The sequence below is a fragment of the Caretta caretta genome, chromosome 10, assembly GCF_965140235.1.
Source record: "Caretta caretta isolate rCarCar2 chromosome 10, rCarCar1.hap1, whole genome shotgun sequence".
Lineage (NCBI taxonomy): Eukaryota > Metazoa > Chordata > Testudines > Cheloniidae > Caretta > Caretta caretta.
Window position 1 is genome coordinate 60,355,953 of NC_134215.1, and position 288,358 is coordinate 60,644,310.

At 40.7% G+C, this 288,358-nt stretch overlaps 7 protein-coding genes across 33 annotated transcripts; 5 read left to right on the forward strand and 2 right to left on the reverse strand.

The window, feature by feature from the left end:
• Positions 1–3,220: 3,220 nt before the first annotated feature.
• Positions 3,221–17,734, forward strand: DNAAF4 (dynein axonemal assembly factor 4). 2 transcript variants are annotated; one of them, XM_048867560.2, is made up of 9 exons: positions 3,221–4,106; positions 6,652–6,799; positions 8,271–8,404; positions 9,814–10,057; positions 10,892–11,037; positions 12,558–12,667; positions 13,826–13,979; positions 15,052–15,157; positions 16,773–17,734. In XM_048867560.2, exons 1-9 carry the CDS (start codon positions 3,984–3,986, stop codon positions 16,880–16,882), a joined length of 1,275 nt encoding a protein of 424 aa, XP_048723517.1. In that variant the 5' UTR covers positions 3,221–3,983; the 3' UTR covers positions 16,883–17,734. The 2 variants fall into 2 exon arrangements, with proteins under 2 accessions (XP_048723517.1, XP_048723518.1); XM_048867561.2 differs by having other exon boundaries at positions 3,227–4,106; positions 9,814–10,054.
• Positions 17,735–20,808: 3,074 nt separating this feature from the next.
• Positions 20,809–28,276, reverse strand: PIERCE2 (piercer of microtubule wall 2). Of its 7 annotated transcripts, none has more exons than XM_048867568.2 (3): positions 28,195–28,276; positions 24,553–24,719; positions 20,809–21,406 (listed from the first exon to the last, which is right to left on the reverse strand). In XM_048867568.2, exon 3 carries the CDS (start codon positions 21,395–21,397, stop codon positions 21,044–21,046), a length of 354 nt encoding a protein of 117 aa, XP_048723525.1. In that variant the 5' UTR covers positions 21,398–21,406; positions 24,553–24,719; positions 28,195–28,276; the 3' UTR covers positions 20,809–21,043. The 7 variants fall into 7 exon arrangements, with proteins under 7 accessions (XP_048723525.1, XP_048723521.1, XP_048723524.1 ...); XM_048867564.2 differs by lacking the exon at positions 28,195–28,276 and adding an exon at positions 27,877–28,042; XM_048867567.2 differs by lacking the exon at positions 28,195–28,276 and adding an exon at positions 27,328–27,797.
• CCPG1 (cell cycle progression 1) lies at positions 28,186–84,104 on the forward strand. Of its 8 annotated transcripts, XM_048867554.2 has the most exons (13): positions 28,220–28,319; positions 44,478–44,637; positions 48,637–48,707; positions 60,355–60,472; positions 64,627–64,706; positions 64,873–65,080; positions 67,548–67,643; positions 71,026–71,280; positions 72,817–72,828; positions 75,040–75,161; positions 80,074–81,485; positions 83,352–83,443; positions 83,982–84,104. In XM_048867554.2, the coding sequence occupies exons 2-13, from the start codon at positions 44,550–44,552 to the stop codon at positions 83,996–83,998; spliced, it is 2,571 nt and encodes an 856-aa protein (XP_048723511.1). In that variant the 5' UTR covers positions 28,220–28,319; positions 44,478–44,549; the 3' UTR covers positions 83,999–84,104. The 8 variants fall into 8 exon arrangements, with proteins under 8 accessions (XP_048723513.1, XP_048723511.1, XP_048723507.1 ...); XM_048867550.2 differs by having other exon boundaries at positions 83,352–84,104; XM_048867556.2 differs by lacking the exon at positions 44,478–44,637 and having other exon boundaries at positions 28,186–28,319; positions 83,352–84,104.
• Positions 84,093–98,531, reverse strand: PIGB (phosphatidylinositol glycan anchor biosynthesis class B). The gene is given in 13 exon segments (XM_075133066.1): positions 84,093–84,620; positions 85,200–85,377; positions 86,193–86,406; positions 88,624–88,688; positions 90,908–91,119; positions 92,721–92,772; positions 93,281–93,421; positions 94,430–94,560; positions 94,775–94,879; positions 95,964–96,081; positions 96,477–96,612; positions 98,253–98,394; positions 98,397–98,531. Coding segments are annotated over 13 exon segments (1,734 nt in total). The 5' UTR covers positions 98,517–98,531; the 3' UTR covers positions 84,093–84,500.
• PIGBOS1 (PIGB opposite strand 1) lies at positions 98,420–102,501 on the forward strand. Of its 2 annotated transcripts, none has more exons than XM_048867573.2 (2): positions 98,420–98,506; positions 100,351–102,501. In XM_048867573.2, the coding sequence occupies exon 2, from the start codon at positions 100,435–100,437 to the stop codon at positions 100,594–100,596; it is 162 nt and encodes a 53-aa protein (XP_048723530.1). In that variant the 5' UTR covers positions 98,420–98,506; positions 100,351–100,434; the 3' UTR covers positions 100,597–102,501. The 2 variants fall into 2 exon arrangements, with proteins under 2 accessions (XP_048723530.1, XP_048723528.1); XM_048867571.2 differs by lacking the exon at positions 98,420–98,506 and adding an exon at positions 98,541–98,645.
• A 5,041-nt stretch (positions 102,502–107,542) lies between these two features.
• On the forward strand, positions 107,543–179,804 carry RAB27A (RAB27A, member RAS oncogene family). 12 transcript variants are annotated; one of them, XM_048867188.2, is made up of 9 exons: positions 107,545–107,733; positions 108,776–108,815; positions 124,841–125,030; positions 135,504–135,630; positions 163,214–163,387; positions 165,431–165,516; positions 166,882–166,985; positions 168,633–168,756; positions 177,147–179,804. In XM_048867188.2, the coding sequence occupies exons 5-9, from the start codon at positions 163,235–163,237 to the stop codon at positions 177,343–177,345; spliced, it is 666 nt and encodes a 221-aa protein (XP_048723145.1). In that variant the 5' UTR covers positions 107,545–107,733; positions 108,776–108,815; positions 124,841–125,030; positions 135,504–135,630; positions 163,214–163,234; the 3' UTR covers positions 177,346–179,804. The 12 variants fall into 12 exon arrangements, with proteins under 12 accessions (XP_048723148.1, XP_048723149.1, XP_048723145.1 ...); XM_048867187.2 differs by having other exon boundaries at positions 124,859–125,030; XM_048867185.2 differs by lacking the exon at positions 124,841–125,030.
• Positions 179,805–191,433: 11,629 nt separating this feature from the next.
• RSL24D1 (ribosomal L24 domain containing 1) lies at positions 191,434–210,937 on the forward strand. Its single transcript, XM_048867134.2, has 6 exons — positions 191,434–191,597; positions 196,250–196,363; positions 202,539–202,611; positions 206,052–206,115; positions 207,296–207,381; positions 208,850–210,937. The coding sequence occupies exons 1-6, from the start codon at positions 191,517–191,519 to the stop codon at positions 208,921–208,923; spliced, it is 492 nt and encodes a 163-aa protein (XP_048723091.2). The 5' UTR covers positions 191,434–191,516; the 3' UTR covers positions 208,924–210,937.
• The last annotated feature ends 77,421 nt before the right edge of the window (positions 210,938–288,358 follow it).

Below are 288,358 nucleotides of genomic sequence, written 5' to 3' on the forward strand. Positions count from 1 at the left end.
AGCCCACTTCCTCTCTCTCTGTTAAAGGGTCTACAAACAAGCAGACCTAGCTTAATTTAAAAAAATCAATATTACTTACTTCGTTACTAGTATAAGTAATGCTGTTTAGTTTTTGCTTAAATTAAGAGTCCCAGCTCACAAGTAAACAGATCAGAATTTGTTAGGTATTTTTTCTTAAGTTACACAGGGAGCTGATTGGTATAAGCAAAGAAGTAGATGTAACTATAATTATAATTTGTCCTTCTAGAAACTATGCTCTATAATTACAGCATGTTCTTTTTAGGTGAAGAATAAATAATGAGCAGTTTGTCTGTAGTACTTTCATTTTGACTGCATAATTTAATTTTTTTAAACCAGAAGTACATCTTAGCAACCTAAGCAGAAGACCAGGGTTTAGGATAGATTTAGGACTCATTTCCTCCATGAATGAACCCTCCAAGCTCATGGAAGAAGTGGTGTATGCACCTTGAGTGAACACAGCTTGGCTCTGGATAGGTATGTTTTATTTTTATTTATTTAAATGTAATAATCAAGACTCCTGGTTCCTAGCATCTGACGAGTAGTACAACAAAAATCCCAGAAACATTAAAATAATCATTTAAACAGGAACTCTGCCAGCTAGCTACCTTAATTTAAAAATACAATCTTTCCACCTTTTCCTTATCAGCTGATTTATTTATCTTATACCTATCTCTGTAGCATCTGAAGACCTCAGATTAATGATTTTTTCTCACTACACTCCTGTGTGGTTGGGAAATATTTTCATTGTCTTTTTAAAGATGGGGAACTGAGGCACAGAAATATTCAAGGTCCAATCCTGCTCCCACTGAAGTCAGTGGCAAAACTTCCATTTCGTTACTGCAGGTTCATGCCCAAGTCACATGTTAAAGGTTATATGGGGCAAAGTTTTCAAGTGCCTAAATCCCATTTTTCAAAAGTGACTTTGGAGAGTAAGTCCTATTGACTTTCAATGAAGATTTTCCCCTGGACATTTCATTCATGGAACCAGAAATTTAACTTTGATCTCAGTCCCAGTCCCCTGCCTTTTCCATGTAAGCAACTGCTGATGTTGCCACAGGTGAATAAGAGAGAAAGGATCCACAGAAAAATCTCTATTAATATGTAGTTCATGATCTGAAGAAGTTTTAGAATCCCTGCAATTCCTGATTATATGTGGATAAAATCAATAACTATACTTAACTCTCATACACCACTTATTCTTTGAACAATCCTTTGAAAATATAAATTACATGACTATCAGAAAACAAAATCTGATATCCTTCACAAACAGTAAATTAACTTTTTTGTTCTTTTTCAGAGAGAGGGAGGGAGTGTGTGTGTGTATGTATGTATGTAAGGTTGAACTCAATTTCTCTAGGTCACACTAGAACAGGTAAGTCAAGGAAGACTTCCTGGTTCTTTTGGATTTTTGCAACTAACTCCAGCGATCTGTATACTTCTGAGCAACTAAAAACCTACTTGAATTGTAGAAAATCTGTATTGTGTGAGATTGACCCTAATGTGTTTGGCCTGACTTTCAAGGGATGTAGATCAGAAGCAGGATATATTTAATTGTTCCCCTATATTAGGCTTAACTTCGGCAGATAGATCTATTATTGTTTGTCTGATGGACTAGGTCAAACAGCAATCCACAAATTATCTCCTAAATTTATGAAAGAGAGTGACTCCAAATAGTCAAACTATTTAAGCTAATACCTGGAATGATAAGTACAGCCAAATTACTTTTTACATGACATCTGGAATTTCCAGTGTATCACTATTCAATTTATCAGCAGCCTTCAATAGTTTTTTTTCCAGAATTTCTAAAACTACTAGCAGTCTATTATGGAAACATACTTTGGATAACAAGAGCTGCATTCCTTTCTCTGCTGCTTTAAGTGTGAGTGATGAAAAGCAGAACTGTGTGCCTGACCTTAGATCTTGGTAAGTAAATGAACCAATATTTGCAGTAGGATTTTATTTGTCAGTTAACCTTTGCTGTAGCATTATGGAAAGACCTAAAAATAGTACTTAAACTTGCATTTATTTTCCCCACAGTAACACTTTGAGCCCCATGGAAGGTAAATTTTCATTATTTAACACAAACTGTTTACAGAACATAATAGGGCTCCTGCCCAAACTTTTTTTATAATCTAAGGCTTTTATCTTGCAATTTCTTGTACAGTAGAAACACCGGAGTTATGAGCTGACCAGTCAACCATACACCTCATTTGAAATTGGAAGTATGCAATCAGGCAGCAGCAGAGACAAAAGCAAATACAGTACAGTATGGTGTTAAACATATAAAGGGAAAGTTTAAATTTTTTTTGACAAAGGAAACTTTCTGTGCTTGTTTCATTTACAGATGGTTAAAAGCAGCATTTTTCTTCTGCATAGTAAAGTTTCAAAGCTGTATGAAGTCATTGTTCAGTTGTAAACTTTTAAAAACCACTTCAGAGTTATGAACAACCTCCATTCCTGAGGTGTTCATAACTCTGAGGTTCTACTGTACGTGGAGGCACCAACTCAGAGCTCAAATGCAGTTAAGAGGACTCTGCTCAGGCAAAATCAGTTGCAGGATAAGGGTCTTCTAAGGCCTCAATCTTGCAACTGGCTCTTTACAGGCACGAGGATCCACCTCCATGGAGCCCATTGCAGGATTCACAAAGTTAATGCGAGCACGCTTCACTTAATTTAAGTCCTGATTCTGGAAACAGCTTCTCATACACGTGATCGGTTTTGAAAAGCTACAGCGATCACTCAGTTGCATCCAAAAGAAGTTTGCCTCATGTTAAAATGTTTAAAAATCCTGGAAAATCCACAATTTTAAACTAGTACACCATAATTATTTACACGAGTTCATTCCCTAGCTACAAACTACACAAAACTAAAAAAACACAACGTAATAGTGGCCCTGATTCTCTAAATTTTGTGCAGGGTCGGAGGGCAGGAATCTAAAACGGTACATGGCAGGTTTAACTGGTTTATTCTTGGACTCTCCGTGGCAGCTGGTGGGCTTTGCTCAGCTGAAAATAGCCAGAGCATCTGGCCCTCTGCTTTTCACAGTTCCTCTGGCTGAGGCGAGATGGGACTTTAAGGGGCTCTGTCACCTGCCATATGACGTTGGTTGGTCTGAACTTTTTTAAATACTGTGGGCCCAAACGCCACCTCCAGCCAGTCGCTGCTGGAGGTAGGGTGACCAGACAGCAAGTGTGGAAAAATCAGGATGGGGGGGATAGGAGACTATATAAGACAAAGTCCCAACAAAATCGGGACAGCTGGTGACCCTCGCAGAAGGCTGAAGCGACGGGCCCTCTGTCATCTGCTCCTTTCAGAGCGTGGGAGAGAAGCTCCGTCCCCTGGCTTGGGGAGTGTGTGTGTGTGGGGGGTCTCGTACAGCATCGGGCGAGAGGCCTGCTGGGAACAGCCTGACACAGCGTACAGGAGGCTTGCGGACAGGTGCGGTCCCAAGGGCCGCGTCTGCCAGCGGCCAGGCCGGCCTGCGCGGGGAGGGGCCCCAACCCGGAGCTGGAGGGGGCCCGAGGCCTGGGAGACTGAAGAGTTTCTGCCCCCGAGCCCTTCACAGGTGGTGCCCGACCAGGCCTTCCCCTGGCGGCTGTAAGAGCGTTCCGGTGAGGCGGGGATGATGCGTCTGGCCACGCCGGTCATCACGCCCTAGCTGCCCGCCCACGGGCCTCATTGCCAAGGGCTCGCCTGGGCAGCCGGCGACACCTTGCAGACTACAAATCCCGGCGTGCAACGTTCCCCCAGGGGCGGGGATAGCCCAAAGTCCCAGCATGCAGCGGTGCCCTGGCTGGGCAGAAGTCCTCCTGCCTGTATCCCCGCTGCTCGCTTCCCGTATTACGTAACAGCGGGGCACCACTCAGGCCTGGTTCCAAACCCGGAAGTGCTAGGGGGAGGGCAGCGGAAAGTCTGAACCCTCCCCTAGTAACCGCTGCAGGGCGCCCTTAGCAGCGGCGGCCATGCCGGTCTGGGTGCGCGATTACAGCTGGCGGCAGACGGACACTGCTGTTTTCCTCTCCCTGCCGATGCGGGGTGTCCGGGTCACCCAGGCAAACATCTTCTGTACTGACCAATATCTGAAGGTGGGGCGGCTTCTGCTCTTCTCCCCCGCTCCCAGCCTGAGCAGAGCCTTGCACTGTCTTCCTTTCGCCTTCCCCACTCGCCTCTCCGCGGGAGTCCCTAGCCGCCGCCGACTTCTCCGTGGGTCGGTCTGGGCAAGGAGGCAGCGCCCCTTCCGCTTCCCATCCCCTCCACAAGCTGGGAACCCGTCCTCCCGTGTCCCTTCCACTCTCATCTGTCTGTCTGACTCTCCCTTTTGCCGCTTGGACTATGGCAGCAATAGCAAAGTGAACGCGAGCAACGATTCCTGATCGCTGCTGGGCACCAAGCCTGCCAGAAGTCAGGGTTTTGTCACTGATGCTCTTCAACCTGTGCCACCAGCCGAGCAACCCTTTAAGAGAGTTGAAAGGGATTTGCAGGGGAAAGGTTGAATACAATTCGTTAAAGCAGGAAGGAGAGGCCTTCAGATTTACTGCTTAAAGGTGGTAGATGTCTCTCAGGCACAGTGTTTTGTTGTTCTTCAGGACAGACACATGGTTCTGCGACCACCGTGTGTGTATGTGGATGCTAGTTGGCAGATACAGAAATTAACCTTTGGGAGCTATGTTGATTTATGTTACAAATATGCACAGGTGAAAGTAAACTGGTATGCCCCGGTATGGCGTACCAGTAAGAGCCGGTGCGCCGTACTGGGACCGGCTTTCCTAGATGGCAATTTAAAGCCCTGGGGTAGTGGCGATGGGGCTGCGGTGGGGATTTAAAGGGCCCCGGAGCTCCAGCCTCCACGACCGCCCCGGGCCTTTAAATCTCTGCCGGAGCCCTGCTGCCGAAGCCCTGTGGTAGCGGCGGCGGGGCTCAAGAGTGAATTTAAAGGGCTGGGGCGGTAACGCAGCTGGAGCCTTGGGGCCCTTTAAATCCCTGACAGAGCCCGGCCGCAGCTACCCCAGGGCTCGGGCAGCAGGGCTCAGGCAGGGATTTAAAGGGCTTGGTGCTCTGTCAGCCGCTACCACAGCGGAGCCCCAGGCCCTTTAAAGCTCTGCCTGAGCCCAGAGCCCTGGGGTAGTGGTGGCAGCCGGGAGCCCCCGGGGCTCCTCAATGATTTAAAGGGCCCCGAGCTCCGCTGCGGTAGCGGCAGCTGGAGCCCTGGGCTCTTTAAATCACCCCTGAGCCCTGGAGTTCCCAGCCACCCCTGCAGCTGGTAGCTCGGGGGTGATTTAAAGGGCCCTGGGCTCACTACTGCAACTGGAGCCTGGCCCTTTTGATTTAAAGGGCCCCGGGGATTTAAGGCCCTGCCTCTTCTGGTTAAGGCCACGCCCCCTGCTCAGGTCTCTGGCCTATGGGTAAGTCTTCTAACTTACTTTCACCTCTGCAAATATGGCATATTATGTACATAAATGAATGAATTAGACAAGGGAAAAGTGATAGAGAGTTGTTTGTTTTGTTTTGTATTCCCCAAACAAACTACAATTTAGCAGGGAGTAAACCATTTAAAAACTAAATATTGATTCGTAATATAACAGTATTCTTGTTAAACTGACGTATGATAGGTGACTGGGGAAATATTCTTTAGCCACCACTGCTGCTTTATCACACTTTAACTACATGAAGCAATTTTCTGTGGTTATACTTTATCTCCTACTTTTTCTTTATATTATTGATTTAAAATCAGATATAGGGTAGACTCAGGATTTTAAGCCAAACTCCATCCGTCAATGATTTGTAATCCATTGGTCAAATTTCCCACTCATTTACAGCTCCGCAACCCTGTGGCTTGCACAAGAAAAAACGAGGGCAGATTCTGGCACCTTTGGAGAGATTTTCAATCACTGGGTGTTAGGCACTTAACTCCTACTGGAAGCCTTTTAATGGAAGTTGGGCATCAAGCTGTCTTTTATGCCTTTGAAAAGTTTCCTTTACTGTAACAAGAAGAAAAAATACAACAACATTGTAATCAATGCAATAATTATTGGGAAATTGTGCATACACTTTTAGTTTGTATTAAACTAAATCTTTTTCTTAAAAAGTACTTGTCAGTGTCCCGTGTTTCTCATTGTACTTTGCTGGGTGGTTTTTTTCACATGATTGCACTTTTTGTGACTACAGTATATGTAATGGAAATTGTAAAGCTGCAACTAGTGTTCCAAAGTAGTATATTTTATTACTTATTATTAGTTTTTGGTATTGGTTAATACTATAAGCATTTGCAAGCAAATAATAATTTGCATTATCACTGCAGCTCTAATTCTTTCAATGTTGTTTGGCATTTCACACTGTATACTAGAATTTGGACTCATTTATAAATGTTAATTTTATTTTAATATTTTAATGAGATGGTTAAGCTACTGTAAATGATCTCTTCTACTGCAAATTACAGTCTAGTTAGTGGAGTCTCTCTCACTCACCAGCTTTTATGATTTTCTTGGTTTATTATGAGAAAACATTTGCTAACTATTTAAAATATATGTTGGGGATTTATTATTTAGCCACAATCTTATTAAAAATTTTATTTAATGAAACACTTTTAAAATAAATACGCATGTATATTTATTTGCTATTTACATTTTATAGGTAAATGTTCCTCCATTTTTATTTGAAGCCATTCTGTATGCTCCTATTGATGACACTAGTAGTACAGCAAAGATCAGAAATGAGACCATTTTCTTCACTTTATATAAAAAAGAAGTGGCCATGTGGGAATCCCTGGTTATGGAAAACGGTAAGTTGTCTACTGTGGAACATAGATGGACTATTTAAAAGACAGGCAAAAACATACCAAACCCTTTCCCTGCAAGAATTCATAGGTACATGAAGTAGCACATTGTAGTTTTTTTCTTTGTAACAAAGCTCATGCATTTCTTCTCTCTCCAACCTCAAGCTCTAGTTGAACAGAGTAGCAGAAACACATACACACAACAGCAAATATTAACCTAGAAAATCAAAGTTCAAAGAACCTTAACTCTGCCTCATTAGCAACCCCTTGAGAAGAACCAGAAACTTAAGCAATGTGAGGCTGTAGCTAACACACAAGTTACTTCCAAATGTAAGAACACATTTTATTGGATTGATTTATTCTTAATGCTAGAGAGTGATTCCTCACTGACATTTCAATGAAAGTGCAGTTTCATCACAAATACTAATAACTTTGGGATTATGAAGAGCCATTTGAACTCCTCAGCAGTATACAAACTTGCTTTTGGGATAAATAACAGCAAATTTTCTGCCCTGATCTCCAAACAAACTTTTGCCTCCAAATGTATAAGTATTGTTTGAAATTTCTGGTTTATTGTATTTAAAATTGCCATAAATAGTCCATAGCTACACAAACAAATCTAAGACCAGAAGTGACTATGTGTCAAGTGTATGGAGCTTTGGAAAGGCAAAGGATCACATTTGATGTTTGAGATGTGTATAAAGCTAATATCCTACAGATGACTGCAGACTTAAGGAAAATAAATCTGAGCTTTCAAAACTCATTTTTGTAAGGTTACCTCTTATATAGTAAGTGTGGAAGTATATGTTGTGTGGAACATGGAATGTTGGCAATGGCATGGGGCAAAGTAAAGGTTGCTTGGGTGACTTCAGCTGTGCATGTCCATATTTTCCAGCGCTTGGGGAAGATAATGTTTATGAATCGTTTTGGGGGAGAGGAATATATGGGTGTGTTCGAAGAAAACTACTGGGTTTTCTTTTTTTTTTTTTTTTCTCTCCCTGAAATACCAGGAACCTTAGATTATACAGATAGATAGCTATCTCATTTCATCATTTTCTGTTACTGCTGATTGCTTCCTTTTTGCATTACAGTTATGTTTGACAATGAAAATAAATTAGCTTAACTTTTGTTATAGTTGCTTTCTGTGTCTTGTACTGTGCAATGTTTGGATAGCAAGCTCTGTAGAGGAATATTTAAATCCAAACCAAATTATTCTTTGTGAGAATTAAAAACGAAACATTTCTACAGATTATAGGTCTTGTCGAACCTTATTATAAAACATAGTAGTTGTGTTTAAGTGTAGTTTATATTGTCCCTTTTAAAGATGTGATTAACAGAGGGTTGTATTGTGCACCTGGGTGGGTTACATTTTTGCCACTCTGTCTCAGATACAATAATGAGAGAAATTCTCTTGTCCTGTACACAATGAATAACACATGAACCTCAGTCTTAAATTTCTCAAATGATTTTCTTTCAGGTGACAAAGAGAAAATGCAGAGAATAAGGGAGAATGCTATAATAAAAGCCCAAGAGAAGGCAGATGAAGAGGAAAAATCAAAAGCTATTACAAAACGAGAACATAAAAAATATGCTCTGGAGGCCACAATGAAGGTAAATTTATATGCAACTCTACAATAATTAAATACAAGAAATATAATCTTATATAATTTCCAACTAACCTGACAGGTTTGGGGTTAAATATGCTGTTTAAAAATATCTTTTTTTAAAGTAGTCATTTTTATTAAAGTGGCAGGAGAGTTTGCATAACTCTTAATTCCTCATTTACTTTTAGTTTGGGTATATCCATATAGAGGAAAACGGTTGTGAAAAAATTTGGACTGTTAACACATTCATTATAAACTGACTTTTTTTTTTTTGGTGAGATCAGGCAGGTGTTGGTATCTAAAGGGAGATTAGGATTGCAATAATTTGGCACAAAAGGTAAGGTGAGCTCTATATATGGATTAAGCAATGTAGACTCTAAGAAATATTTTATTCACCTTCATTCTGGAATATAAAATTTGTGGTATGCAGCTTTTGCGCTACGGCTGATCCTTAGTCACCTACCTCTGTTCTACGATGCTTTCACTCACAAAAAACGGTAACTTTTATATTCCTTTATTTGCACCAAATTGCTTTTCTGCATACCTCATGAAATGACCATTTATGTTAACTTTTTGTGTTGTTAAGATATTCATAAAATGCAAGAGGACTGTCAAAACTTCATAGCTTTTAAAAATATAACAAGCAGAATCTTAGAGCTTTCAAGATTGCATATGCAGGAATCACTTTCAGCGTCGGGCAAATGGAGTTATTTCTTGAGTAGACATGTGTTAGCTATTCTACATGAGCATCTAAGTTTCAGGAGAAGTGGGAAATTAAGAATAATGTATTCAAATGAAACTGTATATTTTACAGCTCTAAATTTCCCTGAGATACTGAGCTGGAATGTAGCTAGGATACTGGGGTAGAACCCTTACTCTCTTGAATAGTGCCATAGGATCTTTTGTAAGCAGAAGTGGTCAGAGACTCCATCAGAAGGGTGTAGCAGCTCCAGTAGCAAAGTATTCCTAAGTATCATGCTGGAGGAGTGGTCCATTATTGAATCGAAGGAAAGAATGTTACATGCTAAGCTTCTACATAGTCTTTGTGAGTCTCCCACCAAGTACTATAAAGCAGCCCAAAGTGCTAAGAAAAATGTAGTTTCTTCAGAATAAAACAACTCAATAAGCATCACACTTTCCTAAATTTTCCTAAGCCTGCCCCTCTAATAGTGATATTAAAATAGCTTGAGGCATATATTTTTCAAGCTCTGTGAGTTATTTTACGTATTAATACGTATAAGCCAATCAGTTTCCTCCTTTTCCAACTATTTGTCTAGAATACCTCAATTCTGTATATAATGTCACATATTAATAATAGTGCTGTGTAGAATTGGGAAGATACTTATGCACTCTCATTTCTGTTCTGCTCATTTTCACCAAACGTTACGTGTTCTGATAGTTCTGCAATTCAAACAGCTAGAAGAAACGGAGAGAAAAAGAATTGAAAATCTGAAAGAGGAGGAGCGAAAGAAGGTCACTGAGGAGCTGGAGAGATGGAAAGAAAAGCAGAGAAATGAGGAGAAAGAAAGAAGGATACAAAGAGAAGAGGAAATACGCAGAGAAAGGAAACTAATAGAGGAGAAGAAAAAGCAAGAAATAAATAAAGCTAAAACTCTAAATGCAGGAACTTCCAAGACTAGAAGTATATCTACAAGAGGTGGTATTTGGAATAAAGTTTTACCTTTTTTATAACCTATATACTATGTTTGTGGTATTAAAAATTCAATTCTTAAACCTTTCTAGGCGTTTCTGGTATGTTCTACCTTCATATCTAGGTACTGTACTGAACTACTTATTTTTCTTTTTGACTCCAGTTGGTTTAGTCTCTTGTTTACTTGCTGTCAATGTGTTGAGTCACACGTAAGGGGAGATTTTGGTTCTTAGCATTTTTTTTTACCCTTTCTTTCCTTCCGAGCCCCTCAACATAATACTTCATTGCAAATAATACCATTCCATTAAATGCTGCTTCTTAATGCTAATTAATTAGTGATTTCTGTGCACTCCTAAACCACAGAAGTATTGGATTAAAAAAACCTTCTCTCTCATGGAACATAGCTACCAAGTTCCTAATACAAGCGGAAATGTTACATGGTATTCAGTGTAAAATATACTGCAAAATGATTGGGTGACTTCTGCATATAGCCTTCAGTGTAAGCCCCCATTTTCCAAACCTCAAATCTGTCCCTGTATCTGAAATTCATATGAAAACCAAAACTGATTTATATGAAACTCAAATTTTACAGAGGTTTTGTACATCCTACAGGAATTGTACATACTGTGAGTTTACTGTGTATGGCGATATAACCAACTTGCATAAAAAAGTGTGATTTTAATGTGTTTAGAGCTATTCCTTCAGGACACAAAACAGAAAAACTTGAGGTGCACTTCTACTTTATAAAACTGTAAATTAGGTCTACTTGAAAATATGATGGGGAAAGGAGAAAATGGAAAAATAAATTTGCTTTCTTCTGTTGTTCTACTTCTATCTTTGCAGCTTGTAGTTCTGAAAATATATTTTCAGGGAAGTTAAAAGAAGAATCTTTCCCTGCTCCTCGATCTGCTGGTACTATTAAAATTAGTTTCACATCTCGAGTGTTTCCTACAGCTCTCAGAGAATCCCGAGTAGCAGAAGAGGAAGAGGTAAGGATATTTTTCCATTTTGCGAGGGTGCTCTCACTGCACTCAGAGGTGCTTGTAGTGCTATTCATTCATGTGGCCAACTACAGTCCTATAGGAATGGGTCTTCGATTGCTTTACTAAACCAAGCAGGAAAGCTCACATTTTGGTAGTAATACTGTTGGAAATAGAAGTTACAACGTGGAAGTCTTATTCTTGACATGAGACTGATACATCTTTACCAATCTTCCTGTCATTTCATGAAGTCATATGTACTTCTCATTTATTTTCCTTTGTTGAAATTAGTTTAAACTAGAGATATTGTGAGCAATTGAAATGGTCACTTCTAATTTAACCGAGATACAAATATGTTCTCTTCTATACTTATGTGGAGTAGTGGTCATCCACCTTTAACTTAAGAAAGCTATATCCCTTATTAAGCAATTCCTGTGGTTGTAGAGTGCTGAGCATTGCTTTGGTCCTTCCTGTCATCCTTTATATATTTCTTTGAGTCCTGTATTTTCTATCGATTTTCCTACTGAATATGTACAGGTTGCTAAGTTAGTTTGAAAAGTAAACTATTCTATATCACTGATCACTTTTTTCATCACGGATAAACTGCAAATAGGAACCTTGGTTGTACTGTGTAATATGACTATTATGGCAGGGAAGACAGGACTATAAATTGAAGTAATTGAAATAATTTATATTAAATGTTGGTCTGGAAAAACAGTCACATTATTTCTTGAAATTGTATTTTTTAAAAAAACATAACGGTACCAAGTTATTGTAATCACCTTGAATATGTACTATAAGTAAGGCCCTACTTAATTTGTGATATTGCAGAAATTGTGGATCCCACAATATTTGGCTTCAACTGCAATTTCGACAGCAGGAGCCCGACCATACAGGAGGCTGACAGTGGGAGCCCCTGTTCTCAGTCCTGGATGGCAGCTGAAAAGAGACCAGTTTCCCACTGATTCCTCAATCTTATTTATGTGTAATATTAAAAGAAATGTTTCCAACTAAATCACTTTTCACCTAAGATGTGATTGCTCAGATTTACAGAAATAGCTTGTTTTTATTTTAAACAGTTTTAAAGAATTATATGTTTATACTTGAATTCCATACCAAATTTCACTTCACATACAAGGATGAAATGCATTCTATAAATTCTATCCTCTTGTGGGGTTAAGATCAAACTAGATTATGACATTTTTTGGTCTAAATTCACAATCTGTTCTTTGGGACTCTGTTGGATGAGCATTGATACATTCTTCTTTGTAATCACAATAAACAAAAAACAGTTTAGTAGTCAGGCAGTACTGCACCCTTACTGCTCATTTAGAAACAAAATATATGGGAAAACTTAGAGCTTTTCTGATCTTGAATCAACAGCTAGGTGTTTCTACTAAAAATGGGGTAAAGAAATACTTCCTCAATAAGTAAGTGAAAGGATGAAAGCAAAATGAAAACCTAAATCTCAAAAAGTAAATCAAACAAACAAAATGCTAACATGTTGCACACACATCTTCCTACCACAGTGGCTGCATAAGCAAGCAGAGGCTCGTAGAGCAATGAATGCTAATTTTTCTGAGCTGAAGGATTTAAATGAGGAGGAGAAGAACCCAGACTGGTTGAAGGACAAAGGAAAGTGAGTTAAACTCATTCCAAGATATGACTACAAGCATGTATCAGAAACATAACTACCGAATACATTATTTTTCGGAAGTTAAATGCTGATTCCGTTTTTTAGTGTAGAAAATTTTTAGTTTGTATGTTATCTTTCCATGCAGAATTTTATTTTCCATCATTTTCACTGGATGATTTACAAATAATGTATACACCACATCTTTGAGTTCTAGGAAAAATGCCTTATAGTGAGCCTGTGGCTTTAGGGGATAGTGCACTGGATTGGACTCGGAAGACTGCTCTGCCACAGGCTTGCGAGGTCACTGGCCTGCTTAGGCAAATCGTTTCCCTCCCTGTGTCCATGTGTAAAATGGGAATAATGATGCTGACCTCCTTTGTAAAACTCTGCAAACTATCGATAAAAAGTGCTATATAACAACTAGATGGTATATTAATATTATTGTTATAATATGAGAAGCTCAATCTGTTTAGTTTATTTAAGAGAAGGTTAAGAGGGGACTTGATCATAATCTATAAGTACCTACATGGGGAAGAGATTCCTAATAGCAGATAGCTCTCTAATCATGCAAAAAAGATCCAATGGTTGGAAGCAGATGCTGAGAAATTCAGACTGGACGTAAATTGCAAATTTTTAACAGGGAGGGTAATTAATCATTGGAACAATGTACCTAGTGATGTGGTGGGTTCTCGATCACTTGAAGTCTTTTAAATCAAGACTGGATATCTGTGTAAAAGATACGATAAAGCCCAAATAGAAGTTATCAACTTGATGCAGGAATTACTGGGTGGGAGTCTATCGCCTCTGTTATTCAGGAGTTTAGATTAGGTGATCGTTATCTGAGAAAAGTCTGGCATTAACGTCTATTAATTGTCTGTACCATATCCATGGAAATATGATCTGCTTTTCCTGTTCTTCAGTGCTGTGTTACCTTACTTTGTCATAAACTTTTGCCAACCTGGCTGCCAGCATGAAGTTTGAGTAGACTGCATCTACATTGTTTATTATGTCATCCAAAATGTCATAAATGATCAGTTTTTAATGTTTTTTTTTAACTTGTTTGAAATTGTTAGTTTAGTCCAAATTGTTTACAGTAGATAGGCATTCTGTATCGTATTATGTTTTTCCTTGTTTAAAATGTACTTTTTATTATGTTTTCAGCAAAATGTTTGCCACAGGAAACTATCTTGCAGCTGTAAATGCCTATAACCTGGCAATTCTGTTAAATAATAAGATTCCAGTACTGTATCTGAATCGTGCTGCTTGTCACCTTAAATTGAGAAACTTGCACAAGACCATTGAAGATTCATCTAAGGTATACATATATTACACACAAAGTAGATTTTTATAGTTAATCTCCGTATAACATGGATATGATATTAAACTAACATATAGCTAATTTTTCTGTCAAGCAAGAATGTAAATACTTATGGACACTATATAACAGCTTAAGTTTGGTACACAGACAATGATGTATCAACATTTTGGATTGTTCAGCCCTAATGATAAATAAAATGACTATTAAAGGGTTGGATTAAAGGAGAAATGATTGGCTAATGATGGTTTCAAAATTTTGTGTTCATGCAGTATAATCTAACAAGTTGGGACTTGATAGATACAGTAACTATATTTTTAATAAAATAGTGCCCATCAAGAAAAGAACATAAACAGATATACTTACTCTTTTAAAAAAGCTTTTAGTGACAAAGGTTTATAGAATATACCCACATAAATTTCATAATCTGTCTTTCGTTCTGCACTTAGTATGAAGAATTAAAAAAAACAAACCCAACAATAATCCAAAAGATTCTCTTAAAAGATTGCTGGAATGTCTCAATATTTGATCAACCACTGCTTGTGGAAAGACCGAAAATCTCTATGTTCTGTTATCTAATAGTGCTTCAGCACAATTTGTACTGTGTTTTTACTTAGTTTACTAAAAAAATAAAAAAACTCATTACCTGACACACATGGATATTTTGAAAAAAATGGGTCCCAAAATCTTTGCTTGAACTAAGCACTCCATGAGGCTCTAAACTTATTTCTCCTAGTAACTGTAGTAATGAGATCAATATTTTGTTTGGAGCACTATTTGTGATATTGGACTATGATAATGGAATATATTTGCTGTTTACAAATAATCATTAACACTTTATGCACCAACCTAAGATCCAGATTCCCTACTGTGGGACAGTTTACACTTTTAAAACTGCACTTGCGTTTTCGCACCTGCAAACAAATTGTGAATGCAAATCATAGTGGTTACACCACAAACCAGGTAATTAAATGAGAATGCAGATTTTTGTGGGTGCATGTGTATCTGCAAATGGGAGGTTAGGCCACAGAAAATCTGTCTCTAAATATCTTGGATATTTTTATTTGTAAAGGCACTAGAATTACTGATACCACCTGTTTCAGACAATGCTGATGCTAGAGTGAAAGCTTATGTGAGGCGTGGGACAGCATTTTGTCAGCTGGAGTTGTATGCTGAAGGTAAGAATTCAGGCTCTGAGTCTGCAAACTCTTATGTATGTGTTTAAAATTACATGACTGTAATCCCATTAGGATCAATGGGCTACTCATATACTTAAATCTTTTCAGAATTGGGGCCATAATGTTTAAAGAACTTCTGTTTTATTGCTGAGATACATATATGTATAGTATGAAAAAACATACCGTTACAGTTTATATACCACAAAAAGTGAAAAATCTTAAACTCCCAAATTTTTCCAAAGATGTAAAAATATAAACTGTAAATATTTTCTTATGAAGTCATCAGAAACAAGTCTTTTTAAAACATTATTTTTATTCTGAAATGTATACATTTTTGACAGGTAAAATATTTTCCCCTGTATTTGTTAGAAAATCTGTAATAATGGTGCGTATCTATTGAGCTTTCTAATAATATACCATTCTTATCTCACAAGGCAAAGTTAAAAATGAGAGAGAAGGTATGAGGTAAATTTTTTAAATGCCACTATTTAAACTTGTATTTTTTTCCCTCTCCTCTGGTCATGTCCTCTCCTTTTGAATCACTTTGTTGGCTTTTCTCCTGCTGTTTCATATCCAGTTTGAGACTATATAAACCTTTTCACCTCTTACATTTGTTTTATAATTTCTTATTCCCCCTTGCACTCATTATGGCTTTTCAGACTACTCTATTCACAGGTTATGGCTTTGTCCGCACTAGCAATTCTGTCGGTAAAACTTTTGTCAGTCAGGAGTTTGAAAAAACACCTCCCTGACCGACGTACGTTTCACCAACAAAAGTGCTGGTGTGGACATTGCAATGTTGCTAACGCCGCTTGTTGGCGGGTGGTTTAACTGTGCTGTCAGGAGAGCTCTCTCCTGCCGGCAAAGAGCGGCTATACTGGAAACCTTACGGCAGCACAGTTGTAGCGTTACAACTGTACCTCTGTAAGGTCCATAGTATAGACATAGCCTTAGTTTTCTTCTTGCATTCTCAGCTTCATGCCTTCCTACATCCTTTTTCTCCTCTTCAGAATCCACTTCTTCCAGAAATCTTTCTTATTTTCTTCTCATCAGTATTCACTGCATCATTGCTTATCTGAACAGTACATGTGTCTATTCTAATTTAAACCCCAATCCTGCAATCGAATCCATGTGGTTGGACTTAGTGCTTGTGTGCGTACCTAATAACTTCAGTGGAGTACCACAGAGACTCAAGTCTCTGTCTGTGCAGATCCATTTGCAGGTTTGAGGCCTTAGGCTGCAGGCTCTTTAGGGCAAAGATGTGACAAAGTGAGTTTGCAAGGCACCATGTAAATATATAAAAGGTTCTGTTTGTGTTTTAGAATAATGTTGTAAGTTTTAATAATAGTTTAAGATTTTAATATAACTGTGTGATATTTCCATTAGAAACAATTGTTAGTCTTATGAAATTATTAAATTAACTTTGGGCTGTATGAAAATATTTAAGACCATATTTTGTTCTGCTCCAAATCCCATTCAGTAAAATTATCTGAAACTCAAGCTGCCCTACCTTTACTTGCATATAACTTAGGGAAAGTTACTTCCAACTAGCTGTTAAAAAGTATAAATACTGTTGTATATAGGATTAATAATCTGCTTACTGTATTAATATTAGGTCTCCAGGATTATGAAGCTGCTCTCAAGATCGATCCTACAAATAAAACTTTAGAACAAGATGCTGAGAAGATTGAACATATAATTCATGGAACTGCACAAGATTCTTAACAAAGGCTAGAATCAGCATGGTGGTGTATTTAACAGGTTGGAATCTGGAAAACCCTTATTTTAAATTCTGCCTGAGCCAGTGAAGTCACCAGACATTTTTGTTCTGCGCTCATCCCAATTATAAAATTGGGTAAAAGAGAAGATACTTCTCATAAGAACTACTATAACTTGGGTAAATATAGTGCAGAAAGAGAAGTAAATAATACACATTTTATTTTCTTACCTGTTTCCAAAATTGTCATTTGTTTTTTTTGTATGAAATATTGGCTAGCCTGAATAACAGAACATACTTTACTATATTTAATTTCAAATCTGTTATTAAGTAAACAAATGTAGTCTCATGGATTTTTAAAACAACTTCAGTGGTTAGTCAACATTATTAACTATGTTCATAGTTCTGCTACCAAAGTTAAAGTGCTAATGTAGAAAGGAACAGCCATCAGAACTGTTGTGGAATCAGAAGTCATCCAATTAGAAATATTTCACATAGGACTAGAAATTAAATAATGCTCATATTGTATACGAATTTGCCCAAACAAACAACCCTAAAACACTTCCTTAAAAAACTGGAGCCAAAATATTCAAATATGATGCGGTGAACTTTAAAGGCCTGATTTTTCAGTTGCTCAGCACTAGCGGCTCCCATTGAAGACAAAGTTATCAAAACTTGGTGCCTCTCAAAATCAGGCTATGTATTTAGGTGTCTAATTTTGAATTTAGGTGCTTAATATCAGGCATACGACTTGGGAAATCTTGGTCTGGAGAAGGGTTAATATAATCTTTGTAAAATGCAGTGAAATGTTATTTGAGTATTAAGCAATGTATATTAAATGTTTCTAACCCATTCAAAAAGATTTGACATATATTGATTGAACTGACCGAACAGTTATGATGCAATTGTAATTTTGTCAGTAGTAATGCATTTTAAATGAAAAACAGCAAGCCTGCTGTTGGCTAAATACATCTGTAAATCTTTTATTTCATAATGGCATTAATTTTGTTATAAAGTGTCCTATTAATGATCACTTAAACCTGCCAGAATCTTAAGGTACATCTACACAGCAATTAAGCACCTGCGGCTTGCCTGGGTCAGCTGACTTGGGGTTCCAGGGCTTGAGCTGTGGGGCTCTAAAATTGCTGTATAGATGTTTGGGCTTGGGTTGGAGCCTGGGCTCTGGGAGGAGATAAGTACATGTGGTTGTGGGATTGTTGTGGATAACAGGATAGGCGCTTACCTGGCCCTGTTTGAGATTAGGAAGCCCAACAAAATATGACTACCTTCCCAAACAAAACCAAGTTGGGCAGCCCTAGAGATGAGGAAAAGAGGAGAAGCTGAGAACCAATAACCAGTTGTGGATCCCTGATTCTCCTCCAGCCCCAAAGCAGGTTAGAGCAGCCTGCAGGCTGCCTTAATTTGTGCCAACTGGTTACGGTCCCTAAAGACTACATCCCAGCTGGATATAGTGAGAACACATTGTTCTCAAGCCACTTTCTCCCTGCTCCTAACTTGCTCCTTTCTTCCCCAACGTTCTTCCATGCTGCAATGAGGAAAGTACTGAAGCAGGGGTTACACTTGTTCTATGTCCCATGGGGACTCTCCCATGCCTGGAGAATCCCTGCAGGATATGTGAATGGTTTCTGCTCCCTTAATGCCATCTGCATTGCCTAAATGGAGTGGAACAGGTCAGAGAATCTGCCCTCAAAGTACTGATTGTGGTCCTTTGACTTTTTTGAACTAAAGCTTGGCCCTTAGGCTGAAAAAATTGGACCCTACTGGATTTGTTAATGTGGTCTGGGATACAGTTCTACTTATTTTAAACTTTTGACTGTTATTTCTGAGTATGCTTGGCATTGATGGTGAACAGCTATGATGCAATACTTGATCTCATTCTGAATTTCTTTCTTAGGTTACTAATTTGTTCCTGATTTGACAATTTGTAAGTAATTAGTAAAATAGATAACTGCTAGAGATGTTATTTCTTTGGTATTCATGGTTGCTAAGCAGGTATCAAAAAACATTTTCTAAAGTGTTTAATACTCCATCAGCTCACAGCTGTAGTTTGCATTTTTGCACTGAATGAATGTAGTGGTCAAGCACTCTGGACTTGGGTTGGAGCCTGGGCTCTGGGAGGAGATAAGTACATGTGGTTATGGGAATGTTGGGGATAGCAGGATAGGAGCTTGACTGGCCCTGTTTGAGACTAGGGAGCACCAACAAAATGTGACTACCTTCCCGAACAAAACCAAGTTGGGCAGCCCTAGAGATGAGGAAAAGAGGAGAAGTTGCATTGCCCAAATGGAGTGGAACAGGGCAGAGAACCTGCCCCCAGAGTACTGATTGTGGCCCTTTGACTTTTTTGAACTAAAGCTTGGCCCGTAGGCTGAAAAAATTGGACCTTACTGGCTTTGTTAATGTGGTCTGGGATACAGTTATACTTATTTTAAACTTCTGACTGTTATTTCTGAGTATGCTTGGCACTGATGGCGAACAGCTATGATGCAATACTTGATCTCATTCTGAATTTCTTAGGTTCCTGATTTGTTCCTGATTTGACAATTAGGGAATTTCTGACACTCTGGGAATTTTATGCAAGAGGGCTCTACCATTCCTTAGAACCAGTTAGCAGACACTATATTATGCTCTCTTTAAGCATAGTGAAGCAGCTATGCATAATGCCTCCCAGTGCTCCCTCTGTTTGTTATCCCTAATGCAGGGCTGTGATTAGCATTCACCCATTTTTGCTGAAATGTAATTTTTTGTTTCTCACTTATTCTGAATGCCACTTCTTTGGGACCTAAAGACACAGTTACTGATGTTCACAAGATATTATCTGCCTGAAGTTTTCATTTATTCTTTGTGTTTTCCTCTGAGCTGTCTGTTCCATGCAGTGAATGTTTTATTCCAGAGCATGTGATTTATACTTAATCTTCTGTTCAGACTATATTTTACATATGAGGACAAAATGAACCATTCTTGCATAAAATTCCTAACCCAACTTTTAGCTGCCCTCAACCCAATCTCTATATTTGTGCCATCAAAACCCCTATTTATCAAGCAAACACGTGTGTACCTAACAAAGATTTGTGTGACTGAATTCCCATTTACCTACTGCTAAAAATATGGTCAAATATAGAAGTTCAGTTACTTTTGTTTTCATATTTATGCACCCTTCAGTCTAAATTAGTATTTTAAGGTGCGTATTGTAACAGTGCCTGTAGATTAAAACATTTGTCTCACATGCAGACCTCAAAGGGCTGTACATGGGGAAAACTACATTGATAAGAATAGATGGCATCCCCCCTTCAGCAACTCAGAGGCAGTGTGCACAGCTTGATTTTGGACACTACATTACAGCCAGTAGGTTGGCTGCAAACTGTTGTATCACCTCCCTTATACTTGCGTTGTGTTCTAGTTGATCAGTGTGTTTATCAGATCCACTGGCTGTTATCCTGACCTATGCAAAATACTTTCCTCATGTTTTGTGCAGAAAGTTTACCACTGAACCTCTTCTCCATGCAGAACTGTATAGTCCCAACTCCACTTTATGCAAAAAAGGTTGGGAACAGCTTTAAGGTTTTGACTTTCCTCAACTGTGGAAGGAGTTGCAGAATTTGTCTCTGCGTAAGTTGCACAGTACAAATTCTAAGACTGAAGCAGAGCACAAACCTGTTAAAGGACAACCTACTCACATCAAAATTATTTTGAGACAAATTCTGCACTCACTTACCCTATTGGCTTCCTTGGGGTTGCAGGTGGTGGAAATATTGGCAGGATTTGATCAATTTAAAAAAAAAAAAAAAAAGTCTGGCCTTGTAACACGGGATCTGACACTTGTTTTGAACATTAATCTCAAAGATCTATCCTCTTAAGTGAATTTCTGTTGCACTTAGCTCTTTAATGTACAAGAAGTGTTGTGTTTAACATATTCATTTAAAGAGAGATACTTTATTCATGTATGGGTTGATGCACAGAAATGTATTAACAAATACTCACTTAAAATCCTGTTTACTACAAGGATCAAAAAAGTGTTTTACTGTAATACGTATTGCCACTTTACTCCCAAAATGGACAACAAAAATAACAGCCCTCCATTTTGTTTTCCCAAAACTAAAATGAGTAGTATTTCAGTAAATACGTGAGAAAAGTAAGATAGTACAATTTTACAGAGTATGCTGCATATTTGGGTAGTCATATACCCTACTTCTGTCAATGGCAGTGTTTATATAGTTATGTTGAGTCAAACCACAAATTAACAAATGTTTTGTAAATGTTTCATCTTGTGGATGGTAGGTACACGGTACCATTTGGGAGGTAGGTGGTATAGCACCATATTCACTTGAAGTTGTTTTAAACAGTAAAAGCTGAGGGTTTGTCAAGAAATTGTTGGTAGTGAGTGTCTTTGGGTCCAACATACAGGAAAACACAGGATTGCCAGGATTTGCACAGGAAGGCAGTTGAACAGATTTGATTTTCTCCGTGTTGGTACTTGATGGTAGCATCTCAGCAGAAGTCATTTTCTTTTCCTAAATAAGAGATAATTTTGATGAGTTTCTTCTCTTTATAAATAACAGGACAAAATTAATATTTCAGTTAGATTCATATTAAATCATTGTTTTTATTAAACAAACAGATATTAGGAATCTGATCACTACATAAGTATATTATTAGTTTAATTACTTGTGTATGGAAAGTAATGTGTTTCTTGCAGAAGAAAGCTGCAGGGGAAAAAAAGCCATGAAACTAAAAGGAATTTTTCCCAACTTTCACAGAATTTTGTTGTATGCTTCTGCAGTGCATTGTACAGGTCACTTACATATTATTCAGCTATTTACCTGGATCCAGTTACTTTAGTGGTGTGCTATTTTAAAGATGGTAAATAGGTAAGCTCCAGCAAAAAGTGGCACAATGAAAAGAGGGTTATGTAGCATGCGAAACCCATGCTTAGATTCAGACTCATTCTTTCACTCAAATTTATAATACCTTCTTAGTGGGTTAGATTTTTGGGAAGGAGGAATAATAATAACACAGCATGTTACAGCTTCAGTATAATAATTCAGAAAGATTAATTTGCACAGGGGAAGGGGCTAAACAATGCTGCTTATATTTGTGGGAGAAGGGGCATTTTGCATAATTCTAAACGTTGTCCTAAAGTTTTACATTTATTTTTAAATGGCTTGATTCCAAGTAAGTGTAATTTTAGAGTAGTCTAGTAATTTACTGATACAATCCTCTGTGTAGGCACTGAAGTGAAGGAGCAGCTAATTCACATCTTTGTTTCTACTGTTTCTAGTTTTCTGTCAGTTTAGAAGGGCTGCATTTATAGTTTATATTGTGGAGGGCCTATTATATTGGAGGGGGGATAGAATTTTTTTTCAAATGAAATTTTAGAATGTGTGGAAAATTGCAGAGACCTGATAATCCTGGAATATTTTTTTTTAAAATACCATACCTTAGTCATATCCGTGGACATAAGTTTATTTGTGAAGGCTCCGTTCCACAGTAAAGAGTACTCCATAGAATTAAATAATCAGTAATTGTTCATTACTAACAATTATCAGATGTGACATGGTGACTATTGTCCTGGGTAGCCATTTGCTTGAATTATAGCATTCACTAAAGTTTAAATATATCTAGCATTAGTGTTCTTTACCGTTTCATAAAGAAAAAAAATTGTAGATATCACTGTGGAACATTGGGAAGAAATCTTTTCCCTTGAGACTGAAGGTTGGGTTCAGGTTCCATACACCAGTGGTTTTCAAACTTTTTTTCTGGCAATCCAGTTGAAGAGAATTGTTGATGCCCGCGACCCAACGGAGCTGGGGATGAGGGGTTTGGGGTGTGGGAGTGGGCTGAGGCAGAGGGTTGGGGTGCAGGTATGAGGGCTGTGGAGTGGGGCTGGGAATGAGGGGTTCAGGATGTGGGAGGGGGCTCTGGACTGGGGCAGGGGGTTCAGGTGCGGGAGGGGGTCAGGGCTCTGGGCTGGGGGTGCAGGATCTAAGGTGGGGCCAGGGATGAGAGGTTTGGGGCGCAGGGGTTGGGGCATGGGCTTACCTCCGATGGCTCCTGGTCAGCGGTGCAGCCGGGGTGCAGAGGCAGGCTTCCCGCCTGTCCTGGAACCGTGGACTGCGCAGCGCCCCAGAAGTGGCCAGCAGCAGGTCCGGCTCCTAGGCAGAGGCACATAAGCGGTTCCATACGGCTCTCGCCCTCAGGCGCTGCCCGCTGCCCCAGCTCCATTGCCCGGTTCCTGGCCAATGGGAGCGCGGAGCCGGTGCTTGGGCAGCATGCAGAGCTCTGTGGCCCCTCTGCCTGGGAGCCGGACCTGCTGCTGGCCGCTTCCGGGGTGCAGTGCAGTGTCAGAACAGGTAGGGATTACTAGTTTTTACTGGCCGGCTGCCAGCAAGGTGACCCAGTGCCTTGCATTCCAGGTCACAACCCAAAGTTTGAAAACTACTGCTATAGACCCTTTGTCTAATCCTATTCTGATTCTATAATTCGGAACTAGACAACTGCTAGACGTGGCAGTCCTTGGATGAGCTATTCTAACCAAGATCTGATGTGGCTGTCAAAGGTGAAAAGTTCCCTCATTTTTTCAAATATGGCATAAGATTGATGCCTTGCTGAGATTTCCAGCTTCACTAAAACAGTCTAATCTGTGTATGCATTACTGCTTGGCTCAAGACAGTGTGATGTGGAGGAGGAATGAGCACAAGGTCCAGCGTCAGGAGGCTTAATGCTGGTTCTGCTATTGCCTTGTGGCATGGCTTGAGCAAATAACTTCCTGTACTTTGTTGTGCTTCCTCATCTGTAAAATAGGGATATTAGTGTTTACTCAACTATTTCACAGTGGTGTTGCAAAGATTAGGCCTTTTCTACACTCTTGAATATCCTTTATTGGAGACATTTTTTTATTTCAGAAGGTGGAGAAAGCTACTAGGGGAGAGGCTGTTCTAGATTTGATTTTGACAAATAGGGAAGAACTGGATGAGAATTTGAAAGTGAAAGGCAGTTTGTATGAAAGTGATCATGAAGTGGTAGAGTTCATGATTCTAAGGAATGGTAAGAGGGAGAACAGCAAAATAAAGACAATGGATTTCAAGAAGGGAGACTTTAGCAAACTCAGGGAGTTGGTAGGTAAGATCCCATGGGAAGCAAGACTAAGAGGAAAAACAATTGAAGACAGCTGGCAGTTTTTCAAAGAGACATTATTAAGGGCACAAGAGCAAACTATTCCACTGCGTAGTAAAGATAGGCTTAACCAGGAGATCGTCAATGATCTAAAAATCAAAAAAGAGTCCTACAAAAAGTGGAAACTCGGTCAAATTACAAAGAATGAATATAAACAAATAACACAGGTATGTAGGGACAAAATTAGAAAGCCCAAGGCACAAAATGAGATCAAACTAGCTAGACACATAAAGGGTAACAAGAAAACATTCTAAAAATATATTAGAAGCAAGAGGAATATCAAGGACAGGGTAGGCCTCCTTACTCAATGGGGGGAGGGGAGTGGGACAATAACTGGAAATGGTAGAGGTGCTTAATGACTTTTTTGTTTCGGTTTTCACCAGGAAGATTGGTGGTGATTGGATGTCTTAACATAGTAAATGCCAGTGAAAAGGAGGTAGGATCAGAAGAGACTAAAATAGGGAAAGAACAAGTTAAAAATTACTTGGATAAATTAGATGTCTTCAAGTCACCAGGGCCTGATGAAATGCATCCTAGAATACTCAAGGAGCTGACTGATGAGATATTTGAGCCATTAGCGATTATCTTTGAGAAGTCATGGAAGACGGGAGAGATTCCAGAAGACTGGAAAAGGGCAAATACAGTTCCCATCTATAAAAAGGGAAATAAGGACAACCCAGAGAATTACAGACCAGTCAGATAAACTTCTGTACCTGGAAAGATAATGGAGCAAATAATTAAGCAATCAGTTTACAAACATCTAGAAGATAATAAGGTGATAAGTAAAGGTCAGCATGGATTTATCAAGAACAAATCATGTCAAACCAACCTGATGGCTTTCTTTGACAGGGTAACAAGCATTGTGGATGGGGGGGAAGTGGTAGATGTGGTATATCTTGACTTTAGTAAGGCTTTTGATACTGTCTCACATGCCCTTCTCATAAACAAACTAGGGAAATACAACCTAGATGGAGCTACTAGAAGGTGGGTGCATAACTGGTTGAAAAATCGTTCCCAGAGAGTAGTTATCAGTAGTTCACAGTCATGCTGGAAGGACTTAATGACTGAGGTCCCACAGGGATCAGTTCTGGGTCCGATTCTATTCAATATCTTCATCAATAATTTAGATAATGGCATACAAAGTACACTTATAACGTTTGCGGACAATACCAAGATGGGAGGGGTCGCAAGTGCTTTGGAGGATAGCATTAAAATTCAAAATGATCTGGAGAAATGTCTGAAGTAAATAGGATGAAATTCAATAAGGACAAATGCAAAGTATTCCATTTACGAAGGAACAGTCAGTTGCACACATACAAAGTGGGAAATGACTGCCTAGGAAGGAGTATTGTGGAAAGGGATCTGGGGGTAATAGTAGATCACAAGCTAAATATGAGTCAACAGTGTAACACTGTTGCAAAAAAAGCCAACATCATTCTGGGATGTATTAGCAGGCGTGTTGTAAGGAAGACATGAGAATCATAGAACTGGAAGGGACCTGGAAGGCAGGACTAAGTATTATCTAGACCATCCCTGACAGGTGTTTTACCAACCCGCTCTTAAAAATCCCCAATGACAGAGATTCCACAACCTCCCTAGGTAATTTAGTCTAGCACTAAAGAAGTAATTCTTCCGCTCTACTCTGTGCTGATTAGGCCTCAACTGGAGTACTGTGTCCAGTTCTGGATGCCATATTTCAGGAAGGATGTGGACAAATTGGAGAGAGACCAGAGAAGAGCAACAAACATGATTAAAGGTCTAGAAAACATGACCTATGAGGGAAGACTGAAAAAATCAGATTTATTTAGTCTGGAAAAGAGAAGACGGGGGGGGAGGGGGAGGATATAACAGTTTTCAAGTATGTAAAAGGTTGTTACAAGGAGGGAGAAAAATCTTTTTCCTTAACCTCTGAGGATAGGACAAGAAGCAATGGGCTTAAATTTTAGCAAGGGAGCTTTGGGTTGGACATTAGGAAAAACTTCCTAACTGTCAGGGTGGTTAAGCACTGGAATAAATTGCCTAGGGAGGTTGTGAAATCTCCATCATTGGAGATTTTTAAGAGCAGGTCAGACAAACACCTGTCAGGAATGGTCTAGAGAATACTTAGTTCTGTCATGAGTGCAGGACACCGGACTAGATGACTTCTCAAGGTCCTTTCCAGTCTTATGATTCAGCAATCAATGGCCAGCACTAGGCATAGGACTCAATACCAGTGCAACTAAGTATAACTAGACAAGGACAAGCTGGGGTTTGCATCCTTCATTACTGACGTGGGGCTACTCCTGAGTGTACAGAGGCCTGAATATCTATCCAGTGATTTGAACATGTATAAAATCATATCAGTGCAAAATTGCTGCCTTTATAAGAGAATATAAGGGTTGCCACATTTACTTTACCAACCTTTTCTAACTGGTAAGTGTTATATGAAAGGTAAGCTAAGTGCTGATTTTCTATTTTATTTATTTATTTTTAAATGCATGATAACAGACGAATGACTCTAGAGAAGAAAACTACTGAAATGCCAGTCCTATGAACTTTTCTATACTGCTGTTCTTCAAATGAAGTTGACAAAAGGATAGTTCCCCCCCCCCCACCCACCAAGGCGTGTGTGTACTAAGGATTCACTTGCTGAACTTCTGTATTTCTATAAACAACTGTTTTGCTGTGGAGTTTAGATAGGTGGTTTAGTAATTTTTTTTCAGAGAGAAGGCAATTTCTACTGTTTGAACTGACAAAACAGATCCCTTGTCAATATATTTTTAAAATCTATATTCTAAATTTCTCAAGTGAAAGGTTTGGTGTTTTCTTTGATTTCCCTTTTCTAACAAGTATGTAACTTGCATATTAACTCCTGCCTACCATTCACAAAAAAAGCCTTACCAAAACAAGACACTCTACTGTACACTTCTCCCCCTAGGGAGAGGATGAGAGAACATGTATGACAGATGTTAGTCATGTGGTTTAATGCATGACGGGAGGGTGTGCTGATACTATGGTGATGTAAGAACTGATCCAGAATTGTATTCATTCATTTTGATGAAATAAGTCATTCCAGCCTGGTGACCTTTAGAGGTTCAGCTGACCTTTAGAAAAGCTCTGTGTAAGCTGAAAAGCTTGTCTTTTACCAACAGAAGTTGGTCCAATAAGTTATTGCCTCACCTTGTCTCTCTAACATATAAATTCACTGGTTTAGATTAAACTTTAGGTGTAAGTGGGATACTGTCAATTTAAAAAAATCCTGAATAAACCATTAATTTACCTCTGTTGCTAATACAATGGTAGATTAAAACTGACAACACTTATCACTAATCTTTTTCCTTGTTGCATTCCTTTCAGATGAGCCAGTAAACTGGCATGAAGTCTGTAGTTTACACAGCCACTTTCACTGTCAGGTTCTCCGAGTTGCATTGGCTGTTTAATATCCGTGCCCGCTGACTGGCACTAAAAGTAAGTGCATGGGAATGTCTCGTCTCCTGATCCGATTTTGTACATGCCTGCTTTACGTAACAGGGTTATTTTTATCCCTTTCTTCCCCATCTTTAAAATGCCTCCCAGGAGCACAGCCGGGACTTGGTGAAACAGCCAGGACACGACACGGACTTTACCCTCTCCTGCCTCCTCCAGCTGAGAAATGCGGCCTGTGCCTCTGGCTCCGGCGCTGCGGCGAGCCGGGCACGGACGGACAATCGTTTACAGCGCCAGGAGTGGGGCCGCGGCCTTACCCCACCTCTCAAGTTCTGAGACTTAACAGGCGCCAACTACCCACCGCGACAGGTCGGGTCGGCGCGCGCGCTCTGCCGCTGCTTACCACGGTCCGCCTCAGCCTGGCCGCCGGCGCCGCTGCTGCTGCTGCCCAAGGCGCTGCAGCCGGCTCTGGACAGTGGCCCCAGCTCCGCAAAGCTCAGGCGTTGGGGGCGTGCGGCGTTGCCATAGCACCAGCCCCTCAAGGAGCCGCTGACGGTTCCTTTGTTGACAAGCCTCGTTGCCCTTTGACCTCTGCGCCGCCGCCCCGTTGCTGCCTGGGATCGGTAGTTCCCCTCGGGCTCGGCCCGCAGTGAGTGAGCAGCGAGCGGACTACACTTGCCAGGGTGCTGGGGCGCAGTAGCAATGCGCAGGCGCCGCTTACCCCGCTGCTGGTTGTTTGTTGTTTTGTGAAGGCATCAGGAGCTAGCGGCGCGAGCCCGTGGCGCCCCCGTCCCACGTCCTTGGCTGGCTGCGGCGGGGGGCGCCGCGCCGGGCCCGATCACTCAGGTACGAGGGGCCGCTCGGTCGAGGTGGGCGGCAGGCGACTCCTTCCTTCCTCTTTTCGCTCGGGAAGCGCATCTCGGCTTGTCCCTCAGCCCATGGTGCGACTGCGCCACCCGCTCCCCACTTGGCTCCCTAGTGACAGCGCTCCTCGGGGGGCAGCCCCTTAGCTCCCTGCCCGGGAGAGCGCTGCGCACCCCCAGCCGCCTCCCCCTTCTCCTCGTTCGGGCCCGCTGTCGGGGGAAGGGCCCTTTCGAGAGGGAGCTGCGGGCAGGGGAGCAGATAACGGGCGGGGCGCTGGTTTCTGTGCGTGAGCGAGAAGGGCCCCTGCTGGCCCCAGGCTGCCTCTGGGTTAGGACATGCGGCCCGGGTTTGAGAATCGGGAGCAGACGGCGTGGCTCGAGGCAGCGGGTTAGTATTTAAACGTCCGTGCTGTACGTGGGAAGCGCGTGTTTGGGCAATACCCATGTAATGACACGATCACTTATGTAACTATTCTTGCTGCCCTTTGCTATGCTTTGTAAGGGTAAATGTCAGCTTTTGGGAAGGGGGGTTCAGGATGAAGACAGCTAAGCACCTCTGCTGTTGGCAAAGGGCAGGGCCATCAGAGGGAATCCCATGGTTTTACTACTCTGTGGTGGGTGCTGGGCACTCTTTCTGGAAAACAAATTTCCTCTGCCATGTCTGCCAAATAGTGCTGCTTTTACTTTAGTCTGTTTCATCGTGGTAACGTTTAAATAAGAAATGGAATAGCAGGCCCCCACCCCCTTGGTGAATGGATATATACGTGTTTGTAGCATTTTATTGGGGATTGGTCCTGCTTTGAGCAGGGGGTTGGACTAGATGACCTCCTGAGATCCCTTCCAACCCTGATATTCTGTGATTTACGGCTGAGTGCAAGAGGATCTTGAATTGCTCACTATATTGGTCAGTAAAAGGAGACACTGTTTTATTACTTTAATACATCTTATATAGTTCAGTCAGATGAGAAATTGGCTCTTAGATCTTCAATATTATGCATTATGATTTCCCAACTTCCATCTGTTTCATCATCTCCATACAGGCTTGTGACCAATGAAATGTATTAGATTTCATAAATGATGTGATAGTTTACACTGCTGAATGTTAAGTAAGTTGTTTTGGAACCATGCTACTTTATCTGTAGCCAAAACGTCATACTTATGAGAGAAAAAACAATAATATATTAGTAGAGCACAAAACCAAATATAGAGATTGGTTTTAGTAAAGCAGTGCAGGTGCACAGACAGAACAGTGTGTTCACATCATGCCCTGGGAATTCAAACAACACTAGTATCACGGTACAGTAAGTAAATTAGCATTACAGAATTGTGAGTTGTCAGAAATCTTTTCATCGAAATATGTTGATCTGAGGAAGCAGAAAATAATTGCTATTATAATTGAAGACTGCTTAGTAGAAGTAATATAAATTCGCATGAAGATCCTGCAATAGCATATTTACCTTAATTATTTATTCTGAGACTTTTTTTTGTACATCAGAAATAGGATATTCCTGTAGAACAGAATCCTTAGTTTCCCTAGCTAAAAGTGGAATATAATTAGCTAAAAATAATTACTTTTCACTATTTAGTCATTCTTCTTTGTTAACATTCATTCAGGTCTTTCTGGTCTGACAGGTCTTGTTTCAAGATGGAAGAACTTTGCAGTTATATGTAGAATGGAATTATTATTATGCTGTTTTAAGTTGGATATCGGTTTTATTCCAACACTCAAATTTTGGTGAATTGGACATATAGTATTTTACATTTCTGTTGTATTACCAGTAAGAGACAGAAACCAATAGTTATCAAAAATCTTTATTTTGCACCCTGAATATTTATTCCTCCATTCACTTTAATGGGAGCTGCACATTGTATACAGTGATGTGAATAAACTGTTTTAAAAAGAGACTGTCAAATTTGGTTACAGCAGTCAAGACACTGTCAAATTAAGAAAATAATATTTATATATTGAATAAAATGAATTTCCTTTTACTTGTATCTAAATACTCTAAGATTAAAACTAGAAGAATGTTATTTCTTTCACTCAGTTTTCCTTTTCCTTCATATCTCTACATGCACATACCCATTTCTTTTAATCCTGTGTTAGATTTCATGCCATTACAGGAGCTTTATCTCATGTGCACCCTATAATTACCTCAAATGGCACTGACTCCTGTGGAGTTCCCCACACAACTGTGCAGTTGTGGAGAATGCAGCCAATTGCATCATAACTTCTGCTATGGGGGATGGAGCAGAATATTTTTAAACACATTCTTTCAAGACAGAAGAACCAAGACTCTGGAAGTAGACAAACTAATTTCTACTTAATTACTGCCAACAAAATAGTAAAAAGACAGAAGGAAAATGATAGCTTTGTCATTACTGTGAAAGGTTTGGAAAACCATTACAATAGATTACATTTCTAGATAACCTCAGTTTGTAGACTGGCTGCTAATATAAATAATAATTTTCAAAAAAAATCTTCCGTCCAATTTTTTCAAGATTATGCCCTGTGTATTTTTGTTATATTTTCATCATAAGAAGCTACATATTTTAAAGTAGTTGGTTTTACAAACAAGAGTAAAATTACAGTAGTTTCACTGTTGATACCTTGGATATTGGGGTCTGATCCAAAGCCCATTGAAGTCGGTAAGAAGATGCCAGTTGATTTTATAGGGCTATAGGGGAGATTCTCCAAAGCTCACTAAATTGTAAGCTCTTTCAGGCAGGAACTGTTGTTTAATATGTTTCCTTCACTGCCTATCACAGTGGAGTACCAACCTAGTTGAGGTCTCTAGATAGTATCATAATATAAATGTCAAATAACAATAGTAGTAATAGCTGAATGAAAGACTTGGACAGCTTTCTTAGAAGTTTGTAATATAGTATTGGTAAAACATACCGTGTACAAAGTTTATTTCTGTTTCTGTTATTATAGGGATGTCATCTTAAAAATAACACTGAAATTTATCTATTGTTATAACACCTCAGCTTACTGTAAAATAACCAAAATTAAAAAAAAAAGATTTTTCAGTCTGTGTACTTTGTGCATTTTGTAGCAATTGGTGTATAGTCTTCTTCAGTCTTTCCCCTGTTCACATGAGTCTTTTACTGGAGGGGGAAATACACAATTTTTAAAAATAAGAAAATGTAATTTTGAAACCACAGGAGGACTGGGAGGGTCAGCAGCTATAGAACCTTAAACTGCTTTTAATTTTTTTTTTTTTTTAATTTACTAGATTTCAAGTTGACTGTGTCTCTTTAAGTCAGTGGTTCTCAAACTTTTGTACTGGTGACCCCTTTCATATAGCAAGCCTCTGAGTGTGACCCCTATTATAAATTAAAACCACTTTCTTATATATTTAACACCATTATAAATGCTGGAGGCAAAGCGGGGTTTGGCGTGGAGGCTGACAGCTTGCAACCCCCCATGTAATAACTTTGTGACCCCCTGAGGGGTCCCGACCCCCAGTTTGAGAACTCCTGCTTTAAGTCTTTTAGTATCAAACAGGTCGTGAATGGTAATGGCTGGACAGCTGGGTGTGGAACTTCTCCAGTCTCTCTGGTTTTGGACATTAATACCTTTAAAAGATCTCTTTGAGCAGGTATGTCATGGATGATGATAATAAAACTGCACTAGATTATTTATATGAGCTACTTAGCATTAGGCTGTATTTATGGAAGTTAATACTTTTTTTGAAAAAAAAAAATTAGCAAATACTGTAAACAAGAACACAGTGGCCTTGCTTCTCACGTTCTAAAATGTGATTAATAGCTTTATGCCTCTTATCTGTAATCTAGAAGGGCACATTTAAAATAGAGAGCAAATAAATTGCTATAAAATGTAGTACATTCAGTTGGTCCTGTAACTCCTCCATAAAACTGGCTCTCTGGAATCCACACAGAATTTGGTGTGAGTGTAGGGAAGCTCCCCTCTCCCTTCAAAAAATGTCCTACACAAAGTGTCAGTTTCCTGGAAAATCTGTGAAGTCAAACACATGTATTTCCTTGCTGCTTTGCCATGATATGGGAAATGATTTAGCACATAATTCCTTGACAGTGAAACTTTGAATCAAAGATAATATATGTAAATTTTACTAAAGAGACTTGATTGCAAGAGGCAGTACAACCCTAATCATTCATAATTTTGCTAAATACATTTTTGTCCAATTTTTAAGAACATAAGAAAACATCTAACTTTTGCATGGGAAATGCAAGAAAAACATAAAATATAAAGTTGAATGCAGTGTATGGCTCTTTTCTGGAGTCTTCTGAAGCACATTGTGTGCAGATCTTTTGAGGATTTTTTGTAATTGAAAGAAGTGATATTTCATACAGAAGATTTAAGACCTGATACACAGCATACTTTGGGCACTACATAAATAATATTTCAGAAAATGAGATATTTTCAGAAGTCTAACCACATTGTAGCTGTAACACTATTCTCTCCTCCTCCTTTCCCTGACAGCTTGGCATGTAGGTCTGATGACTATTTGAGAAGGAAATGGATTATTTTATGTAATGTAGGCAGTATAATTAAAATTTGTAACCTTTCATTTAAGAATTTTTTAGAAAGCTTTAAATTATTGCTCAAGTGAATTTTATTTGGTCTAGTCCGAAGGAAGACTTCTTAATCCTATTCTTTGGCGCTGACAGGCTTGAATATGTCAGATAGGTGGAGCTAGCCTCTTTCTAAACCAGAGCCCCAGGCTGAACAGTCTTTTAGGGCTAGAACAAACTTTGTTCTGTGCAGCTCTTTTCCTATCCAGGCTCCAAGGCCAGTTTTAGTCCCAAGCTGAGCAGGCCTCTGTCTAAGCGAAAGACCCAGGCTAAACGGACTATGAAAGTTTGGACAAGTTTTAAAGCTCCTTAATCCTGCTCCCACTTAACTACAGCTAGTCAGCAATTGCTTTGAAACAAACCACTCCCTTACACACTTTTCTCATGACAACAACTTTTTTCAGGCCAACTTTGAACATGAGATGCTCTGTTCTTTATCCTAGTTCTCAAGACTAGATCTTCTTACTCATCTAACTAGTGTCCAGTTTTAATGTTATTTTTTCGGTCAGTTTAGAAACTGAGTCCTAAGTGCTATCTTTCAGAAAAGGTTGAACTGTACTATATAGCAGATGAAAGAACTTAAACTACATTACCATTTTCTACCCACATACACTTCTTTTCATGTTTTCATTCCCCTCATTTGCTTCTTGGTCTAAAATAATAAAATAAGTACTTTAAACAGTATCTTTTTCATTTCCAACTTTTCTTTCATCTGAGTTTACATTCGTATCAGCAGTCTGCTTGTACCCTAAAATTTTGAGGGGTATCTTAATCCAAATTCTCAGTGTCTATGTTGGTTTTCTAACTCAAGTACTAGAAAAGCTAAAATCATGCTTCTGTTTTTAAAGTTAGTGGAATTATCATTTTTAATACAGATTTCTGGATAGTGTCCATCAACTCAGATGATGTCATATTTTATCCGTGCATGGATTAGCAATATAAAGTTTATTTGCAAATAAATAAAGTTGTACATATGCAAGTGGTACTTGAAGTATTTTAAAATAATGTGAAGTTATTAGCAATTTTATTTTAAAACGCTGTATTAAAGAGCAGTCCACTACCTTTTGGCTAGGGCTAGCATCTGAAGGGTGAGGTGGGTAAATACTATTTAGAAATATATTAAAGATCTACTTTAAAAGAAGTTGGTAAGGAAGAATAATGTTGTTTTTACTTTACTTTAAATGAGATTATTGGCAAAGGAACAACAATTCTATTTAGAGACAGTTGGTAACATTACTTTAAATGAGATTATTGGCAAAGGAACAACAATTCTATTTAGAGACAATAATTCCAGGACAGAAAACATTAAGGAGTTATGGTTATATTTAGCTTCTATTAGGTTCATAATGTTTTCTTTCTCTTTAAGTAATAGTTTTCTCAAGCCACGTACTTAGCTTGGAAATTTAACAGTAAAGTTATAACTTGCAACAAACATTACATGGTATGGAAATGCACAATTTAGGGGGAACCAAACAGCCTTAACTCTACTCCCACTGTCCTCCTTTACTATCTAAATGATGAAAGGAGGTGCTTTTTTATTAATTAGTTAGTGAACATGATTTGAAACTCTCCCATTAACACCTGATGTAGACACAATTTAACACCTTTAAGATTGTGTTCTCTGTTCCAGTCATAACCTAGATTCCCACTCCAGATTACAACACCCATAACACAATATTATAGGTGTTACACACTGTGTATACATCAGATGCTAATGGAGTGTTTCAAATCATGCTAGATAACTAATTTATAAAACACATTTTTTTCTTACATTGTGTGTAGGATGGGTAACAAAGCTTAAAACTTAGGCTAATACGTGTTGGAGAAATGTTTCAAGCTAAGTGCGTTAGTTTCCTTAAAATACATGTAGAAAGTACGGAATTTTTTTATTGATTTCCTCATTCTGCTTCCTTTGATAGAAACAGAATATATATGACTTCTTGCCAGGATAACTCCTCTTAAATTGGCACTAGTATGGGGGTGCATAGGCGCCGACTCCATGGGTGCTCCAGGGCTGGAGCACTCCTGGGGAAAAATTAGTGGGTGCTCTGCACCCACCAGGAGCCAAGCTCCCGTCACCCCCCGGCCCATCTCTTCCTTCTCCTCCCCCACCCCTGAGTGCGCTGCGTCCCCGCTGCTCTGCCTACCTCCGAAGCGTTTCCCACCCAGCTGCCGCCAAACAGCTGTTTGGCAGCCTTAGCACACTCCGGGAGGGAGGAGGAGGAGCGGAAATGTGGCGCGCTCAGGGGAGGAGGTGGGGAAGAGGCGGAGCCGGAGTGGGGATTTGGGGAAGGAGTTGGAATAGGGGCAGGGAGGAGGCAGAGTTGGGGTGGGGACTTTGGGGAAGGGGTTGAAATGGGGGCGGAGAAGGGGTGGGCAGGGGCAGGGCCTCATGGAATGGGTAGAATGGGGGCGGGGCCGGGGGCAGAGTGAGGGTCAAACACCCATGGGAAAGAGGGGAAGTTAGCGCCTATGTCGGGGTGTGGTAAACTAAAAACATACACCACCATTTAAGCTAGATTCTAATATGGCTTGAGACACAGACCAACTACAGCTAGCACACAGTTTGATTGAACTCATCTTACCTTACTACATAATTATTTTCCTATATAGTCTGTATTTCCCTTTCCCAATCTATTTACTCTTTTTACATGAAAACAGGAGCTTTTATTCCTCGTTTTGTTCTGCTTCCTTGGTCACTTGTACCTCACTTGAAGTCCTAATCCTTTGACATCACGATTGGTTGCTGTGGTGATGATTATAATGTCTCAGACAGGGTTATGGCTTGTGATACAGGGTTACCCAATCCCAGAGCTTTCATCATAAAAATACATGCACTCCCTGAAAAAATTGCAGTTTGTTTATTTTAACAAAACAACAGGGTAAGAATGGGGAAAAATAATGCACAAACCGTATGTTAGAACTCTCTCCCTCTTTCTTCCCCCCCACCCCTCAAGTAGACCTTGGATATGCTCAGTTCATCCTTTATCAGCATCTTCTGCTAATATCTGCTTTTTTACTCAGACAAGGACTTCTCTTAAAGGGTAAGAGTTCACTTATATTTCCTCTCCGCAAAATCACTAGAAAAAAAGAAATAAAATAAAACAGGTGTACACTGGACAGACAGGCGGTCACATACAAATTTCAAGACCTTATTACGAAACATGGAGACCCTAGAGCTTCATTACAAAACGTCTGTAAGAATTTAACGTGGTCAAAACAATGTAATTGTCCGTAACCTTGGCCCGAGCCAGGGCTGACCTGTTTTTGCTGAAATTTTCCCAAAAATTCAGTGAGAGGCAGACACTTGGCATAGAAATGTTAGTTCTTATGGTTAAAGTTTGGCAAAGTTACAAACCATTGAAAACAGGGTCTTATAGTTATAAATGTTGGGTAACTTTAATTGTAGGTGTTGCTACCTTTAATACACCTGAACATGCAATATATACACACACAGAGAGTTGAGTACTGGACACATGCATACTTTTGCATGCTGAATAATATAAATAAGTAGATCTCTTAATAGAATGATTTTCAAAATCTTAGTAGTCTTCTAAATGCATTTTTGGGGTTTTTTATTTTTTAACATGATGCACATTTATGTAGCATGCAAAAGTATCCATTTGCTGAATACCTTCAACAGTAAGTGAAAAAAGAAAAAGAGTACTTGTGGCACCCTGGAGACTAACAAATTTATTTGAGCATAAGCTTTTGTGAGCCACAGCTCACTTCATCGGATGCATTCAGAGGAAAATACAGTGGGGAGATTTATATACATAGAGAACATGAAACAATGGGTGTTACCATACACACTGTAATGAGAGTGATCACTTAAGGTGAGCTATTACCAGCAGGAGAGCGGGGGAGGGGCGGGGGGGACCTTTTGTAGTGATAATCAAGGTGGGCCATTTCCAGCAGTTGACAAGAACGTCTGAGGAACAGTGGGGGGTGGGGGAATAAACATGGGGAAATAGTTTTACTTTGTGTAATGACCCATCCACTCCCAGTCTTTATTCAAGCCTAAGTTAATTGTATAAAACTTGTACAGATACAGACAGACAGACATCTTCCTTTCCAAATGCAAACAGATGGACATCATACCAAAAGGACTGAAGGTAAAAAATCTATTACAATCTACATACCACACACACTATGCTGACAGCTTGTGCCACACGCTCTCAAAGAAACTGCAGAACCACTTGATTAACATCCTCTACAGCAAACAGGGAAAGATTAAGAATGAGCTCTCAAAACTGGATACTCTCATGAAAGAACAACCTTCCACACTAACTTCCTCGTGGCTGGACTTTACAAATACTAGACAAACCATTTACAACACATACTTTGCTTCTCTACAAAAGAAAAAGGACACTAAACTATCTAAACTATTACATGCCACAAGGGGCCACAACAATGGTTCCCTTAACCCACCCAGCAATATTGTTAATCTATCCAACTATACTCTTAGCCCAGCAGAAGAATCTGTCCTATCTCGGGGCCTCTCCTGCCCCTCCACTCCCACGAACATGATACAGTACAGTTCTGTGGTGACCTAGAATCCTATTTTTGACGTCTCCGACTCAAGGAATATTTCCAACACACCTCTGAACAACATAATAACCCACAGAGACCTTCCTACCAAGACTACAAAAAGAAGAATTCTGGACGCCTCCTGAAGGTCGAAACAACAGACTAGACTTCTACATAGAGTGCTTCTGCCGACGTGCACGGCCTGAAATTATGGAAAAGCAGCATCACTTGCCCCATAACTTCAGCTGTGCAGAACACAACGCCATCCACAGCCTCAGAAACAACTCTGACACCATAATCAAAAAGGCTGACAAAGAAGGTGCTGTCGTCATCATGAATAGGTCGGAATATGAACAAGAGGCTGCTAGGCAGCTCTCCAACACCACTTTCTACAACCATTACCCTCTGATCCCACTGAGGGTTACCAAAAGAAATACACCATTTGCTCAAGAAACTCCCTGAAAAAGCACAAGAACAAATCCGCACAGACACACCCCTGGAACCCCGACCTGGGGTATTCTATCTGCTACCCAAGATCCATAAACCTGGAAATCCTGGACATCCCATCGTCTCAGACATTGGCACCCTGACAGCAGGATTGTCTGGCTATGTAGACACCCTCCTCAGGCCCTACGCTACCAGCACTCCCAGCTATCTTCGAGAGACCACCGACTTCCTGAGGAAACTACAATCCATCGATGATCTTCCTGAAAACACCATGCTGGCCACTATGGATGTAGAAGCCCTCTACACCAGCATTCCACACAAAGGTGGACTACAAGCCGTCAGGAACAGTATCCCGATAATGTCATAGCAAACCTGGTGGCTGAACTTTGTGACTTTGTCCTCACCCATAAGTATTTCACATTTGGGGACAATGTATACCTTCAAATCAGCGGCACTGCTATGGGTACCCGTATGGCCCCACAGTATGCCAACATTTTTATGGCTGACTTAGAACAACGCTTCCTCAGCTCTCGCCCCCTAATGCCCCTACTCTACTTGCGCTACATTGAGGACATCTTCATCATCTGGACCCATGGAAAAGAAGCCTTTGAGGAATTCCACCATGATTTCAACAATTTCCATCGTACCATCAACCTCAGCCTGGACCAGTCCACACAAGAGATCCACTTCCTGGACACTATGGTGCTAATAAGCGATGGTCACATAAACACCACCCTATACCAACCCCTCAGACAGAGACAAACACCTACAAGATCTCTATCAAGCATTCTTACAACTACAATAGCCACCTGCTGAAGTGAAGAAACAAATTGACAGAGCCAGAAGAGTACCCAGAAGTCACCTACTACAGGACAGACCCAACAAAGAAAATAACAGAACGCCACTAGCCATCACCTTCAGCCCCCAACTAAAACCTCTCCAGTGCATCATCAAGGATCTACAACCTATCCTGAAGGACAACCCATCACTCTCACAGATCTTGGGAGACTGGCCAGTCCTTGCTTACAGACAGCCCCCCAACCTGAAGCAAATACTCACGAGCAACCACACACTACACAACAGAACCACTAGCCCAGGAACCTGTCTTTGCAACAAAGCCCGTTGCCAACTGTGTCCACATATCTATTCAGGGGTACCATCATAGGGCCTAATCACATCAGCCACACTATCAGAGGCTTGTTCACTGGCACATCTACCAATGGGATATATGCCATCATGTGCCAGCAATGCCCCTCTGCCATGTACATTGGTCAAACTGGACAGTCTCTACATAAAAGAATAAATGGACACAAATCAGACATCAAGAATTATGACATTCAAAAACCAGTTGGAGAACACTTCAATCTCTTTGGTCACTCGCTTACAGACCTAAAAGTGGCAATTCTTCAACAAAAAAAACTTCAAAAACAGAGTTCAAGGAGAGACTGCGGAATTGGAATTAATTTGCAAACTATATACATTTAACTTAGGCTTGAATAGAAACTGGGAGTGGATGGGTCATTACACAAAGTAAAACTATTTCCCCATGTTTATTCCCCCACTCCCCCCCCCCCGCCACCGTTCCTCAGATGTTCTTGTCAACTGCTGGAAATGGCCCACCTTGATTATCACTACAAAAGGTCCCCCCCACCCTCCCCCGCCATCCCCCTCTCCCTCGCTCTCCTGCTGGTAATAGCTCACCGTAAGTGATCACTCTCGTTACAGTGTGTATGGTAACACCCATTGTTTCATGTTCTCTCTGTATATAAATCTCCCCACTGTATTTTCCACTGAATGCGTCCGATGAAATGAGCTGTAGCTCACAAAAGCTTGTACTCAAATAAATTTGTTAGTCTCTAAGGTGCCACAAGTACTCCTTTTCTTTTTGCGAATACAGACTAACACGGCTGCTACTCTGAAACCAGTAAGTGGAAAGTGTTGCTGTATTTTTGAAACAGCAATAGTGTAAGGTTGTAACTTGATCCATTTTTTTTATTAGTAGCAAATATACTAGTACAGTTGATTACCCAGGGCCACAATTTGAACTGCAATTACTTCCTTTATTACATCTATTGGAACACAACTTCAAATTGTTTACTTAACTTTAGTGAATTCTTTTAATATGTTATTGTGACCTGAGGCATACATCAGGGAGAGAAGACTAGCAGTTCTTCCTGTGCTAACTTCCTGTTTTTGTCTTTCTCTTTTTTTAATATTCAGAGAACTTTTGTCAAGTTTAAGTATATTATCTATGACCTCAGATTTACATATGGTTTCTGGATATTTTTGTTAAATTTGTTCTTGCAGTAATGTGCATTCAGTCGCTTCTGTTGATAAAGCAGTTTATATTGCAGTGGTATAAGTAGCTTGGTGTTTGTGTGTTGTGGATATGTTTTAGTTTTAATTTGATGAATATTTAAATGATTTGTTGTGTAGGGTTTCGGTATGTACATCTGATTGCATTCTTACACTATTCCTGTGTAAAGATTTTTGTTCTTTTAGATATCTTTTTTTAATTGCTATAATATTTTACTAGTTTTGACAATCATTGAAAATATGCATAGTTTGCAGAATCTGTTCATTTAGCAATCTACATTATTTTAGTTTAGTTTGAGAATAATATAAAAAAGGATTTGACCAATTTATGGTATTTAAAAAGTTTGCTACTTTGAAGTTATATTTAGAAGAAATAGTTAACTGTGATACTGGCAAAGTCGTTTGATTAAAAAAGGGATCTCTGGCTTTTTGCTTCTGTTACCACTTGCAATCTAACCCAGGAAAACAAATAGTGGCAGAATAGTTAGTGTGTGGCTCTTTTGGTCTGTATGAAATGAGTTTCAGTTTGCTTTGAAATTGTTGGGTATCTATTCACAGTTGGTTATTGGAACCATTGTTGGCAGTCCCAGCAGGGAAATCAAATGTTTAATGGTCTTTGGAGACTGAGGGCTTGTCTACACTGCAAAGTTTTGTTGCCCAAAACTACCTTTTGGTGACAAAACAGCAAGAGCATACACACTACAATGGGACTTTTGTCACAAAAAAACTGCTCACCCCTACAAGAGACTTTTGTCTTTTCTTCTCCCTTTATTGTTGACAAAGAGCCAGTGTAGACACTGCTGATTGTTTTGTCGAGGGAACTGGGTTCTGCCAATATCCTGCAATGCCTGTGCTGATTGCTCTGCTCAAAAGTGTTTTGATCTCTGCTGCCCTGCAGGCATGCACCGCTCCCCTTTCAAAGCTCTGGGAAGTATCCGTGTACTGTTCTGTTTGGTAAACAAACAAAGAGGGAAGCATTGGCATGCTCCTGTTCTGCCCTGCACTAGGAACGCAGCAGCAGGCAGACTGCTGCTGTAGAGGGAGGGGGACAGACTGCTGTGCTGCTTTGCCATTCCTCAGCACGGAGAGCTCACAGAGCTGCTCACGTTGCTGCTCTCAGCAGCTGGGGGGGCTGTGGGAGAACTTGGAGAGAATCCCAAGATACGGAGAGATCAGCTCTTCCTTCCCACACAGAGGTGTTTGGGTGCCCAGGGCAAAATCTGAAACTGTGCTTCCCTGCTCCAAAAAAATTACCACTGAAGGGAGGCTTTGGGTGGGGGAGTTGGAGAGTGAGCCCATCGCAGTGGTTCCTATCCTATGGGGCTGGACCCAGCTCTCTACTCGGGGTGTTGCAGCTTGGCACAAAGGGTCACAGTGCCACTCATGTTTGTCCTGGCTGCCCCTGGATCATGACAGAGGGGCAGCTGGGCCAAAGCTGAGTGGTGCTTTGACCCTGTACATCTGATCACAGTGCTACTGGGTTTGCACAACCCCTGGGTAGCTCTTTTGCTGCTTTGAGCGGATGTTAGTATGACAGATTAACATGTAAAGTGTTTTTATTATGCATGCTTGATAGCAGCTTTTTCTTAGTGTTCTAATGCGCTCTCTGCACTCTTGAATGATGGGGGAGACTTTGGTCAGCGGGAAGAAAGCGGTCATGGCCCCTTTAAGGGTCCCCTATCCCTGAGGGTGGAGAGACAGGGTGATATCACCTGAGCTAAGGGCTGACTGTAAAAGGCTCCGGGCGGCCGCTTGAACCTGGGGAAGGTGGGATCTATGTACACGTGTTGCTCCAAACAGAGCCCTCCTTCACTGGGATCAGCACACGTGTCATGAGCAGTTATTCATTCCATAGGTGGCATGGTTTCCTGATAGACTGGAGTGGGAAGGCATCCTCTAAATAAGCTGAGGAGTGGAGGTTGGGGCTCCTAATTTGTGGTACAGCTAGGAGAAAACCCTTTTTCCCTAGTCCCCTTAACCGTCATATGGGGAAGGATGGTCAGGGTTCTGGTAATGGGATGGGACCAGGTTTGGAGTGTGGGTAGGCTGACTGCATTCTTCAAACAGGTGGAAGCAATTAAGAAAGGAGCGATAACCTGTACTGTAATTTATTGTTAGATAGTTCCCAGATGAGTTGTTAACATTGCAGCCTAAGTAAACCACATACTTTACATCTTGCCTGTCTTTCTGCATGGCCAGGACAATGGGTAAACATTAGCTATGATGGCTATTCCTCCCACAACTAGGCACATCTGGATCTTAGATGATAGAAGAATCGGGATCTCCATTTTCTGTCAGATCGTGACATTGTTTTATTTCCAATAAGTCTTCTCTTGGAAGCTGTAAGGTTTTCCCCATCCCCCATTTTTTAAGCTTTTGGAACTCTTAGATTTCCACCTTACAGGGACTACACCTTGTGGCTACGGTCCTTCTAGCCCAGGAAGACTGGAGACCATTTATGGTGGTGGGATTGCTGTATATTTATACAGGGCATTGCCTCCCACACCCATGTTTGAACAAGTGGTCACCACAGCTTTCTTAGCCCATGTTTCAGGAATGGAAGACCAGGATTGAGACACCAACTCAGCCTTCCTACATTGCAAGACAGAGGATTTCCACAAAGTCACTCAACTAGTCTAATTTTCTTATAGTGCCTCTTCCATTCTCTGATTGCTCCCTCTTTTCCTATTCCCCTTTCTCTCCCAACTTTTCCTCTCCATTTTTCTAAATCCACCAGCATAGTTTTGGTTCAGATACTTGGTAGAGCAGCTGTGCTGTCCATGTATTGAGAAAATCTTGCAGTAACATGCATCTAACATAATACAGATGCTTATAAGGAGATGACTTGCTGGCATGACTTCTGTGTTCCTTTTGAGTTAGCATCTTTAAATTTGCTACTCTAATACATTATGGACTGCTGAGTACAGGGAAAATTACTGCGAAGAAACCAGTCTTACAATATTTCAACCATTTGAGTGCCCTTTTAAGCTACAGTCTTGAAGTAAGGTATGAATTTAATGTGTTCCACTGATAATGAGGGGCTGTTGTAGGAAAAACAAACCTGAGATTTGAAATTTATAGTAATATTAATTGTAATAGTAATACAAAAATATATATTTCCTTCTGTGATGTGGTCTTGGATATGGAGCCTCAGACTTGGGCATCTGAGATCACCAGTGTTGTTTATTGGATTTTAGCCAAGAAAATTGTCAAAGACATGCCAGTGTACTCCCTGCAAGTGCTGATGTTGATAGTCACTGTCACCCAAAAGATGACTGTTAATTTTATATAATTGCATCTGAATGATCTGATGATATAGCACACATGTTTTATGTTCTCATCAGAATCCTGAATAGCAATTGTTGCCAGGTGGTCATGCATTGTTTGGTATAACAGCACACTACATAGTGGCCACTCAAAGAGGAAAAAGATTAAGTGTAGAGGGAGAAGGTTTGAAGGAGACCACCAACCACATCCAAAAGATGTGGCATCAGAGAATAGGACCTCACTATTAACTAAAGTTTATTTGTCCAGGCCCATAAGGGCTTGTCTGTGCTGTGCAGTTAATCTGCAGGTTTTTGATGTACATCAGGTAACTCATAATATACCCAAGACAAAATAATAGCATGCATACAGGTTGTGTGTGCTGTCTTTCAGTTCTTATTGTGTGTACGCATGGCAGCAGCTGGCTGTGTACTAAACACATGGTGTTCTTGGTTGGACATCCTGGGATCTGTTGCTTTGCTGCTGAGTAGTGTGCATCCCTGGATTTTTCTCGTTGTTAATTGTGGGATATATAGCAGAAGCCAGATGGGTTCAAATTTTTAAAAGTCTCATATTTCCATTGCCTCAGTTCCATTTTTCCTGTGTGGGTAGACTAGTGCCATTTTCGACTAGTGTCAGCGTGGACCTGACAATGTTCCATGTTGCTACTCTAGCAACTGCAAATATGTAGAGGCTGCTTGGGCTGTATTTCACCTCTCAAAGCAGATGAATTTGGCTTTGACTCTATCCACTGCACTGTCAAGCAGATGATGTGGTGATGGCAGTAGCTCCTCCACCAGCAGTTTCAGTGGGGGAGGAAGTGGGATGAGGACAAAGGAAAAAAGAGGAACAATTGAGAGTAGAAGTGGATCTTGGAGCAGCTTCACACTGCGGTGCTATTTTGAGGTTTGGGAAACAAGCATAGATTTGTGGGAAAACATCATTCTTCAGATCTGGGGATGATAAACAGTGGTGAGAGATTACAGGGTGGGGAAAGCAACCTTTTTTATGTGCTGAACTAACCCAGGAGTACACAGCTGGTGACCATACCTGTGGAGAAGTGGGTTGCCATTGCCATCTGGAAGCTGACCATGCCTGAATGTTACCACTCCATAGCCAACCACTTCAGCATGGCAAGATCAACAGCTGGAACCATTATCATGCAGATGGGTCATTCCAAGAAAAAGGTACTGTTGTACCAGGTTATAAACCCTGGTAATGCTCAGATTATTGATGGAAATTGCACCATGGGGTTCTTAAATTGTATTGGGGAAATTGATGGGACTCATGTACCTTTTATTCCCACATGCGCATCCAGGTCTGAATTTATAAACAGGTTTATTTCTCCATGGTACTCCAGGGGCAGGTTGACCACCATGACAGGTTTACAGACATAAATGCTGGGTGATTTGTGATGGTCCATGATTCTAGAATCTTTCAGAACTCAAATTTGTTTACCTTAATGGAGGAAGGACTGCTTACCCACTATGGACATTAACGGTGTGGAGATCCAGCTTATTCTCTGGTTAAAGAAGCCATGCACAGGCTGTTTGGACAGAAAGAAGGGATTGTTTACCACCTCAGTAATTGCAGAATGATAGTCAAGCGTGCATTTGGCCATTTGAAAGGAAGATGGTGCTATTTGTGAAATAGGTTGGGAGTTGCAGAAAAAAAAAATTGCCTAAGATTATAACTGCATGTTGCACAGCATTTGTGAGAGTAATGGAAAAAGCCTTACCAGCGGGTGGGAGGCTAAAGTGCAGAGACTTGCTCAGCAGTTTAAGCAGTCAACAAGATTTTCAGTAGAAAATGGAAACACTCAAGGCAATATTGTCAGGGTAGCCTATTGTTTTTATTTTATTTTCATTCTGTGACCTGAAAATTGGCAGCTGTGCATCCAGCTGTTAACCTGTGAAGAGGGGTGGGATGGATTGTGAGTGGTTTAGTGTTTTTTATGGGCAGTGGAAGTGTGGCATTGTGGACACTCCTTATTTTACCTTGTCTTTGCCTAGCTACTTCTGTAAAACCCTATGAATTATTTCAAACTTAAGGATTTTCTGTGTAAAACATATTGATGACTCCTTATGAATGAATTTTTAAAGGCTTTTGTTGTTTAATAATCAGTATGGAACAAAAATAAACCTTTAACTGCAACAGCGGGTTCTTCTTATTAAACAATACATTAAACAGCAATCTGTTATCTAACAACTACAAAGAATTATTTGATATTTTTTGTTTCACTATTGTTTTAAAGTACAACTGTGCAGTGCAGGACAGAACACAAAGCAGGAAGTGGTTTAAAGTTGCAGGCAAGTAGATGCCTATCTTCTGGTACTTCTTTTTCATGGGCCTTCTAAACATAAGAATGGCTGTACTGGGTCAAACAAGTAGTCCATCCAGCCCAGTATCCTGTCTTCAGACAGTAACCAATGTGAGATGCTTCAGAGGAAATTAACAGAACAGGGCAATTATCGAGTGATCCATCCCCTGTTGTTCACTCCCAGCTTTTTGCAGTTAGAAGCTTAGGATACAACATCCCCTGGCAATGAGTTCCATGGATTGACTGTGCATTGTGTGAAGTAGTACTTCCTATATTTCTGGAGTTCGAGAGAGAGTATGGTAGCATTTTTTTCATATGCATTTCTGACTTTTCTTCCCTGAGATTCTTCACAGCCTTGGGGGAATCTCAGAGATGGTAAAACTGTTCGTAGTTTTTCTTGTATTGTTTAGCATTCTGGTGGTGGCCCCTCACAGTCATCTGCTTAGCTATGTCCACAAAAAGAGCTTTATTCCAGTGGCTGACCACAAGAACTTCCTGCAGCAATAGTTCTTCTCAGATGGTGATGAGATCTAGTGTCTCAGCATGGCTCCAAGCAGCTGCACAAATCATGTTGTAGGGCTTCTTGAGTAATATTGCACCAGTCAAAGCCAATGGCCAAAATCTGGCACCCTGCCAGTTTTTAAACAGGGGAGGGAACATCCTGTCATCTTCACATCAGAGCAAGGGACGGCACAGAGTTAAACAGACAGGTCAGTGATGGTTACCCGCAAAACAGTGGGATAGCCATTAGAGTCCTGACAAAGTAATATACAGCAGCATTATATGCACATGAACAATAAACGGGACTAACTCAATTTACAGCAAATTTACTTCACTTTGAAAGAGGATTCTAGATTTTGCAATAAATGCAGAGTTAGTTCACTATAATGGATGGAGGTGTGTATTCTTAAGTTTTTTCGAAACAGACTAGTGACTTAATCCAGTTTAAACCCTCCCATGTAGACAAGTTCTTAGATCGTATTTGGTAGCCTTCTTGTACCTGACCCAAAGCTCATTCATTTTAATGAGTCTCTTTCTATTGATTTTAGTGGATTTTTTAAATAAGGCCCCTAGGTAATCCAAATATATTAACCCAGGACTGGCTAGTATCTTTCTGGATCTGTATGGAAAGCATGAATGTGTTTTGCTTTAGGTAAATTTCCTTTCTTTAAAATGGACCAAAATTTAATTATTTTGGTTTTTCAGTATTCTAAATTGATATCTGAATTGTTAATTATTAAGAATTCTTAATCTATTAGCAGTGATCAGTTCTGGTTGTTACCATATCTCTGTAGAAATCCTAAATATTTTAACATAATTTAATGAGAAAATGGAATGTTATAAAATAATTGCTAATAAATTTGGCGGTGACTGCAGGGATTGGTCAAATGTAACTCTAAGAAACCCAATAGGAAAACAGATTAGGTAATTTTTCCCTCTGTAAATTCCTAGCTACAGCTCTGCATATGGAGTGACATTGACATTTATCTTTGAAACGAGTTCTTTTTCATGTTTAGTTCATATCTTCTAAATATGGTTAAATATATAGAAAGGGATAAAGGCAGCAGGGTCAGTAATAAATGAAGTAAATGTATTTAAGCGAGATACTACGTTTGTACTCTCATCAGAAATATTTTGAACTGGCAGAATTTCTGGTAAAGAGTGTATGTTTATGAACCAAAGTGTTATAACTCTCTTTTCTTGTGTTAGTAATTTAATCATCACTTTGTCGAAGTTTTATTCAGCGTTTGTATCCCATAAACTTACTCTTCCATTCTGTTGGATGGCTAATACAGCATGATTCAATAGTTTTCCGATTACTTGGAATTTTTTTTTATAAGTGATAAATGTATACCCTGTTTATAAAGTTTGACCCACTTTGTCTTTTTTAAGTAGATTAAATCTTTTTAAAAATGAAGAACTTGTAACTGTCTTCATTTTAGTTTTTTGGGAGTTTAGAAACTTAGATTGCATTTTAACAACGAAGAAAACAGGATCTTATTGGTAAATGGGAATAAACAAACATCAATTGCAACCATACATCTACTTTTCTGAAAATCATTCCTTAACCCCTCTCTTATAGCAGCAATTATAAGTTCACAGTTTATTGTAACTAAATTCCACCTTTACATTGTTTTGTTCTCATCAATCTACTTTCTATGCCCACATCATATTCCCCACTTCTTTGGAGTCATTATTAAGGGTTTCTTACTTAGTGGAAGGAATTGAAGAATGATTGTACCCTGTTTTTGAGGCTTGGGGTGGAAGTAACTCCAATAGACTATACTTTCTAAAAGATTCCAAGTTTGTTTCCTTGGAGCCTGCTGGACTTCAAACACTGGGGATTCATATAATCAGTCATCTCAGGGAAACATAGTTGCTATGACAAGTAATGGTTTTAATCATTTTCATTATAGTTGCTTGGTATCTTAAGCACTCGGAATTACCTTTAATCTTTAATTGTTTGTCTGTCTGTAGGAAATATTCTTGGGATATATTACATAATTGCACTTAGTTTTTTCCTCACATTTTGAGCATTTTAGATGGCTAAAAGGGGAGCCATAAGGGCCAAAAACACTGCCCATGGTCTTGATATAGAAAGTCCATATACTCAATATTTACTTAACTTTACAAGAATATAGTTTTAAATATTGAAATACAAAAGTATACCTTTTTTTTTCAAAACAGACCTGCTCTTTTTATTCCAGTTTATTCCAATTCTGTAAATTGTAAAGTATTGTATAAGTATTATAATTGTGTGATCTGTGGTTTTCTAAGCTGGATACATTTTCAGTTGTTGTTTTTTAGAAAAAAATTACAATAACGATATATGTTTCATGCTAACATGATTTATTTTCACTTGCAGCTACTTTGAAAATGTCTGAAAATTCCAGTGACAGTGATTCATCTGGTGGCTGGACTGTCATCAATCATGAGGTACTTAGTCTCAATTAATATTAAACAGACATGGTTAACTTAAAAGTCACATTTGTTTTCCAGTTTACGTTATTCTATATAGTCCAATGCACCTTTTCCCTTCTATAGTTAGTGAATTTTCCATTTGAGTGGATATTTCACACAGACGTAGAGGAGAAAGAAATATTTTTTAAAATAGGAAAATATGATTGCAAAGCTATAGAATTTGGCAGATTTGGGGGTTGGTGTAGCATCTGATACAGCATCTGATACAGCTTTTAACTTTTAAAACAACAATAACAAAAAAAACCCAACTAAACAAAAAGCCGATTAGATTTCAAGTTGATGTCCCTTTAAGAAATGGTCACATTTTCTCTTTGGTGCATTTCCCTCAAAAACATTAATGATGTATGTCATCTGCACTTTTGTTACCATTGCCAGCATATTTCTACTCCTCTCCCCAAACCTAATGTGGGAAGTGGACAGTGCAGTGGTTCCTCCAAGGTCTGTATTACTACCGCCAAGCAACTTGAACCTTGCCTCATCAACAATGGCTTTTGACCACACCTCCCGCCTTGGGTTCCTTCCTCTTCCTGTGCAAAACCATGGCAAGAGGTCAAAGATCCAGTGGACAACAAGGTGGTGGTAAAGGGCCTTTGAGTCCAGTCCCCATGAGCAACCTACAACCAGTATCTTTTATGTTCCTATTTACAAGGGTTTAGTCAGATGCTTCATGGGGACTTGCTAATTAGTCCTCTGTATTTTGACATTCAAGATATAGTGGGCAGGAGTTGATTCAGCTCCACTGGAGGTTTATCAACAGTCAGAGTGCTAGTGTAGACAGGGTTCTGGTACCTACTGTTATTTTTAACTATTGTATTGTCTAACCCTCTTCAGAACATATCTAGATGACATGATGGAAAAACATTAGTGGCCTCTGGTACTCTTTCTGCACCGACACATCCCGTATTGCTACTATTAGACGAGCTGAATCCGTGGTAGCATAATCCATTAGTCAGTGTGCGTTATGCATCCCCATCTGTGCCCACAGAGCGTGTGAGTCATCTGTTACAGCCCCCAAGTACAACTGTTGTCATCACAATAGCATTGGTGTGAAAGTCTGCTATCGGTAAATCCTGTGTGTTCTGATGTGGGGTTCAAAGAAGCAATAACTTTATGGGACAAACAAAGTTCATGTCACACAAGCAGACCTATGGTTCTGATTCTCAGTGGTAATTCATTGGCTACTTCTGTCTTCATCTGAAGGGTGTGAAAAATCTATTTGCCCACAGTGAATAAGAATATTTCACAAGTGAATAGCATCAACTTCTGCAGAATTTAAGCTTTCCTTTAAAAATGAATCAGATCCCTAGCTTGTATGGTTGCTATGATAACCTTCCAAAGATGAATTGAGCGTAATCTAATGCAATGAGTTGTTCCAAATTCTGCAAAGAAAGAGCTCCAATGTTGTCGTCGTTGTTCGGTGATGTTCAGAAATTAAACAGTATTTTCTCTGTGGTTTAAAATTAGTTCATTATATTTCTCTAAACACCACCTAGCAAAAACAAGGCTCTCCTGTGCAATGGTTAAAAGCTGGTGGGCTAATATTTCATTAGGGTCAGGAACAACCAGGTGAATAGATTCATGCCTGAGAAGGAGCTACAAGGTAAGTTCAAGTGTACTAAGGGCCTCTATGGCATCCTCCCACCTCACTTCAGTGATTTTGGCATGGAAAAACTTGTCCAGCCTCTTCCCTTAGAAAGTTAAAAAAAAAAATTCTCAGAGGTTGGAAGCAAGGTTTCAGAAAGTCCCCTGGTTGCATTATTTAACTGAGATGTCTCTTTAGATCCTTTTAACTTCTCTGCTATGGCTAGCAACACAGGCATAGGTTACTGTTCCTAGAAACTAGACAACAAAGCAAAGCCACTCCTGACAGCATCAAAATATCATGGAAAAAAACTTTGTGAGAGCTGATGGACAAAGCAGTATAAAAGGGAATTCAAACCATTCTAAAAGTCAGACAGTCCTTCAGAGGCTATTCTGTGAGAAAATAGAATAAGAGAACTAGTACAGTGAATAAAATGGAATAGATGAAGAGGAAACGACACAGGGAAGACTTACCTAGGAAAAGCAGCCCCACCACATAGCATTCCACATGACCCTGGTATACCCAGTTGGAAGAAGAGGGCTGAATACAGTGGTGGACTCTACTCTCTTCTTTGCAGAAAAATAGACATTCACCAAATGAGTATTGGACATAATCCAAAAAAATAGTTAATAGAATAATCTAGAATATCTAAGCTCATATTTCTTATCCTCAGTATCAAAATGCACCACCAAAAATTAATAATATTTAAAATTTAAAAATGAAGTAAGATATGGATGTGTCTACTATAGACCACCAAATCACGAAGAGGAGGTGGATGAGGTGTTTCTAGAAAAAAATAACAGAAATATCGCCAAAACTGATAGTAATGGGGGACTTCAACTACCCAGACATCTGCTGGAAAAGTAATATGGCAAAATACAACATTTCCAGCAAGTTCCTGGAATGTACTGGGAACAACTCTTTGTTCCAGAAAGTGGAGGACAGACTTGATTCTAGCCAACCAGGATGAATTGGTAGCGAATATGAAGGTGGAAGACAATTTGGGTGAAAGTGATCATGAAATACGATAAATTTCACGATTCCAAGGCAAGGAGGCAATGAGAGTAGCGGAATAAGGACAACGGACTTCAAAAAAGCAGACTTAGAAGAAAATCTAAGGGAAAAAGGAGTGCTGGCAGTTTTTCAAGGAGATAATATTTAAGCACAACTGCAAACTGTACCAATGCAAGGGAAAGGTAGGGAGAATAGTAAGATGCAAATATGTCTCCATCAGGAGCTCTTGTAATGACCTGAAAATCAGAAAGGAATCTTACAAAAAATGGAAATATGGACAAATTTCTAACGAGGAGTACAAAAGAATAGCACGTAGGAACAAAATCAGAAATGGTAAGGCCCAAAATGAGTTACTCCTAGCAAGGGACATAAAAGGCAATATGAGGAGGTTCTTTAAATACATTAGTAGGAAGAGAAAGATGAAGGAAAGTATAGGCCCTCTACTTGTGGGGAAGGAGAACTAATAACTGATGACATCAAGAAAGCTGAGGTGTTTAATGCCTATTTTGCTTCAGTCTTCACTAAGAAGGTTTGTGGTGACCAGATACTGAACACAAGAAATATGAACAAGTGGGAAGGAATGCAAGCTAAAATAGAGAAAGAACAGGTTAAAGAATATTTAGATAAGGAAGGGGCTCTATATCTGGTTGAACAGAAGGATACAGCAATAGCCTGAGCCCCTTGCACAAAAGCTCTATTTCCTGCTGTAAGGGTGATATGAATCCTGCTTGCCCCAGGAGAAGATATCTCCTTGGCTGGGGGTGAGTCCTAGCGAGTATGGTGGTTGATAGCCTGATGGAGCTCTTCCCTTCCCATCCCCAATTGTGCGGGGGAGAGGTAGGGACTTTCCCAGTGGCTGCAATCACTTACTGTGTAGTGGTCAGAAGGTTCCTTCTCAGGGGACATGGGGATGGCCCAAAGCTGTGGAGCTTGTGGAGCACACAGAGATTAGGGTTGAATGTTTTTTCTTTTTCCCCTGGATTTTCCAGGAGCTAGCAGCAGCCTGTAATGCAGGCTCCCTGTGCTGTCGGCAGCCGGGCTGCCAGATTAGGTTGGGATTGTGGATTTCCTGAGTCCTATGCCCATACATAAGAAGATAGGCAAAGTAATGCCCTGTAGTGGAATCTATATGGTGGCCCCCTGCAGGGCATGCATGGGTGTGGGATTTAGAGACGGAATGTTGGCACACTGGCTATGGTATTGAGAAAACTGTCCGTGTAACTGTGTAGGGGAGGTCATACATTGGAGCTAACTGTGCCAGTATTTCATCAAAGGAAGCATAAACAGCAGTAGCTGCTCAAGTCCTGGTGTACCTTCTCAAAGTCAATAGAGATAATATTTAAAGTGCAGTATATAGAAATAATCTCGGTGCATAAGGGAATCATGGAATGTGGGTCAGAGAGAGGTAAGAGGGACATGGAGTAACTTTGATCTGGGGAAGTGGACATGCCACCCAGCTGATATGTGCAGGTGCATGGTTGGACAGATACTTGGAAAGAGGCTCAGCCTTGTCAATATAGAGCAAATTAGTCTGTTGGGCTCTGTTACAGGGCTAGCTGCACTTCTGTCCCCTTTCTGGTCTTTCTGGTGTCAGGCCTAATGCCTTTACCTATCTTGGGATGAAATTTTACAATTCTCCCATTTTTTGACCAGGATCTGGGCTTCAGTAACCTGTTCTTATCCTGCAGGTCCGACTGAATTCGGGCCCCTGTTGTTCTTCCCTTTGGGAGTCTGTGACTGGTGGTATATAGTAACAAAAAGCTTTCTTAAATCAAAAGTATTGTTTATTTAGCAGTGAGAACAAAGCTTTTAGGGAAAAAGGATTTTAAAACAACAAACAGTTATATGCATGTCTTTTACTTAAAGACTTCCCATCCCCTGATGGTGACCTAGGCAGTCCTAACTTCTTCAGACACCCTCAGCAGGATCCTCTATGTCTGTCTGGTTCTCTGAAAAACAACTGCCTCTCTTTAGAGTGTCACTTTAAATCCTGCCATAGGGTTTTGTTGTTCTGTGCTTGGGAGGTCTTGTTTGCTGCTAGTCAAACCAGTTTTATAGGCTCAGTAGGGGATCAAGCCAGAGTCCTCAAAACCAATGGTTCTGTTCTGGTGTTGTCCTTTAAATGACACTTAATTGTCAGTTGATAGGTGGCTAACGGTGGAGTTTATGTGGGAGTTTCGGGGGAGGATTCCCTCCCTTCCCTTTTTTTCCCTAGGAATAGGATCTAGGAAGTGAAGACAACAGTGGCTCCTGTGACAGCACTAGAAGTGACCTGAGGAGGAGAAGAGACAAAGAAGATGGTTGGATGCAGAAGCTGTGGGATATACTTCATTGTTGAGAGAGCATCTGATGGAAGTCACCTATGTTTGAAATGTTACCTAATAGAGTTCATGGCAGAGAAGATCCAAGGATTAGACATGCAGCTGGAGACAATGATGGAATTTATATGGGGATTTGAAGATGGAGATACCACAGACAGCTCAAGATTTGCAGACATCTGCCAAACAAAAGGACTTGGAGAGTGAACAGCTGGAAGAACAGGGTAATCCATGGAAGAATGTGACCATGAGGACAAAGCAGAGGAAGACACCAGCTAGTGGTGGTGAAAACAAGTTGGATAACAGGTTTGCTACACTGGGGAATGAGGAGGAGAGAAACAGGCTGAACATAAGGTTGTCAGGAAAAAAAGAAGGGAAGCCAGTCCCTGCAGAAGAGAGGAGCAGATGGTGGAGATAGCCAGGGAGAAGAGCCTAAGGAAGAAGTAACGATAATGTAGAGGGGACTGCAAGAAAGAACGTAAGACCGATTCATACCAGCACCAGGAAGAGACATGTCTGTGTGACTGGGGACGCTATACTCAGTAGAATTGACAGGCCTGTCACCAGACCAAATCCAGAGAACATAGGAGTTGATTCCTTCCAAGAGGACTAAGTACTGTATCAGAAAATGCTTAGTGTCTCATCTCTTTTTATTATCTGTTCACTTAAGTCACAGGGCTACTTAGAGGTCTGTTATATTTTTTTCCCTGAATGTTCATTCAGGTTTTAATAAATTATTTTGAGGGGCATATTTCTGTGAAACCTTTGAGATTAAAACTAGTGATTTTTTTTTTTTTAGTTAACAGAAACCCCCCACACAAAACACTTGCTAAACTACAAAAACAGGTGACTTAGTTTTTAAAGACAGGTTTCAGAGGAACAGCCGTGTTAGTCTGTATTCGCAAAAAGAAAAGGAGTACTTGTGGCACCTTAGAGACTAACCAATTTATTTGAGCATGAGCTTTCGTGAGCTGATGAAGTGATGAAGTGATGAAGTGAGCTGTAGCTCACGAAAGCTCATGCTCAAATAAATTGGTTAGTCTCTAAGGTGCCACAAGTACTCCTTTTCTTTTTAGTTTTTAAAAGGGTTTCAGAATTGGTAATAACCTTATAACAGGATTGTACAGATTTTTCTTTATTCAAAAGTATTTAATGTGAATGTTTTGTGAGATCTCTAATGTTCTTAAAGCTTGTGGTTAACATAAGCGCTCTTTAAAAACAAAAACAGATCTGTTTGCTTAATGCCTGGAGGAGGGAGTAGAGGGGGAATGATCTTGAAGTGTTGCTGTAATCTCACACCTGTTGCTGCAAAAATAGCCAACTCTGTTTACAAAACGGCAGTTGGTCTTGATCCAGGATGAGTTAGTGTTTTCACTTAGGCTCTGTTTTTCTAACAATCTTACATGAATTTCCTCAGTATTTTTTGTTTGTTTTTTGAGGAATGTTACATTATGAAGATTCGCTATCTAGACAGTTAGACTAATCAAGCAAGACTGCCAACCATATTGAGAGTTCTATCCCGGCAGTTGTCTGGCTTTGTACATCTTCAGTCTCCATTTAGCTGTAAAGTAGTCAGATACTTGCAGCCCAGGCATCTGTGTTTCCTGGATTAAAGAGAGAAATCCAATTTAGGCAGGTTTTAAAAGCTATTCTGCAGTCCAGTATTGTTGATCTCTTGTGTGTTATACATGTTACGTCACCTTGATCTGGGCTGGATTAGCCCAGGGGCTTTAGGGGCTGCAGCCCCAGGGCCTCGGGCTTAGGGGGCCCTGCAAAAATAAATCCATAATTATATACAATTCAACGGTGACCAACCTGTTGATCATGATTGACTGTACAATCCTGGAGCCTCTGCCAGTCGATCACAATCTCCCGGCCGCTAAAAATCCAGCAGCACAGCACCTCCTAACCTCACACCCCCTCCTGCACTCCAACTTGCTGCCCCAGGTCAGAATCCCGTCCTGCACTAAACTCCTTCCCAAAGACCGCACCCCTCTCCCTCTCCGTCTCCTGAGCCCCAACAATCTGCCCCAGCCTCTAGCCCCCTCCTGCACCCAAACTCCCTCCCAGAAAGAAATTAATATTACAGCTGTTTTAAAGTAAGAAGTAGGCTATTTTGAATTAATTTAACTATATTCTACATGTTTTAAAACTGAAATGTAACCACAGAACTGCTTTATGTTAATTAAAAGGCAAGTTTAATATAGTGTTAATAGCCTCAATGCCATAATTGTGATAATTTTGTTTTAAATTAGGAAAAAGACTTGTATGCAAGGGCCCCACAAAATCTTATAGCCCTGGGCCCACAGGAGAGTTAATTCGGCCCTGACCTTGGTGTCCGTGTGGAAAGTCACTCAATTATGCCAAGGAAAAAAAATCAGTTTGCACAAGTATAGTAGAGACTTGTTAGAAACTGGCAGCTAAATTCTCTGAAGATTTCAATGAGCAGCAAGAATGCTTCATCCCCTTATAGCTCCTACATACCAATTGGATTGCGTTTAGGCCATCCCTTGGGCTGGGCTGGATTTTCCCTTTCTCCTCTGAGTTGCCAGGGCACCGAAACTGAGAGCAGGGGAACTCTCTCTCCTGTGCTTTCAGTGTTGCTTCTAATGGGGCTCAGGCAGCATGGAAGATGAGGAGGAAGCAGCCTGACTTGAATGTAAAAGGATGAGGAATAGGGGATGGAGGAAAAGGAGTAGATGCAAAGGGATAAGGGCAAGAGCAGGGGGAGCAGAAGGTGGTGGTAGGAACAATGATAGGGCAAAGGGGCAGGAGCAGTGTGTGTGTGTGGTATGGCAGGAGCCATGGATGGGGACAGAACACTGCCAGAGGCTACAGGATGGGCAGGAATCAGAGAGAAGGAGGAGGAGCTGGGGATAGGGGCAGAAAGGGGGACAGGGAAAGGCATTAGAGGATGAGGATGGGATGGGGCAAAAAGGTCTGTAACACACTGGAAAGCACTTCTCTAAAGAACCTGGAGTCTAACCCAGGTCCTGAGTGTCAACATTCATAGCTATTTGCTGACAGCAAAGGAAACACAAATGCAGAGTGCCTCAATCCTCCTCTAGTGGCAAGTCCACATAGTTTGCAGCCTTCTATTGCTACCTCTTGTTCTGTTAGTTAAAGTGATAGAAGGCTATGCTGTGGATCTAAAGATCTCAACCCTGCTGGTGGTCCACATAGAGGTCAGTATGGTTCTATGTGATGGACTTTTTTTCAATTTGTGTTTTAAAAAACACAGGAAATTAAATTTTAAAAAAACCCACATTAAAACAATGTTAAAGTTGCAAGTGATGCACTCAAAAGTTAAGACATGCTAGAATTATGGTTGCCTGTAAATTCTTAATTTAGCTCCTTGTGCATATGGATTATGATGAAGTCTTTAGCTACATATTCATATGATATTTTTTCCACAGGACTCAAGACACGTTTCTTCCCCTACCCCATACTTCCATACTCAGATGCACCAGCTTCTTCTTGCTTGCTTTCTGGGCATGAACAGCTGGAGCACTGAGAGCATAGGACAGAGAATCTCCCTGCTTTCTGTTCCTGTAACTGGCTCTGTAGCAGGGGGGAGCAATTGCAAGAAAAGCCCTGCTCCCCTTCTGCAGCCAGGAGTTGGAGCATGCCCATTGCAGACAGAATCTTCTTGAGATAACTGAGCTGCTGAATTAACAAGTCTCTACTGAGCATGTGCAATCTGTGAATTTTTAGAGGTTTATAACTTGGCCAAATAGGTAGATTTTCACATAAACAGCAAAATATACATCCCTGACATCACAGTGACTCCCTGCCAAATTTCAAATCTCTGCTTCAAAGCATGGAGATGCAAGAGCTTCTCAGTGAAACAGTTGTAAGAATTTTTGAATGTGAGAGAAAATAATTTAAATTTGTTCTTAGGAATGGCTGAATCATTTTTACTGAAATTTAAAAAAAAAAAACATCCTGAGGCAGACATTCAACATGGGAAAAAAAGCCCAAATGGTTAAAATTTGTCAATGGTTTCTATGAACAACTGTAAAATAGGGTCTTATAATGGGAATGTTGGACGTCTTTAACTATAGGTGGCAGTAATAACTGTCCATCCATCTGTCCGTCCATCCATTCATCCACATGAAAGAATTTGGTCACCTTCTGTTTATTCAGGGTTATGCATACCCATTGCTTGGATGCTGCTTTCCCTATTTCTGTTTTCCTTTTACAAGTAGGTATGTTCTCTGCTGGAGAAGAGTATGTGTGTGCAAGGGACAATTTTCAACCTGATTGGGAGTGTCTGATTGACAGGGGTAGCATGAAGATACCCATTAGTTTGTATTGATGAATCTCACAGGGAATATTTCCAGATAAGAAACTGATCATTCTTTTAGGGTAAAAATATTATTTTAAACATTTTGATGTACACTTGGAAATGTTCATTGTGAAACATATCAGAGTTTGTATGATACAGTACTATTAGGTTATATTTTTGAAACCCTGTTGAATTATTAGTGTCTTCTGGTTTTTGAAAATGATGTTGTTTTTATTATATTCCTTTGTCTCTGTGTTACTGTGTTTAGCTTGACTTAATGTTGGGCTTTTAAAGTTTAACCATACCCCACTCCTCAGCCTCATTTTGTTGCGGGCGAAAAGGGATCCAGAATAAGGTATCTACATTAATAAAGACCATGTATTTAATCTTTCTAAATTCTACTTTTTTTAGCAAAATAAAACATTTGGATAATTTAACTGACTCCAAACAAATAAAGGGTACAGTTACCGAGTTTGAACAGTTAGGTGCCAAGCCTGATTGTCAATTTATTGATGTTTATAAGTATCATGGTTTCTCTTTCTACATTTCTTTTCCTCTGCTTTTCTCATTCATAATAATTTTAAATCTCATCCTTTAACATATTTTCCTTCCTCTAATTAGTACCTTATCTAGTGTTTTTACATTTCTTTTTCTTCCATCTTCTGTACCGTAACACTTCGTTTTCGGGCTCTCGATTCATCGCCGTTAACTCACGCGATTAACTAAAAAAAATGAATCGCAATTAATAGCAGTTTTAATTGCACTGTTAAACAATAGAATACCAATTGAAATGTATTAAATATTTTTGATGTTTTTCTATATTTTCATATATATATTAATCTGGGTTGTAATTGAAATCAAAGTGTATATTATTTTTGATTACAGATATTTGTACTGTAAAAATGATAAACAAAAAAATAGTATTTTTCAGTTCACCTCATTCAAGTATTGCAGTTCAATCTCTTTGTCATTAAAGTGCAACTTACAAATGTAGTTTTTTGTTGTTGTTACATAACTGCACTCAAAAACAAAACAATGTAAAACTTCAGAGCCTACAAGTCCACTCAGTGCTACTTCTTGTTCAGCCAATCGCTAAGACAAACAAGTTTGTTTACATTTACAGGAGATAATGCTGCCTCTTCTTATTTACATCACCAGAAAGTGAGAACAGGCATTTGCATGGCACTTGTGTAGCCAGCATAGCATGGTATTTATGTGCCAGATATGCTAAACATTCATATGCTCCTTCATGCTTCAGCCACCATTCCAGAGGACATGATGATGATGCTCGTTAAAAAAATAATGCGTTAATTAAATTTGTGACTGAACTCCTTGGGGGAGAATTGTATGGCCCCCGCTCTGTTTTACCTGCATTCTGCCATCTATTTCATGTTATAGCAGTCTCAGATTATGACCCAGCACATGTTGTTCATTTTAAGAACACTTTCACTGCAGATTTCACAAAACGCACAGAAGGTACCAATGTGAGATTTCTAAAGATAACTACAGCACTCAACCCAATGTTTAATAATCTGAGGTGCCTTCTGAAATCTGAGAGGGATGAGGTGTGGAACATGCTTTCAGAAGTCTTAAAAGAGCAACACTCCCATGTGGAAACTACAGAACCTAAACCACCAAAAAAGAAAATCAACCTTCTGCTGGTGGCATCTGACTTAGATAATGAAAATGAACAAGCGTCAGGCCACACTGCTTTGGATTGTTATCGAGCAGAACCCATCATGCATGGATGCATGTCCCCTGGAATGGTGGTTGAAGCATGAAGGGACATACAAATCTTTAGTGCATTTGCCACATAAATATCTTGTGAGGCTGGCTATAACAGTGCCATGTGAACGCCTGTTCTCACTTTCAAGTGACATTATAAACAAGAAACAGGCAGCATTATCTCTTGCAAATGTAAATAAACTTGTTTGTCTGAGCGATTGGCTGAACAAGAAGTAGGACTGGGTGGACTTGCAAGCTCTAAAATTTTACATTATTTTATTTTTGAATGCAGTTATTTTTGTACATAATTCTACATTTGTAAATTCAACTTTCATGATAAAGAGATTGCATTACAGTACTTGTATTAGCATTGTACACTTTGTATTCTGTGTTGTAATTGAAATCAATATATTTGAAAATGTAGAAAACATCCAAAAATATTTAAATAAATGATATTCTGTTATTGTTTAACAGTGTGAGTAATCATGATTAATATTTTTAATCACTTGACAGCCCTACTTTGTTTAGTTTTAGAGATTGCCAGTTTTCAATTTGGTCTGTTATTTTTGTTCACTGTTGTTATTCATGTTGTTTTTTCTGTAACCCTTTTCAAGTACTTTAGAATAAAAATGTTGTAATTTCAGCAAATATAATTTAAAGCTTTCTATTCTTCAGGGGTCTGATATAGAGACAGTGACCTCTGAAAATGGAGGAACAAATAGTAATCTTGAGTTTGCTTCAGAAGAATATGCTACTTTAGTGGAGGAAGAAGAGCAACCATTTGATTTGAGAGGTAAGATATTAAAAGCAGAGCTATTCTATAAAATATGCAAGGCTTCTGTTGTAGCGATTAGTTTTGTCCAAGATATTCTATATGTACACCTTAATAAAAACAGTACATTGTATAGGCCTCTGTCGCATTACTACTTTATCAGTGTTGTGGACAACTTTCAGTAACTAGCATTACAAATATATTACTTCTTAATGTGTATATGGGAGTGAAATAATTAGTATGGCGCATATTACTGAATCATTACTTCAGGCATGTTAACGAAGAGTACCTATTTATATAGTTGGAAGATAGCAATACAATTACTGATACAGAAATCATGATTTAATTGAAATTCCTTAATTATGTCATATGCCAAATCAGGATAATTTAGAAGCAAATGTGCATTATATCTAAAATAAGAATTCAGTAATGTCACTATGTCACTTTGAAGCCTAAAATATCTGTGGAGTCACTGTGAAGCATTGAGAGCAGCTACAGGGATAGTTGAGAGCTACCCCTTCTTGTCAACTGTTGGGAATGGGCCACATTCACCCTAATTGAATTGGCCTCATTAGCACTGACACCCCACTTGGTAAGGCAACTTCCATCTTTTCATGTGCTGTATATTTATACTTGCTTACTGTATTTTCCACTCCATGCATCTGATGAAGTGGGTTATATCCCACGAAAGCTTATGCCAAATAAATTTGTTAGTCTCTTAGGTGTCACAAGGACTCCTCGTTTTTTCTTTTTGTTCAGCATATTCCCAGGCTGAATCATCATTGGGTTTTGTGAACTAGTAACATCCAATTTTTAAGTTCTGAGCCAATCTGACTTTATAAATTACATCTGTTCAGTGTGCAGCTACAGAAGGCATGTATCTATGCCATGCCAAGAGACCTAGAGTAGACCATTGTGATATCAGAGGTAACTCAAACAATCACCACCCTTCCTCTGCAGCTAATTTGCTTGCTAATTTCATTGTTTGTATGAGGGTGACTGCACAGATGGTGGATTACTTGGCCAGGCTGCTACACCCATGCACCCATCTGATACCCTTACAAATCTCCCAGAACCACCCTGAAACAAAAATCAACATAACCACCCACACAACAATACAACCGGCACACACAATAATTGCAAACACACAGAACCCCTCACCGCAGCACATACCCCTCATTGACCACCTACACAAGTCAGCACAAATCTCCAAGCGCAGCCCATGCAAAACACGAAGTCTCCAAGCACAATCCCCCACCTGCACAAATCCACACAACCACCCCTTATTCTTCACCTGCACAAAACAACACAAAATCCCCCAATACAACCCTCCAGACAGAAATCAACACAACCACACAGTCAGTACACACAATAATCTGAAACACAAACAACTCCTCGCTGTAGCATACATCCCTCATTTGCCACCCACACAAATCAACACAGATCTCCCAGCATCCCCCCGATGCAACTCAACACAACCACGCACACTACAACACAGTTATCACACACAATAACCCCTGCTAAACCCCCAGATGCAACACAATCAGCATACACAAATATTCCAGTAAAACACAACCAGCACACATAATAATCCTAAACACATTTAGTCCCTCAAAGCAGTAAACACTTTCATTAGCCACTCTCACAAGTCAACACAAAATCTGCCAGCACAACACACTCAGTTGCCCATCCTTATCATACTTACCATAAATCTGAGCTGTCACTGTGTGTCATCACTAGTTAAATAAACTTCAACTAATTGGTAGTATAGAGGTGCCTCAGTGGCTCTGTGTTAAGATTGCATTGAGATTTGTGCTTAAAGCAGAATGAAAGTCCTTCCATTTTATACTTTAATTATTGAATTTTGTATCAACATTTAATACTTTCTCTCTTTCTAGAGCAATTGAGTTTTCCATAATATTTTTTTATCAAAGATTTATTAAGTTTACCAGAGGTAACAATTGGAAATGAGCCCTTTTTGAAACTTTTTACTGAGTCTCACATTTTTTCAGACTGACTCTTTGTTTTATACTCAAACCACCACAATCCCTTGAAACTTCAAATTTCTCTGTCCTAAACAGTCTACCATCTTGGGGATAAGACAGTTTTCAAATCATACTGTGAAATGTAGTTATTATCATAACTAAAATTGAGCTCCGCAAAGACAAAGAATGGAGCTGTTAAATTCCAGTAGCTGCTATTTCTCTGCAGTTGAGGCTGTCTCCCTGAATCCACTGATCAACTCCTTGTGTATACCTCCCCAGTCCCTGACTTTAAGAAGCTAGGCTGGACAGCCGTGATATGGCAAGGGGTGCTGTGAGCTATGAGGGGCATCAGAAGAGAGTTGAGTATTGAGGGGATGCTATCCATGGCAGCAACAGCATGGGAGGGCCCTTGAAGGTGATGGTTCAGCTCAGATATATAATGGTCGCCTTCTCCTTAGAAGCTTTCCAACACAACCCCATTTCCCCTCTATGCCCTCTGCATAGCCCCCCATATTTTCATCTCCTGAGGATCTCAAAAGGGACAGGAGAGAAGCTGTGCTCTAACAAACAATAGGGAGTTTGGAGCTCTCCCTCTTTGCTTATCCATGTCCCATTTTGTTTCCCACCCTCTGTGGCTCTGCTACCTGGTACACTAAGAGAGCACAGTATTTCTGCGCTGAGGCATCAGTGCTTCAAAGACCCCTAATGGCAGTGCTGCAAGGGAGCTGATAAGGGGTGTGCTTATAGGCCCATGAGAGGGCCTATAAGCATGAAGTGGAGCTATAGGGATTGAATGAGGCTTATGGGAACTATGTGAGTAGTATGGGAGGAGTGCAGGGACTTCAGTTAGGAATCCACTGTCTCTGTGACAAGGTGTAGAGTTTGAAGTGCCAGCCGAATCTTAAAACACAGGATTTGCAAAGTTGCAGTTTGTGCATGCTCAAATATATGTTAATGAGGAAGCTTAGCATTCTGAGGCCTTTACCATGAGATCTTTCTCTAGCAGACAATACATGTTCTGTCATCCAGAAATTAAGACCAGTTAAACTATCAGTAGAAATCTCTTTGAGCGATACTTAATAATTTGCTAAATACTTTTCACAAATTGGTGGTGGTCTTAGTTTGTTGTTACGGTTGTGCCTAGAGGGCCCAAACAAGATTGGAGCTAATTGTGATAGAATACAATCCCTGTCCCAAGAAGCTTACCATATAAATAGATGATACCTTGTCGGACATATGATGGGAAGGGAAACAGAGGCAAAGAAAGGTGAAGTGACTTACTTAAGGTCACGCAGCAGACCATTGTCAGAAATGGAAATGGAACACAGACCTGCTGAGTCCCAGTTCAGTGCTTTGTCCACTGGACCTCTCTGCCTCTCAGTAGAAGCAATCTACAAGATAATGGGGCAGATCTTCCAAAATGTGCATGCACATTTGTGAATGCCCAATTTTAAATACCCTATCCCAATTCATATTTATGTCTGGGTTTCCACATATATAAAGCAAGTGCAAACCTCAACTTGTATGCATGTATTTGCACATCTAGATTGGGTGCATGAATTTGGGCTTGCATGTTTTTTGAAGTTAACTTCATAATATAAATCGGAAAAAACTATATGAACCCTACTTAATCTTTTTATAAATAGGTTGAATAGGATACATATTTTTTCCAATTTGTATTGTGAAGCTAAGACCATTCATGGTAATTTTAATTAAATGGGTTTAACAGTGAGATGATTCACGCAGTTAATGCAAAACCCCAGATGGTAAAATATAATAAAATTTTGATGTAATGTCTAGGAATCCATTATCCAAAGCGTGGTCAGGTCCATCAATATCTTGAAAAGTCCTTGGATTATCCAGATTTATCAATGTTCCATCATAATGTCTGGATAACTGAGGACATAATGTTGAATTTAATTTAAGTGTATGTTTTAGGATGTACGTTTCTTCTAGTATGATCAATGCAATGAGTGTCTAAATAAAAGCATCCTTACATCATCATATCCTAGTTATAAAGTATTTGGATTCTGATGTTTCTTAGAGGGATGTTAAACAATGAAGTTTAATACATTTGAAGAATGTTTATTCAAGAATGATTTGACTTTAGAAATTGTTTGATATTACTGAAGAAAAGTGGGAGTCCATGTTTTTAATCTCACATTAATTGAAGATTTCTTTGTACTACAGCTGAATGCAGCAAAGATGATGTGGTGTCAATGGTAGAAGCTTCTCCTGCTGCCTTGGAGGAAACCCAGGCAGTTCCTGAGGTATATTATATATTGTACAGCTCAAAGAATATTTTTAAGACACAAAAATAAGATGTTGTTATTCCTCTTTTGCTCCTAAAGCATGAACTACTTTCTGTTTTTAAAATGTTCTACTTTCTCTTTGTCAGTTTGAATAACCTGTTTTTATATTACTGATTTTTTTAAGGCAAAGAAAGAGAAATTGCCTGATCATGGTTCCTGTATTGGGGCTAATAGTGATGATTCTGACATTGTTACCCTTGAAACACCTAAAGTAGAAGAAATTGGAACGCAGGAAGAAGCTGCAGTTGTTGATGAGGAAGCTCAAGGTTCAGATGATTTTAACATGGGTTCTTCCTCCAGCAGCCAATACACATTCTGTCAACCAGAAACTGGTAAGAGTAGTTAACTGCCAAGGAACTATGTACAAATGGTACAAAAAAAGGGCGGGGCTGGGATCTCCTTTAGTAACTAAATTATGTGAGCCTTATTTCTTGCTTGTATAGTTCTCTTTGAGAAACTTTTCAGTCTATATGAAAAGATATCCCCAATGTCTGAAGATTTCATACTCTTGATGCCTTACCTCTCAAACTTTGCACTAGCATAAGTTTTATGGTACTTTTCAAAAGTAGTGCTAAATTGGAAGCATTTATAAGCAGGAATGGGCAAACTACGGCCCATGGGCTGCATCCGGCCCGTCAGGGCTTTGGATCCAGCCCGTGGGATTGCCACCCTGTGGCGCCACGGACCCTGCACCGCTCCAGGAAGTGGCCGGCACCACATCCCTGTGGCCCCTGGGCGGGAGGGGACAGAGAGCTCTGTGCGCCGCCCTTGCCTGCGGACACCGCCCCCCGCAACTCCCATTGGCTGGGAACGGGGAACCACGGCCAATGGGAGCTTTGTGGGAGGTACCCGCAGGCAAAGGGCAGCGCACGGAGCCCTGTGCCCCACCCTCCTCCCCCAGGGACCACAGGGACATGGTGCCGGCTGCTTCTGGGACTGGCACGGGGCCAGGGCAGGCAAGGAGTCTTCTCTGGCCCTGCTGCACGCTGCTGCCATCCCGGAGCTGCCATCCAGGTGAGTGGCGTCAGGCTGAAGCCCACACCCCAACCCTCTGCCCTGCCACACCTCTCCTGCACCCTAATCCCCTTCTCTGAGCCCCTGCTGCACCCCAACGCCCTGCCCTGAGCCCCCGCCACACCCTGCACCCCTCCTGCACCTCAACCCCCTGCCCTGTGCTGCCTGCCACACTCCGCACCCCCTCCTCCTCTCCAGCTCCTTGCCCTGAGCCCCCTCATGCACCCCAACCCCCTGCCCCAGCCCTACATTCATGGCCCTGCATGCAATTTCCCCGCCCACATGTGGCCCTCGGGCCAAAAAATTTGCCTACTCCTGATTTATAGGAATGTGAAATGCATGCTGGCTAAAATACAAAATATATTACTGACATGTTTTAGAGGATTTATATGATTTTTTTTAAACTTTCATGCTTCAGATTTCTTACTTAGAAATCTTTTATATTCCCTTTTGGAAATGTGTTGATTTGCCAAATCTCTGAGATAGCTGGAATTATATCTCAGTAACCAATTAAGTATCATACATTGATGTTTGGGGCATAGAAGACTAATAACAATGTCATGCCACAAATGGACTCTTTTGCCCCTTATACTTTAGCACTATGTATAATATTTTGTAGAGTCGAAGCTCTTACTAATTTATACAAGTGTCACACAGCATGATATGTAGGAAGAAAGGTATGAAACTACAGCGAAGTTAAAAGTTTTTTTTACATTTGTTTTCTCCCTTATTACCTTTTTCTCTAGTTTCATGGGCTTCCTCCTCCTCCTCGCTCCATTATCCTGCTTACTTGTGTTATGTTCTCTTACTGCCTCTTCTCTTACTCATTCCCTTTCGTAACACACATTTATACTGTTTCCAAGTTAGGGTTGCCAACTTTCTAATCACACAAAACTGAACACCCTTGCTCTGCTCCGCGCCTTCTCCGAGGCCTTGCCCCTGCTCACTCCATCCCCCCTCCCTCCGTCGCTTGCTCTTCCCCACCCTCACTCACTTTTCACCAGGCTGGGGCAGGGGGCTGGGGTGCAGGAGAGGGTGAGGGCTCTGGCTGGGGGTGCGGGCTCCGGGGGAGGCAGAAATGAGGGGTTCAGGGTGCGGGGGGGGCTTTGGGCTGGGATGGGATGAGGGGTTTGGAGTGTGGGAAGGGGCTCAGGGCTGGGGTGAGGGGTTGGGATGTAGAGGGGTGGTGTGGGCTCTGGTTGGGGATGTGGGTTCCCAGCCAATGGAAGCTGAAGAGCTGGCACTTGAGGTGGGGGCAGTGTGTGGAGCCCCCGTAGCCGCCCCTGTGCCTAGGGGCTGGACATGCTGGCTGCTTCTGGGAGCTGTTTGGAGCCAGGGCAGGCAGGGAGCGTGCCTTGGCTCCACTGTGCCGCCGACCGGACTTTTAGTGGTCTGGTCAGCAGTGCTGACCGGAGCCACCAGGATCCCTTTTTGACCAGGCGTTCCGGTCAAAAACCAGATACCTGGCAACCCTATTCCAAGCTGTAATTTGGAAAATAATATACGAGAAAGAACAACTTTCAAAAGCATTGCTTTAACTTGGGAGCAGAGAGTGTATTGAGTAGGTACATATACGCCATATCTTTGTGTTTATAAATGTCCATATGCATCAAAAGATTGAGAAACAGCCCAGTGTCAAAATCTGACCCATTTGTGACTGTTATTAATAAAAGTGTCATCAACTTTTTAAAATCTTCCACATTATCTGATTTTATTTTCTGTTATCTTGATTTTTCCTTTTATGGATAAATTCTAAAATCTTTCTTCTGTTTTAATATACAAAAGAAGGTTGGTGGGAGAAGCTGAGGAAGATTCCAGAATGTGTAAGGGGATGGGGTGATGACCTGAAAGAGCATGTGTCTGGCAGCCTTCCTTTCCAAGGTGGTGTGACTAAATTTGATCAGCTTGTATAAAGTTGACTGCTTGTGCCTAGCATGGAGTGCTTTTAAAGTATTAATGCCAACCTGACTTGCTGTTATAGTGGTAATGTGCCAAACAGGTGCTCAAAACCTGTCTTTATTACAGACCTTGGCTAAACTATTAGGCTCTATTTGACTGATATGCTTTTCAAAAAATAGACTGTACCTTAATTTGGAATGAGCATCAATAAACTTTAAAAACAGTATTTTAATATATTTGCTTAACCAGTTAGTTGGATGGCTGCTGTTGGAGTCCAAATGTATCTATAGTCAGAGAGAGACTTCCTTCCATGTTTAATTTTAAATGATTTCAACCAAGTCTTCAGTACAGTGCATTAAATTGATTGTGTGTGGAGCATGTTTGCATTGTTTGGAAAGCCATTTGTAATTTTAGCAGTCGGCATGAAGAAATTCTACCTTTTTTCTTTACTCCAATGGTAGTACAAAGCATCCAAGTGTGAACTCTTCATTTGCTTGTCTAAACTCTGGTTGAGTTTTATGCTATGATCAGTCAGGACAACTGGCTTCCCCAAGGCAGGTACTTAGGCCAAGTATATATTGGAAGATGCTTGCCAGTATTGGTATATTAGCAAACCCTCCTAATTTAGACACAGCTTATACTGGCAAAAAAGGACTTTTGTCAGTATAGCTTATACTGGTTCCCTGTGTGAAATAAGGCATAGCCGCAAAAGCATTTGTATGCTGGTAAAAAACACAAGGGCTTTAGCCAGTACAGAAATGTCACCAAAAAATCAAATTAGTATTGACATTACTGTGACGTCAAAAGTTTCTAATATAGATCTGGCCTTGATGATCATAACCAGAAGATGATATTTAGGATTGCCTCTAAGGATCACACTTTATCTTTCATATCCACTATCTTTCTGTGGGTATTTTGCAGTATGGCATTATACTGAATCCTCCTAGCTATTGTAGGAAGGTGTCGTTCTTATCCGAGTGTAGTGCTATTGAAAATTTGCCATTAAGTGCTTTCGTTGGTGCTTTAAATATTTTCAAGTCTTATAGCTGTTTCTCCTTTCTTTCTGATTGTCTTTTTTTCCGCCCCTTTTTTCTATAGTGTATCAAAGAACTTCCCGTGCTGGTTAAGGGTATGTCTACACAAAAAACTAGACATCTGAGGCTGGCCTGTGCTAGCTGACTTGGGCTCCCAGGGATCAGACTGTGGGGCTGTTTCAGTGCTATGTAGACTTCCAGGCTTGGCCTGGAAAATGAGCACTAGGACCCTGCGAGGTGGGAGGGTTCCAGAGCTTGCACTCAAGCCAGAGCTGGGAAGTCTACACTGCAATGAAACAGCCCTGCAGCCTGATCCCTGCGACCCCAAGTCAGCTGGCATGGGCCAGCTGTGTGTGTCTAGTTGCTGTGTAGATATAGCCAAAGAATACATTATTCCTCTGAACAGTTTAATTTCCACATGTGTAGGCTTCCTCTGCTAGCTGAACCAACCTTGAAAATACTAAGTATTATTTTTCTAGCCATTTATTATCTTGTGAAATATTCCTTTTGTAGGTGTGTACATACAGAACATATGCATTTGTGTCTGAGCTCCACGCTGAATTCTAGTTCAAATACTTTTTCTCACCTGTCTGAGCCATTTCTGAATGCTTGCTTTCCTCCTCCTCAGTTGTCGAAGTGCATATCTACTTAAATGATCCATTCTATAAAAGACCTTCTTTGTTAAATTTAAATTGATTTAAAAGTGTCTGCACTTCAGGATAAGCAGCTTACATGGTTCAACTCAATTTAAATTCCTGTTTTTCCTACCCATGCATATAAAAATTGCTCAATCAGGGATATAAACTGGATTGTATTATCAAATGAGGGGAAAATTCTCTTTCACAATCTAACACGCTACTTTTCCATGGAAGTCCAAAATAGTATATCTTAGTATTCCAGACATTACTATTTGGTAATCTGTCTCAGGGTGGGCCTGATTGGCCCTGCTCTTTATATCTGAAAAATTAGGATTTGGGTTTTATTTTCAGTGAGGAAACTTAAATTATAATGCGTGGTCTGGTTATTGCTGTCATTGTTTGGCATTCTTGTCTATTCAGTGAGATTTGCATGTTTTTACTTAATTGTTTGGTTGTTACAGCAGTGGAATTATATGTTGACTCATATTGGCCCCACAAAGATATTTTAATTAGACTTTTATGTTTGTGGCCTTAATGCCAGCCACCTGTTTGTTTAACTAGGAGAAGAACCACAGAGATACTTGCATCTTATTGTCAGTGGTATTCTGGCAAGAGGCAGTAAATGTTTATGCTTATGCATATGTAGTAAACAAATGATAAAATCTAGTACTGTATACATGCACAAAGACTTAAACTGTTGCTGTCCTCTGATAACATTTCTTTCACTAAGAATCCTGTCTCCTCAAATCTTGGTGGTAAAACATGTGATTGGCAGCAAGTGTTTTGGTTCCATGGTGCTGGATAGAACAATTTTTGTGGGGCTCCATACCTTATGTGCCCTTAGAACACAGGCCCATTTGCTGAGCCTTCTCCTTTCCTATGCAGGAGTGGTTGAAAAGTGGCTTTTTGGGGAAGTGTGAAAAGATTGTGGTAGGGAGGTATGATAGCTATTCAAAGTAAGTGAAAACATTTAAATAAAGTTGCTGTATAGAAAGCTATTTGTATTAATAAGTACTTTGTAATCTGCATATATTTTTATATACAAAATATTCCACTCCTATGTCTGCAAGTGTTTCCATGAAGTGGTTCTTTGGGTGTAGAGGGTTGCGTGCATTGCTTTTGAGAATATAATAAAACCATATCAACTAGCATGTGGGGTTTTTTGGGTAGACCTCTGTTCTAGCAGCTTCTGTTCCATCTTTTGCATTAAGCGGTTTTTATATATGAGAGAGGGAAGTTTGACAGTTCAGGTTTTTTCACGTTTCACATTCTGTGAATGGGAATGGAAATGAAATTTCTCACTTTCTAACTTTTATAATCATATTCCATTGTTTTGTTTTAAAAGGTACAGTTGGCCTAGGAATGTAAAACTTTCTAATAAATGGAATTCTCAGGCTTGGGAACTGTCAGGCTGTAAGATGAAACAGCTTGTTTTTATCACAGTGGTGTCTTGATCCTTTGCTTGTTTCCCTAAAATGGGGATTTTAATCAAATATGGCATTCTAAATAAAAAAGGAGCTTTTTCTGTATGACAGTTTGTGCAGTAAATGATGTACTGTGTTCTCCAGTTCTAAGTGCTAAAATATACTTTTAGTGGGTATGGCAGATAAATTTTTAATTAACTCCAATATAGTTCAGAAAACTGCAGCTGTTTCATAATTCTTTTGTTACAGAGTTGTGTTCACTTTTCAGGTTTTCCACCTCAGCCTAGTGATGATGAATCAAGTAGTGATGAAACAAGCAATCGATCCAGTCCCACACTAAGGAGACGGCGTGCAAAGAAGAGGCTAGTCTCCAACTCTGAATCTGAGGGCGGGGCACCTAATGAACAGGACAGTGAACCTCCCAAAGAACAGCAACACAAACGCCAATTCAGCAGTGGCCTGAACAGATGCATTATACTGGCTTTGGTGATAGCAATCAGCATGGGATTTGGACACTTCTATGGTAAGTACATGAAATTTGAGTTGAATTACATAACTGACAGGTGGTGTACAAAATGTACATTTGGCATACCAGTATATTGTGATTCAGATTTTTCATTCAACATATTTATTCATGTCATAGGCTCCTTAGTCACAATGGGTGTTTTTTCTATTATTCCTTCAGAAGTACAGATTGTACTAACAAGTAACTTTGATTTCTAAATGTTTTGTCCAATACTGTCTTAACTCATATGATACAAGCTTATGGCACCATTAAGTTAAATATAAATCATATTAATATAACTTTGAAGTCTCTACCTTATCCTTACATTAGCTGCTGTTCTTTCTTCTTTTAGCTTTTATCTTGTTTGATATTGCAGAAAGGAAATGTCTTGCTCTGTTCATAAAGCACCGTGTACATTTACTTCACTAAATTATTAGCAGGGAACCGAGAACTCCGTTTGCCACAGAAAAAGGCAGAATTTGCGTTTTTACAGAGAATCTTTAGTTTTTACATTTTGTGAAAAAATAAAATTATATGCTGTGGAACTTCAGTTATCTGATCTAATTGGGACCGGGGCCAGACAGGATAATCAGAAATTAGGAGAATGAGGAGATCCCTGTCTGTCAGCCCCAGGAAGTGGCGGAGCTCCAGCTGTCATCTTAAAAATTGAAATATATCAATAAAACATTGTGTTCAACTGATACCTATATATATTGTGGCTAGGGAAACTTAAAGTTCAGCATTTCATTTTTATCATGGAAAAACTTGGATTTTTATGTTTTGGGTTTTTTTGGATCAGAGGATTTGTTTTTGTAACGGAAAACTAGAATCCCTGCTTAGTAGTAGTAATATTTTGGACTTATTCACCTTTTAAATCCTTTACTTTTCTATTGTTAGTCTTGTGGTAACCCTTATTGTTGCTGGCAAGATACTGGAAGACATTTCTGGCCTTCATCCAGTGATTCCTCAGTTGCTGAATGAGAGAACTAGATATACTTTTATTGAACAATTCAGAATCTCTCTCGCCTTTTACATTTTGTTTGGCGGGCAAAATATTAAGTAGCACTTGAAAATGTACCATAACTTTCAATGCAATTTCTCAGTGTAGTGATGGAATCCAGTGCAGGAGCTTCTCTCTGGCTTCTTAGTACAGTGTCTAAGGTTGATTCTTTTCTGTCCAATTTCAAACCTGAGCAGTAGAGAAACACCAGAATAGATGGTAACTACCTGTCTTATCAAAATAGCTAAGTGCAGAGCTCAACAGCTTTCCAATCTGCCTAGCACAATGGAGACCCAATCCTGGTCATGGCTTTTGGGTGCCATTAATATAAATAATAGAGTAATGGGGACTTTCATTTTATATTCATTGTATGATATTTGTAGTCTGTCATGAAAATATGATGCCGCACTAAAATAATCTGTTGATTCAGTTTCAGAATGGGAATGTACATTATCTTTTTTATTAGATTTGACTTTGATTAGTAAATTTTAACATTTAGCATAAACCTTTCAAAATTAATTTACCCTTGAATGTATTTTTTTTTTTGTTCTCAGGTAAACCTGAAGGTAAGAAATAGTGAGTGCCATTTGGAGGATCCTATGCTTGCAATCAGATTGATTTAAAAAATATATATAGTTGTGTAATCAAGGCTTCACAATTACTACTATGTTCAGAATTATATGACTCAGCCATATAAAATACTCCTGCATAGAGCTTGCAGGCCTTTTCAGCTGTTTAACTGGAAAACAAATGTACAGTGTCTGTTGGTATGGTTGAGGCAGTGTGGTCCAGTGGAAACCTGGGTTCCTTTCCAGTCTGGGCCAGCCTTCTACTTTCAGAGCTTGGGCAAATCACTTCATACTGCTCTTCAGTTTCTCCAGCCATAAGATGGGGCTTATGATATCTACCTACCTTTTATAAAGCATTTTGAGATGTATGGATAAAAAGCAATGACTATTATTATTATTATTTATATAGTAAAGACCATATTTTCAAATGTTTCTAATTTTCCCTTATTGAATCCATTGCTGTAGAGAGAAGTTGTCATTAATGAGATATTTTTCTCTAAGCCAGCAGAAAGGAGGCCATTTTTTAAAAGTGAAAGCTCCTCATGCTCACATAGTTTAACTAAACCACTCCTCCAGTGTTTCTGCCTCCACAGAGTGGGAAATGTTTACTGTTTTTCTCACTCTGAAAAGGTTTTTGCAAGGAATTCCTTTTCTCTGGGAAGTGATGTTCTCTTTATATTCTCTAGGATTTAAGCATTTGGACTGGAGAGCAGCACTTCACAACATCCTTTTAATGTCAGGTTAATTGTAGTTTGAGAAGGTCACTTTTGTTTCTAGCCACATAGTCACTTCTCTGTTTGAAGTTGACTGATTTTGTTCTACTTCACTGTTTTATTACTTGTTCTGTGGGGCTTGTTGTCACTACTATCTACTCCGCCGGAATTATAATTTCTAGAGAAGTGGAGCTAACATGAGAGTGGGAAACTAGTTTTCTTGCAATTGTAGTTTCTCCTAGAATGAAGCAATTGTTCTGAACAGAACTCATAAATTCATATTGGGACAGGAGGAATATTCTGTATATGCTCGGTTTAAGATGGGATTCTCTTATCTTTAAATCAGGATGGGAGAATGTTAAATGAGGTTAAAATGTCACAATAATTACCTCAGTAGTTCTTTATTTCTTTAAATTGTAATAATAATAAAACATGAAAGGAGGAGCTTTGTTTCAAAAAAGGAACTCTACATGCATTCCACTGGATTGGACAGAAATATCGCATTCTTTGTTACTTCGTTCCAGAACAGTGGATCCAATGCAGAAAATTTAAAAACAAAAACAAAAAAACCCCTAATATTGTCTTTTGGACTTTTTATTTATTAACTAAGCTAACATCAAAGCCAACATGCACAAATTCTATATTTTGTATGTGCATTGAGACTCAGGTAAAAGGGAGTGCAGGAGAATGCTAATTACTAAAGAAAATCTTTTATTACTTAATAGTGAATTTGTAGCTAGTAGAGTGAAGGCATATATTGGAAAAACTTGGGGAAAAAGTAACATCTGTCAGACACTTGAAAGATGGGAACATGGATGTTTAATGAGCATGTGCTCAATTCTGTCGCCTTCACTTTTGCAAGTAAGGATTGCAAGATGGGACCTCTGTGAAGCTATTCAGATTGCTTTATAACCTGTTTAAGAATTGTGTGTGTAGGGGGTGTTTGGTTTACTTTTTTGGGGTTTTCGTTTTGCATGAATGTTAAAATAGCATGCAAATATCCAGGTAATTATTAATATAGTATTACTTGACAATGTGAAGCTATTATTTCAAAACATCTGTAATGTGGATTTGTTTCATTTCTTTTATTGTGGCTGTTTTTCATTTTATTAAAAACACTCACTAAGTGTACATGTAACATTTTCTGCATAGCTTCTCGTTGATTATATTTAAATATAGGTATTTTCTAGTTAACGTCATTCCATCTGTTTAGCATTAAAAAAATTGTTTGCTTTTATCCAAACACATAAGTATAGCAAAGTTGCTTGTATGGATGTGTTAGAAATTGTTGCTGCAAACAACAGAATTGGTATATAACAACTATAAGACTATACAATTATAAAACTAAACAGAACAGAACAAGTGTACCATACAGTGAAATACAGTATCAGAATGTTCCTTTATTTGCCAGGAAACTAAATGCATCATCTGATAGGTCATTTCCATCTCTAACTACTGAGAGTCAAACTAACAGATGAAAGTTTTGCCTTTGTAGGTACAATACAGATCCAAAAACGTCAACAATTGGTAGAAAAAACACATGAAGATGAACTAAATGGTATGAAAGATGACCTTTACCAGTGCCAACGAGAGCAAGGAGTTAAAGCAGACTATAAGGTAGGGGTAGGTGTGATCTTTTCATTACAAATCATTGGGGAATATTATCTCCCCATGAGAGGTGTGTACCTTACATTAGTGTTGAATCTGTTATTTTTATATGTTGAGAGAATGCTTTATCCCTAAGAAACAATGGAATCCACTCTTTTCTACAGGTTTCAGAATAGCAGCCTTGTTAGTCTGTATCCGCAAAAAGAAAAGGAGTACTTGTGGCACTTTAGAGAGTAACAAATTTATTTGAGCATAAGCTTTTGTGAGCTACAGCTCACTTCATCGGATGCATGTAGTGGAAAATACCATGGGGAGAGAACATGAAACAATGGGTGTTACCATACACACTGTAACAAGAGTGATCAGGTAAGGTGAGCTATTACCAGCAGGAGGGTGGGGGTGGGGGGAACCTTTTGTAGTGATAATCAAGGTGGGCCATTTCCAGCAGTTAACAAGAACGTCTGAGGAACAGTGGGGGGTGGGGGGGATAGTTTTACTTTGTGTAATGACCTATCCACTCCCAGTCTTTATTCAAGCCTAAGTTAATTGTGTCCAGTTTGCAAATTAATTCCAATTCAGAATCTCCTGTTGGAGTCTGTTTTTGAAGTTTTTTTGTTGAAGAATTGCCATTTTTAGGTCTGTAATCGAGTGACCAAAGAGATTGAAGTATTCTCCAACTGGTTTTTGAATGTTATAATTCTTGACATCTGATTTGTGTCCATTTATTCTTTTACGTAGAGACTGTCCGGTTTGGCCAATGTACATGGCAGAGGGGCATTGCTGGCACATGATGGCATATATCACATTGGTAGGTGTGCAGGTGAATGAGCCTCTAATAGTGTGGCTGATGTGATTAGGCCCTATGATGGTGTCCCCTGAATAGATATGTGGACACAGTTGGCAACGGGCAAAGGATAGGTTCCTGGGTTAGTGTTTTTGTTGTGTGGTGTGTGGTTGCTGGTGAGTATTTGCTTCAGGTTGGGGGGCTGTATGTAAGCAGGGACTGGCCTGTCTCCCAAGATCTGTGAGAGTGATGGGTCGTCCTTCAGGATAGGTTGTAGATCCTTGATGATGCACTGGAGAGGTTTCAGTTGGGTGCTGAAGGTGATGGCTAGTGGCGTTCTGTTATTTTCTTTGTTGGGCCTCTCCTGTAGTAGGTAACTTCTGGGTACTCTTCTGACTTTGTCAATCTGTTTCTTCACTTCAGCAGGTGGGTATTGTAGTTGTAAGAACGCTTGATAGTCAGTGGTGTCTCTAATATGAACAAGAGGCTGCTAGGCAGCTCTCCAACACCACTTTCTACAAGCCATTATCCTCTGATCCCACTGAGGTTTACCAAAAGAAACTACGCCATCATCTTCAGCCTTCAACTAAAGCCTTTCAAACGCATCATCAAGGATCTACAACCTATCCTGAAGGATGACCCATCACTCTCACAGATCTTGGGAGGCAGGCCAGTCCTTGCTTACTGATAGCCCCCAAACCTGAAGCAAATACTCACCAGCAACCACACACCACACAACAAAAACACTAACCCAGGAACCTATCCTTGCAACAAAGCCCGTTGCCAACTGTGTCCACATATCTATTCAGGGGACACCGTCATAGGGCCCAATCACATCAGCCACATTATCGGAGGCTCGTTCACCTGCACATCTACCAAAACAGACTCCAACGAGAGACTGCTGAATTGGAATTAATTTGCAAACTGGATACAATTAACTTAGGCTTGAATAAAGACTGGGAGTGGATGGGTCATTACACAAAATAAAACTATTCCCCTCCCCTCCCCACTGTTCCTCAGACGTTCTTGTCAACTGCTGGAAATGACCCACCTTGATTATCACTACAAAAGGTTCCCCACACCCCCACCCTCCTGCTGGTAATAGGTCACCTTACCTGATCACTTTTGTTACCGTGTGTATGGTAACACCCATTGTTTCATGTTCTCTGTGTATAGAAAATCTCCCCACTGTATTTTCCACTACATGCGTCGGATGAAGTGAGCTGTAGCTCACGAAAGCTTATGCTCAAATAAATTTGTTAGCCTCTAAGGTGCCACAAGTCCTCCTTTTCTTTTCTACAGATAACTCAGCTATATTTTTATTGGACCTTTATTTGCCTTTTAATTTATGTCTCAACAGTACATATGTATAATACATATTTTTCTTCATTAAATTCTCTTAAATTCTTACATAACATTATTATAAATTATATAGTGAAAAAAGTTTTTTTTTTTAACCTGTTGCCAAAAACTTCATAATTTGATCAAATTTTAAGAGTAAAATAGCTTTTTGAAGTAATATAGGAGTCACTGAGGGCAGAATTCAGTTAGCAGTATATCGATTACAGGTGATGATGCATGGAACAGAAATAATGTGGGCTCTAAGAGCCCAGTTGGGATACGTTTTTTTGTAAAGTTAACAGCCCTACATTTTATTTGTAGACTGAGCAAACCTGAAATGGAATCAGTGAGACACAATAAACATGGGATCATACAGTACCATTTTTAATTCCTCACCCTGTTTTGGGCAAGGGGAAAGCAAGGTTTGATTTCCTTGTTCCCTACTCTAGCATCTCTTGACCAAGGGATGAAGAAAGTAACCAGAAGACGTGGTTGGAATAATATTGGCCCCTTTGAGCCATTTGCCAACTGCATTTACATCCTGGGGATCTGGTTAGACTCTCTACTTCTGTTAGAAGAACAGGTAGCAGCAACAGGCTGATTTTTTTTCATTATCACACAGCCATAAAATTGTGAGCAATTTTTTGGATGTAGACCTTGAAGTTATTTATCCGTTTGTCACCCTGACAGAGCACTGCAGTGTGTTTTGCATGGGCTTACATTTTAAAACCATCCAGACATGGAAGCTGTTGCAGAATTCAGCAATCTGCTTAAGTGGTTGTTCTTCTTGTGAGCACATTAACCTCTATGATCTGTAATGTCTGCCTATTGGTTGAAGTTGACTTCAAGATACTGGTTATTCTTTGAGTGATGGTCCTTATGGGTATTCACCATGGGTACATATGCACTCCATGTGCCTGAGACTTGACAGTATTTCATCAGAACTGCTTAAGAGTGGAGGCCTGGATTTCCAACTCTCTGCTCCTTTGTGATATATACCCTGACAACCCAGAGGAAAAATTCTAAGATGCTCTTTTGCAAACGCTATCCTGCCTCTCAGTCCTGTCATCAAAGGCCCTGTGAGCCCCCTAGGAAGCATGAGAGGTACACTCTTTGGATAGCTGGAGAGTGTTAAGTTTCTATTTACAAAGGACAAAGCTTTTTAGAAAGTCCCTGAGGCTATTTGTATCCATCTCTGAAATAATGAAAAGAGAGAAGCGATTTCCTTGCAAAGACTCTTGAAATGGATTTTGGGGTTTAGTCTCATCTGCTATGACTTATGGTGGCCCTTCCCCTCAGTATCAGGATCCACTCAGCCAGAACACAAGCTGCCTCAGTGGCTTCCCTGCAGGGAGTTCCCCTCTCAGAAATCCGTTGAGTGGCTACTTGGGATTCCATTCACACCTTTACTAGGCATTACACCTCCTTTGGTTCACCAATCCTAGAATCTGTGGTGTACCATTCTTCCTTGCAGCTTCCCCTCCACAGTGAGTACTGTTTGGGAGTCACCCAAGCTGCCCCTTATGTTCTCAGTGGCATAGGGCATGGGTGCTGCCAAACACCACTACTGAAAAATCTTCTGGTCTCAGGCACACGCAGAACATACAGTAGAAACTCAGAGTTATGAACTGATCAGTCAACCACACACCTCATTTGTAACGGGAAGTACACAATCAGGCAGCAGCACATACAAAAAATAAAAAGCAAATACAGTACAGTACTGTGTTGAACATAAACGACTAAAAAATAAAGGTAAAAGAGCATTTTTCTTCTGCATAGTAAAATTTCAAAGCTGTATTAAGTCAATGTTCAGTTGTAAATTTTTGAAAGAACAACCATAACATTTTGTTCAGAGTTACGAACATTTCAGAGTTATGAATAACCTCCATTCCTGAGGTGTTGATAACTCTGAGGTTCTACAGTATGCACCCACAATGAAAACCCATAGGGATCGCACATCTTGAAGTACTCCAGTTACTATAAGGCAAGTAACCTCCATTTTTAATATCTAGAACTCTGTACTTCCTGAAAAACAGGCCCCGGAAGTATTGCCAAAATGAAACATCTTTTAAATCATGTTTAACTTAACTACGCATCCAAAGATAAAGCTAACACAACATTATGGTTTAGTATATGAGCTTATTCTTGCAGTTGTTAGGAAGAATTTGCACCCCAATACCAGATGGAGCATTGCATAGTTAGATATAGGTGTCTGGGTTTCCTGAAACAGATTGTGGATGTTTTCGCCTTCCTCTGAAGCATCAAGCACTTAAGGCTAATATTATGTCATGGAAGGTTCAGAGACCTCCGTGACATATTCCGCAACAGCCCCAGGGCGGCGGGGCTGGAGCTGTCAGCTGGGGACCCTGCAGCTCGCAGCAGCCGTGGGCGGTGGTGGAGACCCCGGAGCCACAGCAGCGGTGGGAGCAGGATCTCCCTCCATCCCCATTTTGTCAAGTTATTTTTAGTAAAAAATCAGGGAAGTTCACAGGCTTCTGTGAATTTTTGTTTATTGCCCGTGGCCTGTCCGTGACTTTTACTAAAAATAACCACGACAAAATCTTAGCCTTAAGCATAGGCCATTCCTAGAATCAGGATACCAGACTTGACGGACCAATAGTCATTTCAGTATACCAAGTGTTTTAGGACTGTTATTCAGTGTAGTGCTCGAATAACACTTATGCTTTGTGACTAGTTGGATGATGCTATGAATTCTTAATCTTTTACCTTTTTCAAACTTAAATTGTATGAATTCTAAGATTAATAAATTTGCTTGTTTGCTTTTTGTTTGTTCAGTCACTAAAACAAGACCTTGCCACATGTCTGATCTCTACTGAGGTAGAAAAGAAATCATTTGAATCTCAGAAAATAAGTCTTACTGCAGAAAACCAGCGCTTAAGGGAATCTCTGGAGAGGGAAGAAAAAGCTTTGGACTTGCTGCAGGAAGAGTTAAGGAAGCTGAGAGAACAAATTAGAAACTTAGAAGATAAAGGTATTAGTACAGAGTCAGTTGTCATGGAAAATAAAAAACTTAAGGTACATTTGGAAGAGGAAAAGCAGAAAATACACAACTTCCTTAAGCAAAAGGAGACACTTTTTGCAGAAGCACATATGTTACGGAGAGAACTAGACAAAGAACGTCATATAACTGAAGTTCTAAGAGAAGAACTGGAGCAGTTAAGTTCTCATCAGACACCCGACAACACAGACACAGACAATACATTAAGAGAGAACGAAGAAATAGAAACTTTGCGGGGAAGACTAACAGAGCTGGAAAAGAAGCTAAACTTTGAACAACAACGCTCTGATTTGTGGGAAAAACTGTATGTTGAAGTGAAGGACCAAACCGAAAAACAGGAAACTAATAAAAAAGGACAAGAGAAAGATGGTAAAGGAACAAGTAAGACCAAAAAGAAGTCCAAAGAATCATTTTTTGGCTCAGTTAAAGAAACTTTTGATGCCATGAAGAATTCCACAAAGGAGTTTGTAAGACACCATAAAGAAAAGATTAAACAGGCTAAAGAAGCAGTGAAAGAAAACCTGAAAAAATTCTCTGATTCTGTGAAGTCCACATTCAGACACTTCAAAGACACAACTAAAAACATCTTCGATGAAAAGAAGAAGTCTGGTGATAAAAGATATGAGGCAAACAAAAAAGGTAAAACTGTTTTTCGGGAATATAACACTCATGAGAATCCTTCTAAGCATACACACCATAGAGGGCCTAGCATGAAAAAAGAATTCAGAGAAGGAAGAAAACAGAGATCAACTCACTTTACATTTGAAAAAGATAGTAATTCACAGAAATGCATCAATAACCCAGAATGTAACAGAAAACGTCACTCTGTCCTAAAGGGCTGCTCTGGTATTTTTGAATGCGCTCATCAGGAATTTATTAGCCTGTTTAACAAAGTACTGGACCCTATTAGGGCTGAAGAATTTAATCAGTTAATGCAAAAATATTTGCAGCAAGAAGTAGATAGTTTTCATCACTGGAGAGAACTAGAGAATTTCATCAATAAGTTTTTCCATAATGGGATCTTTATACATGACCAGATGCTGTTCACGGACTTTGTTAGTGATGTTAAGGATTATCTTGAGGACATGAAGGAGTATCAAAGTAACCATGAAGGGATGTTTGAGGATTTGGATAAATACATCTACGGATACTACTTTCATTATGATAATTCACCTCAGTATGGACCCAGGTTGGTTTTTGTGTAATGTTTCCTGAATTAAAATATAGTTTTTAAGGACACCAAAGGAATTAGTATCATTGTTACCTTTTAACCCTAAGATGAATGTGGTGGGATGTCTCATGGGGACAGATTTTATTGGCTGTTGGGGCAAGTGACATTAGCACAGATTCCACTGTACCTTTTACAGCTTTACTGTGTGGGGGATTCCTTTAGAAAATAGTTCTGGATTAAGATTAAGCATTGCTGCTTGGAGCAACTGTTGAATGCAACAGAATGCTTGCTTACTGGCCTGAGCATCTGTGGTAAAAAAAATCCCCCCTCCCCCCCCGCATCCATTTTTTACACTGGTTACCAATAAAATTGCAATAACTTTTAAACAACACTCCTTCCTCCTCCCCCTCATTGTTTCTTAAACCCCTTCATGGGGAGGGACAGGTATATTTGATAACTCTTCTGTGAGTTCTCTCCTAGTACATATGACTCTACCAGCTTTTTAGGGGTTTTTACCATTTCGCTGTAGCTTGCCAGGTGACTGAGCTTTGCTGTAGTTGTCCCTTGGGTGTGGATCTTGATCTTTTAGCCCCACAATAAAGCTTTTTCAGAGGTGTTGTAATCACTTTCTTCCCCTGCTTAAGACCCTTCTTATTGATGATGCATTTTGCTTGGATTTTTAATACTTCAACTGAGTTATTCCACTTACATATTACATTCTATTTTAACTGTTTTTTCTTAGCCTCTTGAGGGAAATAAGTCCATTTTGATCTGATGAGAGAGGCAAAGTTATGCTAATGTTAAAAAAAAAAAATTGTATCTCTCTCTCCTTCCACTTTACAGTAGGACAGTAACATAACTTTTCCCATTGCACTCTTCTCTATAAAGCATATTTAACCTTTTAGAGCAAGAGCAGTTTTATATTAAAAATGTAAATGTATTGTTTGTCTTTTGGACTACTGTGCTGCTCCCTTTCTCACTCAACTCTTTTAAAAATATTTTTGAAATAGTTTGTAATTTTTTTTAATCTTATTGCAGTTTAGCTTTTAGAGAACAACTCTCAGCTGTTTCTTTATTGGTAATAATGATCAAGGGGTAGTTTCTAATTCCTGGTTTTGGTAAATGCACACCACATCTAACTAGCTGTATTTATTTATCTGGATTTTAATTTGCCTGTCCCATTTCATTATTAAAGGAGCTTTATAATATTTTGATTTCTCATGACTTTATTATTGGGTAGCTTGTTTTTCTATGCTCTGAATTAATTCTGAATGAGACTAAAACATCTGTTCACTGTTAAAGGCATTTAATTTTAAATATATTTAGTGACTACGTTATTTATCACTACTGGGTGAGAATATTAAGCAAAGTAAGACTGTATAGCCTTTTGCTTCAAAAGTGTGGGATGTAAGACTGTAGTACAAGCATAAAATTCCTTGGAGTTCCTATCATAGCAAAAAACACAAAAGATGAGTTTCAACTGTTTAACTGCATCCCCCAGCCCTCCACATAAGTGCTTGTATTGTGCATACATAGACATACATTATGGTGCAGATGTTACTATTTGAAACTTCGTTTGCATATGGTCCAAATATCTTCATGTAGGAGTATTGTTCAGTCCTAACCAGCGTTGTGTTCCCTGTAAGTCAAGCAGAGTGGTGTGGTATGGAAACTTGCACTGGAGCTTATTTACGCTGACCCTAACTAGGGCTTTGCGTAATCTATTCAGTACATTTTGAGAGTACTAAGTACATAATAAATAAATAAAACCCACCAACTGTAACTCTCCTTTGAGCACTGGTAGTGAAATAATAATTATGGATGTAGTTGATTTTATTAAGATATTTTCAACAGCTCTAACCAAATTTTGTTTATTCCTTTCAGTCGACCTGCTAAAAGGCCTACTTTCACACAGTCTGAAAGTTCCAGACATGAAAAACAAACTCAGAAGCACCACCACCGTAATAAGAGAGAAGGTAAATGGCATAAACATGGTCGCACTAATGGAAGACACATGGCAAATCTTGAAATAGAATTGGGGCAATTACCCTTTGATCCAAAATATTAAGTAATTTGTGTATGGTAAAATCAGGAAGATAAGTAGATAATTTCTAGTGGTTTCTCAATGGAAACTAATTGTTTTTCAACAAAACTGCAAGATGCAAGTGTTTCTTTATACAGATTGATTTTTACCCTGCTGTTCAAAAGCAGCAATCAAACTTCCTAACTCGCATTTTCTCTAGTGTTGCTTTACTGTTCTTTGGAAATGATTTTGGTTGTAGTTGTACTGTTATGGAAACTAGGTATGTTGTGACTCTTCTGTGAAAAATAGGCTTAATTGCATTCCATTAGTATAGTTCAAACTTGAATCATACATAATGTACATGTAATTAACATGGTTTGGTGTACACTAACTTCATCTCGTCCTTCAGAAGGTAGATCTAAATTATGGCAACGCATCTGTTAATGTTTTGTAATCTTATACTTGCTTCTTGTCTTTTTTGGGGGTTCAAGAGCCTGTTGACTTATGAAGAATTTGCTGTGCTGCATTCTAATCAGCTTGCTGACATATGCACTTGAAATTTCTTGCACATCTTCATATTGTGGAAGAAAAATAAAGAGACGTTGTGGGTAAAAGTCTTTATTCATAAACAAATTTAGCATAGGTGTATAGTCCCATAGAGTTATGAAGTCTTGTCTTACTCCTCTCCTTTAAATCACAACAAATATCATGCAGTAGCTGTTGGTGGTGTTCTGTTAATTATTTATAGAAGCCCTAAGACAGATTAACTGTGTTTTTTTCCCTCCACTCTTAACACCAAGAGATAAGATGAGAATATTGCCACTTAAGTTCAACTTTTCCACCATCCTTATCTACTGGCTATAAATTTGAGCCAGATCTGTCAATTTTGCTTACCTATTTTTAAGTATCACTGCCCTCTGTTCTGTACTAAAAGGCTGTTTAACCAAGACACCGCTGTGCAATACTGACTTGGGTTGGTCCCAGTTCAGAAACTGATCTTGAAGCATGCTTCATTTCACCCTTCTTGCGTAGACATAGATGTGGCTTCCAATTCGTCCTTGAGGCATATGGGTGTGAAAGACAGTAGCAGTTTTCTCATAACCATTTAGAGCAAGAAATGATGATATTTCCTGTAAATAAATACACTTTCATTTCCAAACAGTCCGGCATTTTTATACTGGTGGGGTACAGAACTGTGTTCCTAAACTTCTGTTAAACCAACCACTCAGCTACCTATAGAAGTTAGGTTCTGTGTTGTGGGAAGGAGAAATACAAACCATACCATATCATGACCCTTGGTTAGAGTGAAATTTTGCTCAGCGCCCCCGCCCCCACCTTGGACTTTACAGAAGTGTTCAAGGGGAAAGAATTCTGCTGATTGCAGGCTCCTTTACTCACTTTATGCCCATAAAGTCACTCAGTGCAAACTGTGTAGATTGTGTCTGTGCACCTCAAACTTGCCTTGGCACAGCAGTACTTCATGGCATAAAGGATTTGCTGGGTACCCATGCATGCCCTCTCTGGGATCTTTCCCTTCACTCCGGTGACATAGTAGTAACTATGCTGTATTTTGGGCAAATGTTCAAGTCATACATTTTTAAAGGCTAAAGGTCATTTTCAAAGCTGCAATATCAGCTCTCCCTTCTATTTCTTGTGCATATTTGTGTTCTTAGCCTGATCTAGATAAAGTTAACTTGCAATTAACATACCTGTTCTAGCACACTGAAGAAGACCAAGTGAGTAGGTAATGTACCATTGTAAAACTCCTCATTAAGCCACTTGAGTGGATTAGAGTAAAATATATCTGCTTCGTCAAGGTAACTCTCGTTTCCAGTTAGGTCTGGAGGACATTGAAGAAATCTCATTGGTAGAGGACAGTGAACATGGCTAGGAGGGGGAAAAGAAAAAAAAAAAAGAACAGATGGTTGAGATCCAGTGTTAAGTGATCAATTCAGATCTTAGTTTCAATTAAGGATGCTATATTGTAGTCTGTAAAACGTCTTGTTCTCTTATTTTTCCATGATCAGTAGGTGCATCTTTCCTTTCTGTGCTAGATGCATAATGTTTTCTCATTTCTGTATTTCAGGTAAGCATACAGAAAGTAAAATGAGGTGCCAGTAGTGAGTGTGGTTGCAATTGGAGAGGTTCATAGAAAGCAATAATCCACAATCTGATTTATTTTAGATTTTAATAGCAAAAAGACCATCCTGAGTGACCTCAGTCCTATACTGGAGCACACTTTGAAAATAACATTATATTGTATCAATCCTTTAATTTTTATATATGTATCAGGATGTGTTACATACTGGAAGAGTTACTTTAGTCATGTCATACATAATAGTTCTATCTGTTCACCTGGTAGCAGAAGTAAAGGAAATAAGTATTAAATCTTGACTCCCCACAGTAGATAAATATTGGAGAAGGAGTGAAGCAACGCATACTGCTAGGGCAAGCAATAAGGGACCATCACATATGTCTAACACTAAGCTGTTTTGGTAAAACAGGAAAAAATGCAGATGCTGGGTGGAACAAACAATATACAATTGATTTTTCCAATTTATTATTTCATACAGAGTTAATACAGATGGAACAATTTGGTAATAGATGCACATTATACATCAAATAATTCAGCATCTTTGAGGGGAAACAATTGTATGCTTGAGTAGATTTAGTATTACATACTGTATTAGCTACCTTATTACCTGTAAAAAGGAGTAGAGTGGCATGGCATCATTACAAAGACAGAAGCCCATGATTGGTTAGAAGAATTGTTACAGAGCTGCTGCATATGCATCATGACATCAAGAGAGCCACGCTGGTGAATCAAACCAGTGTACAGGGCTGGGAGTAAATTTGATAAAAGCAGGAAGGTTATTGCAGATTTCTTCCATGTCTTCAATTGTTTAAGAGAATACCCTAAAGTGAGAAATATAAAACAGTTAAGCAGATAGGCAAGTGTTAACTATTAGTTTACAGCCCTCTTTTGACATAGTGCAACTTACTGAAAATTGATTAGTCATGGTTAAATTAGAAGCAAAACAGTTCCTTATTTTTAAATAGTCAAAGTCATTGCCCCCTCCAGTTTTTTGTTTAGAATGGAAAAAAGGGGCATGTTTTCTATGGATTCCACACTCTAAAGTTGATGAGAGGTTAAGCTCTTGAACCTATTTTGTGATTCAGAGCTGCAATTAGGGCAGGTTCACCGGAGCCAATGCTCAATTTTTCTAGGCCTATATTTAATTCCATGGAGTGGGAAATCATTTAAGAAGAGGATAATGAATCAGTTTGAACAAATGATAAGGGAAGACTGTTACCAAAGTGTCTGGTTTAAGTGTCACAGCACATGACATACTTCCCACTGTCAGTAATATGGCTCTCTGGTCTCTCCAACACTTTGAAAGGCCTGAAGCACGTTACTATACTCCAAATGAATTGCTGTTGTAGCAAGGGAAGTGGGGTTGGGTGCTAAGCAATGCTTCAGCAGCTGTGGGATGAAGGGAAAAGCAGCCAGGAGCTTCAAAATTACAGTAATGGGTGTTGACTCTTTATCAAAGGCTACCCTTCTGCAGTTAAGTGGACTGTTAACAAAAAAGCAAGATGGTATAAAACACCTGACTAGGACTTTGTCTACAAACTTAAGATGAACCAGTTCCACTTCTATCAGTTTTTAAATTGACTTTGTTAAACCAGGGCAACTTCTGTGTAGACACTCTTATTTAAATTTAAAATCAGGATTCTTTTGGTTACAGCTATTTCTAATTAATGTAAACTAAAACAAAATAAGCCTGGCTTAAACTGCAGTAAGAGTGTCCACACAGGGTTGCCCTGGTTTAAATAATGCTGTTTAAAATTAAACTGGTGTAACTTTGTGTGTGTTAACAAGCACCAAAAATCTGTTTTGTAATTTTGCTCAGCTTTCATGGCTTTTGAGATATTCTTCCGGCCCAGGCAAAATGACAATTTAATAAGAGTTTTTTAAATAATATCCTTTCTACATCATGAAGCAACTAAAAAGGAGAAGTGCAATTTTACCTTTGCATTTAAATGTAATTGCAAATGCAATAAATTCTGTAAAAGTCAGAGGGCATGAGCAGGATAGGTTCACACGCAATTTCTTTTTAAAAGACACTACCTTAAGGGCATTTGACTCCCAGCATTTTTGAGGGGGTCCAGGAATGAATGGGAAATAAAAGAACAGATTCAGCTAAAAGGCAGCATTGTTGAAAATCTAAATGTTAGAAACTCATTATTTTTATGGCTTTAGAGAAGGGGTGGGCAAACTTTTTGGCCTGATGGCCACATCTGGATATAGAATTGTATGGAGGGCCATGAATGCTCATGAAATTGGGGTTGGGGTGTGGGCTCTGGGGTGGGGCCAGAAATGAGGAGTTCAGGATGCAGGAGGGTGCTTTGGGCTAGGACTGAGGGGCTCGAAGGCCAGGAGGGGGATTAGGGCTGAGCTAGGGGGTTGGGGGCGTGTGTGCGTGTAGGCTCCAAAGCGGTGCTGGGGATTAGGAGTTTGGGGTGCAAGAGGGTGCTCTGGGCTGGGACCAAGGGGTTCGGAGGGTGGGAGAGGGATCAGGGTTGGGGCACGGGGTGGGGGTGGCTCAGGGGTGTGGGCTCAGGGCAGCGCTTACCTCAAACAGCTCGTGGAAGCAGCGGCATGTCCTCCAGCCAGCTGCCCCATCCATAGGTGCTGCCTCTGCAGCTCCCATTGACCGCAGTTCCCAGCCAATGGGAGCTGCAAGGGCAGTGCTTGGGGCAGGGGCAACTTACGGAGCAGAGTCCCCTGGCTGTCCCATGTGTAGGAGCTGGAGGGGGAACATGCTGCTACTTCTGGGAGCCATGCGGAGTGGCCCCCAACCCTGCTCCCCAGCAGGAGCTCGAGGGCTGGATTAAAATGGCTGGCAGGCCGTAGTTTGCCCACCCCTGCTTTAGAGGTAACATTTAGCGGTGCACCTAGGCAATAGTTGTTCCTGACCCTATGATTCAATCTGTTTTGGTGGGGCTGTAAGTGAATAGAAAACTAATTCTAAACAACTTGACCATAACTAAACTACAGCCTATATTTCATGTAACAAAGTTTCTACAGAAGGGTAATCACCACACAACATTTAAAATCCAAATGCTTACCACAAAACACCATGCAAAATGGCAGTATGGGATATATAAACCTGAATTCTTTGTGGCTCAGCATGCTGTAACAAAACAGGTATGGTACTACTGAAATAAAATTATAGGAATCACAGGTTTGTTGACGATTCAATAGCATGTTTTATAGCATGTAGGGACAGAAAAGACAACTTGAACAGATTTTTAAAAAACTGAATTGTAAGCCTCCTCCTCGCAGTCCCGGCTGGGGATTTCTGCTCTATTATCAAACCACCGCATTATCTGAATCCGTTCCTTGGCCCCCCACATGAAATATATGGGGCACGAAGAAGGGATTCAGAAAATGTGGTGGTTCAGGTAATAGTGTTTTGGAAAACAGGAGTATACTGCAGCTGCAAACAAACTACCGTTTTCCAGGAACTTTACTAACGTATGCCAATTGCCTCCAGACAGACAGATAAGGAGGAGCATTCAGTCACCCCACTTACATAAAGAAAGTTGTGCAATAAATATCATGCTTGACTACTGTGACAATCACATACTGTAGATGTTTTTACACCCTGGCAATGAACATATTAAAAATTTAGATCATAATTAGTACTTTACTAATTTTGTGACTGGGCAACAAAATGGTAGATAAAATTCAATGCTGATAAATGCAAAGTAATGCACATTGGAAAACAATGCCAACTATACATACAAAGCGATGGGGTCTAAGTTAGCTGTTACCGCTCAAGAAAGAGATCATGGAGTCATAGTGGATAGTACTCTGAAAACATCCACTCAATGTGCAGCAGCAATCCAAAAAAGCTAATAATGTTAGGAACTATTAGGAAAGGGGTAAATAAGAGAAAATATCACGCCATATAAATCGATGGTACGCCCACAACTTTAATATTGCATGCAGTTCTAGTCTCCCCATCTCAAAGATATATTAGAATTGGAAAAGGTACAGAGGGGGACAACAAAAACGGAGAAAGTAAATAAGGAAATGTTATTTACCCTTTCACATAACACAAGAACCAGGGATCACCCAATAAAATTAACATACAGCAGGTTTAAAACAAATAAAAGAAAGTATTACTTCACACAACGCAGTGTCAACCTGTGGAACACTTTGTCAGGGGATGTTGTGCAGGCCAAAACTATAAAGAATTAGGTGTGTTCAAGGAGGGTGGGTCCATCAATGGCTATTTATCAAGATATGGTCAGGGATGCAACCTGTAAGGAGAGACTGTTATCTTGTCATAAGCTGCTGTTCTTAACAAGTGAGGAAAAGTGCTGGTGGTGAATCAAAACTTAGTTGGGCACACTACACCTATGGAACAAGATTCATCTAAGCTAGGACCATACTACTATTCAATACAGTCCTATAACTTGTGGAGTCAGCCACAGGAGGCCCACCCCATTATACCCAGATCAAGTGATGTATAACTATCACAGTTGCTCCTATGCCAACTTCCCTCCTGCAGGTAGTACAGGGGGCATGACTAGGGCATCAGACTACTTTAACTTGTGCTAAAACTGGAGCCTTACAGGACTGGGCCAGTGCAAGGTAGTTTAAAACCATTTTTGCATCCCTCAGTTTTGTGACCCAGTTACAAAATTTTTCTATATTCTATTAATACCATGTTCTGAAACATGGGAAGGCGTTTAACATTATTTAATATTTAAATAATCACGGTCACCTGTTTCACCTTCACATGGAACAGTCTGTTTCTACAGTGAGTGGTGTGTGAAGAGCCTGAACAAACTAATCCTCACTGCCATTTCTCATCCCCTGCAAACTGCTGCCTTCACCTCTGGTTGTCTTTTGTCATTTTGGCAACAGACAGGACAGATTTTTATATTGCAATAATCTCTGAATTGCTCCATATGCAAGTCTTTTCAGACGATTTCAGAAATCTTGAGTGAAATTAAACAAAAGAATGATTTTCTTTAACAGGCCTCAGGTAAACAAGACTTTCAAACTCACTGTGCTGCTGAAAGCAAACACCTTTTAACGATTCAAAGAAGTTCTCAATTTTGCTGCAATGCCCAATCTGCTCTCTAATCGCTTACTGTGCCACCAACATCAGTTTAGAATTATTCCATTAAGCCACTGTAGTAATGTTAAACACAGCTATGTCATACCATTGAATAATTTATTGTAAAATATTTGGATAATTTTTGTAATTGGACACTGCAATTTGAATGAAATTTTCTTTGCATTAATCTCTATTTTGTTCTAGAGAAAATAAGTTATGATTTTGACTTTAAAAATAATGTGACTGATTCAAAGTTAATTACATTTAAGGGAACTTACCTGTATACCAACACTGTCCAAACCACTACCACTAGAAAGATCCGATACCTCTTTGGTGCCTGGATGCAGCCGTGAATAAAGAAGGGTAGATGGGTGCCCAAAATAACCGGCAATCCCTGGGTCAAGTACCAATGCCAAGGATGAGAACCATAAAATGTCCCCAAATTCTGTAGCACATTAAACTTCAAGAATTTCAGCTGAACCAGTATCCACTGAAAGGTTAAAAAAATGAATTAGTGTTAAGTATGAAAATGTTAGATTAAGTCTGTCTGGTTCTGTTATGCAGCACTGACTTTTTTTAAAAGTACATGGTTTGAGCATTGGCCTGCTAAACTTAGGGTTGTGAGTTCAATCCTTGAGGGGGCCATTTAGGGATTGGGGCAAAAATTGGGGATTGGTCCTGCTTTGAGCAGGGGGTTGGACAAGATGACCTCCTGAGGTCCCTTCCAACCCTGATATTCTATGATTCTATGATACCATGATTTACATTTTTACCGAAAATCATTACAGCAAGTTTTTAAAGTAAAAACTATCTTGTGAAAGCAATTTAGTTACTTTCAGCAGTTAATACAAGTTACAAGCATTGTGGTTTGAAAGTTTTCTACAACGTTTCAGTCATACAGAATAGGCCTCTTATGCTGAACAATACAAATGTGAAATGTTTTAAAAATCTACACACAATTGGTCTTATGTGGTCACTAACTAACTTCCACAAAAAGTACGGGCTTATCTTTTACAGTTAGTGAATCCTTTAAATGAGACATGGGTTGTCCATAGAACTTTCTTTTAAAAACTAGGGGCAGGATTCTCAGATTTGCTCAACATCGGTGTAATCTGCTCATATTTAAGTTACTTCAATGGAAGCAGAGTTGGATCAATGCTGAGCACTTCTGAAAATCCTACACTAAATATTTTATACATCTCTTCGAGCCCTATAGAATTCTCTTCTGCACACTTGCCTATTGCTCTAATACTTCTGTTACCTCTGTAATGTCTCCTGCTTGGAAAAAATCTTTTCTACATATTTTATGACATTGGGTTAGATGGACAACTTCAAGTTTGCCAAAATTGTCCATCTTACAGTAATATCGGCAACAATCATCAATATATTTAACACTTCTTACACAGAGAGCTGTGCATCTTTACCAGCGTGAAAGCTGAAAACATGCAGGATATGACTTTGAGCTTTTGCTAATCTTTGTTTTACATAATTGATACCTACAAAAGCTGCTTTTTGTAAATGGTAAGTACTAAACTGCTGAATACTTTATGGTAACACAAGATGTCAGAAATGAAGTTTCACAAGCAGGTTTACTAGGACAGTGCTAACTAGGATCTGTAAATACTTTTAGAAGCAAATAAATACCAAAATGCTACAACTAAGCTATTCTAACAGAAATTAATGCTGAGCTAACCATAACACTACAGCTCTCCCAGAACATAAAATATGCTGCAGAGAACAACTGTGTAAAGTTTAGTTATTCTGTACATAATTAAATTAACATGCAAATATCTCTGAACACTGACACTAAGTATCAGTGAATTGAGAAGCCATTGCATTGTTAGTCTTATTTGAAATGGCATTCTAGTGATTTAACATAAGTGTAGATATTAATGGCTAGAATTATACTCATAAGATTATAGGATACAGACGAACTGTTATTTGAGGTGATGCCAAAGGCAGAATGTACAGATCTCAAATCATTGAGACAGTGACAGCTCTTGAATTAGGAAAGTGTGGAACCACCTGCCCAAGTACAAAATTGTTAAACATGCTCACAAATTTAATTTAAGACATTGTATGGCAACTTACCTCACCAAAAAATACACGATCAATTATTAAAGAAATCCCTAGAATGACCAATCTGCAAAAATCAAGAAAAAACTCCTTGTATTACTGACATCTTCTGAATGTTTACACTTTTCTTCAGCTTGCCTCTACACTCCATTGTGTATGTGTCACTGTCCCCTAAACTAGTCACAGTTACTTAGAATGATTGATTCACCACACTTAGCCTTTCCGGAACAACCACTGGTTGGCTTCGAGGTCCTCCTCATATTTTCCCCTCATGAGATCCTTCCATGAAACCTCCCTCTTGTGGGGATCACAGCATTTGTACAGGAAGCAATCCCCTTCTCCAAACTGTTGCCATAGTGTTTTATTCTTCACTTTTGCACATCTCCCTAAGTTAAAACATTCAGGAGGTATCCTGCCCCTGGCTACAGTCTTATTACTTTAAAAAAAAAAAAAAGTAAATATTGATAAGCAGAATGCCTAAATGAAACCTGTTAGTATGGTATAGATGGTAACATATAATACTTACTATTTATTAGGCACAGTGTCATAATTTACTGAATTAATAAAATACTTACCCTACTGGAATATAGCTGTATAGAACAAGGTCTGCCTTCTTCTGTTCTTGCCAGAAATGCCTGAGCACCAAAGGTATCCATGGAATTACAGCAGTTGGACGAATAATAAATGCAAGTGTTACCAACGTTAAATATTTGCAACTAGAAAAGAAGAAAGTATTAATTAAACCGTCAGAGCACAATTATAAAAAGAGACTTAATTGCTTTTTCATTATATGATATTTTGGTCTAATGTGTGAGGACTACCACATTTTTCATGTCACCATGTTTCTGGACACTGACTCAGGCAAGTACAGCATACAGACTTCTGTACACAGCTCTGCCTTTAACCTTGAATCTTTAGGTGCAAATGCTTATTGGCCTGGTTCTATGAAAAAAACTGAGTAAGACTTATGCAAGACTAAGTATCTAACTAGAATACAGGCTTTTTAAAAGAGTAATTACTCAGTTCAAAATTAGTTAATACATTGACTCTGAATACTTGTTTGGCTTGAGTGACCATCTTTCATGTCCTTCTTAAATTCTCACAAATTACTTGTCTCTGCACTTCCCTAAAGATGAAATTAATGTCCCCCACAGGTAATTATTTGGTTTGAAATGAGGAACAGCAGAGTAGTCATTTTACACACCTACTACCATCCCCTGCAGATATGTGTAGCAACAGCACCAATTACCATTCCACTCAGGAACTAGAACAGCTGCAGCTTCTCCACAAACTGAGGATCTTGGGTTGCTGGATCAAGTAAGGATTAGGTTCCTATGGCCCCATCCCCAACAGCTTATTTGGAACCAGCACAGAGAACTCTTGGGATATAGAGAACTTGAAGGCTCCATAGATGGAACATCTATGCAGTCTTGCCTTGAGGCTTAACTGGTTTGCACACCACTGCACTGGACCTGTGCCTTTGCATGAATTTCACCCTTAGTAACAAAAGGAATAGTTACCTTCCATATTATCTTTATACAACCTGAACTAATCTTTCTAAATTCAGAAGCCTCTGGATTTGTTCCAACAGAAGTAAACATCAGGGAGGATAACAAAAGGCAGGAAAAGTTTATATATGAACAGTAAGCATTATTTTAACAATTGCATCCATTTTGATTATCCCAACCAAAAGTTACCAATGTTGTTAGTGTAAATTCTCTCACCTGCTCTTTGTCTTTGAGCCTTCCATGGGATAGTAGAAAAGAGCAAAGATGGTAAGAACGGTTTCCATGGTGTTTGTTAGAGTTCTGGTACAGCAATACCATGTAAACCAAGAGCACAACTGGCAAAGGTACTAAAAACAATTATGAACAACAGGGTATGGGGGGAGGGAAGCGTTAATACAATATTTGTATAGCCTTTAACAAAAGTGGTGATAGCATTTAAGTCTAAAACCTTTCAGACATTTACTAATATCATTAAACCATTTCTTAATTTCTGCAGTACACTGTATGCTAAAATACTATAAGGCACATACATAAGACATGTATTTCAAGGCTGAGACTCACCACCCACTTTGCTGTTTCTGCATTTTCTAGGTGTCTCACTAATGAGTAAAGCTTTACGTCTGCTAGAGCTGACAGAAGTGCTTGCACAAGTCTAGGGATCCAAATCTACATTAACAAAAAGAAGAGAAAGTTTCCTTATTTTTCTGACTTTTGTTTCTGAAGCCCCTATTAACTCCCAAGTTTAACTGCAATATATAAAACTAGGAGATTCTTGAAACAGCAATCCACTGAGGAAACAAAACTAAAGGTATATGACTGTCCTCTGTACATTTTAATGGAAAGCTCTTATTATTTTAAATACCGTAGTCCTAGAGAAAGATGAGTCCAGAGTTTCTATTAAAACCAAGCAAAGAAAGCCAGTCAATTTGACATTCAGTTGAAAGTTTCCAGAAACTCAAGGCAGCACTTTCAAAATTGTTCCACAATGATGTAAGTCATCTTCTAATGAAGTCAATGGGAGTTTTATTCACAGTCTTCAGTGGCAGAGTTATGTCAATACCGAGTGCTTTTGAAAAAAACCTACCCTCAGATTCTGTTCAGTTGTTAGTTATTTGCAGTGGTCTTATACTTACAGCCAAAGTAATCTGCTAATTAAAGAGCTACTGAGTACATCATGTTCTGACTCTAATGGCTAAGGATATGATTTCATCACGGAAGTCACAAATTCCATGACTTCAATGAACCTCTGTAACTACTTCAGCTACAGTCCCCCGCCGCAATGACTGTGGTGGGGGCTGGAGCTGTCAGCCTCCCCCCGGCTTCAGTCCCCTCACTCCATTATTTGTACTAAAAGTCATGGGCAGGTTGCGGGCTTCCATGAATTTTTGTTTATTGCCCCCGACCTGTCTTTGACTTTTACTAAAAATAACTGTGACAAAATTTTAACCTTACTAGTGGCAAAACCCTATCTTCTTTGACATTTGAAGAGGTTGACAGAGGTCAAGAATCACCATCTTCAGCCCCACTTCTGCCACTGGAGCCATGCAAGGGGACCCTTGTGGCCAGGCAGAGCCAGAGTTAACTTAATTGAGGCTTCGGGCGCTGGCGAGTGTTTCACTCACCTGGATCCAATGGCCAAATCTGGGTCTTTCATTTTATGTGGAGGGCAGTTAAATTTCTTACCTACAACACTTTGAAATTAATTTTAAGTAGTATCTGAGCTTTTAAAAAATATTTCCTTTGTACTTACCAGCAGCTGAACGTCATCCTTTGCCAGCAGCTGTAAAACTCTGTAGATAGTTGCAAAGAGTAGTGGGTATGAATAACCCCTTAAACCTTCTGCCCATTCCCAGGTCAAGTAGCCATAATTAGTAATATTAAGGATATTTAAAGAACTTAAAAGTTTTCCTGTTAGCTTTCTGCTTATTCTCAGGATTTCCTGATTCTATGTCAAAAATCTTACTCTGTGGCCATTTTCAATTAATGATTTCTGCCAATGGTCATATTAATTTCTCACTGCTAGGGAAACCTCTAGCTTAACACGTCTCCTACCAAAAAAGGACAGTAGTAGTGACATAGCTCCAGGAAAGTTACTAGGATATATAAAAGCATGGAGTGGAGAGAGCATTACTAGGGCAATAAAGTCATCATAAACAGATATTACAGTATTGAGGACACAATTATGACAAAATGAAAAAGTGAGCACACTTAGTTCAGTTCTAGAAAGATTCCCCTCATTTTAACTTCAAAAAGCAAAGGATATTTGAATACCATATGATGTGCGACTTCAAGCGACTGCCAATATTCATCTGGAACAAAGCTTGTCTGGACTAAAAAGCAGTTAAGTACTCGCAGAGTTATGGTAAACAAGACCAGATAAATGTTCTCGCCAATAAGATCTGAGAAAGCAAAACATTAGTTTAGAGAAAGTCCTTGTTATATTCACTGAAATAATAATTGTTTATGGCTATTGATCATTGAACAAAGGCATTCTCTTTAAAATGATAGCTTTTAACTGTATAGTAGCTTGATCTTCTTAGAAGTGAGATATATGGTAGCACTTCTGAACAACTTTCATTGTAAGAAAAAATACACATCATACTTAATCCTTTGTCAAGAAGTTCCATCATTTTATGTCTCATTTTGCAGTTTGCACTTTAATAGCATTATTCCTTACAGCCTCCAGTTTGATTCCATGTTGAAGTCTTAAATTATTGTAAACTACTGTATCATCAAATCAATTGCAATGACTGAAGGATCAAAATCCAAATTAAAACTGAATTTAGTGAGAACTTTTCAAACAGGTACCTTGGACAGTTATTAGTGAGGAAGAAAGAGTTAGTGGCTTTGGGTTTAGTTATTCTTCCCCACAGCTGGCTTCATTAAAAAAAAAATTGCTCTCCTCTGGAATCTCAGCTTTTATAGATATATATTTTTACAAGTAAGCCACTGGCTCTCAAGTTTGTAAACATTAATTGAATGTAACTGCTGTAGTGGTGTCTGATTTTGCAGAATCTGAAAAATTGACAGAGGTGTGAGTAGCCCTGTTCATTTCACTGGTTACTGACTCTGATGTCCAATGAATGATAGCCATTTGAATTAAGAATAACTATTTCAAAATTGATCAAAGCATGAAGGAAAGGTGAGGAATGGATAGAGGACACTTGCAGCAACCAAAAAGTGTTACTTTCCCACGGTTTAGTGGTGGCAAGCAATGTTCTTCAGAGTCCCCTGCTACAGGGTCAGTTATGGTAGCCTCCTTCTTCCCCCGCAATGATGGCAGCAGAATGACACCCTGAGGGGGCCTAATCTGCTCTGGTGGTGACTGCAGGGGTCAGGCTGCTCCCTCCCTTACTGCCACTAGCTGCAACTGCTGCTCCCCCCTCTGCTGGAGGCTGTCTACAAACTCAACTCAAGCACATCAGCTATACTGACCTCTCCAGTTTCTCTTCATAAATGTGAGCTAGAAACTTTTTAAAGTAAAAGATTAGGTTCTAATGTAATCAGTTGACTTTGGGAACATGCTACTTTTCTTATGCCTTCATGTAATCATGGGTGTATCCTATCCTAATCAACGGTGAACTCTAGCAGTGCAGCTATACGAAGTTTTGAAGTGCATAACTGCTGCAAAAGACATCTCGCATTGGAGTCCCAAGGAGGCGAGTTTGCGGGCAGAGTTTCTGAAGAATTGCTTCCTCCGCCCCGCCCCTTGAAGAAAACACCTCACACGCAACCTGGCGTAATTACGAATCCCCTTGGGTCCCTCCCACTTACCCAACTAACAACGGGAAGAGACTGCAAGCCCCTGGCCCACTCTTGGCTGGGAGAGAGCTGAGACCAGCCCCGCTGTGCTGGTGCCTCTCACCCCCCCACGCAGCCGGCCCCTCTGTTGGGGTGTCTCGCTAAGCGGCGGAGCTCCCTCTCCGATCGCTGCGGCCCGGGGTCAGAGGGCTCAGCGGGACACAGCTCTGCCTATTCCACCGCGTGCCCAGCCTGAGGCCCTTCCCTCAGAGCTTCTCCCCTCCCGGGCTCCCCTCACCTGGGCCCCGCTCCCCGCCGGCCCCCGGGGCAGCGCCGTACAGCGCAGATTTTCTCTTCCGGAGCCGCACGGTATCGGCACTGCGGGTCCGGCCACGGGGGAAGACCCCGCCTCCACCCCCCGCCCGCATGTCGGACTCCGCTCTCTGCATGGAGCCTCGAGGCCTGGCGGGCCACTCTCTCTTCCGCAGTGGGCGGAGTCAGAGTGACGCCCGGGGGCGGGGCTGTGGCCATGTCGGAGCTTTTGGAGGCTGGGTGAGCGCATGTGCGGAAGAGTAGGGGCGGGCGTTTGGGTCCTTAAGGGCGGGGCCAGGCTCTGTACTTCCGGTAGCTTGTTTGGCCTCTGGAGGTTTCATCTCTATGGTTGAATCGGTTCGACCAAGGGGCCTCGGAGGTAGGTGGCGTGCGCGGCCCCGCGGTAGGAGGGGTTTGCGGGGCTGATGTCCCCGGATCTCTCCTCTCGCTTCTCTACCCCAGCCCCCATTGACGATCTGGGTGGGGGGAGGGTGTGTGTTCCCCTCAGCCTTGCTGTGCCCAGCACGGAGCAACAGAAGCCGCTGGACGCGTGCCGCTTCCTCCTCCCACCCCCGTGCCTTTCCTTGGCTGCCCGCGGGTGGGGCTGCGCTCAGGCCTTGGGGTGGCGCCCCCTAGTCTCCTCCCCTTTTGCCGCCCCCGCCCATATTTCTAGATCCGCCCCGGCCCCGTGGGCGGGCGAAGGGCCGCGGGCAGCGTCTCTCCCGCACGCTGCCTCCCCCTCGGGAAGCTGGGCGTTATCGTCTTGATACGCCTCTCGGGTTACAGCTCTCCCGTGCCGAGCGGTCTCAGCTGTTTCAGTCCACAGCCCTCTGCTGCCCGCCCTGGCTGGCTAGTCCCGCTGGTGTCGGGAGCTGGAGTCTGGAAAAGAGCTGGTGGGTCGTGTCCCCGAGCCTTAATCCGTGCGGCGTCTGTCACCGAGCCGCTGGTAACCGGGATTTCAAGTCGCACTTCTCTCAGTTACACCTAGTGGCTAGTACTTAGTGAACCGCCATTGAAATCCAGATTGCTGTGAGCTCAGGTCGCGGGGAGAGACACTAGCCGCGGGGGCATTGCCTCGCGGGGGGCGACGCCGACTGCGAACGGACACAGGGCAGTGGCGGCGTAAATTTTCCCTATGCTGCCCTAATGACGCTGCTGTTGAAGGAGACTGTAATCGGCTTTCTGAAGGGGAGTTAAATTTCTAAAAAGTTTGGGGAAATGCTGAGAGAGTTTTCTGCCATATTTTTTATGTGTTTATCATTTAACAATGGCACTGCTTTACAGAATGGACAGACACATTCCCTCTACTTTCAGAGGAACAGCCGTGTTAGTCTGTATTCGCAAAAAGAAAAGGAGTACTTGTGGCACCTTAGAGACTAACCAATTTATTTGAGCATGAGCTTTCGTGAGCTACAGCTCACTTCATCAGATGCATACCGTGGAAACTGCAGCAGACTTTATATACACACAGAGAATATGAAACAATACCTCCTCCCACCCCACTGTCCTGCTGGTAATAGCTTATCTAAAGTGATCAACAGGTCTACTGAAGAGCTGACAGGCAAATGCGATCTATTGGATGATATTGGAACTAGTACCCATAAAAACCTCAATCCTGTTCTGGAGAGTGAACTTAAAGACCTCCACACTTCTGATCTTTGTATTATACAGTACAGAATGTGTGATCCAGTTCCTCCATGTGACCAAGAGAAACCTGCTTTTAAGGTGAAGCAGTGTTTACAAGAGAGGAGCACTTCTATCTTACTATCAGTAACTGAACACTGATTGTTAATCATAGTTGGAGTTCTTGCTCTGAAAAGTGGAACAGAGCCATAATTCTTATGCTGTCTCAGTTTAGGTGCAAAATATAAATATTGGTCTTAGACCCATCTGTTCACAGTTCAAATTGATTTCAGTGGAAATTGTGTGCATGGGTGATGTCAGAGTATTTTTTGTTTTGTTTTTTGTATAGCAGCCCCTACCCAAAGTAACTGTGATAGTCACTTGTCCATACTTCATTCTTTTTGGACTGCAACAAACATTACAATGAGTAACATTTTACATTCACTTTCATTTATATCCAGATCTGAAGATTTTGCTTGGCTACTCAGATGTCTTTAGAATTTCTTTGAAGACCGGTGTGGCAAGTTACAGCTTTGGCTGTTAAAATGTATGGTAAAGTGCCATTACCTCATATCTTTCTGGGGGCTCTCCTTGGAGTTGCAGGAGGAGTCTACATCTATAAACCAATACTTGAACAATATCACAGAAAACAAAATAAATTAAAAGAAACGCTGCAAGCACCAGAACTAGAAGAGAAGAAAGAATAGCAGGAATTACATGGAGCTGCTTGGTGATATTGGCTTAGACACCATAAACTTCTGTTCTGAGATAAAAACAAAATAACCTATTTTATTCTTCAAAATGAAACTGGTTTGTCTTGGTGAAGAATAAATATGCTTTTTAATTAATGTAAATGTGTTGTTTTCTTAGTTGGCCAGCTGCACATACACTGACTGAATTGCATTTGTTTCCACTGACATTTTTCCTTAAAATTATAGGTTTCTAGTCTTATGCAAATTCAGAGTTAGGTCTGTCACTCTGCCCTTAGTCCTAACCCCATTGGGAATAGAAAGCATACTTGTTGTATGTGTGATCTGAGAATGGAGTGTGCGACCCAACACTGAGTTTCTTAGCTTTTTAACAGCATGTTATAACCTTCATGCTGTAAAAGTACAAAATTAGACATAGGAGAGCGAGTGCCTTTTAGGGAGAGATGCTCCGTAATGGTGTGAGCACAAGGCTGGAAGGGTTAGGGCCTGCTGAGTTCTAGTTTGAGGTCTGACACTGACTTTCAATGTGTGTTTTTCTTTTGAGCGGGGGGAGGCAAGTCAACTGACTTCTCTGTACCTCAGTTTCATTGCTACTAAAGTGGGGCTAATGCTTACCTGTGATTTCTCACAGGGAATTGTGATGATTAGATAGATAGTAAATGTGAAGTGTTTTGGTGGTGGTAGGTATGCTTATTAGTCTATCCCTCACAGTCAATGCAGGATTGCTCCTAACCAACTATTTCTTAATGTCTTGTCCACTGTGGTTCTAAATGTTCTACTTGATGGGACTCTTTAGGAGCTAATGCTGCAGTCTAATAAGTCACCCTTTGGAGACTACTTCAGCACAAAGATGTTGTATATGTGAATTTGAAAATGGTCACCATAATAAACAAAATCTGGTGCTAGGGTGAAACAGCACTGCACACTTTCATAGTATATTTTTAAAAAGCATAACTGTCTTGGAAGAGCTATTTTAATTCAAATCTAGGTGGTGTCCATATGGAATCTCATTTGGACAGCACAAGAAAAGTGCATTTCCCTCAACTCATAACATTTTATTATTAAACTTTTAATGTTCCCTTCCTAAGACTTTTAATTTAAAAAAAAAAAAAAAAAAAAGCCTGAAGGAAGTGGCAGCTGGATTCTGTTAGGATATAGATATTCAGGCCTGTCTGCAAAGGCCTGTCCTTTAAGAATTTAGGGGTATTCTTATCACTTGGCTAGTTCTAGAGGTATAAAAGAGAGAATCAAAATCACTGTCTGCTGGTGTAAGGGCCTTCTCTTACTGTGACAGTTTGAGGCCCTGTTCTTAGGCTAAGGCCTTTGGCTAAGCAGCAGAGGCAGCCATAAGCTAGGAAGCGAACAGTCACATCCTCACATTCCAAACTAGTCACATTGAAAGAAGGTGCTATTGGGCTGTCAGGCACTATCAGGACAGGATTGTATTCCTATCATCTCCAGAGAAAGGGAAGTGCCTAGAAAATGTAAAAGGAAACTTAGTTTGATAGCATCCTGTCTGGCAAGAACTCACTTATCAATAGCTGGGATGTGAAATCCTCACTTCTGTATTGTTTTGTCATTATAGTTCCCACTTTGCTATTGTTTGTCTGTATAATCTCTGTCTGGTTCTGTGATTGTTTCTGTCTGCTGTATAATTAATTTTGCTGGGTGTAAACTAATTAAGGTGGTGGGATATAATTGGTTAGCTAATCATGTTGCAATATGTTAAGATTGGTTAGTTAAATTTCAGTAGAATGATTGGTTAAGGTATAGCTAAGAATAATACTATATAAATTAGGGACAAACAGGAAGTAAGTTGGGATTCGAAAATAAGGAAAAAGGAACTTGTATTTAAGCTTGCTGGAAGTTCACCCCAATAAACATCAAATTGTTTGCACCTTTGGACTTCGGGTATTGTTGCTCTCTGTTCATGCGAGAAGGACCAGGGAAGTGGGAGAGTGAAGGAATAAGCTCTCTAACAGATTCTTTGGTGGATTAATAGCGGGTGAAGTGGGGAGACAGAAAAACAGGGAGTGGAATAGGTCAGGCAGGTGGTGAGTGGTACACTGATCAGCTGCAGGTCAGGTGGTATACAGACTGAATAAAAGAACTGTAGGTATGTGCTCTTTAGGCAAGAAAACTACTTGCTCAGGTAATCATTTCAGGAGAGGGTTACAGTTGTAGTAAGGAGTGTAGGACACCTACCTTAATTGTGAGTTCAAGTGGTGGAAAGTGGGTGAAAGTTCATAAAATGTTACAACAACCTTTAACAATCAATGTTGATAGAAAAGTTACAATAAGACAAAATTTGAATTTTTGTTTTCAAATGTAAAGCGTTACTCATGCAACTCACAGACTGTTAAAATCATGACTGGTAAAGAGGCAAATGAAATTTGGAAATTAATAGACCAAAATTGGTGTATGGGGAGTTAGATTTAATTGAACAAAATAATGAAGGGATATTGTATTCCACTCATGTCCCCCCACCCCTTTGTGGATCCCCCCCCACCCCAAAGAAAAAGTGCCTCTGGTGATCAACAGGATGGATTAGACTCAGGGGTGGAAGGGAGGCCTATAGGTCTGTGACCACCCCAGAGCCTGTGCTTCACTGGGGAGCCTTGATCATTAGGATGTCTAAACAATTGCACTGATGAGGACTCCTGACCAACCCAACGTCACTGGACCAGCAAGGACCTCAGTCTGATACACATGAGATGCTGGTCTGTCTTTCCTTATGTTCCTTTTGGTGTGTCGCTCTTGCTCTACGCTTTTCACTTGATCTGGAAACTAACTGCAAGGCACCAGCATGACAGGCTGAGAGAGCCCTCCAGCTCTGCCCAGCCTGAAGGAAACTGATAAAGGAAAGTGACCTGACCAGATCAGCCAGATGGCACCCCAGACTGAGGAAGTGAATGAGGGTTTCGTCTTTGATGTGAACTTTTCTCTAGGCCTTCACATCTGGGCATGTCTAAATCTTGCCAATTGTTTCTTTATAACATCTCTAAGATGTGGTCTTTCCTCTCCATCCACATGGCTAAAACTCTTGTCCAAGTTCTCATAATCTCACATCTTAATTAGTGTAACCTCCTTGTCTCTTGCCTTCAGAAATTTAGTCTTGCCCCTCTCTCATCTGTTTAGCCATGTCAGCCTTCTTTGGGTTCTTCCCCAGCTCCCCCTACTCTATCACATCACTTTATCACTTTCATGGCTCTTCAGTCTATCACCCTCTACCTGTCATCTCTTATTCTGTATTGATTCATACCTCCTGTTGGCCCACTTTCCATCCCCCATTTGTTAAATTTTCAAACTAGCACCTTAGTTCCATGCTGCCCCGCAGACTTGGGGGAGCTCCCTTTAATCATGCACACAACTATTTCCTATTATCCTCCTCCATATTCCTCTTTAAAACTCTTCTTTGCCATGATGCCTATCAAAAATACTTGACAACTGTTAGGCCGCTGGTGTGTTGATACCACTTGTAGTCCTGGACCTGGAGTATACCTTGTCATGGGGCAGATAAGAGATTAGAAAGGACTGAAATCATATATGCTGGAGCTATGTTGTGCTCTGAGCAAGATCATTGGAAGATAGCAAATGAATTTATCTGAAATAGTGGAATCTTGTTTCATTTCTTATGGAAAACTGAAGGCATTACTGATGCTTTTCCTGTGATCAGTGTCTGTTTGTTTTTTGTTCTCTGTGATTTATGAAGAACTACATGCTCCTGCATTATGCCTTAATTCATTCCCTAGTAATAAATCATTAAAGTGGCCAGAGTGTGGTGCTGTTAAGCTTGGTGTTGCGTTCTTTTCTATGGCAAAACTTAACTCATTTCACTAATTTGAGGTGTGAAATCCAGATTCAAAATTTGCTTCTCCTGTTTTGGCTTTATAGGTAAGTCTCTTCTGTCAATGAGGGGTGAGGTAGCTTGCACCCTCTGAAACCCAGGTGTTCAGTTTTGAACTGGAAATGGTGTAAGAGATGGGGGGACTAACATTGGCATATACAGTCTGTTTAATGTATCTAATAAATTATCTTGAACTGTATACAGGGCTTTGTGTGTAGTTGTGCCATCCCCTCGCTCACTGCAGATAGTTGACAAGATCATGGAAAACTGAAGCATATGCCCAAGCAGTTGAGTATGTTACCTGGTTCTTGAAATGTTCAAAACTATTTTGAGGGGTTGTATCAATAGCATAGCAGAAGCCTTAGAAATAATAATTAGCTTTTATTCATTTATTTTGATTTCAATATATAGAACCAGTTTATTTTATACACTAGGTGCTATGACTATGAATTAAAAATACAATTAATACAAAACTACCCTCTTCCACAAGCATCAGCCTAACTAAGCTCTTCCTCTATGGCACCAAGAACATAGTTCTCAAAGACCTTTACAAAGGGAAGTGCCATTATTTCCCATTTTACAAATGCAGAAATTATGGTGAAGTGTGTTGCCCATACAACAGCTCAGTGACGGAACCAGGAGTAGAACTGAGGTTGTCTGACTCTTAGTTTACTAGGCCGTGCTATCTGTCAGCTTTCCAAAGCACTTTTGCATTACTTTGTTCCAGTGTATGCCTCTTTTAAGGTCTATGACTAAAAGAAGCAGCATACCACGATTGGGGGGGGGGGGGGGGAGTATTTGAGAGGGAGCACCTCTTTTACAACAGAAGTGGGAGGGACAGTCTGGAGAACATTTTTTGCAATGGTTTTGGATTGGTTTCAAAAGGAAAACAGCTGCCAGGTGGCAGCAAAGATTCACATTAGCTGTTATCAAAATTAACTGTGGGCAAAAAGTGATGTTTACCCCTGGAAGCCTGCTCTATCTCAAGCTCAAGGAGTGTAAGCTGCTTTCAGAAAAGATATATTGTACAAGAGGAATAAAAGATAACCTTTTTCAATTGAAAGATCACCTTCTATTCACCTTTTTTCTTCATTTGGACTACTTTGTGCTCAAGAAATTTCAGCAGTGGTATGTAGTGTCCGACTTTGGTGGCCTCTGCCACAGAGGAAGTTGCACTTAATTAATACTAATTACACCTAGTTTGTAAAATGCTTTGCCATCCATTTGCAACAGATAGTAAATATATTAAATGAAAGAAAATTCTAGCAGTAGACATAGGCTTCACAAATCAAAGATCTAAAATAGCTAGGCTTTGCAGTAATTGGGGATAACTGATATTTATTATTTAGAATATGGATAAGTTAAAACCAGCTTTGACCTGTGCAATATCAGACTATGGATATGTCTATGTTCCATTGTAAACTTGTCTCAGATCCCCTACTCCGCGGGGAGAGGAGAGCCAGATGCTCCTCAGGTTCAAGTCCTGTCATTTTTTGCTGTGTGGATGCAGCTCAAGCTACGACCCAAGTCAGAAAGTCTGCATAGTGTAATATGGACATAATAGTATTTGTTGTGGGTCCAGGATCCAGCAATTGTAAACCTAGGTTTACAATGGAGTGTGAATGCTCAGGTGTAAGTTTGGAGACACTGGGTCCCATAAACCTGTGTTTACAATGCAATTGAGGCATACCCTAGGATCACACTGTGTAAGATTAAGGAAAGATGTGATGTTAAATTGATGCAATTTTGAGTGGGGACATGCTTAGTGACTTTACTTGCCCTATAATAAGTCACTAAAATGAAATAAGACTCTTCAGCGGGCCTTGCACCAGTCTAACTCTATCTTTTAAAAAGCTGATTTGCTATTAATATAGCACTTAAGAGCCCTACTCCTGGCCCTGATCTCATTGTACACCAGGATGAGCTGTTCAGGGCAAAGCTCTAGAACATAACCAGATTTAAATCTATATCTGTGTGTATGCACAGAGGCTAGCACCAGCTTAATTAAAACCAAGGCAGGTTTGAGTGTTGACAAGTTACTTTTATCTTCCACCCCTACTTGTGGCTTGTATTTAAGGTGAGGGTAAACTAGGGCAGAGACTCTTCCTGTGTGTTTAGATACACCCCATCCCCAGGTGCTATCTCATCCCACCTTCACTCAGGGCTGCTGGAACAATTTTTATAAGGTGTGCGCTGAGAGCCCTTGAACCAAATTGTAAATGCTCTACATAAGGTGACCAGATAGCAAGTGTAAAAAATTGGAATTGCGGGATCAAGGGGGTGGAGAAAGGCACCTATATAAGACAAAGCCCCAAATCTCAGGACTGTCCCTATAAAATCAGGACATCTGGTCACCTTACCTGTATATAATGAAACCACTTCCTGCCAGGGGCTGTGGCAGCATGAGCATCCCTAGTTCCAGCACCTATGATTTTACTATAAATGTGCAAAAACAACGAGGAGTACTTGTGGCACCTTAAGGACTAACTCATTTATTTGGGCATAAGCTTTGGTGGGCTAAAACACACTTCATCAGATGCATGGAGTGAAAAATACAGTAGGCAGGTATAAGTACACAGCATATGAAAAGATGGGAGTTGCCTTACTCTGTGTGTGTGTGTGTGTGTGTGTGTGGAGGGGTGTGTCAGTGCTAATGAGACAATTCAATTAAGGTGGAAGTGGGCTATTCTTAACAGTAAAATACTTTGTAGCAGTAATGAGGTCAATCAGGGTGCCCCATTTGAATCAGTTGACAAGAAGGTGTGAGTAACAGTATGGGGGAAATTAGTTTTTGTAGTGACCCATCCACTTCATCTTTATTCAGGCCGAATTTGGTGGTGCCCAGTTTGCAAATTAAGTCTAGTTCTGCAGCTTCTCCTTGGGAGTCTGCTTTTGAAGATTTTTGTCGAAGACTTGCCGCTTTAGATAAATGTGCGTTACAGAGAGCGCTGGCACCCAGGCTGGCTCTCAGCTGAGCCGCAGAGTAGGGGCCAGCCCCGGGCGCTGTGCTACTGCTGCGCCGCGAGAGCCCTGTGGCCGCGCGGGCTGGAGGCTCCCGCCCCAGGGCCTGGCCGAGCTCCGCTCAGTACTTACCGCCCGAGTGTGACTAGGGCGCCCTCCGCCAGGGGTGCCGGCCCGGCCCGGCGGGGAGGGGCAGTGACCGCCCCCCGCTCCGGCTTACGGGAAGTGATGTCGCCTTGACGGAAAACACACGCTCGCCGCCTAAAAAAGGGCAGGGGCCAGAGGGACTCGGTGCTGGCTGGAGCAGAGCGGGGAGCTGCCGCCAGGTAAGGGGGCTGCGAGCTCGGTGTCCTCGCTGGCCGCCCGGGGTGAGGAGCGCCCGGGGGTGTGAGGGTGGAGCCAGGGGCGCGGCGCGGGGCGGTAGCAGCCCGGGGAGGGGGTCGGAGACCGGGCTGGGCTGGGCTGGGGAGCAGCGTCCGGAAGGAAGGGCTGGAGCTGGCCGGGCAGCGGGTTACTCCAGGGAGGACGGGCAGGGTCTGCTTTGCCCGGCCTCTTCTCCCCCCTTCCGGGAGCCCAAGCCGCGATGCCGGGCTCCGGAGCTTTCCCGGTCGGGTGCGGGAGATTGGCGCTGCGTGTCGTTACAGGGCATGGCCCCTGCGCAGGTGTAAGGGGACCAAACGGTTGGTTTCAAAATAAAACGTAACGGGTCCTTCGGGGGCAGGATCCCAGCCCCCGCCTGGCCTCAGGAAACGCTGCTTGACGAACCCCTCCAAGGTCCCCCTGAGCCTGCCCCACCAGAAACCTGCTGAGCCCTCGCTAAGCGCAAGTTTATCTCCCGTGGATGCTGATCGACTTTCCTGTGTGTCGAGCCGTTTAAAATCTCCCTCGGATCGGCGGGAGCTTGGCAGCTCACATGGAAGCAGCACGGGGAGAGATCGGCGCACTCAAGCAAAACGCCAGGGAGGCGCTCCACACGGGCGTGCCGGGCTCGGAATAACTTTTCGTTGCATGCGTTTGTTCATATTTGCTGTCAAACAGGGGCTGGACCGGGGTTCTGCAGGTGGGAGAACAAATGAGGGGTGTTATTGCTTTAGTTTGTTTAGCATTGCTAATCCGGAGTTGAATTAGAGTGAAAGACAAGGCAGATTTCTTTTTAATTGTAATAAATATTAAATAGGCCCCAAGATGTCCTGGGGTGTATATTTTTAAAATGATCAAGATATGTTTTCCTGGGCCTCCAGGCTCAGCAAACATGGTGAACTTTGCAAAACAAAAATACTAAATCATTTAAAGGGAGCTTTGTCGGGCTTGGTTTTCTCTAGAACTGGTTTGCCAGGTGCAAATTAAGTTTTTTCCATGTTCTTTCAGTTCTGCTGTGAACTTTTAAAGGCTTCTGTCCTGCAAGCATGTAAGTACATGCTTAACTTTATATATTGGAGTAGTTGACTTACCATATGCCTGAAATTAATATGTGTAAGTGTTTGCAGGATTCAGGGCCAAATTCATGTTCTGGAGGGAAGAACTTCTAGGTCCTGATCTTGCAATGATTTATGCATTTGCTTAACTTTATTATGGCATGTAGTCCAGTTTGAAGGATCAGGGTCTTAGCACACAGCAGCTAAAGAAACTCCACGTTTCCCAACACCGAGGACTTAAAATTAGTGGGGTTACGCAATTAAAAAATACTTTTGAGGTGGGTCAATGACTGATGAGGGCGAAATATAAATGTATGTCAACAAGTTATGCACATACTAATAATAACTACTGAAATTTCATCATTACCTTTCTACAAAGGGCAGCTTTAAAAGAGTGAGCTAGCTCAAATGATTCAGTGGTTTTGTTCACGCTGACTTGCAATGCAACTCCTCTCTCTGAACCAAGACTTTGATCATGTTAGAACTAAGGAACAGCAAAGCAAAGAGGATCAAGATAACTTTCCCCTTCCTTTTGCCTGTCTGTGTAAAACTTTCTTAGTAACAGATAACTGTATCCTTGACCTCATTTTAATGTCAATTCTAAAGGGCATGTCTTCACTGTCTGAAATCTCCAACTTCAGTTTCAGTCACTGCTTTGAGCTGCATCATCATATCTTAATTTGAACATCTTGATTGTGTGAATGATCAGACAAATACTCCTAACTACTGGTGCTTAGATACTTTGGTGATAGAAAAGCCTTACTAGGAGTAAAAAGCCTAGTAACCTAGCCTTACTAGGTTATCCCAGATACTATTGGAAAGATAATTTTCTTTAGAATTGCAGTATGATGTCAGGTTTGTTTGTGACCTATTAAAAATGTTTCAATTTACATGAATAAACTCAAGTAGCAGAACCCATTAATTTTTAAAATATAATTTGCATACCTTAAGTATCCTGTGTCTTGGACATATATTGTCACTTGTGTTGTATTTCCTTCCTGTGCCTTTACAAAGCTATTTTGTCCTTATTTATTATTTTTATTAACCCTGTGAATTGGATCCCTAGTCGTGGACCAGGACCCCATTGTGCTAGGTGCTGATAGCACTTCTGTCGCTTTTTTTCCTGGCTGGCACAAAATAACACAATCTGAAAAGCAGCTATAGTGATAGAGTTCATGATGCTGAAAGATTACCTCTAAAGTACCGTATAATAGAAATGAATAGCGGTATTTTAATATACTATTGTGTCTAGCCAAGGATTCAAATTTGTTGTTAAAGGTCTTATTTCAGAGTCTGTAAAGTAGTTCTGAACTGGTGATACATTGTGCAACTTAGAATTTGTCATTTAAAAATTTATTAATAGGTATAACACGTAATGGACTAGAATTTTAAAGCCTCTAGCCCAATGAAGCTTTTGTTTTAAATATTTTATAGTGTTTTAAGCTTTTTCCTCACTGTGTGATGCAGAAACTTGCTAGTTTATCACTTGAACACTCAGGTTTTTTCCTTCCAAAGAGAAGAATGTTGAGCTAAAGGGATTTTTAACTGGATTTAGGTATACGGACAAATATTTTTGGTAGCAATCAGTGACTTTTCTGTAGGTAGTGTTTTTGGAGAATAGCTCCGTTTCTGCCAGGTGTCTGGTGTGCTGGCACATTGACTGTTAATTAGTCTATCACTCCATCACACACACCCTTGCTTACATACAAGGGGCATTTCTAGACCTCACAAAAGATATCTTGTTCTAAGTACGTATTTTATTTAGGAGCAGGTAGAATGGCCATTGGAGATTAGTTGCTATTGCTTATATCTTCTATTAGTTATAACTCTTTGTAGGTCTAGTAAGTAGGTGTCCCTAAAAAAACTACATTAAATTGTTAGGCCTTTGACTTAAGAATTTCTCTTGCATTTTTTTTTTTTAAAGTAAATGTTCTGCTTCACACTAAATTTTTCCACCCTTGTGTTTAGCTTATTGCATGTACAGGCCCTGATCCTGCAGAGATTTAAATTTGTGCTTAACTCATTTAGCTCAGTGGGACTAGTTATGTGCTTAAAACTAAGCATGTGCATATATCTTTGCAGGAGTGGGATTGTTATGTCTGCTCCGGAGTATGTTTCTCCTCTTTGTCTTGAAAACCCTGTCCGTGCTGGAAATAAAAAATTGTGTTCACACAATGGGTTTAAACATAGTTAAAATTGGTTCGGGTAAACACAGATTGGGGAGCAGATTGGGACTGCACTGGTGTTCATCAAAAACAATCTCTTGCAATCAGCAGAAAGTAGATTTTAATTTTATGGAAATTTGTTTCAAAGGTTTTTCTTTAATCACACCACCTCTAAGTATTCAGGGTTAGCTTGAACCATGCTTTACACCAGTTCCGGTAACACATTTTTATCTCCACTCTGGAGGAAGCCTTGGTGGGGGTGGCAACCCAAATGCTTCATTTTTATAATTGATCTTCCATATATTATTTTTATATATAATACAATTTTACTATAAGTGTTATAAAAATAAACACCCCACTTATGACCGCATACACACAATCTGTTTGTTTTTTTTATACCCAGTCTATAGCTCCTTCAGATACAATAATAATATAAATAGAAACAATTTTCTTCCAAATGAATTATTGTGGCTCCCTGGAATTGCCACAACGTGATCTTTGTCAGGATTTTGCCTACTATAAGACCTGGAATTCCATTTGCCTACTCACCAGACAGCTCAGGGGCAGCTTTCCCTGGTGAAAGCGGAGCTAGTCCGTCAATCTGTGCAAGAATCAACAACTTAACACAGCCTCAGACAAAACTGAGTAAAGGAAGTTATTGGCATTTGTGGGAGATGGATCTGAAAAAAAAGGCTGGAGAAAGGTAGAGAGGAAACATTTTTTCTTTCCACTTGCAGAAGCTAGGAGGCTTGGAGAGAGGTAGAAAGTAGGTTAAGTATCCCACTCACCAAACAGTGAGGAGGCTCTGGAGCTTGGGGGGTAGAGGGGATAACCCTTCCAGCAACTGGTGGGGGGGAGAGAAGGAATTCTCTGGTTTCAGGTACCTACTGGCCAGAGGCTGATAACTAAGATGGAGTTTTCAAGCAGGATCTAGGCACAGGAATTCTAGAACTCTGCCCCTTCACAATCACTGGGGATTGGTTGTCCCATACTGGTGGTGGTCCTCTCACCGGCTTCCACTTTTCTTCCCTTCACGTTGGGGATAGTAGGCTTAATCCTATGGCTATAAAAGGCATAATGAGGGACTATGGTTGGAAGCAGAACATAGACAATAGAGTGAGGGTCAAAGTTGTCCATTGGAACGCTTTTCCTAGGAATGTGGTGGATTCTCCATCACTTGAAGACTTTAAATGAAGACTGGATATCCATCTAAAATATATAGTTCAAACAGAAGCTCAGGGTTGGATGCAGAAATTATTGGATGAGGTTCTTTGTCTTGTGTTTATGCAGGAGGTCAGACTAGATCAGTCGTTCTCAACCTTTCCAGACTACTCTACCTCTTTCAGGAGTCTGATTTGTCTTGCATACCCCAAGTTTCAGCTTCAGCCCTGCACAGCGGGACTTGGGCTTCAGCTTTCTGCCCTGGGCCACAGCGAGTCTAACACTGGCCCTGGTGACCTCATTAAAGTGAACTCGTCCACAGTTTGAGAACTGCTGACAGTATTAGCAAGTCATTGTCCATATGAAATTTTCGTTTGTATTGGTTTTGCTAGTGCTTTTTATATAACCTGTTGTAAAAGTAGGCAAATATCTAGATAAGTTGATGTACCCCCAGAAGACCTCTGTGTATCCCTGGTTGAGAACCACTGGATTAGATGATCGTACGTGTCCCTTATAGCCTTAAAAATCTATGAATGGAGGTGTCTGGTAAAGTTTTCAAGTTCTGACCTATCCTCTAGAGTCCAAAGGTTAGGTACTAGATACTACTTTAATTTTATTATCTAAAATTCCTTTTAAAACAATGGTAGTTTGCTAGGTATCCAAACTATTCATAATGCACATAATATAGAAAATTGTTAATGAAAGAAAAATGCGTATACTACACATTGTACGTGTGGCAGTACTTTCTCACCAATAATAAGTGAGCCACCAGGTTGGTGGGTGGGTGTTGTTTTTGTTTTGTTTTTTGCAGATGTTGAAATGGTTAATCTTCTTTTGCAGGTCAGCTGTTTTGCAAAGTGTTGTTTTTGAAATTCAGATAACTTAATTTTGGAGAATTCAAGGAACAAAAATGTTCAAAATGCCAAAATACTGCTTTGGTGAATTGTTTAATGACTGGCTCCTGGCTTTTCACCCACACACTGGGCCTCCCTTGACCTGAGGAAAAATGAGTAAGAGGAGGCAGGAGGGAGGCTAATTGGTAGCATCCTACATTGGTGGGGGAAGAGGGAACTAATGGGTAGCATCATAAGTTGTGGTTCTGCAGACCCGTGCTTATCTTTACACGTGTGTGAGCAGTCCCTTTGAAATGAATTGGAGCTTTAGTAGGCATCTGCAGGCCAGCATTGCAGAAGGCAGGCAGATTAGTTAGTCATCCAGAAGATGGATCTAGGGAGTTCCTTATCCAAACTGATGTGAACCTAAGGGTGAGGATTCAATCTGGGAATTGTTTCTTTCTTTCTATGAACTGGTTCATCCATCCCTTATTATGAACTACAAGAATGAGCAGCTTATGTCTATGAGCAAAGCCTGCAATGGTCTCATTATAGCATCAGTAGTCTGTGAGCCGACTAGTCTATGAATGGAGGTGTCTGGTAAAGTTTTCAAGTTCTGACCTATCCTCTAGAGTCCAAAGGTTAGGTTCTGACCTATCCTCAAGTTCTGACCTATCCTCTAGAGTCCAAAACAGCCTCCCACACCAAGATTCTTAGTCCTAAAGACATTTAATTCCAGTGTTCTAGATAAGCATAGCTTGCACGGTGGGTACAATTCTGTTAATTAGAACAATACTGAAATTGTTATACAAAGTTTTATTTATTTGTAAATGTAGCATGCTAGGCTGTCTTAAGCATTGCCTGGCAACATCTCACCCACCGTGCAAGCTATGCTTATCTAGAACACTGGAATTAAATGTCTTTAGGACTAAGAATCTTGGTGTGGGAGGCTGTTTTCTTAGTAGTAAGACCTTACCTATGTAATTTGCTACTTTTAAGCAGGATCCTGGCCCCTTTTAGGCCAGGTCTATACTACAAAGTTTTGCCAGCATGGCTATGTCAGTTAGGGTGTGAACAAAAACACCTCTTCAGCTGACATAGCTATCCCTGCAAATCCCCAGTGTAGATGCAGATATGCCAACAGAAGAGGGTTTCTGTCAGCATAGCTATTGTCATTTGGGGAGGCGGTGTCACTCAGCTGGCTGAAGTCCTACTTCTGGCAGCATACACAGCGTTTATGCTAGGGGGCTCTGCTAGTACAGCTATACCGGTATAGTGTAGACTAGCCCTTAGAACCAGATGCAGGGTGCACCTCTTTGTTAAGACCTTGCCAACTAATTTAAACCTAGTTTCATAGGTGACTGGTAAATCGGCAGGTAGCAGGAGTGAGTGTGATGTCTGACCCTCAAGCCTTGTAAGGTGCCCAGATACCATGATGATGGGCATAAAAATACTATTTTAAGGCAAAATGTAGTCAATAAGCTGGATTCAACCTGGGTTTACTTGGTACATGGCCCAGGTAATGCAGTGTCTGCCTGGGGGTAGGGGTGGTTGGTTACAGAAAGTGGTTGCCATCTTCCAGTGTGAGGGCAGAACTGAGCCTGTGTGTGGTGCTGGTTGAGGAGGAGGCATAGCCAAGACCGGATCCTTAAAGTACCTCTGTTATAAACTAAAGATATCTGCTTCATGCCTCTTCCCCCGCAAAGTATGAGCACTGAGGAAGGAATATGGGGAACCACTATCGGAAACCACCCTTTGTACTGTACTTCTATCTGAGGATACAAATGATTTGTTATCAAGTGATTAAATGTGTGGGATCCATGAATTGTTTAGAATGCTAGAACAGTTTATGCCTGGGTTTCTAATCTTGCGCACACCTTCACTATGATTCTGCACAAGTATCGGGTATATGCGTGTACAGGTTGCCAAGACAGGATCTAACTGGCAATTTGTATGTGCAAATAAAATACCTATGTTGTGCATGCAGTTTTGGTAATGGCATGTAAATCAAGCAAATAATTCCATGCTTGCAGTTCTGAAACTCAAGGCATCACAAGCAATGAAGTTGCTGATTGTTGCAATGTCCTTCTCTGAGCTATTGCTTTTGGAATACTGCTGTTAAGAGCATGGACAAAGTAAACAGCACTCGGAACTATCTGGAAGGGTAGATGCTGATGACTGTTTTGCAGAAGTACTTTCATTTAGATTTTTTTTCCTCTCCATTTCTACCTACTTAGAAGTGTCTGGGCTGGCTTGACAGCTGCTATACAGCCCTGAAAATGAACAGCATGTGTGCACCAAGGTCAGCCTGGAGACAGCTGTCTTGTTGCTTTCATAACTGATGGTTATTTTGTTCAGTCTTCCTAGCTGCTCAGTCAAACAGGTATAATGAAATTGGTTGCTATGAGCACTGAGAAGGAAGAAAACAACTCTTTCAAACAAAGTAGAGTGGAGGCTAGCATCAGAGGTGAGGACTACTAACCGACTGAAGGACTGAAACTACTCTAGCCTCCTGGCAATAGATGTGCCAAAAAAACTTTATGGTTATTGTGGGCTAGTGATTTACCTAAATCAGACTGTTTTGTAGGTAGCATATTTTTGCTAGCTAACTTGCTTTAATGCCTGTGAAAAGTGAGTATCTGCTTTATTTTGGTTCTCTTTTCTCTCTCTCTCCCCCCACCTGTTTTTGAAGCATGTTTAAAATTCATAAATAGTAAGGGACATCTTTTATGTTCCTGCTGTAAACACATGCTGATGGTTCCATTATAAATACTTAGATTTGCATTGCATTGTGAAAACTTCAGGGATTCGCTTAAAATTAACACACACAACACCAGTCTGCATTGTTTAACTTTTTGATGTTTTGTGGGATGGTTAATGTTGTAACCTTAGCATGAGAAGTGCATAGTAATTGTGGTTATCAGCAGCAAGTAGTGCCTTCCTATAGCAAATTTTTATACTTATTAAAATATAATTCACTCATGTCCAAAGTGTGGATGGTGGTGAAAGGTTAGTATTCCCCCCCCCCTCTTTTTCAGGTTTTAGAGATTGATTTGATTTAATTTTTTTTTTCCTGGCTTCAAACCAGACTTCATAAGTGACTGACTGCCCCAGGGTGCAGGCAATATTTTAGATTTAATCCCCTTTGGTTTTGCTATGAATTGTTTTTACTTTCGTTTCAGGTAGGATTCCAGTATTTTAAGCTGCTACTGGTGCATAACATCACATACCTAAGGCCCTTTGTTTTTTGGTGGTGGTTTTATTTATGTTTTCCTGGGAATTTATCAGTGTTTATTACAACAACAACAAAAACAGCTGAAAATCGGTGCAAAAAACTATTAATAATTTTTCAGGGTAAATATCGGGTTTTATTTTGGTATTTATGTAGGTGCGGAATTCACTTTCCAGTTTTTCACTTCCTTTGTTAGAACCCCCAAAGGGGGAGATTATGTGAGCATACTTTTTAAATTTATCAGCTGATGCCACACTTTTACAATGAGGGTCAAACAGCACAATGACTTTCCAGAATGGCGATTCGCTGTGAGAAGCTTCAGGGGACATAGTGTGAATTACAGTAGCTTCCCACTTCTTTGACAGCTCTTCGTAAAAACTTATGAAAGTTTTTGCGAGGTTGATCTGCTCAGTGACTGGCAACATAGACAAGAAAAGATTTTTGTTTTTTCTGGAATCTCCCCAGATGTGCTTTTGTGAGAAAGTTCTGTTGAGATATTGTTAACCAGATTGCCATACACCTCTGTATTAGAAAATGTGCTGTCTGTTAAAGAATTGGATTCCAGTTTCTTCTGTGCTTCATGTAGTGGTTGAAGTGTTTTCAATTAGGAATTTGAGTTTTGTACAGAGGCTTTGCCTAATTTCTTGAGTAGCTGCTTGAGATTTCAGCTTTTTGACTTTTCCACTGTTGAAATCTTTGTGATCTAAAAATCAAATTAAGATTTCCCCATGCCTTCTGAACACTCTGTACAGCCAAATACATACTAAACCATCCTGTCGGTACAACTGCAACTGAAATGCTGCTTCAAAGGCGATCTCTTCTCAAACATAATAGAAGAGGTTGGGTGTGGGGGGTTTTGTTTTTTGTTTTTTACTTGAATGCTTGAAAACTGCTCCAGCTTCTATTACAAAGTTTTTCAAATCCTCCATTTTGGGGATACCTGTTGCATGAGGGACAGAAACATGCAGTAGGTGAACTGGGCAAGACAAAACAAAGCAATTCAGGTTTTTCGTTCAGCTTTACATCTTGCGTGAACTTCACGCAGTAAGAAACCGAGTTGGAATTCACTGTTGCCGCATCTTTCCAAGTAAGTGCATATTCATGTAAAGTTTTACTGACAAGCTGACTTTACAAACTTCAAATCTGCCAAAATGAGTGCAGGCTTCTCCACAACAAAATAAAAAAAGAAAACAAAATCCCCAGGGCGGGGTGGTCAAGAACATCTGGCGATTCTGTCAAAAATCAGAGAACTAACTATATTTCCAGCCAACCTTTCTTTAATTTTGTTGGTCAGAGTGATATCATTCTCCTCCAGATATTTCTTGGTCAGATTGAATTTGGCAAGGATTTTGCAGCTGGACAGAAATTTTGTACAAAGTCCCCCAAAAGACCATCAGCAAGGCCTAGCGGCTGCCATGAAAAACAAAGGGCACGTACAAATTCACTTACTACATCATGTTGATCTTACTCTTTCTGCTGTGCCCTGATGAATGCTGATTCCAGTGTTTGCTTGTTTTCTGTTTTTGTTTTCTTGTTTTCGGCTTAAGTGTCATTTGCTCTGCAAATGTTTTTTAATCTGGTTGGCCTGAATGTCAACTTTGATGCCACACCATTTGCAGTACATACACCGCAACTTCATCCTTTTTCTCCTGTTTGTTTTTTTAAGACTTTTTCAAATACTTCCTTATGTTCTAAAATGTATTCTGACGCCAATTTTCGTTTTCTTCCCATTTTAGTGTCAAATCTTTAAACCGTTATTTGCTAACAGCTTGAAATGTGTACGTGGAGGGTGTGAGATTTATCAGTACGTTCAGATGCACACGCACTTCAGAGCTTGTGTGCATGCATGTATGTTTGTTGTGTGTATCTGCATGGCTAATAAATAGCCTTACTTCAACAGGCAGCTTTGCACATACACACAGACAAATGTATTATTGTAAAACATCTCGTGCAATGTATTGTATTTTTCTAATAAAACAAGTTATTTTTATATAATTGAATGATAAAAAATAGGGTGAAAATTGAAAAAAAACTAATAATACTTCTGATAAAACCTGGGATTTTTCGGTAAAAATCGGTTTAAACTGAAAACGGTGGGGCTTACACATCCTTACTGATGTGCTCCTGTAGCAGTGCTCAAATTTGGTGGTCTGCTAATGCTGGGTCTTGAATTGTGGTGCTATATTTGGTTATACCCTACTTAAACTTGCACTGGTGGCAGAAAGGAAAAGAAGTGTGATTCAAGGGGAGAATGTCATCCCTTGTCCTAGTTTGAATACTATGCAGTAAGACCTTGGTTCTGCTCCTGTTGAAGTTGATAACCAATCTTCCATTGACTTCCATGGGAGCAGGAACTGGCCTCAAGTTGGCTTTTGAAGAGTTCTTTGGCTATAAAGCATAATTGATGTTTGCTTGTTTTGTTAAATTGCGAATTTCAGATATGGTGCTCCAATGTCAGAGACGTAGTAGTAGGTTTCTTTTGCTGTGTTTGTGCAGCAGGGACTAGAAGTCTTGGTTTCAGAAAGAAACTCAAGAGAATCCTTTGGAAGAGTTATTGAGAGGCTGCTTGGAACAAGCTGCTAGAATGGAATCTTGTCATAAACTGATTAACAAGGCAATGTTAACTCATATTACAGAGGGATTTAACCTAAGCTTATGATATTAAAGCTTCTTTTTACTTTTATCTGCAAATGTGAAGTTAATTTGACCTACCAGAACAACAGAAAACTAATTACATTAGTTCTTAAAGTAAATTGTGTTTTTCAACTGAGACATTTTGCTAGAAGGTTTGTAGCCTGATTCCACAGGGTGTTGAACACATGCAACCCGCAGTGATTCAGGAAGTGTTCAGTGCCTTGCAGCCCTGACTTTTTCACAAAACCTTTAGAATTACAGGCAACAACTCCTTTTCTTGGTGGGTGGGAAGGAACATAAGTTGAAGGGGACCCATGTACTGGGAGTCCTCATTTTAATCACCTATTTCAGAAACATCCGTATCTCAGAAAGCATCTTAATTTTTGTGAGATGATGTAGAGAGAAATGAAGGAAGAACTCTGTCAGTCTGGTAGGACATGCTTAATTGACGGAGAAATTGAATGAGAGGGGAAATGCATCGCTCCCTATGTTGACAGTACCGTGTGTGGTGATGGTTTAAAAAAATACATGGGAGTTACAAGACATGAGACAGCCTTCATTAACGTCACTACAAGAGAAGGCTAAGCAGTAATGGGAAGGCTAAGCAGTAATGGGCCTCATCCTCCCTGATTGAACTAACCTAGTTATCCCTAGCCTGATTCTTGCTTGCATATTTATACCTGCCTCTGGAAATTTCCACTACGTGCATCTGATGAAGTGGGTATTCACCCACAAAAGCTTATGCTCCAATACGTCTGTTAGTCTATAAGGTGCCACAGGTCTCTTTCCCATGTTCACATAGGCATTGTCTTGACATGAAAAGTGATTTGAGTTTCAGTTTAGCTAACATGCTAGTTAAACTCATTAGTCTCATGAAACCTAGGCTCTGAAGTGCTTATTCGCTCTTGAAAATGTTATTTAGGAGCCTGTCACTTAAGTGGTTTTGAAAATTTTGCACCAGTTAGTTTGTCAAACTGTAGCTTAGGCTTCTTTCTGGGTTAGAACATGAGCTAAAACCAAGCTAATGGTGTTAGACTTCCTACTGTAGTGGCAGAGTATCATACAAAGTTTTGTTGGCATAGCTATGTTGGTCAGCGGTGTGAAAAAACACTCTTGGCAGACGTTGCTAGGGCAGCAAAAACCCAAGTGTAATGTTTGGGGAAGTGATATTACTATACCAACGGAAAAATTCCTCCTGTTGGCATAACCTGCATCTACACTAAAGGCTCTGCAAAGCATTGATTGAGTAGACAAGGTTTAAGGCCTTCTACTCAAGACAAAGCCATAGTGAGGAAAAAGCTTTACAGCTTTTTATAGGGGGAAGAGAGAGAGAGAACTCTGTCCTATTGGGTAGCTGTAAAGCAGCTCTGTATTAAGAAGACTGCCCTTTGTATTGAAAGACCCCCCCCCCCCAAAAGGGGGTTCCCAGTCTTAGAGACGAGTTTTAAAAGGCAATATTTCTGTTCCTTTACTGTACTAGACCAGATCAGCCAGAGCAAGGAACAAATATGTTCCTTGTTAAACAGCTAACAAAATCATCCAAAGGACAGGACTTGGTGGTGGTGCGGGATTTCAACTACCCAGACATCTGTTGGGAAAATAATACAGCAGGGCACAGATTATCCAATAAGTTCTTGGAATGTATTGGAGACCATTTTTTATTTTAGAAGGTGGAGACAGCTACCGGGGGAAAGGCTGTTGTAGATTTGATTTTGACATAGGGAGGAACTGGTTGAACATTTGAAAGTGGAAGGCACCTTGAGTGAAAGTGATCATGAAATTATAAGAGTTCATGATTCTAAGGAATGATAGGAGGGAGAACAGCAAAATAAAGACAGTAGATTTTAAGAAGGCAGGCTTTAGCAAACTCAGGGAGTTGGTTGGTAAAATTCCATGGGAAGCAAGTCAAAGGGGAAAAACAACATAAGACAGTTGGCAGTTTTTCAAAGATACATTATTAAGGGCATAAGAGGAGACTATCCCAATGCATAGGAAAGATGGGAAGTATGGCAAGAGACCACCCTGGCTTAACCAGGTGATCTTCAATGATCTAAAAATAAAGAGTCTCACAAAAAGTGGAAACTAGGTCAAATTACAAAGGATGAATATAAACAAATAACACAAGTATGTAGGAACAAAATTAGAAAGGCCAAGGCACAAAATGAGATCAAACTAGCTAGACACATAAAGGGTAACAAGAAAACATTCTACAAATACATTAGAAGTAGGAGGAAGGACAAGGTAGGCCATTACTCAATGAGGGGGGGTGGGCGGGGGAGAGAACAATGTGGAAATGGCAAAGGTGCTTAATGACTTCTTTTGTTTCGGTTTTCACCAGGAAGATTGGTGATTGGATGTCTTAACATAGTAAATGCCAGTGAAAATGAGGTAGGATCAGAAGAGGCTAAAATAGGGAAAGAACAAGTTAACAATTACTTGGACAAATTAGATGTCTTCAATTCACCAGGGCCTGATGAAATGCATCCTAGAATACTCAAGGAGCTGACTGAGGAGATATCTGAGCCATTAACAATTATCTTTGAAAAGTCATGGAAGACGGGAGAGATTCCAGAAGACTGGAAAAGGGCAAATACAGTGCCCATCTATAAAAAGGGAAATAAGGACAACACAGAGAATTACAGACCAGTCAGATTAACTTCTGTACCCAGAAAGATAATGCAGCAAATAATTAAGCAATCAGTTTACAAATGTCCAGAAGATAATGTGATAAGTAACAATCAGCATGGATTTGTCAAGAACAAATCCTATCAAACCAACTTGATAGCTTTCTTTGACAGGGTAACAAGCCTTGGGTATAGGGGGAAGCAGTATATGTGGTATATCTTGACTTTAGTCTTTTGATACTGTCTCGCATGACCTTCTCATAAACAAACTAGGGAAATGCAACCTAGATGGAGCTACTAGAAGGTGGGTGCATAACTGGTTGGATAACTGTTCCCAGAGAGTAGTTATAAGTGGTTCACAGTCATGCTGGAAGGACATAATGAGTAGAGTCCCACAGGGATCAGTTCTGGGTCTGGTTCTGTTCAATATCTTCATTGATGATTTAGATAATGGCATACAGAGTACACTTATAAAGTTTGCAGATGATACCAAGCTGGGTGGAGTTGCAAGTGCTTTGGGATTAAGATTCAAAATGATCTAGACGAACTGGAGAAATGGTCTGAAGTAAATAGGATGAAATTCAATAAGGACAAATGCAAAGTACTCTGTTTAGGAAGGAACAATCAGTTGCACACATACAAAATGGGAAATGACTGCCTAGGAAGGAGTACTGCGGAAAGGGATCTGGGGGTCTAAGTGGACCACAAGCTAAATGAGTCAATAGTGTAACGCTGTTGCAAAAAAAGCAAACATCATTCTGGGATGTATTAGCAGGAATGTTCTAAGCAAGACACAAGAAGTAATTCTTCTGCTCTGCTCTGATTAGGCCTCAACTGGAGTATTGTGTTCAGTTCTGGGTGCCACATTTCAGGAAGAATGTGGACAAATTGGAGAGAGTCCAGAGAAGAGCAACAAAAATGATTAAAGGTCTAGAAAACATGACCTATGAGGGAAGTTTTCAAGTATGTAAAAGGTTGTTATAAGGAAGAGAGAGAAAAATTTTTGTTCTTTACCTCTGGGGATAGGACAAGAAGCAATGAGCTTAAATTGCAGAAAGGAAGGCTTAGGTTGGACATTAGGAAAAACTTCCTAACTGTCAGGGTAGTTAAGCACTAGAATAAATTGCCTAGGGAGGTTGTGGAGTCGTCTTCACTGGAGATTTTTAAGAGTAGGTTAGACAAACACCTGTTGGGGATGGTGTAGATAATACTTAGTCCTGCCTTGAGTGCAGGGGACTGGACTAGATGACTTCTCAAGGTCCCTTTCAGTTCTATGATTCTATGGGACTGTTAAACTTAAACCCAGAGAAAAATATCCAGACAACTGTAGAAACTGCATTGTATTAAAATTCTTCTTTCTAAGGAAACTGTGGTAGTTACTTATTCATTCTTTTCATCACTACCACAGCTTCCTGTAAACTGCAATCTCTTTGAGATAAAAAATGCACTTACTCATCAACCCATTTTGCCATACAGATAAGAATCACTGATCTGTTTAAAAAAATAGTGCATTTCTAATTCTTCTCATACTGAAAGCAGAGGCATCAGAAGCTGTTGGTTTATTTTTTTAAAGCTTCTTTCAAGAACATGGGGGGCTTGCTATTTTTGGTTCTTACTAGCTTAAATACCACTTAGATAAAAACAGGCTCAAAATGAGTACTCGCAGAAAGTGAAACCAGTAGACATCCCACCCATACTAAAGCTATAGCCTGCTAATAACTATGCATTTCATCCATCTGTTATGTTCCATCTTCCGTTCTTCTCAAATAGAGCTTCTTTCTTTTTAATGGTATGGGGATTGCAGAAAAATAAATGTCAATTTTGTAATTTGCCGGGGTACGGACCTACATGAGTCAAGTTAGTATATGTAAACACTAGTCTTACCTTCTTTTCTGTCGATTATTACATTCTTTATGCTTTCAGTTTGACATGTTTTGCCAAATCTATCGTGAGCTAAAAACAACAATCATTTACTTATTTTTGTGGTCACATCTTGTATTTAAAAGAACCCCACAAACAACCTCCTTCCAACCCCTGATCCCCGACCCCCAACACACTCTCGACTAGGATGTTCACTGCAATCTGGATTCTAATCTCTTTCTACACTTTGTGTCATTTTCTAAAAAAATAGAGCTTTTTAATAAAATCCATTTCTACTTCTACACTACAAGGGGCTGGAACCCATTTCACATTTTTTTTTCTTCTCTCTCCCCTCCCCCAGCCCCCTTACCTCCCTTATCTAAAAAAGGTTCAAGATAAGAAACTGAACATCCGATAGATTGGAACTTAACACTTGAGTCTGATCAGATGCAGGACTTGCATGAGTTATACTGTGTGGTTCAACATTACTTTTATCCCTTTTATGTGGATCTGAAGTCAGCACCTGAATTTTACAGATGGAGAAAGTGAGGCAGAGAGGGCAAATATTGGGACTAAGGCCACACTGCAGGTCAGTGACAGAGTTGTGATAAGAACTCTGGAATAGAGCTGGGCAAAATATTTTGGTCTTTTTTTTTCCCCTTCAGGAAAAGGTGCAGATTCAGCAACACAAAATGTTTCATGATTCATATCTATTGCACCAAATCGTTTCTCAGTCCTGCCACCCACCCTCCAATTTGGAAAAAGTTTAAGTGTTTTGTTTCAGTACTTTTGAAATGTTCAATTTGTTTGGGCTGAAACAACTTCATTTTGTAATTTCCTTACATTTTACCCTTAAAGCAAATATGATTTTTTTTTAAAAAAGCTCAAAATTGATATGAAACCTTTCAGGTCAAATTAAAGTGTTGTTTGACCCCAAACTCCTCTCTTCTGCTCTGATTTAATAAAAATTCTGAAAAGTTTCATTTTCAGGTCAACTCAAAATGAATTTTTTAAAAATTCAGATCTGCCAGCAAACTGAAAAATCCATTATTCACCTATCTCTGCTCAGGAGTTCCTGACCTTAAGTTCCTTTCTCTAGTGTGCACTGCTTCACATAACTCGAAACTTCTGAGCAGGGTTAATGTGATCAATGTCAATATAATGATACTTCACACCTACATTGTACCTTCCATCCAATGATGTGATGTTAAACATTAATGAATTAAGCAGAGCTGGTTGAAAAATGCCAATTACTTTTTTGTGGGAAACTTTCAAAACAAACAAACAAAAACCCTGAAAAGAACTTTTAGCTTTTCAAATGAATGTTTGGTTTTCAAACATTTTTACTGGAAAATTTTGTTTTAAAACCAGAAAAATTCAACCAATATGAAAATTTTCTGTTCGAACTTTCAATTTCGTGTCAATTATTTTGTCAAAATATGATTTTGGTGAAAAAATTGACCAGTAGAATTAAGCCTCCCGCAACTCCTAGATGACCTCAAGTAGTAGTATAAATTATGTTTGCAGATGAGGAAGCAGAGGGAAGTGATTCAGGAAGGAGCTGAGAATAGGACCTACCTGTCCTGCCTTCAGGTGAAGTCAGTAGGAATGCAGAATGGAGCCTAGGAGTCTCTGCAGTACTGATGAAGAGCTGGCAAGGAGAGCTAATATTTGGCTATTTTGTGGGGTTAAGGCTAAGGTAAGTTCAAACCAAAAAAAAAAAGTGCTTTTGAAGTATGTATTCATTTCACAGTAGTACATTTGTGTGTCCTATTATTGAAAAGATACTTGTATCCCAGTGAAGTGTGTCCTCAAGATCATAACAATTGTAGCTTTTTATTAAATATTGTAACCTTTTAACTCCTCGGGAACTAATTACTTACTATTAGTGTGGAGAAACTGGATTGTCTCATTAGTGCTCCTTAATGTGAGAGACTAGGAGTAAGGAGCCACTGACTTCAAACATACTTCTCCTACTTTTATTTGCAGTGGTAAAAATGCAGTAATTAGTATAAATAATGCCTAGATTTACTGTCTGTTACAATAAAAGAAAATTGAAATTTTACTTCAATCCCTTTTTGCTGCTGAAAACTCTGTTAAAAGCAGTTGTCTTTGTTGCTTCCGAAATGTTGTTTTGGATTGCACGCTTCAAAGAGAACTTGACCTTCATTCATTTTAATCACTGCAAGGACATTTCACAATCAGACACTGGCAAAGTTTAATCTTTACCTTTCTACCATGAAGAATTATCATCTGGTCTTTGTACTAGAGTGAGGCAAGTACAAAAGGATCAACATAATGCTTTCAGCTCTCAGAGTTGCATATTCGAGAACGTTGCTGTATTCACTAACTTTGCATAACACTAGCTCTGAACGGAGAACTCATCCGGTATATGGTCAGATTTTCTTTACAGTGCTTTACCCATAGATGAACTGTCAGTTCCTCCTTTTGATGTTTGATCAAGTAAGGATGATGGTTTTTGAGAGGCGTGCGCGCGCTCTCTCTCCCCGCCCCCAAGGAGATTTCTCTAGCGTCTTACCTAATTCTGTAGTAATAATGGTAAGAATCAGTTTCATTACGAGTCTGTCTCCTCATATTCCTTGTGCTCCTCCTTTGGTCCTGCTCCCCTATCATTTGGTTAAGAGTTTTTTATTTTGGGCTTTGCTTAGTTGTCCAGTGATTTAAAAACAAAGTGCCATGAATCAGTTGAATTTGCACTTTGGTCTTTATTGTCTTGACAACATGTATTAAAACCAGTCTGCTGGCTTTTTGAGCTTCATGTTTAATTGCCAGAGAGGCTCTGTAGCAGAAATTGGCTGGCAAATGACATCAACTTTGGCTCTCTACTGTTTGCTCTCAGCCTGCCAGCCTTGCAAGCGTAATGTTCAACATCTGTTGTGTGGCCTTGTGAAGATTAAGCACGTGTTGTGTGTTCATATCTTATTTTAATGACTTAAAGGAAGAAAGTCCTTCAGTCATAAGAATTGTCAGAAGAGTGGTGATAGACATCCTCAACTGAATTGGAAAATTTCCTTGACAGACTTCTGTCAAAGAACAAAGACAGCCAGCAATGACACTGAGTACACACTGCTTTCAGCACTGGAATTAAACAGTTCTTCTGCAGTATTATCTGAAGACTACAATGTTTATCATTAGTAGATCCATCTCCCCTCCCCCTCCCCTCAGTCAGGTGCCCTGATCCCATGAGGAATCATGGCATAACATGTAAATTATCTGGCATGTTCCTCATGGGGAAGAATCATACTCAAGTGACCACTGACTTTCTGTTCTCTTTATAACCCATCCCTGAAGATGTGTGAATGTACATAGCACCATCTTCCTGATACTTGAGTTTAAGAATTCTCCAAGCAGATCAGGTGTCCTTTGGCTTTCTCCAACTCACCTTCTAAGTTCCTAGGTCTCTACAAAGTAGAAAAATAATTATTGACTCATTATTAAAGTTAACAGCTTTCTAGTGAGCACAGCTAAGGTCACAAGTTCCAAGTGCTAAGATTATCTTGTTAAAAGAGCTTGATTGAAATTGGAGGAAAATGTAATAAGAATTTGGCATTCCTCTGTAGAATCTCTCAAATTACAATTTGGCTCTTAGTTTTTGACTTTCCAAGTATATTTAGAAAGTTTCAGTCTCTTATTAATTGCTTTCCTTTGTTGATGCGGTGGACTGCATCGAATCATAGAATATCAGGGTTGGAAGGGACCTCAGGAGGTCATCTAGTCAAACCCCTGCTCAAAGCAGGACCAATCCCCAACTAAATCATCCCAGCCAGGGCTTTGTCAAGCCTGACCTTAAAAACTTCTAAGGAAGTAGATTCCACCACCTCCCTAGGTAACTCATTCCAGTGTTTCACCACCCTCCTAGTGAAAAAGTTTTTCCAAATATCCAACCTAAACCTCCCCTATTGCAACTTGAGACCATTACTCCTCATTCTGTCATCTGCTACCACTGAGAACAGTCTAGATCCATCTTCTTTGGAACCCCCTTTCAGGTAGTTGAAAGCAGCTATCAAATCCCTCCTCATTCTTTTCTTCCGCAGACTAAACAATCCCAGTTCCCTCAGCCTCTCCTCATAAGTCATGTGTTCCAGTCTCCTTATCATTTTTGTTGCCCTCCACTGGACGCTTTCCAATTATTCCACATCCTCCTTGTAGTGTGGGGACCAAAACTGGACACACTACTCCAGATGAGGCCTCACCAATGTTGAATAGAGGGGAACGATCATGTCCCTCGATCTGCTGGCAATGCCATCGTCCTTCTTGGCAACAAGGGCACACCGTTGACTCATATCCAGCTTCTCATCCACTGTAACCCCTAGGTCCTTTTCTGCAGAACTGCTGCCTAGCCATTTGGTCCCTAGTCTATAGTGGTACATGGGATTCTTCCGTCCTAAGTGCAGGACTCTGCACTTTTCCTTGATGAACCTCATCAGATCTCCATGCTGACTGTTCCTGATCACTTTCCTCTCCTCTAAGTGCTTCAGAATTGATTCCTTGAGGACCTGCTCCATGACTTTTTTCAGGGACTGAGGTGAGGCTGACAGTTCCCAGGATCATCCTCCTTCCCTTTTTTAAAGCTGGGCACTACATTAGCCTTTTTCCAGTCATCCGGGACCTCCCCCCGATAGCCATGAGTTTTCAAAGATAATGGCCAATGGCTCTTCAATCACATCCGCCAACTCCTTTAGCACTCTCGGATGCAGCGCATCCGGCCCCATGGACTTGTGCTTGTCCAGCTTTTCTAAATACTCCTGGACCACTTCTTTTTTTCACAGAGGGCTGGTCACCTCCTCCTCATGCTGTGCTGCCCAGTGCAGCAGTCTGGGAGCTGACCTTGTTCATGGAGACAGAGGCAAAGAAAGCATTGAGTACATTAGCTTTTTCCACATCCTCTGTCACTAGGTTGCCTCCCTCATTCAGTAAGAGCCCACGCTTTCCTTGACTTTCTTCTTGTTGCTAACATACCTGAAGAAACCCTTCTTGTTACTCTTAACATCTCTTGCTAGCTGCAACTCCAGGTGTGATTTGGCCTTCCTGATTTCACTCCTGCATGCCCGAGCAATATTTTTATACTCTTCCCTGGTCATTTGTCTAATCTTCCACTTCTTGTAAGCATCTTTTTTGTGTTTAAGATCAGCAAGGATTTCACTGTTAAGCCAAGCTAGTCGCCTGCCATATTTACTGTTCTTTCTATACATCGGGACGGTTTGTCCCTGTAACCTCAATAAGGATTCTTTTAAAATACAGCCAGTTCTCCTGGACTCCTTTTCCCCCTCATGTTATTCTCCCAGGGGATCCTGCCCATCAGTTCCCTGAGGGAGTCAGTCTGCTTTTCTGAAGTCCAGGGTCTGTATTCTGCTGCTCTCCTTTCTTCCTTGTGTCAGGATCCTGAACTAGACCATCTCATGGTCACTGCCTGCCAGGTTCCCATCCACTTTTGCTTCCCCTACTAATTCTTCCCGGTTTGTGAGCAGCAGGTCAAGATGAGCTCTGCCCCAAGTTGGTTTCTCCAGCACTTGCACCAGGAAATTGTCCCTTACAGTTTCCAAAAACTTCCTGGATTGTCTGTGCACTGCTGTATTGCTCTCCTAGCAGATATCAGGATGATTGAAGTCTCCCATGAGAACCAGGGCCTGCGACCTAGTAAATTCCGTTAGTTGCCGGAAGAAAGCCTCGTCCACCTCATCCCCCTGGTCCGGTGGTCTATAGCATACTCCCACCACGACATCACCCTTGTTACTCACGCTTCTAAACTTGATCCAGAGACACTCGGGTTTTTCTGCAGTTTCATACCAGAGCTCTGAGCAGTCATACTGTTCTCTTACGTACAATGCAACTCCTCCACCTTTTCTGCTCTGCCTGTCCTTCCTGAACAGTTTATATCCATCCATGACAGTGCTCCAGTCATATGATGTGATTGGAACAACAGAGACTTTTTGGGATAACTCACAATTCCTTGACTGTGCCAGGACTTTTGTTTCAGTTCTATTCTCCACCATTTGCCTTCAAGTCGGTTTTAGCTCCATGCAACTTCATATGAAAAAAGAATTCCCTAATTCTAATTGTACCTTTTTTCAGCAAAGTCCTTCTATTTTTGATAGACTTGGCTTCTGGAAAAAGAGTAGAGATGCTTGGCTGGTAGGAGAAAAGTTAGAAGTATAATTTACTACCTGGAGGGAAGGAAATGCTTTACAAACCGTTCCCTTAACTCCCCCTGCTGCTCCTTTTTCAATAAAGAAGGGAAAACATATTAATGTGTTGGAGAGGTTGAAATCCTTCTTCTTATATTGAGACCCTTCCAGACAAGTAGGTTGTACATGCTCATTGTAAGTAACCACCATCGAGGGCAAATTGCAACGTGCCAAAGAGGTTGTTGCTTGTTCTTTCACCATCTCTTATCCTGTTCCTCTAGCCAGATTTCCAGAAGCAGTGCTTCAATAAATCCTCTAGCCTACTCTGGTCTTAAATTGTTCTCAAGTTGACTAATCATGTTGGCATTACTGAGGGAGCCGATAGGGCTCCATACCAGCTCCCCTCACAAAACCTAAAGGAGTTCCCAAGCTGAAAAAACACGTCAGTGAATTTAATAAGCATTATTAACAAATTGGTCTGTTTTATATTTAGGTAATTAGGTCACTGAATAAAATACTTTCAATGGTCTTTTGGGGAAAGGAAAACATACTGTGATCAGGGACAAGCTGTTTCAGAAGAGGTACAGAGGAAGCATGGTCTGATCTGAGACTGGCTTAGCCACTGATTCATTGAAGGACCTTAGGCAAGTTGCTTGACATCTCTCTGTCCATTACATGTAAGGGCCTACAGCTGACCTGCTTACCTGCCAACTTAACCCCCAGACAGTCTAATGAACACAGCTGGGCCCCAACTAAGTTGCCTGCTTGGTCACACACCCTCTTTTTTCCTCCAGTTGGCTGAAGGGATTAGCACACCTGCTCTTAAGGGCAGCAGCAGAGTGCTGGCTGCTGAAAGCATTTGGCTGTGGGCTGCATTAACTTCTGCCCCTACCATGTTGCAGTCCCACTTTTTTGCTGTGATTTTTCTGCCATGCTCGAGTCTCACCACTCCCCTATTTCAGCCCTGTCCTAGCCTCATTCCTGCCTCAGACCCAGCCCTCCTCCTGCCTTCCTTGACTCCAGGTAACCCGGTTCTGACCCTGGGCTCGGATTCCTGGCTCTTACTCTAGCTTGACCCTTGGCTTGGTGATTTTAGAGCCTTTGATTCTGGTTCTGACCCTCTGTGACATTCCCAAGGGTACAATCTGGATTGTTGAATAGCTGAGTCCCCTTAATTCTCTAGTCTGGGGTGCCTTTTACACTGCTTTCCTGTGAACAGCCACCTTCCCGGTCCTACTCATATATAGCCACTAGCATGTAAACTCACTCCTAGCGATGTTACACGAATGCTTTCCCAGCCATTCGTGAATTTACGTACGCATATTCTTCAATCTTAGCCTTGTTCCCCAGAAATGTGCATCTTGCACTGCTCAGTATTCTCCTGGACAGTATAAGCTCATAGTAAGTCCATCATTCCAACTTTGGGTAATGATTACGCATCAGTCTTGTTATCCTACATAGAGCTTCCCAAACGCTTCAATCCAACACACTGGTTTAGATAAAACAATAAAGCAAAACAAGTTTATTAACTACAGATTTTAAGTGATTACAAGTGATAAGGCATAAAAGTCAGAATTGGTTACAGAAGAAATAAAAACACAAGCTAATACCTAAGTGAACTTAAAAGCAAAATAACTGTCTCCCCATAAGCTGGAACAGTTCACAGACTGGATTTCCTTTCAGCCAGGTACCCCTCCCCCACTTCAGAGTCCTTCAGGTGTTCACTGATGAACAGAGAGATGGGAGGAAGAGAGGGGTGATGTGGGGGTCATGGTCTCTTATTTTTATACCCCCCTCCTCCTCCTCCTCCTCTTTCAGGATTACCCCCTGCCGGGGTGTAGAAGAACATTCCTCTGTGTTCGTGAGATTTGAACCATCTCTGGGATGAAATATAAATTTTTGTTTATATCATCTCCTCCTTGGAGGATGGCTGCTTAAGCAGTTAATAGTTTCTTCACACCCGTGGTCGGTTCTTTTCCCACAAATTAGCTCTTCAGAAACAACATTCTCCAGAACCAGAACATATTTTAGTAATGTAAAGCAAAATCATGTAATTTTGCATGCAGTGTTGTCACACACGTTTTAACAGAATAATAATATCCAGAAGATTGAATTTTCAAATCATACCTCACAAGGCATAGTTTGTACAAAATATATAACCATCTAAAAGTGGTGAACATGGGGTACAGGGTGTCACACCCTCACTTTCATTTCTCTGCTCCAGACTCCTCCTCGTGACCACTAGGCCGGACCGCCCATGTCCTCCTGGTTCCTAGAGTGCCTGGGTTTCCCCTTTGCACAATGGAGATAATGTTGCTTACCCACCTTTACAAAGCTCTTGTGGGGCTCTGTAAAGTGCTATAAAGTGTGGCTTTATATATATATATATTTTTTGATTTCCTGTGTCTTTTTCTTGAGTCTGGGCCTGTAGTTATGTCTAGTTCTGGTTGCGCTGCCCAAGACTTCATTAGGCTAACCATTTGTCAGACTGTTCTCTTCCTCCTGGAATTAGTGATCTCTTACTGTCTAATTCTGAATTTGTGAAATCTACTGAAGTAAATTTCTGTGATGCTTTATGGAGCAGACAATAAGACTATGATTTGAACTACACTATACACGTATATACAAGTTCTTGATGCGGCTACACCAAAGTAGTGTGAAAGACTGCAACGGGTTTGGGTCAGAAATATTTAGCTATAAAAGCTATTAAAAATCCTGAAACTATATTTACGGAGGGCAGCTTTATTCACCAGACTATTTCGATTGAAATTATGAAGCCCTTTTGTAAGGGTCTAATTTTTCCTTCCCTGAAAGTCAGTGAGAGCAGGATTGGTCCATACATTTTTACAAGTTCTTATTCTGCCATATTATTGTTTTGAAGTCAGTGGGAGTTTGACCCAATAAAATACTAAGGAATTGGACCACTGACTTCAGTGGGGCTGCTTGTGGTTACTCAAACAAGTAAAAGTTGCAGGATTATCTTCCTATCACTTATTCAGGATCTCTCTAAATAAATTAGATACTCCCAACATTTTTCAAGCAATGGTGACCAGTAACTGTCTGCAAGAAAGTGTATTTTGTATACTTATTAAATAAATTGCATCACATTGTCACAGGTCAGAATGGAGTCTTAAAGTGAACACTTAATTTTGACCAGAACCAGTTGATAAAAAACGTGAGTCCTGGTATTGTTAGGCTGCATTGAACAACATGCACAGATCAAAGAGACGGGTTAAGAAAAGGAGGAAGTCAGTTTTGTGTGTGAATGCCCAAGCAGTTACGGTTTTATAATTGTATGCATTTTTAATGTAAAATTCACCAGTAAATGAGGTATTTTGATCAATTATCTAGATTTTTTTTTAAGAAGTGCATGTTAAATTAGATCTGTTTTTTACATCTTAGTACTTTGTATCTTGAAAATGTTGTATAAATGGAGACTAATCATGCCAACAATAGTGTATTTTTTATTTGCTCATAGCTATCCTTCCTTAATTAAAATATATATATTTTCAAATAAAATTCAAAGCCCAGCATAAAATAATAGATCACATCAATAACATCCTGGCACTCATGGTACTGAGCCCCTTCTGACCAGTACTGATGCCCTCAGCTATCACTGACAAGCATTTATAAATCATGGTGTACATGTGCTTTGAATATTGGGGATGTACCTATGTAAGTACTCCAAGCGTGTAAGATAATTTGATGGATTCCTCAGTAACAGAAGTAAGTGTGGTTAAAGTCTTTTCCTTTCGCTTAAATAAAGTCAGAATAATCAGACTTTATGCAGTAAATCCACCCGCAGTCCAGCGGTAGAGTTTGGGGTTGCAGTATTTGAGCAAAAGTAGCGGCATTAGTCTCTCTACTCTATTTGTGCCAGGGGTTAAAACTACTGGATCTGTGTAATTGTGGCTTCACTAACTGCTGACCTAACCTGCCTCCATGCTGACCTATTTGGGGATGGTGGGGAAACCCTATTGCATGGCTGCTCCATCTGCAATGGACAAATACAAGGCTTCAATAAATGGTGCAGGGACCCTCTACACCATGGGATGTTTTACCCATCATGCTTTAAATAATTAAATCTGAGAACAAACTTAGAAATCTTCTTCTAGAGTTGAGAGGTGAGAGAGCAAACCAAGAAATAGTGAGGAGAGAGCCTTGAAGTAGGAAAGGGAATGATGTTAAAGGTAATCCCGCATCTATTGGGGGAGATGATGTGGTTTAAATGCCTAATCTGTTAGAGAGACTCTTTTGAAATCATTTCAAAATGTGAAGTGCCTGTAAGTGACTCATAGAGCTGTGCAAAACTTGGTGATTTTCAGTTCCCATGAATTTATGGGAATCTCTTCTTGGGTCTCGATCCCCTCGAGGTTCACACCCTGTTGTTTTGGCTTAATTTTCATGTTAATTTCCCACTGCTCGCAACAAAAGATCGAAGTGCTTTGCTCTGGCACCACCCTGCTACTGTTAAACTTGTCCTTCTGACTGAGTAAAGGGACAGTATAGGTGGGATTTTGGCAAACACTGTGATACTAATTTATCAAGTGACATATTGCTGCATGCATATGCACCATGATTCTAGCACTGAGCATGGAATTTATGTTTTAGATCGTTGTAGCTTTTTGCAAAATGAACAGTTATAAAATGTTCTCTCAATACAATTGAGTTGGAGTTCTAAAGAAATCCATAAACTGATATTTTCTTATATATACACTATGTTCCAAGGTAAAATTTGTAACTATAATTTGAAGAAAGCTGTAAAACAAATTCTGTCTGTGCAGTGCCCTGCACAAGAGAGCTCTATAAAAGCATGAACCTCTGTTGCTTGAGCTAAAGGACTAAATCCACCAGCTGAAACCAGTAAAATACTCCAGAAGAGGTTAATGTGACTAGCTGTTCAAAGGGGAAGTAAGACTTCACTCCCATCGAGCAGGTCGCCTCTATACTATAATTGAAACAGTGCTAGACACAACTGTTAGCCAAGGTTTTTAACTTTTAAATCTGAAAACCATAGTAAATGGTGCTATAGAGCATAGCCCTCTATGCAGCCTGCAACATTATTTTGTGAGGAGGAAATGTCTGTATGTACAAGGTTATACTGTTTAGTATTGTGTGTTTTTCTATGGGAAGCAATAGAAGTAAATAATAGACAGGTCCTCCACTCTGCAAATTTTCAATACTGATGAAATGTCTCTAACTTAAAATTTAAGTGTAAAAAGTTATTTAAGAAAGTATCTATTTAATGGTTAACACCCCACTCCTGCAATAAACTCTCTGCAGGTGGATTCCTACACCCGCACAGAGGTGATTACATTGGTGCTCTGTGCAGTGCAGGGGTCTGTCGGTCCAATGCTCATTGCAGGATTGGTTAAACACTTACTAAAATTCTCTGGCATCTGGTTCTCATTCTACTGCTGTCATATGTCCTATTTAACTGAAGATTTCCCTGACTTATTTTTTTTAAAAGGAAGTTGTCTGTTTTTGTTATGGATCAGTTGTAAGGGAAGATGTGGACCCAGCATGCTTGAAGCTGATGTTGCTCATTACATTTTAGGGAGCTTTTGCTTGATGCTGGCTGATGTCCCATTTATAAACATTTTGTAAAAAAAAACAAAAACAACCGCACAATAATAGGCTAGCATCCTTTTGTAGCTTGTTTTTATTTAAAAATAAATAAAATGCACTCTCTTTTTTTAACTACACACACTCAGACTTGATCCCTGGGTTAAGCAAAGGTTTGATACATTTATACTTGGTAGAGGATGGGCTAGTTAACTGGGTTGCTAGACTTGTGAAAGGAGGAAAAGAAGTCACTTGATCAGTCAGCAAGACCACATGACAAACAGCTGAAAGTAATTAGGTGGGTTGTGATGCTTGTACAGTGCTGGTTGCTCTTGTATGTTACTATATAGGCAGCATAACCTCTGAGTGCAAATAGTGATTTTAGAGTCTTTTTTTCTAAATACACTTTTCTAAACTACATGTGTTTTTCCTCCCTCCCCCCCCTCCCCCATTGATATCAGTTGTAGATAAAAACCAACTTTTTTTGCGTGGATGTGGTGTTCAAGAGATCCAAACTGCATCAGCACTGGGAAACTTGTAATTAAAGTAGATCTGGAAAACTACAGATCTATTTCCTGTTAGCCCCAGGTATGTAAACTCCTTTTCTCTCTCAATGATTTACATACATATTTTACTGTGTTACTTTCTGGTGCTGATAAGAGTTTATCATAAATGAATCTAAATACTGTGATTTAAAAAACACAATTCTTGTACTTTGACAAGTTGATTTTAAACATTTTAATTTCATCTTTGATGTAGACTTAATCAGCAATACTAAATCCTCAAGTCCTGGAGGTGAAAGTGAAGTTAAGACTCTATAAATGCAGTATATGGTGTTATGTAGAATGTGCTGCTCTATCTTTTGTAAGTAGTTAAACAAAATGCAGCTCTTTGGTGCTGAGTAAAATGCCTTTTTGTTTTAGAATGATGTGTTTGGGGATTGTAAATGTTTGAGTCAAAAACCAACCTGACTGAAGTAAATTTAAAAGTGTTCATGGGAGCCCTAGCTAAGGTTGTCAGTGCTGCAGAGGGTTTCTCTGTAAACAGTCTTAAAAGCTTTTTAGAGGCAGGAAAGTTTATTTTACTTTTGATTCATATATGCTTTCTCTTAAAAAGTATTTCTCAGATTGCTGATATAGGATGATATTCTGCTTTACAACTGGGTCAATCATTGGATAAATAAATACGGATTAAGTATTTCTTTGGTGAACTGTGTAGAATTTTTGGCCTATAGTCTGAGACTATAATTACCTAAACTTTTATTTAAAAATACGTGACCAAAGTATTATGCAAATAATAACTACTGACTTTTATATATAAAACAAAACTGAAACAAGACTATTTTTTTAATGATCTTGTAGTATGAATTTATTTTATGGGATAAAACTATATTTTAGCTGTATATTTAATCTAAGTACAGCAGTAATATGTAAGCTTTTTATAGCTAAACTAAATTATGGATGATAAAACAATTTACAGGAAGAAATAATCTGATTTTTTGCCCTGAACCTGCATCAAGATCCACTGGGCTAAACTTCTGTATCCGTGTAAATCAATGTATATCTATGAGATTCCATGACCACAAGTGTCTGTGCTAGGGGATCCTGATACAGGATCTTTGTGTGTGAAATAGTCTATTCAGAAAGAGACTAGCCCTCCCCTCATACCATCTCTGCTGGTAGAAGGGCATGTAGTTTATATGTGAAACATCATGAGCTGCTTCTTTGTGGGTTTATTTTTAAACTGTGCGTCCGACAAAGTTGTGCCAGCTCTTGCACATAATTAACATGCAGGTGATCAAAAGGACAAGGATGGCCAATTGTATAACAAATGCAACTTGATTTTAAGAAGACAGTTCTAGGACTGCAAACATATATCTGTGCTGAAGGACCCATGTGGAATTTTGTACCTCAGCCCAAAGGATACTCCTCAGAGGATCCTGAAATGTTTTTTCAGGCCACGTTTTCCACCTCCCCAACATATCACAGATCTGGTTTGTGTGCCCCTGCTGGTGGCAGACCAGGTTGAGAGGATCCCAACATGGAGTCCCCTGTGTGCTTTAAGCTTCCCTGGGTCTCAGCAGGCTGCAGTATTGTTTCCTGCCTTGGCCTCTCTGGCATGTTTCCTGGGATCATCAGTCTCCTATATGCAGCTCCACTCAGTGTGAGCTGGTGAAAGTCTGAAGAATCCCCAAATAGATCAGCACCTAACCTTCGAGTCCTTTTGTGAGGTGACATCTGAGGAGGCAAATGCAGGACACTTTGTAGTCAGGTGACCTTCTCCCTGACAAATCAGTTTTCATGGTCCGAGCCAGTCTTTTTTTTGTCTAGAGCAATAAACAATTAAATTTTCAGTAGCTGAACACTGCAGTCAACAATCCTCTCGTGTCAGTAGCTTTGGCATTTCAAATCCAACATAAAGGAAAAAGAACATAGAGAAGATACTTAGCCTCCATGTTCAGAACGGAGTTTGCAGCTTGGTAAGACAGAGTTGATAAATTGTACAGATCACCAGATCACTACTCCCCATTATGGCCCGTGAGCACATGTTTGCATTACCATCACAGTGCTCATTGGAGCTGGGTGAAATTTTTCTTGGTGAAAAATGCAGCAACAGAGAACAGTTTCAAGAAGCAGTCATTTTTCATGAATATTGTATGCATTTTAACACATGCACGTGCACATACACAATACCCCTCTTCAAGTGTAAATGTTTTGACTACATCTTTGAAATGAAATGTTTAAATTTTTTGATTTGAAATGAGTTAAGTGAGAAATTTCCTTCCAGTTTATTAAAATAAACATGAAAATGCTCAAAATGAAAATGAACTCTTTCATTTGATCTGAAACAAATTTGTTTGGCAATTGCTTCCCTCCCCCAAATAAAAATCAATGAACTGAGAAACCCATTATCCGCATAATGCTCAACTCTGGGATAAAGAACTAACTGTAGTGACCTCTTCTAAGACTGCCATCTTCACCATACCATAAATAAACTAGAAGGAATTATTCACAGAGCAGAAGGCACCATTATCATGCTCCTTTTTTGCAGGAAAATCACAAGGCTGCTCCCAAATGCCTGGTCCTTCTTAGCTTTGAAGCCAGCAGTTTCTGTTTGTCTGGTTTTGAAAAGACCTCAGTCTGATTAAGCTTCAGAGCAGAGTATCTATTGTAAATGTAAGTGTCTAAAAAATTAGGATCATAAATGTTTTGACTTGGATGAACCATCTATCTGGCATTGGGCTTATTTCCCTTTCCTTCAGTCCCTTTCTTAATCAGTTTATTACAGTTACAAGGCTGAGCCCCAAACCTCATTAAGCAGATACATGAACAGCTTCTTTCTTTGTTGGGATTAGTATGCTGTTTTCTTCTAAAGAACTATCTTGTTCAAAACAGTATTAGGTAAAATAGCCTGGAACAAAACTCCCTGTAAATGCCATTTCCCAGAGTCAGACTCATTGTAATCCTTTTCCTGCTCTGCTAGATAGACTTGCTGTTATGATTTCAGATGCCTATTGTCCTTTTAAAAGTAATATTTCTGAATAATTTTAAAGTGTGTGTGTTAAATATCCTGTTGGGAAATCAGTAACTCATTCTAGTTATTTTTTAAACTATTTAAAAAAAATCTTTAATCAGACTAACTCATTTGGGGATTTGGTTATCATTCTAGCTAATTTTTTCCCACTTTCTGTTACGACTTCAAGATGGTATTGGTGAACTTGCCCATTTTCCTACATATATTCTGTTTTCATCATTCTCTGTCTGAGTTACTCAGAGCACTTTAACTCACTTGTATCACAGTTCTGCTAAAAATAAATAACTAAACCACAGGAAAATTATTCAGGATGAGATTAATGGTGTCATTAGGAAGGGAATCAAATAAACTGTAAACAATTCAGTGATCCAGTTTTCTAATCCATTAAAATGGACAACCAACAAAAGTTAAGCAAGTTTCCTCCAATTAAAAAAACTAAAATAAACTCTGGTTTAGCATTTGGTGGAAAAGCAGTCTTGGAAGAAATCCTAGAAGAATCAAGGAAAGGAGTTCAAGTCAAAAAGGAAACAGAAGTGTCTTAAGGGAAAAAAAAGCTAATTCTGCAGAAAGAAACTTTGGGTCGAATTGGTGTAACACCATGTAGCAGAGTGCTGGCTCCCCGGCGTGGCGCCTCCTACTAGTCAGTCTGGGAATTAGCTCATCCAGCTCAGGAGCACCCTCCTCTGTCCAGTTTCTTGCCCTCAGTTACCTGCCCTATTGTCTCCACCACCTCTGGCCCCTTGTCCCTCCTGGACCCCAGTTTCCCTTACCTTGGGGCACTGCCCCACAGCAGTGCCCCCACACTCTGGGTCTCTCCTCCCAGGGGAACCCCTATACCCACCTTGCCTCAGTGGCTACTGCCAGTCGTCATCTAGCCCCTTCTCTCAGGGGCAAACTGCAGTCTGAAATGGCCACTCATCACTGGCAATGGTTGGAATTGCTGCCTTTCTAGCCCCAGCTGCTTCCCTGCAGCTCTAGTACCTCCCCTGGCCTTTAGCAAGGCCTCAGCCTGGGGACTCTCAAGTCCAGAGTTCCTCAGCTCTGCCTGCCTTGCTCTGTCTCAGGTATCCTATTTTAGAACGCAAATTCCATTTCATGGGTTTTAATACCTTTTTTTATAGTCATAATTTTTGTGGTAACTGTTAAGTTCAGATCACTGTGTTCATTTTGATGGTTAGTTTGCATGGGATCTTCTGATTCTTATTAATGTGTGTTAGACTTTGCTGATCTTGATTGTACAGCAGTGATTGGTCTGAATTTCTCTTGAGTTGAACATTGCCGTTGGGATACTCTAATATATCTTTATGCAGTGAATCTACATTAGTTACATTAGTTTGATCACTCACTGAGTAATTAGTACACTTGCTCTGGAAAGTGGTAGGGTGCACATGTGCACCCCCCAGACCCTTGAACTAATACACAGGACTTGTGTGTTTATAAGACAGTAGAGCACCTTTCTTGGAGGCAATGTAGATAGGTTCTAAATAAAAGATATTAATGGGAAATTCCTCTTTGGGGAGGGGCAGGAAGTCCGTCTGGCATGTAATGGTCTGAAAGTAGCAAAAGAAAAATGTCATGTAATGCCTCCATGGCCATGCAGTTTCTTCAAAATAAAGAAAGAACTCTTTATGAAAAGTAACCATCATATGACAGACAAAGCTCTGTCAGCTTACAGCTAAGAAGATGTGTGTTAACTATGGAACTAACATACCCCAAGCCTCAAAGACAATTGGTAGTGGGGAAAACCATAAGCAATATACTAGAGATTGCTTTTCCTTAATTTTTCTTTTGAGCACCACATTTCTCATCCTGCTCCCTTGAATAATTCCAGCCTGAAGCTTGGCGAGCGGGGCAGGGAGGAAATATCATCACCATCATGTGCCTTTTACACCTCTGACGTTTAGGGCAGTGATGAAGCTTCTCCACTCCTGTCTGTTTCTGGCAAGTCTTCCAATAGTTTCCCAGCTGTACCCTAGGTTTTTCAGCTCGGCTTTCACAACTCTTTGCCATGTTGTTTTCGGATGGCCTCGTTTTCGCTTGCCTTCAGGTGTCCATCTTATTGCTACTCTGGTGATGGAATCAGTTTCCATCAGAAGCACATGCCCGATCTATTTCCAACGCCTCCTGGAAATGATGGTCCTCTTGGCTGCACTGTGTCAATAGATGTTGGTTTGAGATTGTTCTGGGCCAAAAGATACGGAGGACTTTTCTGAGGCAGGTTGTATGGAATGAAGCAGTTAGGACATATCCTACTTTCTTATTTCCCCAGCATTCTGCACTATAAAGTAGTGTTGAAAGTACGTGCTCTGATAAATCTTGAGTTTGGTTTTGGAGTTGTATTTTGATAATTTCTAGACTGTAGTTAAGCTCCTGAAGGTGTTCCTGGCTTTACTGATTTTGTTCTGGATATCCTGGCTGATAGTGCTGCCCAACTATGTGAATGTTTCTACGTTGGTGAGAACATAATCCTCTATCCATACTGGTGATGGTGCGGCAATATTAAAGGTCATGATATCTATCTTATTGCAGTTGATTTTCAGTCCAATTTGCTGACTGAATGCATTAAGTTGAGTTGTTTGTTCTTGTTTATGGTGTTTGGGTATGTGATAGGAGAACATCATCATCTGCAAAGTCCAGGTATTCAAGGGATAAGAAGAGTGTCCATTTAATGCCTCTTGGCATGTCTTCTGTTGTACGCTGCATTACCCAGTTGATGGCAATGTTGAAGAGGATTGCAGACATGACCCACCCCTGACATACTCCTGTTTTGACTTCAAAACTGAGCTCATTGTGATCAACACTGCACGTGAAGTTGAAATGGACGCTTTTGATGACGTTGATTATATGGAAAGAAAGTCCATATGCCCGCAGAATGCGCCATAGGCTGATTCCGTGAATGCTGTCAAAAGCCTTCTCAAAGTCTGTGAAATTTATGTAGAGTTGCCGTTGCCATTCTAATCACTGTTCTATTATGTTTCGTAGAATGAAGATCTGGTGTGTGCATCCATGCCCTTTCCGAAAACCAGCTTGCTCTTTTCTGAGAATGCTTATCAACTGCCTCTGATATTCTCTGGCCTATGATCTTACACAATACTTTGCTTGGTACAGATAAAACTCTGATACCATGCCAGTTATTACAATCACTGAGAGTTCCTTTCTTTGATATCTTCACTATAGCCCCATTGATCCACTCACCTGGCACTTTTTCCCTTTCCCAGATTTACATAAATTAGAGGGGCCAGGATCGATGCTGCTAATTTAGGGTTTACCTTGAACAATTCTGCATTCAAGTTATCCTTGCCAGGAGCTTTCCCATTTTTTAAGGATTTAATGGCTTGAATAATGTCTTCCTTAGTTGGGGTGTCTGTGTTGATATCAAGATGATCTTCTGCCTTCTGGATGTTTGCTTCCTTTTTAGGTGGCTCCCTGTTCAGCGATTCTTTGAAATGCTCTGTCCAGCACATTTCTTGTTCTTTTTTGGTTGTTAGTAGGTGGCCTTGTTTGTTCCTGACAAGAGTGTTTGGTGGTGTGTGCCGTTTACCATTGATAAGCCACGTCATTTTGTAGATGGCTCCTTGTTCACGACGAGCAGCTGTATCCTCTGCTTGTGTTGCCAGATTATCAATATAATGCCGTTTGTCCACTCTCACAAGGCGTTAGACATCCTGGTGTGCCTTGCTATACTGCTTGTGGTATTTGTCCTTTAGCTTCTGGGATTTTGTGTCTAAAACTTTTTTCTTCAGGGCTCATCTGATTTCTAAGGCGTTCCATGTGCTGGGTGTAATTCACTCCTTCCTTCTCTTCCACCTGTAGCCTACCTAGAGAGGCTTCACTGCTCTGTTTATAAATTGCTGTTACTTTGTCCCACTTCTTGCTGATCTCTTCATCCGCATTCCCCTCCTCTTCATCAAGGTCTGTAAGTGCTTGAAACCTATTTTTTTTAACTGCAGAATGAAGGCGTTCTGTATTTCAAAGGACTTCAGCTTGTCAATATTATAACATCTATGTCCCTTATTTGGTGGACCCACACTTCTCAGTTTTAGCTTCCTGGAGACTGTCACAAGGTGGTGGTCACTGCCAACATCTGCACCCCTTCTCAATTTCACATCTGTCAGTGAGTGTCACCATTTGCCTTTGATCATAATGTGGTCAATCTGGCTCTTCTCTGCCATTTGGAGAACACCATGTCAACTTGCGAATTTCACGATGTTCAGATAGGTTTCCGCCAATGACTAGGTCATTCATATTACAGAAATCAACAAGCCTTTCTCCGTTTTCATTCATGGTGCCACACCCATGTCTTCCTATTGTTCTGTCATTGGTTGTGTTGTCCTTACCGACCTTGGCATTCGGGTCTCCCATGATAGTTAGGTCATGGCGTGGTACTCTCTCTCTAACTCCGCCTGTAGTGTAAGGTAGAATTTGTCCTTTACTTCTTCATCACTGTCATTTGTTGAAGCATAGCACTGAATCAGGGTGATATTATTCTGTTTCCCTTTCGGTCTGGCTCTCATAACTCTGCTGCTGCTTGATTTCCATTCAAGCAGGGAATGCTCCACTACCTTCTTCAAAAGGGTGGCAACATCATCATGGTGTTGTCCAGAAAACAGCAAAGTTTTTCCTGAGGCGGCTGTTAATCTTCCTGATCCCGTCCATCTGCTCTCGCTGACAACCAGGATGTGCAACCTATTGCGTCTCATCTCTGCTGTGACCTGAGCTAGCTTCCCTGTTTCGTACGTTCCAAAACCCAAGTTTGATTTTTGTCTTGGTGTTGAGCACTTCAGTCTTCGTGCCTGTGGCTTCCTTTCAATTTTCACCACTGGCAGTCTTATGGGTCATTGACTCCTGAAGGCCATCACACCCAATAATGGTTAATTTCTATCACTATTTCCGTAACATATTTTGTTTTTTACAGGACAGAGTTGTTAGCCCTGTGCCTAACCCCCAACCAGGGTGTCTGTTTTGTCTGGCCCCTCCCCCACAGACCAATCCGGCCTGGTTGAACCTACCAGGAGCAAAAAGCCCCCGCCGATACAGACTCTGGGGATCGTTAGAGGACGCAAGCTGTTCAGCCACAGCAAAGCACGGACACCAGAGGGCAGCAGGGAGGAAGTATATTCAAGACAAATACTAGATAAATTCCTAATTTGCAAATTGGATAATGGAATAATCTAATAAGAGAAATTGCTGAGGCTACCTCGCTAGGTAGATTTAACAGAGAATATAATATTGAAATATGGAGTACAGGAACTGCTGTTCCAGTATGATCAGTCCCTTTCGTTGAAGTATAGATCACATCAGAATGTAGGATCCTGCCCAGAGAGTGGTAAAATGGAAAGAACAATGAAAAGAGGTAGGTGTGAATGGGCAACTTACACAGAATAGTTCAGCCTGCCTAACCAATGCCTCCATTAATGTCCTATCAGTATCTTTTTCATGGCTCTGGAAAACTGACTATACTGGAATAGCAATTCAAATAATCTTTTTGCTAGGGGATAACCTGAAAGTTTTGACAGCGTTCGCTCCTTTAATAAAGAGCGTAGCCAATGATAATTCACAGTGTGTCTCTGGAGTCATACAAACTGATTTTTAAATTCTTGCACAGAAGCACGCGGACGTTCTAGTTGTGCTCCCTTTAAAAGGAGTGGAAACATATTCCTCCAGTAACAGACTGTGCTCCAAGAATGCATATGCCCCGATGTGACATCTGTTAGGATCTCTGCTTTTCTGTCACAAGCTGATAAGCCATTGAACAAAACAAATTACTGCCCACAACCTACAGACTGGCTCTTGTCCAGGGTGAAATGGTATGTCCTATTCCATAACAGATGTGTTAAAAGTTCCCAGAAAAATGCTTCTGAATTACAAATAACACTTAAACCTGGAAACATCAGGAATTCTAATTAAGTTCCAGATATATAGTACTAGCAAGAACCTGCCCAGCTGTGGCTGAAAATACATCTCCAAGGTACTGGCTGTCACAGTCCCTGCCTGCGTAAGATGGGTGAACCAATTTCCAAACACTAAGTACACACCTTTCAAGTGACAGACCCCTGCCTTCACTTCTTTTTGGGGTGGGCCCCACAGTCCATCTGCTCTTGACTGTGTCTCTGAGTTGCATGCCGCACCTCCCTCCCAGTTGCTAACCATGATACCTAAAAGGTCCAGTGGGAACCTGTGGATAGTAATACTTCACAAGGACAGAGAAACAGAATATTCAGAATAACATATGGCTTATTTGCCAAAAGGTTCCTAGCACTCAGAAAAATGGATTTAAAACAGAGACTTAAATGCATACTGTCTTATGTATATGTGGCATTCCCCTCAAACCCCTCAGAAGAAGTACTGTGCTTTCATTCTTTTGGGGACCAAGTTACAGCCTGTTTGCGGCACACTCTGATTCTCAGTTGGTCTGGGTGTCAGACTATGGCCACTCTTTATGTTCTTCAGTCTAGCCCAGTATCCTGTCTTCCAACAGTGCCCAATGCCAGGTGCTTCAGAGGGAATGAACAGAACAGTTAATCACCAAGTGATCCATCCCGTGTCATCCATTCCCAGCTTCTGGCAAACAGAGGTTAGGGATACTTCAGAGCATGGTTTTGCATCCCTGTCCATCCTGGCTAATGACCATTGATGGACCTATCGGCTATGAACTTTTCTAGTACTTTTTTGAACGCTGTGATAATCTTGGCCTTCACAACATCCTCTGGCAAAGAGTTCCACAGGTTGACAGTGCATTGTGTGAAGAAATACTTCCTGTTTGTTTGGTTTTTAAATCTGCTGCCTATTAATTTGGTGACCCCTAATTCTTGTGTTATGAGAAGGCGTAAATAACACTTCCTTATTTACTTTCTCTACACCAGTCATGATTTTATAGACCTCTATCATATCCCCCCTTAGTCATCTCTTTTGCAACCTGTAAAGTCCAAATCTTATTAATCTCTCCTCATATTGAAGCTGTTCCATGCCCCTAATAATTTTTGTTGCCCATCTCTGTACCTTTTCCAATTACAGTATATCTCTTTTGAGATGGGGTGACCGGATCTACCTGCAGTATTCAAGATGTGGGTGTACCATGGCTTTATATGGAGGCAATATGATATTTTCTGTTTTCTTATCAATCCTTTCCTTAACGATTCCCAACATTCTTTTAGCTTTTTTGACTGCCACTACACATTGAGTGGCTGTTTTTAGAAAGCTATCCACGATTTCAAGATCTTTCTTGAGTGGTAACAGCTAACTTAGACCCTATCATTTTATATGTATAGTTGGGATTATGTTTTCCAATGTGCATTGAATTTCATCTGCCATTCTGTTGCCCAGTCACCCAGTTTTGTGAGATCCCTTTGTAACTCTTCACAGTCTACTTTAGACTTAACTGTCTTGAGTAATTTTGTATCATCTGCAAATTTTGCCACCTCACTGTTTACCCCTTTTTTTTCAGATAATTTACAAATATGTTGAACAGTACTGGTCCCAGTACAGACCATTGGAGGACACCACTATTTACCTCTCTCCATTATGAAAACTGACCATTTATTCCTACCCTTTGTTTCCTATATTTTAACCAGTTACTGTTCCAGGAGGGGACCTTCCCTCTTATCCCATGACAGCTTACTTTGCTTAAGAGGGTTTGGTGAGGGACCTTGTCAAAGGCTTTCTGAAAATCTAAAGTATCACTATATCCACTGGATCACACTTGTCCATATGCTTGTTGACCCCCCTCAAAGAATTGGTAGAGGCATGATTTCCCTTTACAAAAAACATTGACTCTTCCCCAACAAACTGTGTTCATCTCAGTGTCTGATAATTCAGTTCTTTGCTATAATTTCAACCAATTTGCCTGCTACTGAAGTTAGGCTTACTGTCTTGTAATTGCCGGGATCGCCTCTTGAGCATTTTTAAAAAATTGGCGTCCCATTAGCTGTCCTCCAGTCATTTGGCACACAGACTGATTTATACGATAGGTTACATACCACAATTAGTAGTTCTGCAATTTCACATTTGAGTTCATTCACAACTCTTGCGTGAATACCATTTGGTCCTGGTGACTTATTGCTGTTTAATTTATCAATTTATTCCAAAACCTCCTCTAATGACACTTCATTCTGTGACAGTTTCTCAGATTTGTCACCTAAAAAGAATGAATCAGGTTTGGGAATCTCCCTCATATGCTCAGCCATGAAGAGGAGTTCAAAGAATTCATTTAGTTTCTCGGCAATGGCCTTATCTTTCTTAAGTGCTCCTTTAGTGCTTCCTTGAATGCTTCTTTCATCCTTTCACTCCCTGAGCAGTCTCTTTCAACTCACTCAAACTCCTTTCCTTGGCCTGGGGTCCTGTAATGCTTTAATATCCTCCTTTGATCCTAGGCTTAGCACTGGCAAGAGCAAACCACTCTAACATGAATGGGGGGGGTGTTCCCCATAATCAGCTTCCCCATTATTCCCTCAAAGACTCATCTGTGTGATTGTTTTTGTCTCTTTTGCCTGGTCTCTCTAACAACCCCTTTTGATTTAACTCCATAGCAAGTAACACATTATAAGCAAACCTAAGAAGGCATGCGCAGTAGTCCTAAAAATAATACAAAGATATTTTCCAATTTGTCACAATGGCCATTGATTGCATGCTCAATTAAGTCAATAAACTGGGTGTTGTGTTAATAATCTTTTGCTCTGAGATTTATCAAACACAGGATACTTTTACCTGCTGACAAAACTGGCTCAACTCAACTCATACCCCCAAAGGCTTAGGAGGACTCCCAATTAGCTGGTTTTGTTTTTTTATTTGTTTGTGTATCAGATGAAACTGACATAGAATAAACAAAACTAGAACGGATAAAGCAAAATCAGATATGAAAATGCAGTGTGAAAAACCTTACATTAAAACATCTCTTGTACCAAAAATAAGAGAGCTGGTGGGGGGCATTTCAATATCAAGTAGAAGCAGCTCCATGCTAGCAAATAACAGCAGCTAACAAGAAGAAAGAGTGTTTTGGGTTTTTTTTGTATATTCCAACCTAAAAACCACCCTCCAACCACTAAGGAACAGATTCTTATGCTGCTGAAAAGATAGGCAACTCCATCAAAAATGTAAGGAAAATAATCTGATCAAATTCTGAAAAATGCCCCCATCCTCCCCAACTCTTTTGCATGTTAGCCCTTTGTTCTGGTCACAGTTATGTCAGATACATCAGACAGTTTTATGTTGTAGTCACATTCTGTATTATAATTCATGGTATCTGTGTGGACTAAATAAATTATATGGAGAACTTGCTGGAGTGACCTGCTAGGTATCTAAGAGACTGATGCCTAATCTGCCCCTTGGACACCTGATATACTAATGGCCATAGTCACTGTTGTCATTGGCTCTGCCAGATCTCTTCTAATACAGCATGTACATTGTATCCCTGCTGAGCTTGGCTATGTGACTGTTTTGAGCCAGATTATCTGTATTCCATATAAATCAGTCTCCCAAAAATCAGAGTACAAGACAGCTGAGAGCTTTCCTATCCAAAGGAAGAAAGGATTTTTTTTGTTTGTTTTTTAAACAGGAACTGTGGAATAAGTTTAGTTACTCTTTAGAAGCGGTCAGAGTGCAACTCTTAGAACTTGTCAAAATTCTGTCTAAATTGTTTGACAAAAATTGAGTTTTTAACTGAACAGTTTTTGTGTGGTGAAGTGTTTTCTATGAAAAATTAAATTTTTGAAATACAAAATATGTAATGCCCAAGAACCAAAATGTGTTCAGTTTTTCAGCTGAAAACAAATTTCCCATGATGCACTATGCCCACACAACTGCCATAGTGCATCACCTCCCCCTGTCGAGAGAGGAGCCTGCAGCGCATCAAGGGATATGCAGTCAGCCTGGCCTAGTGAGAATGGAGAGCATGAGAAACCTGAACAGCTTCTCCCATGAAGCATCCTAGGGGCATTTCGGATCTAACTATTTGGGATTTGGCTGAGATGAAATATTGAAAGTTGAGAGAACTTTTGTAGGGGAAAAACATTTCCCAACCAGCTTTAGTGACTGGATTATGTCCAAAATGGATGATCATGGCTATATTGTGTAAGTAAAGGGTCAGAAGATGTCTAGTACTCTCCTACTCAACAGACTAGCCATTTTAAAGTACTTGGTAGGGGTTTCTAAATGTTCCAACAAACTTGCTTGATTTCTTAAAAAGAAGTTCCCAGTAGCCACAGAAGTAAACTCAAGCAGATGATCCCAAGGCTGTTTACAGATAGCACACTCCAAGGAGATTAAACAAATAAGCCTGGCATGTTTAATTTATAGCATGGTCTTCTGAAACAGCCAATCAGATTAGATGTTATGATCTATGTTGCCTTCAGCTGTACGCAATCATACAAACCTGCTCATGATTTGTGTGAACGGCAATGTCACTTTCTGCCTATACAAACCACACTTGAAATGGTGGGGTTTTTCCCTCCTCCCAGTTTTGGGGTTTCCACGCTTTCATATTCCCTCCACTCTGCTTTTTCATTTATTACCATAATTCCAGTGGCCTGCTGATTTTTTTTTCACTTCCAAGAGCATACAACTCCTCCCTAAAGTTTAATTCCTATAAATATCTAAAGCACTGGTCCTCCATCTACCCTCTTCCCCATAGGCTTTTGTGGGGTGAGGAAATGAGGGGGCTTGTTTTTTCTCCCTTCCTTGTCTTCTCCTAGCTCCTTAGAGGTGGTGGTTTCCACTCCCTATCAGCACTATGTTGCTGTGAGGGTGGACAAGCTTCTGTTTATCTTCTTCCTTTGGCAAGCATGTGTGTCTTTATTAGGGAAATCCGGGTGGCTCCTAAGCTGACAGTCCAGGTACTTGGTGCTCTGTAGATGAGGATGTCGGAATTGTTTTTTAAATTTGAAAGGAAGCCCAGCAGGATTGTGGCTGGGACTAGTTCTAGGCAGAAGCTCTGCTGAAAAAGACAGAGCAGCAGTTTTAGGGAATAATATTTTTTCCTTATCCTAATTGTGAGAGTCGGTGTTAGGAGACAGTGTCACTTTGTATTTATCAATGTCATAGGATACCTTACACCAGCTTTTCTCAAATGCGGCCACTGAAAATTGTCATGAGACAGAACTGTTGACCTCCAACCAGCTCTAATGCACATGCATGCAAAATTTCATTAAGATTGCACCACTTGCTGTATCTCCTGCTTTTTCAAGATAAAGCGGATGACAGTTGTCCTACATTTTGATTATAGATTTCTCCATTAATAAGGCCTCTACAGAAATAGTAGTACTGGTTGCATCAAAACAGAATCGGAATCTTTGAGCAATACCCCAAATTCCACACAAAGTTCAGTCTAGTAGAGCTGGAAAAGGAGCAGCTTTCACTAACTTGGCTTGTATCACCGCCATGACTCTTGGCCTTCAATAATAAAGGGGGCAGAAGGGTACACACTTTCCCATATGTGGCCTCAACTGTGTGTTATACCGTGCTTCTTCCAGGCAGGGTGCAAAGGGCCTTCCCCACATGTCTTGTTCAGACAGTGGCAGCGCACAACTGCAGTTCTTGCTCTCATCTGCTGGGCTGGATTCAAAGGGGAAACTAGGAAGTGAAAGCTGCCAGTCCCATGAGATGTCCAGTCTACCTATTGCACAGAAGCGTTAACTATTTTTACCACCATTACCCATGAATCCTTGTTTCTTCGGGGTTTATTGTTTCCTTGATACGTGTTCATGCATCTCATTTTTACAATAGTATCAGAGGACTTCAGAGGGTGGGGGTGGAGGTGTTGTGTTGTATTGAAGATGCATGATATTCTGAATAGGTTTTTGTTTTTTTTACTGCTATCACAGGTGACACACACACAAACCCTGACACTATTAACTTTGAACTACTTCCATTTAACTCCTGCTTTTGTGCCCTCCCCTTTTGTTCCTACAAATTTCTCTAAGCCTTGCTCTGATGAAATTCAGCTTCTTACTTTTCCTTGGTTTGGTCTTACTTTAACAAGAGTTATGAAACTAACTGTTGTCCCCGGCCTCTTCCTGCAGCCTCTACATTTCTGATGGTGTCCCCTGGCTTTCTCAAAATGATATCAAGGACTTCTAGTTTCCCTTCTTATCCTCTTATGTAAGATTGGAGTCATATACCACATCCGCAAAGCTATTGCCTAACTGACTGCTTCCATGCCTTTTTTTCTGGGAAGTTTGGGGGAGGAGGATAGAGTTGTAAGGCAGCTAATTTCTCTCACAATAAAGAACTTTTCTGTGAAGCTAGTTTGATGCCTGCTAGTTCCTGCTCTTCATTTTGACCATTCTTTTGGGAAATTCTGCAATTCTGGGCTAAATAAGCTGACAGTGGATGCAGATGCCACAGGATACATTCACGTGGGATACATGTGGTATCGCTATTTGCGAATTGAAGCCTTACAACTGGCTTAACGGGGACAGACCCTTGCACCCTCAGTGAACTCCACTGAAATCAATGGGGCTCTGCATGGGCACGATTTCAGCCTGCATGTAGCTAGTCAGGGGCTAACGGTTTAATATTTCCCTTGCTTCTTGAAGAATCTGATTCCTTCTATTCCCTTTTTAGAGTGGAAGCTAAAAATGTGCACACAGCAATCAAATGCCAAATAAGCGGATGCACATACTGAGAGTATCCAAATTGGAAGGAATTGGAAATAGTGCGGAACAATTACCTCATAACTGTCTGATACTTTGTTAGTGGTAAGACCAAGGTACCATTAAGTTCTGCTTAATTCATGGCAATAATGGCTGTAAAAAGCAAACCAGGTATTAGATTTTATTAGGAAGGGACTATAGAGTGACACTAAGAATATTCTAGTGTTATATAAACTCATGACATGCCTTCACCCTGAGGTACTATGTTTGGTTCTAGCTACTCAGGGGGTGAGGAAGCAGGGGGAAACAGAGTATAAACAGAAGGGTATTGTCAATGATTAGAGGCATTTGAAGGCTTCCATGTGAGGAGAGAGTTAAAAACATTAGAACTATGGTTTAGAGAGGAGACACATAAGAGATGGTATGATATAAATGTATAAAACAAATGCTATATAGGAAAGCAGTGAGGTGCGCTTAGTTTCTCCCTTGTCTTGCGTTGAGAGGGGGTCATGCAATGGAATTTAAAAGCTACACATTAAAACTGTTACTCTAGCAGTTTCTCTAGCTGAAATAAGAAATTGAAAAGTGATATCAAGGTTCATACTTCAGGAGATAGCTCAACCACTAACTGTCAAGTTCCAGGAAGAAAATTTCATAATCGTGTTGTTGAACTGTTATGGGGGTTTTACATCTTCCTTAGAGTATCTGGCACTGGCCACTGTTGAAGACAGGGTACAGTAAGTATGCAGTTCCGGTGTCAGTCAGACAATGCGCAGTAGTCTGCTTTTTAAGCTAATGTTAGTACTTTTGCTTTTATGCCTAAGTCCCATTTTTCAAAAATGAAAGGCAATAAGACTTCGGGTTTATCTACACTGTGTCATAGTCTGCACTAGCTTGGGAGTAAATTCTAGTGCATGCCAGCAGGGTCCACGCAGGCCAGTTAGTGTGCAACATACCAGTGCAGATTAGAAGTTCCCTAGTGGGTGTTAACATAGTACTTTTTGAAATGAGACTATATTAACTCTCACAAGGGAGCTTTTTGGAGTCGACACAGGCCAGTTTGTGTACGTTATATTAGTGCACACTGGAATTCATGCCCCACTGGGGCAGACTAAGATATTATGTAGACAGGCCCTTAGGCTCTTAAGGGCCAAAGTCATTTTTGAAAGTGGAACATAGGGTATGTCTAATTGCAGTCGGTGGTTTGGTTTGCAGCTCATGTCAGCATTCCTGTGATAGCTTTAGTTTAGCTAGCTCACTAATGATAGCAGGGAGTATGGAGCAGCACAAGCTTCAGCACAGACTGTGCAAACTGACCCAGAATGCTGGGTACATACTCACATTCCTTGCCTGGGTCTGTGCTGCTATCTTTTGCCCTATTAGATAGATTAAGACTAGTGCAGGTATGTCTACATGAGGTGCAGTCACACGATTGCGGTGTAAGTCTCCTAAGTCACTTTGACATTTTTGAAAATTTTACCCTATATGAAAAAACCCAGCATTAATTCTTGTTTATATCTATTGTCTAATAGATAAAAACACTTCTCACTAAGGAAAGTCTATCTTGTCCTTTCCGCACAATGCTCCATCAGCAAAAAGTAATTCAGAAGGTTTAATATGGAGAAGTTCTGCTAGGTCTACTTCATCTAACCCTTTCTTTCCCCAGATTACTTGGGTTAAGGAAAGATTTAATAGTTCACATCAAGAATATCTACAAGTGACATCATTTCTCTGCTTACCTGGTGAGCGTTAAAGGCTGTTCACTCATTGGATTTGATAAAGTAGTCATGGTGGGGGTAAATCAATAGTTAGATGAGAAACTGAAGTTCTCTAGGGAAAAACCTCAGGTACTGGAGGTGTTAAGTGATTCAGTAGCTTGTATGGTTTCCATGAGTACTGAACCAGTGCCCCACTATGGTGTTAAGAAACACTGCAAGTGATATGCCGTCTTTCAGCTGGACAATAAGACTTTACTCTTAACCCCTTGTGATTATTAAAAATCACCAGCCAGTTTTGCCATAATACTAACTCTAGGGTCCTGGATAAATAAATTCCAGGTTCTACCTGTCTAAATTCCCCGTGTAATTTCTATTGGCTTTAGTGTCTTTCATTTCCTGTCCTAATCTGTGTATCATTAAATATTTTCTGTTTCACTTTAGAGAGATGGCTGTGGAGGGTGAAGTGATTCCTATAGAGTATTTCTAAATCAATTTAGTTGAGTGGCACTATTTTTGTGTGTCAATTTAAGTATGTGCCTAAGTGTTTGCAGGACTGGAGGCTTAAGAATTGTTAAGCAGTTTTAGGATCCATTTGGCTGACAGCTGCCATATGTGCAAAATCATGTCATTTTATTTTTAAAGTGTTGAATGGGGAGTCATGTGTAATTCCCCGTTCGCTAGTTGGCAAATATCTAACGTTGACCTACTTAGCAAGGACCAAGGTTCCAAATGAGGCTTTATTCAGAGGGTCACACTGCTAAAAAGCTGGCATGGAGGGAGGCCGCTCTGAACTTTTTACCCAGGCTATGAGAAAAGGTTGTGGGCAGTCCACTGTAACATCAAAGAATGAAGATCAACTGATATAGTGAGAAAATCAGAGTGTTAAATGTGGGTTCTTGGGGGTCCCCCTTCTATAAGGGCATTTCCATCACAACAAACCAGGTCAGTTATAACTACTACTGTAGTCATGTAGTGCGAAGTTGTTGTACACAATGAATTGAAAACAAACTAGCTTGCATGTCCACCATGTTTAAAAACCTGTGTAACTGCATTGCTCTTCAGTACATGATTTCACCCTTAAGCCAAGCTTTTCAGGGCACTCAATGGGCAAACATTTTACACTGGGGCATTGGGCCTTAGAAACTAGGGTCTGTGATAACTGCAGGATAATTTTTCTTTTAAAGAAACAGGAATCAGTCTTCAGAAGAAGTGAAGCCACCATTCATATCTCTTGAAAGTGGCTCTGAAATGTGGGATTCCATCTTCATTTTGCCTAGAGCTTAGTTGAATATTTTCCATCAACATTTTTCTTCAGAAAATGCCCTTTCAAAAAACTTAGAACTGTTTTTTTTATTAAAAATATTCGTCAGAGGGAAGTATTTTTATTGAGGGATTAGCTCTAATGGTCCATGATTTCTATATCAAATTTACAGAGCTTACAAGTAAAAAGATGATAGTGGCTATTGTTCCTAACCGACCTTGGGCAGTTTGGAATCTGAGTCAGCCGGAGTTTGTTCCTTCATGCTCCTCATCACTAGCAATACAGGCTCTGGAGGCTAAATTCTGCCCTCATAGTTACATCTGTGCAATTCTATTTAAAGCCCCATTGATGGGCAGTGGGGGCACAAATGTCAGCGGGCAAACTGAAAAGAGTGGAGATGCACAGGTGTCCCTGCAGGTCTAATTTGGTCTTCAGAATCTGCATTATTGATGGTGATGCCTGAAAGAACCCAGCTTGATTCCCAGATCCCAATGATGACTTTGCAGGGATGGTAGCTGGAGGGGAAAAAATCTTTCAGCCAGTAAACTGAGCAAATTCAGTATAGATTGAGCAAGAGACAATAAAAATGGAAGCCCATATGGAGTTGCTTTTCAGAGCAGAGCTACGCATTGGGATTTCTTGGATATCAGCATTTTCCTGGACTTAAATATCAGTAGATTTGTGGCAGACTATATTTTTGGTAGCTTTGCTCAAATGAGTACTTGTCAGCAATAGATCCCTATCATGTACCTACATGGTAGTGCCTTTTGATTATACTGCAGTCTATTTCCTACCATATCCTCTTGGTATGATATGCCAATGTCAATCTTACACTTTCCCAAGAAATATACCCCCTTTTCTTTCCCACAATCACTTCTTTCTTCTCTGGCTTGCCTTCTGCTACCTGGATTAGAGAGAGAATATGCACACCTCACAGAAGCCTGTCTCCCACCTCCCTGACCTAGTCCCCAATGAATCTACCCCCTATGCTACTAGAATTAATTTCTTGCTGAATACAGAAGGCAAGGTACGTGGCAAGGTTTAATAAAGATGCATCCTTGTTTGTCAGACATGGCTCCTTTCTTTGGTTGTAAGCTCTTCTTGAAAATTTTATGTCGCTTCTGGAAACATAGAATCATAGAATATCAGGGTTGGAAGGGACCTCAGGAGGTCATCTAGTCCAACCCCCTGCTCAAAGCAGGACCAATCCCCAACTAAATCACCCCAACTAAATCATCCCAGCCAGGGCTTTGTCAAGCCTGACCTTAAAAACTTCTAAGGAAGGAGATTCCACTACCTCCCTAGGTAACGCATTCCAGTGTTTCACCACCCTCTTAGTGAAAAAGTTTTTCCTAATATCCAACCTAAACCTCCCGCACTGCAACTTGAGACCATTACTCCTTGTTCTGTCATCTGCTACCACTGAGAACAGTCTAGATCCATCCTCTTTGGAACCCCCTTTCAGGTAGTTGAAAGCAGCTATCACATCCCTCCTCATTCTTCTCTTCCGCAGACTAAACAATCCCAGTTCCCTCAGCCTCTCCTCATAAGTCATGTGTTCCAGTCCCCTAATCATTTTTGTTGCCCTCCGCTGGATGTTTTCCAATTTTTCCACATCCTTCTTGTAGTGTGGGGCCCAAAACTGGACACACTGCTCCAGATGAGGCCTCACCAATGTTGAATAGAGGGGAACGATCACGTCCCTTGATCTGCTGGCAATGCCCCTACTTATACATCCCAAAATGCCCCTGTATCTGACTCTAACTTGTGAAATAGCAAACAAAGAACAGGATGGCTGTCACATGACCTTTTAAAATTATAGTTGCCATATAACTTAATTACATAGGCCTGTTCTCTGTTATCTGGCAAATTCTAATTAGCTTGTCTCTTTAAACATCTGTCTGTGTGAAAATTAATGAAATTTAGTCAATGCATTTATGGTTGGCTGCCCTTGCTAGCAGAGATATGGAGGTGATGACTGACATTTACATATAAAATTTTCTTTTTTTCTTGGTGTGGGGAGAGGTGCAAGTTTCACTTGCCATATTTTCTTAGAGGACGTATGGCCTTTGCTTTGCTATGAGAGCTGGTGTTGAGAGGAAAGGAGAGAAAACAAGCCCTCTCCTTCAATCTCCAGGAGTCTCAAAGTTCTAGATTACACATAGCTTCTCTTTTTGAAATTTTAGAGTGGTATAAATGGTATTGGCATATGTTGTTTCAGTCAGCAAATGTGCTTTCGAGATTTCAGCCAACGAGTCACTTCCATTATTACCAGATCTTGCTCAGTTTCTTTAGAAATAAATGCTCCTGTCAGACCCACCCAAACCTCTTCTGTGTATTCAGCCCTATATACAGGGGAGAAACACAGATAATAAATTAAAACTAACACTAGAGAGCAGAGATTGCTGCCATATTGGCCTCCTCTAAGACAAGGGGATGCAAAGTCGAAAAACATATGAAGATCATTATGCCTTTTAAAATGTTGCTTGACTGTGATCAGTATACTATATCCTTTGTGTAGTGATGTTGTTTCTAACAGGCAATTAAATATTAAGATTTATTATAATACACACGAGGTCTCACTACCATTTTTATTTGCTCCCGGGTGAGATATATACAGATCTTTTCTTAAAGTGCTGTTTCCATTTAGAAAACAAATGGGACATTGTAAGTGTGTAGCTGTTCCCCTGCACTGCTGCCAGCCAGCACCGTCTTTACACATACAGACATGAGGCACACCTTTTTATCTATAAATAGTCACTGACAAATGCAAACAGGTGACACGCAGGCTGCTCGGCTGTGTGCTAAACAGGTGGAGCTAGAAAACTACTCCCGCTAGGAATAATAAGTATCTCCGATTAGACCAGCAAATTTCTTGAACAGAGTGGAGGTAAGTTTTATATACAATTTTTTGGGGTATAAAATTGTGTTTAACATAGTAGAGGACAGTCTGATTAAGAGCAGGTGTACAGATAGTAGTTTAAAATGCATGTGTCTGTGCCTTCATATATTTTAACTACCAGTTCCATGATTAGTCTGTTCTTCTTTTGAGCTTCACCCTTATTGCTGTAAGCCGATCTGGTTTGAAGCCCCCCGCCCCCAATCAGTAGCTACATGTTTTTAGTAAAAACATGAAGTAGCTGTTTGTGTACAGAGAGCATGTTGCGTTGTAAAGGGGAAAATCCTGTATGCCAAGATTATTTCCTTAACTTATCCACAAACAAAGCTTCCCTACTCTTGAATGCTTTGTCACACAGCAGCATCATGGTATTGTTTATAACCAAATGTACCCTAGGTGAAACGTGACCATGTAAAGCTGATAGAAGCCTATTAATGTAAAACCACCGTAAACTAATGTGAATAGACTCATTTATCAGGAGCAGTACTTGCCTCAAGAAACATGTAGCCTTTCCTATTGGCAGAGAAATAAGTAGTAGAGTAGGCATAATTATTTGGAGATGCCACAGACATGGCCACATTGAAATAGATAATAATACGATCATACCAGCAGTGCAACCTGCCAATGGAGCTTCCCAGATTTTCATATTCTCTGTCCATCCCAGTGTTTTACTATGAAGTATCAAATGCAACCACAACACAAGAGGATCATAAAAAGAGAAGAGTTGGCTGGAGTGCTTGCTGTGTAACCTGTTCCTTTGGTAACTTACAGTTCTCAGCAAAAAGGAGTTGCTCTTGTATTTCCTACTCTTAGAAATAATGTTGAGGAAGTCCCTTCTAAAACTATTTTGGACCTCCTGCTGGGTTCTAATTATATCCAGCTCCCTCCTAGATTTCTTATGCCTTCCTTTAGGGCATATGAATGTGATCGGAAGGGACTGAAAAGTGTGCTGCAGTGCTGAGAGCTTTGATTAAAAAAAACATGTGAATGAAGGAGTTATACCAACTCCTAACTCTTTGATTATAGGTCTTCTGTTTTTTAATTGATTTTAACATCCACAATTCTTCTTCCCCCTTTTGACCTCTTCCCAAAAGATGAACACAGGCTGAATTATTGTCTCTAATTTGCATTTATATAGAACTTTTAATCCTGATAGATCCCAAAGAGCTTTACAAGCTGTGTGCATATGGTAACACTAAAATGAGGGCATCTTTAGGATAGAGAGTAGCAACTGACGCAGAGCAATGCATAACATACAGAAGTGGGTAGGGAATTTTTGCCAAAGGATCCAGGCAAACCCCAATTTATGGAAGTTCCATGGGATTTTTAATGTCCAGCCTGAGCAGACAAGAATTTTGTTTTGAAAGCAAATGGCAAAGAAATCGGTTTTATTACCTGGAAGAATGAGGGACTGAACTTGCCTATCTAGGGTCTGAGCTGGTGATTACAGAGAGCTGGGTGAAATCCTGGCCCCACTAAAGCCTATGGGTGTTTTCCCGTTAATTCACTGGGGGCAGGATTTCATCCTCTGTGTATTTTAAATCTATGACTTTGGGCACCAAACCATCACTTTCATCTGTCCCATCTCCACCTTTTTTCCATTAATGGGTAAAGATTTATATACATGTAATACATATTTTTTTTTTAAAATAACAAACACTGCCTATTGTATAAAAGAAAATAAACCTCAATAAAAAGTATCAGGTTTTGTTTTGTTTTTTTAACTCCTTGAAGGATTTTGCTATTTAACACAGTGTGTCAATTTATATAGTAGAAATGTGGAGGCTTCTAGGTTCCTGGAAAGTAAGCCTTGTAAGGCGGAAGGTGGAGAACACTTTTTAAATATTTGTACAGGGAGGAGGACAGGGCTGGGACTGACTGAAAATAACTCTTGCTTCTCTTCAGGGTTAGGTTCATGCTTTCACAGTAAACACATCCTGGAAATATTTGAATACTGGGTTTATCTTGTAGGGTGAGAGGTGGGAGTGATATGAACTTTAACTTGACCGAGGAAGAACTTTTCCTTGTCAAGGATTGATTGGAATGTATTTTTCTTTTATTTCATGTTAAGGACTCTTGGCCCTGTTCCCAGCCATTTGGAAATTGTTAATTACAAGCTATATGGTGAATTAAAGCAGGGGTAAAAAGCAGTCTGTATTGTGCGGCAGCTTATCCAAACAGATATTCTGCAAATTCCTCTATTGGAAGGTGTGTATGTTTAATCTTGTGCTAGCTCTGTCCTTTGCTCAGTGGAGGGCGGTAGCTATTTACAGTAAGTTTTAGCAAACTATACAAAGTGAGATGAAGTATAATAGTTTTCCACATTTCCAAACGTGCTGCTGCTGCCAATACTTTGCACTTCTGTTGCATCTGTCTTCTGAGGTCCTTATACACACGTACTTTTCTCACAACAGCAGTCTGTTAGGAGTAAAGGGTAGCATTACTACTAGTCTTACTTTAGTGCACACCAGCAGGGTCCATATGGGCCAGTCAGTGCACAACACACCAATGCACATTAGAATTTACACCTCTCTAGTGCAGACTAACGCAGCATGTGGATAAGCCCCCAGAGAGGGGTGACTTGTCTTCGTAACACACTAGTCCCAAATTGCACTTGTTGAGTATCTAAGCATTTTTAAAATACTAGTAATTTTAGAGATTTATGTACAACAGAATGTATATTTAAAAAGAGGGAAAGTTTACAAAAGCCTGCAAGGTAGCTTGGCAGAAGATGTGGAAGCATTAATTTAATCACAAACTAAACATTAGGAAGGAGTCATAGTCAATGTGAAGATTTTAAAAAATGTTAGGGTTATAGCAATCATGTTATTAGCATAGAGGGTAGGTGAATGTGTTTCTGGAGTGTCAAGTCTGCACACACAGCATAGAAATCATCCTGCTAGTTCTGAATGTCTCGTCTCGTCTCATCTCCGAGGGCTTAATGTCATGACCACATTTTATCATGTTTTAAAACTTGAGTGTGGAAAGTTGATTTAGCTGACCCAAAGCTGACCATGACTTTGTGCTGAGTGTAGAAGTGGAGAATTTGTATCAGCTGTTCATCAACCCTGACGCCAGCAGGATTCCATCATGAGTAGCTGAAATGATGCAGAACAGGAGTCATGCTTGGGGAAAATTTTCAATAGCATAAATGACAGCTGGGCACAAAACTCCAGTTAAAAGTCAGTGGCCATGAAGCACCTACCTGCCACTTGTGCCTTTGAAAAATCTTCTCTCTTGTCTGCACTGACTAGCGTCATGGGGTCAGCACCGTGTTGGCTAACCAAACTTATCACGGTCATGTTCTGTTTACAAAATAAAATTTTGCAACAAAGCCAAAGCCTCAGAGATAGTTACATTCCTACCTTAGGGGTGGTGGTTGACACCCACACACTAGAGGTCTGGAGTTTGTTCCAAACCTCAAGTTGTGCAGTAGAGACTGAGGACTGAATTTGATGCTACGCTATTGAGGACAGTTGTAGTGCGAAGAATGTAGTTGAAATACTATGGACTTAATGAAGTGATTAGCCTTACAGCTTTGTATAGTTTGAGCAGTAAATAGTATTACAGTTCTAATAATATTATTTGCAGCCCAAATTTCACATTTTGCAAGAAGAATGTATTTCATTTTATGGTCTCTCTTTTTTCATATTTTGATACCTTTTCTCCCCTGGTAATTGGTAATTTTTTGTGCTAGATTTCTATTGGTTTTGGAAGAGCTACTCGGGTTTCTTTTTAGATGTTTTCCTTTAAAAGCTGTTTAAGGCAGCAAGATACTGCTTTTGGGGAAGGAGAGATCAGTAGCTATTCTCAAACAGGAAACTACTAGAGCACAATCCCCATATGGCTTTTTCACATACACTGAATTTTCCCTGGAATTGACGTGGTTGGTTTAGGACTTGCTTTGTACAGTCTAGGCATTTTGAAACACCTAATTTTTCACTTCAAATTTTAAATCTTATACTTTTTTTTCTTTTAAAATCCGCAAAGGGGGTAAGACTAGAAATTTTAAATTTCTATAGTAGTGTCAAGCAGTGTATTCAAACACCTAGGTTTAGTGGTTGGTAAAACTATTCAAACTATCATCAATAAATTACAAAAATACCTGAAAATTGTCTATTTTATTACAAACTCAAAAATGGTCTTTTTTTCCATGAAAACTGTTGCTCAGATATGTTTTTAAGTGGAAAATCAGGCTGTTTTGGAGGGAAAAATAGCTTTGCATAAGAAACATAGGCAGTCACATTCATTTGCATGTATTCCATGTGAAAATACTAATTCTTCAAAATTTTGCGTAAAGTGAAATCTTGGAAAATAAAAGTTTTGATGATAGGCAGTTCTAGTGTTTTGGTTTTGTTTAGCTGGCTATTTTCTGTGTTGTAATGTCCACATGTGCCTTTCAAAGAACACCATATTTTTCAAGGGATCTCAAACTAGCTTCTAAAATTGCACCCACGGAGGGGGAGGGGGATTTTTTGTTGTTGGTTTTCTTTTAATCCAAGTTTTTGTGCACACATGAACCTGGATTTGCCAGTTACACTCTCGTATCCTTGTTTTCATACAAGAAGGTAGATATAGAGAATTTGGGGTTCAGTTTCAGGTGGCATTTGAAAATTTGACCATGCATGTACAATTTAAGTCCCAAATTAGTTTTAAAGGCCTAGTACAGATACCATATCATAGAATATCAGGGTTGGAAGGGACCTCAGGAGGTCATCTAGTCCAACCCCCTGCTCAAAGCAGGACCAATCCCCAATTTTTGCCCCAGATCCCTAAATGGCCCCCTCAAGGATTAAACTCACAACCCTGGGTTTAGCAGGCCAATGCTCAAACCACTGAGCTATCCCTCCCCCCAGTTGTACCTAAAGGGCATTTTAAGTAGGTTGAACGTAACTGTGACCCAACATAGTGAATGATGCTAACAGTGTTCCCATCATGCCGTTTATAAAAAGGGTAGTGAGGTTTTATATTAATTGTGGACTTCTACATCAAGAACATAGATGGAAAGTGTTGGAGAGACTGTTTGGATTATCTGTCTTCAATGACTAATGAAGAAAATGAACTCTTTAAGCAACACTTAAGTTGAGAGGATAGGTCAGTCTTCTTAGATCATCCAGAGGAGCATCTCCTGAAACTCCTGCCAAATTCATTTTGCATAAGACATGGAGCACTTCTTGTTAAGTGGTTTTTAAAAGAACCTGGTATGTATGGTGCATTCACCCCCCCATCCCCCAAAAATGTGCAATATAGTTTGATTACTGCAGTACAGTGCCTTTTTTTTGAATTGCTGCTTGTGGTGGGCAAAGTGGAGAGAATAAAATAGATTCTTCAGTATTCCAAATCTAGTATGCTCTGGTGAACTAGTATTCTAGTTCACTAGTTCAGCAGGATACTGCAGATGTATTTATATAACTGCTGCAACTTTCAGATACGGATGTAAATAGTTCTGTGACTAATGCTGTGTACATGGTTTTCCAGATTACTTTAATTCTGTACTTAGTTGCTTTTTGCTTTTTTATAAAAAGTAAAAATTTTATTTCCTCCTTTTTTTGTTTGTAATAAATGATGATCTGTAGCAACTCTTATTGTGGAGGACCATCCTGCATTCACTTGTACCTTCCATTGACCGGCAGGGAGTTTATCCGGGACAGCTGATTTCTCTCTTTATTGAGCAAATTGAGCCTGATTTTTCTCTCACTTACATTGGTGTATATCAAGAGTAATTCAGTCAGAGCCACTGGAGTTGCACCGAGTGTAAAACTGGGGTGAGAGTAGATTGGCCCTTGGCTTCTTCTGATATTGAGTTCGAATCAGTTCTGTTGTAGTTAGGCACTGAGGTCAGTAGATTTGTGTCCCTTGAGGTCAGTAGATTTGTGTCCCTTGAGGTCAGTAGATTTGTGTCCCTTTATGTCAGAGCTGAATTTGGCTTCAGCCTTTCAAAATGTTAAGCTTGACCTTCCACTCCATCATTGCCCTTTAGTGGGGTTACACCAGAATAAAGCCAGTGTAAAGGAGGGCAAAATCAGGCCCATTCTTCTTCTCTTTATTTTAAATAAGTAAGTTGCAAACAAGTTTTTGTGGAGACTTAGAATTAACAAACGTATGTATTCAGAATACTGCCATTTTCTTTGTGTAATGAAATGAGAGAAGTGTTCTTTTGTTTTGCTTTGTAAAGGTGGTCTACAAAGATCTCACTATGTCTGATGGAGACTATGATTACCTCATAAAATTCCTAGCACTTGGTGACTCTGGAGTAGGAAAGACCAGCATCCTTTACCAGTACACAGATGGCAAATTTAATTCCAGATTTATCACAACAGTGGGTATTGACTTTCGGGAAAAGAGAGTGGTAAGTTGCAGCAACTCTGTGAGCTATTTTGAATGTACAATTATTTTAAAAAAAAAATCTAGCCATCAGCTGCATAAAAATTACTGTTTTAAAACCTGATCTCCTGATCGTCACTGCATAGTCGAGCATATATCATGGGCACAGAATACCTTCTTGTCTCTCTAGGAACTGCAGATAAAACAAAGGCTGTTTCTGTGAGGTCCACAAAAGAATTATTTTGTTACTCCCTTCTGCAGAAGCAGTTAACTAATAAACCAAATTCAGTGAGCTGTACTGATAGCAACGGATGATGCTATGGCATTCAGACCATTCCCTGTAAATTGAACTGCCATTCTCATCGGTAGACTTTCCACAAGGGAAGGCCTGCAGAACTGGCCCCAATTGAGGATGTATTGACATAAATTTCTTTATAAGCCAAAGTGGCTAGTAAACAAAGACAACCGTGTTAATTTTTTGCACCACTGAAAAATACATGGTAGGGCAGTGGTGAATAATTAATACTTTCTAAATGAAAGGGGCAGCGCTTGTAGGATGCCTATGTTTTCCAAACTCCTAAGCATCCGAGGTCAAAATGTGAAAACTAAAAGCTACTCTAATACATATATTTAACAAGGTCTCGATTTTAAATGCAACAAAGTTTGAATGGATATCTACAGGATTTCCTCCTTTTAATCGCTTTTAAGAGATCCATCCTGAATATTCTAAAGCCATTTTTTATAAAATTGGAAAACTTTAGTTGCTGAAATTTTATCTGAAGTGAGGATCCTGTCAATAAATATTGTAAACAATTCATGCCATAATATTACTATACCAACAGGGCATCCAGTACAGAAAATAATCTGGCATTGGGTGTTGGATCTGGGCTCTGATTACCTGGGAAACCCATTCTCCCATTGTCTTCAAAGAATTCAGGAGGTGGCTCTTGAATTATCTAAAATGTGTGGGAAATGTTATTTTTGATTTGAGGCAATGGAGAACCGCATTGATTACCATACCACTGCAACGCTGCTCCCTGCCGCACTTACACGTTCTTAGTTGGCACCAAGCCCATCTTGTTAGCATACGGGTACGGGGGTTTCAGATGACTTTCAGCAGAGTCACTTTACCTGGGCTACTCACCCCACACTCAACATGTATGAGTACCAAGGGGTTTTCTTGGTGCAGAATGTTCTTGTTCAGACTTGCTGCTTATTGGTGAGTAATTGTTCTAATGGAGGAACCAAAACAAAATTATCAAAATGAATAACTGTCTCTTGCTTGGAAAATAAACTTGATGGTTTTGCTTTGATATGCCTGTCTGACACTGTGTGACAATTATCCTGTGACACATTCTGTGCCAATGATATTGCCTGTATATCCATAACCCGAAGATTAAAGTTCAGTAATACCAATAGGAAAAGGAGAGGAAAACCAAAACTGAAAATGTCTTCTAGACAATGACTTGAAACACTATTTCCATTTGATGCTCTTCATATTCAACAGATGTCTTTATTTATATTCACCTGCTAAATAATATGGTAAGATCTACACTAGATTCTTCTTAGCAACCTTGTGACAGTTAAACAGAAGTCATTATCTCTACAGTCATATTCTGTTTTGCTGATGTAGTTCTGTTAATGGAACAAATATATTGCCACATTACATTATCTGATTGTGCTTTTATAATTGTTTCAATTTGAACAGAGTGAAACCGTAATAGTAAAACTAAAAAGAATCAAGCCTGCCTAATGCAAATCATAACTACATTGAATTTCTCTTTAGCTCTTCTTAGGTTATTGGAAACATTTTCTCTTGTCTCATTTGATGCTTTTCTTTTCTTAAACATTTTACTAGAGGGCAGGATCAAAGCGGGCGCCTACAACTCAGCCTTATAAGGCAAAGAGATGGTGTCTGTCTGTAGTGTTGATTCTTAGATCAACAATGCATTAGATTGTTATTGGCATCAAGACTGATTAAAGTATTATACTTTAAACGGCAGTTTTTTGCAATGCTGTTGAGAGTGGACTGCTGACACTTCTATCTTGAAAAATTGTCTCTTTACAGATGTATAGATCCAACGGGCCAGATGGCGTTAGTGGCAGAGGACAGAGGATACATCTGCAACTGTGGGACACTGCAGGGCAGGAAAGGTGTGGCCTTTATATGAAGCAAATGTGACTGTGCTCACTAAACTATTAACTGAACTCAAGTGCATGAATTCTCCTGTTGTCTGTTGCATTTTATGAGCATGCCTCTAGATGAATCAAAATGTGCCCTTATTCTGATGTTAACAGCAATGTGATCACAATTTCCCTGGGGCGGGGGTGCGGGGTGGGTGGGTTGTTCTTACCTATAAACTTTTTTTGTTGTTTTTCTAGCTTCTCTTTCTCATCTGGCTATATAATCTATTTTCTTAATTTATCTTCTTGTTCTTTCATTCATTCTTCTGAAGATATTAAGACTCAGTGGAAGCCATACACATGAGGTCAGAATGTGGGTTCTGCCAGAAGTCTGCAGTGCATATTTGGTTATAGCTACTTGCACTCTGTTGAGGCTTTCATTAGCTCTTGTAGGCAGCTAGAAGTGGCTTTAATTTATTTGAATGGTAACTATTGAGGATGATATATATATTATGCTGTGCTAGCAAATTTATATCTAGCACTGTATCTCCAACCATTTGCCCTCTTTCAAGACCAAAGCCAGTAGCTATCTGTGGGTCACATCCTGCAGTCTTTACCAGTTCTTAGGTAGGCAAACCCTCCATTGTCTTTGATGTGGACGTAGAGATGCAGGATTCATCCCTTCCTTTGTAAAGATCAGGTAGATGGCTAGTGAGAGTCACTTTCTAATGTTCTATCCTGCATGGAATCCAGTTTTTGTCCTGAATATTGTCGGCAGTTTCTCTTCATATAGAAAGTAAAAGTTGTGCATATTCTTCATGTGTCCTATTTGTGTTTCAAAAGGCTTTAATATCGCCACATTTTTGGTCTGACAATGTTTTAAAATATTGTCAAATTTTAAATGCACAGTCATGAATTTCAACATGATTTGACAGGTTTCAGAGCAGCAGCCATGTTAGTCTGTATTCGCAAAAAAAAAAGGAGTACTTGTGGCACCTTAGAGACTAACCAATTTATTTGAGCATAAGCTTTTGTGAGCTACAGCTCAATTCATCGGATTTGATTTGAATTTCACTTTGAATTAGATGCTTTTTTCAAGTTGATCAAAATGTGCTGTGTAATGTAAGGCTTGATCCAAAGCATACAGAAATTGATAGGAGTCTTTCCACTAACGTCACTGGACTTGGATCTGGCCTATAGTAACTTAATTGGTTCAGGTTCAGGCCTTATGTCAGCAGAAATCAGACCTGACTAGTGGTGGTTCTAGTACAATTAAATTTTAGATTACCTCATTTGTCTGCCTATTTTATAGTATGATCATTTTTCAAAATAATTGACTCATCAGCTATGCCTTATGAAAGGGAAACCAGCTACAGCTATGCTTTGTATTTCTAGGTTTCGTAGCTTGACAACAGCTTTCTTCAGAGATGCTATGGGCTTTCTTCTCCTCTTCGATCTGACAAATGAGCAAAGCTTTCTCAATGTCAGAAACTGGATAAGTATGTCACTTCTTTAATTGTATGTCACTGTTTTTCCTGTGCTGCATTTAGAAATATGGAGCTCCACAAAGGGGTTAGGGCCAAAAATATTTGACTTAAAGCTTTCTAGAAAGGAACAAAATGGAAATCTGCATAAAATAGCTGTGAGTGAATCTGGTTTCCAACACTGTATCTGAAGCCTTGGCTTTCTTAACTGGCTTGCTGCACTCACAAAACCTCAGTCAGGCTGGTTTCGTGCCCCTGATGTTCGTAATGCAATGTGAAATTGGGTGATGTTTAGTAATTAAATTTGAAATCAGCCAACTTTAAACTCAGTCCTGATTCTTTTGATTGAGAGCTTGTCACCACTAAACACCTGGGAGTTTTGTTCTGGAGTTTGTTATGGAAGAGACAGGAAGCACTTGCCTAACTGTTAATGCAACAGGAACAGGGAAGTACTCACTTTCCCATTGCCAGCAGCTCACTGGAAAAGCGCATAGGCATATCCTTCATCCTTAGACTGTGGGTTCACAATCTAGCACTCAAGGGATTTTGAGGCACATCTGCTTCAGTGATTTGGATTTCCAGTGATTGGCTGGCAATGGGTGCAGGCATGTTACCTAGCTCCACTCCACTGAACCATAGCAAGAGGTTTGGTGCATTTTGTCCCCTAGTCAGAGCCATTAGTATCGGGGAGGGGTAATGGGCAATACTGGATGACGTCCCCTACTGGCTGATGGGGTGGAACATTGTGCTTAACATAAAATCTGCACATCCATAAAACCAGTTTGCATGAATTGTTATTGAAAAGAGGCACGTGTACAGAATATCGAAAACCATCCATGGCTACTGGTCTATGGTAACGTCCTTTCCTCCGTATATCATAAAAACTCCGTTCTCCAGTACTGTAATTGAAGACCTTTGAGAGTGTTATGGAAAATCTTAACAAATATTGTGCCCTTGACTTCAGTGGAATTGCCGTTTGAATGGATTTGGCTCGTTCCGTGTATTTTCTGTATTGTCCTGCTTTTTAAATATTAGGCATGCTTGGACTGAAGTAGGATTTTTGTTTGAGATAATCTGCTTGTCTTTCAACTGATGTCAAAACACTCTGGCATCACAACTGATTGTGGAGATGAGTGTCCCAAAGTGGAGTAATGACTTCACATGGAGAGAAGGGTGGTCTGGGGTCCTAGCACTCGGGAGACTAGGCTGAGTTCCCTGCTCTGCCACAGACTTCCTGGGTGACCTTTGGCAAATTGTGTCCGAGTTTCCCATCTGTAAAATGGGGATAAAAGCACTTCCCTACTTCACTGGGGTGTTGTGAATGTAAATACATTAGGGATTTTAAGCTCTTGAATCATATAGTAATGGGGGTCTTATAAACATCTAAGATAGAGTAAGCAGCAGGACCAGATGAACTTATAAGCAGCAAAGATCCCACTGGGGTGAAAATATTGCTACTGCTTTTAATAAAATATTAAAAAAAAAAAAAAGGTTGGGGAAGAAAACGGGTGAGAAATTGGCCCCAAACTTATTTTTCTCATGTCCGAGAATAACTTCCCCAAGTTCTCCATTTCCCTTTTTAAAAGGTACTCATGTTCTAAGTGAACATTATACATAACAGAATAAGATAAGTCCTGCTTTTGCTGTTTGTTTTGCTGTTAGGCCAGCTACAAATGCATGCGTATTGTGAAAACCCTGATATTGTATTATGTGGAAACAAAAGTGATATGGAAGACCAGAGAATGGTGAAAGAAGAGGAGGCAAAGGAACTTGCGGAAAAATATGGGCAAGTATCATCTTCTTGTGGATAAAACAAAACTAAATGTGTTTTTTGAAAGGTCTATGATGTTGCTTCGTGTATTGGAAAGCTCTTGTTAGAATGGTCATCTTGGAACACCCCAGGGACCTGTCTGATCTCGTATCCTGTCTCTGACAGAGGCAATTGCCACACGCTTTAAGCAAAGATATGCACTTTATTGTGCAGTACTGCAGCATGAGGGAGGTATCTTTGTGCCCCTCTGCCCTTGCAGTAGAAAACAAAGTAAACACCTCTCCAGAACTTGATGGAGAATACATTTCATTTATGAGGAGATGAAGCTACACAGAATCCTAGAAATGGCTATAAGGCTGGAAGGGACCTCAAGAGATCATCTGGTCCATTCTCTCTCCCCCCCCCCCCCCACCCTAATGATGAGGCAGGATTAAGTATACCCTGACAGGCATACATTTAAGCTGTCCTTAAAAACCTCCAACCTCTCTAGGTAACTTGTTCCAACACTTAAACTTTCAAACTCTAAGGATAGTTTTCCTAATATCTAATCTAAATCTCTCTTGCTGAAAATTAAGCTAGTTAATTGTGTCCTACCCTCAGTGAACATGAAGAACAGTTGATCACTGTCCTATTCAGAACAGTCTTGTCTACATATTTGAAGACTGTTATCATATCCCCTCTCAGTCTTCTCTTTTCTAGACTAAACATGCACAGTTCTTTCAATCGTTTCTCATAGTTCCAACCTCTTTTAGTTCCAAACCGTGTTTTCTAAACCTCTTATCGTTTTTGTTATCCTCTCTGGACTCTCCAATTTAGCCACGTCTTTTTTAAAAGTGTAGTGCCCAAGACTGGACACAATAGTCCAGCCAATGCCTCACCAGTGCTGAGTAGAGCAGAACAATTAACTGCTGTTAGTACACCTCAGAATGACACTTGCCTTTTTCACAAGAGCATCACCCTGTTGACTCGTATTCAGTGTGTGATTCATTGTAATCCCCACGTCCTTTTCTGCAGTACTGCTGCCTAGCCAGTTATTCCCCATTTTGTGATTGTACATTTGATTTGTTTCTTTGTCAGTGCAGCACTGTGCACTTGTCTTTAATTTCATCCTATGGATTTTAGACCAATTCTCTGATTTATCAAGATCATTTTGAATCCTAATCCTGCCCTCCATAGTGCTTGCAGTCTTTCCCAGCTTGATTTCATTTTCAGTTTTTTGAAGTCTACTCTCCTTTGTCGTCCAAGTCATTAATGAAAATATTGAATAGTACCGGATGCAAGACAGACCCCTGTGGGACCCCTCTAGATACACCCTCTCAGTTTGACAGTGAACCATTGATAACTAAGGCTAAAATTTAGTCAAGGGTATTTTTAGTAAGTCATAGACAGGTCATTCATGGGGCAATGAACAAAAAATCATGGCCCTGTGACCTGTCCATGACATGTACTATATACTCCTGACTAAATCTAGGGTGTTCTGGGGTGCTCTGGGGGCACCGCTGGTGCCAGGACTGCTGCTGTTGCTGGAGGGGGGGCAGTGGAGCTGGCCCTAGGGCCCTAGCTGCTCCAATGGCCCTGGGGTCAGGCACAGGGGCAGGCCGCAGAAGTTCCAGAGGTCCCGGAAAGTCACAGAATCTGACCTCCATGACATACTTGCAGCTTTATTGATAAATACTCTTTGAGTGTTGTCTTTCAACCAGTTGTGCATCCACCTTACAGTAATGCATTTAGACCATATTTCCCAAGTTTACTTATGAAAATGTCATATGGGCAGAGGTGAAAATAAGTTGGTCTGGTATAGTGTACTGGTAAGAAAGCCGGTACACAGCCAACCGCGCTGGCAGGACCGCTGATGGAGGGGTGGGGTGGGGCAAAAGGAGCAGCTGCCCCAGGGCCTGGCAATTTAAAAGGGCTCGGGACTCCCAGCAGCAGCCACAGCCCCGGGCCCTTTAAATCGCCGCTCGAGCCCTGGGACTCCTGGCTGCTGCCGCTGCTACCCCAGGGCTCCAACAGTGATTTAAAGGGCCTGGGGCTCCAGCTGCTGCCGCAGTATCAGCTGGAGCCCCAGGCGGTGCGGGCTGGGCAGTGCTGAAGGGCTGGTTGCAGGAGTCTGGCCCCAGCCCCCCCCCCCATTCCACCTGAGGCCCCACCCCTTCTGGGGGCCAGAGCCGCCTCCCCACCTTGCCCAGGACCCCAGCCGCCCTGCGTACCGGTAAGTTCATTAAATTTCACCCCTGCATATGGGACAGTGTCAAAAGCCAAAATCATGATTAATACTACCCTGTAGTATTTAGTATGACTACAGTAGGCAGAGAACCTAATTTCCTTGTGCAGTGAAACCCAAGAGTATCGTTTAGTCAGATTTGTTCATCACATTAAATTCTGGAAGAAACTGGAGGCAGTACTAAGCAGTGGCACTCTTATTTTTAAGTTAAGCTTAGCCTCACAAATTGTCAACCCTGTTTATTAAGGAGGGACAGAGCAAAATGGGGTTTAGTGCAATAATCCTTCCTTCCTTTTTCCTCCTCCAACTTACATGCTTGTGTAATGCTATTTGTGGGGCACTAACCTCAAACCAGCATCGTTTTGTAACATGTACCTTTATAAAAAGGAATGGAAATTTGGGAAATGTGAAGCAGTAGATGATGTGTGTGCATATCGAAATCTTTTTGCATGCCACTTCATACGTTGATATTACTTGCAGAAGGTGAAATGTCTGTTAATCTTGTGGTCAAAATACCAACTTGATCAATTTGGGAATCAAAAACTAGAAGGCTGATTCACAGATCAGATTTGACTCTGTGAGCTGCTCTATGGTTCTCAGTCCTTATAAGTGGATGAGGAAAGTTACTACTAATAGAGATGTTCTTACATCTTCAAAAGATGGGGTAGAAAAGAGGAGCGACCCTTCCTCACTGAGTGAGCTGTTGCTGCTGCTAACCATTCTGGATACTACTGAAAATTTCCCCCCATGCCTGTTACAAGTAAATGTTGCGTTTAGAGTGGGACAGTCACTAGGAGACTGATTAGTCCATTATTAAATATTTAACGCTTAGCATTTTAACAGCATTAACTAAACCTCACAAATTAAGAGAAAAGAAAAGGAGTTCTTGTGGCACCTTAGAGACTAACCAATTTATTTGAGCATAAGCTTTCGTGAGCTACAGCTCACTTCATTGGAGTGAGCTACAGCTCAGGAAAGCTTATGCTCAAATAAATTGGTTAGTCTCTAAGGTGCCACAAGTACTCCTTTTCCTTTTGCGAGTACAGACTAACATGGCTGTTACTCTGAAACCTGAAATTAAGAGAAGACAAGCAAGAATTATCTGCATTTTACAGATGGTGGTGACCTATTAAGGCTACCATGCATGGCAGCAGGAGAGGAGATTTTAAAAATTCCACCTATGATTTATCTCTGTAAATTTGTGCCTAAATAAATAATAGGGCTCTCCCTCTACTAATCCAACAGGTTCCTTTGCCTATGATTGCCCAGTTACCTTTGTGTCTCTCAGAAATCCAGGCTTTCATTTCTCTTTAATTGTATAAACAGAAGCATAATTGTGTCAACCAAAGGATTCAGGTGAAAGTCATTTGAAGCTTTTCATTCTTACAGTCTCCACCCTTGCATTCCTAACCTTCAGCTACGTTAGCTATTTCTTCACCTAATGAGAATGGAAGATTTACGCAGTATGACAGAAGCATGTAGGTTGCTCAGCAGCGGGCCCAAGAGACAGTTCCTTGAGGCTCCAAAATCTCTTTAACTAAAAGGATTTCCTCTCTCATGAAATGTGTTGGTAAAACGTTATCTCAATGATGTGATCTTTAATGGCTTAAAACTTTTTTATCGGTATAAGAAAAGGAAGAAATGCTTCTGTATTTACCGGAAGGGCCCGTAATTCTGTCGTTTGTTTCAGCTCCATGACGAATTACTGAGTCTTTCTTAATCATCTGCAGAAGGATCCAGCATTTCCTCCTAACACTTTCATGTTTAACACATAGCCCAACAGTCCAGTGCTTTGCAGTGTGTGTATTCAATGAACCTCTCCCCAGTTTTTTGGACCTAGCACCCAGGATACTGCTAAAATCCACTTTTGGCACATGAGGGAAAGAGAGAGAGCAAGAGTGCTAGTTTGAGACTTATTGCTCTAGTTATGATCAGCCCTCATCTCCATTTTAAAATGTTACTGTGTTTGTTCACAAACATGTTCGATCAAATTAGCTGACAGGAAGCTGAATGCAACTGAGCAGACAGTGTAAACCAGGACAGACCATAATCAAACTTTACTGGGACCAGCGGAAGGCTGCTGATTTCCTGTCAAAAGGGAGATAAGAGAGAGAAGGGTGGATGTTAGAGGCAAATTGGGTACAAGTTCAGGTTCCTCTTGCTCTCTCGGCCTGCGTGATAGCCCGCTACTTTGGGGACAGTGGCTGAAACAAACCTTTTATATTAGGGGCTTTAACGGGCCAGGACAGATTTTGCAATAATATACTGCATAATACATATGCTCTGCCCTGGTGGGCCAAGTCCCTTGCTTGACTAACCACTCTTCTATCCCATTCGCAGTATACTTTTGAACTAGGCAGCTGGGTTAGACATGATTCATTCTCAAGCCCCCTCCAAGCACACAAATAATAAGCCTGTGTTTGTTTCTGCTTCATCAGGAAAGGCATTCTAGGAACAGAGACTGTGTTTTTTATCACCACCAAGTATAGTGCCTGTGAGTAGAGGTCCATGTGTTCTTTTCAGATCCAGACCAGAAAAGACATCTTGGGAAATAGCTCTTGGGGAAAAATATTCTCTGCTCCTGCAACTGCATTTCATCTGGTCATTTCCTCTACTGTGAATAATTAGCACCTGAATAAGTCTGTCCTTATTTCCATTGATAGATGCCCAATTTATTTATATACAAGTATTTAAAAAAGCAAGCTTGTCCAGTAACAACAAGGTCCTTGAGTCATTCCTCAGGCTGTCAGGATTAATTTTCATGTATGTAGTATGTTAAAAAAAGTCCATAAATTAATAGATTTTAAATTGTTCAATAGATAGTCTCCCCCCATCTCCCTTTGGTCTTGTGTACATTGCTTAATTTATCATATTGCTTATTCTTTGCATTTCATATAATCAGGAAATAACTGATTTTAAATGAGACAAAATGGAAGTGTCATCAGCTCTTTCCTCTCTGAACCCCTCCTAAGTAAATTGGTTTTAAAATTCAACCACACCCTTTGGCACACTGAGGCTGCCAAAATAGAAAGCAGACAGACAAGTTGGGTGAGGTAATTTCTTTTATTGGACCACCTTCTGTTGGCAAGAGACAAGCTTTTAAGCTTACACAGAGCCTGAGAAAGAGCATTAAAACATATTACCTCACCCACCTTGTGTCTAATATCCTCGGACCAACATGGTGACAACAACACTGCATACAATAAATATAAAAAGCAGTAACAAGTCAAGGTGGAGAAAGGAAAATGCTTTGTGTATCACAGCTTCAGAAGAGGAGTTGAAGTGGTGGTGTGATGTTGTCTGGAACAATCATTAGCTCTCTTCACTTGGGTGAAGCTGCCAGTTACACTTACAGTATTAGACATGACTTGTTGGATTCTTCTGTTGGCAATAAGAATGGCTTGGTGATTCGTTACATAGCTGAGATGTAAATGACAGAATTACCTGCCCTTCCTGTAAGGCAGTACCTGAGATTTTTCCGAGTGTTTGTCTATTTGTTCTAGGCTGAGAATTTCACATTCTTGTGCTGAACAGTTTTCATGGGGAATATGGCAGTAGTTTACAAAGGATTAAAAGTGTACCTTTTCCACCTGAATTGGTCCCAAGGAAAAGTTTCAGAGATCACAGAAAATCAAGAGTTTGATGTCTGTGGAAACTGCCTCTCCAGTTCCTAAATGGATCACTTCTTTTATTTTCTCCTCCTCACTCCTTCAGCAGCTGTGACCTATACATGCAGTCCCAAAAGATGTTAGTGTTTTTCAGTGTTATACAGTGTACAATTTTGAGACTGTAACTTAGTTTTCATGAGTGCAGGTATCCTTGCAGGGTGACATACTAACTGTAGATGGAGCTGTAATTTTATGTCAAAATGACTTTGACCCAGAAGAGCAGTGTATAAAGCAATAACTAGGGCAAGTTTCCAGTTATTCTCCTGGGGCCACTCTCACCTGAAGGATTTATTTCAGTGGGGAAAATCTAGAATTTCACTAATATGCAGCCTATTTATTGGATTAATATTGCAAATTTATACTAGACTTGTAGATGATACATGACAAAGGTATGTTCACTTAGAGACTTTTTGTCCAACAACAGATTCAAAATATTGAGAGAACAAAGTATTTCTACCTTTTTACTAAATACATCTCCTTTATTTCATCAAATGAATATTCTTTCCCCTGTGTTTGCATCCTGTGTCAGAAGATGAAGGAGTTATAAACAAGGATTATTCCCTCTTTAGCTCTGGAGCACAGCTTCAAGTGTTTAATCCAGCAATGGGCAAACTACGGCTCAGGGTCCGCATCTGTCTCCTTAGATGTTTTTAATCTGGCCCTCGAGCTCCCGCCAGAGAGCAGGGCCGGAAGCTTGCCCTGCTCCGTGTGGCTCCTGGCGGCAGCAGCAGCATGTCCCCATTCCGGCTTCTACACATAGGGGCAGCCAAGGGGCTCTGCATGCTGACCCTGCCCAAGCACTGTGCCTGCAGTTCCCATTGTCTGGGAACCATGGCCAATGGGAGCTGCAGGGGCGGCGCCTGCAGATGGGGCAGCATGCAGAGCTTCCTGGCCGTGCCTCTGTGTAGGAGCTGGAGCACGGACATGCCGCTGCTTCTGGGAGCTTGAGGTAAGCGCACCTCTGACCCTATCCCTGCCCCAGCCCTGATCCCCTTCCTGTCCTCCAAACCCCTTGGTTCCAGCCCGGAGCACCCTCCTGCACTGCAAGCCCTCATCCTCAGCCCCACCCCAGAGCCCACACCCCCAGCTGGAGCCCTCGCCCCCAATTTCGTGATCATTCTTGGCCCGCCATACAATTTTCATACCCAGATTTGGCCCTCAGGCCAAAAAGTTTGCCCACCCCTGGTTTAAACAGACTTTCAGGAAGTTCACTAAATATATAAGAAGCAGAAATGTTGGGGGAGAGTGGGTTGTCTGGACTACCATGGAGTAAAAGGAGCAGCTGAGGAGAACACTGCACAATAGCTAGATGACTTTTGTATCCATCTTCACTACGGAGGATGTTGTGGAGATGATACTCTTTCCTGGTAATAAGGAAATCTCCATTTCCCAAGTCACCCTTTCCCATCTTTCTTCTCCAATGTGCGCAATTCAAGGTTGTCCATCCCTGTCCTTTCCTCTTCCTTTCCGCTTTCACGTGCTTTCCTCCTCCTGTTCTCTCTCTCTTGCTTTTTCCCCTCAACTTCAATGCCTATCTCTGTCCCCTATCTTGCCTTCACTCCTCTTCCCCTGAATTGCTAGTCTCTTCTTGCACCCTAAGGTCCTGAGAGGAACAGGGAATCCAGATCAGTGAAGAGACAATGATTGACCATCCCACATGCACTGCCCATTGTCTCTGATGTTTGCCACTGCCCCAAATCTGAATCCTTAAGTGGCCCATTCTCCCCGGATTCCTTGCAGCTGCCACTCTGTGCTGGAAATAGTGAGATTCACATAATGGGAGAGCCCATGGAGGAAGCACCTAGAGCAGGAGTTGAAGAGGCAACTGTTCTCTGAGACCTTGAGGTCCTTAGGAGCCGGAGGAATACAATAGGATGAAGAGTGTTATGTCCTTGGCTCTTTTCTGCTGGAGAGAAACTTTTGAGGGAGGGACATCACATACGCACAGTGGCTGTGGTACATACATTTCCCACCCCCCCTTTAATGAGCATTGCCTTTGCACCAGTTCAGCTACACCCTTGGTAGCTAGTGTACAAGATGTCTTGGCAGCCCATATATGTGAGCACTTCCATTATTGCTACCACCAATAGAGCAGCCTTGGTGGGAAGTTTTAAGTAAAATGCTTGTGGAGATGAGGCCCAACAGAGCAATTGCATCTGTCTATGGTTAAAAGAAAGGACTCGAACACAGAACTCCAGGATTTTTTTTTTCCTGGCTCGCTGTGGAATTCACAATCCACCAATGCCCCAGTAAAATGGGGTTAATACCCACCTCACCGGGCTGTTATTAGTTTAATTAATATTTGTCCTGCTTTTGTGCTTCTAAGCACGTCACAAAGGGTTGCATTTAAATTTCAGCTTTTGTTGAATTCTGTTTGATTCTGTTGACCTCTCCAGACATTCTCTAAGGAGAATGTTTTTATGCACATGGCCATAACCATATAATGCGTTCCTTCCAGGGAAGGTCTCACTTGATCTGTGATGGTGGGGTTTTTTTTGTTTTCCCCTTTACAGGATACCATATTTTGAAACAAGTGCAGCTAATGGAACTAATGTGACCAAGGCAGTTGAAACTCTGCTTGACCTTATCATGAAGCGCATGGAACGGTGCGTGGACAAGTCATGGATACCCGAGGGGGTAGTACGGTCCAATGGACACAGCTCTACTGAGCAGCTACATGAGGAGAAAGATAAAGGCAAATGTGGCTGTTGAGAAACCAACTTCATTGCAACAATTAAATTAACATATTTATGTTGAAGTATAGTACAGTTGTAGCTTAATGGATTCATTTATGGACAGCTCTTACCATATGGATATATAATAACAAAGCTGTATTAATTATTGGTATTTGCTTTCTAACAACATTAACCATTGCTTGGCAAATGTTTAATTTATTAGCAGTTAGCCAGACATGTATGTTTAGGTTTGGTGCAACATTGGACACTCTCAACTTTCAGTATCTTAGTCTGTAACAATGGTAAACCAGTCAACTTAAGTCCTATTTGAACAGAAATGTTCCATCATTACAGCAATAATGATAAACAGCAAACTGTATGTGCTTTTCAAAAGCAGGCAAGTAATTTTACCTTGTTTTTCATGAATTATTAGTGTCTAATCATAGGAGCTAAAATAGGGCTATTTTTATATGGAATAAAAAGCTGTCTAGAGAAATGCCAAGATGACACTTGTACAGCACTACTGCTATGCCATGCAGTCGTGAACTTGATCTTCTAAACTCCAACTGTACTATAGGAAAGGTTCAATACATTCTAATAGATCACCTAACGTGAATTTCAAGAACGTGCTGAGGCATATACATACCAAGGGCAGGTCTACACTTAAAATGTACCATTGGTGCAGCTGCACCACTCTACCACTTAAGTGAAGATACTCCTACACCAATGGGCAAGAGCTTTCCTGACGGCATAGTTAATCTATCTCCCTGTGAGGCGGTAGCTATGTCGACAGGAGAAGCTCTCCAATTGACATAGTGCTATCTACACTGGGGGTTAGGTCGGTATAACTGACTCACTCAGGCGTGGATTTTTCATACCCCGGAGCAATGTAGTTATACCAATATAGGTCTGTAATGTAGAGGAGATTGTAGATGGGGTGTGTGTTTATGAATGCATACGTTTTTATATACAAACTCTTTTATGTTTTAACAGGAATTTAGGGCAAGCTAAGTGCCAGCAAAATTTCATCAGAGCTAGTGCTTTGCACTGAATTTGTTTGTATCAAGCGTACATTTGGAACATTTCTTCTTCAAATTTGGACTGAAAATTTAAATATTGGTCTTATTCTGGTGAGCTATAACTGCCTAAGATATCAATGCTGTTTAAATTAGTATATCCGTAAATGTATAAAGCTGGTTTTCTTCTGTTTATCTCTGGGTCCTGTACATCTTGTACATGTTTTGTATGTGTTTTGTTCATTCCTTTTAGTCTCACCTAAAGTAGAATTGAGGGAGTATGTTTTGATTATGTAAAAGAATACTCTTTCTGGTGTATGATCATTTTTATTTATCCTCAGATATGATATAAGGAATAATCAGTATTCTTTTACATTTCTTTTCAGCCTGATTATGTGATATGCCTAATAAACTGTTTTCTACTGTAGCAGGTTCATATAACTCTAAAATATTGCCAAGTAAAGTCTCAACATGCCAAATCCAGAGTCTTTTTATAAACTTCTCATAGCAATTTGTTTACAGAACTCCAAAGCTACTGCTGCTTTTAGAAATTAAATATTTATTTATTTAAAAGTGCTAGTTATTTTGGCTACCACATGCTCAGGCAAACTTCTACACTCAGATGGCAGCATGAGATGTAATGTAATATATTTTTAATTTAAAAAAATTGAATATGTTAAAAGGACCAAAAATGTGTACTAGAAAGGTAGCTGAGAAGAAAGTGATATCTTCACTGAATTGAATAGAAACTTTGTACATTTTCGATTGCTTTTTAGAAATACAGAAAGTGTTAAAACTCACTGCTAGCTGTCAAAAAACATTCCGTAAAGCAACGCGTTTGTTCTTTAACAAACACAAAATGTAAATATTGGATTTTTGTCACAGCCTACACAGGATATATAACCTTGTGCAATATAAGTTGAATGTGAAGGCACTATGACAGAAGTTATATCATTTTATATTGTATGAATTGCTGTATTTTCTGCTGTACCATACCAAGAATCAAAATGCCTGTGGACCAGAGTTACTGTCGTCTAATTCATGAGTGCCTTTTGAAGTTGCTATTGCCTGGGTGGCCAGTAGAGTAACTGTGGAACCCAACACATTTCAGTGCACTTAAGTGTCTGGGTTTTTAATGCAGAAATGTAACCCCTCACTTTTCAGAGGGTTCCAATGGAATTTTTGCCACCTATTAATTTTAATAGGAGTTGTGTGGCTAAAATAATTTCCAGTTCCTGAAAAAAGTAAGGATAAGTGCAGCCAACTACTGAGTTTAAATTACTACTGAGGTTACTTAAGTATATTTCCCTTTGAATGCACATGTTTAGATTTTATACTAAATACTGTAATTGCCATATTTTGTCCTACATTTGTATGTATCTATTTTACAGTGCTGTAAAATCAAAAATCTATCTTCATGAAATTGCTTTGATGTAACGCCATAAATACATACCTGTATTAAAAATCTATTATACCAATAGTTGAATCTATTTGAGTTATTTATAGTACAACTTTGCACCTACTGCAACTTTCAGCAGTGATTTGAACAGTCCTGTGAGTGACCCCATTATACCAGTCTAGAACTGGTCAAAAATCAGAATTTCCATGGTTTGGAAAATTCTGATATTTTAACATTTGTTTTTGTGCCAAATTAGGAAAAAAGGTTGAAATACTGAATTTTATGCTATTGGCATAAACAGTTGGGCTCCTTGCATCAATAAACAGGAGGGATTAGAAAACAGCCATTTGACTCCTATACAGCTATGGTTAAGGGGTTTATTGGGCTGATACAGTGCCTGTCAGCTGAGCCAACTTCACTAGTTGGAATTGGTGGAATTGACCATGAAAATAGTCATTTTGTGCCTTCCCCAGTGTCAAATTAGTGGCAGTTTATAACAAAATTACTCTTTGTACACTAAATTTGCCAAAGCCTGAATGTTTTAGCTTTCCCAGTCAAAATAGCTATCTTTGCTCCAAAGTCAGTCTTTTTTTCACTCAAAGCATACAGACTCAGCATAGAGTTCAGTATAAATGGAGCCCATGTCTGAGCTGGTGACCAAACAAGAGTAACCTGGCATGGTAAGTAGTTTTATATTTTAGTATGTGAATTGGTCCAAATCCTCACCCCTGCACCAAGCAGGAGTAAACTGGCCTTGGTGCAGAGATCCTGCATGCCATGGACAGAGGTAGGAGCAACATCTCCCTTCTGCAAGGTGCAGAGTGGGAAGTAGAACCGTCCTGCATCAGATGTGGTAATCCGAAGATTGTGGAGTCCATGGTGAGTATCAGCTGTGTCCTCATGCCCTCTTCAGGGGTGAATTCGATGCCCCCCATTTGTGACAGCACAGGAAGGACTATCCCCAGAAAGCAGGTGCAAGGAGTGCCTTCTCACATCTTACCCCATTGGCCCTCCTCTGGGGGAGGAAGAAGGTAAGATTTTTAAAAAAAAATAAATTTTTTTTTCAATCTCAAAGACTCCAAACCACCGAGGAAATGAGCCCTGTCTTGCTCTTACACTGAATAAGTTGCATAAAAGGACTTGATCCTGCAAGGTCCTGAGCACGCTGACCCAATCCCTCAAAACACTTAAGCAGTACCCAACTTGAATCATGTGATTAGTTTTACTGACTTAGGACTCTTCATGTGCTTAAGTGCTTTCCTGAACTGGGCCGGAGTGCTCAGCACCTCGCAAGATCAAGCTCTAGAACAGGGGTTCTCAAACTTCATTGCACTGTGACCCCCCCCTTCTGACAAAAATTACTATACAACCCCAGGAGGCGGGATCAAAACCCACACCTGCCTGAGTCCCGCTGCCCTGGGTTGCAGGGCCAAAGCTCAAGGGGTTCAGTCCCAGACAGGGGGCCAGTAACCTGAACTCAGGCTTCAGCTTTGGCCCCAGGCAGTGGGGCTTGGGCTGAAGACCTCAGGCTTCAGCTTTAGCCCCAGCAAGTCTAAGCCAGCCTTGGCAACCCCATTAAAATGGGGTTCTGACCCACTTTGGGGTCCTGACCCACAGTTTGAGAACCTCTGCTCTAGAAGAACTTGTAAGTGTGGTCTGAACTATCCATCACTGCATGAAGAGTGAGACATATGAGAAGCCATCCCAGCTTTGCTCAATAGTTTGGCATAGACCAGCAGACAAAAGAGCTACTCAGACTACTGCAAAACCTTCTTCAGGCTCACTGTAAGTAACTCTTTAAGGTAGTTGAGTCATAGAATCATAGAAGATTAGGGTTGGAAGAGACCTCAGGAGTCATTTAGTCCAACCTCCTACTCAAAGCAGGACCAACTCCGTCTAAATCATCCCAGCCAGGGCTTTGTCAAGCCGGGCCTTAAAAACCTCTAAGGATGGAGATTCCACCACTTCCCTAGGTAAACCATTCCTATGCTTCACCACCTTCAGAGTGAAATAGTTTTTCCTAATATCCAACTCAGACTTCCCCCACTGCAACTTGAGACCATTGCTTCTTGTTCTGTCATCTGCCACCACTGAGAACAGCCTAGCTCCATCCTCTTTGGAACCCCCTTCAGGTAATTGAAGGCTGCTATCAAATCCCCCCTCACTCTTCTGCAGACTAAATAAGCCCAATTCCCTCAGTCTGTCCTCATAAGTCATGTGCCCCAGCCCCCTAATCATTTCCTTGCCCTCCGTGGGATTCTCTCCCATTTGTCCACATCCTTTCTGTAGTGGGGGTCCCAAAACTGGACACACTACTCCAGATGTGGCCTCACCAGTGCCGAATAGAGGGGAATAATCACTTCCCACGATCTGCTGACAACGCTCCTACTAATACAGCCCAATATGCCGTTAGCCTTCTTGGCAACAAGGGCACACCGTAGACTCATATCCAGCTTCTACTCCACTGTAATCCCCAGGTCCTTCTCTGCAGAACTGCCATTTAGCCACTCAGTCCCCAGCCTGTAGCAGTGCATGGAATTCTTCTGTCCTAAGTTCAGGACTCTGCACTTGTCCTTGTTGAACCTCATCAGATTTCTTTTGGCCCAATCCTCCAATTTGTCCAGGTCACTCTGGCCTCTATCCCTACCCTCCAGCTTATCTACCTCTCCCCCCAGCTTAGTGTCAAGCGTGAACTTGCTGAGGGTGAAATCAATCCCATCATTGATGAAGATGTTGAACAAAACTGGTCCCAGGACTGACCCCCGGGTCACTCCGCTTGATGCCAGTTGCCAACTAGACATCAAGCCATTGATCACTACCCATTGAGCCCAACGATCTAGACAGCTTTCTATCCACCCTATAGTCAAACAATCCCTTTCAATAACTGATCTTGTTTCTAGCTCAAGCAAACTCCAATCTACATTCTTTCAGAGCTCAGGGATGTACATTTCAAACCAGAACACAATGATCCTGACTTGGTACACACCGAAAAAGGAGATTTAACACTTTGCTGAGAAAAAATAATCCAGCTGAAAGTGCTTGTTTACTATCATTGTGATTTAACATTCCCAGCTTGTCTGTTGCAGGCTTTGTCTGCCAAGTCTGTAATCCAGGCTGTTTAAACCACAGAGGCCACCAAAGACTTTGCAGTGCAATATTTTTACCAAAAGTAAACTGAACGGTTGTGAAATAAATACAGTCCGAAGGGGAAAAATCACAAAAGGCAGGCTGCTCTGACCAATCAAATTGAAGGGGACTAGGGCTTGTAACTGTGTATGCCAGACACCAGAACACAGCAGAGCAGCCCCGAGCTAGCTTGTTTACTTTGTTGGGTTTGCCCCTAGTCATCTAGTAGGCACGTTCATAGCTTCCATCCTAAGATTGCATTGTGTCTGTGAGTGTCTCTCTATTATTTCCTCTTATCAGCCTGCGTCTGTCCAGTCTTCAGTCGCAGATGCAGCACATTCCCTCTCGGGTGGAGGAAGAGACTAATATATTCTGTACAGCTCTCTCTCGCTGTCTGTTTGTGCCTGTTGAAAGCAAGTGTTCCCTGGGGGAATGAGGGGACTGAGACAGTGCTGCTCACCTGTCATGTGCTAGCCTTGGTCTCCTGCACAACAGGGTGGCTCAGACTGGGCTTTTAAACACACCTCCGATGCTCTGTGATTGTGACAATGAGATTTGAAAATCCCACATTGCAGGCTTTCCGTGCCAAACTGCCCCTTCTCTTTTTCTCTTTTAGAAATCTGTATACTCAAAAACTGCTCTAGGCATGTGCTGTTCAACAGCTGGCATATGTGAGTTCGAGGTGAGCCTCGTCAGAGTGAAGCCTAGCTTTACAGAGATGCCTGTTTTTAATTGTCTGCTAAGGAAAAGCCCCAGCACCCCACACCAGAATGGTAGATTACGTTTCTACAGTGTCTTCTCTTCTGGAGATCTCAGAACACTTCACAAAGGTGACTCAAGTTTTTCACCCACCACCGTCCTGTGAAGGAATAATAACAACATGACTCAGTGTTAAGTATGGAACAGTAACCCACTTTTAGATTGGGCGGGGGGGGGGAGGAATAAGTCTCAGTAAACTTGTGAGCTTAATTTTGTAGTATAATCTCCATTTTGGACTAGAACAGCCATTTTGTCTGAGCGGGCTGCTAAGCACATGTCAACCCTTAAGCAGGGCGCAAGGTGGTTATGTATTCCAGACAGCTTCCTTGATCACTTATTCAATTACTATGGCCGAGAAAAAAGAAAAGGAGTACGTGTGGCACCTTAGAGACTAACCAGTTTATTTGAGCATAAGATTTCTGTAGCTCACAAAAGCTTATGCTCAAATAAATTGGTTAGTCTCTAAGGTGCCACACGTACTCCTTTTCTTTTTGCGAATACAGACTAACATGGCTGCTACTCTGAAATATGGCTGAGAAGTCATCACTGAGCAATGGAAGGCCTTTCAGCAGCTGGTCCAGTCCCATGGAATGATGAACTCTTTCCCCAGAAGCCAGACTGTGGGAAGGGCCTGGAATTCTTCAACCTGGGCACATGGCAGAAGAGGACACAGACAGTCTTAAAGATGAGGCGCATGGGGATGGGGGGGGGAGGGTGTTCATCACCACATGCAAGAAGTCTGGGCTAGAGGGAGAGCAGAGACTCAGCCTCTCCTAAAACCATGGGTTCCAGAAGGACTGCAAAGGTGTGTGGGTGTGGGGGGGAGCCCCCCTTCAGCTCAACCCTCCTGGAGCCCCTGAGGGAACCTGCACCCCACCCATCCCAGCCCCTGCCACTGCCCCAGCCCCTGCCACCTCCACTGTTTTATATGGACCGAGTAGAGGAGGAGACAGACAGACACTGAAGGTGTCCTGCTGCTGATACAAACCCAGCTGGCTGCTGTGGAGACTTTACTGTCCCTCTAGCAGCAAAACTGAAATCAACACAAATGGGGGGAGGGATAGCTCAGTGGTTTGAGCATTGGCCTGATAAACCTAGGCTTGTAAATTCAATCCTTGAGGGGACCACATAAGGATCCAGGACAAAAATTGGGGATTGGTCCTGCTTTGAGCAGGGGGTTGGACGAGATGACCTCCAGAGGTCCCTTCCAACCCTGTGATTCTGTGTGGGAGGTGCTGCATGGGGAGGGGGCAGGTGATCAAACATTTTAAAGGGACAGGACAGCACACCCGCCCCACCAACTCTGCCGCCCCACCACTCTAGTCCAACCCTCCTCTTCCCCTCTCAGATGCCCCCCCCTCCACCCACCCTCCAGGAGCTCCTGCCTCCCTAGCCCAACCCTTCTGGAGCCTCTCCCCTCAATCCTCCTTGAACCCTTGAGGGAGCCCTCCCCAACCAACTCCACCTTCCCACAGTTTCCCCACCCAACAGCCTGACCATCCTGGAGCCCTGCCATCTCCCCCCGCCCCAGCACACCTAACTTTACCCTCCCTGCTGGCAAGCCTGAGGCCCTTGGGTGGCAGGTCCATCCTGCTTCACAGACCTGGTTAGTCCCTGCTGCCAGGAGGAGCCACTGCTGCAGTTTTGACAGCTAGCAGGTGAAGGCCCAATTGCTGACACATGGCATGATGCAGCAGGATGCCCAGGTGCCAGCTGCCCAGGCCAGGCCATTGCATACTCCCTCTTAGCCAGGTTTTAAAAAGTGGAGGGGCAATAGCATATTCCTGAAATGCTGATAAGACTTTGGATTTACAGCTGGGAGTGAGATCAGCTTCAGGTAGGATGAGACTCAGGACCTTATTTTGCAAACATCTATAACTCTCAAGAGCTTTTTAAGAGTAAAGTGAGCATGGCTAAGAATTCCTTTGCTAAGCCTGTGTTCCTTGCTTACTGCCGCATTAGTCCCAAAGGAGTTAAACAAGAAGCAAGAGGATAGGTGGAGCCCGCGGCAGGGTATGTAAGCAACCGGGGGCTTGGGAGGTCTGAGGCACTGGTTCCAGGGTTTAGGTGGATGGAGTGTGGAGTCCCATGTCTCAAGAAAGGGCTCAGCCAAGGGGGTCTGAGCCTGGGAGTCTGCCTTAGAGCCCCATAGCTAGGGACACTGACTAGACTCAGCACAAGAACCAGCTGTCTTAGAAGCAATGGCACCCAGCATTTAGGGCCACTTACAACCTGGACCAATCCCCCTTCTGGATGGACACCAGTCTGTTGTAATATACACCTTAGACAGTAACATATTGAGCTGTCAGTTTTAAAGCAGAACTCACCATTGATGTTAATGGGGCATTCTGCTTAAATATCAATTGTACAATAGAACACCAAGCTCTTACTGGCGGGGGGGGGGTGTGAATGGGGTACCGAGAAGTAATTTCCTTGAAGTTACAGAGTGAATCAATAGTAGATTTTAAAATGTAACGCCATAATCATGACTCTTGGTCCCTGAGCCTAAGTACTGAGTGTACTCCCTCGCTTGGCATTATACTGAATTTTGGCATTTGGGGGCATTTTCTATTTTACTCAAAATTTTTCACATTTAAAACAGAATTTTGCAAACACAGTGAGAGCCCAGAGGCCGTCAAACATAATCTTATTTCCTAGTCCTGCTCCATTCTAGGGCGGTCAGCTATGTTTCAAGGAAATAAGCGTCAAGCATGTGAAAAAGTGATGACAAAGCTTATTTTTAAAGGGACAGCACCATGCAATGATTTTCCTCCCAACCCCATTCCTTGGGGATTAGTCCTGTCTGTAGAAGCCTGAGCTGCTCCCACCTTTTATCAAAACCATTCTCTATGGGAAGGACAGGCAGGAGTGTGGTTGTCAGCCTCTCACACAATGGATTAAAATAAGTGAGCATGATGCTGACAGTAGGCATGATCAGTGGGTAAATGCACTACATGTTCCTTTGCATTTTCCTGCTCTAGCTGTGAACACTAGATCAGTGATTTTCAAACATTTTTTCTGGTGACCCAGTTGAAGAAAATGATTGATGCCTCTGACACAACGGAGCTGGTGATGAGGAGTTTGGCGTGTGGGAGGGGCTCAGGGCTGGGGCAGAGGGTTGCGGTGTGGGGGATCCAGGTTTGGGGGGGCTCAGGGCTGGGGCAGGGGGTTGGGGTGTAGGGGGGTCAGGGCTCTGGGGTGGGGCTGGGGATGAGGGGTTTGGGGTGCAGGAAGGGCCTCCAGGTTTGGGGGGGCTCAGGGCTGGGGCAGGGGGTTGGGGCACAGGCTTACCTCAGGCGGCTCCCGGTCAGCGGCGCAGCAGGGGTGCAGAGGCAGGTCTCCCGCCTGTCCTGGCACCATGGACTGCCCTGCGCCCCGGAAGCGGCCAGCAGCCAGTCTGGCTCGGTGGAGGCGCATAAGCAGCTCCATGTGGCTCTTGCCTGCAGGCACTGCCTTCACCAGCTCAAATTGGCTGGTACTGGGTCGAGACCCACAGTCTGAAAACCACTGCACTAGACAATGCACGAAGGGGGTTTTCGCAAAAAGAAAAGGAGGACTTGTGGCACCTTAGAGACTAACCAATTTATTTGAGCATGAGCTTTCGTGAGCTACAGCTCACTTCATCGGATGCATACTGTGGAAACTGCAGAAGACTTTATATACACACAGAGAATATGAAACAATACCTCCTCCCACCCCACTCTCCTGCTGGTAATAGCTTATCTAAAGTGATCACTCTCCTTACAATGTGTATGATAATTAAGTTGGGCCATTTCCAGCACAAATCCACTTCCTGGACACTACAGTGCTAATAAATAAGTGCTAATCACAGTATGCATCCGATGAAGTGAGCTGTAGCTCACGAAAGCTTATGCTCAAATAAATTGGTTAGTCTCTAAGGTGCCACAAGTCCTCCTTTTCTTTTTGTGAATACAGACTAACACGGCTGTTACTCTGAAACCTGTCATTATGAAGGGGGTTTTGTTTATTTGTGGGTTTTTTTTAATGATTTAGAAGTTACTGCTCCAGTTGGCCACCAGGTAGAGCTCTCTCTTAGATTTGAAGCAGGCTTGGAGATCTGAGATTGCATATATAGTCCAACTACCGCTTAGATAAGAACAAAATCCTTTTGCCCCGATTTCTCATTTTGGGGCTAATAAACCCTGGGTGCAAAATAAGACGCCACCCCTTCAGTACCAATTGGACTTACTCTCCAGGCTAATAGAAAAGGAGTACTTGTGGCACCTTAGAGACTAACAAATTTATTTGAGCATAAGTTTTCGTGAGCTACAGCTCACTTCATCGGATGCATTCAGTGGAAAATACAGTGGGGAGATTTATATACACAGAGAACATGAAACAATGGGTGTTACCATACACACTGTAACGAGAGTGATCACTTAAGGTGAGCTATTACCAGCTGGAGAGCGGGGGTGGGGGGGAAACCTTTTGTAGTGATGGTGACCCTCCATCCTTCAAAGGTAGTGTTTTTAAACACCAGAGCAGATTTGCAGTTGGGGACAATGTCCTTGACAGTTCTTGTCATTGTGGTGCACAGTAATCTGGCTCCCACAGAGTTTGTGGCAGTGGTAAGACTGTATGGCATGTGTAGGTTACTACCACTTGTCTTTATGCCAAACAGTGTGGTACTCCCCTAAGCTATGTTGTAGTTTCAGTTAGTACCAACACATACTTCTGATTGTGATCTCCTATAAGAAACAGATTCACTGGTAGGAGAAAGTCTTTGGATCTATTGTGATGAACTGCAATCAAGGTTTGATGGTTCATCAGGCAGACTGTACACAAGACTAGACGACTTCCTTCTGAAGCAGTAACATCCCAGATTATAGATCCTAAATGCTACAGTGATGTCCCAAACTACAGCTCCTGAATACTACCAGTACAGTATGTACAGGGTATAAGGCTAAAGTAGCAGGATGGATCCTTACTGATTAAACACATCTCAGCTCCCATATGTTTAAGGAGGTTGGACTATGCAGGAAATACACATAAAGACTAAAATACTACATTTTATTCCATAAGACCTCCCGGAGAAACAAGAATGCAACAATAATAATAAAATGTAATATTGACCTGAGTAGATTGGGGCATCAGAGCTAAGTGGTAGTTTAAAACTGTGGGCAACTATGCTGTTTATAGCCTCTGGAGAGAAAGCAGAGGCTGTCTGGCCTGCAGGGGAACTCAGAGTGCAGGCAGGGAACTGTGCGGTGAGGGTCTCCACCCAAGGGCACTGACGGCTGAGATGAGAGCCTAAAAGTGGGTACCCTTGTGGGTCCATGAGGGAAATAAGATGCAGTTTTCATGAACTGTGACAATCTCCACAATTGCTTTGCCAGAGCAAATCTGTCCCGGAGCACAGTTATCTCAGTGGGATGAAGGGGAGAGGGGTGTTTCAGGTAGTAAGGAGGCTTATGCCCTCCAAAGGGAAGACAATCTTTACTGTTTCCCCTCCAATATGGCAGTGACCACTGCTGAAGCAGTAGTCGATCAAATCTCCTGTGCAGAAGCAGCCATTAGCATTCAGGAGGAGGCACACTATTTGCTTACCATTTCACGTTCAAATATTTGTTTGTGTTCCTATTTAAAGAGTATATTTCCTTGTGGTGTTCCTTTAGCCTGTTGGGGCCTTCAAGCTGAGCCCATATGTCTAGCTATGTTGCAGTGTGTGGTTAGGAGGGGCAGTTTGGTTGGACTGTGTTGCAGTGTGTGGCCTGTGTGAAGTTAGATCATTGTTGTGTCTTTGCATATTGTCTTTTACACAACATTAAGAGTATGAGGAAAACTGGGTTCCAAATAACTGTTTTTAATAACTACATACAAGCCACGTTACTTGGATGCACTGCTGTTCTGTTAGGATTCTCATGGCTTCTGCAACACAAGAGACTTTGAAACTATTTAAAGGGCTACTATAAAATTCCTGCACACGATCTCTTCTGTGTAAGATTCAGCTCTGGGAAGGTTATGTTTTAAATTAGTATGCTTTTAACTTCAGGAGTGCTATTTGTTGGATATGTAAATGAAGTGAAATTTATTTATATATTTGTTGATGTATTTTTCTATTATTTCCTCTTTTATGGGTAAGTCCTGGTTAGTGAGTTCTTCCAGCAGACATATAGTGTAATGGCTTCTCTTGCAAAAGAAGGTAAACTTTTGTTATACTTGTAGTGTCAGGAATCCAATGAAGATATTGTCCTGAGAGGGACTTGTTTATCTTCACCCAAGAGTTTTCATTTGGATTGCAGTAACTCCTAATTATTATTGGTCACTAACTCCTCCATAGTTTACAGTTTTGTATAATTACTCTAAAGTCAATAAAACTGAATATAAAAACAATAAAGTGTCCTTACCACCTCATAAACCATTACTTTTGTGGTCAGTAGCTTACAGGCACAACACAGCCAACATGTGAGAGACATAAAAGTATATTTGGGCCAGAATTGAATGACAGACCTCACAATCAGTTACCACAGAGGCTCCAATCATACACAGCACCTCACTTTGCCCCAGTGGAAATCACCATGTTTGAAGAGTAATTCCTCCTATAGTAGGTTGTCCTGGGGTGGGAGACAAAAACTCCATGAGGGTCTCCCTGTGGAGCTACTTCAGATCTTTCCAGGAGCAAGGCAAGGTCTTGTCACCCTCTACTTTCCCCTCCCCATGGAATAAGCCACATCTCCATCCCCAAAATCCAGTGGATCTCCATAAAAAAAAGCAATATAGTTTGGAACCTTATTACTTTTTTCTGCTAATTACTAATTACTTTTTCCTACTAATCAGGGTTGGTGGAGGACTATCACCTCTACTTGTGCAGATTCTGTAGTATTATGAATTGTGGTAACTCCTGCAGCTGTTTGGAGTCATATTGATTTCACAAAGGGCCCAAATGGACCAAAAGGTCTGGCCATAGACAGCAGCTTGCAGAACTGGGGCCTTGATTTCTTAAAACTAATGAGATTTTAGTTTCACATTTTGTTAAACCGTTAAACATCTGAGAAAATGTTATACATTTTTTTAATGAAGTTGAAACAGCATCTCAGTTGTTTTATGTTGTTTAATTTTTTAAAACTTCAGCTGATTGTTTTAAACTTTTGTTTATGCCCTGATCCTACAGAGACTTAAGCATGTCAATGGGGCTATTTAGGCTTTGCATGATCAGGGCTTTAGATATTATTAATAATCATCCATCATCTTAATTACAGTAATGGCAAGGGACCAGCCAAGATTGGGGTGCCATAATGCTAGGTGCAGGATAAACACAGAGCAGAAGATAGTTCCTGCCCCAAAGAGTTTACAATCAACATTTTGTTGTATTTTTATGCCATTCAACTATATTTTTATCTCAAACAGTTGGGAAAATTACCAATTTAATTCTTTAAAAAACAACACCTTTTTCATTGACGCAGAGAGCAATTATTTGAATTAAATGAAAGTTGGACCCTGTTTCTTGATACATTTGGACAAAGAAATGCTGAGCTAGCTCAGATAATGCCGGACTTCCATTCCACCGAAACTTGCTGCTATTCCCTCCAGCCTCCTGCCCGCTCCTGCCTTCATGTCTTTTCTCCTCAATGGTCCTTTGCCTTTTTGTATTTGTTTCTGAAGATTAATTTAAAAATTAACCACAAAAGCCCCCGCTGTACATTTAATAGCCTTGGATTTTCCTTTGCTGATAACTGGCTCCTGTGGGCACTGGGCTGAGCCATGGTCATGAACAAGCAGCAGGGGGCGCTGTGAACAGTTCACGTCGCTCTCCCTCACGGAGGAGACGCTCTATCCGGAAGGGAGCATTATAGCTACACTTCCGGTCAGGTGTATTCGGTCACTTCCCGCGGCGCGGCGCGGCGTGGCCAGGCGGTTGGGTGCCGGGAGGGTTCAGTCGGCAGCAAGATGCGCATCGAGAAGTGTTATTTCTGCTCCGGGCCCATCTACCCGGGGCACGGGGTCATGTTCGTGCGGAACGACTGCAAGGTCGGGGCGGAAGGCGCGGCCCGGGCGGGGGGGGGGGTGTCGCATCGCCACTCGGGGTTGGTCCAAGCCCAGCCCGCGTAGGGGCCCACACAGCCTGGGGCGGGGGCAGGCCCGTCTGAGGACCGGCTCCGCTCTGGCGGCGGGCTCGGGAGACCCGGCTCTAGCCCGTTAAAGCGCAGCCTGGGCTGGCCGTAGCCCCGCAGCCGGGCGGCCCGTGACGCCTGCGGGCGCTCCCCGTCCGCTCCCGCCCGGCTGCCGTGTGCTGAGAGCGCGGGGCTTGGGGGGGTTTTTCCCAGTTCACACGGGCGCACTTGCACTCGTTCTAGGGGAGCTGGCGTGAGTCGACAGAGCGCGGGCGGCGGTGGCCTGGCTGAGCCCTGGGCTTTTCAGCCCTTCCCCCGCCCCTCCCCCCCTTTGCAGACCCCTACACATTTTCAAATGGAGATGCGGACTGCTTTGAAATCTTCGCCGTAGTCCGCGGCCCCCTAAGGGTGCGCAGACGGTAGGTTGAAAACCACGGGTTTAGCCATGCGGCCTACGTGCTCGCAGGGTTTAGGATGTCAGAGCTCGGCCTGGCTAAGCCCTGCTGTCACTGCCTCTGCTACAAGTACTATTTATACGTGAGTTAGCTCTCCTCAGGAATCACACCCCTTGCTCCTATTGTAGATGTAGTCCAAAATTAATTAAGGTAAAATCTTTTCTGCCCAGCCAAAACTGAAAGTACTTGTGTGGCAAAATGTAAATATCAGCATTTGCTCTATTGTAAAGACCAGTGTTGGACTAAAAATGCTTGACCCATTGAGGTCCTGATTCAGCAGAGCTCTTAACCGTGTGCTGAAATACTGTTTTAAAGTTTAGTAGATGTTTATGTTCAACTGAAACCATTAGAATTTAGGCATGTGCTTAGGTGCCTTTCTGAATTGGGGCCTTAAAGATGAAATTAAGTTCTAAAAAGTAGTTTAGTATTTTTTCTCTGTACCTTTCAAAGCCTGACTATTTTTATGTGTGGTTGGGTGCTTATCCTGTAAGAAAAGCATTCACTCTAGGACTAAGTGACCTGTATAGAAAATTCATGGAACAGTTTTAAGGTTTTGTAGTTACTTCTGTGCGTGATAATTTAATAATCCTGTTCCCTGCAGCTTTTTGACCATCAGTTTGTTTAAAGGTAATTCCTGTATAGATGCGTGCATGTTCCCAGCAGACTGTAACTGAAGATACTGTGAAAAACAGAGTAATGTGACTTTGTAAAATAAAACAAAGTAAAAATAATGTTCTAAAGCTCATACTAACTTGAATAATACCATCATTGCAGAAGATACATTGACACTTGTATTATTTATCCTGTTCAGTATCTTTCTATAATGATTTACATGATCTAGTGATATATTAATCTCATTTTGCCAAATCCTATTGAATATAATGGTGCATACAGACTGTCACAACAGGATTTTGTGAAATAAAACTGCACTCAGAATTATGCATTTGTTATACATGCAACAGCAGAAACCTATTATGCTAACTTAATATTTCTGTGCAAAGATCCATTGAAACAGTACAAGTACCTTACTCATTACACTGAAATTTTATGTTTCAATAGTAAATATTCTGTATTCATTACTCTGCAAGAAGGTTAATGAATATTTATTCCATTAAAATTCTATTCTGTGGATTGTAGACCAGAGTTTAGACATGTGATCTGAACTAACCAAAATGAAGTTTATTTTTCAAAATTATGAAAAGGATACCCTGTAAATCTTAATAGCTATATTTAAGTTGAAATTACCAAAACACACCAGGGCTGTTACACAAGTAACTTGCTGTAAATGCAACCCCCACAACCTCAAAGTGGGGAATGGTCTTTGTCTGGGCTGGTAGGGAAATTTGACAGTGGCTTTCTTAAGGATCACCTCTTGAGAGAGGCAAGTGCGAGGTGGTGACAGGGAAGCATCACCTGAGCTGGCAGGTGGGTTTATGTTGCTTAGGTAAGCCATTGGCCTCTCCCCACTTATGGGAGGGTATATAAACCATGTCCCTCCTGCCTGAGCCTTCTTTCGTGCCCAGATTAGCAGCTCCCACCCTGGGAATAGCAAAGGACCAGTTGTTTTGGTCTGCTGTGGTGTTGTAAAGTTCCTTTTTTGCACTGGGAAGAAATTTTTCCCTCGCTACCAGACTGACCAAGGTGGGGCATTTGTGTGTTTTTTTTTTTTTTTTTTTGCCAGAATGGGCATGAGGAATGCACTGTATTTCCTAATCTCTGGTAGATCCTTCAGGTTCAGACTAAGGCTCATTGGCTGTTCGGTGTGGTTTGGCTTCCATGAAAGCTAAAATTTCTGTCCTATACTTAATAACTTTAGTTTCATTGGTACTTTTCATTATAAGGAAAAAATAATGCTGATTCTTTAAATTGGCACTGAATAGTGCCAGTAGAGTAACATAACTAAGATTGATTTCAGAGTAACAGCCGTGTTAATCTGTATTCGCAAAAAGAAAAGGAGTACTTGTGGCACCTTAGAAACTAACCAATTTATTTGAGCATAAGCTTTTGTGAGCTACAGCTCACTTCATCGCATGCATACTGTGGAAAGTGTAGAAGATCTTTTTATATACACACAAAGCATGAAAAAATACCTCCTCCCACCCCACTCTCCTGCTGGTAATAGCTTATCTAAAGTGACCACTCTCCTTACAATGTGTATGATAATCAAGGTGGGCCATTTCCAGCACAAATCCAGGGTTTAACAAGAACGTCTGGGGGGGGGGGGGTAGGAAAAAACAAAGGGGAATAGGTTACCTTGCGTAATGACTTAGCCACTCCCAGTCTCTATTCAAGCCTAAGTTAATTGTATCCAATTTGCAAATGAATTCCAATTCAACAGTTTCTTGCTGGAGTCTGGATTTGAAGTTTTTTTGTTGTAATATAGCAACTTTCATGTCTGTAATCACGTGACCAGAGAGATTGAAGTGTTCTCCGACTGGTTTATGAATGTTATAATTCTTGATGTCTGATTTGTGTCCATTTATTCTTTTACATAGAGACTGTCCAGTTTGACCAATGTACATGGCAGGGGGGCATTGCTGGCACATGATAGCATATATCACATTGGTGGATGTGCAGGTGAACGAGCCTCTGATAGTGTGGCTGATGTTATTAGGCCCTATGATGGTGTCCCCTGAATAGATATGTGGGCACAGTTGGCAACGGGCTTTGTTGCAAGGATAAGTTCCTGGGTTAGTGGTTCTGTTGTGTGGTATGTGGTTGCTGGTGAGTATTTGCTTCAGGTTGGGGGGTTGTCTGCAGGCAAGGACTGGCCTGTCTCCCAAGATTTGTGAGAGTGTTGGGTCATCCTTCAGGATAGGTTGTAGATCCTTAATAATGCGTTGGAGGGGTTTTAGTTGGGTGCTGAAGGTGACAGCTAGTGGCGTTCTGTTATTTTCTTTGTTGGGCCTGTCCTGTAGTAGGTAACTTCTGGGAACTCTTCTGGCTCTATCAATCTGTTTCTTCACTTCCGCAGGTGGGTATTGTAGTTGTAAGAATGCTTGATAGAGATCTTGTAGGTGTTTGTCTGAGGGGTTGGAGCAAATGCGGTTGTTTCGTAGAGGTTGGCTGTAGACGATGGATAGTGTGGTGTGGTCAGGGTGAAAGCTGGAGGCATGTAGGTAGGAATAGCGGTCAGTAGGTTTCCGGTATAGGGTGGTGTTTATGTGACCATCGTTTATTAGCACTGTAGTGTCCAGGAAGTGGATCTCTTGTGTGGACTGGACCAGGCTGAGGTTGATGGTGGGATGGAAATAGTTGAAATCATGGTGGAATTCCTCAAGGGCTTCTTTTCCATGGGTCCAGATGATGAAGATGTCATCAATATAGCGCAAATAGAGTAGGGGCGTTAGGGGACGAGAGCTGAGGAAGCGTTGTTCTAAGTCAGCCATAAAAATGTTGGCATACTGTGCGGCCATGCAGGTACCCATAGCAGTGCCGCTGATCTGAAGGTATACATTGTCCCCAAATGTAAAATAGTTATGGGTAAGGACAAAGTCCAGCCACCAGGTTAGCCGTGACATTATCGGGGATAGTGTTCTTGACGGCTTGTAGTCCATCTTTGTGTGGAATGTTGGCGTAGAGGGCTTCTACATCCATAGTGGCCAGGATGGTGTTATCAGAAAGATCACCGATGGATTGTAGTTTCCTCAGGAAGTCAGTGGTGTCTCGAAGGTAGCTGGGAGTGCTGGTAGCGTAGGGCCTGAGGAGGGAGTCTACATAGCCAGACAATCCTGCTGTCAGGGTGCCAATGCCTGAGATGATGGGTACCCGCATGGTCCCACAGAAATGGCCCACCTTGATTATTATACACATTGTAAGGAGAGTGATCAGTTTAGATAAGCTATTACCAGCAGGAGAGTGGGGTGAGAGGAGGTATTTTTTCATGCTTTGTGTGTATATAAAAAGATCTACGCTTTCCACAGTATGCATCCGATGAAGTGAGCTGTAGCTCACGAAAGCTTATGCTCAAATAAATTGGTTAGTCTCTAAGGTGCCACAAGTACTTCTTTTCTTTTTATAACTAAGATTAACATCCGAGTTATTTTGGATGGGGTGGGCAATAATGTCCTTTTATTATAGAAGTTTTTTCTGTTTGTATTTAATCTTTCTTTAGGTCTTTAGATTCTGCAGATCAAAATGCCACAAAAACTTTAAAAAGAAACGAAATCCCAGAAAGGTCAGATGGACCAAAGCCTTCCGAAAAGCAGTTGGTAAAGAACTAACAGTGGTAAGTGCTTGGTACTGCTGTGCTACTAAAGAATTTAAACACACTTCTATGTGTGTTTAAGTCCTGGCCAAGAATAAAAACAAAACATGAACATTACACGTGCAATACTCCAAGTGCCATAGCCAGGCAAGTCACGGTGTGGAAGTGCTTGTGTGACCCCAGAGACAGTGAGAACAAAATCAGTGCTTTAAAAATACAATTTGGTCTTTCCATTTTCTCAGTAATAAAGCACAAATATGCAGCATGCTTTTCTTTGAAAGTTTAAAACTAGCCATTCTTTACTCTTCACCCTGAAATTTGCCTTTCTAATTAGGCTTCTGTATTTTCAGTTTAAATGTGTTGTGCTTTCTTCTTGCTTGATAACATTGAATTACTGTGAAAATAAATAGATATAACCATTATTTTTATTCTTCATGGCACTCCTAATCATTTAGAATCAAAAAGGATTGTCTGACATGTGAAGAATAATGTAGTAGTAGTTGTAGCTTTAAACTTTATGGTCATAAACATGCAGTCTCTGTGATAAGAATGGCTAATCTTATCACAGATAATGATGCTGTGAAGTGGCAAAGAACTGCCCATTTTGCTTGAATCACTTTTAATCGTAAGACTGTACATTAATTTAAATTTCGAGATGTTCTGTTCCCAATTTATCAAGTAAATGCCTGAGCTTCCACACTACTGTGAGTCACAGACTTGGAGATTCCTTTAAAATCTGTTAGTTTAAAAAAAATTCCTCAAACCACACATTCAGCAGTAAAAACAAATGGAAATTAGTTTTACAGAGGTTTCTTTTTCTGGGTTTCTGGCTTTCCAGACGTACAGGGGCAGCAAGGCCCAAAGCCCCGTGAAAAAGGTTTGTTCTCCATTGCTGAGAGGGATGGGCAGCATGGACAACAGCAACATAGTATTTTGCACTTCTGTAGCATCTTTCATCCAATGCACTCAGAGTATTTTACAAATGCAAATTAAACCTTGCAACCCACCTGTAAGTTATGTATCACCTCCTTTTTTACAGAAATCAAAACAAAATGCAGAGATGGTTTGTTTGGCTTTTTGCAAGTCATTCAGTGACAGATATGGGGGTAGGGTGCAGAAGTTCTTAATTTTTCTTGAACATAGGCATTCACAGAGGCCTGGTCTACCCAGAACTTTTGTACTGGTACAATTATGGTGGTTAGACTATACTAGTATAACTGTATCCACACTGGCCAGGGGAAGGGCAGTTGTAAAGAACTATGTGGGTATAGTTAAAGCAGTACAACTTTTTTGTGCAGACAAGTCCTAATTAAGGAGTGAAAATTTTAAAATTACTGCACCTGTTATTGATTGGGGATGCAAATGACAACTTGGATGAGTACACTGGTGTCCGCAAATCAGGTAGTTACACGTATACAGCACTTTTATCTATTGTACCCACATTTGATAGCATGGATATTTGAGTGTTTACTCATGGGGTTGGTTGTGTGGGCAGGTGTCATATCAGAGAAAACTAACACGCCTACCAGTTTGTTCTTATGCCTGTCATTAACTGGTCCGCTCATCAAGTTCTAGACTTTCAGTGCTTCATGTGCGGCAGTTATGATGATGCAGTTTTGACGAACATCTTACTTACGCTTTCCTCAGACTCAAAACTTATTTATTGGAAAAGAATATTTCCCTTGTTTACTTTCATTTTAGCATTTTTCCCCATGTAATATACTTTTTGTTCTGAAGCATCTTTAATTTAATCTGTAGACTGTATAGATTTCTCAAGTGTAAGGCAGTTAACTTTGTTGATCTTTCTCTCTAAGGAGAGAATTATAAGAAGAATCTTCCCCCACAAGGATTCTTTCATTTTCCAAGCATGAAATAGATTTTAAAAAAAAGTTAAAAGAATTTCAAGACAGATTTACTTCCCTGGGAGAAATTGATTAAATATGCATACATGGTTAGGACAGTCCTTGAATAGAGGATTATTGGGATTTTATTAGCTTTTATTAACAGCAAAATAAGGATGCTCAATACTTTTTGGCACTGTTGGTGACCTACTGCTGTCTATGTAACTTCCCTGTGGATATTATTGTGCAGTTAGCCAAGAGTGTGGTTTTTAATGTGCCTGCCAGACATAATCTTTAGGCAGCCATGTAATAACTGGGTCTTCTGAAGAGGTGCTGTGTGTTACTATACTGTTAAAAACTAATTTAGAATTACTGGGTGTGGGGGTTTTTTTAGGTGTTTTTTTTTGTTTGAGATCCCTGAGCTGATGGAGTAGGAAGAATGGTCAGAAGATCTTAGTTGGTTCTGTTCTCACATTCTCTTAAGCTCTTCACTTCAGATTTTAGGCTTAACAGTATCCTAACAGAAGCTGACATTATTCTAATTATAAAGAAAAGGAAAAACAAAAATTAAAAAGGAAACTGTCAAATATAAGGCCAAGTTATAGTATATTGTAGATGAAAGCTCTATTTAGATCTAAAGGGTTCCTGTTATTAGGGAAAATAAACTGAAAAGAGGTGGAATCGTCTACAGAGTCATGGCTAGCACCAGAACTACCTATCAAAATACCACTAAAATATATGTGCTGAACTGAACATTAGCCAGTCAGTATTTAGCTGTTTTTTTAGCATCGCCAGCAGCAAATGAATGTTATTAGCTGTAATGTAATCAGCAACTGGACAGTGCTGTGTGTACCTTTTTAGGAGCACTTCTGGGGTGCTGAGAGGCTTTTGCAGCCACTTTTTGCTTAGAGGGTGTTCAGATCTCTGGTACTAACATATGATGATTTTCTCCGGGGATTTCTTGCCGCTGTACTTAGACTGGATGGAACATCTATTAATGCTTACTTTTTGGGGCTGTCTTTCTGAGTGGCATTTGATCAGCTAGTCTGGGAATACTCATGAGAAGTTTTTCCTCAGTATAGTAGAGGAGAGACTTCCTGAGACAGCTGTATAAAACTTTTTGCAGTTCTAGTTGGTGTCAGTTAAGGCTACTCAGAATAATTTAGGACATAACAAAATACTTGTCTTTGTACTTCTCATCCTCTCCCCTTTCAGAGCTTGGGTTGTTACCAGGATTCTTGGTTCAGAATTAAACTGACCAGATTGTCTTTAGGACCTACATTTAGACTACTACTCCTGGCATTTCTAACTCCTGACCTAATTGATCGATCTAGTCCAGGTTGTTGCATTTTGATTTCTGAAAATTCCCCAAGTTCAAGTAGACTGGAGCCACCCAGAACTTTTTCTACCTCCCTTGAATATAATTTGGGTTTAAGTCTTACTTTCAAAGTACCAAGAAGGATCACTATGAAAAGTTGCAAACTGCTTCCTAACTAACTTTTCTGTACAAATTGCTCTTAAAGCTTAGTAATGATATTACAAGTTTTTAGAACCCCAGGAGATTTCTCTAGGTTTTTCTTGTCTTTTGAAATGTCTGTAGTCTGACTTGATCAGGTGTTTAATGGTGATCTTATGGCTCCTGCAAAACCATTGGGTTCATGTTCCTTGCTTCTTTTATTGAGAAGTTAGTCTTGTAGTTAAAGCATAAAATCGAGCGCGGAGATCTGGATTCTCTCTCTGATTCTTGCCATAGATGACCTATGTAACCATACCTCTCTTCAGCTTCTGTAAAAAGGGGTCTTGCATACCTAGCAAGGGTGTTGTGAGCCTTAATTTTTTTGCAAAGTGTGTTGCAATCGTTGGCTGAAAGGTGTTATAGGTGAGCAAAGTATTTCTTTTCACTGTTTAGGTGGTAACTGAAAAGACAATGACATGGACAAAGCATAAAACAGTTACTCTGTTCTGCTTTTTTCTAGAACTAGCTTCACTCAGTGTCCTTCTCCCCAGCTCCAAAAAACAAAACTCACTCCTTGCCTCCCAAACCTATAGTCCTTCACCCAAAATGTTAATATCTTACTCTTGCTTCTTAAGTTCACTGCACAAACATGATTTTTGGCAGAAGGATGTAATGTAAATTACATCTACATAGACAATAAATAATTTAGAATGTTTCTCCAAGCAGTAAGCAATCTGAAGTTGGTTTGGAAAGAGAATAGGATAGTTACCAATTAGGAATGCAGTTCCTGGGTGTTGAGGGTCTGCAGCTCTAACTGTTAAGAGCCATAGCAAAATGATTTGGCCTTTAGCACTCTGCATTCTCTCTTCTTGCTGTTAAGATGTTTATCAAATGAAGATGTTCAAATACAGAGGAGTTTAAAGGATTGGTATTTTCTTTACAGCTTAACTTTGCAGTTCCAGCTAACAGATAAAAAAGGAATTTTTTTGTCTTCCAGTGTCTTTAAAACTGACCTTCAGTAAGATTTTTTTCAATGAAGATTGTGAATGATGTTAAATTGTGTGAGACCGTTTACAAGCGGTGCTTTGGCATTTTTCTGAGAACTATCTGGAAACAAGCAAATGATATATTAGACTCCGTGAATAGCCATCTGATACCATTTTTAGTTATTTTGTTGTGCGTAACTACCTGGTGCTGACTCAGGAGAACTGCTGCCCACTCTGCTCTCCGTTCAAACCAAGTTTTCTTTGTTTAAAATGGTGACTTGTCCCTGACTAACAAAAACGTGAGGGTTACGGCCAATATGTTTGCTCTTTGGAGGGTGGTAGTGATGTGGGGTCCCCAAAATCTCCATCTCAAAACCATGAATAAACCCTGTCCTACTGATATTTGAGGGAGGGAGCGCCACAGGGCACTCTCTTAGCAACAGCATGGAGTGGACAGGTAGTAGAAGGTAGCCCAGCTATTGCCACACTGGGCAGAGATGCTGCTATGGTGCTCTTAGTAGCTGGTCAGGATGGAGCTCAACAGAATTAAATGCCACTGACCTCCAGATACTTCATCACTGGGGGAGCAAGGCAGGTGTGGATGATGCCCATCCTACATCAAGATGTGTAGCAACAGCCATGTGGAGAGTGAGAGGAGAGAAGAGAATAGGTAGGTCCAGAGACAGCCATGCAGGGATTACTTTGTGAGGGAGGAAGGGGCCTGCTGGGAACTAACCACTTAAAAAAAGTCGTGATTGCTGTGTGTAGGATATGTTAGAGGTGGTGGGAACAGGGAAAACCATGTCAAACAGTCTGTGTTGGCTGTTCTCCTTCCCTCTGCTTGCAGTCAGTGTGCCCCTTTGAAGCACAGCAGGTGATGTCTGTATAGTTCAACTCTCACAGAAGAAGGAATCCTTTGCTTATCTGAAGGCGGAGAGGGTCGGCTCAAGCCTCCACATCTCCAAAACGGGGCTGTCCCATAGCAGTGGAGAAGTCAGTGATTGTGTTTTCAGTGAGATGAAGGGAGGATAAGGGCATAGAGGTCTGTTTGGCAGTGGTTCTCTATTTCTCTGCAGACAACTCGCTGTGGTGATTAATATATAGAGGGTTAGTGCCCACCTAGAACCCCCTGCATAAGGCAATCTGTTTGCTTGCCTGCTTCCTCTTGTTAAATATCTTTGTGAGAGGTGTTTCTCTCATGCCTATTTTCTCCCCTATCTTGTTAAATTAACACAGTAACATAGCATAGGTCAGAGTGCATAGTTCTGCCTCTTAGCATTACTGCCTGCTGCTGCTATGAGAGTCTTCTATGGCAGTGCTACTCAAAGTGGTGGTCCGCAGACTGGTGGTGGTCTGCGAGCCATCAGCTGCCGGTCTGTGCGCATATTGGGGAAAAAAATTGCTGGTCCCCCACATCAGATAGAGCAATGCTTCTCAAGCTATCGGTTCCTTCTTAGCCATCACAACAGGGCTCTGGGATTATTCACCCCCTGCCAAGACTCAACGTTACCTCAGAAAATGATCATATTGGGTAATTTCTGGTCTTCACCCCTGCTTTGGGCGTTCAGGGGAGAAAAGGGGTACTTCCCTTTAAGACCTGACACAAAAGTATATTTTTAAATATTAAGTTTAGAATTCAATGATATGTAGCAGAAATTAGTATTGAGAGCTGCTAAGATGTTTTGTATTTAAATTTTTTTGTTTTAGGTCTAGAGAAATGTCTATAATAGATTATATATCTTGTTCAATCATATTGTCAGATAAAATGAAGGGAGTTTTATGTTGAGATCCTTTAGATTTCTTTTCACAAATATAAATTGTGGATATTTATGCAGCTACTTGTTCCTAAAACTATGTATTGCCCACTTACTGTGTCTCAATGTAAGCTGTATTCGCTTTCCTTTTTTACACAGGATAATTCATTTGAGTTTGAAAAACGTAGAAATGAGCCAGTGAAATACCAGAGAGAGCTGTGGAGCAAAACCGGTAAGTCACTTTAGGAAATGCCAGCTTTTGTAGAAGACTAGCTGGGAATAAGCTCTTCTATCCATGTACAGTTGTCAGAAGACTTTAAACCTTGATGTTCATATTTATAATTAGTCTTTTGTAAATACTAGAAACCTGAAAAGAGATTTATTTTTAAATGTGCCCCAACCTAAAACAGGAATTTTTGTTCTGCCTCCCAGCTGCACATCATTGATATGAAATGGATTAGTCTTGGTATTCTCATAAAAAAATAAAATGTAATTTTTCATTATAATCTAGATAGACCTGTCCCATATGATTGATGCCTTTTATGGTAAATGAGTCCACACGTTTTTTCCACTTAATTTGTAAAAAGGGTAATATCAAACTTGATAGGGACAACTCAGCACTAAAACTAAGATTCTGCTCGGATTACAGATATACTTTGTTTTCTGCTTCCATTTTTACAAAACAATAGTAATAGAATATGATTGTCTTATCACTCTATATAATGGTGCTCAGTTATCAACTGTAATCATAAATTACAATATTTATTTGCCTTTGTAAATCATTGTCATTCACAGAACTTTAATTACAAAACAGTTTTCATAGGTATATAACTCTGCAGTAAAACACATTCTCCTGTTTGAAACTTGATGTCTGTTTTGAGGCATTTTTGAATACCTAATTTCAGAGCAATCTGATAAATTGACTTTTATACGTATAACAGTTCTTTAAAATGCTTTTACTGATGTTGGAATGACTTTTGTATGTGTTCGTTCTTAAAACCAGCTTAAATTTTTTAAAATGCAATCTGGAAAGCAAGTAATGTGTAACATGTTAAGTCGTTAATGCTCTTCATTCTTAGGCATTTTTAATACGTATTACACAAGTTCCAAATACATAGTTACACAATAGATCACCATAGCTCTGAAGATTTATAGCTTTCTACCAGAAATGTTCTTGTCCTTGTTAGTTTTTTAAAACAAACAATTTGACCAAAAGACTTTGTCAGGAATGCCAATAAAAAGCCAGAAAATTAAGGAGATTGGACATTGCCTATTGCATTTGAGGGAGAAGTATGATGGTGGGAATTAAAAATGGAGTACCACTCTAAAAACTCTGACTTGGTCTGTGTTCAGCATTTTGTCACAATCCTATTGTTAGGAGCACAGGATTTGCCATACAAATCAGATCATTGATCTTTCATGTTCACGGACCTGGTTCTGACTGGATCCCTCAGATGGAAGTGAAGAAAAACCCATCATGCATTGGTCTAATGGTTTGTTTATGTGCATGTGAAAAAAAAAAAAAGCTTCATTCCTCCAGCAATCAGATGACAAATCTCATGCTTCAGGGTGATTACCCTTAGATGTGAACCTACGCAAGTTGCTAGTAAAATTGTCCAGACCTTTTAAAATTCATGTAAATTACTTAACTCTTTGCTCCTGTGATGGTGTGATGTTAAGTAAATATATTTTTAAAAATTAATATTAAGTTTTGTTAAGACTTAAATAGCTAATTTTGCAATTGTTTCAACAACAAAATAGTAAATAGTTGAAGAGAATCGTGATTCAAAAATGTGCTGTTCCTTTGTCTGAAAAGTCATAACTGCCAGGACTCCTGCTTCATTTTCTAATGACTCACCTTAAGTGTTTCCACAATTATATTTAGGTTCCTGTGTAAATATGTATTACATCTTTGCTAGTAGGTACCTAATGTTCAGTCTGTTTGCACAAGTAGTCCATTTTTTCAATAAAAAATTTCCACTCCCAACAGCAAGCAGTTGGTGAGTTTCTGTTTTAAAAATAAGCGCTACGTTACTTGTCACTTATAACATGATCTCAGAGTGATGCTTAGGTTGTCTTTGCATTGTTTACATTTTAAAAAAAGTTAGTATGTTACTGTGAGAGCATATTTGCTCTGCAGAGTTTGTTGGTATACTTGTGCTGCCTATTCAATTTACAGCACCGTCAATCAAGCCCTAGGTTTGATTGAGCAGTCATTTGTAAACCTCATCAATTATAGGTAAGAGATTTGGGAGTGGAAGGAGAGCATATTTTACTGGAATTATGCATCTGTAATCTTGGATTAACCTGATCTTCCTTATATTGGTTTTTTGTTTCACATCGCTGTTCAAAAGAGTTCAAACTTTTTGGGTGGTCAGGCTGTGGGCAGGCATTGGGTTTCACTTTGTCCTTATTTTTTTGAAGAACTGTTAGAGCAGTGGGTTCGCAAACTTTTTTTGTTGTGGACAACTTGAAAATTGCTGAGGGTCTCAGCAGGCCACTTGATGATCTTTGCAAATGTTGTTTGTACCATTAGCTAACTATTATAAAGCGCTTTGGATAAAAGCGCTGTATTAAAAAAATAATTAACTTTTTTTGTTCTACAAACAAAAGCACACTCATATTTTAATATCAGTAGCCATACCTTTTTAATGTGATAGATGTGCCCTCTCTCCCCCACTGCGGCAGTCTGTGAGCTGGGGCTGGGAAGGAGGTGGGGGGTCTCTCCCCTGCCACACTAGCCACAGAGCTGAGGCTGGGAAGGAGGGCCATCTCTCCCCGGCAGCCGCAGTCCTAGAGCTGGGAAAGCAGTCTCTTTCTCCGGCTGCCGCAGCCCTGCACATCCCAAATTCCCCCCACCCACTCTTCTCACCCCACTACCTCATCCCACCTTCCCCCTTATTTCCCCCAAGGCCACCATCTCGCCTTACATGTGCGTCTTCTCCAGGGTCCAGGCACCTAATTAGTGGAGCCATGCCTGCCTTCATTCTCTTGTGTGCGGCAGCCAAGGTGCGCACCTTAGAGGGAACTATCCATGGACCACCTGAATGGAGCTCAGTGGTCCACGGAGCACAGTTTGACAACCTCTGTGTTAGAGAATCAGAGTATAGAATCAAACTGCATTCTTATCCACTATATTAGTGTTTGAGTGATTCTGTCTCCTGCTGTCTTTTAAAGCTATGCTGTCCTGTTCTTTTGATCCCATTGATTCTACACTAGTTTGAAACAAAATATAGCAATCATGATAACTTTGTGGTATGTGAGACCATCATTTATTTTTAAGTTAGGAAGAAGTATTATTAAGGGGGAAAGGGTAATGACATTTGGATAATGGTGAACTAGAAACAAAAGTCCTCCATTGTGAGAAAGGATGGAAGGGATAAGAGAGAGGTTGTATAGACAAAGTGGAAACTTGAACTGAAATTTTAAAGTAAAATTGATGATAGTTTCTAGCTACAGAATAGTATCTGTCAGTACTACATTGCAAAGAGAACTTCTCTGTTATAATTGTTAGATGTTTCTTTTATTCTGGGTTCTGTGCATATTAAGGAACACATTATAGTAAAATGTGCCTTTAAAACAGTACTAGTTAAATTGTTTCAGGATGTTAATTAGATTATCAAACATACATGTTTAAAAATATTTAAAAACTCTGTTTTTTGTTTGTTTCAGTTGATGCAATGAAGAGAGTGGAAGACATCAAACAAAAACGCCAAGCTAAATTTATCATGAACAGGTGAGAAGGATTTGCAGTAGCACTTAAGAAATCCCAGTCAGGTTCTGGGTTGCATCATGCTGTACAGGCATGCTGCAAAGAGATAGCCCTTGCTCCATGGAGATGATGCTCGCAAATTTTAAATGGCTGTTTGCTTCTTACACACGAACGGTAGTGCAAGTATTATTAATTTATTATGTGTAGCACAGTAGTACACAGGAGAGTCATGGACTAGGACCATGCTAGGCGTTGCAATAACACAACAAAACAGTCCTTGCCCCAAGGAGCATACAGTCTAAGTTTAAGGCAACAGACAGCAGATGGAAACAGACTGGGGAATACAAGAAAACAAAGACAATATTGGTCAGCATGGTAACACACTAGGAAGCTTGAGAAATGAATCTACATAATGCTGACTGTTCAAGGGAAAGGAGGTCTTGCCAAACATTAGGAGCTGTATTCTGATATTTGGAGGAAGGTGGGGGAAGACTTGTTTGTTGTTTGAGGTTTCCAAAATCTGAATAAACTTCTCATAGTTTGAAACTTTCTTTCGTTGTCATCCCGTTGCATCAGTATTTATTGGATTCTATTTAAGTTGTAACTGCCACTATAATTCCCGAATGGACTCTGAGAGAGATGTGGAATTTCATTAAGACTTAATACACATGCTTAAGGCTACGATTTAGTCGTGGGTATTTGTAGTAAAAGTCATGGACAGGTCACAGGCAATGAAAAAAATTCACGGCCTGTGACCTGTCCGTGACTTGTATTCTATACCCCTAACTAAATCATAGTGGGGGAGGGGGCTGCTCTCAGGGGGTGGGCCAATGGCACCTGCTGCTGGGGGCCACTGAGTAGTGGCTACCCCTGAGGCCGCCCACCTGCCGCAGCTCACACAGCCCCCAGGATTGCTGCTCAGGTGGTCCCCATGGCCAGCCACAGCTGGCTGTGGGGCTACTCCAGCAGTGGCTGGTGTGGCTGTCCCTGGGGCCACCTGAGCAGCTGCCTGGGCAGCCCTGGGGTCAGCCACACCAGTAGCTGTAAAAGTCACGGAGGTTGCGGAAAGTCACGGAATCTGTGACTTCTGCAAATTCCGTGACAGACACAGAGCCCTACACATGATGTATATACATTTATTTAAAAAAAAGAAAGTAAGCTTTAGTATATAATCTCCAAATAATAACCCCCCCCTTATTCTCAGATTAAAAAAGAGCAAAGAACTGCAGAAGGCACAAGACATCAAAGAAGTCAAGCAAAACATACACCTTGTTCGGGCTCCACATGCCGGTAAGAACTGGATTTATTTAATCCTTGGTTGGATAGTTCATGTATAATTATTTTGAGCAACATCCATCATTTAATGAGCCAGATATAATTCCCTTCTCACTCCTTCTCCCACAAGAACAACTTCACCCATGGCAGACAGAATTCCATCAGTGTCTGTTACCTATTCAAATTCTACAGTATCAAAATACTCGTTATATGTCTGGTCTCCATCATTTTAAAATCAGTCGTTGGCACACATTGAGCACATTGTAGTTACTACATCTGTACAATGTCAGACTTCTTGAAATGTTGGACTCAATAGCAAATAATCCCTTTTGAGGAAGTGACATTTTATAATTCAGTTGTTTGCAGTGTTGTAGCCATGTTGGTCCCAGGACATGAGAGAGACAAGGCGGATGAGGTATTATCTTTTATTGAACCTCACTCATCTTGTCTTTCATTCTATAATTGAGTGTTTGTAATGACATCTCAAATGCAAATGTTTATTAAACTTAATGTGATACAGCTAATTAACTAGACAATTCAAAAATAGGTTGTTAATATTAACCAAAATGTATCTGGTGAATGCATAGATACAAATTTATATTCTCCATTACTGAGCAAACTTTACATTTTTCTTGGTTCCAATTGAGTTACAGTTGGAAAAATGTGTTCCTCCTAACTGGTTTTCTGCTGGTCCAAAATTTTTTAACTACGAATACTAGATTATGCATTAAAAGTTATTGGTAAAATAGATTGTGTAGACATTGTCTTATTTGTGAATTTTGTTTTATTCTTAGATATGGTTTTTACAGGATATGTTTTCAAACGATCTCCATCTTTTGCATACAATTAGGCACACAACTACCCTTACATAGAATGGAGAGCAGCTGAATATTTGTCTATTAATGCCTTGAAAAAATTGATCTTGGGGGATGTTGATTTGATATATTATAAAATACTATTATATTTTATATGGTAATGTTAATATAATCCATTACAACAAATTGTCTATAATATTGTAGCTGTCTTCTGTGTGGTGCTAACAGTGGGCAGTGTAAAAGAGCATAGTGCTTTTGCCTACATTTCTCTCCGCTTTAATCCTCCCCTTGGTGTCCTTTTTGCTGGGACAGTTCTTCTAAATCTGGAGAAGTGAGCAGGAGCCTCTCAGTTTTGCTCCCTTTACCAAAGGAGTGGTTCATACTACTGCATGAAGTTCTGATTGATACTGCCAACTGGTGAAAGTCCATGGTACTAGATGAGGGGAATGTTCAGTGTATTATGCGAAAGTGAAGCTGATTTTAGTTATTGCTTTAAAGTAATGACAGCTTTCTCTTTTTGTTAAAACCTCTTTATCAGTATGGCTAGCTGATGATAAAGGTCATAATAAGTGTGTGTTAACTTGATTGCTGTAATTTGAGAATTCCCTCTAGACAATTTTTGTTAAGTGTATTCAGTTAAAATGCTTGATTTGTCTTTTCTTTTGAAGGCAAAGGAAAACGGCTGGAGGAGAAAATGGTTCAGAAATTGCAAGAGGATATAGCTATGGAAGAAGAGTCCTAAAAACCTTGTCCCTTGTCTCTTTCTTTGTTTCTTTCTTTGTTTCTTTCTTTCCCTCCTCAACTTACTTACGGTTTTTTGACTCGCCTTTTCAGAGTTCTGACTTGTGCATTATTGATTCTTCTGATATTTGTTCATTGAAATGAAAGGTGATTAAACACACCCTAGATGCACATCTGTCTTCTGTGTGTGTGTGTGTGTGAGAGAGAGAGAGAGAAGCACCAGACATTATTTCATTATATCTTTTAAGGGAAGGTACTCTCTTAATTCTTTATTGGGAGAAAAATACACTTTACTGAGCAAAAGTTATTTTGCAAGTCATCCAATACTATTTGTAATTATAAAAATGAGGCAATTGGTATGAAACAGCTGTCCTGCAGACGATAGTTTTGGACAATACTTTTTGTAATTCTGTAATTATACAAAACCTTATTATCAGTGATGCATAACATAAAGCCTTTCATTTGAGATAATATATACCTCGTTATTGTCCGGGGGGGACAGTGTAATTTACCTTTTATCTAGCTAATAATTCGTGGTATAATTGGCTTCAGTTGCAGTTTTCCTCAGTGGACTTTTGCCCAAGGCTTTTCTAATTTGGTATGCCATACCCCTCCAGGGGTGTGTAAATTGCATCTTCGCACCTACAAGGGACGGCAGAATCACATTTTATCTATATTTACTACAGTGGAACCTTAGCTTTTTACTGTATGCCAGTAGGGGAAAATAGGCTGCTTAAAATGTAACAATGGAAAGTGTTTTTGTGTATTTTTCCTTCCATATTTAAAAGAACTCTTCCTTTAGGACAGTCTATTAGAGCAACTAACACCGATGCAAGTTTTACTGTTTGGAGAAGGCTGCTGATAGAATGTTGGCTTCCAGTTTAAAGACTGGAACCATCACCTGTATAACCACTGGAACTCGAATCTGTGCCAGAAAACCAGGCTAGTTCAAATATGCAATAAATATAACTTTTTACCATGTATAATGTAACTTAACACTTTTGTAATTATGTTGACAGAAAAATTGTTTTAAAGTATAGGTATATTGGATATTCTTAGTAGTATTTTCTTCATCCAAAGTGTTGTTAGTGTTGCACTCAGATAAATAACTTTCAATGGACAACTATTTATCTGCACCATGATTAGGGAAGCCTTTCAAAAACACTTTAAGTATTATTTACTTTCTTGTCACTGCTAATTATACTGAAAAATCATAATTTGCAGTTTCATTCCTGTTGTTAATAGGAGGTAAATTCAATTGGAAAACTACCTTATTTTAAAAATGTATATACCTGTATGCTGTTTGTTTTAAATTAAAATAGAATTACAGTTTGTACTTTCAAAAAGAGACTGGGGAAAACTGATGTGCATGGATTCAAAAATGTAGATCCACTTGAATTAAATGTCAACTTAGAATATTCTAAACGCTAACACACTCAGTTTCAACTGCTGCTAAAACATATAATTTAAAATTAGATAAATAACAATTGCGGGAGTTTGACACGAAGGTAAAGTTTAATTGTAAGATTTGCTAAACTGTGATACACAGTGGCAGCATAAACTTGATGATCAGTGCCTTGGCTGACTGATATGAATTGTATTTGCTATCTAAGTGCTAATTTTTAATACTGTCTGACAATCATTTGACAGATGAGCCAGGGGTATGCTGATAGGGTGAAATCAGTTACGTGCTAAAATACACTTTCGAATGAAGATGAGTGCTCAGACTCCACCAAGGCAGAGAATATTTTCCCTTTGAAAGGTACCAGCATGTCCATTTTTGAGCATTGGGCACATGCAAATTAAGTATCCCTTTATATATGTTTAGATTGTTCTTTAAAATGCTGCATTTCTGATATCTTTGCCCTATATCAAATAAGAAATTAAGCAGTTTGTGTATGTTTGGGGCAACAAAACAGTGAACCTAATCAAATATGTTAAAATACAATTGTAAGATGTAATTTGATGCCTGATCTAAAGTATATACTAATAAAGGGATTCCAATTACACAAAAATACACTGACTCACCTTTTTGGGAAATCTTACAGAAACTTGCAGGAAAAGACTGAGAAAACTGGGTGCTATTGTTTTGAGAGAAAAAGTTCTGCTTTATGAGGTTTTTATTCACTCTGGTTTTATCAGAAAGTTTGTAAATAAGACTAGGCCGTGCTAAAGCTATTGCTAATGATTTTTCTCTTAGAAAACTTGCTTTTGTGAATGAATCAGGGGAAAGGTAATTTGTTTTAATATTGGGCTGAAGATGATGGAATTGCTTCCCGAGATGACAGGTACTGCAGGGACTCTGGCTGCAGTCACTGCAAGAGCCTCAAGGGCTCTGGTAAATCCTAGTTATAAACTAGAAAAGGATTTAAACTCTCTCTTGTCTGGTACAGCAACTCTTAAGGCAGAGATTAATTTTATTAGTTGGATTACAGATCTGTGACTATTTCTGTGTTATTTTTAAAAAGGAAATTCTGATTTCTCTTTAGCTACACAAACTAAGCTAGTTTTCTGTGGGCCAGAGTTTAGTTTTTCAATTTGATATCTGCCATAACAGTGAACTTGCACTAGAAAAAATTGTTAATGGGGAAAAAGGACCTCACAGGTTAGATGTAATACTTTAGGGCCAGTCTACACTGGCAGCACTTTAATATGCCCTGTGTGGTTGCGGCACAGCGCTAAAAAAACCACTTCAACGCGGGGCGTAGCTCCCAGCACTGGCGCTTTACAGCGCTGCAACTTGCTGCACTCAGTGGGGTGTTTTTTCACACCGCTGCGGGAGAAAGTTGCAGCGCTGTTAACTGCCAGTGTAGACAAGCCCTTCGTTACTGTAACACTGTAGAGCAGTGGTTCTCAAACTTTCTGCTGGTGACCCCTTTCACATAGCAAGCCTTCGAGTGCAACCCCCTTTGTAAATTAAAAATACTTTTAAAATATATTTAACACCAGTATAAATGCTGGAGGCAGAGTGGGGTTTGGAGTGGCGTCTGACAGCTCACAGCCCCCCACGTTTTATCCTTGCGACCCCCTGGGAGGTCCCGACCCCCAGTTTAAGAACCCCTGCTGTAGAGCTTAGTTTTATGGAGTATTTCTTTTCAGAGTGCATCAGGCCATATTGGTGACATGCAAGTTGGATCTAATTCATGACAGGGGATGGATAGTATGGTGTTTTTCAGGGTGCACTTAAACTCAGATTTTGCTTCCTGTGCAGGTATAAAGAACATCTGAAAATGGAAATAGTGTAGTTCTGTGCTGGGAGTGAAGGGGCTGGTGCGAGGAGCCCCTGCTGGTGCACAGGGGTTCACAATATAGCAGTGTGCAGCAGCAGTTTAGGGGAGCCCAACCTTATATATGGTGTGTTAGGGCAGAGGACTTTTTTAGACTTCAGATTCTGCTTTAGCTCTGTGCACCGGGGAAGTTGATTCTTCCACCCGCTTTTGACTTTCCCTCAGATGCTTGAGGGCAATTTTGGTACCTTAGTGAATGCACTTTTAGATTCCAAAATAATACATTTCTAAAAACCACCTGTCCTCTCCCCCCCCCCCCCCACGCCCCCCCCTCCCCCAACTTAAAGGGATGCATGAAAGAAAGCCATTAAAGAACCTTGGCTTCAAATTCCAGATATCTGAACATACTGGTGTAAATTCATTAAATAATTGTATTGCCAGGGTTCTGTAGGCAAATACAGCATGTGTATTCAGAAATAGCTCACACAGCTTGCAGATTGGAGCCTGCTTTAATGAGAGAATATGAGAGAGAACACTGGGCTCAATCTTTTTTTTTTTTAAGGACTCATGGGTAAGGCTACGTTTTAATCACAGGTATTTGTAGTAAAAGTCATGGACAGTAAACACAAATTCATGGCCTGTGACTTGTCCATGACTTGTACTATATACCCCTGACTAAATGGGGGGGGGCGGTGTCCTGGAGGGTGCCACGGGTGCTCATGGGGGGGCAGCCTGGGGGGGCGCACTGTGGTTGCTGGGAGTGGGGGCAGCCTGGTGGTGCTGCAGATGCTGCACCTCTGTGACAGTCTTATTCATGAGTCTGTGTCCATGATGACCGGTTTCAGAGTGGTAGCCATGTTAGTCTGTATCAGCAGAAAGAACGAGGAGTACTTGTGGTTAAGAGTTGGTATGGCAACCCTCATTTTTTCACTGTGTGTGTGTGTCTTTCTACTGTATTTTCCGCTGCTTGCATCTGATGAAGTGGGCTTTAGCCCACGAAAGCTTATGCTCAAATAAAATTGTTAGTCTCTAAGGTGCCAACAGTACTCCTCGTTCTTTCTAGTGTCCATGATCATTTCCCACGTCTCATTTATTGCCTTGTGCAATATAGCACCTGTTTTTGCCAATTTTAAATAATTTACCCATATTGTTTTCATCCATGTTAAACCAACAATCAAATTCTCGCTCGGAATTTAGGCACTAGTTTGCTCAAACTATTTAATCAGTCAGAGTTATTCCTGGGAGGATGATTGCCTCGAAAATATAGTCTTAGATGATTAAATCGTGCTTGTATGTATAGCCAATTTCTTATGCAATGATTTTTAAAAGGATACATTTTAAAATAAAACACAGGCTTTAATATTAAACTCAATCTGTGGAAGAATTTTTCTCTAGAGAGCTTGACTTTATTAAAAATTCACTTTTTTACCCAATAAATACTAACTCACTGAAGTAAATTTACAGCTCAAGCTATGCCTAATGCTGCTATATAGAATAAAAGAAAGTTTCAAAGTGTTTCATACAGTAGGAATACATTAATTGTTCTGACAATATTATAAAGCTAGTTCCTGACTGCACTGTTGTATTATACCAGTCATAATAGCAAAATCATATTTATTTTTTTGCATGTTCTTATGGTTTACAAATAAAGGGCCAAGTATTTAAATGGACACATGCAAAAATAGCACATGTACTTTTGCATGTTCCAATTCAGACAAATAAGTAGCCTAATTTGTGCTTATAAGTCAGTTTGTGCATTGAAAGGGCAAATCTGGCATCTGCCAGAGGGAACACATTTTGTGTACACTCTTTTGAATATTTGTTCTTAAAAGGATTAAATTAAGCAAAATGAGTGGAAATTACCCTGATACTGGGAGTCATGAGTTCTTGGATTCTAATTCTGTCACTGATTTCACTGAGTTGGATAAAATTACTTTTCCCTCTCTGCCTCAGTTTCACCATCTCTGAAATCTGTGTACTTTGTGCCATTTATCACTCATAATCATTAAGGGGGATGTTTCCCTATTTCACAATCATGTTGTGCGAGTTGTTTGTATAGAGTCTTGAAGATGAAAAGTCTAAATGCTAAGTTTCATTCTCTTCAAATGGAGTAAAATATTAGTTTTATAAGGCAGGTGCCATTCAAGAACCAGTATATGAATCCCAGCTTATGTTTGCAGTGTTGACCTTCAGTGGCTTGTTTTAAATTAGTTGTTTTGTATATTAAATGGTATAATATATATCCATAGTTTTATTGTCCGTTTATCTACAAATAAGACTACCTGTGGGCATTTTAAACTGAGGTAATTGGGATAGTTCATACATGTGTGCTTTTGTGCAGTAGTTTTAATTCATGATTGTTAAGATCTTCTATAATTGTCTGTCTAAAGGAGTCATGGGTCAGTGAAGAAGATCCAAAATGAGAGTCGAGATGTGGGTTCTGTTCCTGATTCTGCCATTCTTTTGCTTTATGTAACCTTGTGCAAGTCACTTAACTTCTCTGCCTCAGTATCCCCATCTGTAAAATGTGGGTAACTATATCCACAATTATAAAGTGCTCTTGAAATATACAAATAAAAAGTGCTACTCTGAGTTGTAGAACTAGCCTGTCCTGTAGCAGTTTCACGTAACACACTTTGACTTTCAGAAGTTTGACAGTATTGCACTGCCTTTCATCTAGAGATTGAAAGCTTTTTTATTTATGGCTTGTCTACTTACATTAACTGATCTGTGTAGGCCTGCTGGTGCGCACTGAAGGTTCCATAGTGCACTTTAACATAGTGCTGTCTCAATGCTATGTTAAAATTCACCAGCAGGGTCTACACAGACCTATTAATGTACAACACATTCATGTTCAGAAATCACCTTCCCATACAGCATGTTACCACACTGTGTAAACAAGCCATAGTCTCTTTATCCCAGCACAGTAGGTAAAGGATGTTTAAAGATTGATACAGCAGCTGTTTGACATATACCTCCACATTAAATGACAGTATTGGACAGGAAGTGAATAATACTGTATCCAGTTAAATCTACAAGAGCAATTTTGGGTAGGTAGAAAGTAATTACTGCAGTTAGAATTTGTCCAAAGAAACATGCTTAGCCCCCCGCTCTTAATGGCCTCAGGTTCTGTCATACAAAACACAGCACCTCAGTTAGAACGGAGTATTTAAACAACATACCAGTTGGCCAGTTCTGGCCCCTACACAGACACACATGTAAAGGTGCAATAAATAAGCCATAAGGGACTGGGGGAAATTCCCCTGATGAAGGAGCCCTATGCTGCCCATTCTTGTAAATTTGCCTAGTGTCCAGGGGAGGAGGAGGAGTTCAGACACTACAAATTTTTTTTGATGGAAACTTGAAAATTTGTACAGAAAAAATGTGACTTTTTGTTTGTCTGAAATTTTGTCAAGGGAAGAAATATTTCCAAATCAGCTGTTGCTGTAAATTAGAGACCTCCCAAGGATAATTTAATATAGATAATTAAGGGGCTATTTTGACCCCCTTAGCAGTCTGGAGTGTAAGTGATATAAAGCCACCTTTTGCCACCCCTTCCTCTAGGCTGCCTCTTTTGTGCCATGTTTTTGACACAGCACAGAATCTGGCCCTAAATTTTAAATTCAGTACTGAATTTGAGGAAAGGATTCTATTTAACGAGTTGCACAGCTTTCTTCTACATATATTTTTAAGCTCTCCCATCCACATTACTGACCTTACGTATATTGAGATCTAATGTGAACACCGCATAAGGTGCTAGGAGTTAAGTGTGATACAAGCCAGATATTATTGCCACTTGGTTAAATATTATACAATGGAAAAAATCAATTGTGTGAACAGTGGATTATGCATAATTTCAGTATGCAGTTCATTTTGCTAGTTGTTTACAAGAGTCTAACAAAAGATTGCACTCTTAATTTATTTATCTTGTACAGTACATGGATAGGTGCATCTGTTTTTCAAACAGAGTATAGCAGAATGATCAGGAGAAATGTCTAAGTAACTTTAGGAAATATTTTTCTAAGTTTCAGTTATCAATCTCTATTTTTACCAAACAAAATAAACATGGATTTGCCTATTTTCTCTAAACTTCTTGTGCAGAAAATGAAAATAGGGATTTTAATAACAAAGGGGTGTGTGTATGTATGTAACATAGTTTTATTTACACTTCTCTTTAGAAACAAACAGCCATAGTTACAAAAAAGCTTTAAATCAAAGACTGGCTGTTTTTTTGCAGATGAAGATTGCCTATTGACACTACTGATCGCTAATCTTCCCCTCACTTAATATACTGTGTAGTTAAAAGCAAATTTCAGGTCTCTGTTTTGACATTTGTAATGTGCATAGTGCTGGAGAGGTCTAATGATTTTATGGGTAGTGAATCTGTAAACTTAGTATTTCAACAGGCTTTTTCAGTTTCTCATTTGTTTTTCATATTAGTGATATAATCGTGGGGAGGGGAACTGCAAATAGTAATCCTCTGAATTGGGATATCTTCCAAAGAAACAAGTTAACCCTAACAGTAGTTAATGGCAGCTCTATTTAATAGGGCAGGTAGTATTCCTTAATGGGGATTACTCCAGGTGATTTAGTGGTATTGTGGTCTATAAACCCTTCTTATAATTTTTCTGTTTTTTCTCAATAAAGGAGGAAGTGAAAGCTGTTCACTTCTAACAGAGGGCTGGTATAAATTATTTTGCTCCTATCTGTGCTGATTTGGTCTTTCCACACCTATAACCCAGGATGTTCTACCACATCAGACACCTTCCCCAGTGTCCCTGCCAATAAAGTGGCTCATTCCCTACATGTGCCTAATCATTAATTATTTGTATTACCTTTGTGCCTCCAGCAACATAGAGCTGGATCAGCACATTCAGGCAGAAGTATTTCTATTGAATTATTGAATGTTGGTGTTTAATGGGGATGAAAGCCCATCCATTTGATGTGCTGATTAAGTGGATTCTGTTGTGTGTGTTCTTGTTAAATTTTAAATTACTTAGTATAAATTCTTAGACACTGTTCAATGTAATCATGGTAATTTATTTATGGAACTATGTAGTATACCTTGAAAAGCCCTAATACTGCCGCTTTGTGGTGTTTTTCCCCCTACTCTTTTTGGTTTGTGTGTGAAAAGGTGGTTTCCTTAAATCAGTAATTCTCATACTCTGGTCTGTGGAGCCACTTATGTCACCATTGGGAAGGACTCATTGATCTCTAAGCAGTGATACTTTCTTCAAAAGTAAGGGTAAAAAGAATTTGTTTGGGGTTTTATTTTGGTCCAACTTCATTGTATTTTGAAAAAAGCTCTTCTGTTCTCTATCTCTGTCACGTGACGTTATTGACTTAATCTGGGACCGTATAGATCATTGTTGCAACCAAGGTCCTGTAGTGGCACCAAATCTTGTATAAAGGGAGTCAAATAAGGTGTCTAAGACAATGTTATGGTTTGCTGATTATGATTATGCTGTCTGTGTGTATCATTTTTGTAGTTAAAGTTATGAATATTGTCTCTATACTGTCTGTATTTCCAACTTATGCTATGCTTCTGGGTGAGACCCCAGACAAATTGGTGTCAGCTCTGCCTAGCCTATTTGATGGCCCATTAAGGACCATCAACTATACAATTAACCCATTGAGAGAAGGCAGATATGCCTTGTGACTCAGCAAAGTATGCAAGGACTTGCCCGTGTGACTCCAAACTCCATTTTACTGTAATTTTCCCCAGTAAGAACAAAGAGGGGTTCTTACACCTGGAAAAGACTATAAAAGGCTGATGCCTCATCTCCATCTTGTCTTCAATCCTGCTTCATACCTCTGAAAGAACTTTGCTACACTGAAGCTTTGAACCAAGGACTGAAAGACCCATCCTAGCTGTGGATGTATTTCAGCAACTTGATTTGAACCTGCAGTCTATTCCATCACTGCTACAAGCCTGAACCAAGAACTTTGCCATTACTGTATGTAATTGATTCCATTTAACCAATCCTAGCTCTCATCTATATCTTTTTCCTTTTATGAATAAACCTTTAGATTTTAGATTCTAAAGGATTGGCAACAGCATGATTTGTGGGTAAGATCTGATTTGTATATTAACCTGGGTCTGGGGCTTGGTCCTTTGGGATCGAGAGAACCTTTTTTCTTTTACTGGGGTATTAGTTTTCATAACCATTTGTCCCCATAATGAGTGGCACTGGTGGTGATACTGGGAAACTGGAGTGTCTAAGGGAATTGCTTGTGTGACATGTGGTTAGCCAGTGGGGTGAGACCAAAGTCCTCTCTGGCTGGCTGGTTTGGTTTGCCTTGGTATGCATAGAAACCCCAGCCTTGGGCTGTAATTGCCCTGCTTTAAGCAGTTTGTCCTGAATTGGCACTCTCAGTTGGGTCCCACCAGAACCAGCATTGTTACAGGTGTTTTTCTTTGTCAGGTGTGTCTAGGGTGCAACTTCAGCAGAAATACAATTTGCAGCCATCACCAAAATTGGAGGAGTAACAAAAAGGGGGACAGAACCAAAATGCAGAATGACTTGGAGAGGTTAGTGGTGGAGACTGCAAGGAGACTTGGCATTAATAAATGCCACTCTTCCCTGAAGATGAAATAAATAGATACATTACTGAGGGTCATAACCAAGCACGTGCATCTAACACATTAAAGTGAATTTGTTTTCAACTTTTCCCACTATTTCTTCCTAATATTACAACTTTATGTAACTAAGCACTTCAGTCCACAGGGAAAATATGAGGTTGAAGTTTAGTTGTCCACAAGAGGGTCTGTATTTTAAAGTTGATCAGCGACTTTTTATGCCTTTATAATATCTAAAGGTCTGAAAGCATTACTTTCTCTTTAGTCTTTTCATAAATATCAGATGTTAAGACTGGCCCTCCCTGTTCTTGCTGGACCACTCATTGAGGATGTAATGTGTATGAGTTGGGGGGTGGAATGGGGTGGGGTGTGAAGTCTTTAGCCATCAGAGCTTTCTCGAAGTGTTTTATTCAGTAGGGCTTAACACAAGCAAACAAAACAAAGTGTTAAGCAGTTGGGATGAAAATCACTTTCCTCTCAGGTTTTCTTCCATGATCCTTGCGCTGTCACCATGTAGTTGTCCGTGGAGCCCTCTGGTGTTGGATAAGACCTGAATTCCTAGATGTAAAACAGACAACTTGTTTCTTTTTAAAAAAAACCTTCCAGCTCTCCTTTTATACACGATAGAGGGAACAAATCTAGGTTTTATTTTCCTATAGAGGTACTGATTAATACACTATGAAAAAATGTGAGAATTACTACTTCACATGTAATGGAATGGTGTGTTGAATTATTGCAGACTTTCTTTACAGGAAATCATTTTCTCATGCATGGTTATGTGAGAGCTGCATTTTCTAATACTGGAAAAAAGAAAAATCTTTACTTAGAATTTCTGGCCAATTGTAATTCTAGAAATTTGTTTCGCCCTGAAGCAGTTCTCATTAGTAAATATTGGCAATAAAAATATATAAAAATTAGAAAATTATATTATAAATTTTAAATTATTAAATATTAATTACTCAACACAAATAGTAAAAAGATTGTACAATACTTTTAACTTCATACATTTTCAGTACTGCTGTTAGTAAATAATTAAAATGAGTTCAAGAGGTATCTGAAAGCTCGGAAAGGGTACATTATTTCACCAGTGATCGTATATATATTGCAGTAAATATTGCTAACTGGTTTCAGATAGTATTAATGCTGCAGTAATTGAATAATGCAGCCTAGAACATACATTAAATCTCTGTGCATTTGTAAAATAAAGGAACCTAAACCAGTTAAATGTGTCGACATGGTCAGATGTGTCTAACAAGGCCGAAAAAGTAATATAGACAACTGATGATAGGTTCAACTGCTTGGGTTATTAACTGTAAGGGTTATTCTAAGCTCATCTGTTTTGATTCCTCTTACTACTGCAGTCTCAAAAAATTCAATCTCCTTTACCAGCCTAAATTTGGTCTGGATTGTTCTGAAATGCAACTAGAGTAGGCAGAAGGCAGAAATAAATCAACTACTGACATTTTTGTTTAAATCTGAGTCTACCCATTCTTTAAAGAATGGATTTTTTTAAAAAAGGTTAAAATACAAAGAAATATGCATAAACTTATTTTCCCTCAATATAAGTAGTAATTAGTCTGAAATAAAATTGAAAATATCATTCGTCATGAATTCAAACTGCTTAAATCAAGGAGAATGGATGATTTAGTGTTGGTTGCCAAGTGGAGTAACATTTAGTTTATTTTAACCTTTTATATATTGAATGTGTCCTGACTAAACTCATGATTGAACAAATAAGGAAGACTTCTTAATGGAGAGTAATAAAACAATAGCTAGTGACTGGAGAAGGCAGGCTGGAAGTGGAGTTTCAGGACATTTTGTCCTTTAAAAAAAAAAAAAATCTTGTTTAGACCTTGCCTTCTTATAGTTTATTTAGCTCTTTTAAGGTTCCCTATATTTTATGAAGCATCACTTGTTTAAATGTTCTCAGAGTACTCTTAAAGGTCAAGCAACAGCCATCTTATTACATTTAGAGGTAGTGCACATTTATGTGGCACTGGAGATGTGGATTGGTGGATATAGGAGGATATCAGATCCAGCTCTTAATTTCAGCGTTATTTATTTGTGAAATCACAGCTGAATAGGAAACAAACTGATTCACAAAAGTAGATGCGCGCTGTGTGTGTAGTTCTGAGCTTCCATGGCTTGTCTTTACAGTTATCACCTTGCATCTAGAATCAATGCAGGGCCTTTGTAGAGCTGACAAATACTCTTATTTACCCAGTCCTGTCATCTGATCTTCTGGTGTAAACTAAGTGTGCAGACCTACAAAACTCTTCTTTGTCATCGCACCTAATGGTGGTTCCTTGCTAGGACGTGTGAAGAATTTCTTCTAGTCTCTCTACTTATTGGTAACAAAAAAAAGTTGTCACAAATTCCCACCTATGTCTAAGGAAGTTGGAATTACAGTCCCTCTGCATATGTAAAATTTTCCCAAGTGCTTGCTCTTTAGAGGGACCCTTGTAGTAGGTAGGATGAGTCTGGTGGAAACGCCTCAAGTTAATTTTGTACAACAGACTGCTGTTGTACAATATATTCCCAGCCATAGATGCTTTTTGGTTGCTTCTTAAGACCCCAAACAGTCAGATGTCTCAAGTCCCCTGAGAGAAAGCTCAGCACTAGAGCTGTACAGACCATGCTGGATCTAGTTCAGTCCACAAGGGGCTGACAAACCAAATCCTGCAGGCTTGCTTTCATGGTGGTCTCGTCTCTAGCGAGAAAGTCAGCTAGCAAGGCAAATTCCTACATGCCCACCATTTTTAATAATTTTTTTTTCTAACAAGCCTAAGGAGCTAATACTTAGCTTAGATGTCAAGTGGAACTTGATGGCCTGCTTTTCTGTTTCTCCTCCTTCCTTTTGCATCTGGATGGAATTTTATCCAGGATATGTGCTGGTGCCTGGCATTTGAGGTTTGTTGCAAGTAGTTCACTAAGCATTATCTGGCATGCAGTACATGAGTACCCTCTGGACTATGGAAATTCAAACATCCTAATGTGATTCTCATTCACGCAAGACTATTGACTTTAAGAAATCTATGGCAATGGAGGTAGTGACTGTCACTGGGCCAGGGCCAGATTAGAGCAATCTTAGGGCACTAAGCACAGACCAGCATGGTCCTGCTGCTGTTTGGGGTGTTAGTCACTGAGGGCCCATGCTATCTTGTGGGGAATCCACTGTTGCTCCCTTTGGTTTGGCTGGTACTTTGCCTTCTCCCTGGACACCATTTCGCTGTCTTCAGGTGGGCAAGGGTTGAGACAGGAGCAGGGAGGACTCTGTGTGTGTGTGTGGGACTTTGCCAACAATATCATTTCAGTAAACCCAAGATGTAGTAGTAGCAGCTAGGGCCTTTCCTTTCCCGCAGTTGTATGCTGAGGGCACCATCAGCAATTTCAGAGGTAAAGGGGGTAATTCCCAACTCTTAGAGCTATTGCTTCAGGTTGTTTGCAGATTTGCTGCAGCAGTTGCATTCAGTTCACATTGTCTGACTTTTCACAAGCATGAAGGCTAGGAACACAATATTTAAAAAACGAAAGCTGAGATTTTGATATCAAATGACTCCAGAACATGGAGCCCTAAAACACCTTTTGTGCCTATGCCTGGAATCTGTCCCTGTAATTTTTGTGCGGCTGAACTGTAAGGCTGATCCTGTGAAGCCCAGAGCTTGAATGAAAGGGGTTTTATTGGTCAATTTTGAGGTGTTTTTGCAGAGTTGAGTGAAAAGTTTTAAACATCCGATTTAGCAATATTAACGATTTTTTTCCTTTTGGGAAGTGTCTACAAACAGCAATATTTACAAGTCAATGGATTGCTCACAAACTCATTGCTGCATTCTTTCTTGTATTCAAGACCTTGGATGTGGTGTTCACACTCTGAATGGTCACCTAAAACATGTAGTGGCCATTTCCTGATTGGATGTCCCAACCTTTATTAAACTATCTTTGCCCAATACATGAATCAAAGTAGTCATGAATCTAATTTTACTGCATGATTAAATGAATCATGGGGACTGGCCCAAAATTCATTCTCCATTAATATTTGTTTAAAATTGTTCACCCCAGCTCTGTCAAACCACCTCATGCCTGACCTATAAAGCCCTTTTTAGTTTGTTTTTTTAGCTTGCTAGAATATTTGCAAAAAGTGAATAAAAAGAGTTGTGAACATAGAGAATTTGACTTAGAATTTGCTGAAATATTGATGATTTTTTCTTGCTATTTTTTCTGGTTTAGTGAGAAGTTGATCCTGTAGCTACTGGAGTGCCCAAGACAGTGTGACGTTGCTTTTAAGAGCACTAAGATAAACCTCAACATTTTAAACAAAATAAACATTAAAGGAAAAAAACTGCAGTGGGAATAAGCTCTGTCAAACTGGATCTTGGTACATGGGCTTCTGCTGCTCTTAATAGGCCAAGAATATCATCATGTGTGCTCTTAGTTCAGCAGAAATGAGTGATTTTGCTGTTCTAAGTGTTTGAGAGGCTACACACATGATGAGAGATTGAGAGAAGTGTGCATTGGGACAGTTTTATGCATCATTTACCTTTTTAAAAAGACATACACTTGAAATAGAAAATAGCGTTTCCCTTCCCAAGCATTACATTTAATGGACTTTGAGGTGTGCAGAGAACTTGGAGTCAGGAGACCTGACTTGTATTCCTGGCTCTGCCCACAGGTATCCTGAGTGAGCTTAAGAAAGTCGCTCCACCTCTGTCTCTCTATAAAATGGGAGGACTCAGATGTCTTGCTCTGGTCACCCAGAATTGTGAGGCATTATGTTACTGCTCTGCTGCAGTTCAAGCAAACTTTGCTACTGCTAAACTGTGTGTCAGCTCCCTGATACATCAGCTTGTTTGCCTTGTCAACAAACCTTTCAGGCTCTGCCTTCCAAACCTTGCCTTGCAGGTAAAAGTCAATTAACCCCAGCTGCTGAGTTCCCTGGAGACATCCTACTGTGTTCAGTCCCTCATCCTGGACACTCACGGAAATTAAGTTCTCTTCCCCTAAAGAAACAGAGTACACCTCAGTCTGTTAGTCTAGCTGAATTCCCACATTTCACTTCATTATAGCAGTGATGAGATTGTTAATAAACTTTGTTTTATTTCAAAACTAAGGATATAGGTTTAAGTGATGTCAAATAAGAGTGAAAAGATGAAAGGTTACAATCAAAACACAAAAATGCTTTCTGGTGACTAAAACTTCAGCAAGTTACAATCTTTAAGCAGGTTTCTCACCTACAGTCAATTCCCAGAGACTTCAGCCCCCTTGGTCAAAGGCTCCACCTTTCTCAGCTTTCACAAGCTTTGGCCTTTTGTGTCCCTGAGGTGATGGTTGCCAAAATGGCCCTCTGTTTCTGCTCATATTTCCCAAAGTCCATTATCTCTGTTTCAAGAGGCAGGAAGGCTTCCTGTTCATACAGCCTCCATCCCCCATCATGATCGTTATGTGGTCATCTCTTCTACTTGCTAGTTTGATGGCTTTGTTTACCTGATACGCAAATGTATTTCCATTGTTTCTAGCCTCACCTAGCTCAGTTTACGCTGGGGAGACAGTCAAGCAGATGAAGCAGCACTTCTTCGTCTCGGACTGGCTGGGCTTGTGCACTGCTTGCCAAACATTTTACGAACATACTTCCAGAACAGACCTATAATTCTTTATACGCTGCCCAAACATGCATGACACAATACTATTAATGACCAGTGTATTAACAGTTTGCGTATGATACCTTACGTGACACCGTTCAGATACATATTATGACAACAGTGATTTGGGGTAATGAGTGTGTCAGTTTTTGGTGTGGTGTGCCCTTCTCCAGCTGGCATTGACGGGTTCCCTGGGTCTCAGGGACCACAATACTTCTGTGCTTTGCAAGGGTGAGCCTGAATTAAAATCCTTGGGTATAAGGCATCATACAAGTGCAGATGTTATAGTTTTAGTAAGATGGAAGGGCCTGTCCGCTGGCTGTACTATCTGAAGTATCCTGGATTATGTTTATTTTAAACTGAGTATTCTGAGCCTGTTTTATTAACAGGAAAATAATTAGATGTACCTGAACATGAATTTCCCTTATATAATGTAGCAATATTTTTCTGGTTTAGCTTTTATCATCTTGAGCCTTCACCAGGTGGAGGCTATACCTTAGCTAAGCTATACTTAACACCTAAATCTGCGTTCTAACTGCTGCAGACATTTATCAGTAACTGTTGGTTTTGCATTTCTTCTTAATTTTCATCCTGAAGCCTTCAGTGTACCTCTCTACCTTAACCTCCTCAGTTGGATTGGGCCCCAAGGAGTTCTGTCTAGTCCTTAGCTAAGGAGAATGGGCTAAGGGCCCAATCCAATGTGCATCCAAGTTAGTGGGAGGTTTTTAATTTAATTGATCCTTTGGAATCTCTCATTTCTTGAAACATTCTCTTCCTCTCCACTCACTTCTTGGTACACGCCTTAGAGAGGATGATTTTCTGATTAAGGGAATGGAGTGGGACTCAGGAGAGTTGGGTTTAATTCCCAGCTCTGCCTCAAATGCATTTGTGACTTTGAGCAGGTCACTGGAATTTGTGTGTCTTTTAGTTGTGAAATGGGTATAATACTTCCTTTCTCCCATCCTGCTGGTCTTGTCTGTTTAGATTATAAGATTGGAGCAGGAGATGCCTTTCACAAAGTATTTGTACACTGCCTTGCACAAGAGGGCCATAATCTTGGTTGGTATTTGTAAGTATTACTCAAATAGTGCTAGAAGTTATAACCATGTTATTTTCTCTGGGAGCAATAGATCAGGTCTCTCATACTAGGCTTCCAGAATGGTGGATCTGACTTGTTTTGAAGCCAGAGGAAAAGTGACAACAAATTCAAATGAAATGGGAGGTGGCTGTTAACCTTTTTAAAAATTAGGGTTTTCACAGCAACACAAATTAAATGTGGAAACAACAATACAAAAAGAGGAAAGTCACTGAACCAGATAGAAGAATTGCTATGGATATGAAATATTTTAACTAAAAACTTCAGATAATCCATAAAGGGTGAAATAACGAGTTTCAGGAAAACAGTCATTTTTAAAAGAAATGCACAGATCTGAATGAACAAACCTAGGAGGGGCTTTCCATGCTTCACAAGGATGCGCCTATGTGAGGCAGTCTTTCAGTTCTCCTTAGCACCCGTCTGTAACATCTGGAAGTGGAACTTCTGGCCATGAATGTGTTCGACAACCAATAAATAGTTACTAGGTATGAGAGAAATAATGTATTTGAGGTAAGAAGAATGTTTCATTCTGTTCTTCATCTTGATCAGTGTGGCATTGCTAATCTACACTAGGTCATTCTAAATAAGACTCTCAAAGTAGGTTTTGTCTGGTTCTTGTAGCGAAACTGGATTATCAGAGGTTCTTATCTGAGTTTTTCCAGTTAGTAACATTATACATGATTCTCCTTTAGGCTAAGCTTCAGAAACTCTTAGCATATGTAATCTGGAAATCCTAATAGACAAACATAAATCTAATAAGCAGCCAAGCTTAGCACTGAGATCTCTGCGGTTATTAACATTGGTGAAATAGAGCAGAGGAACTGAAATATTCCCAAGTGCATCTATTTAGGCTAACACCCTGTGTTTTATAATTTTCCAAGGCTGCGGATTTTGTCATCTCAGCACAAGATTGTAATCTAGTGTCGAAGCTTTCATTTAAAACTTTTTTTCTTAGCCATTACAGATTTGAAGAATATTTTAAAAATATTAACCAAGTGTAAATGGATAAAATTATGCTTTCCTGAGTCTGCAGGCAGCTTGACATAATAGCTGATAGATGAGAATGACTCCCATTCTTCTCATTCTTTGAGCTGGGTAGTTTTTCTGGTGCAATTGTCATAGTTGATATAAAAATCTCTAGCTTATCGAAAACTGACAACGAGGGAGCAGCATAAAAGAAACTGAATTTAAGGTCATAAATAAACAGAGGGGTTGCTGTGCTGACTATATTATACATTCATAGATAATTCATTAAAAATGTTTCTTCTCCTCATTCAAAATGAAGCTGCCTTGGGATTTCCAGTCTTCTGCATTAGAATACTGCGGGATACACCAGCTTGTCACTGATCATTCAGGCTTTTGATTTAGGCATTAGTGATCACATTTATGATAGTGCTCTGTAAAATATACTCTGCTCTTTGGTAGTATTAATTTAAAAAAAATACTGACGCTAAGACAAAAGATTAAAGGGGAAGAAGCTTTTCCTTTATTTTTAGTTTCAGAAAATCAAGGCTGAACATTTTAATATCTCAAAGAGAATGTGGAGACTCTTTATATAGAAAACTTAATCTGTTGAGTCACTTCCTGCTGGGGGGAAACAAGTGTTTTCCTGAAAGCTTGTCTTAGTGATGGTATCCCAGAAAATCAGCACCCCAATGCTCTGTCAAAGATGCAGAAAACCCTTATACAGTCAAGAGCTTTCCCTTCCTGAATGGGGAAGACTTGTAACACATCTTAGCAGCCCAGCATTATTGAATCGTCATCATTTGGAACCATTGCCGATGGTTAAAATATATGTTTTTACTATTTCCCCTCCCCTCATTAATATCTTCACCAAAACATCAGAATTGGGAGGAATGGGAGAAATTCAATATAGAAAGCAGAACCTAGAGAAAATATTTAGTAGTGTGATTCAGTTGATTGGCAAACAGATCTTACTCAAGATCACCTTGTAAAATATTGCTGAGAGGAGACCTTTCCTCCCAAAGACCATCTCTTTAGAATTTGCTTTTTCATATTCGCTCTGACTAAAATATGCTTTGCAAACAGGAAGTCACCTTTTGCTATATTAACTTCAGAATGCATACTGAAACTCCAGTCATTCATGAGGATTTAGTGCCAGACTTCTTTGTCAAGGAACAAGACACTATATTGTCATCGTGTTGCCTTTTGGAGCTGGATTAAGGCTAAATCCTTCTTCTTTTACTCACAGCAGTCTCAGTGGACTTCAGTGGGGCAATTCACACATGGTTTTCTGAACATGAAATAGAGATAAACATTGTCAATAGCTTATATTTTTAATATTATTTTTCAACTTTTTTGTGATCCATATCCCTTCAATAAAATGATTAGGTACAGTCTACCTTTGGCTATGTTTGTCTCCTAAAGCACTGTAAAGGAGTGTGGTGGGGGGGAAGCTCTGTGTTCAATTCAGCAAAGCATTTACAGGCTGAAAGTTAAGCACTGCTTAAGTGCTTTGGTGATCTGGGGCCTTATTGAAAGAACTCAACCCTCCTTTTTTTCTGACATTGATGTATGTTTTCCTGTTTTATTTATTCCACATATTCTATAAAATGCCTGCAGCATATGGGATGCTGTATTCTCTTACATCAAATTACTGTAAACCAAACCTGGGCACAATGCCCAGAAAAAAAAATCCACTTTCAAAAGAACACAAAAACTGGGTTGAAGGGCTGGGAGGGAGGTGACAAAAGGGAAGACCTGGTGGAGGTTGGGGGAGGAGATCATTTTCCAGTTTTCCCAACTCATAGTTCCATTTTTTTTTTTTTGGTGGGGGGGTGAGGTTGGAGAACATTCACCTAGCAAGGTGGCCCATGCGTTCACATCGGATATTTTGGCATCAAATTACTGATGTTCATAATGTTACTGTCAAATGGTAATATGACAAACTTGAAAGATTAAAGATTCAGTTTTATAAAATGTGTGTAAATAAGGGCAGTTTGAATGTATCCAAGCATTTGAGTATATTTTTTAAATAAACCTGAACTTCAGGTCTGCTGGAGTTAATGCACTACAGATCTGAATTCCCTGTTCAGCCAAAACTCCTGTTTACCACAGTGGGAGTTCTGGGTGCACAAGGAGTGCAGGATTGGGTCCAAGATTATAAAAATCGTCTCAGAACAGAGGCTCATTCTAGACATAGAGTTCATGACTGGAGGCCTGGTCCACTGTTAACCACTGTGATAATGCAGGGATGACATCAGGTTTAAAGATCGGATTCAGGATGGTTAAAATCAGTAGTAAAATGCACAGTGAAGTCCGTGGGGGTCTGTGTGGAGGCAGGGAGTAGAAAGAGGTAGGAAGGATGGTCCAGGGGATAGAGAATTAGACTGGCACTAGGTAGACTTAACTTCAATTCCTAGCTTAGCCCCAACCTTCCTGTGTGACCCTGGACATGTCACGTAATGTACTCTCTGTCTCTGAAAAATGAAGCTGATACTTTCCTTCTTGCAGGGCTGTTGTGACAATAAAATCCAGTGATTGTGAGATGTTCAGATGTTGCTTAATGATGAGGGACACATAAGCACCTAGACAGACAACTTGTAACTTTGGGACCATGGTCTGCATTTAATGTGCCGGAGTTCATATGGGCAAGACAAGTGACAGAACTGCACTATGATTTATTTGCATTTCTACAAATGCAGTCAGTCCTAACAGATAATCTGTCTGGGTATGCCTGCTTGCCATGAATAGTGTCAGTAAACTTTTTCTTTTTTTTTTAGCCTTCAATGAATCTGACATTAATCTTACAAGAAATCTTGAATGACTTTTGGGCCACCATGTGACAATCAATATTTGGTTTTCGCTAATGAACTGAATCTGAAGGTTGTTCATATTCAAAGAATCCTATCATACTAGTGACATTTCCTCCTAGTGTAAAAACTGTTTCCTGCTGCACTGCACACGTTCTAATGCAGGGGCGGCCAACCTGAGCCTGAGAAGGAGCCAGAATTTACCAACGTATGTTGCCAAAGAGCCACAGTAATGCATCAGCAGCCCCCCATCAGCTTCCCCAACTCCAACCTGCAGCGCCTTCTGCCCGCTGGCAGCCCCACCAATCAGTGCCTCCTGCTCCCTCCCCACGCCTTCTGCCTGCTGTGATCAGCTGTTGCGTGGTGCGCAGGAGGCTCCGGTGGGGAGGGGGGAAGAGCGAGGGCATGGCAGGCTCGGGGGAAGGGCTGGAGTGGGGACAGGGCCTGGGGCAGAGTAGGTGGTTGAGCATTGAGCACTCCCTGGCACAGTGGAAAGTTAGCATCTATAGCTCCAGCCCTGGAGTCGGTGCCTATGCCGCATGCGGCTCCGGAGCCACAGGTTGGCCACCCCTGTTCTAATGCATCAGTGACTCTGAAATGTGAAAGCAATCAGGAATGCAATTGATATAATTCAAAAGTAGCAATAAATAATCCTTCATGTGCATGATTTTTTTTAAACTCAATATAAAAGGTGATGTAGTTAAGCTAGCATTTCCTATGCTGAATTTTGTGTTCAAAGGAGGTTTATTAATTGGCTGGAAGGATGAAAACAACTTTCCAGACAGAACAGGAGTCTCCTTTTGCAGCAAGGACATCCTAGTGCACTTGTCAGAGTCTCTACATCTATCATCTTATTCAATTGTCCCACTTCTTAACAGCCCAGGATGCCTTATTTGGACTTACGTAATGAATCCTAAATGATAAAATTCGTACAATTGTTGCATGTTTCAATTGGTTGGGGTGCTCTGGTGGGGAAGTTGATCTTCAGAAAAACACTGAACTGTATGTGCTTGATGAGAAACCACAGCGACAGCAGTAATTTCTTTTTAATTTTAAGCAGAGAGCAACTTAATACATAATTTAAATAAAGATGTAGGTAATGTGATTTCAGTGTCTCTATGAGCAGATTTCACATTATATAAGAGACTCAAATTTGGTGTTACGGTAAAATGGTTGCTAGCCAAATGCAGAAGTAACAGGAGCAGAATGATATTCCTTTCAATTCAGGTAGGTCAGTATCAAACAACCACAGTACATGTTGGGTACCATATTGTAACTCTTAAGCTCTTAGCTAACATTGAGTAACAAATATGAGAGGAAATGACAGTATTTTTCACAGGGGGCCTTTCCTTTATGTTTGTCCTGATTTGATCTCAGAGATTCTGCCAACTCCTCATTTTAGATTCCAAGCCCTTCTTCTCTAAGAACTGATACTGATAAATTAAAGTATAGGATACAGTTATTTAATCTATATGTATCTGCTTTTTTATTTAGCAAGGCACCAAGCTGTGCATTCAATACACAATTAAAAACAGACATTCTGTTTAGCTGTGTTTTTTTAATTCTGGGCTGTTAGCTGCAGTGCATGCTGCAGCAGAAAGCACGCATGGTGTGACAGAAAATATAAGTAATTCACTGAAGGCAACGTTTACAATACATCTCATAATGTCCAGTGCCTGGATTTTAAGTTTACCCAGGATTCTACTGGTCTATACCACTGCTGAATAACTCCAGAAGAAAAATGGGAACCCTAAAAGGGATTTTCAACCACATACTGCAATGTAGAAAAAGCACCTGGAAAGCATGCTTGTTACCTTGGCTTTGCAACAGATCACATTTAGTCCCTATTCTGCATTTGGGATGAGTCTTGAATTTACTTTTCACCAATGTGTCTTATTGATTCAGTAGTTATAGAACATTGTGTTTTATTTGTGACTGAATCTATTCAGAATCTGATCTTGCTGGATAACCATCAATCTTTCCAAATTGTTTCAAATGTTAAAGCCCTTAGGGGCAGTGCTCCAGGAACGATTAGTATGGCACATGCTTAGCTCACTTGCCAAGTTCGAATTGGTACCAGGTTTCTCATTAATCCATTATGGTGGGAGTGGTGGTATTCTGAACAGTGAATGCTGTATTGTCAGGATATTAGGGTAGTTATGTGTCCCTCTCAGATAAACAGCCTGCCACCTATCCATCAGGACATAGCATAAATGGTGTTGATACCAACCCCTCTGGCCATTACTTATACCACTGGTACACACTTCAAATCACTCTGCCCCTCTAGGGAGCAAACAGAGGTCAGAACAGACCTTTCCTATCAACTTCCAGGCGTTAACAAACCACTCTCCAAACAACCCACAACTGCTAATGGAACATCATAATGTGCTATAGTTACACAGGTGAAAAACCCTGACAAAGTCTACCATGTTGGATAACAGGCAATTCCACTATGTGAGTTGACTGGTGACAGCCTTGCTAAGACATTGTTCATTTAATGTTGAAGTCTGGTAGGCTAGTAGTGATGTATAACAGCCATAGCATGGGAACTGTAGGTGGAAGGCTAATAGTGTGTAGGGAAGAAAGATGGAAATCAGTCAGGATGTTCTTTTGTATTACATAACCGGGAAGTTTTATTTAATGTCCCTACTATCCACATGTTCAAGTGTAAGCAGTTACACCTTACGAAGATTACAGTCAGTCTTGTGTTTCCATCATGAAATTTTTGCATTTGGAGCCACTGTCGTGAGTACATGAGAAGCTCCAGCATTCATGCTATTTCCTGCCTGGCCCAGAGGAAACCCCCACTGATTAGCCACCTCCCCCCAGGGAAGACTAGACACTCAGAGTTGCTGCAGGAGGCAGGATGAGCTCTGCCCCTTCCCCTCAGGAATGTGGTAGCAGCCGTCACACCATTCTCACAAGAGGAGGGAACAGAAAGAGCCAGCACCTCAGGGAGTATCTCTGCTCCTTCCGTCCTTCCTCTCTGTGAAAAATGGGTTACTCTATGTTTTGCTCCCCTCCTCCATCCCTGCAACACCAAGCTTGGGAAGGAAAAAGGGTGAACCCCTGGCGTTGCAGCAGGGAAGGTGCATTAAAGTGCAGAGGCAACGTTGATGTGGGTGCTAAGTTTGGGTGCATAATTAATTGCGGTTCTCAGGGATAGCCAGATGTGGGGCTCAGGAGGACAGAGGTGGTATGGGGGTTGGGCAGATGTGGGGATGAGGCTGCCCAGGATTAATTAGGTTTGGGGAGAAGCTAGAAGCTCCGCCCCATCAGGCAGCCAGTCAAAATCACCTTACGCTATGCATGGGGGAGAGATGGCAGTACAGTAACTGCCCCACACATATTGAACTGGGCAGGGGAGACCAAAAACCACAATGATTTTTGGACCAATCATAATTATTTTGGAGTCTGATTGGTGAGTTTTAAACTCTTGGAGGTGGCAGGACTGCGAGAACTGGAGCCTTCTTAAGTCCTAACCTGAGCAGCCTTAGTTGGTGCCTGGCACGGCCCCTGGCTGCACCTCCTTTTGGCTTTGACTAAGGCATTTTCCCTGCTCTTCGTAAGTTTCCCTTTTCCTCCCACCATAGTGTGTTTCTCTCTCTGTTTTAATCATTAAAGTAGTTTTCTCCTTGATTTCCTTTCCCTAGAAGAAAGCAAAGGGAACCCACTGCTATTCCCTGCCCCAATAAACAAGGGACGAAGACAAATAAAAAAATGGAAAAAGCATAAGCAGGTATCTGCAAGTTCCCAATTATCTGAGTGGCCACGGATGGTGCTGTGTGAAGTTATATCAACTCCACCTGCAGGGTGGCTTATAAGATTCAAGATTGTGCCTGCTAGCTGCAAGCATGCATTCATTGCTGGCATCTCCTGTGCCCCATGGTCTAGAAAGTGATTCTCTGTGTAGGGGACACTCTAGGATAAGAGAATACCCAGCCTGAATGCTTCTTAAAGGTAAGAGAATATCCAGTTTTCTTTTACATTACATAAGTGGGCAGGAGAAAGGAGGAATAGGTTGTAGTGTGCATCCTGAAGCTAGTTCTTGATCCTGTCTGTATTCAGGGCATTCCTATTAGATTTTCTTAGGGAAGAATTTTTGTTACAATTAGGATAATCTTCTAGATTAACTCCTTTACTGGCTTTCCCTGCTCTGAATGGCAGTTCCTCAGTGTATCCCAATAGTAAACATTTTCTAGTGTGAATATTTTGCAAAGGAACTGAATGTGAGGGTCAAACTCAGAGATAACCTCGGAGTTTTGCCTGGTTTCCACATACAGCTATAACTCGGCCTAGGCTGGTTTGAAATTAAATCCAGGATGGTTTGAAATGTTCATAATCCCCAACAAGCCTGGGCTGAAAGCAAAATCTAAAATCAGGACAACTAAGTTTCATATGCTTTTAAAACTTTACTTGTTAAGTGCTAAACCTGTACGTTACTACAACATAACTACTACCAGCTGTAAACAAAACAGTCCCCTGCCAACCCCCCCCCCTTTTTGCACTTAACAGTGAAGCAACACTTTCCTACTTTGTCTTGCTGCATCAGGCAAAGGCCAAAGTGTAGATCATCTGCTAGACGCTTTTGCAATATTTTATTCTTTAATACATTTATAACTATAGAATAAACTTGAAAAAACGAGCCTTGCTCTTTAAGTTGACAGATCTAAGAAACCATTCATTTCCCTGGAAAAATAAATAGCTGCATCATTCCTCTTATGTCTTCTAGAGTGAAGGTCCATGCTATGACCTATTTAGGGGGCTTGCTGTTCACCGCTGTTCCGATGATTGGAGGGTTGTTACAAATAACTGTTTGTTTGTCTTGGCTTGTAAACTTAAGCAGGGGAAATTATAAGTATTCTATATGCATCATCGGCACACTTCAACAGACTCCAAAACTCATCCTGTTCCCTCCACATTTTGCTTTAGTCAAACTGAGTTGGTTTTTGTCTGCAAGGTCCTTAATATTCAAGCTCAATTTAGAGCAGTTCTTCTAGCATATTAATATGATCTCTACTACATTAGATCAAATACTTTTAATTAATTCATTAAATAGGATGCAATTAATTCATTAGTGAAGGGTTCATCTGGGAAGAACCATTTTATGATTATGCCACCAGTGCTTTTATTGCATTTGATCATGTTCCCATGTCATTAGAGTTCAAATTGAATGGGGGTAAAGCAGAATAAAACACTCTATTTTTGTATAAAGAGAATGGAAGAAATTTAAAATGTACAGCTATGCTATTACAATGTGTGCTCATTTGTTGAGTGGATGTTGCATGACTTTAGCAATAGAGTCTGTGTTATAGAAGATTGGGTGGGAAGATGTGGAGTAAAATATTTCCTGAAATGAGCCGTCCACGTGTAGTAATAGTCCCGATATATTTTGCTCTTATCAGTATTAAAGAAAAGAGCTGTTGGTAATCTAACTCCCAAACTTTCATGCACCTCTGGGTATGCTGCTGACTCATGAAATTTAATGTCAGATTGTTTAGTTGGTATCCAAAGAGAATTTCTTCCAGTCTTTGAATTTTAAAAAAGCAGGATATAAATTGCAAATGGACATAAATAAAAGCAGACAAAATGTTTTGAATTTCTTGAGAGGCAGAAAAAAAAAAACCCCACAGTCTGACAAGGTTTTTTTCAAACACAGTTTGGGCATTTGAATGTATCCTGATGCATTTCTAGTGGAAATCCATATTGTCCAAGATTTCTTGAAAGATAGAACTCAGCCTATAAATAAAAAGTCATTTTGCTCAGTGAACCTGCACCTGGGAAGCAGTCCCTTTCTTGATGCAGATAATTTTGTTGAGGGCTGCAAAAGTACCGGACTTCTGCAGGGCCAGCAAACTGCCTGTGCCAAGTACAAGCTTGGAGTAAAGTTTGATGTGAATAGGCTCTGATCCCAGAAAGATTTATGGGACCTCAGGCTTTATTTTAAAACCAGCAGATCCCAATCGGAGTAAACTAAAACAATAAAATCAATATTAAACTAGTGTCAGGGCTCAGATTCAACTGGTCCATGGCAGTATAGCATACTGCCCCATCCTCAGCTTGGCATCTGGTTCTCCGATTTCATGGGGGCAAAGGGGAGTTTCTAGCTGTTAATGGTTGTGAATAACATCTTGCAAATGTGAACTTAAGTGTAGTGGATGCAGAGATCTACCTGAGTTTGGGGAGCGGAACGATAGCTCTGACAGGTGTGAATTGCCCCAGTCATCTTGGTGAGGTGCCAACAGATGTTGATGTAATGTCAGCTTTAACTATTTAATTCTTCAAGTAAAAATAAAAAAGAGGGAAGAGGACACATCTATACCACTTACTGCCAGGGGCATCTCATTTTGCTGTTTTGGGTGGCGTTTGGGAAATACCTCCACTTATTTTTTTCCCCAAATTAAGAAACCAGGGGCTTATTTAAGTCCCACTGAGGGAGAGCTAGGTTCAAGGAGCTTAAAGAGTTTGATAGTTTACTGTAAGCAGCATCACATTTTGACAGCACACACAGGCAAAGCTTATTTTGTGGGTAGAGTTGGGAAGAGTGCTCCTACCTCTCTCTCTCTCTCTCTCCAATCTGAGTACTAATTATTTAGTTCTAGTTGTTACCTGACTTAAAATCACAGTGAAATAGAAACATACAGAGTTGGCTATTTATTTATTTATTTTTTTACCACCACCATGAACCTTGTTAGACAACACAAATGCATATTGCAACTTCCATGATTTTCTTGACTTGCCTTAATATATTGAGTCTCAGTCAGTTCTCTAAGCATATTTGGAGACAGAGTGCTAATATCAAAGCCATTTTTAATGTGCCCACAATTGTCAGATGACTCTGTGAATTATTAGTGTATGGTTAAGCCTCTCTTAGACTGCTACTGAGATACATATTAGCTTGCTTTCTTGCCAAATGGACTCCAGTCACTGTTGGTAAGTGCACAGCTCTTGGTTGATCCCAGGACAGTTTTTGGTATCTGTGCTGTAAAGGCGGGTAAGTATTAGTAAAACAGAATCTTAGAAAAAAATGGGTATTTATCTCTAATGCCACGTCAACTGGAATGACATAAAAGTGCATGCAAATGCCCACTCCAGCATGCGAGTTGGAACAAATACTATAGTTTGACTTGATGTGTAGATCTTGCTGTTTAAAGTTAATATTTTCATGGGCATTTGTGTCACAGGTTTATAGCTGGCAAATAGTTTTGTTGGTGCTGGATAGGTAATGGATAAAAAATAGCTTAATCTGTATAGCTTCTACAATTTTTAATGCTACAAACGGTTTAGATAAAAAAATCAGAGGAGAAATATGAGTGGATGAAACCAGCTCATTTTTCAAATGAATTGTGAGTTGGACTAGACTGGTCTGTTTCCAGAAGGTGCAAATATAACCTGCATTATCGGATGACTTCCATGGTATTGGTGATTGGTAGATAGGATGGGGGAGAGGGAAATCTTTCACTTCTGTCATTGATCTGGATGTGGCCAGATTGGTTGATCAAAAGACATGACCATCTGGTGGCTATATAGTGGCCTATGCCAAATGAGTGTGGTGTTCTTAGTCCAGTAGCTAGAGGCTAAGTATCCACATCATAAAGGCCACTGCTGTAACTGATACCTTTTCAACTGAGGCTCCAGGGAAAGATGAACACAGTCCTATTGGAAATGGCAAGCATAATGACTGTATGCAGTGTAGTTATAGCTGTGTGGGTCCCACGATGTTAGAGAGACAAGGTGGGTGAGGTAATCTCTTTTATTGGACCAACTTCTGTTGGTGAGAGAGAGACAAGCTTTCTAGCTTACCACATAGCTCTTCTTCAGAAGCTGGAAAACTTGTCTCTCTCACCAACAATTGCTGGTCCAATAAAAGAGATTACCTCACCCACCTTGCCTCTCAGTTTCTAGGGGCATATGTTGAATTGGTTATGAGAAACTTTCCCTGTCAGCCACTTATCATTGTTTTAATTCAAAGTAACACCAAGCAGGAGTGGCCCTAGCTGTTTTGCTGAGCAGGGCAGAAAATGTTCACCTCTCCTCCCCCAAATAAACAAACCAGCTGAGTGGCACAGTGGTATAGCACCCCCATGGAAGAAGCTGCCCAGGGTGACTGCCCTGCTCACCTGCCTCTAGACTCATTCCTGGCACCAGTTATGTTTCTTGGATCCCTCCAGTCTCTGGTCACAACTGGAATGGATACAGCTATATTAACTCCCTCTTCACCAGCAATCACTTTGTGCTTTTTCTTTCTGAGAATTACGTGCTAGGATTCTCTACCTACTGAAGTTTTCTTTCTTTTCTTGGAGGATGGCCCTGAGATTTTTAGCTAGAGAGAGAGAGCTGCTCTCAGATGGTCATCAGAGGATCTTATTGTGGAGGATCACTAAGAGGACCACTTAGAAAAAGTTTGTTATACGTAGTTTTCTTGGCTAGCTGAAGTTAGTGGTGGAGGACCCTCGAGAAAGAAAGTGGTGGTTTTCAACATTGGTGGCCATCTGTATTTGCTGGTAAGTATTTGTTAAACTGTGTTCAGTCAGAGCTTTCAAAGATGTTAGTCCCACCATGATGCTTATATGAAAGGGCAGCATGTGATGAATCATTGATCCCCACGTGGTAACTGAGTTTGGCAAGAACTGTAGTGCACCTAATGCCACCAGTGAGGTTGTTCATCCTTGCCATAAGCACGTGCTTTGCTTTACTTTGTACGTTCTGCAGATCCTTGGTATAGTGTTGACAAGATTTGCAGTGAACAATCACTAACTCTCGCCATGGTGTCTGTAGCTCTGTAATACTAGCTCCAGTCACACATCTCCAAGTACAGCTTCCGGTCTTGTGTTAATATGCTCCAAGAAATGAGGCATAATAGAAGCAAATGATCAATTTACAAAAACTTTCTTTCACTAGGAGCTGGAGTAATTTGTGCAGGATGAGGGGCTGGGGCTGTTTCAGGTACAATTGTGAACAACTGTGGACCATGTTCTGTCTCCTCCTTTATGGACCCAGAACACAACTCTGTGGCTTCAATTACAGGGGATTTGTAAAGGGTCCTCTGTGACTTTTGGGGAGTCCGCAATCCAGGCAAAGCACTTTCACTCTCCCCTCTGGCCACAGCTTTTGTTATGCTCCTCAGCACAGTGGCACTCAGAATAGGGCCCTCAGATTATAAGCATCAGGGTGGAGCTTTTTTCTAAAGGGACAGGCAAAGTATGCAGGGCAGAAGGGATATTGATGAATGGTCCTGTGTGAGCAGAGTGAAATGCTCAACCTCTTTTGGTTGACCCAGCAGAGTCAATTTGGATGAAATTTAAGGACAATGAAAGTAATCCGTGGACTTTTGGATCCTATACATCGCTGTGGCAGTGATAGCAACTAGATTAGGATTTTTCACAGGTAAGGGAAACTCGTAGGAGAACAGAAAATAGTTTACGTAGGATTTTAATTACGCAGTTGTTGATTGGAATAAACAACCTTAAAATATTTATAGAGGTGAATCATGACTGTTTTTAACCCTCCAAAAACCCAAACCCTCCGTTTGTTGAACAGCCTGAAGCTATTTTTGGCTTACATTTATGTCGACATGGTTATGTCGCTCTGGAGTTTGAAAAATCCACCTCCCTGAGCAAGATTGCTATGCTGACCTAATTCTCAGTATAGACACAGCCAGGTTGAAGGAAGAATGCTTTCATTTCCTAACCCTTCTTTTGGCGTAGGCTGTGTCTATGTTATGGAATTATGCTGGCATAGTTCTCGTAGTGTAGACGTAACATGAATCTACAAGTGAAATTCCTTCTCATTGAGTCAAAAAAGGCAAAGCTAATGGAAATTGAGTAAAAGTAGGGATCTAAAGCATAGTTAGTAAGCAGAATGCTTTTAAATATTTAACCCATTTGATTAGGTTTAAGAGATGTATAAATAGTAAGATAAATAAATAGAAAGGTAATTGACATTTAATTACAATACACAGTCAGAAAATACGGAGTGGGCAGATTGTACATAATATGCTATTGTACAACCTATTACAATGGTCAATGAATGATAGGAGATACGAGTAGAGAACAGGTCTTCTGTAAAGTATAATAGAATATCAGGGTTGGAAGGGACCTCAGGAGGTCAACTAGTCCAACCCCCTGCTCAAAGTAGGACCAATCCCCAACTAAATCATCCCAGCCAGGGCTTTGTCAAGCCTGTCATTAAAAACTTCTAAGGAAGGAGATTCCACCACCTCCCTAGGTAACGCCTTCCAGTGCTTCACCATCCTCCTAGTGAAAAAGTTTCTCCTAATATCCAACCTAAACCTCCCCCACTGCAACTTGAGACCATTACTCCTTGTTCTGTCATCTGCTACCACTGAGAACAGTCTAGATCCATCCTCTTTGGAACCCCCTTTCAGGTAGTTGAAAGCAGCTATCAAATCCCCCCTCATTCTTCTCTTCTGCAGACTAAACAATCCCAGTTCCCTCAACCTCTCCTCATAAGTCATGTGTTCCAGTCCCCTAATCATTTTTGTTGCCCTCCGGTGGACTCTTTCCAATTTTTCCACATCCTTCTTGTAGTGTGGGGCCCAAAACTGGACACAGCGCTCCAGATGAGGCCTCACCAATGTCGAATAGAGGGGAACGATCACGTCCCTCAATCTGCTGGCAATGCCCTTACTTATACATCCCAAAATGCCATTGGCCTTCTTGGCAACAAGGGCACACTATTGACTCATATCCAGCTTCTCGTCCACTGTAACCCCTAGGTCCTTTTCTGCAGAACTGCTGCCGAGCCATTCGGTCCCTAATCTGTAGTGGTGCTTGGGATTCTTCTGTCCTAAGTGCAGGACTCTGCACTTGTCCTTGTTGAACCTCATCGGATTTCTTTTGGCCCAATCCTCCAATTTGTCTAGGGCCCTCTGTATTCTATCCCTACCCTCCAGCGTATCTACCTCTCCTCCCAGTTTAGTGTCATCTGCAAACTTGCTGAGGGTGCAATCCACACCATCCTCCAGATCATTAATGAAGATATTGAACAAAACCGGCCCAAGGACTGACCCTTGGGGCACTCTGCTTGATACCAGCTGCCAACTAGACATGGAGCCATTGATCACTACCCATTGAGCCCGACAATCTAGCCAGCTTTCTATCCACCTTATAGTCCATTCATCCAGCCCATACTTCTGTAACTTGCTGGCAAGAATACCGTGGGAGACAGTGTCAAAAGCTTTGCTAAAGTCAAGGAACAACACGTCCACTGCTTTCCCCTCATCCACAGAGCCAGTTATCTCGTCATAGAAGGCAATTAGATTAGTCAGGCATGACTTGCCCTTGGTGAATCCATGCTGACTATTCCTGATCACTTTCCTCTCCTCTAAGTGCTTCAGAATTGATTCCTTGAGGACCTGCTCCGTGATTTTTCCAGGGACTGAGGTGAGGCTGATGGGCCTGTAGTTCTCAGGATCCTCCTCCTTTCCTTTTTTAAAGATGGGGACTACATTAGCCTTTTTCCAGTTGTCTGGGACCTCCCCTGATCGCCATGAGTTTTCAAAGATAATGGCCAATGGCTCTGCAATCACATCCGCCAACTCCTTTAAAACTCTTGGATGCAGCGCTTCCGGCCCCATGGACTTGTGCTCATCCAGCTTTTCTAAATAGTCCCGAACCACTTCTTTCTTCACAGAGGACTGGTCACCTCCTCCCCACGCTGATAGAAAGGAACTAGAAATATGCTGTAAAGAAATGCTGCTTGTGTTGAATATATTGCTTCTGCCTTAACAGGGCTCTGCTTCATGCTCCTTGTATAGACAGAACTTCCATTGACTTGATTGGGAGGCCTGCCTACATAAGAGGTGATCTGGCCCATTGAGAAGGGAAGAGGTTGGAGACAAGCATAATAACTTCTAGTCTGTCATGAGAGAGAATGTCAGTATAAAGTGCATATAACAATGGAATAAGTTGTGATTAAATACTCTTTAGGAGCCTGATCTTGCAGGCCTATTCAGGCATAACTCCCAGTGAATTTAAGTGCTTCCCCTGGCAGTGGCATCAAGGGAGATTTGCCTGCATAACAGTGTGCAGATGAACTTTCAGGGAAGATTCTCAGCTGGTGAAAATAGTGTAGCTCTTTTGACTTCAGTGGAGCTACAATGATGTAAGCCAGCTGAGGATCTGGCCCAAAGATCCAGACAATGCCAATGTATGAATTTTAAAGGATACAAATGGCTTTTTTTAGTTCTGTCACGGATCAGAATTTTAAGGACTAGAGAGTAGGCAATATGATTAATATTCAGAAAAGGTAATGAGTAATGACAAGTGATTACCAGCGAGTTAGCCAAACATCAGCTGTTTATAACTATTGAATGGGATTCATCAAAAACTCTGAGTTTGATTGGGAACAAACCACTGGTTTGTGGGTGATGATGTGATGGTTGATAGACCTCATCTAGAGCAGAGTGGTCACCTTAACTTAGGAAAAGGATGGTATTCTTGCTAAAGAAAGTAAAACAGAAGGCACAACCAGGATAATATAAGGTGAGAGAGGGACATTTTTGTGAATGGGGAATTGAAGGTTACAGAATCTGCAGTTCTTCAGTTAAAGTCCTTAAGTCTTTGTACATGGAAGAGTGTTTTATTTTGACATACGTCTCTTAAAGTGAGTCTGATTATATAGCAGAATTTAAAGCGCTGTAATAAATTTAGGAAGACATTTGCATCTCTGCTGCTGTGATCCAGCTGTGTTCAAAGTAAACACACCATCACACGCATTCAGTGAGGATCTGGAGCCGGTTCGCTGGAACCAGGTGTTTAAATTTAGAAGCCCTTTTAGAATCTGCAGTACAACTGGTTCTAAAAGGGCTTCTAAATTTAACAACCGGTCAAAAGTTGCACCTTAGGCGCTGACTCCATGGGTGCTCCAGGGCTGGAGCACCCATGGGGCGCAGAACACCCACCAGCAGCTCCCTGCCTGGCCCCAGCTCACCTCACCTCCGCTCCGCCTCCTCTCTTGAACACGCTGCCCCATCCTGCTTCTCCGCGCCAGCCCCCCAGCTTCCTGCGAATCAGCTGTTTGCACGGGAAGCCTGGGAGGGCTGAGAAGCCAGTGGCGGCTTTGCACTCAGGCCCAGGGAGGTGGAGGCGAGCTGGAGTGGGGAGCAGTTCCCCTGCGCCCCAGGTTACATGCTGCGGTGCAGGCGGCCCTCCTCGTGCCCCCCCCACCCCAGCTCCCCTCTGCTCCGCCTCCGCCTCCCTGGGCCTGAGTGCGAAGCCGCCACTTACTTTTCCGCCCTCCGAGGCTTCCCGCATGAACAGCTGACTCGCGGGAAGCCGGGGGTCGGAGAAGCAGAGCGAGGTGGTGCGTTCAGAGGAGGAGATGAAGCAGAGGTGAGCTGGGGTCGGGCGCGGGGTGGGGCAGGGCGATGCTGGTGAGTGCTCTGCACCCACCAAATTCTCCCCATGGGGGCTCCAGCCCTGGAGCACCCACTGAGTCGATGCCAAGGTACCACCTTTGATGTGATTGGTGGGGGGAGCGACCGCTCCCCCTGCTCCCCCCTAGCTACGCTACCCTGCACCTAGGAGCCAGAGGGACCTGCCAGATGCTTCCTGGGAGCCGCCCTAGCTAAGCACCACCAGGCAGGTCCCTCACTCCCTGGCAGATTCCTCTGGCTCTTAGGGGTGGGCACCCACTATGGTGGCCCACGAGACCCTCCTGCCTGGTTCTGGGGGCAGACAGGGGAGGGGGTGGATGGGGCAGGGGTTCTGGGGGTGGGGCACGGTCAAGGAACGGGGGGGGGGTTTGATGGGGCAGGAGTCCCAGAGGGTGGGGGCAGGCCACGACCCCCTTGTGCGGTGAGGAGGGAACAGGTTGCTAAGATTTTGGTAGCTCATCACTGCATGCATCTAGTGTGCTTTGCCATGGATTTGAATTAAGATAAATTACAGTGCAATTTCCTCATTGCTTTGATCCTGCTGCACTAACAAGATTCACAAAGTTAGTGTTGGGAGAAACCGAAAGCTTGGCCTTGATCCTGAGAGAACTTCTTTTCTTCACTCATGTTGTTTGGGACTGTAAAGGTGAGGCAAGTGAAATCTCCAGTGCAGTTCTGTGTCTGACTTCACAAATTGATTCGTGGGTACCCTCAGAGGAGGCATACTCTACTCCTGCACACAGACCCCCAGTGGAAATTAAAAGTACATTCTGTTGTATGTCACTAGTTTATCTAGGCCATGCCCATGGAAGAAGAAAATGGGTAGCATGTCAATATTCCTTATGTAGCAGGCTACATAAACTCCTCCTTGCTCTTCCAATTCTTGGGTGCTGTTAGATCCAATACCAAATGGCTCCCATTGACTAGTGCGTCTTCCAGCAGCCTGTTGATGGATCATGTGTATTGTATTACTGTTAGCACAACTAGTTTAGCAGTGCCATTAAAACCGATTGTGTCAGATCCTTGGCTAATATACTTTGGTTTTGAAGTAAAAGGAGCTGTACTGATTTATACCAGCTGAGGGTCTATCCCCTTAACACTAGCCTGGGAATGGTTTTGTTAGCTCCCAGATGACTTATACTGTGGCCTTGTATTTCTTTAACTGTTAATGGCAAGTGATTTGGAGGGAAAACTTTATCATACTACTTGGAAATTTGTAGCTGTGTGGTGAAAATAGCAGCTTGTGCAGTTGAAATGGTTTTCACCATTTGCCATGTTAACCACAGATATTGGCAGCAGATTATGTACTACAATTCTTGCAGTATTTCTTAATCAAAATATCTGATTAGGCTGCAAACTTTTTTTTCTCTCTCTCTGTTGATGTCCTCTCTTGCAATAGTGAAAGTTCCTGGTCTGGAATGTTTTTTACTCTCGATCCTTTGCACTGTCTTTCCAGAGCTCTGATGGAGCAGGTATTCTACAGGAGAACAAAAAATGGCTCTTCTGCGTTGGCTGAATATGGTTCTTGGCAAAACAATACCTCTGCATCCTGAGTTCCCCTCTTTGTTGGAAGATTTCAGTACTAAACAGAGAGAGCTGACTTTAATTATCTGGAAAGCTTGTTTAATTTTATTCATAGATATTTGTATGGCTCTCACCATTGTAGAGTCCATGTCTCTCTCAAACACCAATGAATTAATCCTCTCAATACCCTGGTTTTACAGATGGAAAGTAAGGCCCAATGAATAAGTGACTTGCCAAGAAGTCAGTAGTAGAGCTGGGAATTGGGGTTTATTAAGTACCTAATTAATAACAGACATCAGGCTACCTACCAGTAATTTGGTAGTTAGGAGGCTAAAATTGCTCTAATTTCTGCTGACTACGCACTCTTGTTGTATAGCATGGAATTACCGAAGGGGATGTCTTCATTAGAAACGCTACAGTGGGACAGCGGTAGTGTAGACACCTACTACAGTGATTGAAGGGGTTCTTGCATTGCTGTAGTAAATCCACCTCTCTGAGAGACAGTGACTAAACTGAAGGAAGAATTATTCTGTTGACCTAGCAGTCACTGGGGTCAATGTAATTGGCAAGCGAATCAGTTTAGAATTCCAGATTCAAATAGTGGGGTTGGCCTGTGCTGCTCAACTGCTGTCTCTAGGCATTCACTCCTCTTCCCTATCCTTCCCCCAATATAGTGCAAAAGCATGAAGTTGCACCTTCCTCGCAGTAGGTGCAGGATTATCAGAAAAGGCCCATTTGCATCCAGAGTAGGTTAGTTACAATATGATCATTTTCAAAATTGAGTTCCATTATGGAATAGTCCAGGAGAAGCAAAGTCTTATGGTCTGAGCACAGGACTGGGAGTTAGGCATGCCTGTGTTCTGGTCCTCCCTCCGTAGGCTAGAGCAAGTCACTTAAACTCTCTGCTAGTTTCTCCATGCAAATAATGGGGGTAAACATTTTGTCGTCTTCCTCGGAGGATGCTGTGAAGATTAATAATAAATATTTTGCACTTACTGCTTTTTTTCCAAAGGCTCAAAACATGGCACTGGAGTGAATAAACTTCACTCCCCATTACTGATGGACACCTGAGGCAGAGGGGTGTTAGCACTACTGTTAGTTTGTGATTTTTGGTCCTGGCAAGAACCAGTCTCTCAATAAGGCCAGAAGCTCCAGCAGGCCTAGGGAAATGCCCCTCTGATTGGCTGCTCTTTCCCAGAAGGCAGGGGGAATGGAAAGACAGCCAATCGGGGCTGCTGCAGGAGGGAGGCTGTCCTCCCTCCCCTTGGGGTTTTTTGGGTAGGAGAGTAAGCAGTTTTGAATATGCAGTCCCATATAAATTGACCACTGCACTAGTTGATTTCAGTGGAAGAGGAAACCCATATGTGAAGCCTATATTTCTTTCAAACCAAGAGAAAGGGCTACAATTCTTTTACAACATATTTCCTTGCATGATCACAGCACTCGGACATTGTACATCTAATGCCACAGTTGCTCAGAACTTCAGTCATTGCTGGGGACAGAATTTCTGCTTCAGAAAACTAGGCTTCTATCCCCTGAAAATGCCCTTTCTACAGTAGAACCTCAGAATTATGAACTGACCGGTCAACCCCACACCTCATTTGGAACCAGAAGTACACAATCGGGTAGCAGAGAGAGAGAGGAAAAAAAATAAATACAGTACAGTACTGTGTTAAATGTAAACTACTAAAAATAAAGGGAGTTTAAAAAAAAGATTTGACAAAGTAAGGAAACTGTTTCTGTGCTTTTCATTTAAATTAAGATGGTTTAAAAACAGCATCTTTCTTCTACGTAGCAAATTTCAAAGGTATATTGAGACAATGTTCAGTTCTTTTCTTTCGAAAGAACAACCCTATCGTTTTGTTCAGAGTTACAAACAACCTCCGTTCTCCAGGGTGTTCGTAACTCTGAGGTTCTACTGTAGTTTAGGTTTTTACCCTTTGTAGGTCAGTCGCTAGGGGGTAGCAATTTGTATAGTCTCTCCCTCTTATTAGTCAGTATTTTAAAGAGTTGCAATTTACCCCTTGTGCTATGGTCATTTACTGCCTTACTTTTCAAGGTTTGGGTTTCTGGCAATTCCCTTTCATTGATTGGCAAGATGTCTGTTTTGTTTTTTTTGTTTTTTGTTTTTGTTTTTTTAATTCAGACTCTCCATTTTGAAGGTTTACAATATTTAAACCTTCAAGCAAATAATAAAAAAAAAAAAGGGTTTGTTTTTCTAACTAGTTTGTTTTACAAGTTCAGATTCAGATCCAGATCTAGATATTCCCAGGAACTGAAATGTTTAGATCTGGATTTTCAGTTTGACTCCCCCATCTTTAAAGTTATTAAAGTTGCTGTGTTTTTGAGCGCCTATCTTTTTTTTTATATTTAGGAAAGAAAGTAAAATGTGTTTATAAGCCATTCAAATGGAGTGTGCTATGTTGCACCCAATATGTATTGCTGTTCAGATGATTCTGATCCATGTTAGCACCCTGTATAATGTGAGCTATTTGTTTAAATTTAAAGCGCTATCCTCATTAAGACAGAATAATATGTTAATTGGTACACATCACACTGAGAACGGGAGGTATATGGAATAAAGTGTCATAAGCAGAGTATAAATTGCCTGTGACCTCCTGGGGGGAAGGCAGCCTAAGTTTCTGCTGTGTCTTAATGATCTTAGTGTTAAAAATAGATTTGCTTTTACTTTCAACTTTTTTTAATTAAAATTCCAGTAAGAAAACAGGATTTGGATTTTAGTTTAAACAAGGATCTAAGTGTGTGCGTGACTTAGAGAGAGAGCATAGTCTATAAATGTAGAAGTGGTTTGGTGCATATGTAAAAAAGGATTGTTAAATGTTATTGTATGCCACTGGATAGACCTATAATTTGAAGTGGGAAGCATAAACCCACACATGTAAATCAAACATGCTCTTTGAAAGCCCCTCTCTTTAACCATAGTTACTATTAAAAGCTAGAAAATTCTACTTTAAGTATGAATTTTCTTCTTAGGCCTTGCTCACACCTTTCTCTGATTTAATTAAACCAGTGCAAACCCCTCTGTGGACATTCTTATTTTGATTTTAGCTTAAACCTGTTCCTAACTGACTTCAGCTAAACCTGAATTAAGCCTGGTTTAACTGAAGTCTACATATTCTTTTTCACTTTAGTTAAAGTGGTTGAAAATCACATTTTAAATTAAACTTGTGTAACTCTGTGTAGATAGATTCTGAATGTGACTATTCAGCTGATGTGGCCTCTGTTAGCCAGTATACATAAATGGTATGTATTTGCTCTGGAGAAGAAAAGTTACTTTAAAGAAAATGTTGATGCACCAATATGCACTGCTGTTTGAGATGACTACTGGATTTGGTGACCTGCTCTTGGGTTTAATCAGAGGCTGAGCTGCTGCTGGCTGGGGCTTGATTTCAGAATCTGGGGAGTATCCTTGCAAAAAGCAAACAGTTTTGCTGTTTGTGCACAAGGCACTGCCAGGTTTGGCTGAAGGTTGCAAGACATCCTTTATGTTGGGCTTTCATGGATTTTTTTTTTTCTTTCAATGAGAAAAGACTTCATTTCAAAGAGAAAATGTTAGAATAAGCCTGTCTCCTTTGACTTATTGATAGGCAGAAATGTTATGAGTAATACTGATATGTGAGAATAGGAGCCAGGAATTCAGCTCTAAATAGCACTGAAATAGATAGCAGAGACAGTAGCAATGTGTCCTTTTTCTGTCTGCTTTTCTTAGCTGTTGCGACTTGCTTTCATACTTGGATGTCAGCTGTTGCCTGTTGCATCCTGATATGGTGGGAATGTCCGAGCTGGAGACCATTAAAATCTGAGCTCAGCTCCCCCAACAACGTAACTTTCAAAGATCAGATCTGAATTACTGTCTCCACCTTGAAATTATTTGCACATCAGCATGCAGTGGGCAGACGCTCAGCAGCTAACCTCCAAGTAAGAAAACAAATGGCAAAAACTTGTCTTAAATTTGGACTGTGCTTGGGCTGAGAGAGACCAGGAAATAGAACCCAGTTCTCTGTCTTAGCAGAATAGGCCTTAAGACCGCTGGCCTGATACCATATTATAAATAGTAAAAACCGAACCAATGTTCAATAAAGTTTGTTTCCACTAGTGAAGAAACAGCTTGCATTTCCTTTGCTGCTCTGCTGCATATCCTTTTCTCTTTGCTGGCTTATAATAGCCATATGCAGCTTTTGTCTTACTGCTGTACTTACTAGGGAAAATAAATATCAAAGGTAGCTCGAATCACCATGTGAAACATATTCCCAGAAGCCTAAGTCCCCGAGTGAAATGCATTTCTCTCGTCCCCAGATCCAAATCTGTGCTTCTCTTCTGCTACTTTCATATTTCTTTTCATTTCCCTCATTCCCCAGTTATTACAACTCTCTGTCTCCAGCTACCTCTACCATCCCTATTTTGGGCATGTCCAGCTGTCTGCCCAGACCAGCTCTCCACATGTGTTCCCTTTCTGTCTGGTTGTTTCAATTCTACCGATTGGCTGGCCGCTTAATAGAATCCCTTTCAAAAAGTGAACTGTACGAGAATTTGAGTGATTCAGAGCAGTGCAATTCCCTGCATCTTCCTTGTTCTGGCCTCAGGTGTGGCTCCAGTTCAGTGGGGATTCCCCAAGTGCCAGAGCTGACATAGTGGCTCCACACACTTCCCGTAGCTCCCAGCATACGGGCATATTTGGAGTGTTTTATTCTCCAGTAGTGTCTGGCAACCCCAAGAACCAGTTTCCAGCCCTCCCAGCGTCAGGGCTCCGTTTGAGTCTCTTTAGCTACCTTTCAGAGTAGCAGCCGTGTTAGTCTGTATTCGCAAAAAGAAAAGGAGTACTAGTGGGGGAGGGGGGTGGAAGAAAATCTTTGCTATTCCAGCTGGTCCTGCTTCAAATGCAGTTCAGCTAGACTGCAAGATCCAGTGCAGTGGCTTACATTTTCAGGCCATTATGTGTCTGCCTTTTCCTTAAAGGGCTATATGTGAATGCTCTAAATGAAAAGCAACAATGCTTGGGGAAGTGTGGGGAAGCTCTATTGCGGCCGTCTGTGCTGTCTCTGCTCTGTGGATAGATAGGATTTCAGGCTCCAGGTCTCTGTCTGTGATCCTTTGTGAGACTAAATTGAGCTGGAAGGTGAAGCTGTGGCAGTCCTAGAAGATACCCTAGGCATAATCTATTCCTGTGTTGGAACAGAAAGAACATGTCTGCACAGTGGGGGGGAAGGGAGGAGAGGGAAACGGGGGTAGGCAAGGAAGGATGTGGGGATTGTGAGGAGAGGCTAATGATTTTACATGACAACATAGAGCTGCAGCTTGGTTGCATACGCTGGGATGGATTTCATTCAGTGGAGTATGGGAATAATGAAAATTTCTGGTGCACCACACAGTTAGTTTCATTGTATGTCTGGGGTCAGTCAATCTTTTTTTGATTGGTGGATAAATCGTTTTCCCCCCCCTAACATTGTGAGGGGATGGTGGATTGATTTTTTTTGCCTGAAATGATACTGTTTTGCAAGGCTGTTTTTGGGACGAAAAGACTTGTTTAAAAAAAAAAAATCAATTCAGTGGAGGGGACATTGTATCAAGGCTGCCCTGTTTCGGCATACCTGCCTATAATATCCAGCACTGTGATGTGGGGTGGGCTGGGCTGGGCTGGGCTCCCTTTGTGTTTAGGAAGCTCTAGTCATGCTGATGTAACATTTGCCTCAGTAAAAACATATTTGGAATTTTTTTAACCAGACTGGATTGTATTTTCCTCAGAGACTCTGTGACTTTGGACCTAGTCCAGGCAGCTATTCTCTTGCCTTTTTCCAGTCCTCCTTTCCCTTTAGTGTGGCCTACTAGGCTGTGTCACTGCAGTAAACTTTCCAGACCTAAGGTCCCCTTTTTTTGGCAGGTGCAATTGATGTGTGCTTTTTTTTTTTTTAGTTTCAATAGCGTGATCTCTTAATTATTTTAAAGTTAGCCTATTGTACATTACGGTACAAACCAAAACTGTATGGACCATTCTGCTGACCTGCTGCCTAGTATTTCATGGTGCCATGTGAGAGACTGAGGTCCAGTTCCCAGAGCCAGTCACTTCAGGGATGGCATTGCACTCAGCCATTGTGCAGAGGAAGCATGTTGCATTACTGTTGAGTAGTCTCTGTGATGGAATGAAGAGAGATGATGATGGGCTCTGGAACCTTCTAACCAAGGATAGTTGCTGGAACCCAGGTCTAGAAGAGTGGGGAGAGGGATGTTTTCTACTTATCGCTGGGAGCAAGGTATGAAAGCCCCCCCAAATGAAAATAAAAACGGACTAAGAAAAGCACAAAGGAGTGTTTGATTAAAACTGGCAGGAACTGACACCAGTATAAAAACAGGTTTCAGAGTAGCAGCCGTGTTAGTCTGTATCCGCAAAAAGAAAAGGAGTACTTGTGGCACCATAGAGACTAACAAATTTTTTGAGCATAAGCTTTCGTGAGCTACAGCTCACTTCATCGGATGTGTAGCTTATGCTAAAATAAATTTGTTAGTCCTAAGGTGCCACAAGTACTCCTTTTCTTTTTGCAGTATAAAAACAGTACAGGAGCAAATGGTAGAATTATAATTACAAGGAGAATATTGTAAACATCTTTATGGTGCCCCTCAGAGATGTAGTTTCACTTAAAATTAGAAGCAATGGTTTTAGAACCTTTTCATCTGAAAATCTCAAATTGTTTTACAAATGTTAGTTAATCCTCACAAGACCCTTGTGAGGCAAGTCGAGATCATTTCACTGCTACTGTAATTCATCCATCTCTGGTGGCAGCTGCTTCTAGTAGCCCAACTGCTACATTCCACAGCACATGGGTGTTCCTCATCGAAGTGCTGGCCCAGACCCACACTGCTTAGCTCATGAGAAGTGTCAGAACCACAGCACGAAGTGCAATTCTGAAAATAGTCTTCAAAATTGCAGTCTTTGAATTGTAGCTTCATGTGAACAGGTTGGAAGGAGACAATCTTTTTTAAAATCTCACCTCCATGCATAGAATTGCCTCTTTCTCAGGAAAAAAAAATCCTACTCCTTGTAGATTGCAAAAGTGTTCAGATTTCCATCCAGTTTCTTGTCGTCTTCTACCAGAAGATCCATCATCTGTGCTTGCTTTGTCATATTTTTACTGTATGTCTGTTTGAGAAAAAGACTGTTATGTATTAGGAACAGCATGGACATACTTTCTTTTCTAATCTAACCTGGGTAAAGCAGGAAGAGGAAATTAGCTGCCTCTAAACAAAATGTGGATAATTAGGAATTGATGTTATTTATGTTACACCGTTTTTGAATTCTGTGGAGCTAATCTGGGTTTATACTGGTGTAAAAAAGAGGAGAATTGGGCCATCTGTTTTGTGTCTGGCAAAACTCCATGTTTAGTTTATTTTAAAAAGTGGTTTTTGTATGGTGTTACACTGTGTGTGTGTGTGTGTGTGTGTGATTTTTTCTTTTGTTTTTTGGGGGTTTTTTGGGCCACAATCCAAGAGAGATGAGCCTGTGGAAAAGGGGAGAGTGTGAGGTGAAGATTCATTACTGCGCTGTCCTGGACTGAGTGCTGACTAATTTCAGTTTGTTTCTGGGAGTTGTACTGTGTTATCTGTATCCAGTTGACTAATTTCCTTTCTTTTTGATGCAGATCTAGACAATACTACTTGTTGTTTAATGTAACTGCAATGAGGGTTTCTTTTGTCTTGCATAGGAAATTTGTTTTTTTTCTTTATATCTTACTTAGTTAATCCTCCTAAAGATATATTTCCCTTCAAGTCTGGGTTTTATGGTTTCTACTTCTGTTGAGTGAGGGCTTTAAATGGGGTAGTGATTTATCTAAGCAAGTGGTTTCTTTTTTATTTATCTGTCTTTGAAACACTCTGGATGTTCTCATAGTATTCCCCACAGAATAAATAAAACCTGTGGCAGAAATGAAGAGAGAAGCAAACTTTTGTGTGTGCACTGATCTCAAACTGAAAAGCTTATTCAGTTACTCGGTGAGATTTTGTGGAAAAAGAATGCATATGAGAGGGGCTCAAAGTTGACAAAAGTCCTTAACAAAATAAAATGTCTGCTTTGTAGTAAATCCTTCTGAATTTGGGTTTATAATGGAAATTCTAGGAGACCCATTTCATTTTAATCTGTGCTGCTAGCATCCTCTTGGATAACAGCCAAGAGGAATTTCTAGGAAAAAGCATATAGAACTGAAAGCTGAAGAATGCTACCAGGATATCAGACAAGACAAGCTGGCTGTAAGGCCAGGCTTTAGGTGGTGCTGCCCAGCTTCTAAACTACCCCAGCAAATATAGGCCACTGTACTGGCTAAAAGCAGTTTTAGGCTGTTTCTCCCCATCAGTGCACTCAGTATTGAGATTGAAAATTCAAGACAAACACCAGAGGGCAGCTGGGTGCTGAGACTGAGTTTGAATTATGTCAAATTGCACAAAGGCAAATAAAGAAGATTTTGTTGTTTACAGGACAATTGAGAGACTGAGTTTGATGCCTGATATGCTTTAGGTTTCTGAAATTATTTTGCATGGTACTGTACAAGGATAGTACAACTCTTTCACCTTTTTTCCTTCACATCCTCTTGTGCTATGGACGGAATCCTTGTCTGCTGAATAAATGTTTTTTGTGTGAATATCGTATTCATCCAATATTTTTTTTTTCTTTTCCACTCCTAGTGTTTCTGATGTAGTGGAGTGTCTGGAAATGGAAAATAGCTTTGATGGTTTAACTGTGAGACAAGTGAGTTGAAAATATTCTATAGCTAAATCCTCACAATAAAATTGGATGGTTTTAGGCTGATCATTTTGCTAAATCCTTTCACTGTTTCTGAAACTTATGCAGGAAAAAGAGTATCTGAAAAGTTTGTGTGAAGATTGGCCAGTTTCACTGTCAGGCCTGAAAATAGGCAAAACTTACATAGATTTATTAATGAATGTCACATGCTTATCTACTCCAGAGGAGTTAGAAAAGGAGTACTTGTGGCACCTTGGAGACTAACCAATTTATCTGAGCATAAGCTTTCGTGAGCTACAGCTCACTTCATCGGATGCATTCATTTTAGAAATTGGTTAGTCTCTAAGGTGCCACAAGTACTCCTTTTCTTTTTGTGAATACAGACTAACACGGCTGCTACTCTGAATCCAGAGCAGTTGGGATTCTTGGCTTCTTACATGGGAGTCCCTGGTGTATAATTGTATTACATGGCTACCTTTTCAAACACATTACTAACACAAGTTTTATTTTGTTCAAAAAATGACCATTGAGTGCAAAGGCTCTGATGTACTAGCACTGTAATTCAAGACTGCTGATTTCCCATGAATGTAGCTAACACACAAATGAAATTTTGTGCATACCCTCTTATGTCAATGTGCAGAGTAATTTGATTAGCTTACCACAGCCCTTTGCCAGGTCAGCTTGCCTTGTTTATTGTTTTGTAGCAATAAACTTTCTGAAATTGATCCACCATACTCCATTACTATCAACATTTAACTCTTTTTCTGAAATTATTTGTTGTTCAGCACTGTGAGATTTGTAATAGCAATGTCACTGGTGCAGCTCGGTGCCAAGTGAAACCACTGAATACAAGCACAAACCTACTTGAAATATAAACTTGCTATCAGCTTTCCTAATTATCTCTCTCATGCAGCTGGGTCCTAGCGGGCCCAATTCATTTCCCACTGAAATCACTGGAATTTCTCCTTTTACTAAAATGGGAGTTGGGGCGGTAATCCTTTGGACAAATCATAGAATATCAGGGTTGGAAGGGACCTCAGGAGGTCATCTAGTCCAAACCCCTGCTCAAAGCAGGACCAATCCCCAACTAAATAATCATTTAAATTAATTAATTCTGGGTTCTTTTCTCTTTTGAAAAAGGAACAGATTTCATATGTTGGAAGGGAATATCTCTGCCACTGAATAATTAAGGAAACCCCCACTTTTCCACACCTATATTTGGGGTGTCTGTTGCAAGTCTAACTGCAGTGGAGGACAGAGTTGTTTAAAATATCTAGTCTGTCATACTGCTGCCCATCATCAGAATATCTGATTACCTTCCAGATAAAATCAATAGCAATAATAAAGTCCTTAGTTGACCTCCTGGAATCTCTGGTTCTGACCTTTTGGGGGTAGAAACTCTGCTTATGCCATTTGGTGGGTTGATTGGTTTGGGCTTTTTAGAGGGGGGGAGACATTTGAGTATATGGTGTTAGAGAGCTTATTCCTTCACCCACTTACTTCCCTGGTCCTTCTCGCATGAACAGAGAGCAACAATACCCAAAGTCCAAAGGTGCAAACAATTCGATGTTTATTGGGGTGAACTTCCAGCAAGCATGATTCCAGTTTCCTTCTTTAGTATCCTCCTTCCCAGCTTTGACACCACAGAGCCTTACACCTGTGTCCATGTTCCCATTCCTACCCTTAGCCAAACATGATTCCAACTTCCTTACTCCCATTCCCTGTTCCTATTTCCCCCTTTAGCCAAACATGATTCCAATTTTCTTACCCCTGTTCCCATCTCACATGCCCACGCCCACCCACTCCCACTCACTTCCTCATTGACTACAGATTATATAGTAAAACTTGAGTTCTGCTTAGCTATACCTTAACCAATCATTTTCCTGAAATTTAACTAACCAATCCTAACATATTGTAACATGATTATGTAACCAATTATATCCTACCACCTTAATTAGTTTACACCCAGCAAAATTAATTATACAGCAGACAGGAACAATCACAGAACCAGACAGAGATTATACAGACAAACAATAGCAAAGTGGGAACTATAATAACAAAACAATACAGAAGTGAGGATTTCACATCCCAGCTATTGATAAGTGAGTTCTTGCCAGCCAGGATGCTATCAAACTAAGTTTCCTTTTACATTTTCTAGGCACTTCCCTTTCTCTGGAGGTGATAGGAACTATCAGGACAGGATTGTATTCCTAACAGCCGAATAGCATCTTATTTCAGTGTGACTAGTTTGGAATGTGAGGATGTGACCGTTCGCTTCCCAGCTTATGGCTGCCTCTGCTGCTTAGCCAAAGGTCTGAGCCTAAGCACAGGGCCACAAACTGTCACAGTAAGAGAAGGCCCTTACACCAGCAGACAGTGATTTCTTTCTTTTATACCTCTAGAACTAGCCAAGTGATAAGAATACACCTAAATTCTTAGAGCATAGGCCTTTACAGACAGGCCTGAATATCTATATCCTAACATATGGGGATGTCCGTGTTGAAAGAGCCATTCTTGGTATGGAGGGAACTGTCCTTGAGACAGACTTGACATCTGCTATATAATTATTTTACAGCTTTGCTTTCTGTATTTCTATATCACTGTGATGGAGTGTTTGCCCCACATTTGCCCAGAAAGGTTTAATACAGAGTGAGAAGAGGGCTAATTAACCCAACAAGCCACAGCTGAGGGGAATCAGGTGGCTAAGCAATCCCCTGATTGAATGAAGAAGCCTAGCTGAGGAGGAGTGAACTGGGCTGTGACTGTAAAGGCAGCAAATTGGCAGCAGAAGGGAGCTGTTGCGAAAGTCTGCAGTCATTCTCTGGGAGAAGGGAGATGTGTTTGGGCTGGCAATCCCAGAGAAGGAAGGGAAGCCAGGAAGGTAGGGCAGGGCTCGGAGAAAGGCAGTAAGGTCTAGATGGGGTCAAGCAGACCTTGATTGCTGGCTAGAGGGTCCCTGAGCTGGAGGCCAGAGTACAGGGTGGGCCCAGGTTCCCCTGCCAGTCACTATGGGTGTGGCATACAAATCAGTGAACAGCAAGACTGCCCAGGATCACTGAAGGAGGCTTTGGAACCCTGGAAGGGGAAGACCGGTATAGTGACCTGGCCAGAGAGACAAGTCCTGAAGAGGCAGCAGCAGCTCATGGGGTGAGAGAAGGGCTGCAGACCCAGAGAGAGAGGTGGTGAGAGGGCATGCAGCCATGGGAAGCAGTGTTGACCTGGGGAGCTATTCCTCAGAACGACCAGGAGGAGGTGCCATACTAGGGGTAAGTGGACCAACCCGTCACAATCGCATTAAACTGCTTGAGATTAACTTTTGTAGTCAAAATAAAAATATGCTCGGGGTATTTCTTACAAATCTGATACCTCTCCTGTAGTCTTCTCAGTTGTCAAATGTACCCAGTGGTAGAGGCCTGTAGAAGCCCTTATCCAAGGATTACAAACTGGCCGCAGTCTTTTTCAGTTGGATCTGCATGGGACTCAGTCTGTGTTCAGTGTTTAAACCCCATCCAGATCTAATTGAAGGATCTGGGCCTATAATTCTGGATCAACTACAAAGCTCTAGGCAATCTTGCCCAGTCCTACACCTCTCCTTTGGTTTTGTTTGCCATAGTGTCATTCTGTAATTTTGTTGTGGTTTTTGAGGTATTTTTTTAAATCTCTCTCCTGTTACTGTGGGGGGAAAACCCATGCAAACCGTAGGAACTCCCTAACTATTCAGGGCTAAGAACGAAACACGCTATACCTGAAATGCTCTCAAACGTACAAAGCAAACAAGGTGAAAAATTAGAAATATTTTCCCCTCTAATCTTTCAGTTGTAGGCTTTAGGTGTTACTTTATAACATTAGGTATGTAATGTCAGGAAATGTTGAACTGAACAAATTGCCTGCATGATTGGCTATTGCACAATTAGGTTGAGTTATTAAGCCACTTAAGAGAATTCAAGCAGGTGATGACCCCTGAGGGTCTGCAGACTAAGATTTCCAAAGGTCAGCATATCCGTTCAACACTTTTTAGGGGTTCACCAATGAGAACAGGTTGAAGACCACTGTCCTAGAGGAATAGCCAGGTAATTCATGCACTTGGGTTTTGGTGTGAATTTGGTAGAGTGAAAAAAGAGGATCAAAGGTGAGTGGAATGGAAAAGACTTGGGAAATGTGAGCAGTGGCCTGTGGGGGCAGAGAACAGAACTCTGGCAGTTTGAATGATACCCAGATTACATTGTAGACAATACTGTTTATCAGGTGTGTGGTGTATGAGAGTATCTGAATAAGCATCCTCTAGAGGATAGAGCAAGGGACTGCAAATAAAGTTTTCTGTATCCTCTTCATGACATACTGCCTTGCTGTGTATGTGCTGTGAAGTGGGAAAAATCACTTCATTTCCTTTAGGCTTCAGTTTCCTCATCTGTAAAATGGGGAATAATACTTGCCTATCTCCTAGGGGTGTTACTCTCAGAAAATCCTTCAGTGAAATTTGCAGTTAATAGGGAAAAGTTTACAATGATAATCTGTTGCATGTAAATCCAGGTCATTGTTATAAGAGGCGAGACTTTGTATTTTTTGGCTATCAGGCTCTTCATTTTGCCTTCTGTTATGTTTGCAGAAAGTGTTTAATTTTATTTAAAATATTTTTGTGTGGAAAGGAGAGGAGGATGTAACAGTGATGCCAGTGTGAAGACCTGGACTGAAAGGATACTATGGAGGGTGGGGACAGGGCGGGGGGCGTCTCTCTATTATTATTTATTATTTTATTATTGTTATATTATATTATATTTTTGGGTAGGCTTGTTTTCGTAAGAGACCTTCCCAAATAGGTAAAGGAGACAGAATTGGTAATCAAATTTCCACTTAAAGGAGGTGGGTCAAGAAGAGGCACTTAAAAACCGGTACCATAGAAAGAATGGGCCAAATAATCATTAGGTCCATGCATGCAGTTGCCATTCAGTCTAAAGAGTCCTGCATTTTCATCCAAGCGCAGAGATTGATCCATTGGTGACAGAATCTTCTTCCTTATGGGTGTTAATGCAGTGTGTTCAAGGTGCAGCTAAAGTTCCTTCCCCAGCACATGTGTGACAATGACACACACACGTGATTTGATCAGAACTATGTACACAAAAATAATATTCATTTGCAGTTCATTAGGAAATTAAGAATGTAAAATATACATTCTCACGTCCCTATTCCGCTTGTTGATTTCTTTGTTTACAGTATTAATGGACAGTCTCTCCACTTTTCATTTTTTTCCCACTTAGATAATGCCTGATGAACTCCTGCCCTTGGATCCTTGACTATTCAGTTTTCTGCATTCTGGTAGCCTTTTTTGCAATTCTTTCTATAGCCAGGGACTTGGCTGGAGGTGTGAATCAGCAGCAATGGTGAAATCTACTTTAAGCAGCTCGCTTGGTAAATTGCATGCTGTGTTCCTAATTATACACACACAAACTTGTGGGAGCATAATCATATAGTTCCCCAGTGCGTAGCTGAGTTGCTGTGCCCAGATTTTGAAAGCTAGAGGAGAAGATGATTCTTTTTAATATTGACTTACAAAGTAAAAGCCATGGACCTAGGGCCACTTGGCTCAGTCTTTGCTGTGCTAAGAAAAGATCACTTAGTCTGCTTTGAAGGAAAGCTTCCCTCTAAAAAGCAACCTGAAAACTAGAGCAGTTGTTTAAATCTTGATTCCTACTCTTGTAACAGGACAGGAATCCCTGGGGGACACCACTCCTGCAGCTGCCAGATTAATAAACTGCAATTGTAGGGAACAGATCCTACTTCTGAAATATACTAAAACTCTGTGGCCTGCACTGAACAGACACACAACTGTGTCAATGTTTCATTTATATACTGGCTAATCTCCTGCTTAATGAATATTTGAAGTCAAAATGTGTCACTGTACATTTGGATGAAACACTGCTGACTTTTCTACTTTTATGCCACATAGAAGAACAGTGCACTCGTCATCAATATTATCCCTGCATTGCGTCTTTACTCTAACCTGGGGTATATTTGGTGTTAGAGCTGAATACGTTATTTTTAGCTGTGCTTTAGGCATTCCAACTGAGACTTTATGCTGTGTGCTAATTTTGAAGAAGGTGGCCATGTTTTCAGTGTATCTCAGTAGTTGATCCTCACTGCTAGGCGGATTAAGACCAACTGGGACCTTGCTCTACTAAAATTTGCACCCCATCCCAGACTCTTCCTGTATCTGTAATGCCCCTGGGCTATTTTGGATAGTTGGGGGCTAAAAAGGTTGGCTTTATCCATTCTTCCCTTCCCCTTGTCTGAAAGCGTCTTTTTCTTTGTGCTGCTGGACTATTGGTACATTCTTCTCTTATTTGATTTCAGGGTGGGTGGTTCCTTCACTTGCTTTTTTGTGGCCTGTTGCATGAGCAGGGAAAGGCATGATGCATTCAAAATGCTCATAGCTATCGATTGTCTGCTCTTTCCCCGAGAAACAAGCATCTCCCCCAGTGCTGGCAGGAAATCCTTGAAGCTGCATCTTGGGAGGCCAAAGCCATGTTCCCATTGCCCCCTGCAACAATGTTTTGGTCCCATGAGGTGTTGCAAGCCCTTCCCAAAAACCTGTGTAGCTAGTTGCACTATGGGATCGCTACCCTCAGTGCACTGCTCTTTGCATCAAAGCAAGCGCTGCTAGTGAGGACACACTCCACTGACAGAATGAGTGTGGTGTGGAGTTGTACAGCTGACTTAATTACTGTGGAGGCTGGATGTTGATTTACATTAAGTTGACTTAACTTTGTAGTGTAGACATGCCCTCAGTGATCCTGCATTCAAAGATCATCTTCCAAACTTGAGGTCCAGCTATCCTGAAGCACAGTCATTTAGCTGGTGAAGGAGTCTCAATGCTCAGAAGAACTAATGGGGCCCTGTTTGTGTTCAGATTATTTGTCTTTTGCCTGGATCATAAGTCTGAAAATTTGGCCATTTTAAATTTACCTGGCTTGTCCACTTATCATTTTAGCAACTCCACAGAAAAGAAATTGTCATTGCTGGGGGTAATCCTCAAGTGACCCATCTCCTGTTGCCCATTCCCAGCTTCTGGTAAACAGAGGCTAGGGACACCATCCCTGCCCATCCTGGCTAATAGCCATTGATGGACCTATCCTCCATGAACTTTTCTAGTTCTTTTTTTAACCCTGTTATAGTCTTGGCCTTCACAACATCCTCTGGCAAAGAGTTCCACAGGTTGACTGTATTGTTGTATGAAGAAATACTTCTTTTTGTTTTTAAACTTGTTGCATATTAATTTCATTTGGTGACCTCTAGTTCTTGTGTTATGAGAGAGTAAATAACACTTCCTTATTTACTTTCTCTACAGCAGTCATGATTTTATAGACGTCTGTCATATCCCCCCTTAGTCAATCTACACTGTATGTCTACACTACGAAATTAGGTTGATCTTATAGAAGTCGATTTTTAGAAATTGATTTTATACAGTTGATTGCGTATGTCCACACTAAGTGCTTTAAGTTGGTGGAGTGCATCCTCACTACCGTGGCTAGCATCGACTTATGGAGTAGTGCACTCTGGGTAGCTATCCCACAGTTCCCGCAATTTCTGCCGCCCATTGGAATTCTGGGTTAAGTTCCCAAAGCCTGATGGGGCAAAAACATTGTTGCGGATGGTTTTGAGTACAGGTAATCAGACACCCCCCCCCCCCCTCCGGGGAAGCAACATCAGACAATCGTTTCGCGCCTTTTTCCCCTGCAGATGCCATACCACGGCAAGCATGGAGCCCGCTCAGCTTAGCTCACCATCACTGCTGCTGTTGTGTCCTGGGTGCTGCTGTCAGCAGACAGTGCAGTAGGACTGCTAACCATTATCATCCACCACTTTCACTGCAACTCCGCTCTCCTCCTCCCCAACGATGAGCTCGGGGGATCTGTTCTGGTCCTCCTGGGTACTGTATGACTGCTAACCGTTGTCATCCACTGCTTCCGCTACAACTCTGCTCTCCTGCAGACACCAGACCACAGCAAGCATGGAGCCCGCTCAGCTCACCGTCACTGCTGCTGTTGTGAGCATTGTAAACACCTCGCATATTCTCCTGGAGCATATCCAGAACCAGGCTAAGAGACGCCAGCACGAGGAGGATTTTGAGGAGGACATGGACATGGATGTTCCTGAAAGCACGGGCTGTGGCAATTGGGACATCATAGCCGCAGTGGGGCTGGTTGAGATGGTGGAACGCTGATTCTGGGCCCGGCAAACAAGCACAGACTGGTGGGACCACATAGTGTTCCAGGTATGGGATGATTCCCAATGGCTGCGAAACTTTCGCATGTGTAAAGGCACTTTCCTGGAACTCTGTGAATTGCTTTTTCCCCCCACCCTGAAGCACAGGAATACCAAGATGAGAGCTGCCCTGACAATTGAGAAGTGAATGGCGATAGCCCTGTGGAAGCTTGCAATGCCTGACTGCTACCAATCAGTCAGGAATCAATTTGGAGTGGGCAAGTCTACTATGGGGGCTGCTGTGATCCAAGTCGCCAATGCAATCATTGATGATCTGTTATCAAGGGTAGTGACTCTGGGAAACGTGCAGGTCATACTGGATGGCTTTGCTGCAATGGGGTTCCCTGACTGTGGTGGGGTGATAGACGGAACACACCTCCCCATCTTGTCACCGGACCACCTTGCCAACCAGTATGTAAACTGCAAGGGGTACTTCTCAATGGTGCTGCAAGCACTAGTGCATCACAAGGGACGTTTCACCGACATCAACGTGGGATGGCCGGGAAAGGTGCATGACTCTCCCATATTTAGAAACTCTGGGCTGTTTGAGCAGCTGCAAGAAGGGACTTACTTCCCAGACCAGAAAATTACCGTTAAAGATGTTGAAATGTCAATAGTTATCCTTGCGGACCCAGCCTACCCCTTGCTCCCATGGCTCATGAAGCCTTACACAGACAGCCTGGACAGAAGTAAGGATCTCATTTAGCCAAGCGCAAACAGCCCAGCATGAATGGGGTCCTTTTACTGTTCCCTTACAAAAATTCCCCTAGTTCAACTAGGTGACCATGAACGCTATTGCTTTTAAACCCTGTACTGTAGTTACAAATGTGCACTCACCAGAGGTGCCTTCTCCAGCTTCAGGGTCAGGGATCCCGCCTTGGGAGGGTACTGGCTCCAGGGTGATGGAAAGGTCCTGGCTGCCAGGAGAACGGATTCACCGCTTGCCTGCTGCGCATCCTCCTCCTCATCCACAAAATCTTCCTCCCTGTTGCGTGAGACTCCCTCCTTGCAGGTGTCCACGGACAGTGGTCGGGGTAGTGGTAGGGGTCCCCGCCCCAGAATGGCATGCAGTTCTTCATAGAAGCGGCATGTATGGGGCTCTGACCAGGAGTGACCGTTTGCCTCCTTTGTCTTTTTGGTAGGCTTGCCCGAGCTCTAACTTTTACGCGGCACTGCTGTGTGTCCCTGGTGTAGCCTCTGTCCAATATGCCCTGTGAGATTTTGGCAAATATATTTGCATTTCTTCTTTTGAATCGGAGTTCTGCCTGCACAGATTCTTCTCCCCGTACAGCGATCAGATCCAGTGTCTCCCTTTCAGTCCATGCTGCAGCTCGTTTGCGATTCTGGCACTGCACGGTCACCTGTGCTGCTGAGCTCGCCATGCTGACCAAACAGGAAATGAAATTCAAAATTTGCTGGGGCTTTTCCTGTGTAACTGGCTAGCGCATCGGAGTTCAAAGCGCTGTCCAGAGCGGTCACAATGGAGCACTCCCGGAGGCCAGTACCGTCTATTTGCGTCCGCACTACCCCAAATTCGACCCAGCAAGGTTGATTTTTAGCGCTACTCCCCTCGTCGGGGAGGAGTACAGAAGTTGATTTTAAGAGCCCTTTAGGTCGACAGAACAGGGTTGGCGATCATTTTTAAATAGACCTAACGTGGCTAAATTTGACCTAACCCTATAGTGTAGACCAGGCCTTATTCATCTCTCCTCATATGGCAGCTGTTCCATAGCCCTAATTGTTTTTGTTGCCCTTTTCTGAACCTTTTAAAATTCCAATATATCCTTTTTGAAATGGGGAGACCACATCTGCACACAGTATTTAAGATGTGGGCGTACCATGGATTTTATATAGAGACAATATGATATTTTCTGTCATTGTATCTATCCCTTTATTAATGATTCCCAACATTGTTAGCTTTTTTGACTGCTGCTGCTGCACAATGAGTGGATATTTTCAGGGAAATAGCCACAATGGCTCCAAGATCTTTCTTGAATGGTTGTATATGTATAGTTAAGATTATGTTTTCCAATGTGCATTACTTTGCATTTATCAGCATTGAATTTCATCTGCCATCTTGTTGCCCAGTCACTCAATTTTGTGAGATCCCTTTGTAACTCTTTGCAGGCTTCTTTGGGCTTACTTGTCTTGAAAATAGTGTACTGTGGCAGATTATGAAATAAACACTCAAATGCAGAAAAGTAAGATGCTGTTGTGTGTTGTTCTTAACCAGTAAAAACATGCTGCTATTCTGCACATCAGGTAAAAAGGATGCAGTCCTTGTACATTACAGTAAAATTCAACCATATGAATATTTTCAGCACTTTCAGGTGTGAGCTGTTCACAGCATTCCAGCCATTTGCCCTCTCTTGGGGGGGAAAAAGCTGGATGGCCAAAATGTCAGGGTTGTCTTGCTGTGGAAATGTTGAAATAGTCAAAAAGCTGCACATTTACTCCAAAGGTCTAAGTCTGTTTTACCTGGTCTGTGCGCACACAGTATGATGTTTCAGTATCTCATGAGAACATTATCCCCTGTGTTCATTGTAGCCGCATCCTTACTTGGAATATTGATTCCATTTTTCTGTATAGGTCATCAGAATTTTTCTGGCATGGTTATTTCTGATGAGCCAGCAGACCTTTGCTCTTTGGTTTGTTTTTCTCTTTGTCACTTTCTGTTTCGTATGGGTTGACACTAAGATGATTGGTATTAATTATATTACCATCCTTTAATTCTTTATTAATTGAATCCTGTTCCATTATCTTTCCTGGGATTGATGTCAGACTGACAGGCTTATAATTATCCAGGTCATCCTGTTTACCCTTTTTTAAAATATTGGTACATATTTGTTTTCTTCCAGTCTTCTGGAACTTCCCCAGTGTTCCAAGTCTTATTGGGGGAAAAAAATCAACATTTACGGTCCAGCAAGCTCCTCATCAGCTCTTTCAAGTGATGCAATTTCCTCTTGTTTGCATTGTATTCACTACACCAAGCCACACTGAACAATGGAAGAAAAATCATAGTACAATTTACCCTTTTCTCTGCTTTGTTAAATAGAAGCATCTGTTTTCCTTGTTGGGTTTGAAATGTTCAGAAGAAAAGTAACACCTGGCAGAGGCATGATACTACTTGCTGGGGAGAGTTGTCTTCAGATGCATACCCGCAATTCTGGAAATATTTCAGTGGATTAGATGTGTAACTGAGCAGAATTCGATCTACTGCTGGTAAAAACCTTTATTAATTCAGCATAATATTTAACATTCTGTGAATACTTCCTTTTTTTTTTGTATTGTGGCTAAATCCACGTTTTCTCTCTCTCTCTTCCATTGTATTGAGGAGAATGCAAAGGAAGGTGGTTTTAGTATTTAAAAAAAAAATCTAAACTAACATATGCTTTACTACCTCTGAATTTATGGTTGATTCTCAAGTGCTTACTCCACGCCCTTGCAAATATTGCTGGAAGGAAAAGATAGGTACATGTGATTTAATTCTCCACTCTGTTTTTAAATGCTTGTAGTTCCATAATGGATTATGCTCTCCCTACAAATAATACAGCGTGTGTTTGTAACAATATTTAAACAAAGGGCCAGTGTTGTAAGAGAACTATTCTAGTAAGAAATTTGGAAAGTATAGGTTCCTACTGTAGCAAATAATATTTGTATTATTGTAGTGCCAAGGAGTCCCAGTCATGGACCAGGGCCCCATTGTGCTAGGCACTGTACATACACAGAACAAAAGACAGTCCCTGCCACAAAAGCTTTGATTCTACTCCATTGTCTAGCTAGGTAATGAATTATATGAAACTGTGTATAGTTAATTGTCTTTCATTTCAGTTATTTGAGACAAATGAACCTAAATATCACTTTAAAAACAGACAATTGTAATAATCTTTGGCATTGTTTGTGTGTCCGGATAACATGACTTCTTTACTTTGAGATATTGGAGTGCATGTTTAGTTTTTGCTTTCCACAGTTGGTTTTTATTGTTACTCCAAAGAGTAGCAAAATTGGAATTTTTACTTCGTTACTGTGAAGACCTTTCAGTATACTTGAAAAGTACTGAGCTTTGCATCAGTGGGGAAGTAATATGACTGGAAAACCTGCAGAGGGCACTGTATTATCTCAGATGAGAGCTGCAGGACCCCAGAAGCATTCTGGATGCATGTTTACCCTGTTTTCTGAATTTCTGTAAAATTATAATGGAAAAATAAATGTTTTGTAAAGTTAATTGTGTTATAAAGATTCAGTAGATTTACTGGGTGTGCATTAAAATGGAAAATTGTAGCTATCCTATCTCTGGGGTGAAGGGACAGACTAGAAATCCTGTTCCACATTTCCTTCATTAGCTCTTTGTCAAGATCCCCAAGCAATAACTTAGTAAATATTTCAGTTTTGTAGGTACGTGGGGAAATGCTGAGCAGTTTCTATTACTGAAGGGCAGCTATTTAAGTCTGTAGTTGAACAGGAGGCTTTAGTTTATCCTATGACAATATAAGGTAAATTATACAGTTGTTAAATTTGGAGATTCTAAGCACCAAATGAAAGGATGTTTGGACAGTATTGGATAGTGTGCAGACAGCTTGTTCCAATGCCCTGAGAAGAGATCCTGGTTTTCAGATATGAAATCAAGCTCTTGTACAGATGCAGTATTGAAATAAGAACTTCTGTATGCAAGGTAAATGATTTGTGATTGACAACTACAGTAAACTATGGTCCTCCAACCCTCCTAGACATTGAAAATTGCTCTGTCCCATCTACACCAGCAGCTAGACCATTTTTAACACTTTCAATAGAAAACATTCTAGACACTGCATTCTACTAGGTGTCTATGCTGCTCTGAGTGTATGTTGAAAATGGTTTTACCCTTGTCTAGATTAGAGCCCAAAGTTTCTTCACTAGTTGAAGAGGCCTCTGTGGTTTATCCTAAATATGAATTTTTCCTTTCAGACATCAGTGCATTGTTCTTGCCTTCTTTTGGGCTAACCCCACTAATCCTCAAAAGTGAACCTGCTAGTTCATTGATGTGGTTAGGAACTGGATGGTCTGCTTCCTGAAACTCGGCGTATTAGAAAGAAAGCTACTTTGCTTATTCATTTCATTAAAGGGAGTCCAAGACAAGCTAAAGAGTTCCCTATTTCATAGTATAGTTGACTTGTCTATGTATCAAGGAAACTTACTTGGCTAAGGATAGTTCTGTACCTATGGTTCTAGGCCTTACTGGACTTGATACATAGCTACTTCCTAGATGAGAGAGAGTTTCCCTTAATGAGATTTGCTGGCCGAAATCTGCAAATCAGTTGACATGTTTACTTACTGTTCTGGGGAAGATGTGGGGACATCCATAGATGTTTTATCCAACAGCTGGGCTCTGAGTGTAGTTCTCCAAATAGGTTCTCTTTTCCCATTTCCTATTGGTTTTGTGTCCCACTTGGTGTGGGTTTTCTTGGGTACTGCAGTGATAACCCATATTCCAGATTGTGGGACACTTGAGCAGAAAAGCAAATTTGTTTTTAATTGGGAAGCTGATCTCTGTGAAGGCGCTGCCAACTTGTTGGATTTTAATTAGTTAGGTGGCCTGCCAAAGAAGCTTTGACTGGTTAGAATGAGAGAGGCTGTGAGGAGAATGAAAAAATTCAGTCCTGGCAGAGCCCAAGTGTCCTTAGCCACAACAGGAGCAATGAGTACAACAGCAAGAAAATAATATAAAGATTCCCAGCTTGTTTAACTAATCCCTCTGGATCCCTGTCACAGCCCTGGTCAAGATTCCCCCCCTCCCCCCGATGGACATTCACCAGGCTGCTGTGTTTGGGGCCCAACATGCTGGACCTGTGCTTTTAAGCTTCCCTTAAAGCTTTTAAGCTTCCCCCTTCTACCTGGGTCTTGGTAGGTTCCAGCCATCATTTCTAGATCCAGCTTTTATGGCATACATACTTGGTATAGACTCTATTTGCTACCGCTTCACGGAAGTGGGACCTCCCAGTCCAGCTGCCCTTGGCCCCCAGGACCAGTGCTGTCCCTCTCAAGAATACCAGTAGTTTAAACACACCTTTTCCCAGAGCTCCAACCTTGTGGTTACTCTGTCTTGTAGTTCACCTCTTCAGGACATGTGATAGTTGGAACACAACATATGCAAGATAACATAGCAAATATACAGAGGTAGACAAAACAATAGCACACCTATATGCATTTCCCTGCCTCCGTTTTCTCACTGTTGAACATTCTTTTGGCTTAGTCGGAGTCCTCTGAGGAGTCCCAGCTCCTTCCTCTCTCCCTGCTGCTGCTCAAGGCTTTTCCTCTGGAACATGGAGTCTCTTTTCACTCCTGAAGACAGTTTCCTGCTTCGTGTGTGTGTGTGTCTCTCTCTCTCTCTCTCTCTCTCTCTCTCTCTCATGGCTGATGAGAGACCCTTTGTCTTATAACCTCCACCTTTGGTAGGTGACTCCCCGATTTCCCCCCCTCCCCCATCTCCAAGTAATCAGTTGCTTGGTTACCTCACTACTGGAATTTTAGACTTCAAAAAATGGTTTGCCCTGGGCAGTTGCCAGCTCTTCATCCAAAGGGGCTTCCACTTTAATAGAGGACCATCAAGGTTTAATGACCCTCCGTTGTTACCACTGAATCACCATCCCTTGGCATTTCAATCCAAAATGGAAGTAAAAAGATACCAGAGAAAGCAGACAAGCTCTATGGTCAACATTGAGTTAGCAGTCTGACACACAGGCACAGAGAGTCCCCAGTATCCAACAAAATTCATAAGCTGTGCATAGATATATTCCCCAGTGAGAACTGCAGGTTCTCAGCACCTCTGAGGATTTTAGCGGAGGTGGTTGTACATATTTCAGCTCCGCTAAGCGCACTAGTTTGCTACTAGCTTTACATTTTTTGGGTGGTGGTGGGGTCATCTGTATCTGTGCTACACAAACATTGTTTTTCCTTCTTCCACTGAAGCCCATGGGAGCAGAATGAGGCCCATCGAATATACTTTCCTAACTTTGTAATATCTATAAACGGCTGTGACAAAATGAAGTTAAAAGTATTTGAACCCATTAATGGAAAATTTTTCTGTCATTGTGGTGATAAAAATGAATCCTTTTGGAGTGAACATTTATGTTTAATCATTTTTCAGAAGTTACTATTAAATTCTTGATAGGAAACAATCAAATGAGAATTTTATTATTCATAACTCGGAAGGGATGAAACATTAAATACTGGATTCCAAATGAAACTATGCTGAATAGCTTAAATACAGACTGTGATAATAACTGAAGTGTGCTGTAAATCTTACTGGATCATTTTTAAACCATAGATGTAAGCAGCAAAACAACAACAATGGTATTTTAAATTGTATTTACCTAGGTCAGTCTCTCAATAAAAAATAGAAAATCTTCCTTTCAGTATGAAGCAACAACACAGTGTGTTTGTGGAGTTTAAACTTGGATGATTCTATTTCCAATCCTCTTTTTCCAGGGACCAGTTATCATCTTGGGTAGGTCGTTTAGGTTAACGGAGACAGAGGTTATCTGTAAAATGCAGATAAGACCTTCCTATAAGAGGAATCACCTTCTAATGATTGTAAAGTGTTTTGAAATCCTCAAATGAAACTTTAGGTAAGTGCGAAATATTACCAAAAATGTTTAAGTGACTGGGTTGAGAATATAAAACTTGTACTGGCAATTAATGTGTGAATTATTCTCAGTAACCTGCTACTAAATCACTAGCAGCACTTAAACAAGAGGCAAGATGATACTCTAGTTGATCTATATGTCATTAAAATAAATGTTCTTGTACTGTCCATTATAACAGCACTATTTCTGCTCCACTTATTTGGGGCCTGCTCTTGCTCCCATTGAAGTCGTGGTGATAATATCATTGTTAGACTTAGAGCTTCATTTAAAGAACAAAGCGACCTTCTGATCCTCAAAAAGCTCTTACAATGAAAATAGCCTTTTTCAATGTAAATCAATATCCCAATGTCACAGCAAGTCTGTACCTGGGCAGACAAATTGTAGCACCAAGGGATGTCTGAATATCCAGAAGTCATTTTAATAGGTCATTACTGAAATGTTAAAGTTTTAACTGTTGCAAAACTAAACAAAATACTAGATGTATTCTCTAGTGTTGGATGTACCAGATATGTATTCCATTACCGTTTGTTTGAATGGACTGTCAGAACACACGTTCTGTCTCTTCCACCTCCTACCCCCTGTAACAGGGTTCAGCATCCTATTCAGCTGAGGCCCAAAGCATGGTCTGCCTTAATCAAAAAATTTCTTCTCAGTAAAGAGACCATGGATGTTAAAGAGCTTTTATATTTAGAGCGGTTACTTAAACTGGTGCAGTTAACTCGGTTTGCATCAAATTACTAACATTTACATGTGGGATAACTGGCCTTTTAAATATCTCCTGGCAGATTGATTTCTTTCCCCCACAAATTAGTACTTCCCCTTAGTTGTGTGTAATGCTACAGGAATTCTAGTGCTGTTTGATGCTCACTAATATTCTTTGTTTCAAAGTGTTTCTTCAGCTAGATTTTAAATGGGGCTGGATAATGTTGACTCGCTTCTAGCTATGCATGCGAAGAGGAGGGTGTTTAAAACCTCAGGCTGTAGGGTTTGGTCTTCCAGGCTGCTGAAAGATGTGCAGGGAGCCCAAGTGTCAGCACACAGCACTCTGTGGTTGCTCACCAGTGCAGAGAGGCATCTGCATAGTGAAGGGAAGTGGGTAAAATCTCAGCGGTGTGGACAAACTTCTGTCTGCAACAAACTGAACATTGGTGAGAAATGGGAGATTGGGGATGATGGGGTTGGAGATGAGATGTGGCTAATAAATGAAGTTCAGCAAAACAATATGATATGCATAGCCTCTCTTAAAGGGTTTTCTGCTATTCCTGCTGCTAGCCAGGGATTAGCCGCATACTTAAGAGCGGCACTTAAAGAATGAGATGAGGTAGCCATGAAAGTCAGCTACTACAGCAAATGTATCAAAGGATCCCTGAAACAGTCTCACAGCCAGCTGCCGATTCTCAAAGGGGTGTGGTAGGCCCAGCAATGATGCTGGCCCACTAGCACCTGCTTCCTCCTTTATGCTTCACTTTACAGGACTGTTAATAAGTGAGGTAGAAGAACCTCGATATGTGGAAATACAGTCCTACACACACCCATGGGGTGGATAAAAACTGCTTTCTCACAACTCTAATCTGTATCCCTTTCAGATTGTGCCCTTAGTTAGCTGATCATTATAGTGATTAAAAAGGAATTTCTCCTCAAATATAGCATTACACAGTTAGCAAGAGTCATTATGGATCTTCTCATCTGAAGAAGTGATTCATACAAAATGGTCTGAGTACGGATTTAGGAATTTTACTCACTCATTTTTGTCGTCCTCTCGTGCTTTGTCCCAGAATTGCATCTCACTAGGTTAGGTGTTTGCAAAAGGAATAAAGCAAAAGCAAATGTCTTCTGCTAATGTCAAAGGGCTGCTCTGAACTGTAACAAATTAGCTATCCTTACCCTCAAATATGGTTGTTTTCAGGTAAGGGTGGAGGCGTATGAACAGGGCAGTTGGGGAAGTTTGCATTGCCCCAGCTGTGCTTTCTTTGTGTTCTGTGAATGAACACTGCGGAGCTGTCAGCCCAGCAACCTTTAACTAACAGTAAATTCACTTGGAAATGTGTGGTGGTTTTTTTTTTTTTTTAAGTTTAACACAATTTTACAGCAGAAAATGAGTCCACAAAATCAATTTTTGAATTCTGTGTCTGCTGTCTTTCCTGTTGCTGCATTGCATAGGGATTTCATATCCTCATAGGATGTGCAATACCAGCTTTCATTTCCCATGGCTAGAAGAAAACCCAAGATAAAGAAGGCTACATTTTGTGTGCGTATCCTATATTTAATAAACTGGGCCTAAACTCTACAAGAGCTACAGAATTTGGGATTCCTTAATGGGGAAAAAGCTTTTAATTTTTTTCCTCATATGGTTCAGTCTTACTCCTTTGTCAGCTCAGACTGGAAAAGGCAATCTTGCCAAGAAAGTGATTTGCCTTCTGTGCTGTGCTTAATATCATAAAACACTTTTAAATCAATATATGAAACATTAGCACCTGAAAACTTTTGCTGCTTTGTCCAACAGTAGCTAATGAAGATCTGACAGTAGCTGATAAAGTGGTAAACATTATTTCAGCAGGAACAGAAAACATAGGGTCATACTTGATGTGTCATGCCTATTTTCCTCTCCAGTTTAATTAGAGCAGTGGGCACTAAAGACCAGCACAGGTGCTCTGTAGTATAAGGGGCATGATAGGTATGTCTTGCAAACTAGGAAATCATGAAACCAAGCCCCTTCCCCAGAAAACTGCCTAATACAAGAGCTGCTGTTCCATACTTCTTAGGAGTGTAGACGGCCAAGGTGCTGGGGAGAAGTTCTGAACCTCATTCATATGCCTTTTGACTCCTGAGCCCTTAGCATTCATATTTACAAGCTTTTTCTCCAAAACCATGAAGATTAGAATCTTTTATTAGTGAAAATTGAGATTCTCATGTAATCACAGGAATCTTGGAGCTGGGATGTTAATAAAAGCTGGAAATACCATAAGACTTCCAATAAAATTCCAAGAATTGGCAACACTTGTTGCATTGATTACTACTAAGGGTTTGTCTACATTTAAAAGGTTACAGCAGCGCAGCTGCACTGCTGCAGTGCTTCAGTACAGACGTGACCTACACCAATGAGAGGGCTTCTCCTGTCAGCATAGGTAATACACCTCCACAGAGGTGGGAGCGAGGGTGACAGAAGAAGTCTTCTGTTGACCTAGTGCTGGTCTACACCTGGGTTTAGGTTGGTACAGCATGACACTCAGGAATGTGGATTTTTCACTCTCTTGAAAGACTTAGATATACTGAAGTAAATTTCTAGTGTAAATCAGGCTTAAGGAGAAAAATGTACAAAAATGACCAATTTTTAAAAAATACTTGAAACCAAATATATTTTAAAACCATTCCCATGCTATTTTTTTCTTTAGTTGGAGGATTCAAAAAGGCGCACAGTTACTCTGTACACTTAATAGATAATAGAGAGCTACCTGCTGGTCACAAACAAACCACCAACAAAGTCAGCATTAAGGCCCAGTTGTCAAAGATGTGTGCCTGTGCAATTTAGATGCACAAATCCCAATATACACACACCTGGGTGAGTGTGTATGGGCAGTCTGGGATAGCACATGTTCATTAGGGATTGGTGCACCGTGGCTGGGCATATGCAAAGTGCATGGGCACACATCTTTGGACAATGAGTTTATATCAGGGTGTAACTATTGCTCTATTTAAGGTTGAAATGCAGCTTGTCTTAGAATCTCCCTACCTCCTCCTTTGTCTTGGCCAGAAGTTTATTTACCAAAATATTTTTGGGCTAAAATTTTCCATGCTTGGTCTTTGGAAAGAGAAGAATACATCTTCTCTAAATGTATCTAAATTCAACTGTTTTGGTTGCCTACATCTGTTTAAAAAATGCTGTACTGATGTGTTCAGACACATTTTTTTGCACAGGCATAATTCAACCATGACTAAATTGATTTTGTTCAAATCTGGCTTTTCAAATAAACGACAAATTTGAAAATGGTTGGCCTGATTTTTCAGAAGTGACATCACTGTGAGTTGAGTACTCAGCACCTCTGAAAATCAAGCCATGTGTGCCCAGTGGTATAACCGATTGTATAAGAAATTCCAGATTGTTTACTAATTACAAGTGTATGATGATATAAGGGGAAACTATATCTTAAAGATGACCTGCAAAGGGAGTGGGAGGGAGGGAAGGGGGGGAAAAACGGGAAAGGGCATGTGACTTTGTTTTGCTTCTTTCTGATGTATAAAAAGGTTCAAACCAATAAAAAATAAACCCCTTTTTCTGCTAATTGGATGGAAGATGCTATGAAAACTGGAGATCTGGTGAAATGACTTCACAAGAGTGAGAGTTGAGCAATTGAGAGCAAAGGATTTTTAGTCAGACTGTTTAGAACTTAATTTTGATTAAGAAAACCCCACATTTTATTTCAGTGAATAATAAAAAAATGTTTCGGATAAAAGGAAACACTTAAGGGTTCATTGAGAATTTACAGCAGATATTCTTGAGGTGACCTACAGGTTCTCCAGGAAAACATGGGAAAACCAAATGGAAATTCTTGTTGTTTCCAAGTTTAAAAAAAAAAAAAGCAGAAAAGATTTAACAAAACACATAGTAAATAACCTCTCCGGCTTTCTTTGTACCCTTTTTTTTTAAAGGCACAAGCCTACTTAAAAATTTTTTTTGCCAGTCACCTTGATTGCATAAGCATGGGGGGAAAATTATGGTTGAACATTCAACCTTAATGCCCTACTTTTGAGCGTTTTGAGTTGGTATTTCTTAATTTGTTGCATGGGAATTTTAATGGTAATTAGACAGACTGCATAGACTGGAGGTATGGTGAATCCATGGGAGGCTGAAAACGTGAAGCCAGGGAATCTCACTGGGCACAGCTCAACATTTGGTACATTATGCCAAGAGGAAATGACCTTTTTTCTCTTTAATGTTGCTGCAGCCTTTGATCCCTTTTTACCTGGTAACTCTTCCTGTCAAAGATTAGCTTCCTGTCCTGTTTGTGACCTTCCGACCAAAAATATAATTTTTGGAAGATGTGCACACCTTCCTGGTGAATAAGATTTGTCACCCTCCTTTTTGTTATCAAGTTAGTTTGTCCAGCTCTATTGAGCTCTAGCCTGAACCGCAACATCTACACAGCTATTTTTAGCACAGTAGTGTGAACCCGAGACTGTCGACTCAGCCTCAGAAGCACACTGCTGTGGGCAGTGTAGATGTATCCTTACAGATCCCAGATGTGTTTTTGCATTTTGGTCTCAGAACATGAGTATTGATGTAACATGCAGGTTATGAGACTGAGCTCTTAAAAGTCAGGAAATTCCAGAAGATAGTTACTCCAACACTAACTTGACCTTGGAGCCCTGTGCTGGGGTTTCTGCTGAATCTGCACCTGTTAATGTTAAATTTCCTTAAGAAGTTAGTACTATAGGTCCTATTGACGGAGTCAACAAGCAAGTGGACAAGGGTGATCCAGTTGATATAACATAGTTGGACTTCCAGAAAGCATTTGACAAGGTCATCACAGGCTCGTAAGCAAACTAAGGAGTCATGGGATAGGAGGGAAGGTCCTCTCATGGGTTAGCTGGTTAAAAAATAGGAAACAAGGGTAGGAATAAATTGTCAGTTTTCACAATGGAGAGAAGTAAATAGCAGGATCTCTTAGGATCTGGACTATAACCTATGCTGATAGTCATCATTCATAAACGATCTGGAAAAGGGATGAACAGTGAGGTGGCAATTTGCAGACAATACAAAAATTACTCAATGTTGATAAGGGGAAAGTAATTGGAAGGCATAATCCCAACTATACATACAAAATGATGGTATCTAAATTAGCTGTTGTCATTCAAACAGATCTTGTATAGTTCTCTGAAAACATCTGGTCAATGTGCAGTGGCAGTCACTAACGCTAACAAAATGCCAGGAACCGTTAGGAAAGGAATAGCTAATAAAACAGAAAATATCAAAATGCCACTACATAAATCCATGGTATGCCCACATCTTGAATACTCTGTGCAGTTCTGTTCCCCTAATCTCAGAAAAGATATACTCAAATTGCAAAGGAGGACAAAAAAAATGATGAGGGCTATGGAACAGCTTCCTTATGAGGAGAGATTTATAGACTGGGACTGCTCAGTTTAGAAAAGAGACGAGTAAGGGAAGATATGAGAGAGGTCTGTACAATCATGAATGGTGTGGAGAAAGTGAACAGGGAAGTGTTTACCCCTTCACATAACACAAGAACTAGGGGTACCCAACGAAACTAATAGGCAGCAGGTTTAAAACAAGCATTTGGAAATACTACTTCATAAAAATGCACAGTCAACCTGGGGAACTCGTTGCCATGGGCTGGTCTGTGGGCAAAAAATATAACTGGGTTCAAAAAAGACGCAGATAAATTCATGGAGGATAGGTCCATCAATGGCTATTAGACAAGATGGTTAGTGATGTAACCCCACAGTCTGTGTCCCTAAACTGCTGATGGCCAGAAGCTGGGACTGAATGATAGGGGATGGATCACTTGAAATTGCCCTGTTCCCTCTGAAGCATCTGGCGCTGGCCACAGTCCGAAGACCAGATACTGGGCTAGATGGAACATTGGTCTGACCCAATATGGCCATTCTTATGTTCTTATTTCTATATATGTATAGTGTAGTAAAGTCACCTTTTAAAAACAAGGACCAGTTCCTTGGACTGGGGAAAAACTGGACATAGGGTATACATTCCTCTAACCATCAGTCACTTTTGGATTTATATCTAGAATTTATCCTGCAAGCATATAGCTTGGTTCAGAGGTTCATGTGCCATCCATTCTCCTCCCACTTTATGTATCATAGGAAAAACTCAGAATTCATACTGTTGGTCCTGTGTAAATATGGGAGCAGTATTATAGGTTCCCCATAGTGTAACTGTGGTTTTGTTTTTGCACACTCTGACTGGTATGTAAAAGGTCTTTATACCCCAGTGTCTGCTGCAGGAGCAGGGAGGATGAGCTTTGAGGAAGGTTTTTTTTTTTTTTTTTTTTTGGGGGGGGGGGTGTATATGTATGGAGAGAAGGTGGCTGAAGTTCTGGTGGATCTAGGCCCAATTTACACCTACACATGACCATGGACACCGAAACCTGTCAAAACACACACACACATGCTACCTGTTGAAACACACGGGAAAGGTTTTGTGTGCTCTTGGAGGTTTAAAAAATTCTAGTATTCTTAATACTGGAAAAATTGAAATGCTTAGTTACATTTTTGAGATTTGCAAAATATATTGGAGAATGACTGTAGTTTGTTTGAGTGGTATGAGCATTAGTGACCCACCCCCTCCCTCCCCCAGCTGTAGGGTTTTTTAGTACCAAATAAAATTATGCTTTCTTGTGCAGATGTGTTCATATTGGACTATTTGAGATGGCAATACAATTCTAATTATTTCTGAATGATTACAGTTTGCTGGCAAGTGTCACAGTATAGTCCCCCTAGATTGGGCTGGGGAGAGAGAAGAGAATACCTCTATATGGGATTTTTCACCTCTTAAAATTTGAGTCTGTCCATTATGTCTCATTATAATTAATAATAGCTACAGTATCTCACTGGATATAGTTCATTAGTCTCTGATGCTGAGTGATAAGGATGGTCTGTATGTCAAATTATATTACATCATGTCAATTGGGCTGAGACGGCAAGTAACATGCCCTAGGGGGAATAATATGAGTAGACTGATGAAAATGTAAAATACCTTCTGAAACTGAGAGCATGTGAATAGTGGGTAAATAGTCACTCTGGGACTGAGCCAATGCCCATTGATGTCAATGAGACTCTTTGCACTGACTTGAATGGGCATTGGACCATGTCCTTATTGGCTACCTCCCACCCACCTCTAGAAGATTGTGCAGGGCAAAGTGTGGGTTAACTATTTTGGGAGCAGCAGGTTTTCCATGAAGGGCTTGTCTCAGAGGGATGAAAAGTCAACACGAGGTTGCTGATCAGAGAATTTCTACTCCTGCCACTCATTCCATCTTCCATGTTTGCTGCTGGAGAGAAGGAGACCGCATACTGAGACACAACATCCTCAGAAAATTCATTTTCAGGGAGCTGGAAAAAAAACTTGATTAAAGGGACATGGAAATTCAGTCTGTGACTCCCCCATTCAGTTTTGTTGCATGTGGGGTCAACTGATGGAGGGGAAAATGTTTAGTATGGGGGCTCCTTATGCAGACGGTAGAGATGTGGGAGCTCCTCAGCTGGTGTCAGCTGTCATAACTGTTGAAGTCAGGGAGTTATGATAGTTGACACCATCTGAGGATCTGTCTCTTGTCTGAATAAGGAGCAAGGGCCACCTTCTGCACTGAGAGTCCCGAGCAGCCTAGTTTGCATTCCTAGAAATGGAAACAAAAAGGTGGAAGGAGTATGTATGAATGAAAAGTCTGAGGAAGAGTTTGGGGAAACATGGAAGGAAATGGAGCAGTTTTGTGCAGTGAACTCAGGACATTAATCTAAAGATCACAGTTGGGTAAACTGTTTCCCTGATTAATATTATTCTGCAACACTGTAGTTAAGGTTTTGGTTCATAATTTGTTCAAATTCTGATTGATTAGATTTAAAAAAAAAAACAACCTAAAATATTTGCTTTCCTCTTTGATTTTGTTCCAGAAAGCATCCTTTCAGCGTCTGAGCCAAAAAGAAAGGGAAACCAGCTGACGTTAGCAGTAAAATGGGAAGCCTTTTGAGAGGACTTTACATATTGGCTCATAAAAATGACTAGTACATGATGAGACATTTGCTTCCTCCCAAATTTAATAAATTAAAAAAAAAGTCAAATGAACAGTGATTGTCAATTGACTATTCCCTACTTCTAAATAATTTTTCTTCAGGAGGATTAAAGAACAAATCCAATATCTTAATACTAACAGCTTAAATAAAGCAAGGAAGGAACAATAAGCCTCTGAAAACTAAGTTGCAAGACTTTATTTCCTTTTTGTGTCAGGAATCAGAGAGACATACAAACCAACACTGAAACAGCAGAAAATAAATGCTCTCAAAGAAAAATAAAAACCCAAAGGACGATGTTCTACCTTCCACTCAGAAAGTCAACATGCCATCCTCAATGGCTTCTGTGGGATTCCTTTGTAATAGGCACTCTCCACTACAATGAGAGAAATAAAAGAAGCATTAGTTGCAGTGCTACAAAAAGTCCCTTTTCTGAGTTATGCAAACATACATTATTTTATCAGCAAATACAATATATATAGGAATAATGGAGCTCTTCTGTTGTGACTGAGATCTGAGACTGTGCAGCTGTCCACCCAGCAAAGTCTCCATCCAGCCCAAATTAATTCTTGTGCACCACATAGCCTCAACAGCAAAGGAATTTGACCTCTATCCTTTGCAAGCAAGTGGGTAGATGCCTTGGGGCCCACACAAGTCTGGTCCCTTCCTGGCCCTGTGGGAATAATGTAGGGGCCCCAGTTAGTATGCTTAGCACTTCGACTGAGATTCTAATAAGGAGAGAGTCTTCATTGGCTAATTCAGAACTGTGGTGTTTTTAAAACAGCTGGGTAGCCAAAATCACTTTTCTGGGCTGACAGCTTGAGATAAAGCTGCTCTACATCCTAACAATTACCGCTCTTCACCCAGCGAATATCTTCTTTGGGGAGTAAATGAAGGGGAGAAAAGACCCCACTCTAGCAGCTCCAATTAGACAGCATCCAACACCCTTTTGATGGAGGAAGTTTGTATGTGACAGGATATCCGAATTTTAGGACCCTGAATGGAGAAGCAGGGCCTTCCTTACCCATATGCAAACTACGCAGCTGCATAGGGCACCAGGAAATTTGGAGCACCCAATTGCCCTAAATTTCCTGGTGCCCTAAGCAGCTGTGTGCTGGCCAGCCCGATCTCTGGCTGGCTAAGCCAGCCAGGAAAGCTGCCCCCGCCCCTGTTCCCACCCCCTTCCCCAGAGCTACATCCAGGGGGACTGCAGCAGGGGTCGGGCGCGCCCTGCACTCACCGGGCAACGGGAAGTGGAGCAGCCCAGCCCCAGCCTGCTCCGCTCTACTGGCTCCCACCCACGCTGCTGGTGAGTGCTGGGGGGTGGTTTCCCCCTGCCCACCAAGTCCTAAGGCTGGGAGCCAGGGGAGCAGAGTGGAGTGGTCTGGGGCCGGGTCACTCCACTTCCCGCTGCCCCATGAGTGTGGGGTCGGGCCCACCCTGCAATCACCCGGTGGCAGGCAGTGGAGCAACCCGGCCCCACCTGCTCTGCCGGCTCGTGCTGTGGGGTGGTTCCCCCTACTCCTCAAGCCTGCTCCTGTCCCCCACAAACCTTGGAGGCCTGGGGATGCCCCCTGTGGGGGGCGGGGCTCTGTAGGGCACCACAATGTCTAGGGATGGCCCTGAGCAGAGCTATTCTACTGACTCATTGTTTCTATCCTGCAGGATAAAAGATGGAGAGGGGTTAGGGAGTGAAACAGAAGGTCTTGGTGGGGGGGAAACAGCTAGAAACAGCCAGCTCTATATTGGCTTGTTTGCTATATTTAAGAAAGAAGGAAGTTTGATTTGCAACTTAACCAGCATACATGTATGCTGGGTTCAGAACATGATAAGGAACTAGGCCTGTTCTCATAAGGATTGTGGGGAGTGGAGAAAATTCCCCCCCCTTCCATTTCTAGGGAAATTCAGGGAGCCAGTCATCTAATGTTCACAAGCTCTCTTCCTCCAGAAGTACCTCCATAATTCCCTGCTGTGGAGCTTCTTGGATAATGTGCATCATGGTACTAAATACTTGATTAATGAATACAAATGGGACGGTTCTTTACTTTACTCGTGTCCTGCCCCGAACGATTAACTATTTCACTTCTCTTATTCACATTCCATTGAGATGAGTTCATACGTCTCTTGGAAATATCATCATTTTATTCTTGCAGTCTCGTGTTGACACCACTGCATTGACTCACATTGCGAAAGTAACAAAAATTTATTTCAAATCTCAGTTAAGACTGAGGAGAAATTTACTTATTTCATATCCAAGCTACTTTGACTAGTCATGTTACTCTTGAACATATATTTCTTCGTGCTAAAGCACGATGTTAAGCATGCGAGGGACGCTTGTGTGTGCCTCCTTTATTTTGCTTGAATGTCTGCTATGACATTTTTGCTTTACAATTGAATAAATGTTTTAAAAATGGGAAGAATCTTGCTAGTTTTGAACATTAAATCTAAGGTTCCACACCCTAAATATGGCTAAAATCTAGACTCCTTAATGTCCTTTTCTTTGAAGGGAAAAACAAAAAACCCAATCCAGCCATACAATAGCATTTTGCTATTTGTTTGCTTTAGTTATGCCCCTAAACATTGCCAGTCAGGGTGGGAGATTGACAAATTGATGTCCAGTTGCTCTATCTGAGGTACTTGGGTATAACCTTGGACAGAGACTTGACTTTTAAAACTTACCTGGAAAGGATGTGTGAAACGGTAAAAGCAAGGACTAGCGTAGTCCGAAAACTTGTGGGCAAAACAGGGGATGCTGATGTGCACACGCTTCAAACAGCGACTCTAGCACTGGCATACCAAATCTCTGCATTTGCAGCTCAATGCTGCAATGAGACTCCTAGCGGGAACATTAAAATCAATATCTGCTCAATGTTTGCCCACTCTGGCACTTATACCATCAAACTATGGCAAACTTGAACTTCTCAATTCATGAGAATCTTCCAAAGACATGCTTGAAATCTCACAAGTCATTTTCGCATCTGGCAAAAGCTCTGAAAGTGTCCTCATTCAATCCTGAGGCACGCTGGAAAGAATTGCGGGATATTACTAACGTCCCAAACAAACACCACAAAAGAACTTTCAGGCTTTAACCCAGTGGCTCTCAGCCTTTCCAGACTACTGTACCTCTTTCAGGAGTCTGATTTGTCTTGCGTACCCCCAAGTTTCACCTCACTTAAAAACTACTTGCTTACAAAATCAGACATAAAAATACAAAAGTGTCACAGCACACTTACTGCAAAATTGCTTCCTTTCTCATTTATCCCATATAATTGTAAAATAAATCCATTGGAATATAAAAATATTGTATTTATAGTTCAGTGTATATAGAGCAGTACAAACAAGTCATTGTATGACATTTTAGTTTTTGTATTGACTTTGCTAGTGCTTTTTATGTAGATGAGTTGATGTACCCCCGGAAGACCTCTGAGTACCCCCAGGGGTACATGTACCCCTGTTTGAGAACCACTGCTTTAACCTACCCCATAAATGGTGGTGCACATTGCCACATGATGTTCTGAAGTGGTTCAGATGCTGTCATTTCTTCCATCTCTGGAAGAAGAGACACCATGCACAATATGACTGTGGACACTAGTTGCAAACTGTAGAGCACGTTGTCAATCAGTGCCCACTTTGATCATTTGCATCTCTGACTTACCCTTCTGAAATTACTAACTGGATCACTAATTTGGACTTGGTTATTTGAATGTTGCTAATCACCTCTCTTGCCATGAGAGAGAAAAAGTGATGTCGATAGGAGTTCTGTGATGCCCCCCTGGGTGCGTAACTGAAATCATTAGTTTTAGTCTGTATTGTATTGTAGATGCAGTGACTGAGAGACTTTTGGTGACCCATCACAATAGGTCATTCAGATATTCTCTTTACCATTATTTTTGAACTTCTGGAGTTCTGAGACCCTATAAGTTTGGGAAACACTGGTAGCCTCTGTGTTTTTCCTTCCCATGAGACCTGCAGTGTCAGTTGCTGTCCTAATTAACCGTCGCAAAGCTTTACATTTCACGTCTCCCTCCCAAAGATCTTCCCTCCTAAGTAGTGTGCAAAGTCTAAAGGATTTCCTTGTTGTACGTTTAAAAACTTCTGATGTGACAAGCAGAGCTGAAAATCAAATAGTCGTTCCTCAAGTATGCAAGGCTTTTTGTACTCTAGTTGCTTTATATTATTGAGACATTTTGCTGACAGTAAAATTTTAGCATATTAACCAGTCTAATGAGAGAGGCTGTGGTGTGGTAAACATCAGGAGAAAAATGAATGTCTTTTGGACTGGATCTTAGGCCAGTCGTACAAGTGGGTAGCTCATCTGTGAAATGAGGATAATTATGCTTACTCATCTTTACAAAGTGCCTTGAGCTCTTTGGATGATGAGCGCAATATTAGTACAAAGTACTATTATTACCTCTACTGCCATGAGTAATGACTACTTCCAAGCAAAATGGATTTCAGGATCAAGCTTGGAAATCCACGTATCAGCCCATCTCATGGGCCCAATCGTACAATCGCTTATTCATTATGAGTGGGAACCATGCGAGTGAGAGGGGTTTGCAGGATCAGGCCTGATATTAAAAACCCAAGGAACCTTGGGATCTGATTTTATATATTACACCGTACTTTTTGCAAACTAAGATCTATATGTGTCTGTTTAGATAAATCCTCTTTATTGGGTATGATATATGGAAAAATTAACATGTGATTTATACTTTGAGAATATTGAGTCTATTGAAAACCTGAAAGCTTTTTTTGTGGAGTTTATCCTCAATACAGCATAAACAAATAGCAAAACTTACAACTTGTCAAATAAATTTGGTCAAGGGCTGTTGGCCCATAAACTTGGAATACTCACAAGACTCTGAGTACTGTTGCAGTAAATGAAGTCCTTCAGAATAATAAATTTCAGTCATTTGTACATTTCTGTATTCCGATGTAATACAACTGGATTCCAGAGGGGGAAAAAGGTAAATTAGGTTTGCTTAGATAAAATCATCAAGAGCAGAATCTACTATGAGAAATTGAGAGTTCTTAAGAGAAGTGGTGAAACTCCTATCATGTATTTTTTTCTCCTAGAGCAACACTTCATGCGAACTAAAGAAAGTGGCAAATATTAAATGTGTATTTTATTGTTACTAGCAGCATTACTGTGCAATTTTAAATTACGAGTCATTGTAACATGATCCTTTTTTGTCTTTTGTTGCAACCAATTGAAAGTAATAACAAACCAAGTCCTTACAATAATGCCAAAATTCCATCAGAACTTAATTATTGGCAGGGGCCAGAAGGAAGAAAACAGACTGTCAGATGAATGACCCCACCCCCAAAGATTTTGTTTAATTACAGGTTAAAAAAAGCCTTTGAAGAGTTCTTTAAGATCAGTATGAGGTACAGATCATTCATCAACACTGCAGTGCACTAGTGGTGTGGATATTAATATTTAAAAGAAAATAATAGGCAGTCCTTATTGTCTGAAGACAATTATTTCGAGTTATGTGAATGTTATATGCTGTGACGCATTCCAGCCCATGTTATGTGTCCAAGTTATGGAATTTAAGAATATACTGAATTAATATGATGTAATATGTTGTGTATATTCATCATGACTGAATATTACCCAAAGTTTACTTTCTCTGTGTTTTTAACCAATGTGGTAACAAACTGCATTCTTACAGAAGGATGTTTTTGAATTGCAAAGTGTCTCCGTGACATGCCCAAGAATGTGGTTCACTGCAGTGAATGACTGTTGAACTTTTTTTAGAGTTACTGTAGGTATTTTGAGGTTTTCCTTTTATTATACTGAAAATTAGCTTATGAGATAATGACTTTTCTGCTTTGATTTGCTAAGTGACTTTTATAATATACCAGTCAACAAAACCTTCTGTTCCATGTGGACAAGAGAAATCAAATTGTTTTAATTTAACAGAGCCTTTTAATTCATTTAGTCTATTTCAGGGGTTCTCAAACTTCATTGCACCGTGACCCCTTTCTGACAAAATTACTTCAGAACTCCAGGAGGGCAGACCAAAGCCTGAGCCCACTTGAGCCACTCTGCCCTGGTGTGTGTGTGTGTGTGTGGGGGGGGGCAAAGCCTGAGCCCCACCGCCGCAGGCAGGGGGACCGAAGCCGAAGTTCAAGGGCTTCAGCCCCGTTCAGGGGGCCTGTAACCTGATCCCCGCAACCCAGGGCTGAAGCCCATGGACTTGGGCTCTGGCCCCAGGACCCAGCAAGTCTAACACCAGCCCTAGTGACCCCATTAAAATGGGATTGCAACCCACTTTGGGGTCCTGTCCCACAGTTTGAGAACCGCTGGTCTATCTGAGCATTGGAAAAGGTGTATTAATTTAAATTTCATATATAGGTGGTAGTAATGTTTCAGTTTTGTCTTAGCTGCTCTTATTTTGATCTACTGTAATAGTTTTGCTGAAAGTTTTCTGAGATGAATTGAAGCGAAGACTCAAAGGAAGACGAGATTGTGGATCCTGCTCTATAGATGCATGGTTGAATGGTCTAGCTCTTTGTGGGCCCTGCTCAGATAAAGAGAGCTCTTTGAAGTTTTGCTGTTTCTTCACTCTGTGCTGAAAACCAGGTGTGTGTGTTAAACTTCTGGTGATGCTGGGCTGGGGCAAGGAGGTTGTGTTTACCGTGCCTTAATGGGCTCGCATGTCCTGATCCAGGACTTTCTTGATGTTGCCCATCTGTAAAAACGTGTGAATCACACTTTGATCCTAAGCCTACCCCTGGATGCACATCCCCACCCCTCACTTAACACGGTGAGGATCTGAGTATCAGCCTTCTGGGTTTGGAAGACAGCCAGGACCAGATTATCATTCATACTGCAATAGTGCCCAGAGGGCCCAATCCTGGAGCTGAGCCCTGTTGTGCTAGATGCTGTACAAATGAGTAAAATGGAGTTTCTTTATCAGAGAGCTCACAGTCTAGAATTCTGATAAAATGTAACCTGGATAAACAGATAATGTCAGAACAGTAAAGATGTGTGAATTTTGTATAAAGTAGTAGTTTTGGCAGGTTACAGTTGTCACAGGATTAGTACAGTTCAGAGTTTCTTCTTCTAGACGGGGCTTTTGGGGCATGTGTCAGAACCGGTGCCAGAATTAGGACTAAGGTGGGCATTTGAAATTATTTTATAGCATTTTTTTCCATGTCTTTTTTTGGATTATGCTTAATTGGGTGAAATGATCATTTCATTAAATTGGGGGTGGGGGAAGGAATAACATTAACTTCTGTTTCAGCATTTTCCATGTGTTATCAATGATGCTTTACTGTGCAGTTCAAGAGGGAAAAAAAATTGTGGATGCATCACATGACACTAACGATATCTGAGAGACTGCACCTTTTGTAGAGAGACATTATATAGGGTGAGCTTTTGTATCTGATTTAATGGTCTGACACACTTGATTTTGCAGTATATTCTCTACGTATACATACTCCCACCCAGAAAAAGTTAGTATTTATTTTGTACTGTGGTGTTCCTTTTCCATTTTATCTTTGATATTAGTATATTTGTTTTATCAGGGCCAAAGGAGAGTAAGATTGTACTGAAAGGATGAGGATTTCAAAGTGCAGAAGTTGGTTGTCTGGAAACGTGCAATGATAGTTGAGGGAGTTTTATTGAACCTGAACTTGGAGGTATTTAATGCAGAGCGTAGTGGTTGCATTGCAATAATATTTAAGGATCAGGTTAAACAAGAGTACCTTGAAGCCTTTTGAGGTTCACGCATCACTGTTCCAGTCAGATCTGAGTGCAACTATTCTTGTGTTTCTTAATGTTGATCTACAAAAAAGACTGCCCCACGATGAAGTCTGATATTGAGAAGTTATTGTGTAGTTGCCAAGTAAAACAGCAGGCCTGCCAGACTTTCTAGTAACCAATGACACTCCTCTCTCTTGGGCCTTCCTTTGTCCCTCCCAGTCCTGTCATTTAGGAAAGCAGTCCTACTTCACCTACTCTCTTTCACAAGCCCTGAAATTCTAATCCCATGTTACATAGAGTATATTCCCTAGGTGAGGGTGTGATGGGTTCCCTGGGGTGCAGCCTGGGACTGTGGGACCGCTGTTCCCTCTAAACTCTCTCCAGCCAGGGCTGTCTCTCACAATGCCTTGAAGTGATGAGCAGTGCAAATTTATTAATTGGTTCACCACTTCATCAATGGAAAGTAGACATACACCAACCTTTGTAAAACCTGAGCATATTTACCATTCAATTCAGGCAAACTCACTGGTAAAGATAAACAGCAAAACAAATTTATTGTCTTAAAAAGATAGATTTTAAGTGATTGTAAGTGACAGGCAAAAAGTCAGTTAGTTACTAAAATGAAATATAAGCATGCAGTTTGAACTTTCAACCCTATTAGACTAGGAAACATCTAGATTAAGCAGTTTTTCTCACCCCACTGGGTATTTCAGTTCACAGTACAGATTTCACCCTTGAAATCTGGGCCAGTCTCCTCTGTTTAAGTCTTCTCAGTGTCCTTGTTGCTTGCAGCATGGGTGGGGGCAGGAGAAAGGCCAAGCATGAGCCTGCTCTGCTCTGCTCTGTTTTATACCCTCCGTCCCATGTGCTTGGGGAACACCCAAGTCCAGGCATGTCTGCGGGGCATTCCTGTGTCTCCAGGCAAGGTTGAGCAATTCCCTGGTGTGGCCTCATGCAGGTGAGTCATTGCATTGCAGCTCCCTTGACAGACAATGGCTGTTGATAGGGTGTTTGACCCCCATCTGGGTGTTGGTTACTTTCCTTGCTGTTGCCTCTGGGGAGCTAATATCTGGCCAGTTCCCCAAATTACCAAATATTTTAGTGACAACCATAAAACACAATCTCATAACTTCATATGCACTAAAGATATACATATTTAGATAGAACAGTGACTTTCAGCCTATCATAACTTTTACCCTGATACATCACATGACATGCTTTTATATGCAATATCACAATTATATACAGATGAGGAATATGGGGGTTACAAGACACTCCCTCAAGGTATAGTATGTCACAGAGGGTAATGATGTTTTCCTCAGTTTTTTTTTTTAAATTAAAAATACTGCAGAAGTATAACCTTCAGCTTTGTCTGGATTAATGTAAGGCTGAAATGAGCTGATGAATAAGTCTGTCTCCATCTCCTTTTATATTCTGCTAAGTTCAAAATAATTATAGAAGCGCTTGCCAATCTAAATAAGGCCACAGTAGAAAGTAGCTTCTGGTGACAACGCTCCTCCGGTGAAATTCTCTTCACCTGCAGACAGCCTAAGTAATCAGGCTACTTTATTTAGCCACCATTACAGCCTGTTGGTTGGGGTAGCAACTGCAGCTCCTCTGTCACTTTTTATGCAGGTTCATTGGTCCCTTCCTGGCCTACTCTATCTATGCTTTCCCTACCAATCTGTGTAGGCCAACTCCGAGACCCCTGCCATGGTGTATGGTATCCCTCCTCCTCACCAACACCCCCACTTTTAAACCTTAAGCAAACTTTTTTTGGGAGCCTTGCTGTCTCTTCTGTAAATTCCATTCCTGTTTCTAGGGTTGACACAAGACTAGGTCCAATACTGTATTTGCCCAACCAAACAAAATAGAATAAACATACAATAGTGTTTTTTTTCAGTATATTCTGACATGGCAAAAGAAAGGCTAAGGTTTTTGTTTTTAGTTGTTTGCCACATTCTGAAACACAAAACAATGTGGCAATGAGAATAGAACAGCACATCCTATCTTAGATGCATGTTAGCAATTAGTTACTTTTTGGAAAGAGTTTCAAAAATGTCTAAAGACGTATTTTCATGATAGCCTTGGAGCTGTTAGTCCTTAGATAACTGAGCTACATTTTAAAAATATGTCCCTGACCATTTATATTTAGCCAATACTTTGTCTTTGTAAGAGTAATAATCTACTGTTAGCTTTGGAATATTTCCATGGAAATGCTTTTAAAATAAAGATATTACAGGAGGAGGAGGAAATGAAGACTTATTTTGAAATGTCATTTAGAATGTGAAATTAGCCAGTAAACCAAATCAGATTAACTGTTACTTCTTCCTACATGCGGGCAAGTGTTTGAATAAAAAAATAAAATGTTTGGGCTGCTTTTGTGCCCCTTGTGCATTTGCTTTCTGTGCATATTATAGCATATGAGTTTGGTGATATGAAGATTAAAGTGATTTAGATAATTGTAAAGAAATATTAGGAATATTTACAGAAAGCAAATTTGGAACTTCAGAACAGGAGATTTTGCTATGCTTACCTAATCAGGAAACAGAAAGACCACATGTGGTATATATGCCCAATGGAAAATTTTCTAGTTTTGGATAGTAAACAACTCAAGAACAATCAGTTGACCAAAAATTATTCCACTATTAAGGAAGAATTACTTTTTTCAAGAATAATCCTGAATAATAAATATGAGAAAACATTTCATTGAGGAGGACAATTTGCAAAAAACTCTATCTTCTAATAGACAGACACTCCTGAATCACATACAATAAACACTATCCCTGTGGGTTTGTTCTTGGCTTTTGTGAGAGTTATACATATATAGTGTAAGTGTTATAGATTTCAGTTCCTTTGATCAAATGAGCTTTTCAGAGTACAATGTTCTATGAATATAGCAATGATACAGTGCTGCTTTATAATTATAAATAGCTTTATTGCTCCCAACTCCAGTCTCCCATATAAATGGCTTCTTTTCAATGCCTGGCTTTAATACACATTTTGTATGTGTTTCGTGAATAACATTATAGAAACCATTATCATTGTGTATTTTTATGGGTGTTCTTTAGTAGCCCAGAAATGAACGTACTGTGGC

Bases quoted from the DNA above. Each gene is read 5' to 3' on its own strand.
- DNAAF4 (XM_048867560.2), top strand. From the start codon at position 3,984: ATGCCGGTCTGGGTGCGCGATTACAGCTGGCGGCAGACGGACACTGCT. The intron at 8,405-9,813 runs GTAAATTTATAT...CAATTCAAACAG, and splicing joins CTCTGGAGGCCACAATGAAG to CTAGAAGAAACGGAGAGAAA. The intron at 12,668-13,825 runs GTGAGTTAAACT...TTATGTTTTCAG, and splicing joins TGGTTGAAGGACAAAGGAAA to CAAAATGTTTGCCACAGGAA.
- PIERCE2 (XM_048867568.2), bottom strand. From the start codon at position 21,397: ATGACTTCTGCTGAGATGCTACCATCAAGTACCAACACGGAGAAAATC.
- RSL24D1 (XM_048867134.2), top strand. From the start codon at position 191,517: ATGCGCATCGAGAAGTGTTATTTCTGCTCCGGGCCCATCTACCCGGGG. The intron at 191,598-196,249 runs GTCGGGGCGGAA...ATCTTTCTTTAG, and splicing joins TCGTGCGGAACGACTGCAAG to GTCTTTAGATTCTGCAGATC. The intron at 202,612-206,051 runs GTAAGTCACTTT...TGTTTGTTTCAG, and splicing joins AGAGCTGTGGAGCAAAACCG to TTGATGCAATGAAGAGAGTG.
- CCPG1 (XM_048867550.2), top strand. From the start codon at position 44,550: ATGTTACCACTCCATAGCCAACCACTTCAGCATGGCAAGATCAACAGC. The intron at 60,473-64,626 runs GTAAGATATTAA...TTTGTACTACAG, and splicing joins GCAACCATTTGATTTGAGAG to CTGAATGCAGCAAAGATGAT. The intron at 67,644-71,025 runs GTGGTGTGACTA...TTCACTTTTCAG, and splicing joins TGGCAGCCTTCCTTTCCAAG to GTTTTCCACCTCAGCCTAGT.
- PIGBOS1 (XM_048867573.2), top strand. From the start codon at position 100,435: ATGTATGGTAAAGTGCCATTACCTCATATCTTTCTGGGGGCTCTCCTT.
- RAB27A (XM_048867191.2), top strand. From the start codon at position 163,235: ATGTCTGATGGAGACTATGATTACCTCATAAAATTCCTAGCACTTGGT. The intron at 163,388-165,430 runs GTAAGTTGCAGC...GTCTCTTTACAG, and splicing joins ACTTTCGGGAAAAGAGAGTG to ATGTATAGATCCAACGGGCC. The intron at 166,986-168,632 runs GTATGTCACTTC...TTTTGCTGTTAG, and splicing joins CAATGTCAGAAACTGGATAA to GCCAGCTACAAATGCATGCG.